The following is a 273,474-nucleotide window of genomic DNA, read 5'->3' as shown; positions in this document are numbered from 1 at the left end:
ATTCCAATTATTTATAATGTTTCATATTGTTATCTGAAAATGAAATGTGTATCTAGAATCCAGATCCAGCTACATAATTTTGGTGACCCACATTAGAAACACATTTTTAAATTGTTTTTCAATTCAATTAATTCTGTATTGATCGTTTATAAACCAAAGATATTTAAATATACGTTCGAGATACTCACGTACAGTACACTGTCATTATCAATATTACAAAATTATTAATCTGAGGAAATAAAACATAGTTTTTTGCTGTTGGAATGCAAATGTGCGAGTAATTTAATTGATTTTTAAATACAACATCTATTTGAACGAAATGTCCTTGGAGGGATATATTATATTATATTGAGAACATATTATTATGTATATCTTAATTAGAAAATTGCTAAAAATGCTGAATAATCAATATTGTATTGCACACTACAACTATATCTACTGTACTATAAAGCAAGTACGAAATTACTTTACTGTTTACACAAAGTATGATGTTCAATTCTCCAGTTGGCAGTTGGAAAGAAATGAGTATTATATAAGTTTACTATTTACTCATCGGTATAAAACAATTTGTTCAATAATATTAATCAGACAGTGTTAAATCTAAAATATATAATGGTTCAATTTCATCTTAAATTACTGAATAATTATGTATAATTTATTTTCTTAAAGGAAAATCTTATGTAATTTTGTATCAAAAATTATGACTTATTATCATTATCAATTTCACGCCAATCAGACAAAGTTCAAGCAACTCACCTTTAATACCTACGTCATTTTTGTTTGTTATTTTTTTTTTTTATAATTTAATTGACGCGCATTATGAAAGATCCTTATTACGGGAAATGAATTAGGTTAAAACATTATTGTGACGAACGTATACGGACGTTTACGAAAATATTGACGTACACCTACCAAGTATTTTTTTAGATAAAACAAACAGAAGGTACTGATAAAAAATATTTTGAGTGCGTTATTCATCAAACATATTTATCGTCTTCGTCCTATCCGAGTTGGAAACAAAATCGTATCAGTTAAAAGCCGAACGAATGATAACAGTCAACAAGCCATAAAAATGAAAACGAATCAATTCAGTATATTATGGTAGTTAATTATGTATTTATTACCAATATACGTTTATTTATTTTGAATAGGTACATTTGAGCTACTAATAATACAACTTAAAAGTTTTTACAATATTGTATACATCTAATAGTATGGCTATAACACTAAATAGAGTCATATGGGTGGGTTAACTTAAGTTTTCACTGACTGATACTTCATCATAATTTATAAGTTAATAACTATAAAAAATTTAAAAAATTAATAGTATTAAAATTAAATTTACTTTTAACTTTAAAAGCTTAACTTTTAATTTTAAATCAAATTTTAAATTATGACTTATAATTTCGAGGAAAAAACTAAAAACTTGGGTAGTCTACAAAGTAAAATTAGTATCATCATCTTACTAAGTGGCATTTACAAATGATGTTGAGAACTACACAGGCAACCCCTGACGAAAAAAAATTTAATCTTCTTAGTTGAGTCAATTTGAATTTGAACCTCGATTTTTAACTCCAAACTTTTCAAATGTCTTAATGTTCGAGAGCTTTGAGTGTTTACGAACCCAACCGTACTTAACACGCGTATAATAATAAATAATAAGACACGGGAAACGTTAAATCAGGATATTATATAATATATTATGTAGCTATATAATAGACTATAATACGTTTTGGTAATCATTGGTTTTTAACATTAAAATTGTTAGTACATTATTGTAAAAAATATGTCTATTATAATATTATAAAATATAATATTAAAAGAGAAACACGTGGGCTTCATAAACCAGGATAGTATGCGTGTATGTATGAAGTGTGGTATTGGTATAATATAATATATCGGTATAATGATATGATGATGATGTATCGAACAAATCATTCGATACCTACTTCAAGGTTCAACGACATTCATGTCGAAATGTCGTGCGAGGATACTGCGCCTACCATATTCTAGACAAACTGCTGTGGCCTGTGAACCTCGTTAAATATTTTCGCGTGAGGTCTATTTCGCAGGCACCCGGTGCCCACCGATAGCTGCTTTTATTGTTATATGGATGTGTCTATGGTTTATTGATGAGGCCGCGAACACAAGTTACAACAATACTAATTGATTATCTTCATACCGCTGTGCGGGTCAAATACCATCCGTGTCCTAATAATATTGGTGGCGCCTGATTTTAATTTTGAGGTACGTTACAGACACACGTGATTTTCCATGCTGCAGCAACGTTACACGATAATATCTATATTCTAGGGTTCTATTATACTTAATGGTTTATAATTACACACCACGTCGCAACTGTGCCACTGCCGTCAATCAATGTTCCGATCGCACATTATACGTTCTACGGTTCTATTATTATTATTATTATTAATATTATTATATGTATGCGGTATGCCTAGAGACTGTCGCTATACTGTTGTCATCCACTGTCAGTCGGCGTGCGCAGATCCAATAATTAAGTCACCGGACACCGACGGCGGCCATATGGTCATCGACGACGACGATCAAGGGGTGCGTCGATGGTAGCCACCGTTGTCGTTATGATTTTCACCTGCACTTCGCAACGAGAGGCGTGTCGTGTTGTCGTGTATGAACATCCACCGCGCCTACCTTCGCACTGCACCACAAACGGCTTATACCCCCTCTCGTTATATTGCGGGATGATGTCCGCACCGATTACTGCATAAATAATATTTTTTATCATTTATAATGTAATCACGATATTCTCAGATGTAATGATCTTATTGCTCACACCTCACACATTTCATGTATATAGTGGGTATATCGTATATAGTAATATGGTATATTACTATATTATTATTATTATACCTTTACTTTATTGGTAGGATATGGGTACGATAAATCGATAATATTACACTATTTAATAGCGTTGATGAAGTGCAGTGACACATAATCATAAATCATAATTTATTGAGGGCCGATTATATACTATTTACTCTTAACATGTTTTAAGAAGTGTGTGGCAGTGCGTGCAATGCTCACATAACAATATCGTAATGAATACGTAATAACGTAGATATTTTACACTGAGGGAGTTAAAACGGGTTTGAATATTTCAAATTTTGGTGTATGAGTCCGACAACAGTTATAATTTTTGCATGTTGCCAGTTTCTGGTAACCTGGTCCAAAAACTGTTTCAATAATTGTTTCCGGTTAAAAAGTGTATACATTTTTTTCCAAACTTAATAATAAAAAGTAATAAAGTAAAAATATTCCCTTTACGGTACGACTACGATACTAAACGATACTCTACCGGAAGCAAATAAATAGGTATCATATTATATAGCATATAGAAAATCATAAAGTAAGTTGATTAGCCAATTTTATAATTTATAAGCCACTAAAAGATCTTTTGTTATGATGTACCTACCCATAATATTATGTAGGTGCTCATTTAATATTAATTTAATTTATGGTTCAATAAAATATAACAAAGGTGGGCAGATAAGTAACTGCTTCGCTGTACAGTGGGTGTCGAATGTTCATAATATCATCATGAAGTAAGTAACTGTATTTAGGTATGTTTTCAATTTTATTTAATTTTAATTTAATGATAAATCATGCATACGAAAAACAAATTTGAGCTGAGACAGTCTGTCAGACTATAATATTTTATACCTGTATAATAATTGTTTTTTATGATATATTAAAAATGTATACATTAAATAGCTTTTATAGTAATTTATATTATTCTTAGTTATACTGTAAATTGAATTAATTTTAGTTCAAAATAAAGTATATAGATTGTATTTTTGAAAATAATATTGTGTATGGACCATTAGATCCATAGAAAAATAATGATACCTATGTATAAAAAATTCAAGCACTCACGAATAATATTTTTAATTACGATAAAGTAACGAATTGTTATTCTTCTTTTAAATATCTGATTTGGGCAAAAAGTGAACTTCAAACCCAAAAGTCTAAAAAATTGAGTATAATATGTATTTTTAAATATCTGAATTACTTCAAAAACAACTATCCTGTATTCAAATGTTCAAGTCTATTGACCAAGTCTAAACATTATTACTAATATCACTAAAAATAAAAGATTGCTTGTATAAAAAGGTTGCTTAAAATGTGTTAAAAGATTTTTTTAAATTGAGTATATGTATTACAACTTTACAAGTTTATTGGATCAAATTGTTATGGAACAATAATTAAATAACAAAAATCGGTCGACTTCAGTGCTATATTATGGATATTTTATTTATTTTTATTTTACTGACTATATTTTTGAAAGTATTGAAAATGTTGACTCTAACATAACGAAAGTAACAGCTAGATCCTAGATTTAGTAGATAAAAGCATTTTTTTCTTCTAAAAATCATGAACACATGAAAAAAACACACATCAATACATTCATCATCTGGGACGCTCTGAAACTAAATTGTCACGTCCAAAATAAACAAAAAAGTATATATAAGCAAGAATAAAATCTTTGCTATACAAACTGAATAATTGTCTGTGTTATAAATCAGTCAGAAGTTATTAGTCAATGACCCTGAGCAGAGTTGTCAGTAAACTATAAATTTGATTTTCTATCTGACCGTCATAATATGCAACAAATTAAATGTTCGTTCAGCAGAACAATTTTTGTTTTTAGCTTTAATATTGGATTGAATTAAACTTGACCTATTATCAAACTTGAGTTTAAAAACATTATCCATGTTTGTAAGTTTGTAGTTTTACAATATTTCAATTTTGCAACGAATATTATGAGCATTTTTAAATTATAATATTTTATATACATCCTACTGAATATTTAATCATAGTAATATACGAGTACTTGATACCCTAACTAAAACCTTGCTCTGTAAAAAAGATTGGCAGTAATGTAGTATGATTATGGTCAAATGGAACTTGTAATTTATAATATATAAGTAAAACTTTTTCCACGTCATCGTGAATTTTCTGTAAACTGTTACAGAAGAAATTATATTAAATTCAACTAAATGTAACATTTTATTGACTTCAACATACTTCTGCAGAGTTTTGTATTATATTTCCATATTTTAACTCAAAATAATCATTTTATAATATTATTTGTTTTTAACAATTCATACATAATAATATATAATCTAGAAAGGTATATTTTTGTAACTCGTAAGTAAACATAATACAAATGTTGAAATAGTGAAATGTAGATGGTAGTAGGTATTTCATTTGTTTAACAGAAACTTCCACTGTTTCTACAGATCATGTTTTAAAAACACTTAAGAGCATACCATATATACCTATATACAATCAATTTGCTAACTGTTTTAAAATGATCATAATTCACTTTAAGATTAAAATATAAAAAAACCTATGTCATTAATTAGATATTCTTCCTTATAAATTTAGTCAATTTACAATAAAATTTAACATAATTTAATTATTCAGAATGTACAATTTTCCTATATCATAATGCGTTTGTAAGACGTAAACCCTGTCGTCTTCTTAAACACGTTTTTAAAATTAAAAGTTTTATTATGTATAATCATATCTTCATTAAAGTATTAATAAATATAAATATTTCACAATTTATTTGAGATTCTTTGAGAATTATAAATAGTCATATTGAAATTATTAGTTTATATACATTTTATATTTATTTTATTTTTATTTTTCTAATTAAAAAATGAATATATTGATTTTACAGAGACTTGTTTTTTGTTTATTTTTTTGTGTATCTTTTGGAGCTTTTAAAATATTTTGTTTTTAAACTTTGAGAATAGTTGGGATAGAGAAAGTAGGATCGAGTTTGGTTATACTTAAACATATTTTCCTCGAAAATAAAAATTATCAGTACATACTCTTTGATAATAATATAATCGATAAAACAAAACAACATTTAATGTTCAAAACTATTTTCAGCAAAATTGATTTTGTTGTAATTCAAAAATGAATAATTAATAGACTTGACATTTTCACTAAGTATTCATATTTGCATTTACTTAAAATAAGTAATAAGGACATAACTACATTTTCAAAATAATTTGGAACTTTCTGTAATATTTATAGTTGTTAATGAATTTATATATCATACAATTTTTGTTTGTGAGGAAAATAGCTTTAAGTGAATACCCCTTGTAAGTTTTGAATTTATATAATTTTAATAGATAAGGCTTGAAAGTTTAAAATGTAATACAAGTTCCTTATAACTTATAAGTTATCCTTACAACTTAAAAATCTCAAAAATACATATGTATTTCATTACACCCGTCAAGTTTAATATTTAACGAAATAGGATGTTGAAATGAAAAATGAAAAATGAGTTATTTTTTGTGATTTAAAAAATATTATTACTAATAACAACAATCCTGCGTAACCTAATATTCCTAATATTCCGAATAAAATATACCTCCCTAGATAGTCTTCCTGTAACGGAAAAATATTTGATACAGAGCGATGGTGGGTATAACTGTATAAGAAGGTTTTACTGTGCGCAATGACATTTTATAATACCTAGATTAATGTTCACCATTATTTAATATTTATAGACTGAACCTATTCACATCATTCCGCACTATTAGTAGCTATATATTATAGCTGTACACTATATATATATATTTAGACATGTCTCATAAGAACTAGTTATAAATAATATTACAATAATTACCTATTATAATAATACTTGCGATTCGTTTTTGGCAAAATGTAGTTCGATCTACATTATTAGTTATTACTTATTACTAATAAAAAAATAAACTTCAAATGGAATACTTCATATTACTATATGCATATTAAACTGTGTTAAATATGCAGTAATAATGACATAATGTACGTGAGTACGGTTATTTATATTCTGATCTTTATATTTTTATAGGATTAAAAATGAGAAATTTCAATATGATAAAATAAAGGTTGATAGTTTTTTAGACAACTAACGATAAACACGAGCAAACCAGTGAGATAGAAAAAACGATTTACGAGTTATGTCAATTAAAAAGTTGTATTAACTTAATACATCTGATGATTTGAAAGTGTGGGTTTCTCGTGACCTAGTGAGACTATAATTTAATATTAGAATAAGTAATAATGATTACCTATATTCATTTTTTCTAAAATTTTATTACCTATATTAGATGCTATTAATATTTAATCTTAATTCGTAGGCCGTATTTATAAATTGTAATTAACAATCATATTATTTATTTTAACGAGCTTTAGCTTATAGGACAATATTAATGTAACGTAATATGAATAACTCAATAATTAGACGTCGATTGGACATTTCTATGCTTGATAAAATTAAAACTAAGTTAACTATTCTTCTTTCTTTTTCTTAAAACCAAAAAAATATGTGTGTTGATTGTATGTCATCGATTTTTTAGGTAATGAATAATGATTAAACACCAATGATTGAGAGTGTTAATTATTGATATTGTTAAAATCGCTCTATATTCGCTGAAAAAGTAGAAAAAAATATCACCATAAAATCATACTAACAACGAATAAATTTAAAATTAACAGACGAGAAAGTATTGAACATCGATACGATATTTTTCTTAAATTGATAATTGATTATAAATATACAAAAATACGTATTGTGCATAAATAATGGTTAATATGAATAATTAATTTATAATTTAAAGGAATAGTTATTGGAAATCAATTATTATGGTATAAATGGAAATATTTATGTATTAGAAAATTGTATTCATTGTTTAATGAATAATGAGATGCATTTAGCGTACCCGCTTTATATAGTAATAAATACAAATTGATTATGTAACCCTACCAATTATAATTTTAGATTTTAAAATATTTAAGAAATTATTATAATAATTAAGATGTAACATATAATTTACGTTTTAAAACAAATCATGAAAGTCTATAAATAAATTAAAATATCGACAGTTAAAATGATTATGCTATTATTATAATATTTTAATATATTAAACTCTATTTTAGTACCATCGAGTGTAATTTAAATACTATTGGTCGTAATCTTATATTATTATGTATAGCCTTAATTTAATATTTAAAATAATTTCTTAGAATTTTTTTTAAACTGTAAGAATTTGTTAGCTAACGTTGATTACCAAATAAATCACCCGGTTCTCTGACCAGTGGTTATGTTATGGAAATTGAATAACTTATGAATCAATGTTTAGTGTAGGTCAAAACAGATGATGAACACAAGCGTATGTTATCTAAAACGATTTGTAATATTTAAATTTCTGTACTGTACACCATCATCCTAGGACTTTGGACCGTGCTACGTACAAGTATTATTATAAGTTATAACTTATCTGTTAAAAATAAAATGTATTAATAGGTAATAACGAGTTCGAAATGGTATAATATATTACATTATTACTATGGGTATAGATAAAAAGTATAAAATTATTATGCCATGCTATGCATGATTAGAACAATAAATTATAATATATTGAAAGTACACCAAAATATTTTGATTTTGACATTTAAAATACGATGTCGATTGAGCTCAGTGTAGAATCCAGTCACCTTCTTTGTATTGGTCATATATTTTAGTATCAATAATAATATTATTATCATTGATTACAATTAATTCAATATAGTTAGTCTGATATTTGATACATAACTTAATAATATTAATATTAGGTATATTGAACATACAATTTTTTTTATCAATCTTATGTGAGACGAATTTTTTCCTTTACAAATCGTCAATCGATTGCCTTTTCAATGAACTCTTGAGGTGGGTCTTCTTTTTCTTTAATATTTTTTTAAGTTATATAATATCCCGTATTCCCGTCCCATCCAATTTAAAAGTTTAGATTTGTTCGATGCATTGCACTGAATGATTGTTCAGAATAACATTTAACATTTTGATTAACCGTAACAGTGCCAATCGCTGTGCACACAACTGATTGACAAGTATTATTGTATATTTATTAAATACATTTTGTTGACATTTGTATTTGTCTGGTGGTTGGGGATGAATAAAACTACTGAAATTCCAGTGGCTGCATACATGAGGGCCCCAGGACCACACTTCAATGCAACACCAATTGCGCTTATAGTTCTATAAAAAGTTAAAGTATTTAATAAAAATCGAGGGACGTTTGAATAATAGAAATTAAAAAATATGTTTAAGACTTCCGTGAGATTCTGAAACCAAATTCTTTGGATTATTATTTATTATTAATGTACAAATGTTTGATTATCTCGTGCTCACATGTCACAAAGAACATAAAGGCGGATACAAGATAGGGGGTAGCGATAATAGCAATTTTTCTTTTCACTGTTATCAATTTATCATAATCATAAAAAAATAATCTTTCTCATAAATTGCTATTTGATCTACGTTAAAATTTGGTCGATTTTATTGTAGATAAGTTTGTTGTGTTTTCATTAGATAACTATATTTTATGAGCTCACCGCTAACGTAAATTTCAAAGACATATTTCTCTTTGGTAAAGCAGGCGCGTAGTACATTGTTTCATTGTCGTTTGTTTAATTATTTACTTAATTTCTAACTTCACGAAACCTAATTCGCGGTAATGCCAACTTTGTTATTATCTCGTAAAATGTTTTATAATATGTTTAGTAATAATAATATGATAATAATATGTGAATATAGTCGATTGCTTATTAGTTATTATAAATTATAATTCTGTAAAAGCAGAGCTTGAGGGGGGTCGAGAAGGAAAACGCTCATTTTTAATCTGTATCCCTTCTAATTACATCCCAATCAAATATCAATAAAACATTTAAATAATTAAGTAGGTTTACTCATTTTTTAACACTTTTTCACATTTTTAATTTTTCCTAAAATCAAGCGCTCTATAATAATGTAAACATTGAGAATACAATAAAACACGATTAAATATGAACCCGATTTTAAATATTATAATATTAGATTATTCAATAAATGAATGCCTATAATATAAAATCTATGACATTAAATTATATCATATTAATATTACCAAGGGTGGAGGTGCATACATATTGTACTCTTATATTTTGCTATATTCCCACTTTATTAAACACTCAAATACTCGATTATAATAATATATTACATGCTACGAAACACGCACAATACGAATACGTGTTAGTATTTCCTAGGATGGCTAATTTTATTAAAAGTCTTAGACAGTATCGTCGAGCCGTGAGTTGGGCACTATATAAAACTAAAAACAGTAATGACTAATGAGTAATAAGTATATTATTATATTTATACTATTAATTATTATTATTAATCTACTTCTCGCATTTACTGATAGTATCAGATAATAATAATAATATTATGTAATATTTTATGTCGTCGAACTACCGACCGAATTATTTATAGCCTACAAAGTATATAATAATAATATTATGTGCTGTACGTGTTGGATATTTTTATCGGTCAAAAACGTACACACACGTTTAGAGGACAAAAATAGATTACAATTTAATACTATCGAAATCCTCGAATACTATTTTCATACGGGACATGCGTACGATATTATTATATACGCATTATGCATGTACCTCTGTACGTTTTTATTATTTTAACGCGCACTTCGGACTTGGAGAACGTTTATTTTTTTATCGCATTGCGTGCGATGTCCAGAAATTGAAGTGCATAGTGGTCGTATTGTGTTATCAGATTTTTGATTATCAAAACTACCTAAAGAAATCTTTCGTGGTTACGTCGATTAGATGACTAAATAAAACCTCATACAGATCGTAATTCCTTAATGTTTTTTTATTACGAAAAGATAAAACAGTTCTTGGAATTCTTATAAATAAAATATCTTTTGTTGGGTCTATAGTAGTCATATAAACTACAACGGTCAAATTATGTACACAACAGATTGTGCTCCAGTCTAAACTCTAAGCGGTCAAAGTTGGTCTAATCAGAATTTATTTATAATAGACAGTACTATAATCTTTCTAATAATAAAATTCGGACTGTAAATTATTATACATTTTATACACAAGCAACGGAATTTGGTACGTAGGTACTTAAAAAATAATTATAAATTGATAGTTTAAAATCTCTTCTAGGAAAATAAATTATTGTAAATCTATACGGGTTATAATGAAAAATATTTCAATAACATTCAAATTCAAGGTCGAATGTCTACGATTCCCTCGGAAATCTTAACGTAATTATGTCTACTTCAATTAAATCAAAAAAAAAAGCTGACTACGAATCACAATTTAAATCTTATATTTAAACGACCCTGTTCGTATAATTAATTTTATTTTAATATCCGGTTTCTTTTTATTGTTTTGTATTTCTCTTTAGGGATTCCAAATAAATATTTATCAATATTCCGCTCATTAAAATATGCATTCAATTTTAATAAAATTAGAATAATTATTGAAGTATAGCTTTCGATTATGCATTTATACCGATGATATAAAATATATTTTCTCAATATTATCACCATGTCTAAAGGCCTATGATATCTTATCAGGTGCATGTGGTTGTGTCCGTGACCCAATGAAAAGTCTGAACTTTTAATGAAAATAATGAGAAACAAATGATTGTTAGACCCCGATTAAAAAAAGTGCATCGTTGAATATTGACCACGTGGTCCATTGTTGTGAAATGACACCAGATTAATTAATAACAATATTACATTTTATTATGTCGTTAAAAATTAATAGACTTTCTGTCTATTCCATTCTCTCGCAATCTCACTCACTAATCTCTCATGCATTTCGAACGTTTGTAGTAAATTAAGCGAGAAGCCGCTGTTCGATGATCTTAACAGATTTTATTCTGTCTATTTTACTAACTTTTGGTCCCGGCTACAATTTATTGACACGTCGTGGTCCTCGGTTATAGTAATGACGACAATAATTAGCCAAGGGGTGATCATTTTTGCGGATTTGGTAGAGCCAAAAGAGTTATTTGTGTGTACACGGTCGGCGGACGGGTGTGAAAGACCTTGACGCGCGTATTAACGTTGCGCAAAAAAAAAATGTTAAATCTCGTTCAGCACGTTTTTAAACAACGAAATCCCGCCAAAAACCGTTTACACAAACGCTTATGGTGTGTAACCCATAGCATTGCATTTAGGTAGATAGCCCCGAACGGCCAAAATACGCACCGCTAAGACCTTGAATAAATTGTGAGCAGCTGTATTAATTGTTATTCGTTACAAAAATGTAGATTATTTAAAATGCTGTATACAAATAAAGGTGCAATACGAAACAATGAATAAACACGTGTAAACTGTACAGTGTATATGCAATTAATTTTCGTCGGTCGGGGTAATTGATGTATCGATTTATTGTTGAAAACTTGAAACGCCGTAGGTTACACAAGAAAAAAATGATTTTTCTTTTTGTATTCATTTCATAAGTATTTATGGTAAATAATAATTATTACACGATTTTTATTTTATGTTAAATTTGTATGCCTGAGATTTGAAGCAGTGCTAATTAAATTCGTTATATTCAATGTTTAACATTTAAATAGTACCTACAATTGAGTCAGAGATCAGAGGTCCTAAGATGTTTTTAGAATCTATATCTATTTAGTTGGAGGTACCTATTTAAGTATTTTGGTAAGACCGATAAAACTATAAATGTATATTATTATGATTGCGGATTGCTCTGTGTGTACTTAATTAGCTACGAGGTACCTATTAGTATAATATCTGTCTATTTTGACGAAATCATCAACCGTAATATCGTAGGTAATACAACGTAGGTAAATAGTAAGTATTAAATTATGTAAGTACTTTGAGTATACATTATTCAATAATTGTATGGCCAAATTGAAAAATAAACTAAATATATTTTTCAAAAATAGAAATGTCTGATAACTAGTGTAATATATTGATCATAATTTTCTTGTCCAAATGGGAACACATTCTTAAATTATTTTAAATTATCCTATATCTATTAAAATTATAGAATAATATTACTTACAATTTGATTACTAGGTATGCTAATTACTTTTATTCTTAAAAAATATTGAAATTTTATAGTAAAATAACAATTAAATATTAATTTTTATAAAACATAATTTACTATAAAAGTATAATTCTATATACCAAACTAGTATAGTACCATAACTATAGGAACTATTTCCATCTTGACTGATGATTAGTGGTCGATGCTTCAACGGTGCCTTGAAAATATTTTGAAACGAAAATCATGGAACATAAATATTTAAGCCAAAAAATTTAAAAAATGGGTTTCTAAATTATTGTTGTTAATACGGGATAAAAGCTGGACTAATTAAAAATGGGGTCGTAGATTTCAATTGTGGGATAATACCCAATTATGTGGGACGTCTGTTGAGACACTACTAATAACATTAATAACGTTAATTTAATAATATATTAATAAAATATACAAAATCAACGCTAAAATCAACATTTTGGTAATAGCTTATGAAATATTGATAAGTGATAATTAAATACAGAAGAGTCCATAATGTACCTAAACAACGATAAGAAACTCCATCGATTCAGAACTGTGTAAATTAATTATTAAATTTACAAATTGATAGATTCTTTAGTATTTTCTGACTGTTTTTAATTAGTAAATTATGTTTGTTACTATCATTAGTTCTTGCAGTTGCTGTGAAATATTTATACAATTAATGCATACTTACAAATGTTACGGAATAAATAATAATCATATAATGTTTGACTTAACCAAAGTGTAATATTATACATAGTATTATCATTTATAGTACATTTGAATGTACAACACTAGGTATGAAATTATATACTGTCAAATTTGAGATCCAAACATTGAATTTACATTAAGACATTGCAATAGGCTTAATTAAGATATAAATATTTTATAGTTTTTCAGTACCCACAAATAATTTTTTCTATACCCAAATGCAAATTTCAGTATTTTCAGTAGTAACTTATAACCAAATTGACGCTAATATTAGTAAAATACACAAAATATGTTATTGAACTTTGAATAGTTTATAATTTTCAAATAATGAGATTATAATATTATGACGGATGTCCTTGTAAAAAATATGTTAAACATGAAATTATGAGACATATTAATTCCGAAAAACGTGAAATTTAGTATTTACTTTTGTTATCCAATATATTGTTATTTTTGTTAGTTTTGATTTTAGTTTTTTGGGTTGACACGTTTTTGTTTAATCGAATCGTAATCGACTATCAGGCATCGACGGTTTCATGAATTTCCGTTGTACAATTTTCCTGATAAATAATATATTTTTCTACGTCGTAATATTATTGTCAAGTCAATTAAAATAGAAATAAAATATTGGAATTTCATAGCAAAAATGTACAACTATTGCGACGCTACGAATCTTATATTACACTCATATTACAATATTACGCAGGGTTCTATTTGGAGTTAGGACATACCACCTTAAGGCTGATAGTATACACAATAGGTACACACTACACATTTAACAACTACCTAATAATTGTATCACTTATTTTATAATTAAAAAATGTATTGTGATGTGTTGGTATTGGTGTATACTGTTTATAATATATAATGGAAATTAAGTTAAATATATGCCCATGCCCATTCAATTTACAAACTATGTATTACTAGTTTCTACAAATTGTAAGTGACTTTACTAAAGGAGTGGGCTTATAGAATTGTTTTGGACAAATTAAAAATGAGATGGTTAAATATTGACATATCACGAAATTCTGAGTTCAATAAGCAGCTAGATTGAAAATTTGATATGTTAAATTAAACATTTTTAGTGTCATAGGTTTCTAAATTGAGCTGTATAATTTTTTTGAATTATCATACTAACAAGATTTGTATTATTTCTTTATAGTTCATTTGAATTTTATTGAAAAAGTTGTTTATTAAAATTTGTATTTAGTATGCAATATATTTTAACATATGTGTGTTTATAAATATATATGTATATCTATGTAAATTTATAATTTAATTTGCATATGGTGTTGTATTTATACATATTATTAACTATGACGAGTGATGAGAGACGTCATTCAGCGATAGAACTGATGTAAGCATAGTACACTAGTTATAAATAAAATATATAAATATTATTAAAAAATATCAGTTATACGGCTGTTGAATATTGTTCTACATCACTAATAATTTACGTATACATTATGTCCTAAATAATATAAATAAATTCTTATATTAAATAATTTTTAAGAATGTTTGTCGAGTTTTCAACAACATGGTGACTGATATTTCTAGGTAACTTATACTTTTTAGAGTTTTGATTTAACAACAAAAGCGTGCACTGAAATTCCAATGGCACTACATGAGTTCACCAATAGAGCACTAAATGTTTTGGAAGCGAATAAGAAAATATTATGTTTTTTGGGTTATTTTGGTAAAATAAACTAACGTAATGTTATATTCCACGAACATTGATAGCACATAGTATTTTAATATGATTATTATTGCTCTGTGATTGAGAAAAGCAGTTCACAATAGTAATTATTTATATTGCTCCCATAAAATCTGCAGGACTGAGTGCATTTTACAATAAGTGCACGATATTTTATAGATTTGGTCCCATTTATTAACAGCCTTTTCATTATGTTATAGAAAGATTTTCAGGTGAGGTCACAGATTTAGAATTTTTGGACCATAAAAGCAGAATATTATTATGGCGTGTTGACTATGCCAGCATTATACATAATAATATAATGCAAGTTTTGCAATTTTGAAGTTATTTTTTTTCGTTGGATAACTTTTATCCAGAGATACGTTATATTAAGAATAAATAATTATTTATTTTCTTTATGACATATGGCTTAAGTTTGAGATTGTTTATTTTTATTGTTATAACAATAGTATCAGTAGGTATGAGATACAAAACGATCGTGTAGTGAACTATGCTATGAGCCCCTTGAACAATTTTCAGACAAGCAACTAAAACGACAGACGTTAACGAACTGTTGCGACTTGTAGTGGTTACGGGTCGGGTTGTACAGATACCGAGCCATCGAAGGATCGGATATTTTTAATGCTTCTTGCGGTGATGGTGGCGGTGAGGGTTTTTGGGAACACAAGAAATTCACGGGGACGAGCGGAACGTCAGAGAATTTTACTCCTTTAAAAGGGTAGTATAACTGTTTTTTTCTATTCCAAGATTCGTGTTTTTTTCATAATTGTATTCAACATTAATATATCCAAGCGTACGACACATCGTACATGGAAATGAAAACCGTATAGCCAAGAAGTACGTGAATGGTAACTTTTCCGCCGGTTCAACGAAAGCCGGCGCCAACATAAACAAAAATAAGAATAAATTGTGTTAAAAAAACTATGCACGGGAAAGGTTCATTTGTTTCTCATCTGCCGGGCGCCACAGCATTTAATTCCAAAAATCCGTTACGGATGTGTGCTGTATATGCCATATACATTTGAATGTATAGTTAAAGTCCGTGCCTAGACGACTGTAAAACAGACATTATTGAAACGATTATGTGTTTTTTTTTTTAGATAATAATTAGAAGAAATAAATCAGTCGTGGGTATTAAGTTTAAGTGTAGATGTTGTATGGGCGGATTACATTGTGACGTATGATGGATAATTTGAAATAATCTGAATTTTGGAAATTTTTTAGCAGTATAGTATTTATGAATTATAATGATGGATTTCAGTGGATTTGGAAGTCTTCGTGTCATTTTTGATTCTTATGAACTGGGTTCAATCACATTGAAATAACTGAAGCGCTCGCAGTGGAATAGCCGGGTAAATAAACTTTCTAAAATTGTAGAGGGTGACCATTTCAAAATTCGTTATCCCACTTATCACTATAGAATATTATTTACGGAATGTAAGATAATAATCGAATTTGTCTGGTTGGTATACCAATAGACAATTATTTCTTCCATGAACTCGGTTTCAAAGAAAAGTCAATTTACGAAATAAATGGACTTGCCCGGTTGTTGCACTTAGCGCTTCAATTATTCTGGGAATTAGAATATTTTTGATGCTTGGAGACTTGACACGCATTTTTAGATTTTTTATTTGTGCTTGAGAATAACGAAATGCTGATTTGTAATTCAATAAAAATATGTGGCCATCAAGTTTCATTTAAACAATGTGGCAATGTTACACTAAGGTATTTAATTGCAGGTGTCATCCATGACAGTAAGTACACATACTAAGTATAATAAATTAATGAACTGTAGATTAATATTTTTTATCTTAACGTTAACACGATTGCGTTTGAATCGAATATTGACCATAGACGTAATATAGGTATTCTTAGTAGGTATATATAGTAGATAGTTAATGGTCCGCTTATGGAGTTGATGACTATTAGAACTGACTATTTAAGTACGTAAATATGATAATAATAAATTTTAATTATTTTAATAGACATTTATTGCATACATTATGGTATTTAAAATTATATCAATATTCATATTACATAACAATTAACAGTTAAATACACATCCATGATCCATGCGTCGATATTTTATTATAATATCTTAAACAAAGAGTTATAGACTATAGAGTATACCACATTTCTAATTATGTGTCATTCAATCAATTACCATGGATATTTAATGAGATATACACTTAAAACTGTACCTACAATAAGCACCAAATATTTTTTTTACCCATTTTTGAATTCACTTGAATGTTGTATCATAAGCCCATATATAATCTATGATTAAAATATTAAAATATTGTGGACTTCTTTTTTTTTTGTAATTTTACTTGTGAAACAGTTACTAAAATTATAAAATTAATTAATATTAATTTATAGTTCATTTTATACATAGTTTGCATAAAGTCAAATATTGAAATATACTTACAAAAAAAAAAAATAAAAATTAAAGGCAATTGCAACGAAAATTCCGTGCTCCAGTTATTAGGTCAAGTGAAGGATAACACAGTTAGTGTGTACTGTGTAGTGTGTACGTCTTGTGGTTGTCAAAAGAGCATAAATAATTCATATTGTTTGTTTGACGTTAGTACTTAGTTCTACATAATAACATGCTATAATAATATTATATATAGATATCAATATACTTTGCAGTTTGCATACATATATGATATATGTAGATTGTATATACTTTATAGTTTATATCTTTATACATGACGTGTCTGTTTCAGTAAAATGAGATTGTAGGAAACTACGTTGTCGATTAATCCCCACATGTATATTGTATATAGATATATTTTGCATGCCAATTGACTGGACGAATCTTAAAATATTAATCGCATTATTATAAATTATAATAAATTATTCACCTACAGTTAAGACTTAAGACTATTGACGCATTATCTGGTGCATAATACTGTAGCAACAAGTGCGTAATAAAATCCCGGAAGAGGTCTATCGACTACCTATCGCATTATCTCTTGATAATTTAGTCTTAACATTCTTATCGTACAGAAATACATAATATCTTTTAGGTACATAATTTATTTGATGACCTCTTATGATGTAAGCATAAGAAACTACAATATTGAAGTTGGTTATTTGACCAATTGTAATTCGTAAATATATTTAAAATTGTATAAATTGTTTATTAATTCATATATGATTATTGAAATTGCTTATTAAACCTGTTTAAAAAGTGGGTTTGTGACGTATGTACTAATGTTTAAAAAATACTGTTACGCCGATAACGTCTAAAATTGTTTGTATTTTAATTTGTTAAATAAGATGAAACTTTATACGATATTTTTTTTTAGATGATGGCATTAAAAGAGTTTTAATAATCTCATGAAATTGCTCCGTAGATTTAAATATTTGAATCAGATTGAAATTAATTGAACAATACATAAACTTTGAAATTTGAAGAATCAAGAATGGAGTGCATCATAATCAAAAATGCATTAAACGTATGTAAAGACTAAAGATCATAAACATTTTTTTTAAAATACATTTCCAATTCTTTATTTTCCAGAAATAGTTGAAAGAGCTTTTTGATTTCTACTAATATTTTTTCTAATAACTGTCAAATATTATTTAGATTTTCTTTATATTCAAATTCAAATTAAAACATAATAACTTATGCCTAAAAATTTACAAACATACAGTATACTCAGATATTGGAAGTGTTTGATTTTTTTTGCTAAATAATTGTAGGTATAATATTTTCAACTGTTTGCACAAGAACATTTAATATGTGCATACAGTGAAACCTTTAAACAATACTCTTTGATCACTGAAATGTTGTCCGTCATTCAGAGGGTTCAGATTGTAGAAAGTTTGTAGTTGGTTCCCAAGAAAAACGTCCACTATTGGGAGATGTTTGTTAGGGGAGTTTTCACTGTATTATAATATATTATTGTAAATTAATTTACATAAAGTAAATTAAGTATACAATATAATAATTTGACATCAATAAATTATGTGTTGATCACTACACTAAACATTACATATTTTTAATATTCGATTGTATAGTTATTATAGAAGTTAGAACTGTGGGTATAATATATTTAATATATTAAAATTACATATTACATTACAAAAAGGTTATCGATGTATTGTTTATTTTCAGAAACGACAATTCGATTTACGAATTGTTATCTTTTGTTATATAATAGACTCATTATAGTTTACCTAGATTCATTTAATCAATGTTTTCTAAATATTGTTATCGTGTATCATAAATTATATTATGTTCACATACGAATTTTGTAAATGAAGTTTAGATAAAATGTAAATTTTAACAAACTCTAGATAAATATAAAATTTGTGAGGATCCAGTTGAAGTATGACCGCATTATATTGTGTGATGATTTATTATGTAGATTGTAAATGGAACTTTGATAAATGCTCATAGAAAATTAGTTCAAGAAAACGTTTCAAACTAAAATTACAGGAACTTGACAACATTAACAGTATTGATATATATTACGTATTTATATAGATGTATATATAAGAGCAAGAAACTAGTTGTATACAGGTTGCTTTTATTAGATGTAACACCAAAGTAAAAACTCTGTTTCTGTATCCCGTGTTTATCATTACACGCAGGTAAGTCGAATCCTAAATAAATCAAAATATAATTTAAATAAGGTCTAATTATATTATAATTTACTGTAAAATGTTGTCATGGATATTTTAAAATTATAGGACAACTAGATAGCTAACTACATGATACTATTGAAGTCGGCAGCTATATGCCAACAGGGCAAAATTGCAAGGTTGTTTACATACACATATTCGTAATATATATATATCAAATAAATATGTATAGGGATCTTATCTATTGAGTTATTTTGTAAACATTACCCTGTTGACATATGGCCGCACGACTGCGTTCAACGTTCCTGCAGTAGAAATGTAATATGCAGTCCACTATCTAGTTGTTCTACATATCTATGGTCGTTACATGTTTAACCAATACACATTTTTTATACTATATTCGTTTATATACATATATCGATTATGTATAATGTATCGACTTTCGACTATTAATATTTTGTAATAATTTTTAGGAAATTAATTCAAACATGAGACAAATAATTGAGCATTTATTTTATTTTGAATGACATGTGTTTTACCATACATATAGTAAACTATATGGTGTAATATTTTAAAATGGATAAATGCTAGTAAATGTTCACTTTTTAACAAAATTTTTCCTAATATTTATTGTCGCTAGGTAGTAAAAAATTACTTGCTCGGATAGCCCCAGCTCGAATTTTAATGATAACCTACTAGTCACGTGTCAACAATATCGATCAACCAACAACGTATACACCTATATTTGATTCCATAATCAAAGATTCCATGTAAGCTGAGTAGCTATTCCTGCACAATGTAGTATCTATAAGAGATTTTAAAACATTTTTGAAGAATTTCATCCTTTCAAAAAATTATTTATAAATTTATAAGTTTTATGAAATTCTTTTAGAAGGCACTTGTAGGTGACAAATTAATGACCTCTTACTGTAACAATAATATTAAAAAATTGAAAGTTTCACAAATGGTTGCCTCCTCTTTTTCCACTTTAAATATAATATGATAATATGCACTTCCAGTTTTAGTAATATTTGTGCCTAAGGGTCACTTACATATTTTTCCAATATAAATGAAAAAAAACAAATAAAACTTAATAAGAGAAAAATTAGACCACGGGTTATGTGTTGATATCAATTGCGAATAATACTATTAATATTTATTGTTATAATAATACTATTATATAAATCGAAGAATTAATATAGAGTAACAATGTATATTATTTCGTTTAGTAATTATCAGTGATACGATTAAACACGTGTAATTTAAAGTAATATTAATTTATAAATTATTTTTCTTATAATATAAAATATGTGTTTACCACTTTGTTGTTAATTATTATATTATACTTTTCGTATTAAAATTATTAAATTAATGTAAGTATTCTGCCATTATGGTATAATAGCTTCATGATTTAACTAACACATTATTCGATGGCTAAAAATATATTTTATACATAGTAGGTATATTCCAAATATTATAGAGACTTTCTTAGTTGTTTTTACACCATGAACATATTCAAAGAGCCCAATTCATCAAATTTTTAAACGAAAGAAATTTATAAAAACATTTGTGCACTTTTTATGTAGTCCTAAAAAGCAACAATTTATCGTTGTAAAACTTAAACTCTTCCTGTTTGATACAAAAATATGGCATTACTTCTTGCTATATAATTAGAAATTAGTGAGTGTAATTTATTATAACTTGATACAGACATTTTCATCCAAAGTACATCATTACACAACTTCAACGTCAGTTTTTATGATTCACTCATTGTATCTACAATTAATTTATTTGGTATAAGACAATATCTAGATATTATATACATTTCAACAATATGTTTTCTATTATGGATATTTAGTTGCTAGAAACAGCTTAATTATTTTTACGGTACAATTTTAATTTAATTACTGCACAGTGTCACAATACTGTGGTAATTAATTTGTTATCTAATTTATAACTTTTTATGTAAATAACTAAATAAAAAGATTTAGAAGCCTTATTTTTAAAAGTAAATATAATATAATAGTAGTAGTCGTTTCTTCAATTGTTTAATATTAGGTGCCACAAAAAGTACCTATTTAAATTTATTTAATATTATTAAATTAATTAACATGTTATAAGTACCACCAATGTTATTAAATATTTCTTAATTTTACTTACACTAACACAAGTTCAAATATTAATTGTTAGTTCAAAATTATGTATGTTTATTTTTAGAAATAGTAATAGCAACTTTTTAACAATCAATTTGATCTAAATTTATATAAATTAAATTTAGAAAACTTACATTAGATAATAGGCTTCATTTAATGTATATTAAGGCTCTAACCAGTACAAACAAAAATTCTAAGTACCCGGTTATCTGGTGTGATGTTCGCTTTTTGATAACAGTTAATTTTATACTGCTAAAGAGTAGTATGCTATTATTATTATTATTTTTTTGTTATTGATCTTGAGCATTGGCAACTATGACCATTAGCATTTTTGTAGGAGGGTTACGGTTGGTTAAGGAACACTTGTATGTGGGGCTAGGATTCATCACTGAAAACCTGGTTGGCCTCATCTGGAAACTAGCGACGTCAACCTATGCTTCATCTTAGAACACGGTAATGACTGAGGCCAATCATCGAACTACACCAGGTCCCATTATTATTATTATCATATATTTCATACATTAATAAAAATGTGATCACACGGCGTTTTGGATAGGCTATTTAGGCACAGCACTGTTGTGGGTTCATTTTTCCGGTGTCTCACAAAATCATAAGCTGTAATAAATGTTTAATATATATATTTAATACACTTATGAAGCGAATCTTGCTATTCAGGCGCAAGCGATAAATGTAAAAATACCGCGTTTTTTGTTATCTTAATACCTTTATAATCTATTTAAGACTCAGGGTTTGATTAAGTTAGATGTAATTAGTATATATCATAATGTTTATAACATCTGAATGCAATTTTTTAGCAACTGAGATTGAAATAATATTATAGTTATAGTTTATTTTTCTTATAATGTATAGCAACATTGTTATTAAAATAACAATAAATAATAAATAAATATTTTTTAAAACAGTTTAGTCTTTAGTGCATTTATGTGGTAGCTACTTATAACTACGTATTATTCATTGTACTGAATATTATTATTATAGGTAATTTGTAAGCTCATTAGTTATTCTCAAATCAAATTTGAACTTCAAATATCTATTAAAAACTGTCATTATACAATGTTTAGATTTTTTTGAATCATTCTTCATACATTTATTAAATGCTACAAGGAATTTGATCAGGTTTATCGGTATTTAATTTTACAACTTTTATTTTTATCAACTACAAAGTATTCACTAGTTTAAACTATTATTTGGTTTGATCGACAATACTACATTTAGATAACAACACTTTTTTTGTAATAGTAACATCGCAATTGATAGTCGTTACTAGATTTTGTGTAACAAATATCACTTTATTGACTTTATTGTTGCCACTTTATAGCCGCAAGTAACACAACAGTTTTGTTAAGACCAGTAACTTCCCAGTTAGTCCCACGTTACCATTGTTAATTATATCATACTCCCGTTTAGTACTATAACTTTGAAAAAAATCAAAATAGTAAAATATATGTACTTATTATCTAGAACACTCATTATAATTTGGCATAATCGTATTAATTAATTTAAAGGGAACGTCTATAAAATATATTACAATAATAAATTCACGAAAAATCCATCTACAATTCTTCCACAGTGCATTCAATACATTTTTTACGTGTTTTACAATATCAATAATAATTTTTAACAATATCAATATCTTAAGACTTAGACGGATATACTTTTGGTAGTAAACGGTTAAAATCTTGGCTTATACACGAACATGTCAGAGGCGAATTGTGATGTAAGTGCGGTTGCAAAATAAGACAGACTGGTATATAGAGTATTATAATATGGTACTTATATTATTAAACATCAGAAAAACGGATCGGGTATTCGATTGTGGTTACTGGAACTTTTTCAAAGCGTCAATGAAGGTCGCTATTATGCCAGCTAGGACGTGCGGTGATGGCGACGACGACGTGCTGGCGCTGGATGACTTAGGTGACAGAAGTAGTTGTTCGACGCCGGCTATCGTCCCATTCACGGGCCGCACGTATTTGGCCGCCTCATCTAGTGCCAACAGGTGACTAATCAGTGGGTACAGGTCCACGTTGTCAAATGGCTGTGCAGTGAAGTTTTTCTTGAACATCGGTCCCGAAACCATGAAAAGAGCGTGCATCAGAGGGTCGTTGTTGTCATATCCGTGGGTCCCTGCTCTAAACATTTCCTTGGCTGCAAAAAGATGACCAACATTTAAGAAAAAATGTTTGGTGTAAACTGATGTACTTATAGGTACTTCAAGTATATAATAATGATACTAGATACTAGATAACCAACTTAGTCGTGTTATCAAAGTGACTGTATCATATAATTCTCACATCTAAGATATGAATTTAATAATGTTGCAGATGATTTATATTTTATATATGTAGTAAAGTGAGTAACATATTAAATATACAATTTATATAATTACAATGAAAAGCTTATATAAGTATAGCATTGTAGATTTATGCTTCAATGTATCTATAATATAATATAATATAATAAATAGAAGTGAAAGTAGTTGACTTTTTAGTTTTCAGTCAGGACCTGATTTAGAATTTTTGAGGCCTAAAACAAAATAGAAAATGTGGCCTCTACTAGTTAAAGATAGCGTATTCATACACTCCGCCCCAACCAATGGTTTACGTCCAGCCGATAGTCACCAAACATTCTAAACTTTCGTCAAAATCTAATTTAGTTTTAAGAGACTGGTATAGCTGTCTTTCCTTTTTTAATATTTTGAAGAAGTTGTATTGATCGTTGGATCTCAAACAAAAGCATCTAATCGATTAATAGTGTAACTCCGATTGATTATCGTAAACTATAAAGCAAATAAATAATAATATAGCATAAGATAATAATCTTAAAATAAAGTAGTAAGTATACGTAATTACGTTTCTATAACTTTTGGTTTTTAAAATATACTTTTACTTTTGTATATTACCAAAAAAATGTCATTGGTAATTTTTATCAGGAATTTGGTTAACTTAAAAGAGTATACATTTTGCAGGTAACTATATGGCTATACAGCTATTTATTAGTATCTATATCTATTTTGGTATGTTTAAAATTTTTCATAATATGTAATTATTGAATAGGATTAGGTAAATATATGATGATCTTTTGATACTGCTGTGATTGTTTACTGAGACAGGCTGAAATGTAAATTGTGTGATGTAAACTAACTTGTCTTATCCAAAATCGTTTGATAAAAACTATACCAAAACGCGTAATTGGGTTTTGCCAACAAATAAATGATCCCGTTCAACCTAGGATTATTTTTCATATGCCAACGGTCAGGTAATTCATATTTTTTAAATACGTCAAATGTTTTTGATGTATTGGCTCCGATTGAAAGATTCGTATAAACTTCGTCAAATTTACCTGAAAATTATATAGTATTAGTGTGTAATAACGTAATAATTCGAAATTAGACGAGTAAAGGACCATAGTTTTAAATTATTTACCTATATTTGGAAGTATAAATGCATTTGGACCTGTAATAATAGATTTGTATGTCATATTGAATACATAATCATCTAAAAATATCATTCTATCATATGTTACTGTATTCATTCCGTGGTCGCTAAGAATTATGAGGTTTATTTTTTCTTCTAAATTCTTATATTTTAATTGATCAAGTATGTATCTATATTAAACAACCAAAATTATGATTTCAAAAGTATTTTCAGCATATTTTTATCAAGTTCAGACAAGGATGGGCAAGTTCATAAAAAAAAAATTAACTTTTTTACTGTCAAGCCAAAGTTAAGAACATTAATCTGTAGGTTTAATGTATAACAAAGACAAACAGAAGCGAGTGATGCTGGTATCCACAAATTTATTTTGGATTTTACAAGTGAGGAGGATATAAAATGTTGAAATTGTGGTTAAAAATGTATGCAAATTGTGTTACAATTACTGATGTGGTTTTTTAGCTGTATTTTAAACATGTGTTTGCCAGCGTCACGCGCATGGAAGCAGTGTATCTTGCTCTAATAGTATAAAAATAAATAATTTAATATTTTTTAAATTTATCTCTAGCTAGGTAGTTTTAACTAGTTAATGCCAATCTTTGGCTATACATAATCATTAAAGAAGTTGTATGTAGGTGTATATTAAATATTAATAGTTTTGTGATCAAAATAATGTATAGTGAAATCATAAACATACTTGACTGTGTCATCTACTCTAATGATTTGTTTGTTTATCTCTTGTGAGCCTACTCCTTTTTTATGACCAGTTCTATCAGGTTCTTCAAAATATGCAAGCACTAGATTAGCTGGTTGATTTTCATCTTCAATCCAAGACATGATAGTGTCTATTCGAGAATTCCAATGGATTGAACTAAACAGAATAAAAATTGTTATTTGTTCTATACTAATAATGTAGAATGGGCATCCTTTATGTCATTGAAAATAATTTATTGGCCAGGACTCAGAAGTGAGTCAAAATATGTAATAAGAAATTTGATACCCAAGTACTAATTTTTCATTTTCTAGCTCTATTTAATAAATTACAAATGTTCGCAGTTAAACATAATTTTTTTTATATATGTTGGAAAAATAGTGCGTTTGATGTGAATTTTCCTTATCTTAAATGCGCCAATATGTATAAGGAATACGTATATTAATATTAAATTCAAATATGGTTAGGGAAATTTTCTAAAAATAAATTGAAATGTTATTATTTTTGTCAATAAGTAAAAAAAAGCAATCAAGTTGATTGTATGCTGTACATTAGGTGTCTAGAAAGTGACTGTTATGGATGTGTTCAATTTGAATCCAATGATATAAAATGATTGTATACGAAAAACGATTATGAGAAAAGGCGATCTGTCAGCCTTTTTAGTAATATAGGAATATTACTAAGTAGCCATATTTTATGATTAAAGAAATTTATTTTACTAAAAAAAATCGTGGAAACGTATTTTTAATATTTTTCAACTATCGTAACATTATATTAGAAATATTTTATTAAATTTCAAGCTTTTTGACCAAACGAATACAATTTTATTGATATTTATGGAAAAAAACTAAAGAAATTGAATATTGAAAGTGTTGGCAAACTGCTCAAAGCAAATCAAAATATTTTGAAAATTGTATTAAGTAGCGAAAATGATAAAACAAACATTTTGATTAAATTTAAAGTATTCTCAGTTATGCGTTTTAAAATTACAACAAAATAAGAAAATCATTGCAAGAGAAATCAAGTGAATACCCAATTGTTAAAAATTTCAAACGCTCATACAAATTTAATTTGACTTTCCAGTAGACTTTTTTTGATAAAGGTAGAAAAATGAATGAGGAATCTTGTATTAAATTTTCAAATTTTAGATTTAAAAAGAACAACTTTATAAATTTCTAACTCAAAATAATTTGCAAATCGTCGTGATTTTTACGTATTTTGTCAAAATTCGAAATTCAGTCGCTCATAAAAGTTGATGGTGGATTTACCCTCAACTTTTTTTTTAAATTTACACTAACAACAACTTACAAAAAACCTTGTATTAAAATTTCGTTTTTTGACAGAGAGATATTTTTTTTATCGACATTAATCTTTAAAAAAATGTATAATTATCGAACATTGTATATGCCTATAAATAGCTCATCATGAGTCAAAATATTTAAAAAATACTATGTGATGTCGTATAGAAAACGCTAATATATACGTCCAGTAAAACAAATCAAGTAAAAATGTCATGTGTCTATTTGTTCATTTGGTTAATTGTTTTCGAGTTACGCCAAAAACCAAAATCGATTTTGTCAAAAACCGATTTTGCATAAAAATTTCTGTTTTTCTATTTTTTTTTTGTTTCTTCCAGCTCTTTTGAAAACTATAGGGAATTTTAAATGTTGACCTCCTGAATGCACTAACTAGATTTATTTTACCACCGAAAAAGATCCTGAAGTTGATAATGGAACCATTATTTCGACTAATTATCGTGTACAAAGAAACAAATAGGAAAAAACAAACATCATTGTAAGATCAATAAATTCATAGCTCCGTTTAGAATAGAATAATCTCGAATTTTCTCGTTAATTTGACTGATTACCTATTTATTTTATATCATGTATAGTTTTTTCAATTTATGAAATGTGAAATATCTATACACCTTCAAGTTTCAACATAACATTTCTAATGAAAAGTTACTGTAAAACTTCATTATTCCTGTGGCTTAACTTAATTGTGTTGTTACTTGTTGTATACTTCAGTGTAAGTTGGGGTTTTTCCTTGATATGGAAAATCGGATCCGGGCCACATCATTACACCACTATATCGTCCTTCTCCATTATTTTCATTTTGTATCTGTAATTAAGTTATAATTATATACTAGATAATTGATATTTGAATAATAATTAAATATTTATCTTGAAAAAAGAAACGAAATAAAATATTATTTTAATGAACTGTAATAGTCAAAAGATAGCAAATTAATTTAATTATAAATGTCCTACACAAGACATTGTTTAGTGGGGGCACCCATTCTCATTTTGAATAATGAGTAAATAATAATGTAAAAATTGTACCTTATTATTATTAGGAACGGCCTTGAGTTGTAAAATTGATTTATCTATACCAACAATAACGTACTTTCCAGCTTTAATATAGCACAGAACAATATAGAATATACACTCCATCAGCTGATCGGGTTACTGTATCCCTACGGTTGAAGTATTGGAAATTGTACCGTATCCGTAATCTGACAGAATGTTAGCAACGTGTATCCCTCTAAGTTACGGAATTATAAAAACGGAAACAACCAAACCACGCAATGACCAATGTTATTCTTATTATTTTTGTGTGATAATAATGATATGATTTATTTAAGTTAATTAATTAATTAATTAAATTATTTATTTAATTTATTTATTTAAGCCCTCCTAGAGACCGTGTTCAAGGCCACAGTTACCAGATTTTGCCATTACACACAGTGTCTATGCCCTGAATATAGTAATATGTCGATAGTCGTACATTAGGTAAGTACATAAGGTGCTTGTTGCTGTATTATAAGTAAAAGATAGCCGTCTATCAGATACACAATACATATGTCTACTGTATAGTATGTATACAATATAAATCACGATTATTTGTTATAATATTTGTACACACGTAAGCCCATGGACAGGTTAGGTTCAGGAGGCCAGGCTATTTTAGGAATTTGTAATTTTTAAATTTCAAAATGTTGTTAGGAACACTTTATTTTATATCAAATAATATTTTATGGGGCCCACTAAATCTTTTAATACAGGGGTCCATAATTTAATGTTTGGAGTCTGCGCACGCTTTTTAGCACATTGCGTAACATGTATGTATACAGTATACCCACCTATAGTAAATTTTTTATTTAATTTAAAAATGTCTATAGATAAAATAATCAACAATGTCTATCAGTGTAAGACATTAAGACAATTTTCTAGTCATAGTTGTAAATGTGTTAATAAAATATTTGATTTTTACAACATGTTAACTATGTTGTCAGTTAATGCCTAGAGCCAGACATTAACGATATCGTCTATTATGTTAGGAACTTATGATATTGACTAGGTATTTACGTCATGACCTAATTTACATTTCATTATATATACAATATAATAATAGCTGATGGTCAAGCACTTCTTGTACCGAATCCGCCGTATACCAAACACACATACATCTTTAAATGCGTTCCATCATGCAATGATTACCACTGCGGTATACCCAAACTTCTATAATAGGTATAAGTCTATTTTCAAACTCAATTGTATAATAAAATATAAATGTTTCAAGAACACTCAAATAGTATTTTTAAATTACAAAAAAAATAACTGTTGAACTCCGTTAGGTTTTTTTTTGGTTTATCCCGGGTCTTTTGAAAATGCTATTGGAAATTTTTCATTTTGACCTCCCGAACGCACCACCTAGATTCACTTTCTTACAAGAAAAATTACTCAAGTTGAAAATTGAAGGACTTTTTCGATTACTCATCGTAATTACATACTCAAAAATTAAAAAAAACACACATCATTGTAAAATTAATACATTCATGGCTTCGCTCAGAATCTAAAGTTAAATATGCACTCGAAAATAACAATTATATTAATATTACTTTAATTTTTCGAGGGAAATTTTCTTTGGGTACAACATAGTACAAATGTACAATGGATTTTAAGGTCTAAAATGTATTAGTAAAATACATACAATTACAATAGAACAATGTTTGTATTTTATATTCTGAGCGGAGTGATGAATGTATAATAAATCAATTTTAAAAAGGTGTGTGTGTGTTTTATTTTATTATAATTAAATTTTAATTGTTGTGTCTTTTAACTTTTGAAGCAGGAAAATTCTTAAATCTGTGACTATGTGGATGTCTGGTTGAAAATTGAATCTAATTGGTAATTTGGTCTGAAGTAAAAACTTTTTCCAGCACCTACTTTTCAAATTAATTGGGAAAAAATAAAAAAAAATATTAATTATAGAAAAACGGCAACATCTACGAAATGCCTACCAAGTTTGAATTATTATTGTTATTTTATTGTAATTTGGTAAATGGCTAACTGTAGGTATTTGAAATTTTCACAAAATATTTAAATTGTCATATCCTAAATATGATATCGTTTAAAAATATTTTAGCGGCTTTTGAGCTATTGATAGATGTGTATTTGAAATATTCTGTTTTTTTTTCAACTTAAGTGTTGATACAATTTTCGATTGCAAACAAAAATCTTGAAAATGTAATACAACGTCTTCATACATCTATTAAAATTAATGAAAATACATGGTCACCATTTTAGGTTTCCAAACATAAGATTACAAAATCTTATATTACCGTTATGTCTGTCGGTATTTAGTTTGAAGATTAATTTTGTTTTATTGTCATAATAATATAATGAAACTTTCCAAATGTTAAGCTATTTATAATTTGTACCATGAAACCTGTTCACACTGTACTACTGCAATGACTTAAAAGTTATAATATTATAAATTAATAAGTAATAACAAAAAAATTCTGTTTAATATTGGAATTATAAATTATTGTACAGTAATATTTAATGTGTGATGAGATTTTTGACAAAAATAAGTTTAACCTACTGTATTCCGAATAGTCGTATAAATTAATTATAAAATATCCTTAGAAATAGAGGCTGGCACATAGAGCTGACTGTTTCCAATTAGAATCGATTTTAATAAGTATGTAATGCATTTTCATTGAATTCAAATTGGCCACATCTTTTATAGTTACTTACTCAATGACAAGGTACACTAGAAAGTAGAAACCCATTATACAGCCGACTGACCCTCGCATGGTTTTGTTTTTGTTGTTGTGTTTTTTGTTCTGTCTTTAACATATTTATCTAAATATGATACTCTAATTACAACAATTATTCTAATTTGTATACAGTTAGAATCTTATCACTACGATGTTATGCATAACAATTCTAACGGGTACCTAGGTAATAAAAAGTATACAACATTAACTGTAAATTTCTAGATAATTTTTTTCAATTTTATAATTATTATTTAAGTAAAAGACAAAGCTAAATTAAACATTATATTGTTTGAATACAATTTTGGACACACACATTGTAGACACATTAATAGTAAGCTATCATATGCTATGAAAAGTGCTATTCGGATTCCACTGATAAGAATTCCTTTGTATAGGTCTTGGCAGATTATCTCTTGTTTTTGGTATACTTAAGAAGGAATATTAGTTATATAATACTCGTTATTCAGCTCAATTAATTAAGGCAAACATTTATTATATGTACTGATTTTCACAAATACTTGTGAAACTAATTGTACATGACTCCTTGTCACATCCTAGGAATCTCCGAGAAACGAATAATAATAGTATAGTTTCGTTTTAAAAATGTCTAGACGGCGATGGATTAGCCGTGTGTTGTGTGTACTATATTACCATATCAGAGATTCAGAGCTATTGCAATAATTATGTGTGCTAAGAAGGCTAAGTAATAATTATATGTATATGGTTATCTATATAGTATATACTATCATACTCATTATTGCCTAGGTCACAGTACTATCAAGGCATTTTAATGTAAATGTTTACAACAATAGCATAAGATAAGTCGTATTGATTAGTTTCGTATTTAATCAAAGAACAGTAAATTTAATAATATGACAAATGCCATTAAAGAATGTCTCAAGTATTTTGGCGAAAACAGATTTTGATGGAATATATAATAATATATACTTATACGAGTAGTTCACAATATATATATATTTTATATTATTATTTTATATTCACTCAATATCGCGTTGACAGATTTTTCTAGATTAGAGGTTAGGTACTACCTTTGCAATCCAATAACTAATCCCTCTATTATACGACAAAGTTTTATATTGATCATACATAACTACAACATTATGGGCAAAAAGAAAGGCTTTAAGTTATCTGAGGAAAAAAACCTACGACCAAAACTGAGTCAAAAGTACTACGAAAAATTCTAGGCAACAATATCGGAAGATAAAATAATTAAACACATTAGGGGCCGTTCTTACCATCTCCGGTTAAAGTTAACGGACACTTGACCGACGGAATTTTGTCTGTAATAAAATCTGTTATCAGCCGGTCAGCGTTAACTGACATTTAACCGGACATTGCAAGACTGGCTATAAATATCAAAATTCGTGACTCTTGGGTTACGTTGACAAGGCCCCCTACCTATAGTATTGATATCGTATGGTTGCACTATGCATCGTGAGTGATGGAACCTTACCCAGATAGGCACCACCGAATCGTCGTAGTGGAACTGCTCGTAGGTGTAATGCATCGTCTCGTTGTGCCTGTCGAACATGGAATTGTCGAACACTCCGTGCGTCTCGGGATTCAGTCCGGTTGCTATGGTGAAGTGGTTGACGAAAGTCTTCGTGGGAAACGCGCTGCGCATGTACGGCGGCGCGGCTGACGCGTCCCGGAATCGGGCCATGTGCGGCGTCACGTCGGGCCGGATATAATCGGGCCGGAAACCATCGAACGACATGACCACGGTTACCGGGTGTCGCGTGACGGCGGCCGTCGCCACCGCCGCGAACACCACGACTAAGTACTGCACGGCCACAGCACCAGTCGGCGAGCACATGGCCAACGGCCACCGGCAGCGATTGGAGGAAAAAATTGTCCACCGGCGAACGGTGATCTACGCGTTTGTATAGATCGACGCGTACCTCCGGTGTGAACGTGGCCGGACTCGATAACGATAAGGGCACGGGTCAACAGCGGTGTCCGGATCGAACGGCCGTTGTCGTGATGCCCTTAATATCTCGGAATCTATAATCGGATCGTGTTTCAAGCTGCAATGCAGATCGCTGGTATTTAGTTGCTATATTCATTGGTCACGGAACTTACCTCCATACGTACCTATTTCACTGACTTGCAACTGATATAGTATTATAGTTCGAGGTTCACGGTAAAAACCGCATTCGTATCGTCGTCGATGTACACTTACCAAACGGATATTTGTAATATTCGTCGAAACCGCAATAATTACCGCCGGTCTTTGTGCGTGGTTCCGGTGGACTGGAAAGGTCACGGCGAGTATAATACTTTATGAAATGCCGAAACGAAAGAGTTTCACCCTTGGCCGTCTCTCGTGTACATCTGCAAATGGACAGCAGTCGGTGGACAATAACAATATTGTGCGTGTTGGCGGCGTGCGCGTAACTGCAGCGCATAGAGTGATATTACTCTAAGCGTGGCATTTTTCAAACTCTTGTAGTGGTGTGGGAGAAGACGCGAGGGCCGAACAGGCGACGACACACTCGTTCGGTCGGAGTGGGAGCAGTGACGAACGCGCTCGGTCGACACGCTAGGCGAATAAATTGTTGTTCTGTCGTAACGTCGATTTTCCGCGCCGCCATCTCCGTCACCGCCGACTCTTGTACGAAAAGACATCATACTAATATTATATTATATCCGCAGATCAGGGCCTAAAGTTGTGTGGAGAAGCTGCAGCACACACGGGAGCACGCATAAAGTTGGAATATAATATATGCTAGGAATCGTATTTTTCGATATTTCGTAAGACAAGTATTATGTCGGAATGTACTTCATGGAAGCATATTTTATCAGAAATATTCTATGTCGGAAATGTATTTTCCATGAACTGTATTCCTTGGAACCAAATTGTATCAGAATAAACTATAAAGGTACTTGGTCGGAAAAATATTTCTCAACACTATGACGTGCAAAAGCAAAATATATAAAGTGCGCAATACCAAGTATGAAATGTGCAATAGCAAATATAAAATGTGCAATTCTAAAATGTTAATTATGAAATGTGTAGTAATTTTATTTTGTTTTGCACACTACTACGTAGGTATATAATTTAAAAATATTTTGGCGAGTGGAATTAGATATGCAGTAAAAATGTTAATGCAGTGAATTGTAGGCACTGCCGAGGATACTTTACATTATGTAAATATTGGGATTGGGAATATACTCAATAGCTATATTGTTAAAACATTAACCCCACTGAACATCGTTAAAGGGGCTCCTAATGAACGTCAAAGTTAAAAAGACGGAAATAGCAAAGTACCGTAGGTAGTATTTTTATTGAATCAATGTTAGACATATTATTATTATTGATTATTATGAAGGTGTGAATAGTGAATTATGTAAATGAAAACCTGGCTAAAATATTAGAGTAAATACCTTCTTTTTTTTCCAGTTTTGAACCGACGGCGCCGCGGGGACTGCTTTCGCATTGCTTCCGCGAAAAAGAGTAAATACCTATATTATAGAAATATAGAATGCTATTAATATTAATTTAATTAACAGGGTTGCTGTAAAAATTAAGTACACCGAAATCTAGCATTAGCTTGTGACTCGACTTTGTTTGTGTGATTAAAATTCTGTTTGAATAAAAGTCGTAAAAATGTTTTTGATTATTTCTTACTACAAAAAATGCTATACAGCTAAACAACAACTTTTGTAGTTTTAACAAAATATATAATAACTGACTATGATTGACAAACTAATCGCAATTCGAGTTATGCCTTAATATTAACTGGCTAAAGTTAAAAAGTTGAAATTGTACATTATTTTGTAAAATTGTCACGATTAATTTATTGACAAAATTATAACACATTAATAATTTATACATTGGCCAAAATGCTTTGACTTAAAGTTGAAATTATTATACTAATGTCGATAATCAACATCATCCAATTTCTAACGTCACACGTAAAGCCGTAACATGATTTAAACATACACGTCAAAATTCTGACTAAAAACGAATAGACGGCTGATTTTGCACGATGCGTAAGTTTCACACTTTTCGAGACGGTACAGATGTTCTTGAAAGAGCATAATAAATCAACCCCACGAAGGTGTCATGCAGACCAGCAAATTTAGTGTTTATTATGAAGAAGCACTGATTCAGTATTATGTCGAGATGATTGCAAGAGACAAAATGTGTTTTACTCAAAAACGACCTCGTTAGATTTGTTTTACTAATAATAATTATGTTAATCATAATGCGTGCTTAAAGTTTGAACAAATGACTATGCATATTTTATGACATTTACTACCTAAATTAAATAGGATTCATTATACAGTCTTACATTTCTATGGTTTTAATTTTGAATGCCTGATAATTGGGATGTTCATCATGGTGAATTTTTCGTAAATAAAGTGATTAACTAAATTTAAATACATGCAATTTAATTACTAAAATGATTAACGTTTGTAACCAATGCAATCGTTTACAATCCAAAGTACAACAATACAACCTAAAAATAAAATGCATTATGACAATAGATTATAATATTGTACACTGTGATACTGATACACAAACATTTATTTATTTATATTAATATATATTATAAATTATATAGAAGGTATAGGTACAATAAACCCCACTCTAATTTTTCGATTTTTTAATTTTATTATTTACATAATATGATACCGAGTTAAGAACGATGGTTCTAAACAATCCGTAGAAATATTTAGTTTTTAAGTAATATAGGTAGTTCCCTAGGTAGTTCACAATTTTCCGTTTTTACGCTTGCGCACAACAACGCTATAGAGCAGTGGTCTAAATACTTAAATCACCAACGGGCCATATATTTTTACGTCAAAGATTCACCGAAAAAACACCTTTAGTTTTACTGTTCATAATACTAAATCCAAAATAAACAAAACAAATAAATAAACACAACACTTATCCTCTATTGATTATAATAAATTATTATTATTACTGCATTTATAATACTAGATATTACAAAGACATCATATATTATTACTAAATGCTAACCACAAAAACCTAACCTAACATTTGGTGGTAATTAATGCCGCTAACTCAAAATGTCCGTTGGATTTATCTGGTCGTAACGTTTCACATCATTTCAGGCGTTCAGACGCAACCGATCGCTAAAAATGCTTACTTGTATTTTCTGATGTCGTGTAATGTCATACGCGCCGTGTCAATTCATCTCAAAAATGAGCAATTATTATAGTCATATATTAGTCTAACATTGGTGGTTTGAATTGCATTATTATTATCCAGCTCTGGAACATAATACTGCTTGTTTTTAAATGGAAATAATATGGTAGTTTTGCTTTTTACTTTGAACGCAAATCATCAATTACTATTTTTAAATGTATCGTATTATAATGTATACTATAATTGTGTAATTAATCAAATAAACATTTTTCAGTCAATATTATAAATTTATAATATAGTTACTATTTAGTCTATAGGGTGTAAATGTAAAATACCTGACAAATGAAATAGCTATTTTTCTAATCAATGTTATTTTTTTATATGTATAATTGATTGACTCGTGTGTTTCACGTATAATATAAAATTAATATCTGGTTTTCAGAAAACTTTTGATTCTAAAAACATTTATCTAAGCCAAACTTTCCTATTACACCTTGTATAAGATTCAGCTAAAGTATGTTTTTTTTTTTGTAACATACTAACACACTACACACATTTTATTTTTTGAAACACATTGAATATATTTTATAATAATAAAATAAAGTAAATTTATATTATAAAAATTGTAAATTGAACATAATTGTTACTCGTTACCTAATGGCTAATTTGTATCCTTAGTTGTTTTTATGAATTCAATAACGAGGTTGGTAAGTATTGTATTACACACAATTACACACAAATACGCAATCTTGACAAAAAATAAAATAGTCAACAAAGTTTAAAAAAAAGTTGTTTCTCCTCTTCTAGAGCAGTGTCTAACGTTGCTTATTATGTACATCCTTATAATAAGTTAGGTACACGTACGAGTAGTTTTCTCACGGTTTATGGTTCAAACTCAATACAAAAAATGTACATTGTAATTGACAAGGTGCCTAACCCCTTTGTCGTTTCTCCGAAATCTTCTGCTTACCTGTAACATCATAACATATTATATTTTGTAAGTTGATATAATTTTGACATTAAATTGGTTTGATAAAGAAAAAGCGGGTATATATAACCCTTTGGACTACTTTACACCAAATAAGACTCATATAGGTACTGTTGTCACATTTAATGTTACTTATTTTATATATACAGTACATAGTATGGAAAACTCTAATAAAAAGGTATTCTAATCAAGTGAATTTGATACAGTTCATGTATAGAGTCATATTTTAATGCAGTTCCTTGTCAATGAGTATCTACGATAATTGTTCTGGATACCACTCAATGTCTCAATTGAGTCAATTGTATAAATTGTTTACTTGTATAACAAGGTTATAATATGTTTGTCAAGTGTAATTTTAGTGATTAAGTTATTTTATAAAATATATATTATTATCTGTATGACTGCGTCTATCTATGTTCATATGTCTATATTATTTTTAGACTATAATTCTATGTTTTAACCTAATATATTGTGAAGAATAAAAAATTTGTTTCGTTTGTTATTGATAAAATCAAACACTTTTAAACCATTAAATTAGTGTAATACTGCAGAGAGACCATTATGGACATTGAATACTATTGTATTACACTATTTGAATTTATAAACACGATATAAAATTAAAAAATATCCAACAAATCTTAAAATATTGGCAAATTCAGAAAGCCAATTATGCCCAATATTCATACTGTTAAGGACAATATAGATGACAATAGCTGTCAACTGCTTCTACCCCAAATCTTATGTAGCAATATAAAAGTATTTTTTAAATAAAGAAATATTTTAAGTCAACGTATTTACCTATCACTTTATTTTTTGTTGAAATTATTCCCCCCCCCCAACCAATGTTCTTATATTATTTACTGAAATCAAAATTATTAAAAATCAAAAAAATTTAAATAATTTTAGTCGGCGATGATGACGATGAAAGGTTATAAAAAATGGGGTCTGAACATCTTTATCGCTAACCATCAGCACGTATAGCTATGTACAATATGGTCGATAACATAAAAAAACGTTTTCCATGTGCATTGGAGTGAAATGGCTAAAAACTAGCTAGCTAGAACCTATATTTCAGTGAACTTAGTACCCAGTAGTATTCTTATCATCAAGACTTAGTGATGCAATTACTGCCATTGCCTATGACGGGTACCTTGTAAATACCACGTAGTGGTTCTTTCGGTACATCAATTTGTTGGTGTTGGCTATAAACCTTTCGTAATGGCCGCAAATTGAGGTCTGCGGAAAAGCACATCGTGTGGGCCACCTGCGGGCCTTACCTAAATAGTTAATAACAGCTAGTAATATTATATGAAATACAATTATTGTAATTATTATTGTTATATTATAATATAGGTATGCAATTTGTTTTTGAAAAAAATTAATTCAACCTGCCGCATTACTAATAAAAAATGTCATTATAGATAACAATTAAAATAAATATATATGACCCCGCTGTGACCCGCTCACGATTGTTTTTCATTTACAACAATATTTATTTTTCATTGAATTCAAATTTAACATATCCTTAATACTTATAAGTTATAACTGTATATTGAGTATATTTAATGTTGAGTAACCCTCGATACCTAATAGTGACAACATTACAACACCTACTATACAGCTGAGCGAATTTCCCTATTTTTTTATTAGGTATGTCATACGATATATTGTGTTTTATCTTATTGTTATTCCCCTAACATCAATAACCGAACTAATGAAACAAGCTGCAAGAAATACTTGAGCTTATAAATTATAATGATAAGTATATTGTTTCTTGATAATTTATATACAATTCACGCACACATTCGTAATCAGACATTTATATTTAACTCATTTAACGCCGTTGACGAGAGTAAGTGTCATAACTATTCTTGTAACCTTGTCCAACGGTCTACAGATGCGTTTATTCGTTAATTTCGATCATAGTTGAATGTAGTTCTTTAAATTTAGTTTTTATTGTAGATTTATGAATTTTAGGGTGGAAATTGTGTATTAACATAAAATGAAAATTGCATGGTTGGTTTTAAAATTGGTTATTTTTTGGACTGCGTTTTTTTAATATTCGTTCTATCGTGTACAGTGTACAGTGTGAATGTATAAAAAAAATATATATATATATAGCTAGTGATAATTATGTACATAATATATTGTATAAGTTATTTTGTACTTTACATTATTAGTTATTTTGAATATTTTTCTACATTTTATGTATAAGACTCTTCTTGTGTACCAATGACTCGAAGGTAGGCGCGTCAATTGTATACAATCTAAGGCTCTACAGTAAAACTGGACATGACTCTTAAACTTGTCGTCGGAGTACCGTATATACAATGAACATTGAGGCATTTAGACGTAACTGGAGTTGAATGCTACTTTAAGTAGTATTTGAAAGAAATGATTTTTAAATTTCCACTATAGAGGAAACAACATATTTCACAAAGTCTTAGCAAGTTCTGTATTATAACAAAACTCCATGCAGAATTGATTTTTGAACTCAATAATTTATGGCAGCTTTCAAATGTATAATGATAAGTGATAACAAACCGCAGCATTCTATCTTGTGGTGAATGCGCTACAAGCTTTGTCTGATTTGTTTTTAATTGTTTCCTAAATCTTGTAAATCAAACTCATTTATATTCATATTTTATGGCCAACTTTGTGCGGATTTATTTAATATTGTATTAAAAAAAAAACTTGAACTTATAGAATAATCATGTATGTACAACCATCAAAATTCAAATGCCATTTTAAGTAGGTAGATAGAAGTTAAAATAAATTATATTTATTTATGTCGTATTTACAAATGTATTATTATATGTTATTAATGTTTTGCATAATAACTATACATCAAACGTATTCCATAAAAATAATATTATGGTTTTAATATGGAAAATATTAATTTTGATTTAGATACTTAACTCGTTTTGTTCCACCCTCCACGGGTGTCACTAGAAATAAGTTTCAATGAAATTTTTCAAGTTTTAAATCTCCTGGTGAATTTTTAAATGAAATTTTAATCTTTTAATTTGAAGACGGTTGAGTCTTTGCATTCCACGTAAAGATTTTGATTGAAATGTAGTACCTATGTCGAAGCTATGTTTGAAATCATTTTTTTCTCTAACAAAAAAATGTCGGTTTTTGATAACGATAAAATTTTAAAAAAATGTTCAAGTAATTTAATAAATATCATAGGTGCATTAAATAATTTATATATTTTAAAAGACATGAAGAAATACACTGTTTTAAATTGATTTAATAAAATAACGATTTTAAAGTAAAGTATTAAAAATATTTATCTGTTCTTTAAAATTAGAACAAATTGGGTAGGTATAAAATACATTAAATCACCCATGTCCTAACTCAAATATTAAACTAGTAGTTTATTGATATTTTCATGAAATATAATGATACTAAATTTGTACCTAGTTATGTATACAATAAAAATTACATTTACATAATACATTGTACGTAATTTTGGCGGAACATAGTTGCATAAATAAAAGTTTATATTATGAAAAATGACGAATATAATGCAGACAGGTTTATTATTTTATGTATTTTAATTGTATTAAAAATATATACACTGTTTTTGTTTTTACATTAAAAAACCTTGGAGTTGACTCACTAAAACACATTGTTTAATTAGGTACACAACTTTAGTAAATAAAAATACAAATATGATTGAGAGATTTCGTTTTGCAAATCTTAAATAATTATAACTAATATTTTATAATAATATAATGGACTAATAAATTTACTGATTGCAAAAAAAAAAAATGACATAACTAATAAACTTACATATTATTGCACCTACTTAATTATTATAATATAAGTACTTCGACTAAACGATATACTTACACGAATTTAAAATAAGGCAAATCGACACGTACGAGTAATACCTTTAAGGTATTGCGATATTGTTTGAATAATGAAAATCGTACACGAAACACGATAGCGATAAGACGAGTTTGTTGAATATTTTTGTAATACGTCATAATATGTAAATCGTATGCCATAATACAACGTGAGTACGTTTGGCCAATTAATCGAATCAAAATATAGTTATTTGATAATAAATTAATATAATATAGTTATTGAGAAGGAGAACGAATCCAACTGCAGATACCAAAATAGTCGTATACCTACGTATAATATAGTTTACGGGACCCGAAAAAGGGTCTCTGACGAGACGAGACAACCACCCTACAATCTCCACCCGAAAATCGGGGCACGTCCAAATGTAACATCGTTATCAAAGAATTTCGGGTCCGATCACAGATAAACGGGAAAGAGGTATTCGGGTGGTGGATTTAGGGTTCACAGACTCCGCGCGATCGCGTGAAGTAACAAAGCTGACAATATACCTAAAACGGGCGGCGTGGACGTGGGGGCGGCGCCGACGGGCTGGGGTGACAGCAACTGTTCGACGCCTTTCATTGTCCCGTCAATCCGTCGGCTCGGCTCGGTTAGGCCAGCGATCCGGCTGATCAGCGGGTAAAGGTCCACGTTGTCGAACTGCACTGCCGTGTAGTTCTTCTTGAACGCCGGTCCGGAAGCCATGAAAAGGGCTCGCATGTGCGGTTCTTCGTTGTCGTATCCGTGAGCCCCTACTTTGAACTTCTCCTTGGCTGAAACATGGACAACGATCAACGCTCATCGCATGTCTTGAGCTTAGTACAACCGTACATACTTAGTATATGATTGTTATAAACGAACAAGTAACGGTACGGGTATTGTTTTAGTACCGTGGGGCAGGGTTTATCGCAAAGATATTGGTTAGACAATTAATATGTATTGATAAATTCCACTCGAAAATCTCTGTTAAAATATTGGCGTACGTACCTATACAATATATTACTAATGCAATTTAATGTAGTGTATTAAAATATTTATAAGAAATCATCTCTCGAGCGAGAATTAGCCACTCCCACTCAATTCTGCACTCCTATCTCGTCAGCAAAAAATCAAAATTATGATACTTGCGATGAAATACTAACCAAATTATAGTGTTCGACTGCCCCAAATATGCTGAAACCTACAAAATCCCAAACAATCTTGGTTAATCACACCAAGCCGAAGAGAACATTGGCTCAAATTCGTGCAATATTATGTTAATTTTTCCATACCTACTCCAAACATTGAACATTTTTCCAAACATGTTACTATACATATAATATTGCATTATAGGACATAATTTATATTAATAATTATATATATATTTTTTTTAGCTATAAATTTATTTTTAGACTAATAAAAATTGTAGTTGAAATCTTGTAACAAAGATAAAAAATGATATGTGTATTGCATATGAATACAGTCAACAGATAATATTTAGAATTTATAAATACGCACTGTTCTTATGATGTTTCCTTTCAAATGTTAGTTAAGACCACAGTATATTATGTATTATTTGTAGCTAGGAAAAAAATTACAATAACAGTGACTTATTTATTGTCGCATGTGGTGGGTATAAAAGTGTTTTAGGTACTAAAATTGTCTCTAAAATGTTTGGACCATACTAATTCACTTTAAAAAACGTTCTTTGATAGTTTATCATTGCGTTTACTTAATTTTATTGATGTATAGGTTAGGTACTAACTTGTTCCGTTCAAAATATATTCATAATATATATCCCAAAATGCATATTCAGGTTTAGCCAACAAATATATAATATCTGTCAATCTTGAATTATTTTTCATATGCCAACGGTCAGGTAATTCATCTTTTTTATATACACCAAATATCTTAGAAGTATTGGCTACTATTGAAAGATTTTTATAAATTTCGTCGAATTTATCTGAAAATAATAGCAACAATATAAGTGTTCTAAGTGTACTAGTATCACTCAAGTAGCTCCTTATATGACGTGACGGTTGTATTAAATAACTCACTTGGATTTGGATGTATGAACGCATTAGGACCTGACTTAATGATTTTGTAAGTATCATTGGACACATAATTATCTAAATGTATCATTCGTTCATACGTGATAGTATCCATCCCGTGATCGCTGAGAATAATGAGATTTATTTTGTTTTCTAGTTTTTCCTGACTTATTTGGTCAAGTATATACCTAAAATTATGATTTTTTGAATGTTAACAGTGTTAGCAAATATGAAACAGATTATTATAAACTTAATGAAATATAACTTGATATTTAAAAAAAAAAAATGATTTGAAAAAATTAAAAATATTTTTTGTAATTACATTGTTCATAGTGACATGTATACATCTAAAAAAACAAACGTATAATTTATTTTCAATTTATTTATAAATCATAAATACTTTAGTGTGACATCTGCTCTCACTATTTGATTTGTTGTCTCTTGTGAGTAGATTCCTTTTAAATGAGCAATATGATCTGGTTCATCAAAATACGCATACACTAAATTGGCTGGTTTATTTTTGTCTTTAATCCATGACATGATGATGTCTATACGATCAGACCAAGGCAATGAACTGGATATATATAAATAAATAATTATTTTGGTCAAACAATTTTATACGATTTATAAGAAAATCTAAAGAAGATCAATATTATTGTTACAATAAATATTATTTTCAAATAATAATTGTAAAATACAATGTTGAACTTGCTCATTTATGTTTTTAAAAATATTTAGATAGTAAAAAGTAGAGTTGTGTTTCAAATTTGTTGGCTTTATATTTAGTTTAAAACGGTTTATAAAGTTAAAAAGTAAATAATAAAATGTAAAAAGATTAGACTCATTGCTTATCATTACAATTATAATGTATATTATTACCGGTTGTATTTTTGAATATAGGTAGGATATTTGTTTTGATACGCGAATTCGGATCCTGGCCACATCATCACACCGCTAAATCGTCCATCTCCATTGATTTCGTTTTGAATCTGAAATTATTTTATCTCATAAGACCATACTAACAACATCAGGATCAGTCGCAGAGCAAGGATTTACAAATGGGGGAGGGATCCGTCAAACTAGTCGAGATGCCTTGGTGGGCGGCTGCCGACAGCTTCATTATTAAATATTAAACCACAGAACCAAAAAATCAATAGGGTGGGATACAGCAGTTTTAGTTATAAAATCGACATCCTTCGGGTATTGACCACTATCATTATAATTACACCATAAAAGTTAAAAACAAAATATGTTTATACAAATAGTAGTATACAAATGTTATTTTTCTATTAATAATATTAATAATAAATAAAAGTGGAATAATTAAGTTATCATTAAGTTAATCGTTAATTCTTAAACATTTTTAGAAAATGTTCTCTTTTTCAACTGGAAATGTTTAGTCTCACTTTTCAATAGGTGATAAAAATTATGGACATGGGTATCGCTGTTTTTATAGTAATATTATAAAAGGTTTCAACTATATCATTGTATACATAACGTAAGATAATACTGTTGTACAAATATTCAGTCAACCTTGGAATTTTTGAATAAAAATTCATTGGAAAATATTATTAAGAGCGTGCAAGTCGGCAATAAATAAAGTAATGAAAGTTTGTTGATTAGTATAGGTGATGGGGATATTATAGTAATATCGATATTTAATGGTATAATGTTAATGTATGTAGTCCATACACTTAATTTAAATTTGAAATTAAATTAAAATGATATTATTTTATTATGTTATGTTTTACAATCATTATTTTTTTGTTTGGGTTTGTTTTGATTACTATTATTGTTCATCGGAAAAATGTTTCTGAAAGGAGTAAAATATACTCTATGATAGAAGGTAATATAAGTAGGTAAATAATTTTCAAAATGACTTAACCATTGTAAGCTAAGTATAATGTTTTAAAAACTTGATATTTCTTTTCAGTGCGATTGTTAAGCAATGTTAAATTTTTACTTGTATGACATAACGATTGACTGCAGGATTAATAATAAAGTGATGTAGGATAAAAAATATATACAAATCTATCATAAACAAACAGAAGATAACTAAATTTACAATTTTTTCAATCGTTTTAACATCGTGATGAAAATACGGGCATAGTACCTACGTTTATCCTAGTGTAGCATCCTCTATAGTCTTGTTAATGATAATATTAGTTTAAACTTAAAGTACTAGACTCATATTTTTTTAAATAAAGTTCGATTTAAAATAACAAACCTCGGTAAGCTACATTGGTTTGAAAAATGGCTTGTTAATTATTAAACAAAAATAATGCTGGTAGATACTGAACAAACTACAAAAACTGGTTGTTCTACACTTTTACACTTGTACACTTGTCCCGTATATCATGTCATGTTACCTTGATATAATCCAGTATTATATTTATTCTGAATTTTATAGAAATGATCAGTCATACACATTCTAAAAATGACAGTGTGGTGTATATGTTAGTATGGACTAGGTATATTGTATAATTATGTGTATACTGTCAGTTCATGTTTTTTGTGGTTTTTATCAGTACTTATTTAGTTATTTTACGTTCTCTGAAAAATTATAATATATAACCTCTACACAATTTACCTAGGATTGATTATTATACAATTATACATTTAAAGGTTTATTAACATCGGGATATTAAATAATGAATATTGTAATGCGTTGGGTTTCTTTTACAAATTACCCAACTAAACCTTATTTGACCTATTATTACTTTGGCCTATTATTTAAATGATTCTTATCGTCTATTAACATTATGAGTTCATGACGATGAGTTCGATTTACGAGCACCGAGTATGTATCAACAAATAAGAACGTGTAAGTTACTATAATATAGTTTATTTATTTATTTTAATTATATCAACTATTACAATAATATGATAATGTATACAAATTAAATTCTGAATATACTAATAACTAAAATAGAAAAAAAAATTGAATTACGATTTAAATACACTAAATTCAAAGACTGCTAATAATAGTTAGCAAATACACATTTATTACTTGCAGTCATTACAAGATTAGCAGGGCAGTTCATGATATTATAATTTTTATAATGGAACTTATTTGATAAAAAGGTTTAAGATCTCGTTCATTGAAAGAATTTACTTGAAATATTATTAGAGAAAAGGGTTCAGAGCAACCGATAAAAGCTAAAAAATATTAATGTATGTACAAATTTAGAGAGTAAAAGCGAACGCCTGTCGTTAGTGAAGATAGGTATTATACTATTTTCGTTTTAGATTTAAGTTAGTGGATGTTAAAATAGGTACTAATATGATTAAAATATTAAATTATAAACTATTTATCAGTAAATGTGTACAAAAACATGACTTACTTGTAGATTATTTCCTATTTTATATATGTATCATGTATATGTAACACCTATATTAATATTATTTTACATAATTGTAATTTATATTATATAATTGTGTCGTAATAAGTTTATCATCAATATGTTATACCTACTTGGGTACCACGTGAGAACATTATGATTCAACACTACACAAAACATAATTATTCATAAATATATTTATTACATTTTTACTTTTACATATTGCACTCGTTAACCGTTGCATTCCATGCTATGCGAATACAATTTAATTTATAATTATGTAATTGTCATTAATATATAAGATTATCAGTCATTCGTTTTCACAGGTGTAATTCAATTATTCGCGTTTACGACATTGATAACGCTCATTGTAATGTTCGTAATCCTACTTATAAGTGTGTAATATAATTTTAACAAACTCAATAATCAAATTTTCAATTTGTTCACGTACATAATGTTAACGTGACTTGGAAAAATGTACCTAAAATTATTATTATAATCATTAATTATATTGCACAGTATAACTTTTTGGCGAGTGTCCATCAAAATTACTACTTATTGAATTTTTTATAAATAAGAAATATAAATAATTTGTATGTTTTATGATATTTAAATGTATGCAATACATACCTAGACTTTTAATTTTATACGTATTATCAAAATTAAGAGGACGTTACCCATGTGTTTGTTGTCTCCGTCTTACAAACGTAACGTACGACGTACCAAACTGTCATTCACTAGTTTCAATAGTACGCTGTTAAGTCTTAATGTTAGACTGAATTTATATAGTATAAAACTTTTAAGTAGAAAATTTTCTGGGTGACTTTTTTCATATTTTAATTTTTGAAACAAGAAATTAGTATGCGAAATATTAAAAAATTAATATAATCATATTATCTCACTCGAAAATTCAAATACCAAACAAAAACTAACGCTTAAACACAGATAATGTTCTTACCTAAGAGTTTGATAATAGGTAAATTCATTCAAATATCAAAAATAACAGCATACTATTGAAACTAGTGAACAACAATTTGCTACGTTGTACGTGTTTAAGACTAATGCAACAAATGCAAAGTGTTCTATTAAAGATCTTATTACAATTTGTGTTAAGCATATACATCGAGACGACTATCTATAAGTATAAGATTAAAAAAAAATACATTTTAAAAGTTATGTGTATCCAACGTTTTGGTGTCCTACTACATGGCTTCGTGGATATTTTTAATTCAAATAAAATACATAGATTTTCACATTGATGGAGGTTAGTGAAAGCAAATTGGATCTAATCGCAAACAGCGTACATTTTTCACTTTTATCATTTGATATTAACAAATGCTAAATATGGTATAACCCATCTCATTGAAAATTAAGAAATACATTCATATATATGAAAAAATCGTTTTAAAAAAACTCATATAGTACAACTCAACTAATCTATATTTAAATAGGAATATATAATTTAAATCTAATGTAACGCGAATTCAGGCTATTGTGGCAAATGTACAAAATATTTATTTTGGATATGTACTAAATTTTCAACTATGGCATAGTGAATGGTACTAAATTAATTTCTTAAATTCATGATGTATTAAGCGACAAGCAATTATTATGGTCATTGATCATATTAAAGATGAAAAAACAATGAAAACACAGAAAGGGTTTTTCGTAAAATTTATCACTGACCACTATATTGAGTTTAATTGTTACAAAAAAAACCACAAGACAACGATTTTAGTACATTTTGATTTTGATATACTTTTACACATTTATTTTAACTCCTGAGTCGCAGAGCCACAGTGGGATGAATTAAAAAGTATCCCCAGTAATATCGAAAGGTAAAAGTGGAAAAGTCACGTAGTGGGATGTATCGATTTTAAGTGATCTATACCGTCGGCGGTGGTGAGGTAATAATGTTTCGTTCATGAAGTTGGCTCCGCGGCTATGCCCAATCAACTTTAGACCTATTTTAAAATTTAGTAACTCTTAGTAGCTAATTGTAACCGACAACAAACAATTTATAATGTATTCGTATGGAATAATTTAAACTGTTCACATAAGATGATTGGCCGTCACAAATAACCGTTACATATATCGTTAAGAATATCGATTACTGAAAACCAGTTGGACGCGAATACTAGATGAAACTACAATTGTTCCGAAAACCGACAACTATTCGTTATAGTACGCGTCAGACGTCATCAAAATTCAAAGCCGTTGTATGTGCATGATCGTGGATGATGGTCCGAAGTCATTGACCTGATTTATAAGATGGATATTTCACTTAATCAGTTAGGGGCTCGTGTAATAACAGTATATTTCAGTCGTTCAGCATTCACTGAAATGTCACTATATGAGGTGTGAAAATATAATGTGCCCTCGGGTTAGGTGTCATTCAATAGTATAATACAAACCGGGCAGTAGCGGCAGTAGCGAAATATTTCAACTATTAACAAGTAGGTATAGTATATTATGGACAATCATAATAAAGTGTAGTTGTTTTGTACGTAAGAAAGAAACAATGATATTATATTCTTCCGTTACCCCCCTTAATTTTCATTACATTTCATAATAACTAAAAATGGTTATCTATGTATAATATGACTATGGCGTGCTATAAGGAGTACTGTAGTAGAGGCCAGAAGTTATCGAGGCTTTTCAATTCCAACATTAATACATATTATCTTAATCCCGTCACAGACCGATACTTCTACTGTACCTACTGCCGCATAAAATATCAAAACAAAACACAATATTATTGTTAATCCAATAAACATAAGCCAGTACGATCGTTCTCTTTGCCAAATCTTAGTAAATCAACACGTCTTATTAGTTCAAGCAGTATATGATTTTCGTACGGACAAACACTTAGAACACGGTTCGACTGGAGTTATATTTATTACCTACTGATCTTGTAGTACATAATACATGGTACCGCGGAAGTGTCGGATCCAACCTGCATCGTCGAAAAGCAATGGCGAATCGTTCGAGAAATCTGCTCTAGCTCAGGCGTGGATCCAGGGGGCTAAAGGGCTTTAGCCCCCCTTCAAACATGTATATTTTCTGTATTTATTTATATAATATATATATGCGTAGTGCCAAACATTTTGAACGCCATAAAAAAAAATTATTGGTCAGTGCTATCAAAATATAAGGATGCTAAGACACAGATAAAGTTTTTCCCTATAAAAGGATACAAATCTTGCTAATTCTGATGTAAATATTGAGGCTGTAAAGTTGTCAGCTAATTTTTAACACGTAAAAATATTGAAAAACAATGTTTTTAAATTATTATTGAATTATACCCTGGTAACGCGTACAACGTTGTTTCCTCACTCCGTTTAGTTTTTAGTCAGTAATTTAGGAGTCAATGCGTGTTATTAGTAATATTATGATTAGGAGGAGGGAGCGAGGGGGTAAAGCACCAACGGCTTTATTTTATAAAGAACCCTCTACAATTCGATCAAATCTCCGCCTATATTTCTTCCGCGTACCACAGATTGAAAAACGCTGGTCTTGGCCTATTTTTCGAGATACTGTCGAACTTGGTTAACTCTACATTTTTTAACTCAAAATCTTCTATACTTCAAACTTTTACCGGTCCCTAGTATTTCCTATTATTTTGATATCTTTGAATAACTCAAACATTTTAGTCGGTCACTTCAACTTCGAGTTAACCAAGTCCGGCTGCAGTATATTGCTCAACTACAAGGGACTGATGGCGGGGACTGATTTTGTCGAGATTGATTTTGCTAGAACCAAGGTTGCTACATACACAGTCCAAACAATTAATATTATAATTATTATACACAGCGTGGACAGATGGACCTTACCCAGATGGGCACCACCGAATCGTCGTAGTGGAACTGCTCGTACGTGTAGTGCATCATCTCGTAGTTCTTGTCGAACATGTAATTGTCGAACACGCCGTGTTTCTCGGAGTACATTCCGGTGGCCATGGTGAAGTGGTTGACGAACGTCTTCGTGGGGAACGCGCTGCGCATGTACGGCGGCGCGGCTGACGCGTCCCGGAATCGGGCCATGTGCGGCGTCACATTGGCCCGGATGTAATCGGGCCGGAAACCATCGAAAGACACGACCACCGTCACCGGGTGTCGTGTGACGGCCGCAACCCCCGCCACTGACGCAGCCGCGAAGACTGCGACTAGGCACTTCACAGCCTCAGCACTGGCCGGCATGCACATGGCCAACGGCCACGGAAGTGATGTGCCAAGCGGAGAAAACAATCTCTGATCAATGGTGTGATCCGCGATTTACGCGTCTATCGTATAATATAGATCAATGCGTGCTTCCGGTGTGGATGTGGCCGGACGTGCGATAACGGCCGCTGTCGAAATTATCGGATGTCTGCGCCGTCGGTATCTGGCCGTTATTCGTCGGCCACACGGTTTACAGTGTTTATACTACTAGCAGTTTCGGCTGCCGATGACGTGCGTAGAGGTCGGTGCACGGTAAAATACTGCACACACGCCGTCGACGATACACTTCACTAACCTAAAGAATATTGCACGCGCGCATCGAAAGAACAGGTGTTGTGTCGGAGTGGGGATGACGTGTCAAGAGCGAGCTTCAATTCGGGCACGGTGATCGTGATGTGTTGTTTATTTTCATGTTTTTGTTGTTATTATTATTATTATTATTATTATTATATCATTTACTCGTTTTAATATAAAATATTAGTATTGCAATAATATAATAATAATGATGATCTGAAAGTATATTTTTTCGAGACCACAAGTTTGTAAAAAAAATGTTATAAAAAACTTATACTATAATATTTCAGATCTATGAATATATATTACGTATACATTACCTACTTTGTATTATTACATTTTTGAAATGTTTGCAGCACATTTTGTGGTAAAAAATTGCTTTGGTTTATTTAACGTTTTTATTTGCTTATTGTAAATACGCCACCCCAACGGGAATACGTCATTTACATTATTAATACTGCAGTACCTTTTGAATATGGGCTATAGGTTATATTAAAGTGTTATTCAAATTTTTATTGGTAGCTTATATCAGGTGTACATGTACATGTTACTTAAGAGCTTATGTAGGATTTTCTCCTTAGAGGAGGATGTGGAAAATTAAAATTTTGGTGACCCACTTTACTTATTCAATAATAACAATAACAGATACGTTGTACCTATAGGTTAATATAATGTATTAAATGTATACGAACCTATAATATTTTTAAATGTAGGTATACATGTATAATCTAGTGTAATTTACTTTGTAAAGTCAAAGTTTCTAATAGATTCATCTGTACATTATTTATTTTTATTAGTGGTATGATAACAAAGCTAATCTTTGCACACTATCTAAGATATACTTATTCCGTACCCTTGCATGAGTTTTTATCATTTTTAAATGATTAGCGTTTGCAATATTCACGTCATCAGTATAGTTGATAACTTTATAATTAATTGCAAATCGTAATCACAAAGTGTACTATATGAACATATGAGCAATAGCAACAATTTCATCATTTATCATATTATTTTCAAACGTTCAACCGTACCTACTACCACAATTCACAATCGCTTATCATAAATCGAATAAATTTGTTTAAAATTTAATACAATTATGCATTTTACTATTGTGTGTGTACATACATATGTAATTATACATTATCTGTTTAACTTATAGGAATGATGGATTACAAGACGCCTATTTCGACCCAAAAGGAAAACAAATCATTATCATAATAATATTTTATATTATACACTATTATTACTAAAATATAATAAGCTATTTATACTATTAAAAAAAATTCCTTGCCTGTTGGTTATATTTTTACTGTAAATTATACTTTGCATTCAAAATTCACAGCCCTCCTTTTTTATAAGAATCGTACCACACATTTATTTTTGTACAGATATTATGATACAGATCTGTCACCGTACCACTTCTATATATATACCATAATAATTGTAAAATTGAAAACAATAAATTAATTTCAGATGGCCGCCCATCGATAACAATTATATATTATATACAGTTATTTTTTATCACTCAAATAAAAAAAAAGATAGTCTAAATTTTAATTTAAAGAGGATGGAAAGTGTAAGAATTTTAAAAATGTACAAGGGATGTAGAATAAAAAAGGTTGAAAACCACTGTCTTAGACCATTTTATGTTCGTATATAATACATGCACTTGGAGGTGGTGCCAGAAATCTCAAAACTTTCTGCATAAGGTAGACTATACTTAATAATTCATTATTATTAATTATAACAATGGTACAATTTTATCGAGCGAAATGTGTACGATCACATTGCAGGTATAATCCTACAAATTAAAAATTAACACAATGACAGATCAATTTCAAAATTCGAGTCACCAGCAACCAGTTACTAGTATGATTAAAATAGTTTTTTATACGTATGTAGCGTATAGGCATACTATAGGTAGGAATGTATTTTTAATTAATAATTATAAAATTACCTTTTTTGAAGGAAAATAATTGTATGGTTTGAAATAATTAAAACCAATAAATATACTGATGCTGTATAATTATATTTCTATTTTCTAAAGTGCAATTGTTTGAAAAATTAAATCTATGATAATAATAACACATTAATTTTAAGTCTATCACACTACGTAATTATTACTATTCTTTTTCTTCAAACTATTGACTGGTTATTGCCAATTGAATTTGAACCAAAACTACAAGATAAGTGACAATGGATGCAATTATCTGAAAAAAAGGAATTATTATTACTAAAAAAAATGTAATAGGTATTTAAACTTAAGTCGCAAAGTAATAAGTTCAATACAAAACACCATGCTACACTATGCCAAACCTTCAAAAGCAAGGTTTCGGGTTTTTGTTGTTGAATATATTCGGGTGTTCCAAGGTTATACAATTTATATTCTAAGATATAAATATACTCTCAGTGATGCAACCAGAAGAGATTTTCGGGGGGGGGGGGGGATAAGTCTAACTGGTATAAAATTTAAAAACAATTCCCAAAATCTGAAATTCCGATATATATTTTACAAACTTATTATGCAACTACACATTAAGTAGGATTCATAAAAAAATCATAAGTTTCACATGGCACAACACCACTCTCTATGCTGGTCGGCAGCGGCTAGAGGCTCTAGTATTATAGATATTATTATTATTATTATATTTATTATTATATTATTATTATTTTTTTTAGTATTATTATTTTCTAGTATTAGGCTCTTTATTATTTTTAATTTTAAGGCTGATCTAGTCCTGGGGTATTTTTTTGAGTTGAGACCTTTGGAATATAATTTTTTACAGCGTAAGGTATAAAATGTCATACAAATACACGAGGACTGGGGTTAAAAGCCGGTTTTTCCACTGAATGCAGAGTGCGTAAATACATTTTGTATGTACTTAACTACAATCGGAAGACCAGTTTATAAATATGATTAGGTACATTATAAGTTGATCATAAATCAATAAAAAAATATCAAAAATACATGGTCACAATATTTTTTTGGGGCTTTGAAACTGTTTAATCGTAGAATTTAGAAAAATTTCCGAAATTGTTGCAAATTATTTTATAGCTATAAATTTGTTAAATTAAATACAAAGTTCCCCATCAGCTATTATAACTGAAATAATAAAAAAAAAGTAGAGCTGAATTGTTACCAATATACTTCCCCCTTTCTTTTGTAGTTAGTTTCATATGTTTAATAGTGTTATGTTATTTTAAAATAAATTTAGAGAGGACACTTACTGATTGAAGTAGTTTGTAGTCCAAATCAAAAAAATCATACACATCAAATATAATCGGATTGTTCCAACAATTCAATATGAACACCTCAAACTGTGCACAATGAATAATATTTCATAGAAATTAGAATATTTTAATTGCTATTAGACTAGACTATTTAGACCACTAAGTTAAATATCAATATTTTACTTCTTTGATAATCCAAGAGTTTGTTGTGGTACGAAGTACATCATGGGCAATCAAAACAGTTTTTTTTGACTATAACAATAAACATATTATAACATTTAATTATTAATTATTGACATCCAATAGTTTATTATAAGATTCATAAATTATTTCCCATAATACATTTTAAAATGTAGTAACAATACCGGGATATACATTTTACATATACAATTTAAAAAAAGTTTGATATGAATGCCATGGAAGTAATAGGAATTTAATAAACTTTCACTATGTTTAATACATTTTATATTCTTTATAAAAATGGATATCCAGATGGACATAGAAAATAAAAATCTTAAAAAAATATATAAGGATAATAAACCTAGGGCAGACTTTACATAGATATAATTTGTAATTCAATTTGTAAAATTTAAAAACAAATTGTGTTATTATATCTTAGGATACCTATTAATAATTGTAATGATTTGCTTGGGATAAACTTTAAAGTTGAATTATTGAAACAAAAACACGAATTATAGTTCATTGTCAATTTTATGATTTAATAATTAATGTGTTTAAATAAGCATGCATCTTACACAATAATACATAACTTTTGAAGTTTAAATTTTAAATTTTTAAAAATAAACTAATTTATGTAAAATAACTTTTTTTTGTGATTTAGAAATTATAAGTGGTACAGGTTTACTAAAAATTAATTCTTTCAAATTTTGAATGGATTTTAATAATACCAAAATTTAAGAAAATCTTGTATTGATTGGAATTTTCCAGTAGTTTTTCTAAAAAACTTACAACTTATAACTTCAGTAAAACATTTTAAAATACAATTTTAAAACAGGATTTTAGTGTTAAAAGTTATTAAGGCCCACAATTCTCTAAAAAAATTTAAAATGACCTTAAATTTGATAGTTGACAAAAAAATAATAAACCTCTAATTTTGGTTCAAAAATACATGAAACGTATTTATGTTATAAAACTAGTGCATTGTATAGTTAACTTTGTAAAATAATGCAGAATGCATCAAAGTACCAGCCTTAGTAATTTTATTTATAAACATAACTTTGATTATTTATATAATCATTCAAATTTATTCAAATTACAATTAGACTTTTATATTACTTAATTTATTTGATAACAAATTATATAATATATATGACTTTTTATTTTAAAAATTTCAATTTATTAAAGGTAATTTAAAATATTTTAACTTAATAACTATATACATTTTAGTCCATATCTAAAATATTTGACCCCAGAAGGCCACTAAAACGAACGTGGTGTCGTGATCTACTAATTGACTAACTCCCACCATTTCATATTAAGAATTTCCATCGATGAATAGCCACTTTCCACAAGCCTCCTGTCCAGAATTTTATTTTATTTACCTAATTAATTAAATTAATTAAATATATTTTTTTTCTAGTATTTCTATAAATCCAAACATCACTTTTGCTTACTGTGAAAAATAACTTTAATGATTGTACAATTAGGTACTACATTAAAAAAAAATATATATCTTAAATATTTCAATTATCTGGACTAATGGTGATTTTTTTATAACTAGTATAAAATGGGATTGCATTTTTCAAATTGTATGACAATTTAAATTTAAGTTTTTTATATTTTATTTAAAATAATTTAATAATTGTGTAATATGAATAACTAAATAATAAATACATTTTAAAACTTACTTCTTTTATTGTATTATGCGCTTCTCGAACTATGAAAAATATAAATATCATCTTCAAAATACAAAAAATTAAAAGCAATTTGTTATACGCGAATAATGTGTCAATATTGTTCGTGTAGTTAAATGCTAATTTTGTTACGTTTGAAGCAATGAGTAAAACTGATTCGATAATAATAAATAATGCGTGAAAACCGTAGTATGTTTTTACTTCCTCTGTCAAATTCCGTAGTTTGATAAATAAATTGTGTATTTCGGTTGGATACAAACATTTTTCAGTTTTAGTTTGATGGCTAATACCTAAAAATAACCCAAAATTAAGCGTTTTTTCTCAATTATTATTGTTGTAAACCAAATTTAAAGAGACTGTTGAACTTACATAATTAAGAAAGGATATTCATTTTTATTCAGTGTACATTTAAAATACTGTTAAAATGTATCGTTGTTAGTCTGAAGTGCAAGCTAACATATTGTGTGCAATTATTAAATTAGTTTATTTTAGTTACTTACATATAATAAACATATCTATCTAAATTTTATATTGATTCAATGTTTTGCATTTTATAGTGCAGACAATTTATGTATCGTTTGATTAATTTAAGGTACTTATATAGTAAACTCTCGATTATCTTCGGAACAGGGTGAGACGGACGCTGACCATGGATAAGCCAGGGTTAATCCAAAACTTAAATCGAAAATTCTATTTTTATATCATTAAAAATTATATTAGGTAATATTAAATAATAGTATTTAAATACAAATTTGATAAGTAAGTACACATTGTATTTTTATTTAAACATTAAATTAATTGGTATGTCAAGAAAGTAAGTGTACTCAATTTTCTTAGGCTTCAAAAAAATAACATTTACATTTATTTGTTCACAAATATATATTATATTGTACATATGAACACTTTGTACTATATATAGTTCCAAGGAAGACCACGGATAATGCAGAGTTTACAGTGCTTATAAAGTGATAACTGGTATTTATATTTATTTCAACTATAATCAAAATTTTATTTTATTTGAATGCAGCTTATAATAGCGTTGTGAGTAGTGTGTTTATGACTATATATTACTGTATCCATCATAGATGATGATTATGGTCATTATCGTTGGTCAGGTCAGACTTAATAAAATTATAAGTGTAACGCTCTCCTGATAAAATGTCAGTGGATATTTTAGATGGTCTCCGTGTTCGGTAAACCGTTAAATAATATTACATTTGAATAGGTACTTACTGTTTTCAAATACAATGTTGGCCAGTTTGTATCTGTCACTTAACATTCTAATACATATAATATATTGTGATACTGCTATCATTGTCAACAAACAGACCAAACTCCACATAAATATTACGAAAAAACTATTGTGTAAAAAAAACGTCATGACAGATACATGGTAAGTCCCAACGAGTAAGACGAATACTAAGTAAAATTGTTGTGCCTTATGGTTCGACGGGCATTGCATTTGTAGTGTAAATTTGTCAAATTGATAAAATGAATCAAGTATTTTAAAAAATTGTTTACTCCTACACGCCGAAAGTGCTACGTTAATAGCCGACACGATTGAGTTAACGTATGTCTCGAATAAAATAACCTGAAATTAGATATTCTATGGTAGTTAATCATCAATTTTAATTTAATATTTAACATATTATTATATACGTGATGAAATTAATAAAATAATTTACACATTTTAATAATCTCTGTGCTTGTGGTATTTTACTAGAATTGTTGGATATTTCAGTATTCATTAAAAAACTAGTGAAACCTAATGATATCCATACAACTAATGAATACAAAAAAGATAAGTTCTTGTGGTTTCCAGCAAACGGAAAGAAACCGATTAATTTTCCAACATAGTATGTTAGGTTCAGATTATTCCACGCCGAATAAGTCATAATACTTTTGTAACAACTCACTGTAACAGACCAAGTTCGTAGGAACCTAAAGTACGTATGGAATCTATTGTTTATAAAGTTAACATTAAAATATTTTGACAGCAGATACTCGGCAAGCACTCGAGTTGTGTCATCAGTTTTAGATATCAAGTATTTTGAGTAGGCACTCTGAAATCAATTTGTTTCGTAGTGATTGGTTTAAATAATTAATTTACCTCTATATCCTCTAATAATATAAAGTATTTCTGAATAAATAGTATTATATTTTAGAAGCAACGTTTTTGACAGCCCCTCAGACCGTATTGATACCGTGACCAACATTAATATTTAAGTATAATATTATATAGGTAAATAGACACGTAACCAATTATATGTTGAAATGTACAAGTTAACATACAAAAATATAGAGATTCTCATATCAGAATTTATTTGAAATAAAAATAATTTGCTGATTTTGGAGTTTGGGTACTATTGTAGGTACTACTAATGGTGTGTTCCATATGTGTTGTGATCTTAAATTGAATAACTGTAAATGTAACAATATATTATGGTTTTAGATACATACATGCAAGTTGCATACAATTATACGTACACACATACATAAACATTCGATAAAAACGGAAATATGGCCTACTAAATGCTATGGATATTTAAAAGATGTATTCTATTATGATTAGTTTTTATAATACTCTATGAAGAATAAGAGATGAATTATTAAAAATATAAGAAGAAAACTAGGTTTACATTTAATTCAAATCATACTAAATCCTGATAAATGGTAACGATATAATATAATAATATATTGCTACATTATTATAATATGACGTATTTGTGTCTACGTATTCGTGATCAAACACGGCAAATACGTATATTTTACTGGATAATATTTTACCGGACATCTAACTATTTCAGACAATTTCTGTCCACTCTCATATAGGTACAACTCGTTGACTGTTCTTTTTATACAATTATAACACGCGGCCCAGTGGACATGACAGGTAACGGACTAGAGGTCACTGCGGTTACACTAACTGTTGCCAATAGATGGCGATCTTCATTAAGTGATCGCCGAGGCTGGTCTGTCGACTTTATAACTATTGCCACCAACTATTGAGTATAATATACAATACAATTTATTTATACTCAATGTTATTGTCTACCAATAAAACGGTTTTTCACCAGCTACTTATACTTCTGTCAATTCGTGTTACTGTATTGGACATAATTTTTTTTGTGATACGCTTAATATGAAGTCCGAATTCTGAAATGTTAAAGCTATACTGAATCATATACAAAATTCAACCAACGATAAAAACTACCACGGACATTGGCATATTTTTAAGGCCACTCTACTCATTATAGAATCCTTTAAATTTGTATTTATCTAAGATGCTTTCTATTTGTTTTCTATACCACTGACCCACGTCCATGTGGAACATGAAAAAATATGTGAGTTTAGCAGAATCAATTTGGTGAGATGATAGATTTAATATAAGAGTTTATTTTGTTGATTTATCATCAAATTTAAAGTTAAGAACAATATCTCGGTAGTTGTATTTGAGCTTACGATATTTCAATTTATATGCAAGTTGTGACTATGTAAAATATTATAACAGTTTAAAAATGCTCATGTATAGTGGAAAATGGAAAATCGTTCAAAATCCAAGGCTCAAATATGTATAATGGACTTAACATTTAATTTGGATAATAACTCTTATAACTTTAATATTACATACTCAAGCTAACAACACGAAGTTGGGTTCTGCTCAACACAAATTTATTATGTCGCGTTATGACATAATTAGTTAAGTATAGTTAAGTAGTTTTTTGAGTAAAAAATATTGGCTCTTACTAGTGGTTCATATTATAATCGTTAGATAAGTGTTGAATAAAAAAATATTTTTGAAATTTTTTCGTATTATATATTCGTGGGTATAGGAAGACAGTTTGGAGACGTTACCTATATAATCTTGCTTCAATACGTCGTACACCCGTGCGGTATAGATCCGGTTTTTTTTTAATAGTAAACTGTGTTTACTAAAATTGTGTAACATCTTCACACAGAGTAATTTGTATTTATTACTTCCTGCATTTCTCATATACGCGTAGTATATTTTATTCATAATATTACGCAGGCGTTCTCTAGAGCTCAATAGGTACAAATTGATTTTATTGTTCGGCAATCATACGCATATTGTTCGTCTTAATTGATGAACATTAATCTTACACCCATAGATAAAATGTTTTAATCGATTGTTCAAGTTCGGTGGATGAGCTTATAATGTCCCACGTGACGCAATTACACTGTACCTACACACACACACACACACACACACCGGTGAAAACACGATGAGTGTCTTAAGCGCACATAATGGAAAATCGTAATTATTAATGTCCTAGAACTTAGATGATATTTTTATGAATCTATTGAATAATTATTTCTATTACTGATTATTAATTATTCTCTGTCATTATTCCTCGAAGCCAGTGAAAGTGTTTTCAATATACTGTTCGTGTTAAGTTTGTTAAGTTATCTTGAGTGTAAAAAAATATACATATTATAGTATATGTATGTGCTACTACATTTGATAGCGCATAACATTATAATATGATAATGATCGAACGAATTTATTTCAATTTTATAGGTAAGTATAACATTGCACGCAAACACGATCGCATACGATGTCGATGTGTATGCCATTTGCCAGTGTTATATTATTTTGTTTTCTAAGTACTTTATTGTGTGTTCACTCCATATTATTGAATTTACACACGAAAAGTAAAATCTACAATCATCATTTATAGGATTGCAATCTCAAGAAATTAGATACTTCGATTTTTTCCAAACTATTGAGTATTTACAAAATCTTTACTCGCAATATAGTAGATATAATATTTCACTAAAAAAATTATCGGATTAATAGAACTAACAATTTTCCCTAATCAAGATACCTAGAACTAGCAGAAGATTTAATATTATCACTAAGAAATGTCCAACACTATATGTAAGTTTGTGTTCCCTAAATCATCAAAAACGGAATACCTATATCAGTTTAAAAAATATATTTTTGGAGTACTAAAACCGCTTTCGCTATTTTCTTTTACGACGCTTACTGTGTATACACTCACATGCCGGAATCAAACTGGAGAACTTTCTGACTAATGAAATAGGCATGGTTATCATTCAAAGAAATCTCGTTTAGGAAACACATTTTATAGATTTTTAAACAAGTTTCACCACTAAAACACAATATTTATTATTCTTAACCACATTATCTAGGTATACACTTCTTTCAAGAATTAACTATAAAGAAGAGTCTTTAAGTAGACATAATATCAATCATTTAAATATTAACATGTTTATCATTTGTCATTTATTACAATCATTAATAGGTACAATTAATAACATAGGTGCTTTCGTAATTATGTCTTTTTATAAAATAAATAATTTATTGACTTACTAAAAAAAATTAATCCACATTTCTATATGACTTATAACATTTAATGACGACTTATGAGGGTCATTTGTACATACTAATATCGTGGATACTGTTAAAAAATTTATTTAAACTAAAGTTAATTATAAATACACAATGACATTTTCAAAACATTTCACCGTTCTACGGCAAGTCATAATAACAAGAATGTATGATATAAATATAAAATACTATTTTAATTATGAATTGTTCATAAATCATAATATAAAAAATGCAGTGTTTTTGACAAAAATTGTTTTAACTTACTAACTGTAAAATAAATTACTATAATAGCAATACAAGTTTATTATAAAATAAACATAGAATAATGAATAATAGGCGGACAGACTTTCCTCGAAATCGCTTTTCGAATGCAATGATAAAAGCTCAATTCAGTTTGAATAAAATTTAAAAAAATGTAAAACAAAAATAATATAGTGGAACTCAGTGGTTTGAAACTTAATATTATAATATGTTGTCATACAATTTGTTATCGCGTGTTCCTATATGCGTTGCACTGGTCGTATATTTATTATTTTATGCTCTGATGACTTAAAATTTTATTGCATCGTCATTTTTTAATTACTATGATTCTTCTATCATACTTCTATAATCCTACTTTCGTTTTGTTGAATAATAGTTGCGCTGATCAAACTTTCGGTGATTGCAATTTTTGATTTAAATATATATAATTAAATGTCGATGTTTTATACTAAAAAGTGCGTACATCATTGTTTCTTGATGAACCAATAATTAATATAATATTGCGTTATAAATCGTTGTACAGAAGAAATAATTATTAATTCACAATTCACTAGTTTCGCCTAGAGAATCTGGATGAGGATAAAAGTATACTTTTAATAATTATGAACCTATGTAGATTACGAGCATCGATAGTTCAGTTCAGGATTACGACAAGATTGTTATTTTAGGAAGTTGTAGGTTAGGTACATTCGTATTTAATAGTGTTCATTGCCTTTCTAAATTATTATACTTTCTGAACTAAAGTATTTGTTTTTTTACTGTAACACTGCTGATGGCAGGAGGAACAGCTTGTGCATTACTTGCCCTGAACTAGAGTATTATTGGCTGTGGGTAGTGAGTGGGCACTCACCGAGAATTTCCTAATGACAGGTCAACTGTTAATCTAATTGGTCATATTCATTACTCGTAAAATTCAATGAAAAACCATTTAATTACTTCGTTCAAAAATAATAGATGTTTAATGACAAACTAGAAAAAAATATAAACGGCAAACTAAATACTGCAATTTACATATTATATTCTAATTATGATCGTACTTGTTTAATTTCAAGTAAAATTATAATTTATAAGCAGGTATTTATCTACATTTTAATGCATACATTAATTGTTTGATAAAAAAAATATGATATGTTTTCAGATTTAATTGTTATAACAGTGAAACTCATGTTTGTACTTTCAATTACAATATTATTACATGCACAGTTATACGGTTACAAATTATTATATTATTATGTTTCAAATAAGGCAAATTGTTATTACTTTTTTTTATTGAACTAAAACCCGGAAACTATAACTATTAGCTGTTAGTGGTTGGCAAGGATTTTGGCGTTAAAAATCCCGGGTGGTCACCCATCTGGGAGCTATCAACACCGACATGTACGTATACTTAGATTGTTTCCGCAGATTGAGTATACTATCGCGCCTCAACAAACCACGGTAAATTATTATCGCATATAATAAAAAACAGAGTTAAATAATTTTTTTGTTAATCGTATGCATAATAAATTTATAGTTTATATAGATATATTAAAATTGTAGCTCTTACGGTTTAGTCAAAATTGATAATGTACTTAACAAATTATATCATTAGTACAAAAGCAAACACTTTTTGAATGACAATATTACTATTATAACAGGGGTGGCTAATCAATCGATCGTGAAAAACTAAAAATTTAATAGTTAATATTGATGAATTAGTAGTACCTATGTATAGTTTATTAGAATTTGTATTTTAATAGGTAAAGCGGTCAGCTACCATCTTGGTACCTTCAACGAGTTTTATTTTACTGTCAATGTATTATGTATCTACTTTCAGTACCTATTTCTTATAATTTGTTTGTTTTTTATGTCCTTTAAAAAATATGATTGAATGCATTTTAAACTATAATTTATAATATCATCTTTATCCTCATCCTTTCCTTATATATTAATATATTATAATATTATATAAGTTAAAAGTTATAAGTTATAACTGCCCATTTTTATGTCCTACGTTTCTGACGTGTTGTTGTGAATGAAGTTATTCCAAATAGTTTTTGCCCTCTGTCATATCATCACCAAATATTCGAGTTATGATTATTTGAGGAGAGGGTACACATGTATTTCAATTTATCAGTTTTCCGGGAAATTATTTTAATAAATTTCATTTTTCAATAATTTTATACTTTTACTTTTAAACTAATCACCTAATTATATGTTACGAGTTAAAAATAAAATGTATGTACTTACTTATTTATAGTTTTGAATAATATAATAACATATAATATGTATTTTCAGTTCGGTTTGGCTAATTCGCAGATTACGGAAAAACCGATGTTGGTTTAGTATTTCTTCATCTTCATTTTTTCATCATAATACATTCGTATAGTACATTTTTATTACCCAACCCGTAACCTAATCTTTTGTTACAAAATATTTCATTATGATAAATTGAATATACAATCATTTTAATGGCTTCGGATGTATTTATAAACACCTTATACAAATACAAATTGTACTTATAAAATCTAAAATCTGAAATTTGTATTTGTTGATATATGGTAAATGTATTCATTTGAATACGTGTTATTCAATACACTTTAGGTATTTAGTATATATTATGTTGATTATTATAAGTTCTATACTTCAAACCTCTTAGTGTTTTTTTGGAATTTCAAACTGAATTTGAACAACAATGAACAATATAATATGTAATGTCTATAAATATGGAGATACATACTTGAAGGAGTATCGATGCAGGTAGTAACCCTTCTATCACTCCATTACATCTTGCTATATTTTTTTTCCTTGAAACATATTTGTTGTCCATAAATTATAAAATACAGATTGTAAATTTTTCAAAAAAAATAAAATATGTACAGAGTAACTGCTTTAAAATTGCTTAAAACCAATTAGGTATATCTACTACGAAACATCATCATAATTCACATTTAAAATTGTATGCATTTTTTGCATTGATGTTTCATTTGATGCCACTACAATGATCTCCGAAGTTACCAGGTGTATCTAATTATTTACATTTCAATACAACCGTCTTATGAAACAAAAAAAAATGTAACTATTTATAAAAACAGAAGTCTGAACCATAATATCATAGTAAAAACATTAAAAGTAAAATATGGAAAAAAACCGTGTAATGGTTTTTTTATGAGAAATTTTCCTATGCAACCTACTTGAGATTTAATTTTAATTTTATGAATCATGACCACATTTTAAGTTAATTTTATCGCAATCATATTCAACTAAACGTAGCAATAACTGCTTTGGAAATTTCAATATTAATTTCGTAATACATTCTCTGGGGTGTAAAATGTTTAATTTTTAAATAGCTAACGACAACCAATAACTTTAATACCGTACAGTCCATTCATATAATTTTATATTCTTGCGTGATTACTTGCTTAATAGGCTTATTATGTTGCATAATAATATAAATTACATACTTTTTAATTAAATTATTTAAAGATAATAAATTGCAATGTACCTATTATTTATTTGTTTCTATCATAGTAAATCTGTCACGGGTATTTTGAATATCACACTTGATTGTGTAACTCAAAGTAACTATATATATAGTATACTCGAAGTTTTACCAAATGTTTACCTGTGTTACCATTTTTTGTACACAATAAAATATTTATAATGTTCTAAAACTTTTTGAGTTCTTTATAGATATTTTACTTTTTTTATTTTTTTTTTAGTTCCAGATTCTGAGCAGAGGGATGAATGTATTGATTTTACAATAGCATGTATTATTTATTTAATTTTTTTTTGTGTCTGTCATCACGTTTTGACACAGCAAAAGTGCTTAGATTTTGTTCAGCATCAAATCGTCTGGTAGGAGAGTGAATTTAGTTGGTACTTTAGGGGTTCAAACTAAAAAAAACCCAATAGTTTTCAAAAGCGGCAGAAAAAGCAAACAGAAAATTAAAGAAAACGGGAATTTTTACGGAAATCTGGTTTTCGATAAAATCGATTTTAGTTTTTGATTTAACTCTAAAAAAAGTATGGTAGATATTAGATACATGCGATTTTCATTTAATGTTTATATCCGCGTTTTTTATACATCATACAATTTTCAAAATATTTTAACTTGTGTTAAACTTATATAGGCATTCGAATTTTTTGATTATTATTTGTTTTTTTAAAACTAATGTCGATAAAACATTTTTTGATTGTTCAAAAAACTTGAATAAGTAATAACAATGTTTCTCGTAAGTTGTTGTTAGCGGAAATTAAAAAAAAGTTGAGTGAAAATACACAATAATTTTTTATGAGAGTTAGAAGTTGAAATTTCTACAATATTAGATATTCACTCCATTTCTCATGCAAAGATTATCTTAGTTTGTTGTTATTCAAAAACGAATAACTAAAGATACTTGAAATTTATACCTTATGCTTATATTATCAGTTCATATAATAGATAAATGTGTTCAATGTGTAGATAGATATGTTGACTCGTTTTGAGATGTTTACGGACATTTAAAATTTAAAACTTTAAAAATTTTTTTCTTCTATAATTGCCAATAAAATTGTATTTGTTGGGACAAAAAGCTTGGAAATGTAATATAAGGCTCCTGATATATATTTACAAAATCAGTTGAACAATTTTAAAAATACACTGGCACGATTTTTTTTTATAAGTATTTAAAGTTCAAATTCTGACGAAATTCATATCATTCAAAATGTGAAAATAATTGTATAGTTTAAAATTTTGAACTACTATAGATAAAGGTTGAAAATTTAAAACGAAATTCCAAGCAAGTAGGTGATTCTGTAACTAAAAAATCTAAAAAAATAAATTATGAAAGTTTTTTTTTTTAGTTTTTTTTTTCAAATTTGGACGAAATTACTTATTAAATAACCAAGAACCATGATTTATGTTATTTTGTTGACACACAATGACTTTTCCAATAAGATTTTTTTTGTCAAAAATGAATTTAATCTACTGCCTACTGCAGTACTGCGTAGTACTAATGCTTACTAGTAGAAACAAATTACTTAAGTAACAATAATATCATCAAATATACTAAATTACTAAGTAATATTATAAACTGACAGGCCTTCTCTCAGAATCGTTTTTCGTATACAATGACTTTATATTATTTAATTCAAATTTTACATCATCCATTGCAGTTACCCACTTGTAACCTACTGTACAGGCGTACAGCAGAGCGACATAAACTTAAACTCTTTTTTTCTTTAAATGTCGATAAAGAGATCTTTACACAACGGTTGCAAAATCAAAAAAGACCGAAAGTATACCTGTACTTTTCGATTTTCACAAGCTACATAAATTGATTTTCCACTAGCATGTTGATGCGTTTATTAATAATAATCAATAATATAATAATATCAAATGAAAACCAGTTAAATGTGTATAACATACCAAAACGTTTATATTTGTGTACATCATAATAGGATTTGCAGTCTTACATTCTTATAATCTATATTATAGTATAGGTATAACTTTTTTTTTCAACTAGCGTTCGAACGGTTGCAACCGAATTCGGTGGTAACTGATTGAATAGAGTCCAGTTTTTTTATTGATACCCATATCAAGCGCAAAAAAATATGCGTAGAACGAATCGCTTTGTCTTTTTCCACATTAAGCGGGGCTCGTTTATAACCGGGCCGGTTACCGAGTCTGTTCCATCACACATTCACACCGGCTGATTAAAAGCTGTAGTAGCAGAAAACTCGAATGCATCTTAGCAATCTGCACGTGAGGTTTTGGTTTGACTGTTTTCAAAGTCGGACGACTCGATGGAGAGTCTCTACGGATCGGGCTCGATGTCCGCCGAAGTAAGCCGCCACTCGCACGCCATCTTCAACATCGAACTAGAACGGCGTCTCGGCTTGGATCGAGGAGATCGTGACTTGACTGCTGCACGTCCACTTCGGCCGACCAAACCTGCAGCGGCGGCGAGACGTGCGGCGTCTTGATCTCGACTTCGGTGACAACGGGCGTCGCATTGTTGCCGTGTTCACCAAAGAACTTAAGTTCACCTAACGTCTCGACCGAAACCGTTTCGATCCGGCTCTTGCATCGAGGCGACAGACGACAACCCGATATCTGGTGCATCACCCCCAGAAGCCGTGCGCACCGCGATGTTTGGCATTGAACTTTACGTTTCGACGAAATCACCGCGACCTGCCGACAAGATTTGGCAGGTTGGGCTGATTGTCAGATAAGTGAAAACTCGGTGCATCGCTAGCGTATCCCGCGACTTCGGACGGTATGTATTCTATATAGAGGGAGCAGGGATGTTTTATGATAATTTATGTACAAGGAATGTGCGTTATAATTCGTTTAATATTATACATCATTCTTACAGTGTTCTTTGTAGCAATAATACAGACATTAAACTAAACTGTGACATAGCACTGAATAATATGTAATATTTCAAACACTATATAACTTCCCATAGGCCTTAGTATCAAGATTTTAGAAACTTTTAACTTGGGAGCAACTATATACTTGTAACTTATATATGCTTTTGAAATTCAAAAAGAGTTACGTGGTACCTACAGTAACTGTAATTGTGTGTGCATTGTATTTGATTCTGACGGTTAAATTATATTTTTATTTACCAATTCTTTTTTAGTTTAATAATTTTGAATAATTTTAATTTTAATTTTTAAATAATTTTAATCTTAGAAAGGTGGATAATTTAATTTTTACTTTACTGATTGTACAATAATTTAATGATTGTTTAAGGATTAAGTATGCCGAATAGGTATAAAATATTATAGCGTAGTATAGGACATGAGTATTGAGTATAACTCATTTTGTGCTTGGTGTGTTTATCCATATTGTATATTTTATTTTTTCATCATACATTGCCGTATAATATCATATTGCGATATTACACAACGGTTAAATTGGTGTGCAACAAAATAATAATATATAATCTTTTCGGTTGTATAAAACTATAAACTATAAATCGTGTAAATGCTTAATCCATTATCCATCAATCCGTCAATAATATTACAAATTGATGATTTTCACACAAATCTAATGAAAACTACAATTATTATTTTATTGTAAAGCATTTGATAACTGTACCTCATAATTATTTGAATTCTTTCAATATTATTTCTATTTTAGTTAATTTGAATTTAATAACATAATATTTCATATACTTTAAGGCTAAATATTAATAAAAAAGAATGTACATATATGTAATAAAAGGTAAATGATCGATGTACATTATACAACTTATAACAACCTATATTTAATAGTGATATCGAAGTACATCCCCATATATTTTTGCTCCGGCACCTACAAGATATGATTTTTTTATTTAAGATACTAACTAAAATAATAAAGTTAACATTACTTTAACAGTTATCATACGTTGGGTTCATAAAATTAGTTAAAATATATTTTTTATAATACTATTTCGGCTAAATTATTAATTACGTATTTCAGTGATATGAATTTAAAATTAATTAATAATTATTTTTCATGTATAGTAAAGTATTAACATTTTTATTTCAGAACCATAAATACATTTTTAATTATATTATTATGTTACTTATGCATTCACTTTCATTATTATATTTAATGTCCATTGTCTGTAAGGTACAATTATTAATTTTTACTTGGATAGTATTATTAACTTTCTTCAATGCAAACGTATCACTCTATAGCCATTTTATTGTCTACGTAAATAAGTATATAGTTTGGTGCAAGGATGGACGTAACATATAGTCTTAGTAAAATGCATTATTGTTAATATATAATTTGACTATGTACCTATTACCAATATGATTTTATTATTCATTAAAATTAATATTTCTCATAAGAAGTACTATTATTTAAAATTGTTTAAAATGTATAAACATATTAGTTTAGCGTTACTAAGAACGTGTCATGTACTCAGTATCCAAGTTGGATAATATAGCTAAGCCTAGGATTTAAAATCAGTTAGGAAATTGAATGTACCTCTTCGCCACAAGTTACCACTGATTCGAAATAATAATAACACCTAAATATGATAACTACGTGTGCGAGATTTCAAATCTAGTGGAAAAAATCATTGAATGCCACTGACGCATTTATACTGTCAAGATTTCATATGGTTTACGTGTTTTTCTTTTGCTATAATTTTCGACGGTACCTCGCGGAATAATGGCAACAACAACAACATCATAACCGTATCCGTGATTGACATGTCATAACATCGAAACACGTTATAGGAAATCATCAACGATTCGATACAATATTATAATAATATTATTAGGCCATTATAACCGTCCGTGGTCATTTATGTGGTACACATGGTAAGTGGTGATCGTTTGAGCGGATGTGATATATTTTAGATAAGTACCTACCTGAAAATATATATGGACCATTTTGGGCGAGTTCCTTGGATATTGGTTGAATAATTGAATAAAATAAATATTATATAATTTATTGGTTAGCCGAGTATGCTTTCCTGCAGTGATATACGTACTCCGGTACTCGGATTCTTTTCGTCTTTCCCGCCCTGTAACGATTTTTATCTACCGTGTGCCTCATTCATAGTGGGTTTCACAACAAGTTTTCTAGTTCAATCAACACCGATGAGTGACCCATTAAACAAAATAATTCTTACTACCTAATTATTTTTAACTTTTTTCTGGAGTGGTCTATTTCATACTATTAAATGTTTTTAAGATTTCACTACATAATTTTAGTGACGGAAGGTTGGAGATACGACATACGAAGGTGGTATATCATGATATGATGCATGAAGCTCATTGGGAATTCCAACCAAAGGGGTAAGGAAAAAAAATGTTGGATAAAACGTCTTAAATTCTTAGCTCACTTGCCAAAAATAAATAGAAAACACTTAAAAAAATTAAATGAGTAACTTCCGCAAGGACTCTAAAATGTGATGATTTTAATATTTGTAAAAAATATATTATTAATGTTAAGCTTTCAAAAAACGATTGAAATGGATGACGAGAATAATAACGACAAGAAATATTTGTCAAAATTTGTTTTTTACGGACAAATTGTTATCATATAAATTAATTTAAATTTAAAACTACCTATATTTAGATAACATTTAAGCAGAACTAATATTACTTAATATTGCTATGTTATAAGTTATAGGTAACATAATGCAAATTAATAGTTATACAATCTCATCATATAACGACATAAGGGTTAATATATGGATTGTGGATACCGTTTTTATAAGGTTAGGTATTGAAATGGAGAATCACCTATATATACCTATGTTTAATATTCAAATTAATTTTACGTAGTATGTCTTATATTTGGCTACAGGTTTTTGTATACATTTTAAACGGAAATAATGTAACTGGTTTAAACATAACATTTTTTTTTCAGTGGTCTACCTATTCGCTAAAAATATGGCTTACGTCAGGCGCATGAACAAAACGTATTTTTTTTTTTGGAAAAAAGCCAAAGCGCCGGATTCAAGGTTGGCTGATAAGGAAGGTGTTGACCCCCTTTGGCAAAATGTCATTTTAGTATACATATTTGTCTTTCAGTTATGTGTAGGTAAGTGCATTATGTTTTATTTCATTTTTAAAACGGGTCTAGTAAACATGTAATAGTCCCCTCCTACAAAGTTCCTGGATCCGCTAGTATCGTGTTTCCTACACCGTGCACGTTTGGCTTTGGGTGCCCACTGTCCGATATAATGATAATAATAATAATAACATTAATGTGTGGAGAAAGGACCTCGTGGTCGTTGTGTAAGACAATATTATTACCGTGTTCCGTGGTGGGGTCACTGCGCGGTAACCGTCCGAGTAAAAGCCTCATGTGATGATACCAAGCGCTGTATGACGTACGGAGCTCGTGAGAGTGCAAGTGCTTCCCGCGCGAGTGATATAGTGAGAGTGCTTATTAATTTATATTATAAAATATTATTTTCTACCGGTGGAAATATTTAATTTTTTAATACGGGGCCGCCGATTTGGTAGTTATTGTTGTTGTTGTGGTTATTGTTGTTGTTATAACTTATAAATATAAGTACTGTGCTATTGATGTTCAATTGTTAAAATGAAGGTATGTTTATACGATTTTTTTTCTCACTCAATATTTTTATTTTCCATTAATATATATAATGGTGGTTGTTCGGAATTGATTTAATTCAATTTTAAGCCGTTACCATACACTCATAATATTTATCGTTTGAAATGTTATTATTTTTAATTGTATTGATACAAATTAACAATCTTCATTTAGACTAAAAACAAATACCTATATTAAACTTTTAAACTTATTGTTAGTATTAGTAATTTTAATCCCTAGAATATTGTCTATTATGGTTCCTGTTATATTTTTCACAAATATAATATATTCTCACCAATATTGATTAGTCATTAACTTGTACTTGAAATTTCAATAATTTATGGTTAGTACTTTAATTGACTATGCCCATGAAAATGTCATTATTGTTTTATAGCCGTATACAGTGATACTGTGGTAGGGTAGTACACCATCAGAATTATTGTCTATAGTTCAACTAAATTAAGGTAATTTTACATTCTAAGAATATCAGCTGTTTAAATTTAAATTGTCTATAAATCTAATAAATAAGCCTATAACCTAGCATATAATGTTACCTTTGACGATTTATTTTCAATCAACATTATAGACAATTTATATTAATTGCATTTTAATTTAGGAAAATATGGTTCAGTTAAGTATCGATAAATTAAATTAAATTATTATATTGGAATTAGTAGTATCACCCTATATTTATGCAATATTATATTAAGTATCAAGACGGTGTTCAATTTATTCATATAGAAATCGTATTAACATTTTTGATATTTTCATAAAAAAATGTTTCATTAAAATTAGTTTTTTTAATTTATATGTTCTATCTACAAACGGTAAAAAAATTCATTAAAACATGTTTGAACGTGTATACTGAATACATACATTCTAAAGCTTCTGATATGAAATATTGATAAAAAAAATCCATTAGGTAATTACTATTTTCATTTTTTTGTCATTCAAGTGTTGTACTTGTATTCTAAATTATTCAGTTTTCTCAATGGATACGCGTAGTTGAGGGTCTTATAATTAATAACAACAAAAAAATATTCAGATTTGTTTCCTTCCTACAGTAAAAGTTTTCACAAATAATATAATAGCTAATATTTATTTAAAATTGAAAATATTTAATTAAGAAAAATGATATTTACCTACTAATTAGTGTCACATTAGTCTTGCATAATGCTTTCACCATTACAGCTGTATTACTGAATAATTGATGCGGCATCATCTTCATGAAATCATGAACCATTGTATATTTACTTTCGCGAATCGCGGCTATTATTAATTACACGATTTCGTTAAGAAACTTATTGTCATTTTTATTCTCGACACAAGTGCTAAACATTTGACTGTAGGATGTGTACCTACATATTATTATACCTAATATTATGATAAATTGTATTCCACGGAATTATTTTTTTCAATTATTGATTTGACTTATGGTCCGAATACGATACGAGTGTTAACATTGGTACTATTATTATTGATGTTGCTATTGCGTTGTGTTTATAATTAGTTTTTTATAACGGTCTAGTCTTAAAATCGAATCAATTAATGTTGGTATGACTGTGAATCGTAATAGGTAACTACTTAAAAAAAATAACCTTATTGATCTTCAAAAATATGGAAAATATAAATTATCCAACGAAATAGGTAAAGGTACGTATGTGAAATGTCTATATTTTATGCATTCATACATAGTCATATTTTTGCCGCCAAAACATCAACCTGCGGCAGTGTAGACGTCCGAAGGTGAAAGTCAGTTGTAACGGCAATAAACATCGCATGCGCTATATAAAAAAAATAACATTAAAAAACTGAATACAATAGTAATAATAACGATAGCAGTGATAAAAATAATAGATATAACTGTTGAATGAGCGATTGTCTTTTCTGCATCGGCAACAGCACAAACGACGTGGATAAAGATACCAGGTATATGAGGTACCTATTTAGAGTCGTTTGACGCATGAAACATTGCGAAAAATGTCCTAATTATTACAAATGTGACCACTTACACATTTTACATGTATATTGTATGTTAAAACTTACGGTTCGATATAATATTTGCTCAAGTGCAAACGAAATATTCTCAACGCAAAAATATAAATCGTAATTTAAAACAAAAACGTGTGTACTGCGTTTCTCTGAAATGAATTAGAAATAATATAATTATCACTGTTTCGGTCATCATTTATCAGGTTTATTTTTTATTTCAATTCACTATAGTAGGTATACTGACTTTAAACCGGTGTATTTCATTTAACTAAGGCGCTGTGTTATTAATAATTACCTAGTCTGTGTGAATTTGAAAGTACGATTTCTATGACAAAATTATATAGTTCAATATCGTATTGAATATTTTATAATTAAGAAAAAAATTGTATTTTTTTTATAATGTAACAGTTTACATAAAATAAGCGGTTTATAGGTATGCAAAATCTAGTAAATTAAAAATAAATACTAATTACCTATTACGATGCTCCACAATAAATGTCTAGATATGATGTTAATATAACGAGAGTTATAACTGGAAACAATAATTTAATTGTCAATTAGCTTATATAGTATAGATATACCTACTCTAATTTATAATTCCACACTAGAACCACCAGAATCTACGTGCATATTTAATAACTAATTAAAACACCTATGTGATTATAAAATTATGACCTCATAGACGTATAATGTGCTATCTTAATGATATCATGATATTTTAAGTACTTACCTGGCTAAATAGTATTCACCAAAGGATACGATGCCAGAGGCTAATAGCAATTTGTCATAACTACTCCAGCTTATGAGGGTCATAAGTCATAACTATATTGTGGTCCAACTGTTCATGCTATGGACATAAAAACATAGCTTTTAAAACAAAATTTGGAAAAAAAATTAAACGTTGAGCTTTGAAAGTTTCCGACCGATGTCTGGATCTGTGTTTGGGTCAGCGAAGAATGTCCTGCAGTAGCTGTCGAGATGGTACCTTTCCTTTAATATATAGGTACTTATCCGACGGTAGCAGAATTCGCCGGGCGCGAGCCGTCGTTGAAGCTCGACCAGTAAGCGATTGTTGGGTAGCATAATTGGTTAATATAATAATATTATACTTATTATATCGACGATAGTGCCTTACACTCAGCTTGTGCGTTTAGAAAGCATGAACGGCTCACCCGCGATATTGGCTCTACACACCGAGTGATTTTAATACGCACCTATCGATTTTTTCGTCAAACCCGCGGTCGTCAACAGTCATCAACATTGATCTATTTTATGCGTCAAAGACAGTGATCGTCATTCGTGTCTTTTTTTACAAGTGCATCGTCGGTTAGTGATTTTCCGGCGGAATACCATAGAATATCAAATATACCGTTGTACTCGACAGTATCATAGAACGAGTCCTAATATGCATAGACCTATTAAGAAAAAGACTGATAATAGAGAGAGAGAGAGAGAGAGAGAGAGAGATCAGCTATCGTTAGGACAAGATAGCCTAAAACGTTGGTACCATATATAACCATTAATAACAAGAAATAGAGAATAGTTCAACAACAAGGATAAAGACATTTTTAGAAAAAGAAGCATACACCTGAAGTACATAGGTCTCATTGTATTACACAAACCATCTCTTTCTAAAAATGTTGGCACTTGGCGACCTATAATAGGGTATAATGGTAGCCACGGCTGAAATTCGATAGACTGCGATGTAGAGATCATCGAACGTAGGTTCGACCTACGAAGGTCGTTGTCTAATGATTTCACGCGACTGCGGACAGACGTATTTTTTATGTCTCGCATTGGGCACGATAAAATGTATTGTGATGATATAAATAATTAATTGTGATTGTCAATCCGGCCGTGCAATTACCTATTATCACATCGACAGAGTATTCATATCTACAGACTTGTAACTTCTATTTAACTCCCTTAACATGATCAAAGCGGTTTTTTTTTTTTTTTAAAAAAAGGAAAACTGTTGGAAAAAAGAATATTTATAAATGAATATTTTAGTTCATATTAAATTAATTAATTTTTTTGCTGAATGGAACATAATAAATACGTATGTGATAAATTTGGTTGTTTCAATTTACTTGCGTCTTAATATCTTATAATGCTTTTATAAATATCATTGTAAATTAGTATTCGAGTATATATTTTTTTAAATATTACTATCTATATTATAATATATATTAATAATACATTATTATGTTTAATGTTTTATTAAATGTGTTGAGAAAGTGACACATTTATTTCGTTTGCGTTTGTTGAATAATATAAAATAAACCTATTAAACCATGCGATTACGATGTTAATTCAATTTAATCTACGGAAGAGTAGTAAACCAGTAAACCATTTAGAAGATTTTATGTACAACTCTGTTAATATTTTTTATTTCCTCTTGGTGGGAAGAGAGAACTTAGTGTAAAAAAAAAAATATATATTGTATATGTATTGTACCTAACTACTTCAAGTTAATAGCAACGCAATATTATAAGCATTGTTTTACAATTGATTCTTACAATAATAATAATATATTTTACATAATAATGTAACTATTATTTTTACATTAGATTACGAATATATATAATATGTCTATACCTACAGTTCACCCATGCGATATCACCCGTCGTAAATACACAATTGCTCACTTGCTTGCTCACAACTATCGCACAAGGTTTTTTTTCACTAATTAGTTATCACTACTAAACTAATTTAAAATTTGGTAATGTAACTATCTACAGCAAAATTATTTGAGTGATTGGCTAAAACAAGTAAAATTGCCTGGGGTAATACTGAAAAATGGACTTTCTTCGAACTCTAGAGTTTACTTCAAGGACACATCTAATTATTTAAATATCTGATCCCGCGGCTCTAATTTATAGTTACCCGACGAGACCACGAGTGTGTATTATTTCCAAATCACATTTTTACCGTTAGTGTTTGATTTTTTACCAAATATACAAAATTGGTCCTGTTGAAGGCGCAGCAAAGGTAAACTGGTTTAAACTGCCTGTACGATTGTATTCAACATTTCACAATACTTAGAACCAAATAAATATTTTACCTACTTTTGTTGCGCAAGGAAATAGTAAAGACTATGTATAACAATACGTTTTTAATGTTTTAAAAAATATGTTACAATAAAGTAATTGTCGATGTCCCAACATACACATCAGCATATAATTTAAGGAGCTTTACGGTCGAGTAAATAAAAAATGACGCAGCACAAGATTTGCATGGGTTTTTTTTAAATACGTAATTTGTTCTGTGAATTAATTAGATTATTCACTCATATCGTATACGGATTTAACATTTAACTCGAACATTATAATCATTGAACATCTGAACGTAACGAATAAATAAATTAAGTGTAGAGAAAAATAGGAAGAATTACGTAAAACCAGGATATTTGACTAATAAAACTTAATCCCCTATGTAGATTTAACTGGATAAAATATTCAATTAAAAATTAAATATTTTTAAATCTAGATGACATAATATTCTTGAAATAAAAATATATAAATATATTAGATAGTACTGTTCGTCTTATTCGGAATGACTTTGATTTATTTAAAAATATTCACACTCGAATATTATATAATAGGGTCTATATGATAACATAATTTATCATGGTTTTCATTTGTACTATTTGAAATGATACATTTAACCCAAGACATTAAAATAATATTAAATGCATTATGTATTAAAACAAAATATACTAATTAAAACAGAAAACCTTGAAACCCAAAAAACAATATTAATTTCTATTTATCTTTAGAAAATAATACAGGTACTATTATTGAACCAATAAAACTATACTGTGTTTGACCAGCAAAGTGCAAATAATCATTTGAAAAATAAAATTTGTTCATATCACTGTTATTATTTTTTTAATAGCAATTAGTTCCAGTAGGGCACACGCCCGTGTACTTATATATATATATATTATATATGTATATATAAATAAATAAACAGAAACAAACAAGTGTATTACTTTAATTTATTATAAGAAATATTCACTTTTAGGTAGTTATGAATATTTTATAATATTAGTTTCATGGTATCAGAAATTCCCCTTACTCAACAAAATCAGTAGTCGACTTCATCATCTCGTAAAAATTAATAAACACATTTTAAAACTAATTATTGTATATATTTTGTTATATTTTTTGGAAATTCAAATAACCGTTGTTGCTGAGTGTTAAATGAAATAAAAATAAAAAGTATTATGTTATTAATATAATATTAAGTATGAACAATATAAGTGAAAGATCTTATTTTATAAATAAATATAATCGACTGCATTAACAACAATAATACCTATAAATACCAATTAAGAGAAATAAAACACTTCGGTAAGCTCTGGTCAAACCAAATTCGTTTAAATTGTAAAGAAAAAGTGACAAATAGGCTCAGAAATGTTCACACGAGGACCTCACACGAATATCAAAAACATTCACTCCATTATGCCTAACATACAATGTACAAATTACAGTTAAACACTTTGTCATCATCTGTCCGAGTTTCACAGAGGTTAGAACGGATTCCACATTCCAGAAAATCTGTAAAAAACAAGTAGATAATTTCTGATATAAGCAAATAAATTACTTATTTAAAAATAGTTTAAATGTATAAATTAATCTAATATAAACACAATGTTACAAAAACAAATGAAAATATGAATATTATAATTTATTATAAATTATACATTTATCAGCAATTTAAACACCTGTATTGTGAAAAAAATCATCAAAATCAAGATATTCCATAACATGTACATTATTTTATTACTACAAAGATAGTGATAAGTACAACAAAATTAATGACTGTAAAATACAACTATTCAAATATAGCTTTTCAACCATGAATTTCATAATGTATTACATAGTTCTATTAATTCATTAAATTCGGTCCATAGCGCCTATCGTTATATTATTATGATTAGGATGAAAGTAGTTGATTTTTTCATAACATGACGTAAAATTACATAGGCAACGGTGTATGGAATTTTTAACATACTATAATTAATTAATATTTTGTTGTACTTCCCTGTTAGCCAGATACGTATTTAACTAAATAGCGTGTTAAAAAAGAATATATATTATAACATATTGAATAAGTTATAAAACACAAGTAAACATTTTGAATAATTCAACGATCGAGTTCAGTACAAAACCAACAAAAAATATAGGATGATTGGTGGCCGTATTTTGCATATTCTTTTAGTGTATTATACATTGGGTGGATGTTGAGTAATATATATTACCTAATAAGTATTGAAAAATGTGTTTGGAAAATGTAGACTGTGGCAAAAGTTGTATAGGCCTCGTAACACGTTTTATGTTTATACCACACGAAAATATTGGTTTAAATAACGTAATTTGAAACTAATAAATTATTTATACTTAGAAAATAATATGTTTTATCATACTCTCCGCTTCATAATAATATACAGGTCCCTACTTGTGTAGTTGTGTGCAATTCTAGTACCACCCATTCCGGAATCCGAAATGAAAGCGTTTCCCACTTCGATTCGTGACGTCAATAGGAAGGAAGTATTGAATATTGTGTTATTATTACTTTTTTACAGACGTTTCTCGATTACTCGAAACTCCTTATTATTTTTGGTAATATTCGTGAACATCTTTCTCCGTAAATAAACACATAACATAATCGCTCATTATATAACTGTACATGTAGGTTTACAGCTTTTTTACACCCATGCTATCAATTACACGGATAATATTTGATTCACAGCAAACGCACAAACTGAAAACTGAAAATTTGGGGGGAATAAATTCGTCAAATACATTCTAAATTATAATAGAGTAATTAATTGTATTAAAAGTTAATTAGTTATTATTTTAATTATCATCTATCGGCTTACACCTCTAAAATATATCTCGGAAACATTGACTAGGTAACTGTTTATGGCTTTTTATGAATGACTGATTTAGACTTACTAAAAAGCTTTACATTATAATTACTATTAATTAATTAAAAACAAAACAATTTTTGTCATATTAACTTTCGTTAAATGCCAAGACAATTTCACTACAGATGACAAAATAATAAATATTTACTGTGAAACGAAGAAAGCAAGGTCTGGGTCGGTAAGGGTCAACTATAATAGTGTCTGCGTTACGCAACTAAAATATCAAATAAGCAACTATACTTGAAACCGGTTCCGATCACGGAATAAAAATAAATACAAACTTTTATATTACAATTTACAACTAGGAATCTTACTTCTGGGGAAATCTAAAAAAACTACGTGTACGACAATAATTAAATATTAATATACAACTGTATCTAAATATACTTATATTAGGCTCGTATATTTTTACTTCAAGGCTACAAGGAATAGTAAACTTTATGATAAGAACTATTTGAATTATTTAAAGGTAAAATTGAATTTATACCTTTCACTTCCACATGTCCAAACTCTCTTCAAAAAATAATCTCATCTATCATTTATTAATATTACTATAAATATTATATATTTTTTTAGAAATAATAAAGAATAGTGTTGTATAGCATGTGGTTAAAACATATTTTATTTGTATTTCCTTTCAAAAAATGATAGTTTTCCTTAGAAAAACTTTTTTATCCAAAAAAATGTTATACTATTATAATTTTGATAGAACTTAAAGCCCAAAGTAAATTTTCATTTTAAGTTGTATACTTGACCTGTAACCTTTAAGTACTTACTAATAAATAATTACTTTTTAATTATTTGCAATAATATTATTTTTACATACTTATAATAAATATGTTATTATGTTAAAACATTAAAACAATAAATAAATAATTTTAATAAAATACAAATTAATTATTTATATTTTACTATAACAATACCTATACTATTTTAAGTATTAATTAACTGTCTTAAGACAATAGCTAAGTGAGGCTCGTTTTAATCTATTACTGGCTTACTGGTGTTACTTATTTCAGTTTTGTGGAGTATTTTATGAATGAATTTTCGTATGAGATCGTTAATATGACACATATCTTCACATACCCATTTGTTGAATCAAAGCGTGTTATACATGTTCAAGCAAAAGTATTCGTTTTGATGGAAATACCAATTTTTGGTACCGTATTTTGTTGTGATATGTTAGTTGCAACATAAACATTATTTTAGTAATTCTTTAATCGATTGCTCACAAAATACATATTTTGTATTATTCAAAACATATAATATAATCAATGATCTTGGGGGTAGCTGATCGAAACAAAAAACTTTTTGATTAATGATCCGGCGAGTAAGCAAAACGAAATCGAAATAGGTTTTAATAATAATATTACGATGTTGCAAAAACAATAACCGTATAAATGTAATCGATTTGAATTGTATCTTTGAATACGTACAATAATTAGTCGCAGTATAATCATTCACCGCCACGTAATACCATGGTATAGTAGAGTGCTGTCTAATGACAATTTACAATGTATATAATGTAACTATTTACTATTTTATATGTAGCTAACAGTCATAATTCATAAAGATAACAACAAATGTACAACTAGGTACTTTTAAAAATTATTAAGCTGAATTACATTCAATATGTTAATTTAGTACGCGTGCGATGAATGTTATAATAAATATCCCATAATATCATATATATATACCTATGTAAGCAGTGTCTAAATGAGGTAACATATTACTTTCATTTCAAGATGACCGGAACTAGCAATATCAGGATAAACGGGTTCTGTAATAACAATATTAACCGAATCCAAACTTTCTCCTACCATACAGAATAATAATAGATATAATAATAACAGTTAAACTTATCATCACATAACTTACTAATCACGCTTTAAGACATTAAAAATGTTTCGTAACTCTAAGTATGAGTCGTTCGTTGTTCTTAAAATTTTATGAAATTAGTTCTGCGATTTGTTACACACACTTCGTCATTGCAAAAAATCAACTGCGTTGTTATTATGACGTTATTTTTTTTTACAGGTCTTCGCGTTGACAATTGTCATTTTAGCCCTTAACGGTTATGTAACGAGAGCCACGTCACTGGACCCTCTCGAAAACGTAGAAATTGACGAGTCGAAAACCGATAGAGACGACTCGAGAACCAAGAGGTCCGGGAACATATTTTCATCACTATTGAAGAAAAAATTTGGATTACTTAGCTCAATAACCGGCACGTCGTCGGGTAAATCTATTGGTCATTTTGACAATTATCCAGAACATTTCGAAGAACCACTGGTATGACATATTTGTAAACTTTATAAATATCAAATCAGTTGTACGTGCCTTACGTCAACTGATAAGATTTATTAACGATAGTCGTTTATGTATTAATATTTATTTACGAAAGAACACGAATGTATATTGCATTTTAGTCTTATCACACAAAATCGTTCAACTTATGGGGCGTTAAAAAAGCGATCATGTCGTCGGTGTTTCAAGCGGCTAAAGCGATAACGGGTGGAGTGATTGCTCTCAAGGGACAACTGATCAAGGCTAAAGGGCACGCGGTCGTAGCCAAAGGTAAGCTGATGCAGACCAAAGGTGAAGCGATTTCGAACTTTGGCAAAACCATTGCGACTCACGCGTTTGACGTCCACCATGAACCACAACTAGACGTACATTCCTCCGTGGGCCTATTCAACCACCTGCCTGTCACGCCAATCCACCATCCAACCAGTAAATATACTTCGCTGATAGTTGTACTTCTTCTATACAGTATTTCAGAGTATACACTTCCGATTTACAGGCTACGGAGCTGCTACTGCGTTTGGATACCAAGGACAAGGGTATCCGAGCAACGTGTACCAGGGCAATGCATACCAGAGCAACGCGTACCCCAGCAACTCGTACCAAGTCGCGCCTCCTAGTTACCAGACAGGATTCGGGGTGCCACAAACCGGATATGACAGTGGTGCGGGTTACGGTGGATACGGAGGTAACGGCTTCACAGCAAAAAGAGCAGTAGTGCAGAATGCACAGGAATCAACTGTCAAACAAGTGCAAAGTGCATGTAAGTACAAAATAATTCTTTGGTGAATATTATATATCATACTTAAATGGTTAAGAATCTTTTTTCAATAATTCTCAGAATAGTTTATAGCAGGGCTTCACACCAGAATCGGCAGAATTGACAAGTAATAAACCAAGATCCTTAATCCGTTTTAACTACCTAGTTATCAGTATTGATAGAACAGGAACACTAATATTAATATTAACGACTTAAAACCTGAAAATATTATTCGGCTTAACCGTTATAACAACTACTGCAAACTGTTTAATCAAGTAACACATTTATGTATAAGTACTTCTATAACTGAATTAGAAATGATAGAAAAAAATAGAACAGGGAGACGGTTTTTAATTTACCAGTTGATGGATTTTTTCAGTTGGCAATTTGGTAGTGATAAATGGATTTTTTTTTGGAATGCGAAAATATGTATTAAGATATTGATACCTATAACTTATGTATTAACTGTTAAGTAAGCATACTTTATAAAACCCACCAGGGAGAGGTTTATGATAATTTAATTTAATTGACTTTAAAATTCCAACATGAATATTGTGCCTACATGACATTTATTTTTAAAAATCCGAATTGACCAGTATGAAAATATAAGTTCAACTATAAACAGAAATATTAAATAACCCATGCAAATGGGTTATATAATTCGTATTCTCATCGCACAACCGAAATCAGAAACTCGAAAGTCTTGATACATAATAGGCTCGTGATGATAAATTTAAATATTGCCCACTCGTCGACCAGTTATCAAATTATGATGATATTAATTAAAACATATATAAATGAAAAGTGAATATAGGCTACAGTAGTTAAACAGGATTATTTGAATATGTGCTATAAACATACAAATTGAATACATTATTATTTGTTATTAATAACAAAATATTCTCTAAAATATACATTTATCATTTAGTAAAATAAATAGGAATGCATAAGAAATTTAAGTAGATACTAGAATCTTCTTTAACTTTACACTTTTAAATTAAAATGTATCCATTTATCTTTGTAACGAAATCCATTTTCAATATTCACGCACTATACCTACCTAACGTAATGATTCCGATATAAAGTATTATAGTACCTATTAGCCATACATTTTGTTTTATTATTTAAACTACAAAAACTTTAAATTATAATATTTCGTACTTAGAATTCACCATTAAGAACATTTTTTGTACACCCATATGTTGAGTCGGTTGACAAAAAAGTGAAATATTGCATTATTGTGTTGTTAAATACAAGCGGAGGGCCCCGTAGGCACACTTCCTCGTGTAGCAAGTAGTCAGTAATACTTTCTACAATTTGGCTGTTTTGTACGTGATGAGTGAGTATACGGCGGAGTCACGTACACGGAAAGTAAACATGCTTAAACGTACGACACCGATTCGGGTTTCGTAGACATATATATTATAGTTACATTATAAGACGTGGATCGTCAAAAACCTGGCATGGCCGAGTCGGACGTATAAACGATAGTTGAAATTTGTATTATTTTCAACTCGTTATATATGTATTATACTGGTTTGTACTTAACTTGTGTTTTTGTGCAGTCGACAAGGATTCGGTTCACGCTGGATTGTTGATCTTCAAACCGATCAAAATGCCTGTGCAGAACGTACCGGCAGCCGGTAATCTGGTGACGTCTCAAAGCACGGCCAGCTCACAGCAGGCGATCGGCCAACGGCCGTCACAGCAACTGGGTGCAGGTGCATTCAATCCTTCAAGTTTTAAGACTCCACAGCAAGGTTTTGGATTTCAAAAACCGTTTCCAAACAGATTTCAATCGGACGTTCTATCTGAAGAATACTCGCCGGACTTGAGCCCCGGTTACCAGGCACCGGACATTGGTTACCAGGCGCCGAACCTAGGTTACCAGGCACAAAACCCCGGTTTTCAGGCACAGAACCTCGGTTTCCAGGCACAGAATCCCGGTTTTCAGGCACAAAATCCAGGTTTCCAGGCACAGAATCCCGGTTTCCAGGCGTCGAACCTCGGATATCAGGCACCGAACCTCGGTCAACAGGCGCCGAACCTCGGTTACCCGTCGAACGGAGGCAGCGCCGAACAGACCGCGGGTCACGGTTTCGGCGGAGGGCTGCAGAACTTCGACTTCCAGCAGCCGGCCAACAGCCAAGAGTTGGGCCAACAGCTGGCCGCGATCTCTGGCCAACAGCTGCAGCAGACGTCCTTTTCACAGGAGAGTCTCAACGATGACCAACGTGACTTGGGTTCGGGCGTGGACGAGCGGATGGCTCAGCCATCGTACAAACGCGTTAGTCAAGCGGTCAATACCAAGCGAGGTGGATCGGGATCGATAGGTCAGTCAACGCCATCGGTCACTGCGGACTTCAGCAATGGCGACGAGGCGAAAACGAAAAAACGAAGCGCTCCACTGCCGCCGTCACATGTTGACGAAATCGTTCCGTTGAAGTACCACGACGACTCGACGGCGGAAGACCAAGCCAGATTGAAGCAAACCGTCCAACGGTTTTTCAGCATGCTACAGAAACAACGATGTAAGTATAACCATCTCTGTTATTAATTCCCACGAAATAAAAAGAATAATGTCGAAAAAAATTCAACTGGACTTTAAACTTTAGGTCAATTTATAACGGCAGTATAGGTGAATAATACATGTAACATATATAACAATAATAAATTAACAAATGAAAAATTATCTTTAAAATGTAATAGATAGATGTAGGTAGTTACAGACTACAATGACACTAAAAAATAATATTTAAAGGTTTTTTTAAATGTTTAAATATTGTCTGGAGGCTTCCCTCATCGTGAGCTTCTTGAGCCTACCTTTATGATATGTATATGTTTATGTACAGTCATCTCTTTTACTTCTTGGATATACTGAATAACAGATTGTAGATTTTCTTAAAAAAAAATTCCAGAAACTAGGTATATGATACTGATTGTGATTCATGCAGTTGTGTATAAAATTTAAACCCCAATTTCAAATAAGGTCATTATTTTCTTTGGATTATATTTTTAAGTCGTTTATTAGGGTCCATGTTATTTAAAGACTCAAAGTTGTATCTATATATCTACTTCAGTTAAATGTGTCTGTGCGCAGTGATAGGAAATGCTTTTAAATCAAAATGCATAGTTTACATCCGATTGCTAACCAATTTGTTAGTATCATTCTATTTCGTTTTTTTATATTTCAACCCACATATTATTAGCTTATGGTTCAGGTCATTATTACTATTATTTTTAACCAAATTTCGTAATCGTTTCTTTTATAAGGTTGTCAAAATGCCGAAACCGCATAAACCTACATATAATCGATACTATTATTATACTGTAATAGTTGTACATAATAATTATGTACTGTTAGTTATTTCTGACTAATAATTTATAAAATTTTACTCGATGTTCTTTGTTTTTAGTAATTATTATCATAGGTATCGAATATTTGAATGCATTTAATTAAAGTTTATTTACTGTTCTGCCATTAAATTAGGTACATATATTATGATGTGTATTTTATGTATCGACAATAAATATTTAGTTTTATTAAAATGAGTTATGAATTATAATTAAGCACCTAAAACTGTAGTGTTAAAAAATATATATTAACAGAGAAAGTTATTTAAACCTTTAGAATTTTCTATGCATAAATAAAATAAACTTATACTCACTCGTATTACAAAAAAATTATTAATTCTATAAAACTATTAAACATTAAAGCCTAATAATAATTAAGTAAAATTGTCATTTACATAAATTAGAGAAATTTTAATTATAAATTGTAATTTTATTCTAGGAGAGTATCTATTTATGGACTTACAAGTAATCTATGGAATCAGAATAATTGTGAAAAAAACCATTCACACAAATCAAACATAGTCGGGAATCATCTACAAACGACTATGTTTACATAGCTAGTCACATTTATGATGTATTATTTTGTATGCATGTGCAACCCATTGTTTTTATATATTTTTTTGTATTACTTCATATTCTTACGTTTATATTAAAACATAAAACATATAAGTTGCTCAAATTCAAATAAGAAAGAACATATTTTATTAAAAAAGGTTTGTTAAGAAGTATTTAAAATTATCATAGCCGTTATTTATTAATCACTAATTTGTGTTTCGTTTTTCACTTTTTGAAGTCAACGAAAGCAAAAATGATTTATAAACATAAAATATATTATATTGTAGTAGGTACCTATTGTAAATTATTGATTGTGTATTAGTATATTACGTTATAGTTTAGTAATCATTTAATACGTTAGAAATAGTTAATAACAAATTATGGGTTTAGTAATTATACACAACACGTATAGTTTAGAAGATATAGTGTATATATGAATTGTGTCACAAATTAATAAAAATGTATAACTATTAATTGTAAACTGATTAAAATTATTGTATAAAATAACATATAATATATGCCCATAATTTTAAATTATCAAAATGTTTGTCTTCTGTTATTTTTTGCCGTGGTCGTCGGGTGTAGTCACTAGTAAGTCATAAACCATAGCATGACCAGCTGTGATTCTTATAATAATAATAATAATTATTATCATACAAATGATAACAATACAAATGGTAATAATAATAATAATAATAATAAGTCTAATGCAACATTAACAATTTTTAAACATTGCAAATTACAATGTCATTTATGTGTAGAATAAAGCAGCAGCCTCGGTAAGCAAAGCTTGTGCTGTGAGAGTAGTTTTTAAAATATAAATAAGAGAACAATATGGCCTAAAGCCGCGGTCACCCGATGATAGAAAAACGCGATAGATGCTGTCGTGAAAGAACTGTCATGCATGCATTATAGTGTGAGAGTGAACAAGTTGATAGTGTGATTGTAATTATCATAATAATACAGAGTTCGTACTGTGACAGTTGTACGCATGACGGTTCTTTCGCGACACTATACTTGTAACTATCACGTTATTCTACCATTATATGACCGCGGCTTAATTGAATAAAATATGGAATTGAATAAATATGAAGAGTAATTAGAGACAATTATGGGGGATATGCGATGTGCGTATCTGCCGAGACGCGTAAAGAAATCAAAACTGTTTTATCGCTATTTACACACTCAACAAAATGCACTCACTAGCATTTATACACGCTATTTACATATCATTATACACTGATACGCACGTCATGTCATGACGCGGGTACACATAAAATACATAATAATATTTGTTGTCATGCGGGTAACAACCATAGGCGTGCCCAGACCTTCGACGCAAAGGGCGCAACCAAGGTTGACTAAGGGGCTTTAGTCCCTCTTTTTGAGCAATTTTTGTTATTCTCAGATTCACCTTGGTTTTAATCTCATATTCAATATGGACTAAAAAATATTTTTTCCCCCCATTTCAGATTTCATACAACGGATGTCAGTAATCAATTAAAATAAAATTGATGTAAGAAAATCAAATCATGTTTAACTAGGTAGTGGTGAGTACTACGCGTCTACGCTATATTAACATTTCCCTTGCCATTTTAACGGACCTTGGACTAGGTATCTATAATCTATTTAAACCTTTTGTTGTTCGGTTAAAAATGTTTTTTCATCCTTTTGCCATTAAAAATATAGGTATCTACCAAAATTATTATTAGTTTTACAAATCATGTTATAATACAAATAAACAGTAACAAAAATTAATGCCGTATACATTATACCAACACAAATATGATTTTTTTTATTTTTTAACATTTTAAATATTTTTTTTTTTGATATTGTATCTATATTTGTGCTATATTATCATAATTTGTAAGATTCTAATATTTAAAAATGCTTACTAATAAAGTAATAACACATAATAACATTATGTAATATCGGACAACGATTCTCAAGCTGTGGTAAGCAGAGAGCTCGTGGGCAATGCACTAAAAAAATCTCCATTCATAAAAAAAATGATATTATGGAATATTATTCACATTAAATATTATTTGGCTTATCTGATATAATAATAATGTAAACAATAATTGTAGATGCCTCTTTTTGTATGCATTAAATACTAATATAATCATCATTTTGTAGTTTCTAATAAAATAAAATTCCATACAAAGCAAAATAAACGTTATTTGTTCAAGTGGTACATGACAATTTTCAAATTCTGTAGGTGGTACGCGGATATAGAAAGGTTGAGAACCGCTGTAATATAGGACATATTATATTACCTCATGTAAATTATTATACGCCTATTATACCGCCTTCGAAAACGACTATATGTCGTTATTATGCCATTATGGTAATCCATAATGAACTGTATTTGCTGTCTTCGGTATCTTGAATGACAAAACTGTATCGCATGGAACAGCTTGGAATTAATCCACTTACCAGCTAGTGTTTGATATAATATAGTTGCAAGTTTACGGCGTATATATAATATATTCTAACGTCAGAGACATCACGGACTAAGATTAATTATTTTTAGTTTCCAGGAAATTTAACTGTAAACGGGGTCAGTTTGACTTAAATGTATTCGTTGTAAATACTAGTGTAGGCTAGATTTACACAAAAAGTAAAAAATAAATTAGTGTAAATTGAAACTATAGTATTAAAGAGGTTATAAATTATAACATTTGAAAAATTATCCAAATGAAGGCCAAATCAATACAAACATTGCCAATTTAATAAAAAAATATATATATTATTTTTAATTCAATGGTATTTCTCTTTTATATTAGATAAACACTATAATATACGTATTCAAATAATTCAATAAATCATATTTGGGGTTCAAATTTTGAAATGTACTTTTCAAACGTAAAATATAAATTTCCATTCAAACGGTTTTAGGTATTTTATTGTTATTCAACAAGTATTAATTGTAGACACTTTAAACGTTACATAGTTAAGTCTTAAGTTATCATTTTCGTACGTGAAACAGAACATTGATTGACAAGTGACGGGAGGGGGAGGGATGCGTACAGATTTTAATATAATTGTTACATATTTGTACTGGTGTAGTTTTTGAGCTAATTTTCCAAAACGCGGGTGCCAGCGCACACAGCTCTTTAATAGCAATATCAACACTTAGCATAAAGGAAATATACTTAGTAGTAGGTATACCCAACAGACAATTTTCTTTACGAATCGTTCTTTGTATGCAATGATTTATCACATACGTTTCGCAGTGACTTACTCAATAACCCCGAGGTACACTCGATACCAGACGCCAGGCTAGCAGGCTATAGGTAGCACAGCGTTTACCAACTTTCCCCGTTTTTTTTTATGGAATACCTACGTTACTTATTACAATCTGTAGGTATTAAACACTGTACATTTTAACACCCAGTTTTATATATCAAATTAATATTAATAAAACTTTGAAACACGGGAGTAGAAAATGTCACAGTTTAGACCACTTAACTTATGGCGTTTTGTCAAAGAAGATCTGTTTGATATATCTGCATTTCCAGACCTGTTCTCGCATTTAATCGACTAGTTTTATTTCGCGGAGGAGTTTTTGATGTTTTCATTGTTTTGTTGAGTGGAATCTGTTGAATAACAAAATTGCAGAATACAGTTTCGTAAATCGTACTTGGTTTGAAATCAGAATGAAGTGATACATTCCTTACATAATATTTGGTTTTGAATTGTACTTTATAAGTTAGAAAATTTTAGTCTTTAATTTTAATATTTGTGTTGTCAATAGCTACATACATAAATAAGATCTACAAACATTTTTATTTCTACTAAAAAACTTCAACCAAAATTAAGGAAACTCAAAGCTTACGAATGTCAAATGGGAAAAAAAAGTCCAATTATAAATTTACCACATATCCCATACGATCAAAAACAAGTCAACGAAAAATTGACAATAACATCCAGGAAAAGCTATTTCAAGCCAAAATTCACACTTATAAAGCTAAACAAAAAGTATTACTAGACAATATCAAAGAAGTGATCAAAGTGCACAAAAAATGTATAAAAATGTCTAAACAAAGTACTCAGCCAAAAAATAGATACTTTGAAGATATTGAGCTAGTGGTAGGTAAGTTATTTCGTAATAAATTACCTACGCTTGGTAAACTATACTATATATTATAGTCGCGAACACGAAAAATGTTCTTTAAATTCTTTAAGGTAAGGACCTAAGAATGAGGCAAAATGCCTTTGTTGTAGGATTTCATAACCACTACCAAAAATCTACTGCTCGGCGCATGACGGGCAGTTCTCATTTTTCGTATCCACGACTATAATCAGCTATATATTAGTGAAACCAATTGGTTTCATGTTATGGCAAAGCCAAATTTGTAGTTTTATTTTGCATATTTTTGCATACTCAGCCATTCAGGTAATTTTTGCTTCTTGAGTCATATTTCTTTTTTTTTGGCTATTATTGCACATTTCTTTTTAAATATAACTTTTATAAAAGAAGATAATAAATTGTATTTTAGGTACCATTTAGGTGGAGGCTTTTGAGTAACAGCCTCCACGCACAACCGTAGTGGTCTTTGAGTATATACATGTAACGACTTAGGTTAGTGACTTAGAGTGGAATATCGATTATCCGAATAAATATCAAATGCAATTCACGTATCTGAACATCATTAATCATTGTGGCGCTTGTACACGTAATCATGTAGACATGTGATTATGTATAATAAATTAATGTATACAATAATTCAATGTTAATAATAATAAATTATGAATGACAATATATCATATAATATTATATGTACCTATGTATTTTCGTTATATGCATGTACATTTATTAAATATATTTATATATATATGTCATATACGTATAATTTTCTGCAGAGTCCGAACTTTCACGTTTTCGAATTACCTAGGTGCGGTCCCAATTAGTTTGGATAATATAGAGATTCTACTGTACTTAAAATCATTCTTATTTTATATTTTACTATAATATTAAACCTATTTAATTTTAATATTTATTAATTAGCCACTAAAATCAACATTTTTAGTACATATTTTTCAGATTCTGAGCAAAGCAATGAATATACCTGCAGTTGATAATACAAATATTTTTAATTTAAGTGTTTTTCTTTTTTATGTATATAATACATGTATTATATATATATAATATATATATATAATATATACGATAAGTAGTTGATAGAAGTAGCTGCTTTGATTTTCTACTTCAGTAAATATTTTTTGATGAGAAAGTGAATCTAGTTGGTACTTTTTAAAGTTCAAAATGTAAAATTCTATAAGTAAATGTCAAAAGTGTCGGGACAATCCCCAAAATATTTAAGGGAAAACGGAGATTTTTATGCAGAGCCGGTTTTTGATAAAATTGATTTTGGTTTTTGGTACCTATAGCTCTAAAAAAATGATCGTTTAAACATGATATTTTCTCTTAATGTGATAGTCTAAATATTTTGACTGTTTTTGAGCTACTTTTAGGCATAATATATTTTATATTTTTATTAGTTTTTTATAAACTTTTGTAGATTAAAAATTTGTTACTAGGTCAAAAACTTGAACATGTTAATACAAGGTTCCTTGTGAGTTGTTATAAGTGAAGTTTATAAAAAAAGTTGAGAGTAAGTAGACAGTGATTTTTTTATGAAAGCTTGAGTTTCACTTTTTTAAGTTTTTTTAGATACCTAAATATTGATCAAAAATTTTCAGTTAAAAAGCTTTAAAAAGTAATACTAAGAGGTTCCTCGTAAATTTTATAATAGTATTTAAAAAATATTAAGGATAAATAGGTACTTACGATTTTTTTATAATCATTTAAAATTAACATTTTGATTTTTGACAGAATTCATTAAAACCACAAACATTTGAATGCAATTAGTTGTTTAAATGATTTTAGGTACTTTATTGCATTTTAAAATATTATTCGTGGTACTTGCAACTTTTAAAGTAGGTACTTATACAGTTATATTATCATATTTTATAAGCACACAATAATATTTTAAAATTCAATGTTTTCGCAAAAATTAATTCAGCCGACCGTATTACTAATAGTAAAATAAATTATTTTAAAAGCAATAATGTCATACAAATTTAAAACATACATTGTAATAGAGGTTTCGCTCAGAATCATTGTTTGTACCTACAATGGTTTTATATCATTTAATTCAAATTTAACACATCTATTACAGCGTCACAGTGATACCCACATAACACCTAAAATACGGCAGAGCGGTACCCACCTGACCACCTTTTTGGAGGTTAATAAAAGCACTAGTGCTTGCATATTATGTGCTTTTTTAGAACTATCCACCATTCCATCCTATATATAACATAATATCCACTTCCACTATAGTCTATAGTCAGTGGAGTAGCCAGGAAATGTCTATATTAATAATTATTTTCTGTTTCCTAAATCCAACTAAAAAAATTCACCATCAAACATTCTTTTCACTTACACTTTTTGTAAAATCATGTTTTTAATAGAATATTACATACAAATTATCTATAAAAAAAATTCTTCCTGTGCATCATACCGTATTACATCGGAATGTGATATTCAGGTGGCTCGGATCGTGGATGAGGCGTTCGGGGTGCGAGTGCAGACACACGACAAAAACGATGAGGAAACGATCGTAGGGCGGGGGGCGAAAGAGTCGGAAGTTCCGATGCTCGGAGTGAATGACATCCGGGTGTGGGACAGGCGGTCGCCAGACGACGAGGTACTGAATTCAATTGCCGGGAAGTTGTTGATCATGTACGGGCGGCTTCGGGCGGAGACGCATCGACTGAAAGCGGACAAGGAACGGCTGCGCTGGTTGATCGCACAGTCGGTGTCCAGCGCGGACAGTCCGGTTGACGAACTGTCCCGGATGTTGGACGGTGACCTGCAGGCCACGGGTGTACCTACTGTCTTGCAGAAACGCGACTTGGTCGAGATCATTACTCGTGTCCGGGACGCTTTGTCGGCGAACCGTGAGCACAGGACGTCTGTGACCGGAAACTCGTGTTGCGGTCGGCGTCTGCACAGCGTGATGGCGACGCATGAGTTGCGCGAACTCCGGGCACGGTTGACGGCGGTCAAGGACAGGTTGAGGGCGGCTGAAAAGGACAAACGTGATCTGTTAGATATCGTGGAGAGGAGCCGATCCGATCCGACCACGGTTGAATCACTCCAGGCCGTACTCAGCAAAGAGAGAGAGAAGAATGTTCACTTGCAATCGGTCGTCGATGACATGTTTATCGCCGCCAACAGAGGTGCTTGAAACAGCATCAACCGTAGTCCTCTGCTTATTCATAAAATCATATTCTGAACATCGTAGAACCTCGTGTCTTGCAGCCTGGATGTAGTAAAAGTTAAACCTAGACAGTGAATACTCATGTTTTCGTTTCACGGATATCTGTTGGTATGATCACCTACCTTCTAAAACATCCAAACTCCTACCTCTAGCAACTTCGGGCCTAGCAATAATAGCCTTAATAATAGGCCAACATAAAATAGTAATACATTATTTTGCCATTTTTACATTATTTTTCTTCAAGACAAAATCACTGACCTTATGACATTGAAATTTGAAACTATTATGACGATGTGACATCCAACCATTTACAGTTTCTCACAACCTAGTACCTACCTACCTTCTTTTGTTTAAATAGTACAGGTACGATATAACATGCATTTTTCGTGTTTACAGTTTAGATGTGCAATAAATATATGCATAAGTAATACCTAAAATATAACTATTAATAACCAACCTTTAATTCATATTTCATATTACAATATATGATAATACCATATTATGGCTCAAGAAGTGCGTCATAACACGAACACTCCCTATGCATGCCAATTCCTGTTAATCCTAACCCTAGTGAGGCAGAGAAGTTATACCTATATATAGGAATAACGCGTTATTTTCTATGACTCATTTAAAACTACAACAACTAGGAGTTAGGACACTGTTCTTTTTTACTCTACATCAATCCCCCTCTTAAATAGGTATCAGGTAGTAGATTAGTGGAATAGTATAATAATTAAGGCTACAATTAAAATATAAAATATAATATTCAAATTTTATAGAATTGCGAAAAATTTGAAAAACCTGTTACTGGGCGTCTGGGCCTTTATACAGTATACAGTGCCGTATTTCCTAGTAAACACTATAAGCTAGTGCTTAGGAGTTTGGGCGGCAATTTCTCAAGGGCGGCAAATAATTTTTAATATTACATTTTTACTATTGTATGTAACTAAAACTAAAATAAAATGAAACTAATTATAAAATGTTTTTAGACCAATGGGATTGTGGTAATATTTATATTTTATGTTTTCCAATTTCATAATCGTAGAGTTATATGTTTTTATTTTTCATCATTAAAATTTTATGCAAAAAATAAAAAACTATAATTGTATGCTCTAATAACATTTTTTAGACTAGATTAACTATAATTATTTAGTGCTTAAAGCGGCACAATGGTTAAATCCGGCACTGACAATATACAAATATTGGTTGAAACCTATAATCTATATTCTATACAATGGAGTTTAAACTTTAATACACTATACTCAATATGTAAAGTTTCAGTCTTCCTCTTTGAAGCTTGCATACAGATTAATGACATTAATAACTCTGGCTTATTCTGGAATACATAATATATAACAAGTATTTTTTTAAATATAATAATTAAATAGATAAAATTATTTATACCTGCAGGCTGCAGTAATACAAAATAATAAGTAATTTACGATAGTACACAATACTTCAATATTTAATTTGGACCAATTGAGTATAATAGATTCAGATTTAAATAATTGTAGTATTTTTTTTATATATACACACTATACATATTTATTAATAAAAACAATTTTATAAGTACAAAAGCTTAAAATAAATACAAATTAAAACATTTTTGATTACTAAGAAACAAAATGTAATATGATCTTAGTATCTTATCCCCAAGCTTGGGTTTTACAATAATGTAATATAAGCCGACCATCTGTGTTGTAACAGTCATATAAATTTTTCATTGTCTGATCAGGTGGTGGCGCAAATGCTTGATTCACATATATGAACTATAAATAAATAAATGCATATGTAATAAATTAAGATATTTCAGAAAAATAACTCATCAAATATCAAACTTTAAAATGTATTGTCATTATCTTTTCTCCTGTTATGTTTTATTATTTATTAATAATAATAAATAATTTTTTATTTGAAATCATAACTAAATGTTGATTATATTTGTATAACCCTTTATCTTCAACCCAAAAAATGTTTAAGGTCTGGTGCACATGTCAGTTTTTGCTGCTGCGTCACCTTAAGTCAGTGGTTCTTAACCTTTTTAGAATGACGGAACACTTCACATTTTATAAAGTTTTTGCGGAACACAACCGTAAAATAAAATAGTAGTATATTACATTTTTTAATTTTTTAATATATTAACCTAAAATGATTCTATACACTATAGTACTATACAGTATATTGTTATACACGTCTTATACTTTTGTGTATTGAAAGTCCATAAAAGTCAAAATGTTAAGACAATGAAACCAAACATTTTTTTGGCGGAACACTTATACCAAGTCAGAAACACCGCAGAACACCGGTTAAAAACCACTGCCTTAAGTGATTGAATGGATATAATGCATGCAGTGAAGCAGCGGCAAAAACTGCATTTACATTCAAATAAAAAAGTCATAGTATTGATTTAAAGTACAACAATGTAAATACATAATAGGTTTAGAAATTAGGTATTTCAAATAACTGTGTGGTACTATGGCAAAAGTTGAAATTTTGATACTAAAGTTACAAAAATAATACATTTTTTCACGAATAAAAGACAATTATGAAGTAAAACATACTACAGTATATTGCCACTTCATTAAATATTCTAGTATATTAATATTCAGTATAAAAAGTGAAATAAATATTATTTATCACACATTTTATTCTATCACAGAACTATACTGTCAATTTATGTAAATCTTATGTTTTTTTGTTAAAAAAGAGAAATCTAATGATAATACATTTTTATGTGACATACTTTTAAACAAACATAGTTTTACTAATGTAACTAATATATTTAATATATTTACCAAACTATCAGATGGTTCTAGTTTTAATAGTTTCCGTAAGAAATCATTAATAGATGCTACTGTCTTTTCTTTTTCAACCATCCATTTTTTTGTTTTGAGAATTGGTGCATTACCAGTTGCTTTCAATAGTATCTCAACTATGAAAAAACATGAAATAGATATGTTTTAGATAATAAATAATAAATAAAAATCAGTTATGACTTGAACATATACTTTTTTCTTTATTTTCAGCGGGAGCTCTGGAGCTCTTCTCAGATTCACTGTTAAGTTCTTCGTCCATGGCAGATGTATAAAACAGATAGTTTCTATACTTTGAAAATTGAATATATTTCTATCATATCTCACAGTACTAATATCTTTATGTTTTGCACATGATGCGAAATTAATCCACAAAATAGTATGGGAAAAGTTGATAAGGTAAATTAAAATTTATGGTTTAGTTTAGAGGATAACAGTAAGTAACCAAGAAGTTAAATAAGTTAGGTACAAACTACTAGACACAAATGAAATTACTTGACAGTAGTTATTGGTTAACGAGGTACCTACAACTTACCCAGTTACTCAATAGTTATTTTTGCTAAAAAAAATGAAAAAAAATGATAAGAATTATCACCGTTAAATGTTACAATATATTGATAAGAATTATCACATAATAATTTCTTAAATTGTGATCACGGATTAATATACGATATTAATCCCGTAAATTAATCCGTGATCGTGATTCAGTCTCATTTATTATATAATTAATAAATCCTGAAAACAAAAAAAAACAATATTTGACTAAATTATAATAATAATAACGACGTTTATCAGAATACGAACTATATCAGAGGCTAGACAATTTATACACAATCGCACAACTGTTGTACCTATGTAGATCAAAGGATGGTGAATGGTGATAATAAAATAAAATAATATAAAATCTAATTCCGTTTTAAACATTGAGATAGATAAGAATATAATTATATATGTGTGCATTCTAGTCCATCTCAGTGGTTTTAACAAAACCATCACTTAAGTGGTCAGCTGGTACAGCCATCGTCCTTTTTTTATTTTTAGAAGAAAAAAATATAATCTATATTCTATATTACACACATAATGAGTACGTGCGTTAAGAATAAAAAAAAATAGAACACGAGTTACATAATTCAGGGAAAGAAGCCACGCACTGGTGACATTTTCAATATGAAAATTTTGGCTCTAAGATGGTAAATAACGATTTCCAGTGATAGCGATTCATCTATGTTGCGCGTGAGTCTGAGACACAACAAATATTGAACTGACATCCTCCATAATAACACAACATTCTGACATTCATCTCACCTAATTATATTATTTTAAAACTGAAAATTAAACTCATTCTTTACATAACAAAAATGAGTGATATTATTGTACAATAAAATGAATAAAATATAAACATAAATGAATAATAAATATTATTTTATTGTTCGATCAACTTTGTAAATTTAGCTTGTGCAATCCTCCTAATCCTAGTATAAGCTTTAATTGTACAATGTAAATGATAATTATAGAAATGGTAATTTAATAATATCATGTCACTTATTTGTCTTTACCGAATTACTAACAGTCTTCAAGTTTAGTCTATTCAATTAGGAATAACAATAAACCAAACTTTCTGTATGTGATGTTGTGATCATAGAAAAATGGAAATTTATATAAGTACTTCATTATTAAGTAGCATAAACAAAAAACACATCACATTACCTTTGCCATTTAATTAGGTATTTTAGCATAACCTACTAGTTTATTAAAAATACAAAATTATACTTATAGATTAATACTGCCAATGTGTCAAATATATCTTAACTTAAAAATAAAAATCTGATGTGTTTAAAAAAAATAAATTAATCAAATTATAGGGCACATTAAAATATTGATAAAAAAAAATATTTTTACATCTTAATTGGCTACAAACTAAACTCGGGTGCATTAATTTAAAATGTGATGAACTAAAATATTAAGTGTCGTTGTTGAATACATCTATAAGGCAAAGTAGTCATGTCACATTCTAATATTTGTTTCTGAATACAGGTAAAAATGTTTTACATAGAATTGTATTAATATATATTATGAACTTAACTAAGATCTATTTATATGGAATGCATGCGTTACATAAATATGAAAAAAAAATGGTTATACAAATATAATAACAAGGATTATTCTATAAAGGGCAGTGAAAGGTGGTGGTGAAAATTTGATCAAAAATATAATATATTGTTCATATTAAAAATTGGATTGAGGTTTACAAAAATAAAATAAATGTATCTTTTTATATAAATATTGTCATGAAACTTAGGTCACTTTTATGTGATGTGAAATTATAGTATGGCTTCAATTTAAATTTGATATTGAGATCAAAAAAGAAAAAAGAAAGTTGCCATTGTTCATGAGTAATACTGATTACAAAATTATAATACATACTAAACAGTAAACATAAAATTATTAGAGGTCTATATATAACATAACAAATATTTAAAAAGGTGTTAAATAAAGCGCAGGCGTAGCGTGCATTTTAAAATTAATATTAAATTAACAGAATTAACCACAACAACAACCAAACCATCCTAAGAATGACTGTGGCACAAAATAAAAAGTTGTAATGCCTAAAATAATTGGTATGGTATGAATACAAAATTCCGATATTAATTTAAATATATTTATATATGTATGAATTTATTGTTTTAATATATTAAAAATAATACTACTTATTCTTTCCAATTGAAATTATATGGTTAAGTTAATTAGTTTTTCTAACGTTCCTATTTTTTTTTTTTATCATGAACTGAAAAACGTTTTTATCACAGACGAGGAATTCTAGTAATATGAAATTAATAGACACGTTACAAAAATACAACCATTAGTTACAACAAAAGACAACAATATAGCCTGTATCTTTACAATTAAATAATTTTAAAGCGTTATTGGTCAAATAATAAATAGTAATACTGACAAGAAAAGCTTTGGTTTTAGGGCAGGGAAGATTCGTTAAAAATGCATAAAAATATTTTATGTATTATCTAGGCAAACGAGTAAATGCCAAAAATATTTGTCAAAGATTATACATAAGTGGCAGCAGAGGACGAACCAGTGACAGCTTGAAGTGGAGATTGCGGTTGTGGTTGAGGTTGAGATTGCTGTTGCCGATTTTTTCTAGCTGTGCCATATTGACCAATAAAAGATCCATCTTCAGTAAACTGAGCTGTTTAATTGAAATATAAATATAAATATAAAAAATAAACTTTTTACAAATAATAAATTTACATTTGAGGTTAAGTACTCACACATTTAGACAAGTGTGGCGAAACCGGCCGAAGTGGTTTCGCCCTGTCTTTTTTTACCATACAAGCCAATGAAAGAGCCATCTTCATTCATTCCTTCTACAAGTGAAATGGAAGAGAAAACAAAACAATAACTAACATGCAAGAACTTGAAATATATACTAAATATAAAAATGTGTGCAATGGGATAATATAAAATAATTTAATTTAATATAAATTTATCGGAATATTTGTACGTTCAAATGTTGATCACATTAGACAATGTACATCAGAAATGCACAATATTATTTGTAATGAAAAATTATTTACTTTCTAACGAGCTACAATAATTTTTATAATATAAAGTTTTTTTTTTTGATGATACTAACATGCATATGGAACAACATATATTACACTAAATTTTAATTGTAAACTACAATGAGCGATAAGAAAATTTGTATTTGAAAGTGCTATTATCAAACTTTTAATAACAGGGAAATTAATGGTGTAGAAAAGAGCATTTTGTATACAAAACATAAAAATAATAAAATTGATGCAAAATATTTTAGAAATATATATATATATATATACCTGTGTCTCCTTCTCCATACTCTGCCATTGAGTCTGTATCACTTTCTGGAGACTGTTTTTCACTTCCTAATCTTTTTGCACCACCAAGTCTAATAAAAAAAAATGGGAAATATAATTGTCTGACAAAAATATTTTAAACTTATAACTTATATACATACGGTTGAGAATATTCATGAAAATGAGGTTCATCAGGATAATCATGTCGACCACGTGCCGCTTCTGATTCATGTACCACATATTTTCCACCTCTATTACGTTTCAATATGCATACAATAATTAACACGATAATAAGGAATAACAAAGCTAACAGCATTGCAATAAACCATCCTGATGTTGCCATATTTTCGCTTCTTCTAATTATTGGATCTAAATAATAGAAGTAAATTAATATTTTAGATATATATTTTTATTAAATGTGACTAAATTCATAATATTAGTGAGTGAGCAATTCATTCATGTATACCCTTATAACAATTTTATACATAAATAAAAATCTTCCTTCATCAGTTAGCAACCTACATAAAATTAAAAAATGTTAAAACAAGAAATAAGTATTAAAAATGTACCAGTGCTTGATGCTTCAATTTCAGCAGTATCTGATTCTTTCATGGTATTACCATCTACAGCAACCACAACAAATTCATACAATTCCCCAGGTTTCAACCCTTTTACATCAATAAAGTTTGTGTCAAGTTCAGGTTTGGTTTCCTCGTACAAGTTGGCACCTTTAAGCCTATAAAAATTAATTTAAATTAAATAAAAATACACAAGCAATAATGAATAGCATTTATACTTGTATTTAACAAAGAAGTGAGATCCTGGGTTTCCATCAAGTTTAGGTGTCCATAAAATGCGAACTGTATCAAAAACATTATTATAAGCTTTATGGACATAACTGAACTCTGGCTTATCCAATTCAGTTCCTTCAGGTAAAGGAGATTTGGTTTGTTGTTCAATGAAAAATCTATTATGGAATAATATTTTATAGCTATCTCAAATATAAAATCTTAAATCACACTAAGTCTTTACGTACGGTTCACCAACGCCAGCCTTAGTAGTTGCATGAATGTAGATTCGATAATTAGTTGATGGTTTGAGTGAAGCCAATTTAGCAGTAGTCTGTTTAGGATCAGTAATAGAAGGACGTTGTGACTTTTCTCCGACACCTTCTTGAGTCATAGCTTCATAAGAAATCTCATAGCCAGTTAATACCCCATTTGCTTCTTCTGGTGGTTGCCAACTCAACAAAATAGCAGAAGAGCCCCATTGTTCAGCTTCAACTCCATGAACAGGCCCAGGAACTAAACACAACATTTTTAAATTATTTTAATCCTAAAAATTAATTTATAATCAGATATATTTATTAATAAATAATTTTATACACAAAAAACATTAGATATGCCTTGAGTAGCTCAAATATTGAATTCAATCTTAATATAAAAGAAATCATAAGATCCTAAGGATTTATTTACCTCCTTCAGGAGTATTAAAAGTTATTGGTTGACTAGGCGCTCCATTAAAACGACTGTTGTGTGCAAGTATACGCACAAAATGTTTAGCATTAGGTAAAAATTTCTTGATTTCTGCTGTTGTTGTATCTGAACTAACTTGTTCTTCAATCATATTGTTTTCTCCATCCCTCTCAGTCCAAAATTGAATCTATATCAAGAAATTAATAAATATTATCTACTTACATAATGAAGGTAAATAAAAAAATAAATAATTCAAATATTTATTATCAATTCACCTTGTAGCCTTTAAAATTTCCCTTGATAGATTCTGGTGAAACAGGATCCCAGCTTAATATTGCACTTCTACTTCCAGTAACATTCAAAACAGTTAGATTTTGAGGAGTCTCAACAGGAACTACAAAAATCAATTATTATAACTAAAATAGTAAAAGTTAACAATGATTTTTAATTTACCATCTTCGCCTGAATATCCAATGACCTCTTTTTGTTGAACATTAGATTCACCCTTTTCATTTGATGCAACTACTTTTACTTTATAACGTTGGTAAGTCGGTTGATTCTCTATCACTAATTCCTTTATAGTATAATCTGTTATCTCTTCTGAATTCCACACTTGACCAGGTATATCCTGTTTCCAATAAACTCTGTACCTCAATCCTGGAGCATTATGTTCAATTTTTGGCATTGGCTAAACATTCGAATAAAATTTGATTTTTAAATTTGTTTAAAGATTTCTTTAAATCATAATATAACTTACTGTCCAGCTGATTACAAGGTTAGACGGTGTAGTCCCCGCAGCTTCAACATTTTCTGGATTTTTATAAGGTACATCTGGTTGTGTAGTACAGACACTTGAATGTAGAGATGGATTTGATCTACCAATTTTGTTCATAGCAATAACTCGAAATGTAAAATTTGCCCAGGGTGTCATTGGTACTATATATGTTTGACCAGAAGCAGGTACATCATCTGATGCAACTGACCAAGTATCGGGAGCAAAACTAGTATTGTACTCAATAGTGTAACGCAGGATAGGTGCCCGATTGTCTCCTTTTGGTTGCCATTTTACTGCAGCATCTCTTTTATTACAAGTTATTCCCAATAATTGTGGTGGATTGGGTTTATCCTAAAATAATGTAAAAAATATAGACAAACTTTGTGATAAAAAGTCAACAAATAAAAAGTGTTTACTTGAACAATAAGCATGGCACTAGCTGTTGCTTGATCTAATTCAGTTCTAGCTAAGCATGTATACATTCCAGAATCCAATTCAATAGTCTTAGTAATGGTCATAGAATAATCATTAGTTTTGACAAAACGAGGTTCAGAGTCAAAATTTATAGGTTCGTCTCTAGCCAACCAGTCCATGTTAAGATGCAAAGATTGATCAGCAGTTGCTGTACAATGAAATGTGGCCACCGACCCAGCAACTACCTCATAGTCTTCTGGTACAGCAGTGATTCGAGTATGTTCTATAGATAAAATTAATTATTTAAAATATAATTTGTTTTGCATACAAACTATAAATGGTTGAATAAATAAACTTTAAATTGCATACCTTTAACAGCAAGTGTTCCAGATGCATTTGCCGATCCATAGTTATTAGTAGCAATACAAGTATAGTTTCCAGCATCAGTAAAACTAACTTCACTAAAAAAATTAATATTATTTGTTACGTTTTTACATTTTTTAATTTATATATATTAATCAGAGAACTTTACTATTAAGAGATCTCTTGACATTTAAAAAATATTTTTTGTCATAAAATTAGAGTCAATTTTTTAAGTAAAATACCAAACACAAATGAAAAAAAAATGTTTGACTATTTTCTGAGTTCAGTAGAGGTTAAACTTATTTTACCAAAACATTCTAACAATTTTTAATAGCACGAAAAAAAAATTGTCAACTCATTTAGTTTGATACTAATTAAAATAAATAAAAATAATAATAATATTAAATTTAATTTATTGAAATAATAAATTCTTAACCTTAAATTTGATAAAACAAACCTTATTTGTAAATCACCAGTATCCAGTATTGAATAACGTCCACCTGTTAATTCTATATTATTTCTCGTCCACTTAACATGTGGTTTTGGTACTCCAAAATTTTTACATCCAATAGTAATAGCACGGCCATCAACAGTTTCTACTTTATTTGGTGGTTCAGTGATTTCAGGAGCCAAAGCTATTATTACAATAATACAACTAGTTGTTAATAAACTAGGAAGTTATTGTAGCTGTGATATATTTAAATAATTATAATAATTAATAACATACCCAATACATTAATATAAACATCCTTATAAACATATCCAATACTGTTGGTAGCATTACAACCATAATTTCCAGTATCATTTTTAATCAAAGATGTAATTGTTATAGTATTAGAAGTAACCGAACGTCTAGGATTTGGTGATGCTTCACTTAATGGTCGACCATTATGAATCCATTTAATTGTAGGTTCTGGATTACCACTTGCTTCACATTTAATGACTGCAGTTTCTCCTTCAGCTCCTTCCACAATTTGCGGAACCACAGTGAAAAACGGCACAGCTATTAAATATATTGTAATTAAATAAATTTGTTTCAAAATCAAATATATGTTAATTATGATTATTCACTAATGTAAATATAACGTTACTGTACCCATAACATCCAGCTCAATGTTATATGATTGAGGGGATCCTACACCATTGCTAACTTCACAAGTGTATTTTCCTTTATCTTCAAATTTAACTTTCTTAATTACCAAACTTTTTCCATAATTTCCTTGGCTTACCCTTTCATTGGATTGTATAGGCCTTCCATCTTTGAGCCAAACGGTTTCTGGTAAAGGTCTACAAGTATCAAGTAAAAAGTAAATTTTTACATTTAAACATAATAAATATAAATTAAATTCAAGTAAAATATCACTTACGTTCCACCATAAATACAAAACAATTCAACTTTTTTATCCAATAATGCTACTTCATTTCTTCTAGTTACATATTGTTGGGTAGGTGGGTATTTATTTTGTAAAGCTGTTTCTGCAGTTTGAATAACATTCAAATTTACAGGGTTACCTAATTTATACTCGCTCCTAATAATTATAATTAAATAAGGTTATTCAGATGCCTGTGTGATAGTTTAATAACATAAAGATACATACATTGTCAATGATTCAGCATAACAAAAATATGTAGATCCATCACTAGTATCATGTCTGGTTACATTTGAAAACCAGAGATTACCTTCCGGATCTAATGTCATTCTAGTGTTGTTAACTGTTGTTAAGCCACCATCTTTGTTCTACAAGTACATTAATATTATTATTGTTATTAAAGGTGCTTAGTAAATAAAAAATTTTTAAAAGTATTTACCCTTATAAGCCAATATACATTTGGCTTAGGCCATCCAGTAGGAGGATGACAAACAAGTTTAAATGGATCACCTTCTTGAGCTTCAACATAGATTTTTGGTTCATCTTTAAATGAATTTAATTCAGCCTTCACGACCATCACTGATTTAGAAGTAGCTGTACCCCAAGCGTTTTCTGCGAAACATTGATATTGTCCTGTAAAAAAAAAGTAGTTTGATTAAATAAAATTGTAAACAAATAACAATCATAAAAAAACAAACATACCAAGATCTTCATCTCTGGGTTCAGTAATAGTTAATGAACCACGGCCAGGTTGTTGAGCTATCCTGTCATCATAAGCCTGCCAGTCAAAATTCTTACCATTTTTCATCCATCGATACCTATTATAAAAATGTTTTATAAAAATGTTAAGTGTTTGATTGTATAAAATGAAATTGTACATAATTTAAATATGTAATTTCAATTACTTTGGAGCAGGTTCTCCTTCTGCTTCACAATCAATTACAAAAGGTCTAACATTTTGATTTTGGACAGTAGCTACTTGAAAAAGAACTTCATCCGTAATAGATTCTTTTACAATTCTTGGTGGAGATTGAACTAGAATCATTTAATTATAACAAAAATTGAAATAAACAACATATAATTAACATGTATTAATGACCTCCAAAACTATACACACATTTTTCAAAAAATATTATGTAGAAATTTCACCAGTTTATATAGAAACATAAGGGAAAAAATAGTTGATGCTAAAATTTAACATGTTTATTATACTTCAAAAGTTAAGAATTGTCTAATTAAAAATACATCAACATTAAATGAGTAGGTATCTTCAAACATTTTAAATGTATTACTTTAATAAAATGTATTCTTCTTTTTTAGTTTTAAGATAAAATAAAATGGAAAGAAAAGGGAAATAAATTAATTGCATTGTCATTATTTTAAATCTATATCAAATATACTCATGTCTTAAAACTACAAATAAAGTTGCATTGATACTTTAATATTACTAACATAAATTTAGATACTTACTTATAGATGAAGTTGTTACAAGGAATAAAAATAACAATTTTACTGAGTACAGCAAATGTTGGGAAATTCTACCCATTTTGATGTTCTTATGTTCCAAATATATTGATTAAAAGCTAAAAACAGAATATAGTGTTATTAATATGATTATGATTATTTAATTGTTTAATACAAAGAATGCAAGATAAAAGTACAATTATGAAAATAACTATAGTTAATTATAGTTTAATAATTATTAATTTATATATAATTTTATAATTATGACTAATGTCAGTTTAATTTTTTCAAACTTATTGATATAGATACTAATTATAAACGGTTATTTAATTTGATAATAGTTTAAATTATTTTAAAAGTCATTCATTATAATAATTGTTATTTTTTTTTATTTTTTTGTAATATTCCAAAATTTATAAATAGAAATGGATGATCTACTATGTACTTATCTCAAATTGTATGAACTATGAATACTATTTATAGAGATAAAAAGAAAGCATGACTCATTATGACTCATGAGTGTCACAAATTTGCTTCATTCTGAAACTGGTGCAAGGTGTATACCTAGTAAAAACTCTTTTTTTAATTGTTTTATAAATTTATTCTTAAAAAAAAACAATATAGATTTTTAGTTAGTCACACTAGAAACACTTAAACAAATACTAATATATAATAATAGTATTATAGATAGCAATGATATATATTCAATGGTAAATTTAATTTTAGTAATGTTAGCAAAAGATAAAAGACGAATGGTTAAGAATATTTTGTATCTACTATAGGCGACCAGTATAACAAAGGTTTTGATAATATTGAATATGTGCCAACAAGGAATTTTATTTAAAACTGTAATGATTATGTGTAGACAAATATAAACATTAATAGAACAATAATGAGTTAATTTTTAAACAAAGAGGTGCACCTATGTTGATCATATTTCAATTGCACTCATAAAAGTCTAAGAACTAGATACAATCAAAATTTAAAATTGAGTCTTAATTTAATTTTAAGTTTAAGTAACTTCAATCATATAATTAGCTAGCTACAGATGAATATTTTTAAAATTCTTTATTCTAATATAACAAAAAAGTTTGCAAATAAATAAGAATAAACTAAAAATATCACACTATTTATATTATGCAGTTTTTTTCAAGTTGTATGTCTATGCATTATAATATAGTAGAATGTAGTTCAAACATTACCTTGTAAAATATAAACAGCGATATGTAAAAAAAGTAAAAAACAAAATAAATAACATTGTTATTAGCAGCAAAGTAAATCGGATGGAATGAACGGACACAGACTACAGTAATAACAGAACAACCAACATCATTATCCTAATAGGTCAATAGGACCTCAGCTATACGTTGGCATTTATCTTTTGTAACTTATGAGCGCAATTTAACAGTCAATTACAGTTGAAGGATACATACTTTACAGTTTATAATATCCAGTATCTCATAAATATTATGAATCAGTGACCCCTACCCCCATGACATTTTAAATCAATGTAACAATAGGTACATGTAGATATAAAACGATTGGCTGTGGAAAAAATTAATGTTAAGCTCGAATAGAAGTGCTCTGGTCACGTACTATATGGGATATAATAACTACGTTGTATTAAAGGTTGCGTGTGAACTAAAATGGATAGCGTGTATAAAAAAAAATCAATTTTATGGTCAACTTTGTTAACGCCTAGGTAAACCCGAAAAATGTTTAATACATAAAAATGTCCACCGAACACACTTACCTATTTTAATGTTACTGAACTGAACACAAACACCGAGTTAAACATAATTAGGTTTTGACGGCATTTAAATTTAGTACAACGTAAATTTAAATTACATATCATTAGAATATAAGAACCGACAATAAATGCGAATAATACAAACTACACCTCTCGGCTGACGGCTGCTGCTGTCACTGCTGCAGTTGCAGTTACACCCACAAATAAACAAAACACAAACAATTCCATGGAAAACATGAACATTCCATGGAAGATTTGATTTGAGGTTAAGTTATCAAACGTATAAAATTTTAAAATTATCTTACCACGACCACGATGAATGATAATAGACTGCGGCTGCTGTTATTATTTATGTAATGATAATTATTATACTACCTATTTTTTTTTTTTTTTTCTTTATTACTTTATTAGTAATACACAATCTGTACACAATCGGCACAATAAGAGTATGAGCTGAGACACAATAAAAAAACATGAAATTATGAGCTAAGAAGCCACCCACCGATGACACTTATGTAATACTACCTATTTAAATTATTATTTTTATGTTTTTGAATAATCTTTCGACAGTTTTGAGTTAAATCACCTAAAGAGAATAATTTTGAGAGTAAACATATCGATTTGTATAAATCAGTTTTTCTCGACCTTTTTTTACGACGACTTCCTAATTTAGATCCATAAAAATAGCGACACACTTAAATCCACGAACTAAGATATACTCTTAGTTCATGCTTAAAACAATGAATGGATTTTTGACAAAGTTACAATCATAAACCAATAAGTTGGAATTCACAACTGTTTTTCTTATCTGTGGTTTTTACCATCACGCATAGACATTAGACATATAAAACTACTAGATAACCGACTACAGGATAATATTGAGGTCGGCAGCCATATGCCAACAGGGCAAAATTACATGGTTGATAATGTACATGCATTCGTAATATTATATGTCATATCAATATGTATAGGTAAGATCTATTGAGTTATTTTGTAAACATCGCCCTGTTGATATATTATGACCGCACGACTTCAACGTTGCTGTGGGAATGTAATATGCAGTCCGCTATATAGTTGTTCTATACGTCTATAGGTCTATGCTATCACGTCATAAAAACGCTTGGAATGTTCATTTAAAAAAAGAATTAGTTCACGTTCACGTCCATCTTGTTAAAAAAGGACTAATTCGTTTCTCGTTCCACTATAACTTTGAAATTGTATTAATAATGTAATTTGTAGAAATAAATTGTTTAACTATGAAGGTACTTGGTTATTTTGTTTTTAAAAACGTTTAATTTATTTATTTCATACAAGCTAGGTAAGACCGATATGACCACCGTGGCACCGCGGCTGACTTGACATTATGTAAATATTGTCAATATTATTGTTTATCTATTGTTGTATACAAGTTTAATTATTGAACTCATTATATTCACTAAATTTCTAAAAAAAATTGTAAAACCTTTGCTCTAAAAAAATTTAAATTTCAACCTATTTAAGAATAAGTTACGAAAAAAATGAAGAACAGATAAAATCATTCATGTTCTTATAAAAAATGAATGAATTCTTTGGAACGAAAGACTTCCTTTCCAAGCACTACGCCATAACACCATGATAATGTCATATATTATGTATTTATAAATTGAACACGCACAATATAAATAAACAATCTTTTGCCTAAACTTCACGGTTATACGTGATACACTGGTTGAGAGCCACTAGTCCAAATAGTGTCTCAAGACAATCAATTTAAATTTATAAACATTTACCTACTTTTTATTTTTAAGTCAAATAATAATAAAATATAAAACAATATTATTATCCTCTATAAATTATTATAAAAGTAATTTCACTCTAGGATAACTTAAAAATCATAAAAACAAGTATTACTTAATGTAAATGCGTTTTTTTTTTTGTTGATCTGAGAGAGAATTTATGATTTTTGAGTAATCATTAGGGCTCGGATTTCTTTGTATTTATATAACCAAAGTATTTTTTTATGCAACAAAACTATGTATCTAAATATGTGCTAAAAAGGTCGAAATATGTATTATCAAAAAAATAAAATAATAATAATTTATAACAAATAATATAAATATAATTAAAATTTGATTACCTATTCATCGAATTATCTTGAATGCATTTTATAACATTATTCATTTTTAAATTTTCAAAAGGATCGCCGATAATTTCATAAAATTGTTTTATAGCCACGTCAAAAATACGTCTGGTCGACACTGACTAACCGACAATATTATACTACAAAAGTCTTAAACTTTTAAGTATTGGCTTACTTATAATTAGCTTTTAATCACTCTGAACTCTAAAAAACCAAGTAAAACAGTAAAATTGTCAAAAGATTTGAGAAAAAAATGAATAATTGTGTATTAGGTATGTAAAAACATGTATTTATGACAAAATATGTAAGAATATGTAAAATCAAATATATCAAATTTTATCAAAAATCTTGTGAAACTAATTTATCACTTGCCGAAATTAGTTTATCATGTCATAGTGATAATAATTTGTAGTTACATATAAATCTGAGCCCCAGTAATCATTAATAATTATACAGCAAAATACTTACTAAAATCTCCTATCACAAAAATTTGAAATTATAGAGGTTAATATTTTTGAGGGTTAGACATTATTTTAAACAATATTTAGACAAATCGATATGTCCTGCTCCTAACTATTACATAATCAACGCACAACCTAACTATGATAGGTGGTAACTATGGTGACTTTAAATTTGGAAAAGTGGTCCCTTAATGCTCTAGATGACCAATAAAACAGGATTTTCCAAAATTCTCATTTTAAAAAGGTGGTCAAATAGAGATCTTAAGATTCACAGTGGAAATTAAAACTTTTTTTGTACAAATAGAGTAGGCCAATTTAAAGCTAATTTATTTACATTGCGTAATTAGATTTAGTGTAGCGTTATAAATATTTAAAATTTCGATTGAAGAGATTGTTGTAAACAGTCTGTTGACACCACAAATAGTTGTCAACAACTTGTTTCTATCATCGTAAGTTGGTCCAAGTAAAAACGATACAAACTTGGTATAACTTTGAAACTTTGGAGTTAGATCATCGTTACATTTATAGCAAGTCAATTGCCTATGTTGTGTATCATTAATGTGAATAATAACGCAAACGTAAATTATAGTCTTTTATTGTCAAACATATAAATCGTAATGTTGTATAATGAAATTATGTGCTGGCTACTGATCGATGGACAATCCCCTCCGATCGTAATATGATACTTATTATTATTAATTGTTAAACACTACGTTTCTTATATTATATAAATGCTGAATATGCAACAGCCTACTTGATAATATATCCAGTGGCCTGCAGACTGTAGCGTGTCCAGGAATTTTCAATGGAGGGGGGATAAACGTTCCAAGTAATAATCAGGGTTGGAATTTTAAAGCATGACAAAGGTACGACAAAGAATAACCAAAATACGTTCAACCGAAAACATAAAAGTGTACTAGGTATAAGAGTATTCTAACCGAGTAGTTGAGCGTATTAATATAGTAAATACCTAACGCTTTCAAAGCTCGTTTGATGATAAACAGCCGTAAATGACAAAAAAGGAGCTCATCAAAATTAAGAAATAACATAAGTTTAAAATCAAAACCAAATAGGTACGAGGTACCTTATACGAAATGATGTGTCAGTGCATCCATATCTATTGTACTTAATCTATATTTACTTTTAAAATTAGACAATAATCAAAAACATGTTAGTGAAAATGTTATTTCATAAAATAGGAACAATTTTGATAAAAAAAAATCTCAAAAAGTCCAGAAATAGCATTAAACTGCAAAAAATCTCAAAAAATTCTAAATTAAATGTTTAAGAATTGTATAATAAATATTTAAATGCTATAAAATCCTAACCCAGAACCCTGGTAATACATTTAAATTAATTTTGGTGCTAGTGCAAAAGACACAAATAAGGGTATTTGTGGGACAATAGGGCCGTAGGGGGCATAATCCCTCAGTGGTGTACTTAGACCTGANTGCTGTTGCATCTTCTGCCTCTTTCTATTTAATTTTCGTTTTGCATAACCACTGAGATAAATCATATTTTTCTTAGACATTTTCAAATTTCAATAGTTGTTGGCACACACTAGTGACGAACAAAACTTAAGAATTCGACAAAAAACTCATTTATCATCACAGCAGTCGACAGAATACTAACAACTACATAACGTACCGATTACTGAATACTGATTATACTAATGATGCAAAACTGACCAACAAAATGTATGTAGAGATAAACTTACTGTAGACTGAAAGGTATTTACTATTTTTACCAATACATTTTTACTCGCATTTAGACGTTCGCAAAAACCAGTGATATTTTTAGATATTACAGCTGTTGCTAAAAGGTTGATAATTAGATGACAGAATGGGTTGAGCAAATGATATGTGCTTTTGGCCAACTTTACTTTAAAACTTAATAGCTTATTTTATCGATTATAATTTTAAATTCCATTACGATATGTGACTAATTTGTTTTGTAAATATAATAAATGTCTAACGAAAGCAATCAGTGGCGTACTTAGACCTGAACTTTGGGGAGTGTTTTAATTTTTTTAATTAACATATTAGATGACGTGACATCTGAACATAACAAAACATATTGTATATTTAATAGATTACTAATTTTTACTCGTGATATTATTTTTCATTGACATGTGATAATTAATAAATATGTAATTACTACTTAAACATATGTATAAAAAAAAAATTTTAATTATATAATAATAATAATAATAAAACAAAATAATTTAGATACTTATATTTTTTAGAACATTAATTTTCTATTTTTTTCTAAAAAAATATCGACCACTTCACTACTTTTTATTTGTATTTCTCTGTGAATACTTAGATGAGCCAATCCATTTAGACGATTTTCCCCAGTGAAATTCCTCAAGTATGGTTTTAAACGTTTTAACGTTGAAATGCTCCGTTCTACGCTGGCAACTGTGACGGGCAACGTAGCGCTAAGTTTTAAATATTGGTATACTTTAGGAAACAGTAACTCATCACAACAATTTATGGCATCTATAAAAGTTTATCTTCTGCAGCGGCTATCCATGTTTGTTTCCTCAATCGAACTTCTTTGTTCACAATATTGTCACATGAGCTTATTACGACTGGCCACTGCCATCGATACTGACTTTAGACTTCCTTACTTGTCTCAATTTCACTTTCGGAAAATTGTATTAATTTGTTTGGTATAAAGTTCTGAATAATTGAGAGTGTATTTTTGTGTTTGGTAAATCTAATTTCTAACTGCGAAATGAAATGGTCAATAAACGGGATGAATACAGATACCCGATAATAATTTTCTGCTGAAGTTAACTCATAATTTGCTCTATGTTGTTGAAAATGTGTAACCCTTTTTAATGTAGTTCAATGGTTGATAAAATAACATATAGGCACTGCTAGACACGACCGCGACGTTAACGATTGTCGATTATAGATTAAAGTGGCTAACACACTAGGTGATTAATCGCACAAAATAAAATACGTTTTACGACGACGATAAAAGATTGTCATAATAATTACACCGATCGTCCACGTCCATATCTACAATATCTTCGTGGAAATACTCATATATTCCCATAGGTACCCACATTAGATAATGTAAGCTGACAAGCTGTACTATTAATAATATTTATAATATTTATAATTCAGAATTCAGAATTTGAGAAAATTCAAATAATTTGTTATACCTAAGTACAGTACAATTAAAATACAGGTACTAGAAATTTTAGTTTTCTCATAATAAATTAAATCATCCATTAATTTCGGGGGGGGGGTATCCCCCCTCCCCCCGTTAGTACTCCACTGTAATCCCTAACTTCCCCCGGGACATATATACTTACATATCTACAGTATATACTAATCACATAATCACAAGCTAGTCTTACGGATAACGCCGAGCTGGATGGCTATACATTTATTAGAATCTAATATGGTTTATATTTAAAAAGACATAGTTTCCATAGCAAGTTACATCCAAAAGGAGTTGAACAATCATAATATTTTTTCAATTATGCTGAAAAAAACCTCCAACGCCGGGTAATTCAGCTAGTCATTAATAATTCTCTATATTTATTTTAATGATATATTTTAGGTGGGTACCTACTCTAAGATTATTCAAAAACATGTACCTAGTAAGTAAAACGTAAATATAAAATAAGATAAGACTTATAAGTTGATCGTATTAAGTTTAAGTTGAGTACCTGCCAATAAAATGATTCTCTACACTTATAAGTGATTATTATATGAGATGCAAATATTAAAATTACGCTATAATATACCTACAGCTTCTTCCTCTAGATGTTCGGAGCGCTCTTGAGGTTACGTATTGCACTATTCGAGAATTTGATCAAATAGAAAGTACAATACAATTTTATGTAAAATAAAAATATATTTAATTACTAACCTGTATCGCAGCTGCCTATGGACTACGTTATAACTGGATTAGGTGACTCGAAGTAATTAGGCACCTACTCAAAATACACATGATTCGAAATAATTAAATAAACTGATTATAACTGCTAGTTAAAATAAATTCTGAAGTGGTCGCTCGCAGGATTCAGTACCTATAAGGAGGTTGTTGAGATGACTGGTGACTCGTGCCTATATAATAGGACGATTCGGTTATGCTGACCAGTGACCAGGAAGTGGCAGGCGGCTTTATCAAAGGGTTTTGTGCTTCTAATCACTAGCTTTGTGTTCGGCGGCTAAGACCTTTTACGACCATCCCTTTTCTCTGTCGGCCTAAATATGTCCTAAGCTTTATTTTATACCGTTACAAACTTACAAATACGTGTTGATTTCTTAATCTCTGTGATTGTTACGAATAAGATTATACGAACCTCTCTTTTTGTCGGTAATAGGGTCTTATTGGGGATGTTGGATTTCTAAGTGCGCGACAAACTGACCGGTGTCTCTTAATACGTTTTATTTTAATTTACTTGTTATAATGATGTGTGAACTGTAAGCATATTATTATTTATTACAAACATAAAAAAATATTTGAATGCGTTTTTTCTGTGTTGTGCTTGGGCTAGAGAGAGAAAACAAATAGTGAGTAGACATTCTCTAAATAAAATAAATACAAAAATGTTGCTAGAACAGTAACTGTGACAGCTGAGGTCGTAGGTGTCAGTTTTTTTGTTTTGGTTCCAAGTCCGTATCACCAGGCTAACTTTTTAGTATTACATGGAATTTTTAAATTTGATTTTATACCTGTTACAGGATAAATTAATCCAGCCTTGGAGAAGGGGTATTCCCACATTGTTACATAATTGCATATTCCTCTAATAAGTACGTTATTGAATTCCAACAAAAAACAAAATCGATTTTGTGAAGAATCGGTTTACGTAAAAATCATATATTGAACACTGACTAGTGACTACTTTACATTACATTCAAGGTTCATACATTACATACACATGAAAAGTAGTAGAACAAATACTTGGATTTTCAACTTTGTGAGGGGTTCCTGGTAGTGAATTAGATCCAGTTGTAACTCTAAAGAGGTAAAAATTAAAACTTCCCAGTAGTCTTCAAAATAATCGGAAAAAAGAAAATATTAAAGTAAACCGGGAATTTTTTCGCATCGTTAATTTTTTTGACGAAATCGACTTTATTGTTTGGTGTAACTCGAAAACAAATAACCGTAGATACTTGACATTTTCACATTTTAATTTTATTATTTTTTATACATTTTCAAATTTTCAAAATATTTCGACGTTATAGCTATTATGTACTTATTATATTTTTAATTTTACCTCGTTTTTTAATGTCGATAAAATATTTTTTTGTCAAGTTAAAAATATTGAAAATTTAAAACAAGGTTTCTCATAAGTAGTTCATATTGCCATCAACAATTTTTTTAAATTATTGAAATAATTTTTTCTTTAGACATTTGAAGTTAAAATTAGGACGAAATTCGATGTTTACACAACCATTAACAATTTGTTATTTTATCACAATTTATTTGAAAATACTATTCATAGATAGCGGGTACTTGAAACTTTTAAAGTATATAACTTTGTTTTATACACACAATGACATTTTCAAATACAATGTGTTTGGCAAAAATTAATTCAAACCTACGGTATTATTAATAGTAATTCATACTACTATAATAGAATTATAAATTTAAGATAAAATATACTTGATAAATAATAAAGGCTGACAGACATTATTCACTCAGTACTGTTTTTTGTTTGCAATGATTTATTATTAAATTACAATCTAATACATACATTACAACGACTTACTCTTTAATTACAATGTACACTTGATACCTACTTTCTGCATTTTTTAGTCTGAGGATATGAGATAAAACAATCACTGAGCAGACACCCTCTCAAAAATATTACACAAAACAAAAAAATTAATTGGAAATTTGTACCTTATTTATTTATTATCTTAATCACTTAAATCCAGACAAAACAAGATTATGTTAAATGTATATGAATCAATAAACTACAAAAATATGCTACAAAAACATCAGCTTATATCCAAATTCAATAATATTACCATTTTTTTTTTTTTTTTAACAACAATGAATATGGTTTAAAGTAAAAAACATGTAATAAATCAAACATAACTAGAGTACAAAAATATTTAAACTAATAATTAAAATGGAAGAATAGAATAGTTTGTCAAAAACAAAAGTAATAATTAATATAATTATTGGATTTCATGTATTTTTATCGACATAAATATTTATTCTGTCGCTGCTACTTAGGAACATGTTCGTATTTTAGCAGAACTATAATGTTGTGTTTGTGCGATCGTAAAATGTTATAAACAGTATAAGAGATCAAACACATGCGCTCATTCAATGTTTTTTTTTTTAATAACATCAAATATTTTCAATACTATGAAACTAGCATGGGAACTAGAGACAATAGAATTTATTTTGTTTAAGTTAAGTTTTAACAGTATATTAAATTAATGTAATAAACAAACTATAGAAATCCATAACTTTTCATGTATTTATAATTTATAACACTTAATCCCTAATAAATAATATCTAATTTGTATTATTCCAAATCTATATTTAAAATTATTAAAATATCTCTAATATTTATCATCTCCTAACATGGTCCGTAAATGTCAAAAATAATCAAATTATCAATATTCACTTAGAATATTCTTATCGTAGTATAAAGTTAATTTGAAAACTCTATACCTGAAATTAAACATTACGTTTTCTATAATATCAAACCATTTTAAATGCCATGACGTTATAAAATTAAAGATCTAAGATTATTGGGATATTGTAAATGAATTATTAAAGTCTATGCAAACATACATAATATATCTAATTATATATTATTATGTTTGGATTGTGTTCAAAGCTGAACGATTGGCGCATGATTCCACAAAGATAAATTCTCAAAATGAGCTGGCACCGTCAGTAAAGCATCATCAGTTGAACGATTGACAGAGCAGTTCTGTAATACATTTTAATTATTAAAATAATATTTCAGTGATCAGATTTCTTCATTAGGTATTAAAAAGAGGAGTAAATATAAATATTTTTTTTTTAAATTTTATTATGTATACCTTTGGTTGCATGCGGTATGTGTCCACACATTCAATGTTTAACTTAATCACTTCCATTTTACATTTGTATCCGTTTAAAGTCAGTTTGATGATGGTATGCAAAGGGACATTAATGTATGGTAATTCTTCTGCAAGACAAGTAAAATAAAAATAAGATAAATAAAGTAGTACAATACCAAATGTTGCAAACATTGGATTTAAGCTTTGATAAATAAATTAAATTACCGTGTTTCTTATTCAAGAAATATCCAAGTAAGCATCTTAAAACAGCTTGGTGACTGATTATCAATAAATTATCCATATCTCCTTCGAGTTCCAACAATACTGGTTTCAATCGTGTCATAATATCTATGTAAGATTCTCCCCATGGATAGCGATACTGTAACTTATCTTGATCGCGCCAAGCAAACTCTTGTGGAAATTTGCATTGCATCTCTTCATAACTCAATCCTTCGCATACACCCTAATAAAAGATTTAGCATTACAGTTACTATAAAAAAACAAATGAAAAGTGTACTTACAGCATATAACTCATTCAAAAAGGGCACTGGTTCAATTGGTGCTTTAATACCTTGAGCTGTCTGGTGGGTGCGTTTCAATTCGCTTGTCCACACGCGAAGTCCATCTAAACGATTCTCATTATTAAAATAGCGTGCCAATGCTGCGGCATACGTGCGACCACGGACCGATAATTCTGCATCTCCTCCAATACGACCCAAAACATTGTTTTCACTTTCTCCATGCTATAAATAAGTTTTAAGTTGTTTTATTAGTAAAAATAAAGAAACATTATAATTTAATAATAGACCTACTCTTGAAAAATAAAATGTTTTTGCTAATGGTTTGAAATTTGAAACAAAGGCTAGCACCTCACTTTGCATAGGAGAATTCAAACGACAAACAGTTAGTGATTCTCCTAAATACAATTTTGAAAATTAATAAAAAGAACATGTATTTTTTTTAAACTGATTGTTTTATATATTACCTGCATTTAAATATTTTATGTAGCTATAGCCATCTGATTTTGGTTTCATTGGTTCATGTTGTTCCATGTAATGTTCAATCTTGTGATGAAAATCGTCAAGTGCTTTCTCACTAGACATATTTCTATAGTCCTTACTGAATTGCATTACTTCTTTGACATTATGCTCAATAAGCATCTCATCATCACAAACACACTCAATAAATAGTACCTTATACCCCATGACTTTAGCAAAATGATCATATACTGTTTGACGGCGAGCTTGTGTTATATGTGTGCCGTCCAATATCTAAAATATTTAACAAACATGTAGTTTATAATTCTATACAATAATCATCACTTAATACTTACAGCTACATCTCCTCCATCTTGTAACCATTTGGTGGCATCATCTTGTGCTTCTTGAGCACTTAATTGACGAATCTCAGCTGCTTCACTGTTTTCCTTACGAAAGAGGTCATGGCTACTATACAACTCGATGTGTTTACGTCTGTATGAGCTCACAGAAAACACTAGAAATAATACATAAAAATAATTATTTATTTATTTGACACAAATTTACATAACAAACACATTAACATCATAAAGATAATAAATGTCTAATATAAATTAGTGTTGATAAATAAAAACCGATATTAAGTATATAATTAACTCTTTTAATTGTCAAGAATTAAGATTACAAAGTCCAATAAGAAAACAAATGTACACATTTAAATTACCTATTATAATTGTATGAACATAACTTATTTACACTCTTATATGATTAAATTGTTAATAGAATATTATTTTGTGGCCCTTGTAAGCTATAAAATTAAAGAAAAACATTACTCAATGAAAATTGTCTTGTTAAACAACGGAAAAGAAAAATATGGTAAAAAAAAGATACACGTACATGAGATTTTAAAGAATATTAAGATTATTAAACTACAATAATTTTAAATTTAATATTGAAGACTAACCGTAAGAATCAAGGGTATTGATTACAATATTTTTAACTTGGGAAATTATGATTAGGTACATTTACAGTTTACACTTAGGTATAACTTTATAAGGTTTCTAAATAAACCAGAACATTAGCAAATTAATTGATTTTGCCATTGTGTCCTTCAATTATTTAGATTTATTCCGATCACCAATGTATTATTAAACAATAAATATTTTATTTTTGTCAACAGAAAAATAATATTTTCATTAGTTTGTAACAGGGAATGCGGGATACCAGGATATCCCCAGTGACATGGCCTATTAACATAACAGATTACTCAGACTATTGTCAGTAGTAATTACTTTTTTTTTATTGCTAGGTATACCTAATTAAATTTCAAATTTTTTTCTTTATTTTAGACCCAAATGCTTGTGAATTTATTATAATTACATACCTTTAGCCTTATGATTTGTCCAGTTGAGATATTGTTGAATCTTATAAGCAAGAATGGTTTTGCCGCGGGCTGGCAAACCTACCATTGTTATAACCAAGGGCACAAAATGTTGGCCGACTGAAAAATTATACATACAAATATTAAAACCGGCAATATATACAAAAACTATAACTATATGTAATAGAAAAAACATGAAAGGTACCATTTGGCCAGGTATTCTCAATAATTTATTGGCCAATGTTCAGCAAATCACTTGAAAATAGATTTTTGGCTAGTCAACACATCATTAAATACTTAATAAATAAGTCTTACTTAAAAGTAGTAAACATATAGGCTTTTATATTATTCGGTGAAAAAAATTGACAGTCCCTTATTTTATTTTAAAATATGAAAGTTAATGTTTTAATTATCTTAAACAGTTATCTCAAACATAAGTGGGATAAATGAAAATGGAAACACTATTATAAGCCTAATCCTCGACCTTATCCAACAAATATAATTAATTGTGAACTTTCAATACAGGCTACCCAGAGAAGAAATTATTTAGGTACATAAATTATAATATAATTTTTATATTTCCAACCATTTTATTAAATAGGAGAGAAGATAAACTCAACACCAAAAATAACTATTGTTAATGTAATATAAAGATTTACCACACAATAATAAATATTGTAATTATTGGAGTCTGGCCAAATTTAAAAGCATTTTACTTTATCAACAAAATACTTTTTTAGCCACCCACACGGCCTCATTTAAAAAAAATATATAGCATACCTACATGAAATAGTTTTAAAATTAACAGAACTCATTGTTTTAATACCTAATACCTAGGCAGACTGTATTAATTTAAATCACCTACATCAATGAAGTGAATCTTAAGAATTAAATATGATTTCATCTATCTATTTTAATATTAAGTACTTTTAGAAGAATATGTAAAAATTTGTTTTCACCTTGGGACATTACTAGCGGCAACAAATCTTTCTTTCCAACCATGTCATCATCCTCAGATTCGGACTGTGACTGACGTTGCCAGTCCTTTTTAGTGGGTCGCATCATGATAGTTGGCGCCATGATGTTGGAGTTGTCACGGACACACCAAAAACAGGACTCGCACGCTCACACCAATTATAACTATTCTATACTGCTAGCGGTGTGTGAGACTAGAGCACGGCGATGGCGTCTAGCTCTGAAAAGTGGTCTGAAGACGTGTGATAGATGAGCTTCTGCAGGTCTGGCCTCATGCCACCAATGGATCTTCTACGGACGACGTAGTCCACTTTGCTGGCCAGTGTGATGGTGCAGAGAAAATTTGTCGCGTCCACTTTGACCACCGGTGTATTGAAACGTGGACGAATGCTATAGGCTACCGGATATCTGCGGATTCGTCCGTGAACCCTTACGCAACGTGTGCAATCTGTGTAGCGAGCGGCGCTACGTGTGCAAAGGTAGAATGCCAAACGGGAAACAGAACACGCTGGTCGGTGAAAGAGTAGGAGTAAAGCAGGGGTAATCGGAGCGAAATCGGAACCGGAATATACCAAAGTGCACCGTTAAGGCAAGTGTGTTACTAAAACAGTAACAATATTCAGCCCTTGAGCTGTAGCACACGCGAAATGAGATTGACGTCGGCGGATTTCAGACGGCAGCAGAAATACAAATGCATTGTCAACAAGTGCGCACGGTAGGATGAAAAATAAGTACTATGCGTGCGTAAAACAAAATAGTATGTTCTTTTATAATCACCGAAACTATAGCGAAACAATAAGAACAATAAATGATTAAAAAAAAAAAAACCACTATCTATCCTACGACTGCACAACACACTCGGAAGACGGACGACTGAACACTGTCCGGCGACAGTGATGAGGATTGAGATTTGAGGGGGGCACTACTAAAAAGTGGCGTGACCGTGCGCCTGTGCGGACTATAGTGTAGTCTGTAATACGACGGTGCGCGCAGTTAGACACACTCTCACGAGACGGATCGGCGCGTGGCGAACGGTGCAGATGCGACGACGGCGACGTACTGCGGCGGACGGTGATACTAAGTTGCGGCGAGGTCTGTGAGAGAGAACGTAGAGTGAGTGTGTGAGAGAGAAACAGAAAGTCGGAAAACGAGACGACGTGCCTATTGCCTAGCGCGCTATTGCTATAGTGCGTTCCTAGCAAGTAGCAACTGTCCGCAAAATCGCTGTAATCAATAACAATCCGTCCGGGTCTCGACCGAGCCGGCGCGTAACGTAATATGATGTGAAAAAAAAGGTCGTCCGGGCCGAGTGCAGTGGGGATGGGCAGCGTTCACGCGCGCGCACTACCGCATGTCCGCATACCCTTAACCCGTCCCCGAGCGTGCAGTGGACGGTGGTGACGGAAGAGGTGAAAAGAGTCCGGCAGTGGCGGGCTGCCGCAGTGCCGCCGTCGCGCCGTGTACCGCAAATTTCTTGCGGTGTTGTTGTTGTTGTTGTTGTTGTTGTTGACCTGTTAGCGCGTACTACTCCAATACTACCACTACAACCGCTACACTACGCAGAGTCTCGTATTTTATTTCTAACGCTTCACGGTATGCAGCCCTTCATCGAGGGCTTGGACGTTTTTACGTCGTAGTTTTACACCGTCGGTCAAGGTCGTGTCCCATTCATCCCCTCACGCTACCGCGGACATTTTAAAATTTGTTATTCTACTATTAATATGTTTCTTTTAGATTTTGTTTGGTGGGGGTGGGGTGGAGGGCTAATTAATGCAAGTCAAGCACACAAATTTGAAACTACAACAATTATTGTATTATGATAAACTATATTATTTTACAAAAATAAAGTATTTAGCTGCCAGCCGATTTCATATAATTATAGATATTTCATATAATAATATGTACGGTACATAGTGTGCCCACATGAATATCGTATATGCATACGATAATATGTCTTTATAAACTATAATATTATATTCATAATAATATATTTGTGAAATCTATGTAACTACCTACTCACTAGTCACTCCCTCACTCCCATTCCCATACCAAGGATAATATCTTATATAAGATATATTACACTTATTAGTTATTATACATAATTAGTGTGGGTTTATTTTTTAAAATCAAATGTTAACTACTCACATTGAATTTAGTAGACACTAGATATACTTATTATAAGTCAAAAGTCATAAGTGCTTAATACATTACACAAGACTAATAGTATTTAACGTATGATATCTAAATCTATTATGTATGTATAATATTATCATTTCATGTGTCGTGTCACCTAAATATTCAAGATTTTCAAGAAGAAAAATTCGATAAGTATCGATACGAAATAGTTACGTACCATCTCGTATCGGAGCTCGAGTCCGATACGGGTCGGTTGTCGGTACGTATCGCTTGTATATTGCACGTGTAACATCTTGAACGCTCAAAATTGACCCGATACGTACCGATACACTCCAAATTCTTTCTTGAAAATCTTGAGTTCACTGAGTAGTTATCGTTCATTTAACAGCCTACCCCGAGTATCTCAATACTCCATGAAACCATGCACTCCCTTATGCATAGATACAATAAACATGCAGATAACTGCTACATTAGCCCATTTCTCAGAGTAGGATATATATTGTATGCAATATTATATACGATGTTCGAAATACTTATGCTGCAGTATCTGTCAGGATTATCGTTGCCCGTAGCCACCAATATACAAATACAAAATTGGTCGAAATATTTTATAAAGATTAGTGATTAGTGACCTCTATTTTAACAGCGCATAATATTTAATCAACACATCGATATGTTATACGAAATTTAGAACTGATTTTTATACCTACTTTATTTAATACATCGGCTAGAATTTTAGAATTTACCTATCATCACGTCTTATTCTGTCGTGTTTACCGCTTCAGTAATCTGAAATAGGTACTAAAATATCACTTTGAACATAATACAGACATTTATTACAAACTATGAATTAGGTATAACGCACTAAATTGATTGTGTTTTACTTATAAATTACACGTATAAATCAGAAATAGCTGTCATGCTCGTCGAAGAGTGTGCTTTATTTTAGGTACTTGTTGACTAATAGAATAAATACTTAGTATCGGCACCTATAAACTGAATACTGACAGGATACAAACTTCTTTTTTCCATCAGCACCAAATCATTAATCAATATGAAACTGACAAACAGATCTCTTTGAATTATATACTATTCAACTATTGTACAGATTTAGGATATGCATTTAACTTCCTGTTTACGGAAACTAGCTTTATAGGAAGAACAAAATATAGTATAGTATTACCAGTGACGTAACCAGGGTGTGTTTTCAGAGTTGAAACACCCCCCCCCCCCCTCCCCTCCTCCATCATTGTCGACCGCATATATTATGTACCATATGATTAAGATTTCTACAAAATATGTTGTCATATATGGTTTTACACTTCTATTTAATATTAGACATTATTAATATGAAGATTTATGACTAAAATTGTGAGTTTGTAAATTCAATTTAAAAATTAAATTGAAAAAACCCTTCCCTAAAAAAATCATGGATAAGTGCCTAAGTATCAAAGGTAAAATCGAGTTTTATTAGTCACCATTGCCCATAAACGTGTTTATCATATATTTTATAGTCTGGGCCCCGACTATATATTAGTCGATGAGAGCATGAAGCCTTTTTTGAACAAAGGCATATCGGCATATCGCATATGGATATGGAAAGTGTATATTGATGACTAAAAGAATATATTATAAAGTCAATAAAAAGGAATTAGGTGTTTAGGTCTACAGTTTACTATAAAACCGTATTTGTTCGCTTCTGATACACTACTAAACTACTAAACTAATGTGTACGAGTCATAGATTGCCTAACCGAACTCACAAACCACAATAAATACGCAAGTCACAAGCTACATATTTATTTATAAAGCCCAATATAAGATAAATATTAAGTATGTTTAGCTATGTAATATATGTCTTTTATAAATTATAAACCATCGACACCTACTAACATTGTTATTTGTCAGTACAAACTCCTTTATTAGTTGATTTTATTCTCGGTTAAATAAGCACCATCAATAACCTCCAAATCAACTTTACAGGCTTACATATAATCATCTTATCGCTTACGAGAATATAGTACAAGATATTAGACTAAATGAAGAAATATTTTTATAGAATTATATTCGCACTATATTCTACTACTCCAAAATACTTTGGAGTTCGAACTATATATCTCATAGGTAGACGAGTTATGAAAATACAGTAAATAAACAATAAACATATTATATTCTTTGATTTACTATTTAAAAATTATCATAATGGCACCAATTGAATGTCATGACTCATGGCGTAAACTATGGTTAGTAAATGTTTTTTTTAAGTTTACAGAGTTTAATTTATATATTTTATTTCATAATATTTTATACTTGAATTATATCAGTTGTTGTGTTCTTATATAAATATTGATGGATTACTATTTACTAAATACTAGCTATTTCTCAAGTTCTCTACTATAGTGGTCACGAATTACGGCTTGATAATGTTATATACAGAATATAAATGTTACAAGTTATAACTCTGATATAAATAGTAACGTAATACATATTATATTATAATATAAGTAATAATAGTATTTTGTTGCTAGGTACCTACTTACATAATACTATAAACAACAATATCATGAACATAATTGTGTGCTATATTTGTATTGTATGTTTCTAATTTCTATAGTGTAAAAGTTTACATTTTAAAAACAATAATAAAAAAATAGGCATGAGATATAAATTAAAAGATAGATAAAGAAATTTCGTAATAAAAACTTTAACTGAATGCAAAAACATAATAAATTGTACCTACCTAAATTAATTTAACTGCAGCAACATTTGTTTTCATTAGCTAGATAAACCATGAAATAAATATGAATACAGTGTCGATAATAATGAACAGTTGTAGCTATATGTACCAATTACAAAAACAATTAAAAAGTGAAAAACCATATACTATAATTGATATCGTTATAGTTTTATTAAACTAGATAATTATAGGTAGGTAGTAATTTTTTTTTTTATTTAAAAACTATAAATCAATACATTTAATAATTTTAAGTTTAAAAATTACTTTGGTATAATATTGTTGTTGAGTCATATAGTTGAAAATCGAATTAATAAATACTAATATAACTTGATTATTACCATATTTTTATTTCAAATATTAAAATATTATTAAGTATTGATATTATTAGGCATTTAATTTAATATCAATGCTGAACCAAATAGGTTATTTAATGATTTCAGATTTATATTAAAGTGCATGGCGTGGCAGAAAAATGACGGAGATAAAATATTTCTCCTTTGGCGTTTGCACTATTTTGCTTTCCTAACTTTTAACTATTTTAATTTTTATCCCATATCTAATAAGCTGTATTTGATACAATCGAACAAATGGTATGTTTTGGTATGTATGTAATTTAATATTTGGAAAATGTATGATTATTTTTCAAGAAATTAAAAAGGTTTTTATTTATGTATAAAAAATATGTTTATTCTTAAATATAGTAAAATTGAAAAACGATGTACCTACCTAATTTAATTAGTGAAAGCATTTTAACTAGGTATAAAAAATATTTTTTTTAAAATAATTATGTGTGACTTCATTTAAACGAATCACCTTCTAAATAATATATTATATATTTATATAGTAGATATACATTTTAAGCCTAGGCGTAGCTTTACTATATATTTATAAATTTAAATTAATTATTGTAAAAAATAATTGCATAGGTACTCATTCATATTACATCCACTGCAATTTGTCATGGCATTATCATTTTCTTGAGAATAATACCTACTAATTTGTATACAGAGTGATTCACCAAGTATTCTCGTACCCATTTGTTCCACATACTTATGAATTTATTCAAATTCTGATTTTTGAAATATTTAAGTAACTACTAACTTGATAATTAAGGACCATATTTTCAAATAAGAACTTACACTTACTTTTTAAGCTACCTAATAAGTTACATACTTCTAGTTTTCAAATGAGAACCAACATTTATAACTGTAAGTTGTTAATAAATTTAGTTATAGAACACTTAATCAAAATCAAAATTAGAATTAATTTTTCAGTTGAATTTAAATAACATGTATAAACTAAGGGTAAAGATATTAGTCCAATATTTTTAAATTTGTATTTGTTATATCATTATTACATTTTCATATAATAACTAGGTTCATCAAAATTCAAAACTAGGAGTACTAGTGTACAAAGATCTTATTGCTTTTATTTGTTAGAAGTTCTTTATCTTTATACTTTATACCTATACTGCGGGCTACACTACAGTTTTTAGGTAGAAAGTTGAATATAACCGGCTTTCTGTTCGTTCTTCATATTTCATTAAAACTATTACCAATTATGTTACGATGAATATTAGTTGTGTTTTTAAAATATAATATTAAATTATAGACTATTCGTAGTATGTTTTATGCGGGTATATACTATATAGTATATACTATATAGTATATACTGTATAGCTTAAAGTTAATATTCCAATGCTTTATAGTTTGTATACTTATATTCAATTCTTCAATCCTTGAAAGTTGCTTACTTTTGTGGTATAGTTTATTGATATCATTGTATCAATGATATATATATATTCATATGTAAGACTACAACTAAATGATCAGTAAATAATATATTGTCTAACATAACATTTTTTTATCCCAGATAATTTTTTTACTTATAGATTAATTATATTTTAATCCTACATTCTTAAGTTTCATATTTTTTCTAAAAGAGCAACGTGTAGAAATAAATTATTAATATAATATAATAATCACCTATGCGTTATTTCCTATTTAATTAAATTATGTACATTATTGTACATTTTCACTTGAGAATTGCTTGGTGCTCCTATAGTAATATTTAGTTATTAATTCTCTAATATTACTAAATTAGTAATTACTTATACATATTACATATTACTATTAATTATTATAATAAATATTAAAATGGCCGATTCTGGAATGAAAAAAAAGGAATTTACATATTATATATCGTACCCTAAAATCGACTACTTACTTACTTAAAAATCGGTGGAATTTACATACGTCCAATAAAATGTTAGTAAGCTTTAATAAGTGTACTTATAAAATGTAAAAGATTGTTATAATGTATTATATATTTGACTCGATAATTGATTTGAATATCCTCATGTGTAAATTACTACCTTATTACTTACCACCTTTAGCGTATAAAATTATATAAATATATATTTACAAATATTTTAAATGTGTTAAATTATTAAAAGTAAATGGCTAACATGCAAACGTGGGTGACGCATATTAAAATAGTTACAAGCTTCAAGACAGTGAAAAAATATTTACGTAACTAGGTAATTTTATTTATATATTACAGTGAAAATACAAATTCTACAAAGAATTTCTACTTAACATTACTAATATTATAAGGACAAAGTGACAACTATTGAAAACAGAAATGACATCAGAAGCTTGATCTTAAAATATAACTGATTAATAATATTTTGTGACTATATTTGTCAAAAGGAAACGGATATTTAAGAATTACTTTGAGATTAACTTCCGAAAAGAAGGGAAATAAGTTAAGCAACTTCCTATTTTTTTTATATTATTTAAAAAATGAATAATTTATTTTACAGTCTGTAATTTTATTTATGCAATAAGTAAATAAAATATTTTTTTAATAACACCTATTATTATACAGTAGATACGTTACAGTAGGTATTATTAGCAATAAAAAACACGTATACACATGGAAAGAGGACTATCAGAGTGGGAACACCCTCTGACTTTGAAGAGGGACAGTCCGACAGTGAGGCCTATTTATTTATAAAAAATATTCAACAAAATTGGTATAGTAAATAGTAAATGTTATTTTAAAACAAAGAAATATACAAGTAATATTCAAATAAAATAAAAAAATTATTATAATATAGGTTATTAAACAGTGTTTTAATTATGTTGTTGTCATTTTTTACCAACTTCGAGAATATTAGGTCACTTATTATATTGACTATTTGGTTTAACGTTTTAAGATTTTCAAACATTGCTCATTGTTAATAAATTAAATATATGTGCATCAATCACAATAATTATATAGGTATTAGAATTTTAAATAATTATTTGCATTAATTATACGAGTAGTTATATAGATACTATATATAAACAAATTATATAGGCAGGTAACCTATTATTTATTAAATTGTTCAAAGAATTAACTATGTAACAAATATTACAATCGACGATAAAAATTGTAAAATAATAAAGGTATTTTTATTTTCTACTTAAAGTTATTAATTTTAACAGGTACATAATATTACATTATTCTTAGTTAACATTTTAAAAATCGGAATTCAAAAAGAAATTGTTTGGAAAATTCAATAAAAAAAAATAATAAAATAAAAGGTTTTATATGGAGGTAGGTAGTTTATTTTGAAATAAATAACTATAAGAGGATACTAATATGATATGTTTTAATTGTTATTTGATTGATATTGACACATTGTACAAGATAATTAATAAATAATATTATCATAATAATACCTAAATAAAATAAATTATCAAATAGATGAACTGTTTAACGAGCAAAAAATGAAAATTCTAAAAGATAAACCTCTATAAAAATATTTACAATATCTCGAAGTGCATAACGCTTAAAAACATGGAGTATTTTTATTATTGTGCTATTTGCTATAATACGGCATACATCGTTTATGTAAGCAATAATCATATAACTACTATACTTTAATAGATATAATAAAGGCATGTACCATACAGATTAGGTACACAACATATTATTATCCCCATTCCCCGGTCTACTTAATTATTTTATAGGTACTGCGGAAACGGGGAAATGATATATACCTACGTCAAATAGCATAATGCCTTAAACTGAAAACATTAATTTATCAATATCTACTTTATACTTATTGTATTGTGTTAAAAGGAAATCATCTACTTCACTAGATTATTTATGCAAGATATTACTTATATGTAGATTAATTTTGTGATGGTTCTTCATAATTACTTATTATATAATACATAATATGAACAATTTTCACTAATTGCGGGAGTGTTTAGTTGGTGCTACAATTTTATATCAGAAATTAGTCAAGTAGGTATTTTATATTTTATTTTAACCATAGAATAGATATTAAATTATTCGATCAATATTTGTTATACATTTAATTATTATTTCCACTCTAATCTTAAGTAGAAAAATCTACGACTTACCTATATTGAAGAGCAACAATTATTAAGATGTATGTTTTTTCTTATTTAAATGTTTTAAAATATGCCTACCGATAATTTATAACTCATACAACTTATATAAGTTATAATTGTGTATGGCTGCAGTTTATAGATTATTGTTTTAAGTTTTTTAAATATAATTGCGAGTTTTGATTGATTCTTAAAACCTAGATTGTGAAATTGTTCAATGTAATAGAAAGTAATTATGAAGGTATCACGTTATGTTTTTTATGTGTTCTAAAAAATATACGCAATTAGATATAAATTATGATTGTTTATATTATGATTAGTTATTATTACATTTACATTGTATAGGTATAAAAAAATGTATTAAATGTTATCATTATTATCATTATCACTATTATTTCATGTTTTTGGATAGATAAATTATAATTAAGATAACTTATAGTAATACCTAAAATATTAATGTTTTTACGATCGTCTAGACTTAATTTGTCAGATCTTTTTGACGATCCTTGTGTCTATCTTAAATCGATAGTATAACCAATTAAAAAAAGGTTACCAAATTTCGTAATTATTTAGCAACAAAATGAAATCATGTTTTGTTAGATATCTCTGGCATAAACATTATTTTATTTATTCGAATGTCATAAAAAAGCAGACACGCCACGACCGTATTTGTGTTTTCGACTGGTTTGTTGTTGGTGCAACCGGTTATGATGATTCTACTGTAGATGGTCGATAAACAGATGAAAATAATCTCCATTGAAAATCAAAACTCTGACCTCTACTCAAAGAGAAAATATAGAGAGATATTTATTTATTTTATAAACTTTAGGTCCACGGTATTCCGTTTATTCAAGTTGAATCTCCCACACAGTTATGATATGAAGTTTAAGTGAACTTACACATTTCATAACATTCAATATTATTTAAATACATGTATTATTGCAACCGAAATAATTGATGCAGTACATTGTACATGATTCAGTGACTAGTTGGGAGTTAAAATGTATAACAAAATTAATCATTATAGGTACCTACATATTATTATATAAGGTTTCATATACTCTGGTATTACGCATAGATAATTTATGCATATCCTAGCATACTTGTTTGAATTTTGTAGCGAGTTATAACTCATAGTTTGTTTTTACCATATTGTTAGTTTTCAAGCAATATTAAATAGACTTCTTAGAAAAATGATTTAATTTATTAAGCAGAAATTAATAGTAGGTACTGCCAGAGAAGATGATCTAATAATTTGACGTGGTATTCAACACCGACAACGTTCATGTTAATTGTACATAATTTTAAAAATAATTAATGTGGCGATTGCAGGTAGTACTTGTAAAGGCGATATGGTCGGTTTGCTTGATGAGTTAATGGGTGCCATCCAAAAAGTAACCGACATTTAATATATTATCAACTATACTCTCTCCCCACAAAACAAAAAATGAATTATTTTCATTCATAACTGAAACAATTAAAAATATAACACAAATACTTACAGCATATGTATACTTAATCTATAATCATTATAAATACTGAAGTACGTATATCGGTATACCTATGCGGCTATACCTACTCTCAGTTTGAGTGTAATATTTAATTTTGAGTGCTTCAACTCTTCGAGTTGATAGTTCCAAACAACATATGAATACCTTAATGTCAAAAATCACAATACATCAGTAAATCATAATCATATACCTATGCTAATATTATTGTGTATTTATTACGTAAAGATTTAAAAAATTGTCGCTTTTTTGTCTCCAGTCTTATTCCAGGTAGGTACTTAATTGATAATTAACACATAGTAATTAATTATAAATACGTAATATGGTAACGTGATATTATATTGTACTTTTATTATTATCGTTCTTCTTTCGTTGCCATACTTACCGCACGTGTCATACTGCTGTGAAATCAAATACCTTTGCCATCGTCGCGTATTTTGGCGAGTGTAATTTAAAAAAACATTTTATTGAGACGCAATTTATTCGGTGGCAACGGGTGAGTGGGAGAGGGATCAGGGATGCACAACAGCAATATTACAGTGGATTTTTTATGACATAATATGTGTCTACTACACATTTTACTGTCATGTACAGGCGTGGCAGCTATTATTTTTTTGTTTTTAAAAATGTTATCTGACTTCATTTTGGTCGCTTCTTGCTAAAGTAATTAATCGCGTGTCGATTATTTTGTTTTCGAAATGAATGCTGCACTCGACCGAAACTTTCGTGGTGTTTATATTATTATTAATATTACACTATTTCCGCCGCGCTGCCGACTATAGACGTTACACAATATGCGCCTCGTCTGTAGGGCGCATGCGTTTGACGTCATTTGTTTTTGCGTTTCGTGACCCGCTTTAGGGGACTATACTGGGTACTATAATTTATAACATTTTTTTTTATACACAACACACATGTTGTGTTCTCTACTGCTTCGCTCGCTGTTTCTCAACACGCGGTCGTGGTGACGGTGTATACACCCTTCGGGGTGGTTACCGGGATTTGCGTCTTGAGAAATGAATATTTAAACGCGTTCCCTGCAGCGCTATTTTCCATCAGATGTCACACGACCTCTGCAAAGCCAACTCTGTCTCTCGCGGCGCTGACAATATACGGTCGTGTTTACTACGTCGTAAAATAATATTATTATTATTATTTGTTGTTGTTGTTGTGAGAACCATATGTCTCGTCTGTGGTGGTGAATTTTGCACATGACGTGCATTACAACCGGGCGGTTTATTGTCACCACAGCACAAAAGCTAAAAACTACATAAACGAGCACATTCTCGTTCGATACATAGTGATAAATAATAATGCGCATTTAGAATACCAAACACGTTTTTATCGAAGCCTATAATTTATTGCTCCACGAGCAATGTGGTACATTTTAAGGAACCGCAATCCATTGTTTCATTACAAACGTACATAGCTAAGTATAAAAAAATACTGTAGGTACACTGAACACATTAATACGGTACCTGTAGTAAAAATCAACTTCCGAGCTCTAATTCTAATATTTGTAATGGCGATGAGTTTTAAGTATTAAGTCCCAAAGATTAATTATTATTTATTATTATAGAGGATGATTACAACAAAATAACTAAAATGATAATTTTTGTATAGTAAAAGCATTGCGTATAATGTGTATGTCATATAAGCTTTTTGGGAAAATACTAAATAGAACAATTAAACAATTAAAAAAAATCACTTAACTTGGGAATAGTTGGGACTAAGTACTGGAGTCCGGAAGAATATTTGACAATTTTTGTCAGAATTCAAACATTAAACACTTATAAAAAAAGATTGTGCCTATGTGTTATCGATATTTTTTACATAAGTAGAACAACACTATTGAGGAACCTTTTATTACATTTTCAAACATTTTGTATTTTTGAGGTGAGTGTAAAGTCGTTTATCGATAGTCAAGGTAAAAAAAACTTCTAACAGGTGGTTAAGTGAGTACCGTTTTACTGTACATTATGTGTCGTGTCCGTCAATGTAATGGATATGTTACGTTTGAAATTTTGAGTTCAATGAAATTATCTTATACGGAAAACGATTCAGAGCGAAGACGGTCTATCAGTCTATATTACTAGGCAGGTTTATGATATTATCGCTATTAAAGTAATTAATTTTACTATTAATAATACTGTAGGTTGAATTAATTTTTACCAAAAACATTGTATTTGAAAATTTCATTGTGTGTATAAAATAAAATAATATATGTAACCATGATTAAGATTTTTAAATTACAACAAAAGAACTAAAATTGTTATTCTTGTTTGAAAGTTTAATTTCATCTAAATTTGTACTTAAAATATGGATAGCAAAATCTGTGTTTATATATTTTTGGATAGAGTTAAGTAAATTTTACCGTTTTCCATAATTATTTTTAGTTTTTATCCTATTATATTTTAAAAGTTCTATGAATATTTTATATTTGACCACCCTTCCCCACATGTAGCACCTATATCTAATTTTATCTTAAAAACCCCACTCTAAGAAAACCCAACTAGAAAATTGAATATTATTATTGCTAGTAACAAAAAATAATTAATATAAACTGTGAATAGTGTTATCATTTTAATAACTAAACGATGGTATACGTTCAAAACATTTGACTATAAAATAATTGTTGTGATCTAAACACTATTTAATATATTCTTTTATACATTTTAAATATAGTAAATGAATGACTCAGCCTGTATTTAACAGAATGAAATTATTCTGATGATATAAGATGATTCAAATAATAATGTATATTTTGTATTGCTTATGTCAGTATATTATTAAGAAATAATAACGTAAACACAATTTAAAACGATGGAAATATAATTACAGACAAATTTATGGCTGTTGATCAATAAATTTAAATTGACAATAGTTAATTGTTGCTTTGCTATGTATGTTTTACCAAACAATTTATAACATTAATGTGAGTCTTAAAATATTTGTTAAAATTACTTAGTACGATTTCAAAATGAAGTGAATAGAAATTAAAAATGATATTACTTTATGTTTGTCAGGACTTTGTTTTTGAATTAATAAATTACTATGTTGTTTTGAAAATTAAAAGTATTCAAATTTGTATTTAATTTAAGAAAACCATTATAAAGAATGATTATTTCAGTTTTCAGATTTAAATTTTTAAAAATATACAATAGGTATATACGGGCCTACCATATATTATATTAAATTTAAGGTATACATTTACACAATAATAATGATTATGTCACTTTGTTAATATACATACCCAATTATATTATACCCAGAGCCATCCTTTAAACGTTCGATCTCTAAGTCAAACAAATAATGTTGATTAGCTCGTAGGAAAAATTTAAATATTTATCTTGATTTTATAGCTGTTACTTGATACTTCATACTTATAACAATAGAAAATTATGGAATTCTCAAAATTCAATTATAAACGTTGGACCACTAAACAGGAAATAAAACATTATTAGAAGAATCAGTTTATTTTAAAAAAAGTGCATAATAGTCATAATACTATTAAATGATATACATCCATTAGGTAATTTAATATACAGGTATTTTCAAATACTTAAAAGACACAGATTTGAACAAACCCTTGTGTAATTTTTGTGTATCTAATTCACAATAACACAAGTACCGGACTGCGAAATTTATCGTTTGACTTGCCCTATGGGTATTTTATATATTTTTTACATTTTACAATATTATATTATGGATATTATTAATGGCATGAACATAAGATAAGAAATAAATATCATACTGTTATAATCATGATTAATTAGAAACATTTATTACGTACTATCTAAATCGAATTCAATAATAGTCATGTATTAAATAAAAATGAACATTTATCATAACATATATTTTATTAACATAATATTCTCAGTGTTTCTTAATTATATCATAATCTCGTGCTGATTTAATGCTTTGAAGAAATTGACAATACTGCAATAGTTCATGCAATAATGTTGTAATCGTTCTAAAAGTTTTGATTAAAGTAGTTGAATATATGGTATGAGATTCAACATAAAGAAATAAGTTCAATTCTGGTCAAAGCTAAGAAGTTATTCTGATATAAATATCAATTGACACGAAAATCAACGCACTACCTACTAACTAAATTAGGTACTAATAAATGAAACAATATTGAAATGTGTTACCCTGGCATCCCAAGGTCATTATTTTTACTTAAAAATTGTTTAATATTACGAGTATGTTATTAATTATATAACAATTTCTAACGACAAAAAAGCATGTTGTAACACTTTTTTCCTCACTGGTGCCCAGGAAACTGAGATTTAAGTTCCAGGTGCTTCAGTAAAGTTACCACAGCACCCAAATTATGATATAATTAAAATTTTGACTTGAAAATTGTTGGTATCTTGTTAATTTGTTTCGCTACATGAGCAGCACGTACACAATCTGTTGCTGGTATGTTAATGCACTATAAAAGTACTCAGCACATACATGTTTTTCTACATTTTTCGGTTCGGCACCTTTGAGATGAGTTATCAGCTATTAAAAGTCATCCGGGTGACTGGGTTACGTTTTAGTCATATTCTTAGAGAAAAATCTAGTCAAATGTTTTGGAGGGACTAATTAGTATTATAAATGTGGCCTTAACTCTTTGTGATTTTGTGATTTTGATATTGCTTATATTTTAAACTATAGCATGAAAATATGATTTAAAATATAAGATAATTGATTTTTTGTATTAATTTAGAGTATATAAAGAACCGTTAGAAAGTATGAAAGTAAAGTTCTATACTACTATTGAAAAATGGTTTTTCGCGTGGTCAGTTATAACTTATAACCTTTCTATAATTTCGCATCCATGATACTCAAGTCTTTTAAGCAAATATTCACCGGACACTTATTCCAAAATAAATTGTCAGTACTCCTCGTAAATTCACCAATTAGTCGTCATATGCGTAACAAATTTTTACATAATAATAAACATAATACCAAACAACTTTTAAGTCAACGTTTTAGTTATTTGATAGATAAGGAGCTGGGGTAACATTACCCTGGTACTCGGGAACTTATACCGTGTTTTTCCGGGACACCGGTGTGATTACAAATTGTTTATTGTTAGTAAATAGTAATTACATAATAAATAATATTATATCAAACAATTTTCAAGTCAACATTTTGTCCTTGAAGTGTCAGAATAACGAACCAACAGGCAACAATATTGTACTTATTAAACATACCATCACGTCTCATCGGGTTTTCTTTTTCATCAATGCAAATGTATGGATAAAATAGTGAGATTCACAAAAGCCATGGTAAATCAAATTCATAGACATTACCAAGAAGAAAAACCATAAAAATACAATCATTAAATTTGTCAAATTATAAAAAAAATGTTCTAGATTTTTTCCGTTATTTTTTTTCCTAACTATTTAAAGAACTTACTTAATGAGTAAAATGTACAATGTCCGAAATCCAGATTTTTTATTTTGCTTGAAATATATTTTCATAACCAAATATTTTTTATTGTGCGTACTTAATACTTAAACATAATTCTAAACAAACATATTCAACCATGTCACTTAATAATACTTCAGTTTTGACAAAATAAGGTTTGAATTTTAGTTAGACTTTAACTACTGTGCACAGTTATTATACATTTAAACCTTAAGCTATTTAAATTACAAGACTTCGCTTAATCCTATAAGGTCAGCCGTGGCGTGTTTGAAGTAATTCAAAATAATTTATTATTATATTTACTTGCTCAAGACCTTTTGCATTATCCAATATGTAGTTGAACTTGTAGTTGTATTATAACTAATATACTCTTTATCTATCAACCTGTACATTTTAATAAAACAAAACACAAGTTAAGAATTTAGATTGAAGTTTGAGCAATAATTTCTTTTATTCGTAGCATTAAAATATTTTAGAAAGAGTAAACTGTTATTACTTCTTAAAATTAAATCGGACATATTTACTTAACTGTTTCTACAAATCAATCAACAACAAAATAGTAAGCATTGTAAAGCTTACCGCTTTACTAGTTACTACGAATAAAATATAAACATATATAATATTTAACTTTCCATTTAAGGAAGCGTCTGCTGCATAATTTAATCATTGAGAATTGTGAACCTACATGTTTTGAATGATAGTTTCGCTTTTCTCATTTGAGAATGTAAATTCCTACTGAGGTACTACACTTAAGACAAATTAAAATTATTTTAAGTACTCCTAGGATTAAAGCCCTTAACTATTTCAAACAACGCGTTTAAAACTTAATAATATTTGTGTTTAAAAAATAAGAGATAGATAACATTATATGAGTCTATAATCATAAACTCTGAACTCAATAATATATATTTGTTAAAAATAGGGTAGGTATCTACTTGTACGATTCATTCAATTTTGAATACATTTATTTTAGTAATTAAACACTTATGAAAGTACTATAAACTATAATTAGTAAACTTTATGGTAGTAAATAATAATGTATAAGATATGCATTAGAAATATTTCAAATACATTAATTTAATATGAAAATAAAAAGTTGAAGCAGCCGAGCAGGCGTTCGTCTTGTTTCGTTCACCTCAGAGCACTATAATAGTGATATACTGATATGCCTAGATTTGTGAAATTAAATTTGAAAGTAATAAATTACATTAACCATCGTTTTCAATCCACAATTCTATAATTGGAATTTAATTAAAATCGTGTTAGCAGTTAGTTATAAGATTTCTTCAAAAGTACGCTTACCAACATTTTTTCAAACATATTTTAATATGACAATCGGCTATAACTTTCAACAACTTTTAAAATCTTATAATTTCATAAATAATGTTTTAAGGTTCGAATGCGAATATATCAACTTGCGAATTTATTTCTACAGATGTTAAACAGTATCGAACTCCACAAAATCCTTCAGCATCATTGTTTGGTTTCTTTGTTCAGTTCATAAATTTACTATGGCAAGACATCCTATTAGTAAACCATTTTATATAGTTATTCTCATTGTGTAATAGGTTCGTGTCTTTTTAAAACATTAGTGATTTTTAATGATGTGTGTCATGTCTTGAAATATATAGTTATAATAGTTTCTTATTATTACCTACTGTACTCATAGGCGTGCACACGGGGACAGCTGCAGAGGCAGCATATGCTGCCCCAGGACTTTCTTTGAGGCTACCGCGGCCGGCAAATATTGAATAATTATGGGTCTCCGTAAAATTATATTTCCACAAATAATGACCATTGTAGATAAAAAAACTATAAAATTTAATTTTTTTTTGCTTAAGTTAAGTATAGATGAATACTTTATGATTATAGAATTTACCAATATAAAACTAATAGACCTGTAGGGCTGTAGCCTACTATAAAAAAAATAGCCATGATTTCAAATCAAAAAAGTTTATGAACATTAATAAAAGCCATAACTGTTTTATTTACAACTTTAATTATGTACCGTATTCTTACCAATTATATTATGACTTAAATTATTATTATTAAAAAAAAATTAATAAACACCTTTAGTTTTGTACCTACAGATTCAGTGTAATTATTTTTTAAATTTATATTTCATATTGTTATTAGTGTTTGTTTATTTTATTATATTATAAATAATAAATATTAACAATTAAGTATAGGCTTGTGGAAAAGAACACCTATAGCTGACTTAGTGTCTTACTGTACAACTTTTTATACAAAAAACAAATAACCAATACAAGTTGAATATTGAAACCCGATATTAAAAAAAATAAAACTATAGGCCAGTTTTAATGGTGAATTTGAAGAATGGGCCTAATCAATCTCTTGCAGCCCCTGAAACCGGAGGCTGCGCACGCCTATGACTGTACTTAATGTTCCATAAATGTAAATAAAAAATAAATGTTTCGTAATAATTTATAAATCGCATCATAACTCTAGTAATTAAACTACATTTTACTTATTTTTAATTAAAAGTATTGCATTAAATAATAATAATTATTATTATTATTATCTTATTTTATCATATTTTGTGTATACGATATTTGTGTAGTACATATCTGGTAGAACGTACCTCCCTAGATACTTAATTTTTTTATTTCTATGTACCTATATTATAGTTTATTATCTACGTGTAGTAATAACATGTTGGCAATTTGATATCAAAATAAATTTAATAATATCACCAAACATTATTTAATAGTTGAAACTAATAAGTATAAATAACTTACAAGTATTATTTATTAGAACACTGTAATTATTGTGTTTGTATGATCAATTCTCATTAGTGTGTAAACGGTGTACGGTATACCTGTACAAATAATACTAGACTCTAATTTTATACTTAGGTAGAATTATGCAGTTATTTTATTATTTATTAATGTGATTTAGTATAAAAAAAAAACATTACATTTTTACATTTGTTATATAATAAAAGTTTGAATAGGTTTTTAAGAATTAGTAATTTTGTTGAAATAAATTAGAAGTACCTATAATGAGTATTTTAGGTACCTATTTAGATTTTAGACAATAAACAAAACAATATTCTTCAATAATATTATTCTTAAAAGATTCGTGCAGATAGTTAGGGAACACCAAACCGAATAGCCAATAGGTGATTTAAGTTTCTATATTGCCATTGAGTATATACTATATACTAAATATACGTACCACTGAGTACAATATAATAAACCTACTCAATGATATATTCGCACACACCTGTCACGACTTCCTTTATCAATTTATAATAGTATGTTGTGGTGTTATACCAATAACGTTTCTATAAAAAATAATATTTAACGATAACTTTTAGCTTACAAATTAGTGCACACTTCTAGTGGCTTATCTTTGTCATTGTATTGTTATATTTATATTAAACTAATGAAATCTTCTACAATGATTTTGTACATCAACTTTTATTTACTTTTCATATATGCTAGACAATCACGTGTTTTTTAATTGTGTTGACTGTTGTAGTAGTGTTCTTTTCAATATTCTTAATTTGATTGTGTAATATATAATATTAATTACTGTTTATAATTGTATATGATATTTAACTTAATCTTTACATTTTAGAATTTTAGAGTTTGGATGTATAGACTTATTATTTCTATAAAATTAAGTGTAATTTTTCTTAATAAATAAGTAATGGTATTAATAAAAAGCCTAGGAAGGGTAGTTGAAGTAAGATGTCTCACATTTTTAGAATTAGTACTTTTCAGTTTTCTATGTTACGAAACGAACAGTTACCTAATTCTTTCTATCGGTCTAAACTCCTATGCCTATCATTATTATAATTTCTGTAATATATATTCATATATGAAATATTGCATATTCAACTGCACTGCACCTATAATTCATAACATTTAACACAAACCTAATATTTAATAATATAACTTATGTGTACAATGCATTAAGCATTTAGTACCTACTTACAGATATGGGTGAAATTATTTTGGAAAATAGCATGTGCAATTAAAAATACATTATTTAAAAATTGATTTCAATTGATTTCAAATAATTATTTTGAATGGTAATCTATAATAATTTTAATCAGTGCATTATACATATTATTAACTAAGGTGATGACCGGTATGTATTATACTATGATGTCATACACTCATATACCACGTTTCTATACATAAACATACATGTATAATTTCCGATTGTAATATAATTACAAAACTACAATTTATCATAGAATTATTTTAAACTTTAAGCATAACCATCCTGCTATTTTTCAGGTGTATTATACTCATTTTGACTTACCTATATAAATTATATTTACATGTAAGTATTCGAAAAGATATAGGTAAATAGGTACCATAATATGTATCTATACATATTATTTTAAAAGTGTGTCGTTGCAACAACATTAACTGTTAAAATTGAAAGAGGATTATATTTTACTGTATTCATACATATGATTATAATTATATACAGGTACCACACATATTTAATTAATTCATAGGATTTTATACTTTTCATGTCACGTCAGGTACCTAACTACTTAACTTAGGATATTCAGATGATGCATTGATAGAATTGTCTTCACATATTTTAAGCTAAAAACTGAATTTACATCAACATTTTTCATTTACTCTCAATTTTTTGAACACTATGATAGTTCCATTTAGAATGAAATATTTTATTCATTTTTGAAGTTTTCGATATTTGTACTAAAATATTAAATGAAGTAAAATTATAAATAAGAAAATATAATATGTAATATTTACTGTACGTATTGTTTAGTTGTCAAGAACAATTTAATTTATTTTTATAACTCCTTATCAGTCTTCAGGTTAATCTTTATTTATGTTATACCTGTCTATCAATTAGCAATTCATATACATGCGAATTTCATTTAAAAAACACGTGAACATAGGCGATCTCCGATCATGGCACCAACTCATATAGATCTAACTTGTCAATAAGTGTAATGTGATTTTTATTTTTAGGCTGATCCTTTGGCTAAAGTAATTACGAATAATACTATTATTAAATTTACTATGAAGTAGGTAGTCAAAAAAAGTACTGCAGACATTTTGTCATTAAGTTGACCCTCGTAATTACAAGCACAATATAGTGTCTAAATTTAAAATTTTAATCTGCAGACAGTTTTTTTAAAGTAGATACCTACACAATTTAATTGAAAAGTCAGATTGCCCTTTAAGAAGGTCCTTCTTAATTACACGTTTGTTATTATAGTCTTAGTGAGCAACCTATTTTTATGTATGTTCATGAAGTATTTTTGGATTGGCAGACGAAGTGTTTTGAAATGCATATATTGTCATTGGTAGGTATACCTATACGTGGCCACGCATAGAAGTATAGTATATCATCAACACTAAATATTGGATAGGTATAACTTACGTTAATAATTTATTGTGTAAAAGATACTTCCCTACTAATATCTCAATAATGGGGTACATTAATAATAACGATGTTGTATTTTTCTTTGAATATAGATTAATGGCAAGGACAAATTTCAGAACTATGTCTGTTTATATTAGTACCTACACGATAATATGTATATGGTATATTTTTATTGTGTGTTTGAGTGTTTATGTAAATGAATTATGTGTATTATTATTTATTTTATTGTTTATTTATTGTTTATGTAATACTTATAATAAAAATATAAAATATATATAATGCATTTATTAATATAATGAAATAAACAGTTTACTTAAGCCACATGTTGAGTACCTAATAGTTTATTCAAAAGCACTGACATATTGTCAAATTTGATAAATGTCAAATGTTACAAAATGTATTGAATTTTTTTGTGTGTAAATATTCAAACATTAATGATATTATGATATTATATTGGGTGTCTATCAAATATATGAAAATATTTAATTATCTGTATTTAGACAAATAAATTATTATAACTTAGATTACATACAATTTATTGTTCATGAAGTTTTGAAAATGTGAGTACATTATACTTGCACAGTTAGATGCTTCTGTAACTGACTACCTACACACATTTATGAACATTAATATTTATTAATAGACAGAGCCTTTTAAAACAATTTAATATTTAAATTACAATAATTAATATATAATACATCAAATAAATCTATATAACAGTTATAAAATAAAAAATGAATAAATCACACTAGATAGATTAGCAAAATATAATAATTAGCAGCCTAGTAATACCTAATAACATCAGTATTGATAAGTAGTGCTCTCGCTAAATACCTAGTTATAAGTTACTTATAACTTATAAGTATTTAAAGTTTAAGTTAGATCTGTGAAGTAGATCAGCATTTTGCGATTTAGCCCTCTTCCACTTCATAACTAACTTAAACTTTAAAGTTTAAAGTGATGCTTGAAATTAATTAAATACTCAATCGAAATTCAATTTTTATGTAACATCAAAATTCTCAAAAAAATATTCTTCTTTGGAATACAAAATTGAAAATATATGACATCTTTATTAAGTAAGTAAAAAAATATTTTGAAAAACGTCAATTGTACTTATAAGCATTTATATATTATGGAATGTATTTTATGTGTATTATACGACTAAATTGTTTAGAATCATATACAAACCTTATGAAAAATACATTATATCAGCGTTTCTCAAAGTATGGGTCGTCAGTCAATTTTTGGTGGGTCGGGAAAATTTTTTTGAATTATATAGATTCCAAGAAATGTATGTTAGGTACCTCATTATAAAAAGTACATTTTAATTATATTAATTATATTTTTATTCATATTAATTATAAACCTATAAAAAAAACAAAATACCTAATAAAAATGTATATGTACATATTTATATAATACAAATTTTGTTTTTCACAAATTGTTGAAAAGTGAAAGAATATGGGTCCCGAAAGATTTTTCGCGGGAAATTTTGGTCACGGTATTAAAAAAATTGAGAACTACTGCATTGTCTGTATTATATTCTTTAGGTAAGTATAAATTGCTATTTTATGTAATGTTTATAAATGCACCCTGCCCCAATTATGACTATATCCTTCCACTATCTCCAGTATTGTTAATCATTGAAATACTTAATATTGCTTTAATGTCATATTATCAGGCACATACACAAAAAAAAAATTTGGGGGGGGGGGTAACCTCCCCCCTGTATACGTGCCTGCATATTTTATTATATCGATTAATGTTTAGATCATTAAATACTAATCTAACATTGAATTTTTTTTATCATAAAAAATATAATTTAAAGCTGAAATAAAAGTAATTGGATTGACGTCATTATGAGATCAAAGTCCACAATAATAATTTAATAATGTACATTAATATACATAAGTCTTAAATATCAAAATATTATTTTTCATATTTAATCAGCTTAATATACTATAGTAATAACTTCTACATGTGACGTATGTTTAACCTACAAGTGCAATATTTATATTATATTAGTAATAAAAATGTATGTATAATACACTTAATGCACTTATAATTTGTAAAATATAATCTTATTCATTATTAGTGTAAGTGAAGATATTATATTTTTAATTGTGTTTTTTTTTAAAAGCTTAATATAGGTATATATGTTATTAATTAGCTCAACAATCGGTATTAAAATATTACCATAAGTTTAGTACTATAAAAATATCAAAAATAAAAATAGTAAAAATATTTATATTTATATTTGTTTTACCTTATACCTAACACAGTATTACTTATTAATTACCCAAAGCCATAGTATACAATAGTTAACAGATGAATACTATAATATTATCTACTTATGAAAGAAAAATAGTGAATTATAAAGATTATGATTATTTAGTTAGGTACTATACAGAACTAGGTAGGTACATCATATGACATATTATATACTTATTTTAAAATATTTTGTATTCTTTTAACACATAACCAGCTGTTAATTGAAATATTTCACTGTATCGTGTTTATTTTTATCTAATAATGTTTTTACTCTATATATGTATAATAAAAGTAAGTATCTATGTACATTTTTCAACAAAATATTTAATTACTTCTCATACAATCATTAAATATATATTTAATGATTAAGTTTAAAAAATAATAACTTGGGTTAATAATTTCTATTTCTATACCTACATTATAATGTACCTTTAATGATAAATTCATATTGTACTTGAAAATCAATTTCTGAAGATTGTCTGATAAAATTAACAAAATTAATTAGTATGATAAGTCTATTATAGTTTCATGCATGTTTATTCTTTTCTGAATTCTCCTAAAATAAGTAAAATCTATTAATTGTTTTTAATTTGTTGATAATTTTTCTTTATGCTTATTATAAATTACAGATATTGTTTATGATGGTGGATAATTGATGAGTTATGACTGTTATTATTTGGCTGACTTTGATATATATCTTAGTCTGTGGTGATGACATTAGGTAGGTACATAAATAACTTAGATACGCTTTAAAGATCAGAAATTAAATACACTAGGTATATAACAACGTGGGTATAATTGAATATTGTGTATATGATATATCTGTTGATAGTTAATTTCACATAAGGATAAAAAGTTTTTTAAGTATAGAGTCATGATATTATAGGGAATATAATAAAAAAAAACAAGTTTAACTGCCCATATTTTATTAGTTAATTTCAGTTTAAAAATCGTTTATTTTATTTCATCACTTTTTTTTAGCAACCTATAATTTGAACAATGCGTAGTGTAGTGTTATTTCTTAATACATATAAGAAATAATGTTTAAATATTTAGTATAAAAGAAACGGAGAAAAGTTATTTTTTGGTTATCAGGCACTTGTATAATATATTTTGTCTAATATTTACTAAAAATGATTATTAATAGATTTTTATAATATTGTATGAGTGTGAGTGTATAAAAAATATAAAATTAATTATCAAAATATGTAGTTAGATTCTTTATTTATATTGGAACGGGAAGTATATATTCTATATAGTTAAAGACGATACAAAACTCAACACTGCAATGAAATTTGCAATAGTAAATACTAAATACTAAATACTAAATATATAAATATCATATTATCAATTATCATCATTGTAATTTATAACACATTAACACAGATTGAAAACATATATTTTAGTTTCCAAAATATTATTAATCCCTACCGTTTAAAACTTTATTTTATATTATATGTTCATTAATTACATATTCTTATGAGTGTTATAACTTATAAGTTAGTCAATGTCAAATATTATTGATACTTGTTTGTATTAGGCTTCAACTATAATCATATAACTATATCAACAGGTAGTAAAAAAGGTTAAATGCTATCTAACATGTCGGGTCAAACGAATCTGTAAACTAAAAAAGGGGGAAAGTAGGTAACGGCTCTACAGCATGTACAGCATGTGTCAAGACAGTGTACCTCATTATTGAGTATCTAAGTCGCTATCATGTTTATGTCAAATTTGAATTCAATGATAAATCATACGATTCTGAGAGAAGAGTCAGTCAGCCTATATTATTAGGTATATTTTATAATATAAATATACTACGGTTATTGTAATTAAAATTAATTTTTCCGGAAACATTGCATTCCTTTTTATTATTAATAATAATTAATTACTATAAAAATGTAAATTTTCATCTTATATCATTATTATTAACTTATGAGCCAATACCGACTTATTGTAGAACGGTGTTAAATGTGAATAGGTTTTTGTAGTATGAATAAGTAATAGTATATTTTTTAAATATTAAAATAGCTATAACAAAAATTTGTATTACATTTTCAAGTTTTTTAATTGGGTGAACATTTTTTATTGATATTTCTAAAAATAAAACTAAAAAAAAATGTTGTAAAATGTCTATAAATCGCTCAAAAAGAATCAAAATACACTGAATATTGTACCACGTGAAAATAAAATAAAAATGTATACATTTTATGAAAATTTCAAGTATTCAAGGTTATTCGTTTTTGAATTACAACAAAATAGAAAATCAATTTTGTCGAAAACCAGGGTTTTTCTCATAATTTTTTCAACACTATTTTTTATATACCCACCATGTACGCCACCATCAATGTTGAATCTTGAAGCATTTTTTCTGGGCATTGCTATAATGAGTCTTTAGAAACATACACAATAACACCTATCATTGTAAAAAATATATTCATCTCTCGCTTAGAATCTAAAGTATAATGTTAAGAAAAGTTTTATCAAATGATGTAAGTTTGAAACATAATTTAAAAAATGAATTATTCATTTAGTATTTTTAAATTAAAATATTCATAGGCTCATAGGCACTTAAAAAGTTTAGAATAATTTTTAATCACATTTTAATCAGTAAAAATATTAATCGACTTTACCACTCCTTTGTTACTTTATAAGTAACAACCATACAAGTCTATCTTTAAATTAGAATTATAGCAATAGCGATAAATTAAAATCCACGGGATTATTACCCATTAGGTATATTATATTATATAATTAATAAAAAAAAATTATTATTATATAGATAAACTAGTTGGAAAATATTAAATACGATTACCTACGCACATTTAAGTACCTATAGGTATATCGTATATCTGATAATATATAGTTAATCAGTTGTTGAAATCACCAATATATAAATAAAAAACACGGATGTATAGCGTCCTATTAACTAGTTAATTTTCTTATTTTCCTTTATTGTTTTTAATTATTATAATTGCTTACGTTCAATTTTTAAACCATTATATTAAAAGAAAACCATTTTTCTGCTCCTTGGATTACTTTATCATTTTATACATATATATTTTTTCAAATTTTGAATCAGAATGTAGGTAGGTATATCAATATGTTAACTATTATTATTAAAATTACCTCATTTTATCAAACCCATAAAATAAACTCTTGTTCTGTGTTTAATATTATATAATATTTAATGAAAATAATAATTATTATTTGTAATTAAATTCATTATATATTCTGTATTACTTTATCTATTAATCATCATCAACATGACGTACCTAAACTTATTTTATGAAACGAATAAGCGTATAATTATTCATATTATATAGCTATAGCAATTTGCAAAACTATTCTAAAACTTAAACCTATATACAATTAATATGATGAGTAAAAATGTAAAATTGCATAGGTATTGTATATTGTATTACTGTAAAATAATATAATAAATAATATATTGATATTATCCTGTTAACTGTTATTGTCATAATCATAATTATTTGTGACAGATGAACATTGTTGTTATTATTACAATAAAATACATTTTTTAATTTAATATAGTATTATATTATGTGCTATGATGAGGCGCAGTGACTGACAGTAATCAGGTAACTACGTAAGATTGCTAAAACTACGCTGCGCTCGGCGTCGCTATCCCTCGGATGGGTGACCACCCATTTTTTAGTGACGAAACATGGCACACATACACAAACCACGTGTTACAACCCTTTACTCTACCAACTCGAAAAACCTACTCAAAAATATACAAAAATAAACCCATACCGTACCACCCCACACCCAATGGTCTACGTTGCCACAGGTTCCTACTTTAATAAAAAAAATAATGTTATATACCATGGTAATAATAATAATAATTACCTAGTGGAAATTCAACCAGGAATACTGTTTTAATTGTAAAATCCTTAAAATCTGAAAAAATCTTCACATATTCAGCCCTCGTAAAAGTGTTTCATTGTATTGTTGAATAATTTTTTCCTTTTTTTTTCAATTTGAAATTTATGAGATTCATTATATTATTCATTTTATGTAAATTAGAGGTTCGAACTCTAATATTTTATCCATAAAATTAAGTGATTCAGCGATAAACGTTTGGCTAATCCACCAATAAATGAACAACAGTATTTAAAATATATATAATAGATATCCATGAACTCAAGGTCACTTAGATACTATGTGTACAATTTCATACCCATTTTAAAAACCAAAAAATCCCGGGCGCAATTCACAAGCGCCCAGCAACATATTATGTATTCAATTTTTTTTTTATTCAACTCTATTCGACAATACCTTTCCATAACATATCTATTTTGAATCTACCAAGTACCTATTACAGCAAGTGGGGTTAATATGACAAAAAAAGTGCTAACGTATTAATACATTATAGATAATATTAGATAATTGTATGCAGTCTTCAGGAGTATAATGTTTAGGTATATTACAAGTTGTTTGTGTTGAATCAATTAGTTCCAATCACCTTATTAGTCACTTCTGTAATAGAAAGATAGTTCTTAAAAGTATAGCCATTAGGGAAATATTATGTTATTGATGAAAAATAATTATTGTAATTACATTCAATTATAATTTATAATTATTTACAACCGCAGTACAGTTAATTGAAAATCAGACTGTGTTTTTTTTTAAATATACAATAATGTAAGGCTCGAAATAAGTAGGTACCCACCTGCCTACCTAGATATTATATACTTAGTTTGGAAATGTTCTGCATTGATTCTTTTTTTTTGTCTAGGTATATATAATTAGAGTATCATTGAAATATAATTTCGGTACTTTATTTTAAACATATAAAAAACCTATATCATATGGTTTAGTATGTATTTTAAGGCTTTAAGCATTGTTAAAATAATAATATTGTATGCAAATTTAACAATATTGGATCCACATTAATGGAGTTACTACATAAACAAGAGCATCGGACTCGTACAAAAACACAATAATACGACCATTGTAATTATTTTAATTGGTGGTTAGACTATTAATTAATTAACTCACATTATTGCTTCCCAAGGCCTAAGGCTGTGTTTTTCAACCTTCAAACTTCGTCTGTAATATTTATCAGTACAATATTGATATTGTAATTCGACCAATTCGTAATCGATTCAGAAGAAAAAACTAGGGAAATAAATTTGGAATTTTAATGTTTTAATGTTTCCGTTGCTTATCATTCAGATAATAAAATGTAAATACAATACACAATACTTATTTGGGTAACTTTCTATATAAATAACAAATATCTTCACTCGCAGTTATTGGAATTTTATAAAAACTGTACCATAACATGTTTTTACCAAGATGCTTCATATTTTTTTAATAACAATGGTAATTTATTGCCGCATTTGGAAATATTATATGTAAACAAGTTTTTATAAATATGACAAAAAAATAATGATTTCCTAATTTTTAATTCCTTAGTAGCTGAGTTCTTAATTGATACATTATAATTATTATTTTCAAATTATAAATTGTACAGTTTTGTTGTTTCGTATATTAAATTATTATATTAAAATTAAATATTAAACATACAATACTAACCTATTAATTAGGTTGTGTAAAATATGTGGGTTGAAACCAGTGGGTTGATGAACATTAATGATTGTAAATTCTTAGCAAATAGAAAAATTATAGAGATGATACAAAACATTTATAGCGCATTTATTGGAATATGTTTTAGCTAAATGATAAAATAATTAACAATAGTACCTAACCTAACCTATTCATACCTTTCAACCAAGTATAGGTATATATCGTTTGTTCATGAAAGCAAGATACGCAGTAAAAAATAAGCTGTTGCATATGTGCAAAATACAAGAGTTAAGAAATTGTAAGTTATAGAAATATATTGTCCAACAATTTAGTACTATATTGAGGGTACTGAGTGATTAATTTAAGTTGTATTTTTTAAATAATGTTATGGATAAAGACTTGAAGTAATTAATATATTATAACTATGAATTATGATAAACTTAATATTATTAATTTGATTATTTTAAAGCGAAAACAGTAAATGTAATGTACTGTATGATAGTGTGTGTACATTTCTTATTTGTTGAAACTTTGATAAATAATTAATTGCTATAATATTTCTTAAAAAGAATTGGATATGTTTCAAAATGTCATATTTGATTGCTCTGCACGAAGAAGAAAAACCAGATTTGAAGGTAACATCGGTAAATATTTTGCATATCGTTTTACGATAGGTAATACTGCTTAAACATATACAGGTAATTATATTTTTTATTCTAGACCTAGCAATCAATCATTGAGTATTTAAACGTTTTAATTATTTTTTAAGCATCTTGAAGAAAATAATATATGTTACTGAATTATTCTACAATATTTTCATAATTCGAATATTATTATTTATTACTCTTAGATGTAAAAAAAACATGGGTATCATATATTTATATAGATTGGTTTACAATAAAAAAATAACTCTTTAAATACAAATACAAGTTTATAATATATATGATGTATTTTTAGAAAAATTAATTTTACTTACTAAGAAAATCAAATTATTAAATATAATATTACAGATTAAAAATATTATTTTATTTATTACTATGAAATACTATAGAATATCTTTTATTTAGTAAGTAATAAAAAAATTTTAAATTGTATACCTTTTTATTTTAAATTATAACATATTATTGTTTTTTAATGAGAAATGTATTCTACCATCTGTATTTGCTTGTGGTACCTATACCTATATACTAATATACTCTGGATAGACACTTCATAAAAATCGATTTATCACGAATAATTATTAAATTATACAATACACATGTATTATGTATAATTTAAAATGTGTTTGAAATAAAAAAAAAATAATTTATAAAAAATTAGATGATTAAAATGAATGATAAACAGATTATTTGCATGTACGATGTACCTGATAGTCATTAGGTAAAGAGTGACGACTAACGTAACGAATGTGTGTCAGGTGCTACGCTCATACGCTTTATTAAATATTTTGTCTGTTTAATTCTATTAAATATTTTATCGACTAAATCCTATATATCAATATATCTATATATATAGCCATTAATTTGTTATGCTAATATGTCATATAATGTCTATAATGCCACGTGTGCTATAGCAATGCTCGTTAGTTGCTTTAGTCTCCAAAAATAATAAATATACTTTTATATAATAACTGCATAGGTTTTGCTATATATGTATTCTAATGAATTTAAATAGTGGAAGAATACAGTATTTACAAATTACAACCAACAATTTTTAATTGTATAGATGAATACAAAAATACTGTAACACTTAACTTGGTACCTAATAATTTTTTTTTATTGATTATTAACTATATTTATTACAACCTTATGAATTGTGATACAAGTATGCAAAATTTAACAGCAAAAACATGATTCTAAATTTCAGAAATTACCAATATCGGAGAAGTTTCTCAGACATTGTAGGTTACGACTTACGAGTACCTATGCCTCATCATTGAGTAGGCCACTGTAATGGATGTGCTGAATATGGATTCAATTATAAATCATTAGGTACTGTACCTATGTAAATTCAAGAGACCATTCTGATCAGATATGGTGTCAACCTCAAATATTTTATAATTTATTTATATTTCATATTGCTACTAGGTATTAATAATTTATTTTTCTACAGGTATTTTGAAATAATTTTTGTCAAAAATAACACTGATATTATTATATATTTATATCTACAACAATAATAATATTTTATTTTTTATCATACATACAATATCTATATTACAATTTTTGTTAACTTATAAGATTATACCACGTGGGTAGGTGCTATAAAACGATATGAATTGGCTCGTGGTATAAATAGCTTTAAATTAGTCTACACATGTTTTGAAAATTTAATTGTGTATAGTTAACTATAATAGAAGCAATGGCTGAAAGTTTCTATCCTCTACGATTAAATTTGTTTTTATTACAACATAGATAATGACTAAAATTGGTAGAGGAAACATTGCTGTTTTTCATCCAAATTTGTTAAAATTATAACTTCAAATATCTATACAAATTAAAAAATAATGTTGCATAAATCATATTTTTAATTTTTCGTGAGAATATTGTATTTAAAAAAACCTTGTATACAGTCATTAAACTTAAACATTAAAATACAAAATATATTTAACCTAATTAGAAGCACATATTGAAACACTACACATCTTGCACGGCATAATGTTAATTTGCCTATGCTGTGTCTTGGTTGGTTCCTCCAACGCTATGTGACGTCGTGATTGTTGTGAAATACACTCACAGATTTATGTCTTATAGTGTGACCTTTAATGCTATATAGATATCTATTATATTTGATATAGACACATACAAATAAAACATTTTATCTAAAAACATACAAAACTATCGAATTTATCTTTTAGTTTGTAAACGAATTTATATCGATACATGAAACTTAAAAGTCCAAATAAATCAAGTATTTTAAAAAAAATTAATTTTTAATTTAAACGATTCAGTATACCTTATATAACTATAGGACGTGTACTATACACAAGCCATAATCCAGAATAACGATATCCATGTGACCTTCAATATTTACTGATTAATTGTCCCTCTTTCTTATGTGTGATTTTACTTAAATTACCTTTTTTCTCTCAATGTTTCAACTTTTCATACATTGATGCTCTTTTCTCCAAAAATGTCTCCCTGATAAAAGCCATCCTTAATTTTATTTTCATGATAAGTTTAAAAATTGAACTGTACTTACTACTTATGAGCTTTACACGTGCTTTTGTATATGTCATTATTATAGTGGTTGTAGTTTTATATTGTTGGAGTAGTCAACACTCGACAATGACAATCAATAATAGAATACACATATTATGTTATAAAATCGCATTACCTAAAAAAAATGTCTCTAATCATTATCTAGTCATATAAATGTTGTCAATATTTATTATGTTTAAAAAAATGAGCTGGTTAATAATAAATAATTTATTAAATGAATCCAATTATAAAATAAATAGGTAAAATACATTTTCTACTAATGATGCAAAATCTGTGGATTTTTTTCTTACTTTTTAGTTTATAGTTTACAATATTTCAATTTATAAGACGTTTAGTTATTCCAGAAAAAAATAATTGGTTTAATAAACTAATATGTCAGTATTCACATTTAAATATAAAAGTATAAAACACGTTTATAATATTTAATAGATGTAGTAGTATTAGGTATTCAGGTAGGTACAACAATAATATGAGCAAAATATCAGATTTTATTATATTGTATGGTCATACCCATGTGTAAATGTGTAGTACACTATACATACATAAACTTGATTTAATGCAGCGAAGTTAGTTATTAGTTTTCCTCTCGAAGAGCTCCTTCTCTCTTGTCTGTTTTCTTTACGTTATCCCTCTCCTAATATTCAACTTCTCTTTAATAAATTGGCGATGACGAGAAGAGCTCTTTTTGTTCTCACGGCCATCGTCAATTAATTTTTTTCAATACATCATCAAGTTAAATATTTAACCGTTTTAGATTCTGAGCGGAGCAATGAATAATGAATATGTATTGATTTTACAATAATAGTTATACTCTTATACTAGTTCAACTTAAATATGATATCTGAGTATTGGTAGGTAAATAATACATTTTTTTGCATCATACATGTTATACGTTATGTATCCATATTAAAGGCAAAATCCTATAACATTTTAATAGTTAATAATTAACATATAATGCCACTCATAGGTTTGCTTATGTTTATTACAATTTCTTATCCATATAAATTTAATCAACTTTGTAGATAAGTTTATAGTGTAGGTTCCTATTGTGGCTATTATGTATAGCAATAACTAATTAGTAAACATATTTACATATCTCGTAACAAGCTGTTAAACCTATATTCGTAAAGTAAGTACTAAGTATACAAGTTTAATATAAACTATGAAGACTTGAGTAAGTAGTGGATTTTCCATGTAATGCAAAATCAATATAGGGGCTCTAATAGTATTCTTTAAAATTATTATTATCATACATAGTATATACAGTTCCCCACCAAGTGCACAGTTTTTTAAGTAAATCATTGTACAAATTACAAACTAATCAACTTAGCAGTCCTCTTCAAATACTTATTTCATTAATATTGTAGAATAAAATGGGTGCTAGCATACCCAAATTGTTAATAGCATTATCAAATTTGTATTGGTTATAATATTATATCATATGCATATGATAAATTTATTACTAAGACGTCGCATTTTCATAACAACAGCAATAATACATATATTATGTTATAGGTAATTGTGGCCCCCTCAAACATTTTATTTTTAAGGAATTGTGTTTACTGTTTAGGCAATTATTTTGTTCCTTAACTTCAAATCAAAAATGTTTACATTTTTTAAATTGAGCCATTAGCAGTAGGTGCCTTCATTTTTGTTAGTCGATAAGGTCGTTTTAATAAAAAATGTATATAGTTTGCGGGGACTTTAAAAAGTTAGTCTAATTATGGCGTATGAATTTGTCTTTAGTCGTAGTCACAAAAATAATACTTAATATACTATAAATAATATTATTTTATTTGTCTGAACAATATTTTACAAATAAATAATATTCACAATTATAGTTTTAAACGAGGCTTTTCACCAGGTAGGTATTAAATATTTAAATTCGCAAATCACTCACGCACAATCATCATCAGTGCTTATATTAAACAAATATTAATAAAAGTAAATCGAACCGACACAAGATCTTATGCCATCACTCATCACTCACTCATCATACGTCTTAGTTTTATTTTTAGTAAAATCAGTTTTAAAAAACAACGTTCACATAAATATTATATCATAATAAATAACGACTATACCTTTTAAACATAACAATACTTTTTTCTTGTTTGCATAGATGAAAACCAGTATAACCAATGCCTTATAGATTTATTACAACTTCCTGTTTGGAGTTATTCTTTTGGCAAATGCTTAAGTAGTCTTATTTTAGAATCAAGTTCACCTTTATTCAACATTTATTTTGCAGAGAGGTTAACTAAGTCAGAAATATTTATTCCTTGCGCTTTAAAAGTCTTGCTTCAGCATTAATTACTTTTAAAATTATCAAGTAATGGAATGTCTCTTCTTTAGTTCTTCTAAATAAAAGTATTTCATCAAATAGAAACATTCAGTAATTTGACATCGCGTTAAATACGTATACATAGAATAACACTAATTTTTGAACCAATGGAAACTGATTATCAGTTTATGTAGTGCTGCAGAGATCGATTTTTTTATAATTTGTTGTTTTGACACTGAACTTTATAGCCTTTAGCCTTGTCGATAATTAATACTATATAAAAAATATATTATCAAATTAGGTAACTTATTATATATTCAAGTACACGCTTTCTAATAAATACACGATGGAAACTTTATCGAATGTTTACTCTATATAATAAAGTCATAAACCCAAAAGATTGCTTTACCTACTCAAGAAGTATATAGGTAAACAGTTAATACTAAATACAACAAATAAATAAGCATGAAATGGTTCACTGAACGTCATATGTACGTTTTATAATTAGGATTCAAGGCTGCTACTCGCAGTAAGCTATTATGAAAATAAACTAAGTACCTACGTGAACTAAAGAAAAAGCCAATTCTAAATATTCATATAAATTATTATAAAAAGTTCATTCTCCCATAGGTAATTTAATATAAAAACTAACTCGTATAGGTATATTATGTTGTTTTTTTTTTAAATCAGTTTACCTAAGTTAATTTTATCATGTACAGACAGAGGTATAGTCGTATACCTAGTGTCTAACTACGTATTTTATCAATTAAAGAAGAAATTAGAGAATGTATTACAGTAAATAAGCAAAATAATAATATATTACGTTATATTATCGGGAGACGAGACAGGCGAATCAAAGGAAATATAAATACTAAACATGATATTAAAGAATGTATGGCATCATTTGAATGCCTAATTATTATTATTTTTTTGTATGTGATTTATTCTATAAATGAATGTATCACTAGAAAATCATTTATGATCCAAGGATTGACCGTCTCATCTGAAATAAAATAGGTACCTTTTCTTACAAAATTAGGAAGATTAAGTTAACATTAGACTGTTCTAGAATGAAGGTATAAAGCTATTATTATTTTTAATTTCTATATTTGATACGACTTGTCTATCATAAGCCCTCAAAATTAAGAGAACTCTTCTATTTTTATTATTACTGTATTTACATAGTTTGTTATTATTTTATAAACTGTTTTTTTTTCAATTATTAATTTAATCATAATAAAATTAAATACAATAATATTGTGCATACGCACAGTTTTAAATTAGACACAGCTAATATCTAATATCTAAACTCCGTAAAAGAATACCCGAGTATGGATAGATCAATATGATAATATGAAAATATTTTTGAAGGTGTACCTATAACAATTATAATTGCAAAACCTGTAATGAATTTACAATAAATTCGTCTTTGAAACAAAACTATTTACACTGGTATGACTATTTATTTTTTAAAAAAACGTTTAACAATTCCAACCTTCATACTCAAAAAAAAAAATCATTGTTTTCCGCAAACGATTAACATCTACGAGTATATACATCTTAATAATTATTAATGGCATGCTGGAATATTACTCGTTCCCATTATAGATCGGCAATACGCCCCCATGTAAAGGTTTTTAATAGGGAAATAAAAACAAAAACGAAAACGACGATGACGACGGCAAGTATGCAATAACCAGTTACCTATATTATTATAGTTAATAGTTATAATATCTTCATTTTTCGTTACAAATATATTATACTGATTCGTATCTATTTATTTTTCATTTGCATCACACGATAGTATGACTGCAAATCGAAAACCATTTTACAGTGCATTGTAATCGTGCAGTTGACGTCAACACGGTGTTTGTTTTCATATCGCATATTATTTGCATATTACACACGCTTACAGTGTGACTATAATAGTAGGTACTTAAAGTTAAAGTCGTCCTTATATTATCATGTGGCATATATATAGTGCTATTGCTAGACCATCCGTCACTCCACCTATACGGCACACGAAACAACAACATTGACTAAAAAGTAATAACTGCAATATCATATTGTCAGCAGCGTGCTATGGCCAACAAGCTATAAGAACAACAATCGCAATAATATTTGACATGTACAGTCATAAAAGATATCTCACGATCACTCGTGGCGGCGACGGTGACGTTAGTGAACTGTGCTTACTGCTTGAACAAAATGTCGTCCTTACATCGTCACCTTTCCGAAAACCTATACCATGCGAAATGGTTCGTCCATACAATAACAACAAAAATAACGACAACAGTGACAAATAACAACGACTCATAACTATAAATCTTAGATTGGATATAGCACTTAGTATAAATCAAACTATTCCATAAACTGCATGTCTTGATATCTCTAAGAACAAATTGAAATTTTCACAAAATCGTCAAATGTTCACAATTTTTTATTATTTCTACATCATTGCTATAAAGAACACTATACGAATAACTTATCATATCATACAAGTTATAACGCACACTCCTTTTACCTATTTAATATAAATAAAGTGTATATTATCTATTACCATATCGAAAATCGCTGCACTTGCAGTACAAAATATACCGTCTGAAGTCGAGATTCGGTCACTGTTCACCGAATCGATTAGGAATGCACCGAGATTTTGCCGAGCTAAGAAATGGCCCGAAATATACAGTCGTGTTGGCTAATTGAGGTGATTTTGGCGGTCCGACGACCAGACGATACAGTTCAATCCAAGAACATTGTGCAGACGGTTTCTGCGGGTGATGCACCCGATACCGGCCATCTGCCGCCTCGATTTAGAATCCGGTATTGATCGATTCACTGTCGGCCGTCGACTCGATGCGAACGATTAGCGATAGTCGTGGCAAACTATGCTAATCCAAAGTTTCGTTGGTTAACACGAATATAATGCCGAAGTCAAGATCGAGACGGTCGCGGTGACCCGTCTCGTCGGCGCTGCAGGTTGAGCCAGATGAAACGGACGTGCAGCGATCAAGACAAAGTTCTAGTTCGACGCCGAACATAGCAGTGCCGTCTACTTCAGCCCACATCGAACCCATCCCCGGCGAGAGTTTCGATCGAGACGTCCGAGCTTGCAAACAGCCCAATTAAACCTCACGTGCAGACACCAGTGTCAATTTGGAAACGGACGAAGCGATTCAAAAAAACCTGCACACGGGCTAAGCCGGAATATTCAGCTAGTACAGTAAATTATAATAATCGTTCAATTATAATAATTATTATTGAACACCGGTTACACATATTTAATCAATTTGTCTTATAAATGTCCTATACTAATATATTGTGATGGCATAGGTATTTTAAACACAAAAAAGTATAATAATTCCAATCTTGATACAGAAATCTACTAAAATTAATGATATTTATTGTTTTCCATTAACTATTATTATCTATATTTTATACCAAATATACTAATTCCATGCTTTGCAATATTACTCTTGTATATCTTATTATATTTATACCGTATGTATATGCGAAAACTGCTGGACAACTCAATTGCCTAAATTACCCAGTACCCTACACATATTTTGGAACTCTGTCTGCGGGAGATTAATGGTCCAATAGCCTAGTTGTATGTACCGCAAACTGAATTCAAAAATATGTATAGGGTACTGGGTAATATGAGAGGTAATTTAATTAAAATACAGTGTAAGCTGTTTTTGCGGACACACGGTATAATGTGTTTAACAGGAAAATAAAAATAACGACAAGAACGAACACGACAATTACTTAATCAATTATAACACAATAACCAGTTAAACATCTTCGTCATAAAATATATTCTGCAGATTTGTGTTTATTTGTTTTTTATTTGCATCGTATAAATACAACTGCTAATCAAAAACGATTTTATTGTGCGATTGTGTTGACTTGCAAAAGGTATTCGCTTGCAATTACACATACAGTGTTAGTACAGCTCGGAGTCGTCCTTATATAATTATCTAAAATCGTCACTCCGCAGGAAACCTACTATGTAAAACTGTTCGTCCATAGAACAAAAACAACAGAAGTGACAAATAACAATAACTGTAGTACAAATATTGTAACCTGCAGCAGTGTGTTGCTGCCCTACAAATAACAGCATATTAACAGTAGCAGTAGTCATGTCATGCTGTTACTTACGTTTGTCACGCTGCTAGGTACGGCAGCAGTGACGTTGGTGAGCTGTGAGAGATATCAGCTATTGGAAAATGGTTACGTGGACGTGACCATGGAAAAACGGACGTGTTTGAATAAACAGTCGTTATCAGTGCCCGTCAAGTTGGTGGGCGTGGCGTCCGAGTCAAAAGCGCCGCGGAAGAGTTTCACGAGCAACACGCAATTCTTCGCAATGGACGGAGTAAAGGACAAGTTAAAGGGTGACGAGAGGGGCCACCTGGTGGCGTCCACGATCGGCGGCCCGTCCGATGACAGCTGGAACATGGTGCCTCAGCAAGCGAGTGTGAACCGGAAGCTCTCAAAGGAGAGCAACATAATGGCCCGGTGGGATGAATTCGAAAAGTGGATGCTGCTGGAGATCGGACGAAAAAATACGGTTCAATTCACTATCAAGGTGAATTACGATAATGCCAGAGGCTGCCGGCCGGTCAGTTTCGAGGTGGACGCCACTTCCAGCGCTAAACCCTCCACAGGCTTCAGGGGCACATTCGACAACAGGCCGGACGATCCTTTCAGTACTGTCGCGGAAACGCAAGCGGCAATGAAAGGCAAGAAGCCGTGACTTCTCGGTCATAGCGAGTGGAGACTATAGTGATACTCATAATTTTGTTTTATATTATTACTGTTTTATTTCGCGGATTACTTAACATATGGGGAGTACATCTGGTACTATACATTAGTTTCTATCATAGAAATCAATATTTTTTTTAGTCTTATCATTCAGTTTGATTTCTTAGATTTATTATAGGTACACAGTATTATTTTATATAATTGGGCTTTATTCTCAGAAATAAAAAAAACTAATGCAATTATTTTTTATTGTATTCTCTATTACTTTTTGAATTGGAGGTAATTTTAAGGTTATTAGTAAATTCGTAGAATATGACTGTTTTTGAAAAATAATATTTAAGAAATTAGTAATAATAATATTATGTAAATATCCAATCATATATTTTTAATATACAATAAGCTTTTCACATAAGGTAACCATTAAAAATGTATGTCTTAAAATAACCGGTATAGCTGTATGTAAACTGTAGTGTCCTGTATGAAATTTTTTTTATGTTACTTTGTATGAATATAATAATAATTAATAAATAATTACAAATTTTTAGATGACTATATTATCGTAATATACTAATATGTACTTATATATTTTACAACAATAACTCTGTATGGGGATCACAAAAATTTTATTTGAACATTCTGTTTATCTATATAATTATAGTTTACCTGACACTATTTTTTTAATTTGGGTATTTTAGTATGCTAAATAACGACGGAGTAATCTTGCAGTTGGGCATAATTTAAAGTTATGGTAATTTAACATGTTAGTGGGTTTTTGTGATAAGTTTGGTGTAATACACTAATACCATAATTAGTGGGTCCAAAGGGTTCGTCTTCCAATATTTCAGTACTGTGGTCAGCACTACGTATGGTGTTTCAAAACAAATCCGAAGAAATATTCGAATTGCGAAGTTAAGTAGTATCGACCTACCGAGTATATAAGTATATAAGTGCCAACCACAGTGAACCACTCAAATACCTGGGCCATAATTGAACATTTTGTGCCCTGGGGCAACCTATCCTTTTTCCCATAAAAAGTTATTTCTTAAAATGTAAAGTATTACTACTATTTTGTATCATAAATTTAGTTTAGCTCCCAAACGATTTTTGAAATTTTTTTTGGAAAATCTTTATTATATTACGTACGGTGTAATCAGAATTTGTCGATCGAACTTAGTTTCAAAGTAATAAACTTTTAATAACCTCGATGAGTACTTACAGTATCCAATACAATTATATAGGTAGTTACTATAGGTGATGTTATGTAATATTATTATGATGAGTAAGGATTACTTTAAAAATATTTAAGTTTTATTTTTAAGAATGGATTTCAATTTACTGTAGTAGGTGTTTGCACTGTTTACGGGGGGTTTTCCACACTTAAGGTTGATTAAAAACGTTTTCGAGAAACCTACAAGAAAATATTATAGTATTATACTGTCAAGACATGCTTCGATTTATCATAATATAACATTAAATAGGTATAGATGAAATGTCAATATTTTTCAAATGTATACAAATTAGTTTTACCTACGTAATATTTCATATTTGTAGTATAGTAATAAGTATTTATAAAATAAAATCTCTATTTGTATTGTTTATGCCTTAACTAATAATTATAACCATCCAACTGGCCACCTTCATACAAATTTCTAGTTATAGCTATATTAGTACGATGCTTGAATTAAGCTTGACTACTTAGTGGTAAATTGTTCCATACTGAAAATAATTCCTATCTACGCTAAGTACTGCGTTACCATATGATACTATCAGTGTGGTTAGATGGTTATTAATGACTAGTAATATCGTTTACCTAATCAATATTATCAAATAATGTCAATATTTTTTAATTTCAAATTTGTCAAATATTATGCAAATTCTGCACATAGTTTCTACATTGTGATAGTTTAAAAATAGGAACTATTATGGATGCCTACCCCGAGTGTTGATAATGATCGTTCGACATATTACTGATAAAATTATAAATATTTTTAAGGACCTAATTATGATATTACAGAATATAATTCTGAATTAAAATTAATGAATGGACTATGAGACCAGTTGTAATTTCTCTCGATTCCCCGATTTATGGGGATAATAATTATGATACTGTAATTCATTATAATTATTATTGATTGTTCATTTACAAAATTAATGCCATTCATTATTATAATTCAAAGTATTGCTGTACAATATACATTTCTAAAGTAGTAAATAATTTTATAGTACTTCATAATTTATTTTTGAAATGGACTTGATTACTAAATTATTAAACCACTTAATTTAGACTTATTTTTCATAAGACGATCATGTACATAGCTGTTCTAAAAATAAATCTAGGAATTAGGAAAGTAATGAATAAAAATATGCGATAAACATATTTTTGGGGAAAGTTTTAACCACGTATAATCTCCCTCCATTTTGAGTGCACAATAATTATATATAGCGGACCTATCGCTTATATACGCTTTATTTGCTTATTTTGTATTATTAGTACTTACTTATTTAATTTCGTAGTTCCTATTTGTCAGTATTTTGTAGTGTTCTATAAGCTTTATAAAAACTGGGAGGTAAAGCAAAATACGAATATGAGTATGAATTTTGTTTTACATCTCATAATATTATAAATTTATAAAACTTTTAATGGAATAGTATTAGTAATATTGTAAATATATACACATTAAATAAATATAAAAATTTTTATATTATAAAATTATCAATAGGCTGAGAAATCAAACTAATTTTTTAACATGTTAAGTTTACTAATGAAAATTAATTTTCCCTTTTTTAGAAAGAATCAGTAACTTGGCTCAGTAAACGATTATTAGTTTTTTTTTAACTGAATATTTACAATCAACCTGTGCTAAAGCATAATAACTTAATCAATTAAAAGTGTACACACAAAAACAAAAATGTATATGTGCAGAGTAAAAAAATATATATAGGTAAAAGTAATATTAAACCATTAGCCGTATCTCTTTCCTGTTCAATACACATAGTAATTACTAATTAGTACTGCATACATATTATTCTGTTATTATAGTATTATACTTGAGTTATTGTAATACATTATATAGGTAATATATTATGTACTTATTCGTTGTTTATAGGTACTTGTTATTTGTTAGTCGATTCAGTAATCACTAATATAAAGTTGTATTTATATTTTATATATGTACCTTCGTTCTACGTAATTTTGATCTTCATTAAAATCTGGACATTTTTTTTTTTACAATAATTTGTACAAACAATTTATATTTTAAAACCATGGGGGACTTGTATATTATGTTTGGAAAAATTAATTTAATGTGACTATTCAACTAACAATTAATTTACTGAATACTGATTAGTAACTTCTAAAATAGTAATTGTATATTATCATGGAAAAAGTTAACTCGGCAAGTTAGAAGTTGCATTTAAAAAAAGAAACTTATTAAGTAACAACTTTCATTATTTAGTTATTAAATTATTTTAAAAGTAATTTAACTTTAAATTTAACTCGTTTATTCCCAGCCTTGAAAATCATATTTACATATAATGCATGCGCTTGTGCACGATGTTAACTATTATATAGCAGCTGAATTTCAATTTCGATTAGGTCTTACTACTTAGTGTCTAGTGACTTAGATATCAGATAATAAAACAAATGTATAATTTAAAAAAAAAACTATGCGTATAGTAACATACTTATTTAGTTATATAGTATTATATATTATCAGTTATCACTGTCCAGTGTCCACTGATACAATGGTATGCGAGCTTACCGTATATTATAATTATAATATTACTCGTTGTACCTACAAATTGCATTATTATTTATTCACAGTGGGATTCCCTATCGTTAAAATATTGCGTTTTATCCGAATTCACTGGGAAAAAACCCACAACGGCAATAATAAATAATAATTGGGTACCTGCTGGTATTTTACAGCGTGATTTGCGTACCAAGTTACCTACCAATCCACTGCACGTGAACTAGTGATGCCGCGATGGGCACTATCGAATATGGTATTCGATTCTTAGCAGTTAGCAATCTATCAAATTATGATTCAAATATTTTAAATACTTATTCGATTAGAATAGTTCGATTGCGGCAGACAATCGAATAATTCGATAATACTTTTTCAATAGTGTACTGTCCGTCACTAACACGATATAAATACGGTCGTGGGGTGAGAACAGCAGGTAGTGTCACTTTGCAAGTCAATAACTATATACGAAATCAAATTTTATGATTAGGTACTCATATTTTTAAGTTATTTTATAGTCATTATTCATTAAACGTGTCGCCATAATATACCGTAACTAATAATACTTTCCGAGCAGGTAACATAGTTTTCGATCAGTCCGGTTCGATATTAATTTACGCTATCATATTGATATTATTTTATCCAAAGTCGACCACCGATATTTCAAGATGACGTGGAGAGACAACGTGAATACTCAGGTGACGTGCACCGTACTGCTGTTGATCGGGGCGGTGTTCGTTGTCAACGTCGGAGCGTCCACCAAGTACACGCTGCTCGGCAAGAACCAAATCGAAGTGACTACGTCGACGGTGACGTGCAAGAACGGCAATCCCGTGTCGGTGACCTCCGGCGTGAAGGGTGAGCTGTACGTGCTGTCGACGACCAGGACGAATTTCTCGGGCGACAAGTGGAAGAGGCGGATGGCCGAGTTGGACAGGGAGTCGGACGACGAACAGGGGCACGTGGTGGCGTCCGTTTTCGGCGGGCCCGTCGAGACATGGAACCTGGTGCCGCAGCACCGGAGCGTCAACAGGAAGATCAACGCGCAGAGCAGCCTGCTCAACCGCTGGGACGAGTTCGAGAAGTGGACGCGTGAACAGCTGGGCAAAAAGAACGGCGCCCCGGTCAAGTTTTCCATCAAGATAAAGTACGCGGCCAACAACGGATGCAGGCCAATCGGTTTCGAAATCGACGCCACCAGCAAAGCGGGACCTGGGTTCCAGGGGAAATTCGACAACGGCCCTTACGGGGCTTTCGCCACCGCCAGCAAAAAAACGACGAAGAAAAAGCCGTGATGCAGACCGGCAACCCATGTAATGGTCCGCCAACGATACGGTTTCTGTGATGGTTACTGATTCGCCATTTTTATTCCATAATATTATACTAACATTTATAAATCTTTTTTTTACATTTATAAGTTTTAATTACCGTAACACGGAGTTGTTCACTTTATACACATTTTGAATATTATTTGTTTATTTGTGTATATAAAAAAAGTATTTGAGTTAAAATTTTGAATTTTCTATTGGTTACTCTGGAGTCTGAGGTACTTGAGAGACATTTCTCTGTATTTATACGTAGGTCAACAAATATTTGTTTTTACAGTGGTTTTGACAAATAAAAATTACAAGTGTAGTTTTCAATGGAAATGCATAATAGAATCGATCCAAAGATTCGACGATAAATTTTTCAATATAGACAATAATAAATCAATCGTATTGGCAGAAAGTTAAAAACATTAATAGTTAATACTTGTGATAGGTACCTATTCTAGGCACATCGCATATAATATTTCTATAGGCGCAGACGTCAACAATAATATATTCAATTTTTATTGCATAACTAAGAATAAACAACAGTGTGAAAATATTATTATGATGTAAATATATGAGTGTTTGATTATAAAACAAAAATACTTAGGCCATATTTACTTCTCGTACAAAGTCGTACCTAACATGTTGCATGGGTACAATGAAGCACATATTATACCATAATATGTCCATATATGTGTAAACCGGCTGCAAAATCAGTTAAAGTATGGACTGATTTCGTAAGTATAATTATTAGGTGTTAAACAGTAGACACCTTGTATAATTACTATATACATTTAATATAATTAAGTCCATATGTAATAACTAATAAGTATATTTTACATTACACAAATATTGAAAATATTCAATTTTAAAATAATACAAAACAAGAATAATAAAAATGTTAAAAACTATTTACGATCTTGTCAAAGAATAAAACAGTATAATATGCATTATGCACTTATATAATATAGTCATGCAGTAGATAGGCCTACTTGCACAAGTGTACAACCATACTAACTACCTACACAAGTTACACTTGTACAATACTAATGCGTTAACTATCTAACATAACAATGTATAGTATAATATTGTATCTTATTGTCCAGGTTTATACGTCGCCAATACTATGGCCTATTACATCAAACTTCAATAAAGCTAAACTCTGTTCTTACACGTTTGTGGTATTAATGTGAATTTTGTAATTACCCACGTGATAATTACATAATATTATTAATTATTATTTATGACCTCACACCGATTCCCGTTTTAATGAGTTTTTTTTTCATTACTTTGATATATTATAATATGGTATCATATGCGTTGCAAACAATGAGTTATAATTTAATTCATCCTTAGTTAAGATGATATATTTTCAGGCCGATATGCTAGATGTTGTTTGTGGGTATTTGAAATATATTGTGAAATTAATGTCGTACGACGTTTATGAAGTGAGACCTCATAATAACACAGTTGACTCTCGGACTTCGGTACATAATTCAAACCTCGATAACTTGAAATTATCGATATCTCAAATACATACATAAAATTCTAATAAGACTCCGGGTGTATACCATAATTTTATGTGATTGTATTTATATATAATTCAAGTGGCAGTAATGCAGTATCATTTCATGTCCAAAAGGACTCACCCGAGAATATAAAAATAAACAAATAGGTAAATAATGATATTTAAATGTTTTTTTTTGACAAATTTGATTTTTTTCAATTTTTGTTGATTAGTCAGTGAAAAAATATGCACTGCCGTCTAGCTGACAATTTTGCTTAGGTTTAGCTTTGAAATACAAATAATTTAATACTAGTGAATTACTAAATTATTTTTAAATGCTATTGCCACATAAATATTAAAAGCTATTGACAAGGTATATATGTCAAATAAAGTAAAAGAAGTAAAAATACACTATGACACACGCGTGATTCAAGTCAAGTGTACAAGTTAATTATATTTTTATGATTAAAGTGTATATTTATGACTTATGCGAGCATAGAACTGTGAAGTTCTTTTTATTAATAACTGATTTTGAAAATAATATAACAGCATCTGGTAACTAATTAAAAGTTCATCTGTTGTCAAGAAAATATATTAATAGATTGCACATTTTCTTACTGTCCGAGGTTTTTATCAATTATTTACAATTCACGCAGTAAATAGTGGACATTATATTCCATAAGTTTGCCAAGAAACTATTGTAGGTATATGAAAAATCTTTAAAAGGTTTTATTGATGTTTGTAAACCAATTATTAATTAAATTCAATCCAAAACTACGAATTGTAGATTTTGAGAAAAGTTTACATGATGCTATAATATTACTGTTTGGCTTACTCTTATTTTACATAGTTGTCGTTTTTATACATCTCGTACGTGGTGGAGTAAAATTCAAAATGCAGGCTTATCTAACGAGTATAGACGTATAGTATAAGAATAATTCAACTGAAATTGGACAATAGTTAAGGTGGATATTTAATCTATTACTACTTGAGTCAGAGCAATTACTTTGCAAATGATTTTATAGGTATAAAATATACGGATGAATGTGTCAGTCGATTTAATGATTATCTTATTGACTAATTGATAAATATTATATTGACAAAGACGCAATTTTTCCACAATTTATTTGGGCGTCGTGCAATTTACCATGTGAAAGGCTACAAATTCCTGTGAGTCATTTCACTGAGTGAAATTAGGAAAATACTTTTTAAACAGCTCACTTAAATATTTTTGTATTTTTGAAAGTTTTGAAACTTTAACATGTACAAACATACATCAAATAGAACCTATTGAAAAAGAAAATAAGATACAAAATTGCAAATTGCATACATAAAAACAAAACTATCGAAGTTCGTATCTAAAGATATAAACACGGCAGTAATGCAGGTATAAATATATTTCAATTTATGCAGATAGTAAATCATCATAGCAAAAAATAATAGTTACAGTTACATTTTCACGATTTATTCTAATATGTTGATCGTAATATTTTATTTAAGTCTTAAGAAGAATTATAAGATGCAATTCTTAACAAGTTATTTTACGTTAACGCTTATAACTGATTACGATTTATTTATTTTTTGGATTTTTAATTTTTTTTGTACATTCAATTAAAGTAAAATATCTAAAAATATTAAAGTGAATATTGTTTGTATGATATTTTCCAAAATAAAACCGATGTATACCTATATTTAGTTTGTGATAAATCGACCAACGAGAAAAAAATGGTGCAATTTACGAGCACGTAGATTTTGTAAGTATAGTAAAAAGATAAATTAATTTACCAAATAGATTTACTTTCCCATCAGAAAATATGGTGGAGTAGAAAATCAAAAAATGTATACAGCTTCAATAGGTGATTACAGACACAAAATAAAATAAAAACATAGGTACATCATTGTAAAATTAATACACTCATCTCTCCGCTGACCGCTCGGAATCTAATATAGCTCTAAACCAATGTCCAAATTAATTTTATTCTTCGATAATGATCCGACACTGGAATTTTTCTAATATTTCAAATGAACTATTGTTAAAGCATAATAATATCATTAAACCTAATATAGGGACCTATTATGTAGACATTGTTTTTACAGTTGAGCCACTGGTATATGGGAGCAAAATGAGCTATACTCCTCGCTACAATTATATATTTAGCCTGGAGCATATTTTTTCACAGCAATCAGCATAATGTAATGTTATAAAGGCACAGACACATTTTGAAAGTTGAATAATATACGCCATGGGGCCATCGCCATATTCCCGGTGAATACTTTTAAGATTTACTTTTATACCAAGTGATACCATATACCGTATTTGCCAGTAACCGTTTAATTGTGGCTACTATCGGCATATCTCTAATGTAAACAAACTATTGATAAGGCATAATAATTATTAATTGTATAAAAAAATATATTTTTTTTGCTTTTAGTATTTTAACACTTATTGATTTATTTTTGAAATAATAATGCTAGTACCTACTTTGTTTGTTATTTCTAAAAAAAACTAATTATTAAATGTTTAGTATTACTTATTTTTGGCCACCAATATTGTCCTCCAAAGTGTTAGAATGGTTTCCCGGTAAAATCTATCAGCTATCAGATTCAAGTAAATATTTTTAATAATTTCTTATTCTAATTAAGACACATACTTTAAAATATAATAAATCATAGCCTAATATAGTAAACTCTCAACTATCTGCAGAATAGCAGCTGCAGCAGCTGCTGATCCCTTAGCAATTTCCTTGTTTATTTTAAAAATACAAAACGAAACAAAAATGGTTTTACTTTATTATTAAAAAAAAAGTTATATTATGTAATATTAAATAGTATTTAAAGAAAATTAGAAAAGTACAATCACTTTTACTTAAACATTCATGTACTTAATATAATATATTTATATTTATTTTTTTACAAAAACATATAATATCATTGTATATAAAAACTGTTTTTAGTACTGTACTATGTACCTCTGAAGTCTGAAGACCAGTGACCACAGATAATCCACCAGTTGATAATCGAGAGTTAACTGTATTATAGTCTACATAAGGGGTCATCAAATGGTAGCCTAATGAAAACTTTATCTAGCTCAGGTAAGAAATTTATTACATTTGGTTGTGATTTTATAGTTCTCAATTTTTGATTTTGCCTTCACTTACTTATCTTAAGAAAAATATGTAGAATTAATGATATAAGGTAATCTCATCATAATTTAAACACGTACATTACATTTTGATGGCCTCCTACTTCTTGAATTTAAATGTGGTTTTAACTGGAAATATATTTAATTATTCTGTATCCATACAACTAGAAATACAATGTAAATACTTCATTGTGTATTACGATCAGTGATTGAAACGTTCACTAAAAACATGAATTTGTCTACGTTTATGTTCAGTACTTAAAAAAGGAAATCTTTCACAATTGTGTTTTTTTTCAAATGAAAGCGTTCGCTAGTTCGTTCATTTAATTTTTTTTAATTTTTCAATAGGAATTATAATAAGAAAATATAATTATATAATAAAATTAATCAATATATTTTAAACTTATATTTATTAAATGGAAAATAAATTGAGCGTCTTAAACATTGTTCAAATTCATTAAAATATAAACATCGTTCACATTCAATTTAATAAAAACGAATGAAGTTAGTATATCGTTGACTAAATATGAACTTGAACGTGCATTCATGAACGGCGTTCTTTCCAAACACTGATTATGATAAACAAAACCAAACATAATATTTTTACAACAATTAGCTTATTTTTATAAATTAATTTTCTATAGACCTATAAACACTATTATATTATGTTAGGAATTTTGAATGTCAGTTATTGAATAGAATAAACTATTATTATTCATTGTAATATTATAATAGTTTAATTTATTCGGAAGTACAATTGTTTTTAAATTAAATTATTTTCTCCATCACTACTGTGTCATCAGACATTAAACAGTAACCCCAGATTAAGGTTTACCAGTCTACAATCTAGACATGTAACTGGATAGGCCAAGAGCACACACTGATATCCACGTGCACATGCCTATGTTGAAGTTCTATTTATTTAGCTACCGAATGTGGTGTTTTATTATCATACATTTTAAAGCCTAATGGTAATATAATTTTAACACACTACATACTATACAAATTAAATATAAATATTTTATAATTTGTTTTTATTTCAGTGGAATGAAGAGGATTAAATTGGTGATCAAAATAAGTAATACTTACAAACAAAATGACAGAACACATTGCAAAATCATCAGTGATTCAAAACGAATCTTTTCAAAATCCAATTGAGTCCAGACATATTGAAATGGATAAAGTTGAAGTAGAAACCATCTTCCCAGTAGAATATATATGTTATAAATGTAAGACTGTATACTACAAACGAACACAAATAGAAAGACATCTAAAATTATCTTGTTGTGAGGAGAAATGTATAGTTACTGATAAAGTAGTTCCTACTATCAAAAAATTGCCAGGTTTGTCAAAAAATGAATCTTATTTTAAATATAAACATCACCAGTGTGAATTGTGTTCAAAATCTTTTACAAACAAGACTAAATTGATTCAACATATTCAGACACATAGTGGGGTAAAACCATTTCGTTGTGAAACTTGCTTTAGAGGTTTTTCTAATTCTTACAGTTTGAAGAGTCATGTAAAAACTCATACTGGCATAAAACCTTATAGATGTGACATTTGTCAAAAGGCTTTTTCTCATTCGCATATTTTAATAAATCATAAAAGAACTCATTCCGGAGAGAAACCATTTAAATGTGAATTTTGTCAAAAATGTTTTGCTACATCTGGAACATTAGTGGCACACATACGTACACATACAGGTGAACAGCCATATAAATGTGAGGTATGTCAAAAAACCTTTTCCCTGTCAAGCAGTTTAAATTCACATAAAAGAACACATACAGGAGACAAACCTCACAAATGTATTTTTTGTTCAAAAGCATTTGTAAAAAGTGGTGACTTGGAGCGGCATTTGCGAACTCATACAGGTGTAAAACCGTTTCATTGTGATATGTGTGATAAATCTTTTACACAGTCATCTGGCTTGATCATACACAAAAGAAACCACACAGGCGAAAGACCATTTGCGTGTGATACATGTGAACGATCATTTACTAATTCGGCTAGTTTAATAGCACACAAGCGGACTCATACAGGAGAAATACCTCATATGCCTCTACATGTCCTAAATGTACAACAGATTTCAAATACTCAAAACACTATGCAGAAAAATATTTTTTCAGAAATACCTACAACTTCTACAACAGGTTTATGGGACACTGGTGTTCCAACACCATCAGTTGGAGACTTTAGTTACAGTTGGTCAAATTGGTTTCAAAGTGAAACGGATCCTAATAACACTAAAGATCCAATTCAAATTACTAATGAACTTTCAGTTCCATTTATTCAGCCTGTGTATAGTGGGAGAGAAAACATTGGCGGTATGAATACAATAAACAGTGTAAGTATTTCATCAGACAATAATGTTGTACATATCAAAAGACCCGAAGGTCGGTGGTTAGATTGTGATGTATGCCATAAGACCTTTCCTTATTCATCCAGGCATAAACTGATTGAACACCAGCGAACACATACCCGTGAAAAACCATTTAAATGCTATATATGTCAAAAATCATTTTCTTTGTCTAGTACCTTGATTGTGCATAAAAGAATGCATACTGGAGAAAGGCCATTCAAATGTGATTTATGCCCAAAAGCATTTGCTCAAAAGTCAAAGCTTAATATACATAAAAGAATTCATACCGGTGTGAAACCATTTCATTGTGATTTATGTCAAAAAACGTTTGCTCATTCTTCAAATCTGGCAGACCATAAGAAAACTCACACTCAAGAAAGACCTTATAAATGTGACATTTGCCACAAGTTGTTCACACTGGCAAATAGTTTACGGAAACATAAAGTATTACATTCTGGTTACAAACCATACGTATGTGAAATATGCCAAAAAGCATTTGCCAAAAAAGCTAGTTTAGAACGTCACAAGGGTACACATGATGGTGTACCTCAATGGACCAAACCATTTACGAACGGTGCAAAAGAAAAGCAAATGAATAACTCTGATAAGCCTTTTAAATGCCATATTTGTTTCAAATCATTTGCTAGTGTAAATGGAATGACTAGACACACAGCTAAACATAATGGACAAGATCAATTTCAGTGTGAAATTTGTAACAAGACTTTCACGGGTATGTCAGTACTAGCTAGACACAAACGAATACACTCTGGAGAAAAACCATTTCAGTGCGAATATTGTCACAAGGCTTTTGCTTATTCATCAATACTAGTATCTCACCGACGTACTCACACTGGGGAGAAACCTTACCAGTGTGATCTTTGTCCCAAAGCATACACTCAATCCTCCAGTTTAATAGTTCATAAGCGAACCCATTGGAACAATCACCAACCAATTAACTCAATCGAACATCCAACGACTGTACCACTAGCTCAGCCTAGGACAACAAATCAATACGAATTGCCAAATACATCGGAGGCAGACGACTACACTGATAATTGGTCGGGCTGGTATCCTAGCGAGCCTGATATATCTCTTGTCACAAATGAACTGCCCACCGAAGAGCCACCCATACAAAACGCAGTGGTCCACTTACCCATACAAACCGTGCCCAACAGCCATAATGAGAAAATAGACGTAATCGTGTTACCGCAGAAGTTCAAATGCGCCAAGTGTAAAGAATCTTATGACGAGAGTTTTATGTTATTGAAACACATCAGGGAAGTGCACAGATTTAGCGCTGTCAAAGTGAAAAAGAAGTCATCTTTAAAAGGTGACGAAGTGGTCAAGCCGAAAAAGAAACGCGGCGAACGTCAACGATTGGAATGCGACATTTGCCAAAGGCCGTTCAACGACTCGTACAAATTGAAAGTGCACCGGCGAACACACACCAGGGAAAAGCCGTTCAAATGCGACACGTGTGACAAGTCGTTCATCGACTCTTGCAACCTGAAGGAGCATCAAAAGGTGCACACCGGCGAGAAGCTGTTCGAGTGCGACATATGCCAGAAGACGTTTTTGCAGCTGGGTACGTTGACCACACACCGGCGCACGCACACCGGTGAAAAGCCGTACACCTGTGACGTGTGCCTCATGACATTCGCGTTGCTGAGCAGCATGAAGACGCACAAGCGTCGAGCGCACACCGGCGAAAAGCCGCACAAGTGCGATTTCTGCCAGAAGGCGTTCGTCAAGCGCAACGACATGGTCCGTCACCGGAGGACGCACACTGGCGAACGGCCGTTCGTGTGCGACATTTGCCAACAGTCGTTCACCCAGTCGTACGTGCTGGTGCTGCACAAGAGAAACCACCATTCGGGCGATGGAACCGGCCGGACGCCGACGACAACGAACAAGCGCCGGGCCGCGCCGCCCCGAGAAAAACCGTTCAAGTGCGGCGCGTGCCACAAGTCCTTCGCCAGCCAGTCGACGCTGAACACGCACAACCGGACGCACACGGGCGAAAAACCGTTCCACTGCGACGAGTGCGGCAAGTCGTTCACTCAATCGTCGGGTCTAGTGGCCCATCGGGCCGCCCACCACTCAGCGAACAAGCTACCGTTCGGAGATGCGAACATTGCGAACGAGCTCGACGCTAGCCGTAGCAGACCTCAGTACGCCGCGGCCCCGGATATTCACAGGATACCTCAGTACGCCGGCGACAGGCCGTGCGAGTGCGCCGTGTGCCAGTCGTCGTTTGGCCAGCCTTTTCCCGCCCTAAACGAGCAGTTCGACCATCCCGTCGCAGTCGCTGCCGCTATGTCCAATAGCAACATGATGTATTATAGTTAAGCCTAAGACCAGTATAAGACCTATTTCACACACGCTTGCCCCGTCCAGTGGATGTACCAGACGACATGTCGGCTATGTACCAGCTGACCGGCCCGTCGCCGGTTTGAAGTTAATCCGGTCGCCGGATACGTGTGAAATTTAGGTCGAGGCCGACTAAACAACAAAAACAAAATTATAATGGTTTAAATAATTATTTGGGTCGAAAATGTAGGTAATACAATTTTTATTGTTAAACGTGTGTATGTGGCGTCCTTGGAAAATAGATATAGATTTTTCAATGCCCACTTCATAATTTATTAAAAAAATATTAGATTACAAAAATAGTTACTTTGACTGCTGCACCAAGTACTTAAGTAGTAGGTTTGAAAAATCAATATGACAATATCTGTTATGACCGTTTTTAAAACTATTATAGAATCTCCGTAAACTTTAGAATTAGTTATTTTCGACTAATAACTATTTATACTCACGCTGATGGATAATGAGTTTTAGGAACGAAGATTTCATATTTTCAAGAATTAATGTCATCTTCCTTCATGTAGGTACATTGTTCACCAATTCTTATTTATCTATTTATTTTGTACATACTTTTTTATATGTTGTTATATTATCTTGTACTGATTTATCTAGGTATGACATAATATTTTATGTACTTATATATACATTGATGCATTGTTCACTATACAAATTATGTATTTAAAATATTTTATACAAATATAAAATATATTTATATACTTTAATATTTTAATGATATTTTCAATTTACTCTACATGGTTTCTGATTTTTGGATTATTGTTTTGATAATCATGCCAGTATGTGTTTTCTACATCTTAAAAACGTACAAACATAGTAAATTTGCATTCAAGAGAACCAAATTTGTATTTCATCAATTGGAGCAAATTTATGTTATCAAACTTGTGGTCAAAAAATTATCTGTATTTGTTTGTTAGTTTATACGATATATAATTTGTACGATTATTATGAGTTTGTAAAAAAATATTACAATTTAAAAATTCTCATAACTCCCTTATAAATTAAAATATTGTGAATAACCAACATATTAACATACTATACATAATCACTATACATAATATGTTCTGATTAGGCATCTTTAATCTGGATTTTAAATCAATTATATTATATTATATCAATTAAATTATATTATAAAGAATCGACTAAAGTAATACTGCCAAGCACAAATTTGTTCTCTATTGCTTTGTGAAATGATAAAAAATGTAATTTTTGAAATGTACTTAAGCTTCATCTGATTGTTTCTTAAAATCATCTTGACCATCATTGGCATACTTTTACTCTAGTTAAATCTCAACTTCAATTATCCAGAAACCAGCCCCTATTTTCCTTAAAAATGTGTACTATCATATATAATATTATTGATTGATAACTGCCAAAATATTTTAATTTTATTAACTAAATAGATATACTTATGAGTTATGAAGTACAAATCTATAAACAAATAACACCATTAAAATTGAATAAATACATTATTTTATGTATGGTATTTCATTTCAAATTTAATACAATATAATATTGTTGTTCATTATTAATTTTTGGTATTTTTTGTTTCTTATTAATTATCATATTTTATTGAATGCTAATATTACAACTATGCCCTTAAATGTTTCTTGTCATATAACCATTGGGCTACCAGCCCATACTTTCAATAAATAATTTATAATTTTTTACCTTGGTAATGTACCTACATTATATATGAATAACATAAAAAGAAAATGTGACAAAGAATCTTCTTCGTGATACTGGTAATAATACTAAATATATTTGTATATATATATATCCGACGTATTCACTATTCACAATTAAAAGCAGAGAATTAAAGATCTATTTGGTAAAATTTAACTGAAAACAATTTATTTTTGGTAACAGAAAATTGTCTTTCTTAAAAATAAAAAAAATGTTCAATATGGTTATGAATAGTGTAGCCGTGTAGGTATACTACTATAGTAGGTAAGTACAGTATTATATATTAGACACAACTCAAATCTGTAGTGCACATTTCCAATTTTGGACTACTCACATTGTATCGAGGTTCACTAAAAAATAGGGGCTGCCAGAAACTATACAAAACATGTCATTAATTTTAAAAAACATGAAGATTTATAATTATGCTTTTGGAGATATGGTCTGAATATTCAATGGCAAAAGCATCGATAATTTGTTTAAAAATTCTTCATCAGAAATTTAAAAAATTGATGCATTTTAAATTGGTAAGCATTATTATTAAATGTAATATCTTATTCATCTATGATTATAAAATATAATATGTAGTACTAGGGCTTATCAATATTTTAGGTAAACGATAATATACAATACATATTATATTACATTAATATTTCTAAACATTTGGTAACCCAATTTTTGTTGATGTGTGACAATCATAACATTTTAACTTTTAAGTTATAAGATTATAACTATAGGAAATAATGCTAATATTATGCAATAGTCTGAATCAACATTGGTACAAAATGAACATATTAGGGCCAAACTGCTAACCAAAGAAATCATTTTTAACTTGTCCAAATATGTATTATAATTTTCCAAGTTAGTAGTTGTTAACTATTTAATAGATTAATGCTTTTTTGTAAACATAATAATTAATTTAGTTTAATTTATATAAATACTTAACTAAAAAAATATCTAATTTAATTACAATAATTGGAATATTTTTAAAATAAGTGTATGGTGTACAGTAATCGTTGTATAGGCACAAATATAATTATTATTTCAGAATTAAAGCGCTCATAAGTTTATTTTTACAAAAAAAAAAAATATATATATTATATTTATATAAATAAGATTAATAACTATTAAAAATCACAAATCAAAGATTAACATTATGGAAAAAAATGTTTTATATAGTAATAAAATACATTTCATTCAACACTAAATTCAGGAGAAAAATATTTGTGAGAAATTGAATTTTTAGTGCCTAGTTTAAGGTAAATTCTGTACTTAAGTGACCAAGATTGCACGATTATGATAAATGTCGAAGTACAAGAGAGATGATTTATAATAGCAAAAATTTATTTTGTTGCTGCCTCACGCTCCTCTCGTGAACGTTTTTCTTCATTTGCCAAACGAGTTTCTTCCTCCAATATCTCATCAAAGTTCTGCATAGAATTGGATCGAGATGCGACTTTAGTCTAAAAATGTTTATTAATTACAATTTAATACATTTCAGTTTATATTACTTTATATTATTTATAATTATACCTTCACATTTTCCAAAGCTGAACCCACTTTTTCTTCAAAAGAACGGAATGATTCAGAGTTCTTAATTTGACCAAGCTTGGTCGTAAGACCACTACCAAATCCTCCAAATATTGTAGTAGCTTTCTCTGCAGTTGTTTTTACTACAGATTCAGTTTTTTGATAGCTGTTAACAACATAGTAATTGTTAAATATTTAAATATTTCTAGGGACTGCAGACAAACATTCTTAAAACAAAATACCACTTTATTAGTAATTAAAAATCACTGAAAATAGCTTGTAATAAGACATATAAGTTGGCAAATTAAAGAAAGTCTTAGTTGTTAAAAGAACAGTCATAGCATTAGATAAGACGTCTGACACACACAACCATGTTTGGGAATTTGGAATTAATTATATAAAATGAATAATCTTTAAAAAAAAACTAGACATTTTAATAGGGGGAATTGTTATGTTTCGGGGATATACACTGGGGCTAAAAGTTTAGATATTTTATCAGTGTAACTAGTTTATTATTATAATAATAGTAATAAATTATTAGAATAATATAAAATAACCTGATTTAGTTTTATGACTTTTAAATTTTAGACTTGGTTATTGAAAAATAACTAATTTTTAAAAATTTCATAAGCACAACCCAATGAAAAAACAAAAATCCAATGATTTAACTTAATACAAAATACAAAACTCAAACAAATAATATTCTAAGTCATATTGTGTGTTCATGCGTTACAAATACAAGGCAAAGACTTACATAGGCGTTTCGGTGACCGCTGATCCAAACTGCTTAACCTTGCCTTCTACATTTTGGTAACTAAGTGTTTTTACAAAAATAGAAATAACTAATTAGAAGATAAAGCAAAAGTGCAAATAAGAACATTTACAAGCAACTCAATAATGAACTGAAACAAAGCATATATTTTCTTCCATAGAACTCAAGAGTACATGCATGAATGTACACGTAGATTTTATATACCAGTGTTTTAGAACCATGTTCCTGGTTGGGGTGCGCATGTCGCCCGATTCTGGTAAAGAAAAGTTGAATCTAGTAAAGAAAATACAATAATATTGTCATTGCCAAATCATGTATTATTACAATATACAATTTTAGTTAATGTTGGTGATTAAAATTAATTAGTGCGATTCAAAAGTTTAGTTTAGTACAATATTTTTTAAATTTCAATGTATTATGACAACAAACTAATGAAATATTATTCCAGTTGTTACAAAATATTTATTAAATTTAAGATAATTCAAAACAATATAAAATTAAAAAAATATATGGCTATCACCTAGTATTTTATTAAAAAGTAAATATAAAGATTAAGATTATGTACCTAATTTGTATTGTGATTTTAATAAATTTTATTGACATAATATAGTACAAGCTCAGATTTTTGAGGCAGCAAGAGATTAATCCGGCCCATTTTCTATTAGTATATTTTAGAAATAGGGCTTTTGGTATATGAATATAAAATAGATCACTCAAATTATTGGGGTGGAAAAGAATGTGAGATTAATTTTGGAAAAGTGCTAATAATTGAGAGGAACCTTCATAAAATTTAACATATCCATGAGAAGAAGAGGAGCATGTAAAAATGTATCTACACATTTTTTAAAAAAATGTATAAAAATTATTTTTAAAAAAATGTATAAAAATTATTTTTAATTATTATGTACCTACATTGTATAAATATAAATATATAAATATATAATATTTAATGAATAATTATATAAATATAATTTTACGGAGGTATAAAATTTACTGCAGCCTACAATTTACTATTTAATGTGAATGGCTGCCCAATAAAATTCAGAAGCCGCAAATATGCTTTATTCATTATTGCCATATTCTTATGGTATAAACTAGAAATTAATAAAATGTAACCATAGCGTAAATTTAATAGGAAGGGTATGTTTCTGTAGTTTCTAGAATAACACAAAATACTTATTTATAATATTTGGGAAATTAATACGGAGAAAATTAAATTGTAAAAAAATGTAAATGGAGTAATAATTTATTAGATGTTTTATCTTAACTGTTATTTTTTATTGATAGTAAAATTTAAATCGCACTAATATTTAGAAGCTGTGTTGAAGATGACTTTCATTTTGGCAGTTAATTAAACACTGATACATAAAATAAACGTTAGGAAATTGAAATGCTTGTCTTTGTATAGAAGACTTACATTGGTGCGTCAACAACAGCTTTTCCAAATTGGGTAAATTTGTCCTCTACATTTTGATAACTATATAAAAATATAAAAATAATAATAATAATAATAAAAAAAAAATAGTATTTATAATAATAGGAAGATGGATAAAATCATAATAATAATAAACCAAAAGCTAGCAAAAGAAAAAAAAACTTCAGCACACATGGAGGAAAATATTACTGAACTTACACATTTGACTCTTTAACATTTCGTAAGCTCTGTGACACATCTTCACTAATCTCTTGCCAAACAGTATAACCAAGCTTACGTCTAAGCTCTTGAGATGCTTTCACCTTGGAACCAAGCACTTCACGTAATGTCTTGATTTCTTCTTCCACCTTATTCAGTTCTTGTTGCCATTCTTCTTTCTGCTTTTCCTGTTCTTCGAGGCTAAGACCTTGCAGTTCATTAATTCCTGAATCTGGTGACATGATTACTGGGGGTTCTTCACCTAAAAACATGATAACAATTATTAAGTTGTTTAATTTTAAACAATGTTATCATAACAACATTGTCTGACAAACAGTAGGTGGAAGAGTTACAAAGTATGACAAATATGTGTTACCTAGCAATATTAAGTATGCTTTGGTGAATGATATATTATGCAATATTTCCCAAAATCTAGGTAAAATTTAATTGTATACTTTGTATAAACATTAAACAGGCAACTTTAATTTTTAAATTATCCTAAGTTAATCATATTTACATGTTTTGCCATCTAGAGATTAGGTATTAATATGATATACTTTGGAAACATTGACTTCTTAGTTTATACCTACACTCAAATTGAATAGATGTGTACCACTTAGGCTAAAATGTTGTATTATTTAATATGTTTATTTGGAGTGCGCTGGTCCGATACCAATTTAGTCATCTGTTTCATTATTATGTATAGGTTATGTATAAGTAAATACTAAGAAGGTATAAAAAATTATGATAACGAATCATAAATGAGTGTTGGACGTGAATTTTCTATTTTTAATAAGAAAACAGTTCAAATAGTACCTAGTTTTTTTGGATAAGTAGTAGATATACCTAAAATCTAAATGTTAAATACCGATGTGTCATCTAATATTTTGTTCTTAATTTTAACCATACGCCATACAGATTACACAACATATTTCAATTAATAATTTTTAAGATATTACGAAGTACAAGTCTACGATTTATGAATCACATTAATATGAGGAAGAACCTCTGTGGTACACAAGTACATGCAGATAAATTATCGATGTATCGAAATATCCGAGAATTAGGAACAAATAATTAGTCCACAATAGCTGTAACTAATTTATGCATTATTAATATTGTTATTGCTTATTGGTTAGGTCAACGGGCACGCGAATGTTTACAATTGTTTAAATTATTTCCAAACACGATATTGCACAAAGATGTGTACAAATCGACAAAAAAATAGTAAATATAAATTAAAACAATAATGGTCTGTAGACATATCTGCAAATAAGTAACTACTACCTCCTGTGTATGTCATTAATTTTTGTACGAGTGTAAAATACAAATGTAAAATCATTGATTTTGCTCGAATTATTGAACAATGAATACGTGATACATAATAATAACCATAGGTAATAGATACAAACGATATTATTTGGTAAAAAAAGTTAAATTGTATTTACCACATATCATAATGGTTAACTTCGACAATAAAAAAAACTATATAGCTTTAACCACCAACTATGGTTGCAGCTAGGAGCAAAAATGTATCGATAAAATAGAAAGTTAGAGATTAAAAAAAAAAATATACTACGAATGATAAATATGATGAATATCAGAATAAATGAATATTATGATGTATTGACATCTCTTGGAAATTATCGATATTGTCATGGGTATTAGGAAGTAGGAATCACGTAAATTATGTACCTAATATCTACATTCTACTATTTCTACGGGCTTTTCAATAGTTTGAATTCGTTTGAAAAATATATACGTATGAAAGTTATAAGCAGATGCTACTTTCAAAGACTGTATGGGAGGAGTGAAACCTTTGAGGACTTATGAAAAACATGAAATTGAATAAAAATTATTAAAAAAAAAAATAATAATATTCTATTAAACCTGGAGTTAATTATCGACTTTTGCCAAAATAACACGGCAATAATCGTTATAATTTATTTTATCATATTGTATGTAACTAAATATAGAAGTATGTAACTGAACAAGCAAATCGTGTATATAATTGTCATAATTAGATTTAAAAACCGAGGTAGGTATGTAAGAACAATCAAAAAGTAAGATAAGAGTCGCCAACAATTGTTTTTGAAACGCTTAAATTCGTATAATTTGTATAGACTATAGGTACAAGCAAACACTGTGACTAATACAATAGATTAAATATAAATTGTTATTATTGTTGTAACATAACATGGAAATATTATTTTAATTTTGTAATACGTCGACGGTGAGTTTATGCATTTATAAAACATATCATAACAAGTAGCTAGTAAGTCATAACTCATAACGCCAATTTGCTAAGTAAAAATCATCTAAGATTTAACTATCTAAGCATAAAACAACAATAGGTATTACATTTTGAGGCAGCAAGTTTATCTACTTCCATGATTTAAATCAAGAAATAATTTACATACAATTATTCGTAGAAAAATACGACTGCGTTGGAACAATAATGAATAAAAATACTTTTTAAGATCACGAGATTTAACTATATAAATATATGATCTATTAAATTCTTATGCAATTATTTATCCAATCAATAACCATTAACCATTGTAAATTAAAGTAGTTTTAGACTTTCGGTACATAAACGGACAATTATATCAGTACGTCAATTTTGACATTAACAAAGAAATATGAATAAAATACTGTCCAATGTCCATAAAGAAATAAAAATCTATAAGCATAATTCATTATTTCCAATTATGATTATTATTTATTACAATAATCAATATTACTGAGCAGTAATTAATTTAAGAACGAATGTCTTCGTTATAATATATTTAGTAAGTATAATTGATAAAATATAAAAGATGATTCGTCATCTCGATGATACTCTTTCTAATCGTAAAAAATTGTTGATGACGAAATCGGAACTACGGATATAATGTTAAAATAATATATCACCTACCACTTAAACCCACATTTTAGTATCAACAATCACAATATACCATTCCATTAGCATGATTAGAAGTCAGCACTATTTCACAGACGTGATCAAGTGTAATTTTTTGGGACGTTCGGTAAACACCTATATGATTATACCTAGGATTATATTATGGTTTCGCAGGTTTGGCCATTGCCAGAGTGGCCCAAACACGTAAACTGTGAACACCCTTTAATCTCAATTATATTACAAATCATCAATAATATTCTACGATTCACGCATAATATTAGTACGATTCTTATTAGCTATTATCATAGAAATCCGGAGTAGGTATGTGCTCGAGTAGTGTCACGTGTAACCAGTCACTCATCGACACAGTCGTTGGAACTATCGATAGCTACATTTTTTAGTAGACGCGGTTAAGTTGATACGAACGTAATATTTAATAAAATCGACTATAAAAAAAAAATTAGATTAATTTAATGATAAACAGCAAAAACCTTTAATATACCGACACCCGCGAACCACAGTACGACAGAACTATTAGGTAATATCATACACAGTTACGTCCGTTGGTACGGTACCTACACCATAAAATTGATACTATAAATGTATAATAAGATATTAAGATATCATAATATTTTACAGTGATAAAAACAGCGAGGAATACATTCATATATTAGACTGCGTAGGTAGGTGGCAATAATAATTAACGACTATTTGTTCGCACGCGCGGAAAATGGAACGCGAATACGTGACGGGCTGGTAGAACAGAGAAACGACGTGGACGTTTATAATATTATGTGTAACACCGGTCGCAGACCTTTTTTTTTTACGATCCTCGCCAGCTTCTGGTAGCTCTTGTGTTCTCTGATCTTGTCCAAGAACTTGACCTTGCCACTGGCCGAGGACGACGACCGCGAATCGGTGGCCGAGGTCAATGCCGTCCGGGCCACCAGCGGAGAGACGTCGTCTTCTTCGCCGACTCCGTCGTCGTCGTCGTCCGGATCGGAGACGTCCTCGTCAACGATGACGAACGTGCTGCCCAGCGTCGCGTCGTCCGCGTCGAAACTAGGAGTCTCTGTGGACATGTAAGCGGTCTCCTCGTCGTCGTACTCCAGCGACGGCAGGTCCACATCGTGTACGATAGCGTCGCGGGCCATCCCGTCGACGGCCAACTATGTCCCGTGGTATGGAGGGTGGTCGTGTCGTTACGTCCAACAGTGGTGGAGACGATGGTCGGCGTGGTACATTTTCAGAATGCGAAACGGAACAGCGAGCACCTTCGCGCGCTCAAGAATAAGTAGTCCGGTCGGGCAAAAGAGAGACGGCGAAAGGGAGCCACACGGAAAACGCCAAGATACGAAACATTCGGCGTACGTCACCGGCTGCGAACTGTAGGCCGTCACGGAGGAGACCGGTTCGGTCGTCTCCGCGCAGGCCAGAGTGTTATTCACATTTTTGTTATTTGTTTTCTCTCTTTCTCACTCCGTATCACTCACGCTCCCATTCTCTCACGCAGCAGGCTCTCTAGCTCACTATCATCCCCTCTCAATCAAACGCTGAAACGCGTTATTTTTTACAGCACGAGGAAAAAATAATAACGACATTATTGCCAACCAAAATGTATAAAATACCGTACGTCTGCTGCGTATGTTGCGCGGATACGTCAACAAATTTGACGTTAGAAATTAGGAATTAGGATTTGTGTGGGTTCAACATTTTTGTTATGCGCACATGCTTTTCGTCGGTCTCTCGTAAATGCGTATTATGGGTAGATTCCGCGAAACCTATGAACCTATATCGATATTTGACGACAACAACAATTTAAACTACAAAATATTTCCATATCGTATAAATAGTGATTATTATACAATGTACAGTATTTAGTCGAAAGTCTATACGGTGGAACCCAATAAGGCAATAATATAATAAACTGTTGTGCTGCCTGGACTAAAACGCGCGTAATAGCTATTTCTCAATAATTATGTTTACCTGTACGGCTGTACAAAAAACCAAAACAAAATGTATGGTTGATGAAATCATTTAGATTAACATTTTGACATTTTGTTAGCAATTTTATACAAAATAAGCAATTAAAATAATCTTTTGTAAGATACTTTACTACAGGCACCAACTACAAAATATGTACAATACCATTAGCCTGTAATGATAGATGGTAAAAAAATTGTAAGTACAGGGTTCCTACAAAAGAAATGGAACTTATGATTTAATTAAAATTTTAAAATACAAATATCCTAGTGAAATAATAATTGAATGATATAGTCAAAATACTGAATAACTGATTACTGAAGCAATTTTTATTTTATATCCATAAAATCGAAATTATGGATAATAATTATAGATTATACCTCAGCTATCGTAATTAGTCATGTTTTCTAAAAATAATTTAATAGTTTTAAAAAAATAAAAATAAAATTAATGGATTCATTCAATCCCTGCCACGATATAAGATAAGAAAATCTATTACCTTATCTATAATCGTGATCCCTATACAGAGTTATGTCTAAAAAACATATGGTTCACGTGGTTGATAGTTTATCACTGCCCACATCAACATCACACCATTCACACCATATAAAATTGTAAGGTGAATAATAAAAATATATTTAATATACAGAGTGTCCCATGAGGATATACTAATTAACTGTAGCGGTGGACTCGCCGCTCGGACAAAAACCGGTTTTTCGCCGTTTTACCTATAAACTAAAAAAATATCAAAAATCATGAAATTAAAATAAAATGTTGGAAGGTCAAAATTTTCAGAAAAATTAACTCTACGTAATGGATATCGTCAAATGTTTCAAAAATAAAAAAATAAAAAAATGTATTTAACTTTTTTACTAGACAATTTAATTCAATTTAAAAAATAAATATATTTAGTCCTAATCTCTGTGAGTCTAATAAAAAACAGATTTATGATACATTTATTATTTCAAGGGATATCGTAATGAGTAAAGTTTCACGGGATACCCTGTATATTACCTACTAATTTTTTTTTATTATAACTAATATTGAATTGACCGTAGTTAAAGTAAAACATTTTCAATTAATTATTTTCTTAAGATTGCTAAATCTAAATCAGCATCAATTTTAATTAATATATTGAAATCAATATATTCTACTCAAATAAATTTAATGAATACCTACAAATAATACAAACAATAAAATATATGTTGTATAAGTATGTCATAGTTAGTTTAGCTGTCATAGTTTATACTAATAGCTAATATATAAAAAAAAAAAAGGTATTACAATAATAATTTAAGGACATTAATGGTTATACATATCGGCTATCGTAATATTACTATAGTAAGTAGTAATATGTTACAATCAGTCCAGGGCCTTATTAACCAATAGGCTGAGTAGGCTACAGCCAGGGCGCCAATCAGACAATGTTAAAAAATTGGAGGCGCCACGAAATAATTTTTTTTTAACTGTCCCAATGTATCAGCATTTAGCACATACTATTACTATAATTTAATTATTAATCTTATATGGAATATGAGGAAAAAAATAAATATAAATGAAAATGAAATATTGTCAATCACTAGTTATAGTGTACTGTACTATGTTCATATTCAAAATGATCTGATCTGGACAATGAACATAACCAACTTCCGCAAGCATTTATGATGCAAAGTGATTTCCAAAATATAAAAATATGTGATCATATTATACAAAAATACATTATGCATTTACGTAGTTTAGGTAGGTCATCTACCATAAGGTGCCGGAAGTCTAAGAACCCCAGAGGCTAGATATATCAAAATTTAAATAATAAAAAAGAAATTCAAGTGCTGAAATAGTTCATGTCAATCAGGGGAAACCACGGAGTTTGTTGGCATTATAATTTATTTATAGAAGTTAATATTTTATACTGTGTTATCATTATTTTTGAATGAACTTACTAAAAATAGAGAGCGTGATGAATACAATTAAATTAAACTTATTTTAAATCTAAAATCATTGAAAAATATGTTAATATATATAGGTCATACGATCTTAATTTGGTTACAATTTTTTTTCTGCTATAAATCTAGTAAAAAGCATTAAGTAAACGCGTTCCACTTTTTAATGAAAATATAATCAATAACATTATAATATGTATATGCGGATTGAGTGACGGTTAAACAGTTGAAACTGTACTTAAAATATACTCAATCAAGGAAGGCTGCACCTTTTTTCAGTAAATGTGTGACTCATTGAGGGCTTATTATTCAAATGAGTGGTAACTAAGTATAAACTTTTTTCTTTCCATTTGTATTACTAATAATAGCATTAAATGCTAGTAATTAATAAAAATTAATTGAGGCACTTAACTAAACATCCTACTGTACTTATACGTCTTTACTTAAAACATTAACCTGTTATAATTGTTGGTATGTTTAATCATAGTAAACATTGTTAATTTACAAAATTAGCATGTATTAGTAATAAATCATGAATTACTCATATATTTTTTCTAAGTTTTGTTTTATTTTGACATAATAATTTATATTTTATAAAATACTGAGTTAGTAGCTACCAGAGTGACTTATGTCTTAAACTATGTGAAGAAAATATATTTAAATTCATTACATAGTATTAAAAGTTAGTAGTGTTACTTGTACCTACAAGACATTTTCAAAAAATTGTGATTAAGTTTTTTATTACTCCATTATTACTTATAATAATTAGTACCTAGTAAAATTTAATACAAGTATTTTATTACCTTTTGTTCATACTTCAAACAATTCAAACGTGTAAATCGTAGGGACTATCATAATTTTGGCTACATAATAGATAACATGGGTAATTTTATAAATATTTTAATAAGTACATAATTTTATAATGAAAATAATATCATTAAAATTATATATTACTTCCTAATGAAATTATTTTGGATTTTCTGATTGATTAAAAATTTTTTTATTATTATTTAAGTTTTGCCGACTTCTTGTCGCCTGAACTTAATGATAAGGAGTAAGGATAGTACTTTGACTAATAATACAAAAAGTATTTTTAATATTTTAAAATTAATTAATTAAAAATATTCTATTAATTAAGTAGGTAGGTGCTATTATTATTTGTTAATCAATATATATTTCAATAAATAAATAGGTAGGTAACTGAAATTTAAAAGAAGTCATTATGTTTTTATTCAAATAGTTGAGTTTTAATACAATTAAAGTTTAAGACAGCACTCGTAAGGTTTTAATAAAATACCTACAACAGTAGCTGTATTAATAACTATTATTTTAAATCTATGACCACAAATTGGTTTTAACTTTAATTTCTGTACCTAATGTCTAAATAGATAATTTACAATTCATATTTGTTTATATTCAACATAATAATATAAAATATATTGAAGCAAGAGTCTAGCGCAAACCACTTAATTTATTTTTTCATCACAAAATAAACTACAAAAGTAAATACATATTGTTTTAAAGCTGAACTAGGTACCAGTGACATTATTATACTTTTGATCTTAAATAAATGAACAACTAATTAATAAATAAAGTAAATTGTAGTACAAGTTCACATTTTTTGAAGCAATTCAAACATATGTCTAGTGCAATAGTTATAAAATCATAGGTACATTCATTAAAGAGAAACACAATATGAAATTGTAGTTATTCGATACGAACAGCATACATTATAATTTAACTATCTATTACATACCTATAATATATATGGATATTAAATATTAATGTTTGTTAATAAACCATTAGTGCTTGCGTTTTGACCCGAATAAACATTCTACAAAGTTTATAAAATAGTTAGTGCACTTACCCACTGTGAGAGTACTCATTCTTGGATAATTGAATGCAACAGACTAAAGTAGATTATATTATATTTACACAGTTTTATAATATACGTTTGCACAAATATTATACTGTAACGATTGAAAGTGCGAAGTCCAACTTCAAGTTCTGTATAGCGATTTTTCTGGTCGGCTTATCATTTATCAATGACGTCGGTGTTTTCTTCTGGGGCAACAATAGATAAAATAATAAATATATGTGTATACATTATTCTATACGTATATAAATATAAAAAATATCAGTGTGACCAACCAGAACGAGTTTTAGTTCGTAAATAATTGATTAATTTTGTTCATAACTCATAAGTCATAAGCACCAACTACATTATAAGTCAAAACAATAAAAAGACATTAACTCAAACACAGACTTCTATAGTTTTTTTTAATCTACCAATACTCAATAGTTACTATAAATTATTGATAGATACTAAGTATTGTTTTGCATAGTTTAATAAATTATAAATTAAAATGTAATATATTATATAAATTTTGACCTAATTCTAATGGACTGTAAATTATTGTAAGAACTGTAGAAGTCCATGTACATGTTCATTATATATTATAGTGTGATTACGTGTGATTCAGATTGTGTGGTACATCTGGCATTTAGGATCATTATTCAGCATTGAGCATAATCAATAATCGTTCTTCAGATCATATTTTATTTTCTTCTTGTCACTAATCAGATTAACCCTTGTGTGTACTTACATATTCATTAAACTTATTAGAATTTGTCTTTAAATATTGAATTATTAATACTTATGGACGAATCGACTGATGTCTGCTAGCTATTTACCATTGCCTAATTATTATAAAAGTTATAATAATCAACCGGCCGCCATTTTTGTAATTTTTAAAAATGTAAATATTGAAATATGGAATTGCTAACAACATCATAGATCGACTGATTATTATGGTATAAGGTATAAAATAAAAACTTTTTGAGAAATTTGAATGCGAATATAATGCGACTACTGCAACTACACATAATGTGTATACGCTATTTGAATTAATTCTTATAATAGAATCAAAATAATCAAATACCTACCAACAATTTCGTAAAAATTACTTAGTCATTATGTCGTACTGCACACAAAAACAAGATTAACAATTAGTTGTTCTTCAAGTAATATTAAAATATCAATATTTATACTGGCACAACTTTTTTTTATGATCGTTGAAATTCAAATTTTGAAAACATCACACAAATTCACAAGTTATTTTGTACTTCAAATATATAACATTTTCAATACTATAATAGTTAAAGCTCAAAAATGTTATATGATTTTCCTCATAAATTGTTCTTATAGAAACCTAAAAGTACTTTTTATGGAGATTTCAAGTTTTAACAAAAAATAACCATTTTAATATTATTTTTTTATAATTTTGTTTTTTTTTTAAAAATATATTTGACTTTATTTGAAAAATTACGATCTATACATAGTAAAACAAGAAATAATAATAAATATTAATTGTTTATAATTTAGAAAATATTATTTGTAGGGTACCTATTGGAACTTTTGGGCGTCACCTTTTTCGACCAGTAGATTTTTTTATTAACACTTTTATCTACAACTAAATATTAATACTACTTGTTATTAAAGCAGGTGCCTACAATATTAGTAGACTTGCCTGTTTCCTAACTGTGTGTAAGTAATTAATAAGTGGACTGTAATTTTTTGTTGATTCAAAATAAATAAAAAGAGAATAATAATATGTTGCTGACTAGTATAATATAATGACAATAACAATAAATATGTTCACAATTAGAATAATAATAATATAGGGTAACGATAATTTTTTGTCAATAGTAGTAGGCACTAATTACAAAATTTTACAAGACAAGTGCTCTTTGCTACAATAATACAAAATCTAATAGATGCAACTGTTATATAATACAAATGATACATGAATATAGTATATATGATAAATAATAATAATAATAGTGGTGCACCACTTACCCAGGTATGATTATGGGTTGAGCAATGCCGGGATCTGTAGTTAAACGATTATACAAATAAGAAAAATTAACAGGTGTGATCCCGCACATGTGCTTCAACACCGCTAGCCACACAATGACAAGAGCAAACCCAATAAATGACTCAAATTCCGACTGATGCACTCTTTGCAGTAAGGCACCGCCAATACAAGAAAAACAATGTCCTACCTAATTAGAAGGAAAATGATATAATACGAATATAGTGAAGAATAATGTGGAACAATATTACCAGAATCTTCAGTGACTGCGACCAAAAAATGAAATATAATAATAATAAAATGCAACGTGCTTCACATTGGTCTTCGATTTGACCACTTAACGCTTTAATAATGAATACAAATTTGATTAATTGACCAGACTCGGCTGCGACAAGAACGAGAAAAACATGCGCTTTGACCAGACTCGGCTGCGACAAAGGTAAAAGAAAAAAGATTTTAGAGCTGATGACTGCTCGGCAGTTGCCATAAAAACAAAAAAAACATTTATATAAAGTTAACCGACGACTTGGACGTAAGCCGTATTCTGGACAGTGGTGCCCGACCAGACGTTGCTGACACGTACACTGCCGCCAACATAATAATAAAAAAAACCATAAGCACAGTAAATAATAATAATAATATTGTTCGAGCGCGAACACTACTACTATTAATAATAATTATCATAAAAAATTATACATCCATGAATGTGTCAAAAATAATATTTATGATATAAAAATATACATTCATGAGTGTTCATGAGTAGGTATGACAATCTAATGGTCAACATATTGGTATTACTACATAGTCTATTCTATAATGCTACTATACTATACTCTATTGTCTATACAGGCTATACAGTATATATGACACATCACTATAACGTTTATAACTGATTGAGCCGTGTTTTACAAAATATTATATGAAACAACGAACAAGGAATAATACTGGTTTATCTGTATTTCCAAAAAACCAACTATGAACGAAATTAAACTTACATTGAAGAGTGAAGGCTTTAAAAATAGTAAAATCGCCAATTGTTTTATTTTATTATTTTTTCACACAGTTATAAGTAATAATAAAAAAACTACTAGCCGAAAAAGGAACGGGAAGTTTTGACCGAAAAGAGGGCAACCCAAACTTTTCACCACTAAAGTACGTATATTATTGTTTAGTGTTTACCGAATGCGGAATTGCAGCTGTAGTTCATTATTTTCGTCATTTTGACACTCAATGATTTTTTCTCGTGCTCACGATTAATGATATTATTTTTAATCGTGCTTTTACGTAAAATATTATATTTTGTCAGAAAAATATTTATTTATTTTACAACTAGGTGGCGCTGTTGTGTACGATATTAACATAATATTTTATCATTAGATTTCCGACTTCCCGTCCAACATCCTAACCTAATTACCAAACCCAGCCGATTGACCGTGTTATTAATATATTATTTATATTTTTCCTAGAGGTAGGTACACTTAAACCTAGACCGAATTTTCTTAAATTATTATACTTAGAACATAAAATATTGCCAATTTTAATCTGATTTGTTAGCATTAGCAAAGCGAGGTACACTGACTAAAACTAAAATTTGTTATTTTTTCCTGGTTAAAATTAATATAAATGTCTTTAGTCATATAGTTTTATTTTCCGTTGATATCCTTATCTGTTTCTATTTTATAGATTAATATTATTTACAAATTTGCTATGCACATTGCACCCCTAAATATCCTTCAGTGTATGAGCCCATTATTCAGACCGCATTATATTATCTGTATAAGTATAAGAAGCTTAATCAGCTGCATTACTACTGTCGACAGTAGTCAGTACTTAGTGGTCGTAAAGACAAGCGCGGATACAAGGGGGGCTATGGGAGCAATGCCCCCCCCCAAAAAAAATTTTAAAAAAAAGAGGCTTGCAAAAAAAATTATATGATTTATTATAGAATAAATCCATTCTATAATCAATGAAAATACTACAATGCCCCCCCCCCCCGTTAATCTGTTCTGGATCCGCGCCCGCGTGGAGAATGGCGAGAAAATTGAAGGAAGTTTACACTGATGAGTTACTTGAATTGTATAAATATTAATAAAACTTAAGCTAATAACCATGTAATTGATGCTGTAACAATAAAAAAAATGTATACATATACATAAACTATACGCATATGTTCTATGTACATATAAGTACATTGTATATATGTAGTGTATACCCAAATGTATGAAGGGGTTTTTATACTATTATGCACACCTAGCTAATGGTCTGTGGTCCGTCACCGGTATTTAACTGAATCTAGACCGTATTATGTACCAGTATCCAAGTTTAGAGAAAAAATTTAAATTCTTTCGTTAATATTACACTTATCAATAAATGTTGACGATTTTATTAATTACCTACTGCAGAGGTATTCAAACTTTTTCATCTCACAGCTCCTACAAAATGTTGACGGCTCCCAAATTATAAATGACAAAAAAATAAATGTTTATATGAATGTAATTTATATTTTATAATTTTTTTTTATTATTTATTTGCCATATTACATATTATATAAAAAAATTAAAGCTATATTTAGCAAATGATTATTGTAGACAATTCAACGTTTCCCAACCGGTGTGCCTCAATGATAATAGTAAACATTTTTCGTAAAAATATTTATTGGTTTTCAATTATACTACTCGGCTCCCTTCGACAACTCCGCGACGCCCCTGGGAGCCGCGACGCACAGTTTGAATACCTCTGACCTACTGTAATTAAAAATAAATCAACGATTGCTTTATATTGATAACAAATACTGGATAAAGCACGGGGGGAAAGGTGCCAAACAATTTTATATCTTTAACGATAAGAGTTATATTAAAACAAGTTAAGAAAGCTTTCTGCGAGAGTGCTAAATTCCGGGTTTCTAAACTTATTTTAGTACAGATCATTGACATGTCAATGGTACAGATACGCAATAAACTTTAATTTCATATTAAACAATTTTAAAAATACATATATTTATTAATCTTATCATTCATTCATTCTTATCTATCGATTATCAACAATCGTAATTATGTACCTATTGGTGAGTAACGGACAAACGGACGAACACAAAAGGAATATAACTATGTTAGGTATTCTAAACTTGTGTTTAAAAACCTAAAATGTGGGCAAGTAGTTACTTCTCTGATGTACAGTCGTACAGAAGATGTCGGTACTGTCAAGTGGGTCCTGCTATATTGTTACAATATCAGTTCACAAATATTAAAAATACATAGGCACGATTTTGTTCTATAGGTACCATTTAAAGTTAAAATGTTGACAAAATTAATCTAATTGAAAATGTACAAATAATTTTGTAGTTAAATATTTATACAATGTTCAACTTTTATAGCTAAGGATCAAAATGGAAAACAGGAAAACATAGTTGAGCACAAGTAGTTTATTCTGTAACCAAAAAAACTAAAAAATAGTTATTTTATGTTCAAATCTGGGCGAAATAACACATTAAATAACCAAGAATAATGATTTAAGTTGTTTTGTTGCAATTTTTAAAATGTTATTCGTGGGTACTTGAAACTTTTAAAGTATATTATTATATTTTATACACCCAATGACTTTTCTAATGTCATTTCTTTGCAAAATGAATTTAAGCAAATGTAGTACTAATGCTTAATAGTAAAATAAATTACTTTAATCACAATAATATCATCAAATATACTAAATTACTAAGTAATATCATTGATTATAAATACTAGTATTTATAATCAATGGTAATATTATAGGTCGATAGGCCGTCTTTGCTCAAAATCGTTTTTTGTATTTAATGATTTTATATCATTGAACTTAAATTTAACACCATCCATTACAGTCATTACAGTGACACTTGTAATTTACTGTACAGCAGAGTGACATCCACTTACCCGATTTTTGTTAATAATTATATAAATATATTAAATGTCAGGAAAACTTTAAATAAAAAAAAACTTATCCGTATTAAGTATTACTTCTTTACTTCTAAACAATATATTATGTTAATTATTTATTTATTGTATGGTAATCTATTTATATATGTTTACAAAATTTACAATACTGAAACAAAACTAAAAATGACGATGTTTATATTATCTTCGCGTATGAAACGCCTGTAGTACTACTTATTACGAGTGTTAAACAGAAAATAGAAACGCGTTTTTCTCGGTGCTCGTATAATTATTTATATACAGTGTAATCGCAATTCACCATTCGTAGAATTTATTTATTTTTCCAAATAATGACTTAAATATTAATATTTTTGTTGTTATCGGTTGATAAGAACCCAACGGGCAACGGCCAACGGATATTAAACGGATATTATTCAATACTATTCAAACATAAAATACGATAGGATTTAAATATATAGCTATTTACAATTATGCAGTTATTATTTAATATTTATCTAATCTATAAACACTACAGAGCATTAAAAAAAATATTGGTAGCCAGGTCTTAAAAACAGTTTAACAGTATATTATAAAATAAATGGTAGTTGCAGATATTTTGGTGCGTCATATTATATAGCCATATATAGAACAATATAGAATTAATAACAGGTATAAATTCATTATTTTAAATTTTTAGTAAGAAAGTAAGACAAATATTTAAATATTATAGCACAACTTGGTTGGGGGAACCTTGTTATGATATTAGTTATCCAGGGAAAGTTTTCTTTTCTTTATGGATATACGTTTTCCGTAGCTGGGGATTACAACACTGTGCTACTGTGTATTCAGTTTTTATCAATAATAAGACACGTTTGGTTTAAAAATCTATAATAATTATTAATTTAAATTAGTATTTAGTCTTGGAGGATGTATATTAATAGAGTATACAGATGAGTTCCTTCGAGTTGATGATTAAACTGTCGAACTGATTTGTCTTAAATTGCCTTGTGTTATTTTATTAATAAGTAATAATTCGGACAGGTCTAAAAGTGTTGAGTGTGTTAGTGTACATTTTGTATTGGTCAATTCTATAGTGTGTGTTTTGTGTTCAGTGTTTAATATCCATATAGGGTGTAACAAATGTTACAATAGTTATACATTATAAATATTATTATAATTTATAGATGACAGTTGGAACTTGGAGACATGGAGACATAAAAAATGTACAGCCATCCTGCTTGCAAGAGAGAATACGTGAGTGTGCTATTTGCTCTCCAGTCTCTACTGAGATTAAAGGGGTAGGTAAAGATAAATATAATGTTCAACATTTGATTTTTAAAAAGTAAAAACACCACCAAAAACATTTCTGTGTACGTCATTGGTCCTTGCGACCTTGCGTATAGCGGTGGCTGTAAAATTCTATGTTATTATTGTCAACTGAGTAACCGACTTATTCTATTATTATTACCACCTACCCAATTTTCAAGGCAGTTTTATTGAACTACTAGTGCTCTGTAGTCTGTACGACTTGTACGCCTAGACTTCGAGGTGAAAAAGATAAAATATTTGAAGTAGTTCCATTTGTAAAATTTATTTGATTATAAATTTATAATCTTTTACTATACATGTTTTTTCCCCTCTATTACCTATCATATGGCTGTATTAAATCAGCTTTCAACAATTAATTATTGACTATTAAAATATTGACTCAACTACACGAGTTAATTATTATTAGCAACATGGTATACCTACTATAAAAACTATATTCACTGAACTATTTCATTACATTTCACACTATACTCTATTTTAAAACTTACCTGTCAAAATTACAAAGATAAACAGAAATAATCTTTTCAGAACTAATTAAGTATCAGCTGGTCCCAGGTTATAATGTTATAAGTATTATCAAGTATATTATATTATAATATGCTGTTTATATAATTTATGCTATTAGTAAATAATTTATTAGGTACTTAAATTTGTTGGATTTTCAATTAAACGATCAAACGATCAATAATAAAAACTTAACTAAAGTAAATAATTAGGTGATTATATTATGTACCTATTACAAATTTATACAAATTACAGTTAAATTAATTTTTAAATTATTGACAAATATGTCTGTTAGAGTGGTGATCAAATAATTATTATTTAAATATGTATAATGAAAATGTATAAAACATTTATCTTGAATTCAAAAACATCATTATATTAAAAATTACTAAATTACAGCTTAATAACATGGTAAATATGGGTAATCTCGCTGCATGATGTAACTTAAAATATTTAGCTATTAAATTAATTGGGTTAAGTAAGTTTTTGAATTTAATTCAATTTATGGTTATTGGTTATACATTTATAATGCTATATAGTAGCGGTTCCAGCGTACACGCAGGGTAGACCGCAGCTGCCAGTACCAAATTGTTTGATGTTATGACGGTATAACTGTTAAAAAGTTCAATATCTTGTCGTTTTGATAAGTAAAGCATTATTAATTTAATTAACCTAATTCTTATTTTCTTGGTTTTTAATCAAGTAAGTATAGTAATTGAAATGAAAAAATTCAGTATTTAAAAGACTCCAAGAATTTGTATTGAATAGGGAAATAATAAAAATGTAACTCAGTAATAATAAATAGGTGAGTAATTAAGGTAGCTTTAATATGAAATATTAATGAGAGAGATCCGATATTACACCCAAGCGGTATAACGATTTGAATTCACAAAGACGTCGGCGTGAAGAGTCTCAAAATTTCTATTTTTTAACTTTTCTTCTAAGCTATGACTCCTAGAAAGTTGGTTGATAGCTCATTAATAATATATTATCAAGTAGATATAAAATGTGAAATTAAAAATTAAAAAATTTTTTTTAATTTTTCACAGTTAGATTTTCGAAACTGGAAAACGGATTTTGTTGTTTGGTGTCTTATTTGATTCAAATTTTCTAGGAGAAATGCAGTGTGGATTTTCAAAAATTTATTTTCAATCGTTAATTTACTTCAAAGTTTTAAGGCTGAAAAACATAAAAAACGACCAATAAAAAGTGTTTTAATTTTTTTTCAAGCTCTGTAGTGAATTAATAATTAAAGATAAAGTTCTGACATTTCACTGCACTTCTCATAGCCCCAGTTTCGGAGATCTATCTCACTGGACTATCTATACCGGCGTTTTTCTTGATTCAAATTGTTATACCGCTTGGGTGTGTTATCGGATCTCTCTCATATACTATAAAGCTAGTTTAATGGGTTACTTACCCATTATTACTGAGTTACATTTTATAATTTTTCTATTTAACACAAACTCACGAACTATATTCTACTATATTCTAATATAGTAATATCTTCTCAATAAATTTATTTGCTATCAATAATTTCCTTAAAGTAAAATTTTGCTTTAATCATATTTTAATAAAATACATACAGTTAATCAATTTAAAAAAATTAAAAATCAAGAAAGCTTGCATGCCAATCTCTGACTTGTTAAGAGTTTTTTTTATAATACTTAAATTATAGTAGAATAGTTAAATCATATATTATAGGGTATTGTTAAATTATATAATGTATTCAACATAAAGCATAATATTATTATATTTTGTTTAAAAGAATTAAAAATCTATATTTTTTTGGTATTCATATTTGATCTGTAAAGCAAAACAAAATCGAGATTATGGAGTTTAGGTTGGCCTATTGGTTGTAGACAGGGTTGGGCACTTTTCAATTACAGTAATTCAATTACTTCAGTAATTTGTAATTGGTAATTGATTATAAAATGTTGATGTAATTTGTAATTGATAATTAACTACATAATATTTGTGTAATTATAGTAATTTATAATTACCAACAATTACTTTCTAGTATAAATTTAAAATTGAACTGCACAATTCAAAGTTTATGTTTCTATCAATTCTATCTACTGATAAATATAATGGTTAGTAATTTGTAGCGATACTGAAAGATTATTTTATTACAGATATTGCAATTTTTTAACGACAAAAATAAAAGTTTTACATGTTTAAACAATTATCTTGTTGTGAAACAATTATTTATTAATTATAATACTAATATTTGTTCGTCAGCACCGGTAGAGAGATTGTTTTCATTTGCTGGCTTCATAATGGCACCTACTTGTTCCCGGTTGTCTGACGAACAATTCGAAAAACTAGTATTTTTATAAGGCAATCAAAATTACGGGATTATCTAATTTTTCTATGTACCTATATTTTTCTAATGTTTTTTTGATTTAATTTATACACTTTTTTATATAAAGAATTTTTAAATGTAATTGGTAATTTTAAGTAATTCAATTATGTAATTTGTAATTTGTAATTAAATATTCTAAAATCAAGTAATTAGTAATTTGTAATTAAATACTGGTATTTTGAGTAATTTGTAATTTGTAATTAATTACTTTTTTTTTGATAATTTGCCCAACCCTCGTTGTAGGCCTATAGCTTACTTATACACTTGATATTTATATTATATATATAATATATATATATATATATATTTATATTCGCACGAAATTTGAGTTCTAGAAACACTCCTACCTTCTGTAATACGCTAAATAAATAAATAATAATATAATATTTATATTATTTTGTTAAATAAACTATCGATATTACATTTTAAAAAAATTGGACATCTTTCTACTTGCAGGAGATGGAAAAATTAAGTACCTACGTTTTAATGTATTGAACTATTTAGTTACCTATTATTATAACTTATTATTCCTCCTAATCATAATTATATATTTATAATAATTCATGTATAATATTATAACATTACAATTCTGAAGGATTAGAAATGGCAGCTTAGACATGTTCTACTGCATAAAACAAGTTAACTGTTAACGTATGGTCGCCATATGTAGGTATTATAATGGGTATAGACCTAGCTACAGTATACTCAATATACTCGAATAATAAATTAATGCACAGCGCTTTGTCATAAAATTAAAACACAACGCTATTTTATTCGCTGTCATGATTTATGAGAACATACATATTGCATTTCATTATATGCAGGTTCATAAGATTTTAAATGATTTTCGGAGAAGACTTAAACTTAGCTCTAGCATTTTAATTTATTTTTTTAAATGTTGTACATATATTTGTATATGAATATGAATACATTATATGATACAGTTATTAATGGTAATTGTATAATAATTATGAATTGGTGGGTATTAGGTACTATAATTTATAAACAATTGTTTATTATTAATTATTTATCCTTATTAATAACAATAAAATATAAGATAGGACATGTTGCCATGTTGCGGTTTAGAAACCCATTCCATAGAATTGTGTTACCATCTATAACTTACAAACATTTGATTAAAATGTACTACCTAGTCATAAAAATATTGTAAGATCGATGAAATTATGTAATATAATACAATTTATATTAATGAATTTGTGAATTTGTGTAGGTATAATATAACATTAAAAACTCTAAAATATTAGTTTATTCCATGTTATAAATTAAAATGGACGTAGGACGTTTGCGCATCGCTCTGTTAACCATTTGATCAGAATTATTGTTCTGATTAAAATAAGTATAATTCTTTAGTGGTTCATCATTTTATAAATTCACAAAAAAATTACAAAATTATAAATTGTTTTATGAAAAAATATCTAACTATCTTAGTTTGACTAGATTTGTTAAATGGTCTATGAGATCACATTTATCTTGTAGAACCACTGTCATTCTTGAAGATATCTATCTCTTGATATGCTATTCAACTGTATTGTTGAATATTATGAAAATAAGTATTTTTTTAAAGAAAATAATTTCTTAATGCCAGTTATATCCCAATATTTAAATTTGAACAAAAACGTAATGATAATAGCTGTATGTACAGCCAGTATGGGTTGTAAAATCATGTTAATGTAGTAGAACTGTAGAACTGGCCCGAGGGCACTGCGAAAGGGCGGGAGCTCAAGCAGGGGCGCTGGTCGACATGGCCTACACTCTAGAGACAGCCCTACCGTATATTTAATATAGGTACATACAAATATACAATATATAGGTACAATATAGTATTAGTATACATTATACATTAACCTTATATATATATATGTGTGTGTAAGTATGTATGTACAGTGTACACAATAAGTAATAACTGATAGTTACGAATGAAAAATGTATGATGTACATAAATCTGTGTAACTATATAAACACTAAAATGATTTCATAACAAGGTATGGGATGCATAGTAAATAGTAATAGACTGCTAAAATTGTAGGTTGTACTTATGTATTATCATTTATCATGATTGATGAATCATAATTATAAATTAATAACTGAAACATAATTTGATATGTATATATTATAATATGTTAATATTATAGACTATATTCAGTATTGATTATGTGATTGTGTATATAATATACATAAAAAATTATTTCTATTTTAGATTTTACTATATAGTTTATACAATCTTTTTTATAGTACAATTACGACAAAGGTTATAGCTATTTTACTTATTATAGGCGGTATGTCGGTACCTATATAGTTATATTCATTTTCACTAGATACTGTAGAAAATAAAGTAATGCCTAATATACCAAGCACAAATTATAGAACATAATATTTTAACACGGGTATAATATTTAAAATGTATATACTACGGATGTCGTATATTATATATTATTATTATATAGTACGGTGTGTTAATTGTAAATATTAGAACACTACACGACGCAATATTTTGAAACTATTTTTAATTTTAACTAGGTACACATTGTAAACACGTATAAATAATATATGCTATATAGTATACATCATGCATATTACACTATTTATATAACATAATCAATTATTAATCATATTTTTATATTTATATTTTATGTACACATTTGGACAGTAATTTTGTTTATATTTGTCAGTCAATGATAATATTAATATTATATTGTGTAGTTACTCGTATTATAAGTCATAACTTACTATTATCACCATAGAACAGGTAGGTATATGATAATGTTATTTTTTTTTACTGTCTAATTTGCATACCTAATGAATAATATACTACTCAACATAATTTGGTTTAATTTTATAAAATTAGCTTAACATATACAGATATACGATATACCACAACATGGTCCTATATATGTCTTATTCATTAAACTTAAACTATAGCATAGGAATTAGGAATTAATTATTATAGTATGTATTTAAGCTTGTACGTCACAATACTCATAACATGCGAAGTTTCCGAGATGCAATCTGTTGTGATGAGGTGACATAAAATTTTGTTTTTTAACGCCTCCACTGCTGTGTATGCGGCGAGAAAAAGTTCCGGAGTCCTGCTGCTAATATTTTGGCAGGTGTGTGACGTGTGTCGTATACTTGTGTGGTGCGGTTATGTGCGTCACGGTCATAGCGGAGGCGAATGACTGTTATGCGGACTTATAAATGAGATATTTTGTTTGTTTTTAATGCAATAAAAGTTTTTCCGACCGTAAATTGTGTTAAGGTTTTCTTCCAATCGTTTGTCGTTCGATCTTTGAAAATTGAACTATGATTGGGTACAAGCATCATAGAGTCGAGGTCTTAAAATGAACGAGGTCCTAAAACAATAAACATATGCCATTATCCTCACCTTTAGTTTACAGTGCTGGCCAAATTTAATTTTGGATAGGCGATTGCATAGACCTATTAACATAGGTCTATGACGGATAGTCATTAACTTGTGGTTAACGAAGGTAAGACGTTGGTTGTAGAGCGTGCCGTCGTCGTTATCTATATTAATAATGTAATTTAATTGAATTTGAAAAATTGCAGGTGATATATGTGTGGGGCAGTACAAAATATAGCCAGGGTATTTGCTGGTTGCCATTTTATTGTGTACATTCCAAAAGTAGGGCAGAAAAAATCGATGTAATTTACATATTAAAAAAAATCTTATGATTTGATCCGAATGGCACTATTGCACTAATCAATTTAAATGTCTTAATATTTTCTCGTGAGGTGGAAGTCCACCTGTGAATCTTAATGATGACACTCAAAGAAGTAACACTAATGCGTAATAATATTATCCATTACACCCATTGTAAATATAATGTACTTTGTTTGTACTAGCATTGATTTTAGAATATACTAAAATCAATGGTACTAGTCATGCTCAAGCAGTCAAGCGTTTCTCTTAGCGGCCACTGGTAAGGCGCCTTCTGTTAAACCACGAAAAAAAGGAACACCGGTACCTAACATATAATATTTTAACATATTTATAATATTATACTATATAGTCTCAAAAAATATATCTAGTCGATTTGTAACCGTTTTTAGTTGTTTTCTATTATTGTCTATAGAACACTATGCCTATAGGGCGTATGGCCGTATAGGTACTATATTTTATACTTTGTCTTGTATCAATAATTGTTTGTCAATGTATTATGTACTTGTGTAGTTGTTTTCCTTGTTGATGAGGAATGAAAATAAATAACAATATCTAATTTATATTACTAGTACGTATTGCTGTTAACACTTATAGTTTGCTAATAGTTTGAATTTAGAAATGAAAATGTATTATCGATTATAAAGATTATCTACATAATATATATTATGTTTTAGTGATAAATATGATAACCGAGAAACTTAGTTACAAAAATTCTCGGTAACCATCGATAGCTCACCTGACGGCTGACATTATTTATCTGTTCTTCAATTGTTAAACTTCGCGGAAAAAGGTATAGAAATATAAATTAGAAAAATGAAATAAAATGTCCTGAAGATTGGAAGGCGGGTCGCCAGTGAATATAGGCACGCTGTGTGTGTATAGAATCTCTAAAATAAAGTACCCATTTCGGTTATTACCATCATATGTTTTCCCAATAATTGATACGTACTACTTTCTAGTTACTAAGGTCGTCTTATTATTCCGGTGTTCAGAATTATAACATAGGTAGGTTAGGTATTTTTCATAGGAAACACACTTGCATACAATATTATAGTTTGTACTTAATAAGTTAAAATATGAGATGAAGTTATCGAATATAACCGATAATCTTTGGCTTAAAAGTTCATTCGGAACGAATGCAGTTAAGCTCCTAAGCAATTTTTAAAAAAAAATTTTTCCAAAATGTGTTTTTGCATGCTCAATTTAATGGTACTTTCAAAAGTCACTTGAGCTTCATTTGGAAGTTAAAGTCAAAAAATTTCAAAATGCTCGATTTTTCTAAAAAATGCATTTATGCCATACATTTTAATTATGAATATAATTCAATCAAATATTTATGTTACAATTGGACCGTCTTCTATAGGTGCAGTGTATAATATAATACAATATAACTTAATTAAAAATCATCATGTAGTTAAATGAGTAAATCACCTATTAGTTTAATAAATCCATTAACTACATAAGCATACACCATAAATTAATCAATGTATGATAAAGATTAGTGAAATAATTAATTCGAGAAAAATGATCGTCCTCAGCATGGCTCGTAGTGCGCCTATAGTACCAGTGTACCACAATGGGAAACGTTGAATACTTAACTACTGAACAATGTTCTTTTATTTAAAATATAAAAATTAAATTCATTTTGTATTTTTACTTTTTAGGGTACTTAACTATCACAAATATTGTATATATGTAAATAATAATATACGATAATCATTATTTTTTACTATGGAAATAAGTAAAAACAAATGTTTTCCATTATAGAGTGTATGTCGGCATTTAATGAAGTATAATCAAATTTTTACGACTGTAGCATTCAGGATTTTTATCGCTATCTGCATGGTGAATACATACTGGCACAGCCACACAGAAACATACATAATATGACACTGAACAAGTGAATAAGTTCGTAGAAATGAAGAATTAAAAAAAATGTTCGTTTTGAAAAATGCTACTTCAGTAACAATACAAAATATATAATATTACATACACTTAGCTATATTTTTATAATATTTTAATATTAACAATGGTGGTTTTCCTAATCGAGTGCCGAGTACCTGCTAAAATTAGTCTTATTTGAAAATATATCTATTGGTACCGATTCGTGCAATTTCATACTTTTATTTGAATATATTTAAATATTTATAGTCCACAGTTTTTATATTGGTAACTTAATTAATCGTATACCTACTTATTACCTACCCATAGTAGACATAACACGTTTGTTATTGCGTGTCGATACCTATACATCTTATATAAATGACTAAATATATTATATAATATTATATAATAATTAATATTATTACGATCGTTTTTCTTAACCACTGTAATCTGGTTGGATTGTTTTCGTGGTCTACATTCTACAAGAGACAACAGCCAATTGTCAACGTTAAAAGTGGCGTAATAATAAACAATAATATTGACTTATTGTTGTCGTTTTTAACTGTCTATTTGAAAAGGGTCGTGAGGGCAAAATATCGTTGGGCCGTGAACGATTGAGGATATACCTTCTGCACAGACGCACAGTAATCGAATGGTGGTGGCGGGGGAGTGGGGACCGCGTTTAATTTATGCCGGACACTCGTCTGGTCTAGCCAGCCGAGCCGGAATTTCGATGTCTATACGTTATTTTGAATTTAATTCACATTTGTCTCGTACGCACTACAACACGAGTCCTGCAAAACGTAAATGCTGTGGTATGCGTTATTTTATTTACGGTCTCAAAACGATAAACCCGTCTCGTGCGCTTCGCATTATAATAATTATTTATATAATAGCATAATACACATTATAATATTATTATACGGGTCTCTGCGATCTTGCTACTTTGCGAACCAATACGGCAAAGATTCTCTTAGTAATATTTTTTTATTATTGTGCTCGAACAATCGCATTTGATTTTACTGCGCTCAGGATGCTGATGAACGCCCTGATATTTTTATGGCTTTTATACAGCGGTTATGAATATTTATGTACCTACCTACACTATAGACAGTAGGCACTGACACGCGATCCGAATATTGTGGAATGTGGAAAACAGACGGGGATAGCAAATTATTGTAAAAACGTTGATATTTCTCAATAATAATAATATTATTATTATCAGCACACATCACATTAGGCGTCTATATATAATTTATACGACGAAGTGTGTGCGGGAATTACCCAGCGTAAAATTACACTTAGAAAATTGTCGGAAATTTATTATTTAAACAAATCGAACTGCGTAGTGCGTACGTTAGTTAGTGCTATTGTAGTAATGCTAGTTACTGTTGAGAAATGTACAACAAGTGTTGAAGTTTAAGTACCTACATAATAAATAAATAAAATAAGAAATAACGATACATTTGCTTTTTAGTTTTTAATATTATTTTCAAATTCAAATACTACTTTTACATTATACATTTATACATTATACCACAAACGCGGTGAATACCTTAGTAGCTTTCTACTACTAAAAATACGGTGGTTACTAGTCACGAGGTTGGAAGTAGTATCAGTATTCAAATGGTGAAAAGGTTAGGTTAGGTTAGGTTAACGAGACAACCATTTTCAAATCACCAGGGTAGGATCTACTTGATATCTATAGGTTCATGTCGAGTTGTGCGTGACTGAGCCACAGGCCACCCTCCGGGGGCAGGGGACGCCAGTCAATAAACAAAGCGACGGATACATTGTACCGCAAATAAATTTTGCAAAAATTCAAAATAATATTTTTATGTGATGCTCTCATCGAACTAGGTACAACTCTGACCCGATCCCCGATTATTATTATTCGATCTTTTTTCTACCTATTTTGAAATCGTACGAATTCTCAGACGACCGGCCAATTTCCATTCAGTATTTTATACAATAGTCAACAACTAAGCCAAGATACCCAGTACGCCTACTAAGCCTAACGAGTAACGATTCACAACCGGTCGTCAGAAACAGAACTCAGAACGATCCAAACAGAAAACGCGTTTGAATTTGGAATTTTTTTTTTCCTTTCTTTTCGAGTTTCGACCGTTGTGTACAGTTTTGCTCGTTCGGCTCTGTTCGTGTCCGGTTGCCGCCGCCGTCACCGCCGCATCCGCAGCCTCCTATTGGCCGACCGGCCGGCTGTTACCTTGTCCCCGCCCGTCCGCCCGTCCACCCCACCACTCTCGCCGACGGCACGGTACACATGTTCTCCGGTTCCCGTCAGCCGAGACCGAGTTTCGAATCCTAACCGACAATCCGATATTCCGATCCGGCATTCCAATTTCCAAGTGTGTAGTGATAGAGTAGGTTTTGTTGCCGCGGAAGAATCGTTGTCGTTTGTAGTGTGCAGTGCACGAATTCAGCATTATCGACTTATCGTTATCATGTGCCGCCGCCGTTGCGATCCCACGCCAGAAGGACGTAAATCGTCGGCGTGACCTACCAAAATCTCTCGTGTTTACTATCAAAACTTCGTCGGCGGCACGTTTTGCGCGCGCGTCTCATCGACCACCTAACAACTCGCCTGACGACCGAAACAGGTAAAGTAATGATCACTAATATACATATACAGCGACGACTAATTATCGTTTAATCGGTGCTCATCCCGTAGTTAGTTAATGGGCAATTACGACGTACTGGGCTCAAAACGTACCGCCGCCAATTAGCGTAATTGCGCGTCGTTAAGGGTGCTCGATCGTCGTGCGTTTGACTTTCGTCGCGAAATCAATAAAAAATAATAATTACACTAGCCGGGGGCGCATGTTGTCTCGTTTAAATGTGTACGTTAAGTCTGCGCTCAGGTTTGGGGTTGGTTGTCGTTCGTCGAGCTATGCAAAACCATTTATGTCGAAACGGCCGAACGCGCCAAATTTGACGACCCTGTCTCGCCAATAAGTGGGTCGCGATCGAGAATTCTGTCGAGCTAGGGATTTTGCGGACTTTTCCGTATACCGTTTGTTTTTTCACCCGTTACGGCTTGACGAGTATTTCGTAGTACCTACTTGCTTCGGTTTAGTGGATTACCACTATTAACCGAGATTTGATGGTGCTCGATATGATACCTATTACTAGAACCATCCTACACGGTTACACCTCGTCATGCACCGAACGATTTCTGCTGGACGCGTCTGTTACAATGATTTTATCATTTTATCACCGTATAAGAGAGAACTTACCTTTGTCCGTGTACTTGCCGCCAAATTTTTTCCATCGAATTTTTTGCGGTGACATTTTTCACGCCTTTCGTTCATGGCTCGTTTACGAGCTGCAGTAGCAATTGGAACAGCACGAAATATATATTTTTCGTGTTTTAATAATAAATAATCACGTTTCCTGGCATTCTACATTAGGTCATAACGTACCTAGATATGGGTTTCTAGACTAAATGTACCTAATTATAATTAATGGTATCAAAATTATTCATAACAACAAACCAATTATTATTTTTTAAACCTACCTAACGTTTATAAGAATACATTTTTTTAATCTGGTAATTATTTGCTACTTATATAATGTAATTTAATGGTAGGTAAATATTTTTATTAAGTTTATAGTTTGATATTATATGTTTCTTTATATCTCACTACTTATTGTTATTTTGTTAATCATGACATAATTTACTTTTTAATAAATACATAATCTTGTAATACAATTTTTAATTTATTTAGTTTTTAAATTCAAAGTTAATTTAATAATTACCATTTTTATTTGAGTTAAAATAATATAGGTGCCAATAATATAAATACATTTGTATCAAATTTTTTTTTCCTTCTCTAGCCATTAGAAACAATGTAAACTAACGTATTTTCGGTAACAGCTAACAACCATTGATGTTCCTAATAGCTCAGGTGATAATAGTTTGACCCTGATGTTAGGGTTATATAGTTGTAAACCAAGATTTGAATGAATAGCGCTTAATTATTTCTAACTGATTGAATGAGTTGAGTTTAATAGGTATGTATTTTGAATTTTATTTCAAAGAATAAGATAAAATGTTAATAACAATGTTTTAGCTGCACACATCGGTATGATTGTAATGAATTAATGATAACATGTTCAGAATAATATTTCATACTATTATCTCTTTTAAGTTACCTTTTATTTTATTATATAACTACCTTTTTAAATACATAATATAAATTTCACCAATATTTTTAATTTTTAATTTTTGTATATTGACTTAGATTTGTTCTTTTTTTTTAATAGATAGATAAGTGGGTAGGTAAGATACCTTAAAGTAAACCTAAGTGAAAACAGATTAAGGCCAAATTATAATTGGTTAGTTCATACATTTTATTGACATTTATTTTAATTGATTTTGAGGTACGTGTTGATTCTAGACAGTACAAATTATTCATTAATTCAACAATTTATTCATTAGCGGGAAATTGTTTAATACCTACAGAAATACCTAGTTTAACATGAAAAATACGAAACAAAATGTAATACATTTATGGTTGTTAAAATGTATCAATTAACTATCTGAGCCCTAAATAATTTATCTTGCATTTCGATTTCACATTTAATGATTTTGTATAAGCATATACCTATATTTATTTTTATTTTTAATTTTTTTTTTTAGATAATCAAAAAGAAAATGATGGCAGACATATCTACAAAAGAATCTCCATGTTATAACAATTCATTAACTACGTCAACACCTTACAAGAGTATAGATGACAGTGGTTACAATACACCAAGTTATAATGTTTCCTCTAATCTCAGTCAGATATCTGAAGTATCTATTTCATTTGATCATACACCATCAGATATTGATTCACTTCAATTATCTTCACCAACTCATGATTTTACCTTAGACAAAAACCATAGGAAATTAGAAGATATTACCAATACAGTCGAGTCTCCAACAAAAAAATTTAAATTGTGCTCTGACTTACAATTTAGTTTTCGTTTAAATGAAAGTTCAAACAATGATGACAGTCAGTTCTTAAAAAGAAAAAACTACACTCTACCAAAAAATTTGAACCGTGAACGTACTTCTATAGAAGGTAGAGAAAAGGTTGATTTTATGTATTTTTTATCAGAGCGTTATCATTTCCAACCAGTCATTGAAAAAATATTATCTTTTTTATCTGGAAGTGATATTTTGTCAATGTCTATGGTATCTAAAATTTGGTCTACTGCTATTGAAAATTCCCCAATTGCTCAAAAAAAAAAACAAAAGTATTTTAAACTATCAAAAGAAAATCGCTATGTATATGCTGGCCGAGACCGTTCAGCTTTTAATAACAAAGGATGTCTAGCAAATATTAGCAACGTTATGCGTTCTCCATCAAAAAGAGAATTACCTCAAAGAAGTCCACCTGTTAGTCCGAGTAAATATAGATTCCACGTATTTCAAAAAGTAAGTTAAATTATTAAAATTTATTTAAGCATTTGTCTAATTTATACTTGTGGTAGATGTGAAGATAATTTTTTAATCTGTAAAATTAGTAAATAGGTCTGTTCTATATAAAACATTTATATTTATTGTATTAATGTTTTCACGTAAATGATAAATTGTATATAGATAATGTAATATTGACTTATATTTCTGTTTTAGGAAGCCAAAAAATTAAGTTCAGATCAGCAATTGGTCCCGTGCCCACGGTGTTCAAGACCAGCATCATGGTCACCTTCCCAATCAACACGAGCTGAATGTAAAGGGTTTCATTGTAAATTCATCTTTTGCACTGAGTGTAAGTGTGAATATTCTAACACATTTGAACACAAATGTCTATGTACACCAATTATATCAATGTCATATAACTGTCGGCCAATGATGTACAACTTGAGCAGAAGGAAACATAACTTGAGAAGATTGTAAGTAAATGTAAATTTTATTAAAACATTTTACTTCTTGACTTAGTGTCTTAAAATGTTTCCTAAACATAAGGAGTTTTTATGCTTTTATTTAAATATGTATTTGTAATAGTATGAGATCATAATTTTTTTTTATGTTGTTGTTATTAATATAATTAATTTTTTTTTTTAATGTTTTGACCAATTTGGTTTTTATGTAGTTACTTGTTTATAATAATAATTATTTTTTTTTTTTTTTGAATTTTAATTATGTAACTTTAATTTATTTCACATAATTATTATTTTTCAAGTCGATAATTGAAATTATTTGCTCAAAATATTAATATATAAAGGAAAAAAGGAAATGATTACATATAAGATTTTGAATTAAATTTTTAATCGACTGAACTTTAAAAAGTAATGTTACCAATGGCTTATTGTCATAATATGTATCTGTATACTATTATAAGAAAATAGTTTTAGTTGAAAACTCATGTACAAATTTATGAAGCTTAGCTCTCTAATGTATTTTTAAGTACTTTGTTTTTATATTTTTAAATATACAATTAACAGTTCTACTTAATTTTTATATCTTTTTTATTTTAATTAGGTTTTTATATTTACGTAAAGTGATTTTTTAATAATAATTTAATGTGTTTAATATATTTTAATTTGTGTTCCCATTTTTTACAACTTTACGGGTACAATTTTTTGATTTTCATGACTTAATTTTACACTTGAATCTCATTTAATTTAATTTGTATTAATCACTTTGTTTATTTGCCATATGGTTTTTGCTAACCAGAATTATTTTAATAAGAATACCTTTTATATTTTATAAATATGTACTTGATCAAACATTCCTCTGCTCAATTTTTTTTTATACTGTGTATCTTTTGTATAGTTTTTAAAAGTTAAGTAATACAAAAAGTTGAACATACTTTATAGTTGATTAAGATTTACTTAAATTTATTTTTATAAAATACAAAAGTTGAATGTACATAAAAAAAATATTAAATTGATTTGAAATAAAAATTAATTTATTTGATACCTATTGTTTTCTACTTTTATTTTTATTCTAAATGCTATTGCCTATTACTTATAAAATAATGTACTTAGTTAGTACAATTATTTTTGGAAATATGTTATGCCTTTGTTTGTAAATATTATTTATCATAATTTACTAGTATTATTTGGATTTTAGTGTAGTTAGTTATAGAAAGTAACATTAAGTAAAGTAAGAATTTGAAATCTAATGGTCTGAACATTTAAGTTATAATCAAAATAATTTATGTTTGTCTTTGGTTGACTTAATAATCTATAGGACAATATTTAAAGGAGAAAAAATCCCCCAATAACCATAAATGTAAAATAATAATATTTATATACTTTTCTATTTATTTACAATTAAATTATTTTATTTTTCTATTCTAAAATGCTATGTATAATAAATAGTATCCATCAACAGACTTTTTAGCGCATAATAAATAAATATGTTTACATTAATAGTTGCATATAACATGTTAATGCTGGTAAAAAAAAGTATGTCATTAATATACACACAAACATAATCTCACATACATATTAGTGCGTGTTGTGTGTATGTATATTTAAATCCATAGTGTGGCCCATGGCCGCTTGTTGTTTGATTATTCTCTAAGTGTAAAAGCAACCTACTTTTAATCACATCACTTGTTTGATCGCTGTAATGAGCAAATGTTTCAGAATAAATGTTTTGTCATCCAACCTTTCTGATCTGACCGTGGCTGTAATTTGTACTCCATTTAATTGTTTCACATTGCTTCACAATTGTGTTCACCTTGTATATCCTAGTAGGTATTTAGGTATTTGGTATGTGTAGCGAGGTATGGACATGATAACAGACATCCTAATAATAATACCGTATGCATATTAATATAACAGTTTAAATCAGATAGTAAATTAATGGCTGTTGCTTATAATAGTATTGAATTATTGTATTGTACATGCCACCTACTGTGCTATTCATTTTGTCTAATCAATTGTTTTTCAATTGAACACTTGGCATGTTCAAATAAAATTACACAGTATTCAATAATCAATATAACTATTAAGTAACAGTCAGATACAGTTAGTTCCAGAACCATAGCAAATTGTTTGGTAATTGGTCATAATTTATGAAGGTAAATTTTTTTCTTATTATTATTGTATGCTATTTATTTATCTCTTAGATTGAACATTAAATTATATTTTTAAATAATAATAATTTAATTGTGTCTGGAACTGAAATAGGCTGTATGGGAATGATATTGTAATAATATAATTTTTAAGACAAAATTGAATTTGTTTGTAATTTTTAAACAATAATATTGACAAATACAGTTTTGAGTAAAATATTTGTTTCTTAATTAAAATAATCATTATTTTTTTGATGAAATGTATAATATATATCATAATATATTGTCAAAATATAGTATTTTATTCAGTTATTTAAATTTTATATTTTATTTTGTATTTTATTACTTATAAAAAAAGTTAGTAATCAATAAATTGATCAAATATCTAAGCTATTTATTTAATTTTACCTAAATCCTAAAAGATAAATAGTAAATAAAATAAAATTGAAGTGTCCACTTCTTTTTAAATTAAATCTTATTTAAAGGTATACAATTAATTTATTAGGTTGGTACCTACTTTGATTTAAAAAGATTATGAGAGCTTGTAGAATACTAAAATTTTAACTGACAATATTGTAAATATAATTTGTTCTCTTCTATTTTGTCTTAATAATAATATTATTTTCTATTATAGTATTTCTATAAGGTACTTAAAATAACCCACTCACCAATAAATAGAAGGTTGCTGTAGGTGAATATATAGTGATAGTTACAGATGACCGTCACCTTAGAATTTAGATCATAGTCACTCTTAGAAATAGTAAAAATTAAAATATTATTTTTTCTTCTGTGTTTAGTTATTAAAAAAGCAGGTATAGCGGTTAGTATAGCATTAGTTTTAAGGTCAAGCCTTGTGTTTTGTTGACTGGCAAGTATGGAATTATAGCAGGCACCCAATAATATTTTATTGATATTATAGAAACATACGAGGCAGTGAACCCATTGTATAGCCACGCACTCCAACTAATCCGTGAACCAGCATCAATACGTGACTCAATTTCTTGACATAAGATCTTTCGGTCATGCGAACGGCCTGATCTGAGATCACATATCATACGTTTTTTACACTCTGCATCACATGCAGGTCTCGTTGGAGAGTTTTTCCAGTAATGCCTATAAAAGTCATTAATTTATTTTATAATACTTTTTTATTATTATTTATCACAGTGGAATATTACTTGTAATATAGATCAAATAAAGTTTGATCTTCAGCTAAATTATTAACAAACACATCCCAGTCCTCGGGCCTCAACGAAGGTAGACTATATGCCGCTTGTGTAGAATATAATTTTTGCCAGATAGGATAGTCATATAAATTAGCTTCTTTCAAATTCATCACCCATGTTTCGTGGTCTAGCACTGCCTGTAGATAGATTAGAAAATATGTTCAATTGTCACTTGTAAGTTGGATAATTTAAATTTCATTACTCTTGTTGAATGCTCTCTATCACCATCTACATAATATATTCTGTAACCGGGATTGAGATCGTAGTATGGAGTGACAGAAGGACCAACATATGCTATGCTTACTGGTCTACCAAGATCTTGTGTATCGTAGAACAGTTCAAATTCATCAAAATGGGTATGGCCAAAAAATTGAGCAGTAATTGTGCTTTCATACCTATTGAAAAATAATTTTTATTCTGTAATTTAGTTTAATTTTTAATTTAATGTAATAACTAATAATTATATTTGTACATTTATATACAAATCTTTTTAAAATGTATATATGTAATATTATTTTGGTTTTGGTAGGTAGGTAAGTATAATGTACATGTTAAACTAAATTTCAATTTAAAATGGTTCACAATTCTATTTTAATCATAAAAATTTCTGAAGGACATTGATCAAATTGTAGTCATAATAATTTAATGTACCTACAGACATTAGGTATTCATTACTCATTAGACACCTAGATATACTTCAACACTTGTAAATCGTGCTTAATAAATAAAGTATTATTAATATTTACTAATAAATAGGTAGACAGGTGGTAGGTACATTGTAAAAAAAATAATATCTAATAGTGAACGATTAACAGTAATTATAATAGTTATAATAGTTCATTCTAGGCAGGTGCCATTGTTGTTGTGCCAGCCAATATAATTACATTAAACCCACCTGGAGATTATGGCGTAATAGTTTCGACTCCAGACTTTCAAACAATCCGGATGCCCAGGTGGTATGTGCCCTAACACGTGAACCTTTTCGCCGTTAAATTCAGCATTCTGCAACTCGTATATGAACCATTGAAGTTCTTTGACTGGATCAGTACTATTCATTAATAGCCACCAATTTTTATTGTTGCAATAGTTCATGTTCAACGATATTATGCGGAACCCAGGCCGGACCAATACACTGTAGAACGCCCCACGTTTGATGGTTCTGCTGACGGAACCTGGTAGCCAACGTCGCCATTGTGTGTCCAATTCGCTGTACAGCCAGTCGATGGCATACTCTGGTTTGTTTACCAACGAAGACGGTGGGAAACTGAATATTAGATTAATTTTAATACACATGTCTTATGAGCGTACAAGTCATTTTAATATTACACTTGTGCACAATATTAAACTTTTGGCACTATGGAAATGTAGAAGTGTATAATATAAATACCTATTCACTGGAACTGCTTCGTGATTCCCAAGTGCTGGAAATATGGGAATTCCAGGAAACATTTTGAGTAACTGCGCTACAGTTTCCTTCAATATGCTCAAGTTTTCTTCTTTTGTCTGGTTCCAAATATCGTGTGCCGGTAGATCACCAGTCCATATAATGTAGTCGATGTCCTTGAATAAAATGTCAATTTTCAGTTCCTAATTTTACAATTAATTTATTCTGAAATCGTTTACAGTGTGTGTAGAAACAATATGTTGAAGCATATTGTCTATGGTTCGTTTAGGAGTATCACATTTCCTGTAGTCTCCCCATCTCCCCGCTCGGTTTTGAGGACTGACTGCTGGGCCATTGGTCAAACGGCAACATAAAGGTTCGTTGCAATCGGCATTTGTTCCTTCTTCATAATATGGATCAAAATGGGTGTCAGACAAATGGAGAACTTTGAACTGAGGAACTGGTTCCTACAATTTTTCAAAATGTAAATGTAATGAATTACAATGATCTCTATGCTCTAATAGCACTATGGACTATATGGATAGGTATTAACTTAAAATTCTACTTTTATGACTAAAAATTCTTAATGGAGACACTTTGATTTATTTAATTATTTATAATATTTTATATATGTTTGATTATAATATTAACTAGGTACATAAAACGTCAAAAGTGTTAAATGATTTACCTAAGTAGTAGGTATATCTACCTATAAGTTTATAAACTTGTGAGTCGTTTACCGAGTATATCGACGTAATATATTTTAAAGTTTTAAATCAATAACTTACATTTTTATCGGTGGTTAGGTAGGTAGGTACTTATATTATTTCGTATTTTTATTCAGTTTTGACTAATTCTACTGAAACTGATAACAATCGTCACATTTCAATTATTTTTAATTCGACAAAGTTATATTAATGACCTTGGTATTTACGTGTTTTAACTATGTTTAGAAAAATATGTTATAGTAGTATAGGCACCTAATACTGCATAAATATTTATTATTTACTACCTATATATTACTTTTAATATTTTAATTTCGTTCGGAGTGGGTTTGGGAACAGGAGGAAAAACTACATCCCATTCGTGTGTTGGGTTGTACACATCTCCACAGGCGTCGCCAATGACAAAGCTGCAGATTTCTTCAGGCCCGATATTTATTCTTTGTAGAACGTAAACCACTTCACCCTAAAGTGAGTAAATTAATTAATCATTGTGGTTATAATTTAAATGCATATTAAGGTATCTTATACCCATATATTATGTTATTCAACAATTATTGTCAAAGTGACTTACACTAAATAGTTCAGTAATGCCCTCACAGACACGAGGCGTCTGTAATTTAAAGCTTGTGCAGAACTGGTAGGTAATTTTTACAATGTCATCACGTGTTTTACCATGTTTTATGTAGTGTTGTAGTAGACCAGCACCAGCTTTACAAGCGGTACATGACATTTTAGACATGACGCTAGTTTCCACCTCGCCCACAACCTGGTTTAAATTGAGTAATTGTAACGCTTTGTCCACGAACCCAGGCAGAGCAGCCCGCGAAGATCGGCTATCTTCTTTATTTTTTCCGCCATCAGTGTCATAGAAATACTTTGTGTAATTTGCCTGAATAGAGAAAATACATACATTTAATACATATAACATTTAATTTTGATATATTCTTTATGTAAATATAAATATCGACTGTTTATTTGTTAAACTTGCACAATTCATTCGATTTAATATGATTATACACGAAAATTAGTGTTTTCTAAACCAGCTTATAATAAAACGTTTTAATTAAGAACCGCTCCACCGAGCAAAAAGTGAAGAAGATTGAAGGCCATGTGTTTATTTGGAAACTAATTTTCAACACAAATGATATTAACCCTTAATATATAGATATAAGGTATATATCATATGTATAACATGTTATATTGAAAATTAACGATGCTCTTCACTTAAAATTGAAATGTATTCTTGTAAAGTGTTATATTAAAGTTATTTAAAACAATTTCTTTTTATAAATTACTTTTAATATGTGAAATTTTCTTAATGTCTCGTTTTCCATTTTTTCGATGTCTGGGGCAGTGTAAACACCAGTTTGGTTGATCATTAGCAACGGCTGATGATCGGAATCTGAGCTCAATAATACTACGTCTTCCCATAGTGACATGTTGTGAGTGGTCCATTGTGGTGCTGTCGGTCGTGGTTTTTCTATTGGTACACCTACAATTAAATTCGCCAATATTAAAATAACATTATGATTAATATCATAATATACGATGTTATATGTAAGTCCGTCGTAAGTATTAAGTATAGTTTTAAAGTGCAAAAAAAAATCTTTTTTTTAAAAATATTTTAGTTTTGTGTTATTTAATGATTGAATGGAAATGTACATTATAGGCTATTGATTTATCATTCCATACTAATTAGTCATTACTACTATCTATTTTTTTTTCAGAAGATCAATTTTTTTTTTGTATATTTACATAGTTACCTATATACAGTTTGTAAATTACATAACAATACGGCATGATATAAATAATATTTAAAACATTTTTAAACTTAAATTAAGCAGGTTTAGGTTTAAAATATTGTGATACATTTTTCATTCTACTCATTCACCGTATCTACAAACATATAACTAAAATACTATTAACAGTTTGAGTTATTATGGAGTTTAAGTTTAAAATAAAAACGTTTCTAAAAATATAAATATTTTTCTTAAATTGAGTACAAATACCACCACTTTGAATAAACCAAGCTACCAAGGGATGTAGTTAATATTATATTAATAATATATATACCTAACTACATCCTGATATCCATCACTTATTTTATTACTTTCTTCAAATTGGTGGCCTTTTACTTGATATATGAAGAATGTGTGGGTTTTAAATACTTAAGTAGGTATTTCAAATGTCACCCGTACTTGTGTTTACATTATGATTTGTCATCGTCATTATTGTAGTTATTACCTGCTGTGAAGACTGCACACACAGTAATGAACGTTACTATCTGACGTGACCATGTTGTTAACAGACTGAACTGCATAATATGTTGAGAATCTAAAGATGAAAACAGAACAATAATAATAATTAAAAATAAGTTTATGTTGTAGTTAGTAAGAAAATTAATAATGATGTATAATAGTATAATATTATCTTAATATTTAATTTGTTTTTGGTAGAATGAATTTCAATACTACAGGAAGTGTTATAGTTAAAAAAAATTATTCATTAAGTATGCAATATTATAATTACATATAATATAATAGGTGGAGACGTGGAGTACGGCTCGTCTACTTAAGTACTAAAATGTTGGCTTTTTGGAAAATATCGTCTCACCTAACATGTTTAACTCATTTTTTAGTTAGTAGCTACTTGCTAGGTTCATATAAAACGTATGTATAAATGTTATTTATAACAACATATATTATTTAAGATACGCAAATAGTCTCAATTACTTCCGGTACGTGAATGTATAAAATACATGTACACATTATACTGGTTTTTTTTTATTAGAGGGTTATTGTTGCCCCCGTGGTAACATAGACCATTGGCTGTGGGATGGTATGGTAGGGGTTTTTCATATATTTTTAGTAGGTTTTCGTGTTGGTATGGTTGTAACAAGTGATTGTGTATGTTTGGCAAGTATATGTTGCTAAAAATCTCAGGTGGTCACCCATCTGGGAGCTAACAACACCGGCCGGTGCGTAGGTACACTCAGAGCGCGTGCGCAACTGAGTGTGGGCCACGCGCCACACCGCGCCACATTCTGATAATTTATTAGGTGCACACTGCACAGGAATATTAGGAAGTTGATTTATGCTGACGCCTGACATACTGTATACAAACGAATCACCTAAATATTATATTATATTATTACATTTGGTATTCCGGTATTCATATTCATAACTCACGTAATCGACATGTGATGTGTGCTAGGCAGGAAAATGTACAGCCACATTACACTATTTTTTTATCATTGTTCTGATTATATAATATGGTGATTTGCGACGGATTTATAACAAAGATTACGTGATAACATATTTCACCATACCATTATTACCTTCAGATTCAAATTTTGAAATATTGTCTATATAATATGTCTAAGGAGTATTGGATAGGCAATTTTTGTATAATATTCCGATGCGTCTTTTCGTTTTGTCTTTACTGATTAGTAGGTAATAGATTTTAATTTATATTAATATATGGGCTTGTATTCTTCAATGTTATTTCCTTTACTACACTTTCTCCCATGCATGTACTGTGTAAATATGTTAGTATCAGCTCACCGTGGTGAAAAATACATATGCCTTAACTATAGGTTACTAAGTTAGACCTCTGCAGGGACCGTGCAAAAATAGGGTGAGGGGAGCGATCCTTCCAGTCACCAGATATTATAATGGTATTTACTTTTTACGTCTCAATTTTAATTGTGTTTAAAGTAAAACCATTGATTTGAAAGTAATTTTATCATTTGTATAGGGCATATTTATAATATTATATTATCTGCAAGTAGAAAGTTAGTAAAGGATACAGGTTATACAAATTCGGCAATAAAAAGTTAATTTGATTTGCATTCCTAAAAAATATACTTGCCAAGGAAAACTAACCCTTACGGGAAAAATCTGGAACCGTGTGCAGATCCGGATAGGCCCAACGAATTACTGAGTTGAACTCGGTGGGTTGCCTTAGATATATGTGGCTGAAAATATTTGAATACCCTTAACTCTAAATAATGAAATATGAATAGTAGTAAGTAATAAATATGATGTCTTATTGAAAAATGGGCCGTTAACTTTTTAGGGCCGGTTAAAATTCTATAAGACTCGGTGGGCCGATTCTTGCCTACTCAGCGCTGACCGCTCCTGGACTTCAAGCATGACAATGAAAACTAAAAAGTATTACAAGTGGAACAAAAATGCATCAACTGTTGGTTTCTTTTGCTGTAATTAATCTACAATTCTACAAGACTACAAAAAAGACTTTCATGATTTATATTCCTTTAGTTTGTTAAAAAAGCAAAAAAAAATATTAGTTATAACTTTTTTACTAATTAATCAACATTTTTGTTGTATCTAAATGGTTCATTTTAAATACCAAGTTAGAAACTATAATAAAGTTACATTAATATTAATTATATTGTGTAGAATAGGGGTACTTAAATATATATAACAAGGTATTACAGAAAAATAAATCATTATGTATACAATTAATACATTCCTTGCTTCGTTTAGTTAGAATCTAAAACATAATAAGGCGACTAAAGTTTATCCAAACGTGTAAAGATAAACTATGTAAAATTATTCACTGATAAAATTTCTTTGATAAAATGACCTAATTCTGCAATTTATAATTGTGCAGTAGAGAAGTAAAAGTAATATTTTAATAAATAAATTCATTATTTTCGAACAATTATTTAGTTATGATTTAAACACGATATTACTAAACTAATATTTTTTTAAATAACGGTGTTAAGACTAAGAACGAAATATTAAATTGTTTTTTTTTTATAAATTGTATTTTTTAATATAATAGGTATAAACTATAAAGTTATAATCGTATAAAATCATTTTTTCTAATAGAAATGTATACTGACAAAATCCATATGAGTATTGTCTCGATTAGCAACTTATTTTATACATACAATTAGTATTAATAAGTTACGAGAATTGGTAGTGATCAATTATTTTATCCAAAACATACCAATCTTTTGTCCATCATACTGATAGTCGACAGACCTAGTAATGTGATAATACTTTTGAAAACTGATTTCAATTTGTTATTAAATCTAATTGAGATCGATTAGTCCTTTTCCCAATTTCACCTTCCAACTCCTATAAATTCAGTTTCGAATATTTTAAAATTTAGGAATTTTGAAACGTTGATTATTCGGAGTAAAAATCAGACATCTTAAAATGGGGACTGCTAGAACTCAAGTAGACATCATAAGAAATGATAAGTGTTCTGAAATATTATCGTATTATTGGGCCCATTGGTAGGATGGACAAAAAGAACATAAGAATGAGCATAAATTGTTTACCATTCACGATCCACTTTAAGTCGGTGATTTGTGAATTCGCGTATGGGAGCGCTAGGCTATATTTTTTACATTACAATCATATATATTTACAAGAACCGCATGCATGCAATTTGAAAATTGTCTATTTTGAACTCCTTCAGAATTGTTCGCCAACAATTCCCCACCCTCCCTTCTTCAGTTATTATTTCATAAGAAATGTTTCAAAATAATATAATAATAATCTATTAAAGTTTGGCCATTAAGCATAAGAAATGAAATTTGACTACCTAATTTTTAATTTTTTAAAATTTTTACTCTCCATATATATTTATTTTATTGTTTTGTTAATTTATATCTCATAATTCTGAATCAGATATCTAATTTCCACTTTCCAAGATATGTTTATGTTGCAATTTTTATATTTTTAATTTGTATACGTGCGTTTAATGATGACCTGATTATAATTTCATAACTTTGTCTAGGTATATGAGTATGGATAACGGATAATATTTATATAATATGAATTTCGTACAGATGTACAGTTCAACTTTCAACCCAATTTTTTATTCTTGAAAACTTTTAGTGGCATTTAGATGAAGAGATATCCAAATATAATTGGATTATATTTTTTCATTGAGGATTTTGAAAGACTAATGACAACATTAATGGACACGGTTAGTATTTTGGACAACATTTGGTGTCTTTAAACTAGCCGACTAACGTGGATAATATACGAATTAGTATAATCCGATACTCAGAATTACTTGAAAATCTGTTTCCCAATCATTTAAAAGAAATTTATTTTAGCTGTCGATACTAGTTTCTTGACATTTTGACGTAACTTTAATAGGGTTTTTTGAATTTATACTTTGTGAATCAAGTACTTATACAATTAGTTTATAAAAATTAAAAGGTAATAGATTAGTTAAATAATATAGGACTTAAGGCTGTAAATAAATTGATTTCTGTAGGTTAATAATTAATAATACCAACATTATATTCTATGTTCAATCATATATACCTAGTTTATATTATATATTTGAAAATATATTCTTTAGAAAAAAATTGTCAGCAAATAAAAATATTTTTTTCTTTGTTTTTAAAAATGTTCGTTGAATACTATATAGGCTCATAGCTACAAATAAATTGGCAACAATATAATAATAAAATAACATAACCGATTTAAATTATGCTTTATAGCACATCCTCTGAACCAAAGAAAAAAATATTGAATTATAAAACGCCAATGCAATTTAAATTTAATAATATAATGTAGTCAACAATAAAACAGGAAATTATATTTGCATAAATGCATAATATAAGTTGACTATTCTCCATTATTCGTATGCTGTATTATAATAAGTTTGTAAGTACGTAACTGGTAACTACACATATTAACGTGATGTACTGAAGTATGCAATACTCGAACAAAAAGTTAAAAGATAAAGGTATTAGCCACTAGGAATGGTACCTAAAACCTGCGTATTAAGTACAGTAAGTTGTAAGTTTGTAACCACCAACGACGTAAAATCAATATTGTTATTTATTTAAACTGTTTAATAATACATAGGATATTATTAAAAGTCAAGGTGAAATCAATTATATAGGTAGGTACATCATATAAAGATATTGTATTTTTATTTATTTTTTGAACAGGTTTAATAATAAATTGATCTATATCTTTTAATGTTTTAATTATTAACACATTAAAAAAATATAAATCAATTTATTCACGTGTATTAACAGTTAATACATATGATCATTTAAATATTTAGGTGAATATATATATTTTACTATGTTGTCAGGTGTTTGTAGTATTCTTTACCTATATTTAAAATATTTAAGAATGTTGTTAGAATTAGAATGATTTATTGACTATCTTTTTGTGTTCATTTACAGGTACTTAGGATTTTTGAAATAATACTTTTGGTGTTTAAGTTTATCTACATAAATGAGACTAGACCAGACAGACCTCTTATGTGTAAGACAGCTTACCTATATGTACAAGATTTATTTTTTGTTCATGAGAAGATTTGATACAAATTGCAACCATATTTCTATTAAATACATTTTATTATAAGGTTGCAATAAACAATTTTTAATATGATTTATATGTGTGACCGAACCATATACAGAAAACCTAAATGAGTATGGTCTGGTATACATATTTATCTTATATGTGACTTAAATTTTCTCCTGTTATCATTATGAAACGTGTACAAACACGTATATGAGTATGTTTCTCTTTTCTATATGCCACTAATCATTTAAAATCGAAAACAAACAACAATCCGTAATGATCTCGTTAAGTATTTTATACATGTAGGTAATATAGATAGAACTAACATTTTTCACATCTTTCGAGTTTCACTCTTTTTTATAATAATTGTTTGTGTATGTGAGCAACTAGTGAAGAGTAATGGTTACTATGATTACTCTTTACTAGTGTGTATTTTATTTTCTCATTTAATAATATTTTGTTAGTTAATGTCTCTACAAACGTAAAAGTTTGATATTTTATTCAAAATTAAAATTATTAATAACCAGAAATTATTAAATTGTAATTTTTAAGACAACAGTTATTATTTAGTTGTATTAAAGAATACAATTTACCTCTTCTAGTATAAGTTCATTAACTGTTGTTATTATTTTACCCAAACTAATTAAGTTAAGTCCATTTTGCAATCTTGGAAATAATTGTATTTACAGAGAAAAATATTAATAAGAAAAATAAAATATTATTTTTAAGAAAAAGTTAATTGATTGTTATTCAAGTACACATTAGAATGAAATAATATAAATACATATGCGCGTACAAATATAGGTTGTTGTTCGCAGTACGCCAATGTCCTTTTCGGTCGAATACAAAAAAAAATCTACTTGCTTTAAATATTATACTTGTGTTTTATTGGTATTTATCTATGATTTAGATGCTTGTATCCAATATAATTGATTATAATATAGATGGCACCTTTAAGAGTGGAACTACAGGCTACAGTGCATTGTGGTTCACTCAGCACTAAGTATTTTTAAAAACAATAATTTGATTTTTTTTATGTATAATTTTTTTATTTGGTTTTGCGTACCTTTGTATTTATTTGTTTAGGTATTACAAAATAAACTATAAGTCTGTAAAATTATATTACGTATATATCTAATATAAAACATTTTATGTGTGCATTGTCGTATTGAGAGTAAAATTATAATATACTACCAGCCAATGGCTCAGCTGCCTTGACTAAATATGAAAAAAAAATGCATATACCTTGTGTAAAATCAATATTTCATAATTATTGCCTTTTTTTAGTGAGTTTTTTAGTTTTCATATAGATTTCTTTAAATATTCAATTGCCTGAAATCGGCTGAAAACAACAACATAGGAATTTTGTTCAGATTTTTAACAGATAGGTAATAATCGAATAATTATTAACAAAAGTCTAAATTATTCTTGAGTTAAAAGATGATTAAAATTGTCCGAAGTATAGAATTCGTCCTTGACCATTCGTAATACTTGTAGTAGGGTATAGGTATTTAGTTTTATATTATTGGCGCCGTGCTACTATCGTCTGAATCCGATCAATTGCACGCCGTTCTCCTTTATATATCGATAATATTTATAACGGTATTAATGGGTATGTAATAATACGCGTTTTATTTGACCAAATAACCTTTTAAAAATATAATCAGGGTCACATCACATACGAAAATATAAATATAGCTTCGTGTTTGATATATGTGATATTCGTAGCCTAGGTATTATTGATGAAAAATAAGATATTAATGACATGTTCAGATTCAATCTCAAGAGTATAAATTTTAAGTATTTTATTGTTTACAAATTATTAATTTTTTTATTAATCTTTTTTATAAAAACAAAATATTAGGAAACTGCATACAACCAACAAATATTAGTTTGAATATTATATAGGTAAACTTAAGGTGATAAGTCAGATAGGTACCTATATCTAACCTATACTTTTTAACTGGCAAAAAAATAGAAATAGATCTAGCTCTAAATCTCTAATTAATAATTACACAACAGCACCTGTTTTTCTATGATAAGTAATTATATAAGATACTAATCAAATAACAACAATTTTAATTGGGTAGATGTATTTTTACTATAACTAGGTACTTTCATTATAAAGATAAAGATAAAAATCAAAATGTTATAACATTTTGAAAGACTTAAGATTTTGGAGATTTTGAAATAACTTGTGACATGTTTGAACATTAAGAGCATTATGTAGTTTAATAATTTGAGATTTAAGTGTAAATTTACATCTATTTAATAAGTAAGTATGTAAGATATATTTAGTGCCTATGTGTTAGTACTTGAGCAAATAATTTATTAAATATAAATACGATAAACTGTAAAGTATTAACTATTATGTAATTACTAATTATGTAAGTATATAATATATACAAATATTCCACAAAAGTAAATATGTAATATACTTAATTTTTTAAATCAGGCTGTCAAATTCTTAATAACAAAAAGAAATACAAACTTAGCTATAATAACATTAATGATTAGTAACAGTCTGCACAATTTTAATTACAAAAATAAATAAAAAAATGTATTAAAAATATTTTACCTAACTTATGATATTTTTAATTTTAAATGTTTTAGTGTAGATTGTAATTATTTATGCTATAATTACCTACTATGGGTGAATAATTATTCAATAATAAAACGTTTTCCAAATATATATATAATTATTTATTTTTTACAAATAATGTAACCAAACCACATATTTTATAAAGTAGTAGTAATGCTGTATAAATTTCTGTGTTTTTTTATTTTTTAAATTTTTTAAATTTTTTTTGTTTTTTCTGTATTTAAGTATTTTTTTTTAGCAATACTATATAAATTTTATATATTCTATATTTTTTTTTACCATAAGCATAATTAGAATAGTTAATATTTAGTTGATGTACATACCTGGTTAATAAAATTAATCCATTCTGCAAATAATTTGAAATAGAAATACTCAAACTACGTAAGAACCTTCATACCTTACTACTAGTAACCGATCACTAAATGGTCAATGAGCTCTCGCGTAGGTTCTACTGCATTGCTATTACTCACCCCCTCCTAATAACAATGAACGTTCAACCACTGTTCTTAGTGTTATAGATTATCAGTGGTCTTATTCATCATTTTATAATCCAATAATACGTGTCTTTACACAGTAAATAGTTTAATCTAAACACTAGGTGTAACTAACATTTTCTTATCTATTTTAATGAGTAACAAATTACTATATTTAATGAGAAAATTAAAGATTCCACCCTGAAAAAGTTGTGTTAATGATTTCAATATATTTAATTAATTATAATAGCAAAACAATTTAGTGGTAACTTATAAATAACGAACAGAAGGTAAGTACATGTTTATAGTTTTATGATATACCTATGTTTTTTTTATTGATAATATTGAAAATTATCATTTTATTTGTGGGAGTGTTATACAGATACAGTTTTAATCGACATGCTTTATTTTATATAATAGACGATAAATAATAGGTAATATTTTTACGCATCAAAAATATTAAAATAAATTAAGCTTTTCTTAATTGTATTTTAGGTAGATTTGTATATGAGCTAAACGCTAATTAAAAATTAAATAGCAAGGACTGCATAACGAAGGAAAAATTTAATTTTTTTTTCAGTTTCGCAGTACAACAATTTTTTAGAATTTTATAATTAACTAAGAAATATTCTTTCAGAGTATAAATGTGCCCATTCAGTAATCAGCTACCCTTTATAGTTATTAAATCATACAATTTGAAACATTTAATTGTTTTTATTATAAAGTTGATAAGTAAGTCATGAATTATGATTATTAGATACATGGCAGGTATTATTTAAGTAAGTACTAAATGTGTACAGCATTCCAATGGTGACATATTAACATCCAAGGAAACACAACAAGATTAACCCTATATAGAATAATTAAAAAGAAACATGAACTAACAAATTATTATTTAATTGCATGCGCATTATAATTTATTTTATCTTATTATAAATGAATAGAATTTATTTGTTTATTGAACTTATTAAAAATCCAAATTTTTACTAGTTATTAAATAATTTATTAAACAAGTCTGAGATCTAGGAATATTTTATCAAATTAAACCAAATACGTTTTGGTTTTGTGATTCAAAATAGTATCGACAATTATTGGAAAGTAATCAGCTTGTGGGAGTTTTTTGTTTTAACGTATTGTAGGTATTTGTTAGAGAAATATTATGCTGTTATTTATGAATTTTTACTGTAGTAATTTCATGTGCATCTTAAAGATACTATAGGTAGAGCATATTACAGATCGAGTAGATTATTTTTTGTCAAGGTCATTTTTTAAAGTAGGAAATAATGTCGAATGTATAGATTATGTTATAACCTATTTTAGAAGCTAAAGTACTCTTTTATATTTTATTGTAATTTGTAGGTACTTATTTTCATTTTGTACTATATACATTTTACAGTTAAGCTTATGTAAAATAGTTATTGCATTTTAAAAATCAATTACAGCGTGTACAAGAAATTATTTCATTCACCGAGGAGTATTTTTCCGGTTGGAACAATATAATATATTTTATTCACGTACTTATTCATATTTCATAAATCCTTGACTTAGTAGAAATTAATGCTTATAACGCCGATAACGGAACTAAAAACTAAACATAATATTACAGGTTTAAAATATAACTACTTGAAGGTAATTCCGCAATAAAAATTCAATGAGGACTTCGTTTTGATCCTTAAATACGTATTAAATATTAATGAATATTTGATGAAATCAGTATGTTAGTAACTGAGAGACACCTAGATTATATTATATTACAAAGAATGTTTACAATATATTCTCCGTTAGTTGACATCCATTCATTTTTGCAAATATTATGTAAATTAGGCAATGCAGATAGGTAATATATACATTTTTGAAGGAGTGAAAGTAAGTTAAAATTAAAATAGAATCCTAATTAAAATTTAGGATTTTACAACATAAGATGAGTATTTTCCAAATAAAGTATCTAAGTTTTATTAAAAATTAATGATTATAAATTATTTATAGTCTTATATTATTTGTATCGTTTTAATCTAAGGGACATCCATATGGCCTTAGAATACAATCCAAAATTGTAGGCAGGATTGAAATAAACTTTAATCAATAAGATAATTTTCATTTTTATTAGAAATCTTTTTCTTGTTTATTTCAAATAACATGATGATTGGAGAAAAATACCAAGATAGCCGATTAGTATAAAAACAAAATAATAACTCAAACGATAAAATCTTTGGGATACTCGTTTAGAACAGAAGGGAGAGAAATTCTTGTCGTTTCATGTCATTGTAAAAGGGTTGTTTGGTTAAAAATTAAAACTCCACGGGGTGTCTTAAAACTACCAGTAAATAAAAATTGGGTAATTTTCGATTTTAAATTACGTATAATTTCATAAATATTTGGTGTTTAACTATTTGACGTGTATAAATAATACGTTATAGTAAAATACAATTTTTAATATTTGTTTAACTGATTTGTATCTATAGTATAATATTTTTTATAATTACATAGCTTCTAGGTTTGGTTGATGTTTGAAAGACATACAAGTCATATACTATTATATATTATAAGTTCGTATTTATCGATTTAAATAACTTAAAAGTATTTTTGTCTCGTATAATTGACATACTTCAACTTCTGTACCTGAGGATTTAATTTGAATCTTACGCAATTTCAAATTATACCTTCAGTTTTATTGATGTTGTTAATTTCACTGTTAATGCATTTTCTTAGTTACCTACCTGTCTACTCAAATTCCATGATACAATTTGAACGTACGTATAATCAATATTAAAATGGTATCATCTATTAAGTTTATTTCTCATCAAATTTTGTATAAATTGGAAGAAGTTAAAAATAGTTTATAATTTTTTATCATCAAGAATGTAGTTTTGTGTGATGAAATAGATTTTCAATTAGTTTATTGCAATATATTGTACAGATATTCAGTTTATTTAGAATATTACAAAACTCAAAATATTTTATTTGACTTATGAAGTTCAATACAATTAATAATTTTACTACTCATATCAACAACTCAAAATTAATACATATTTTATAAATATACTATGGCAAGAAGAATAATATTGTATTATGGATAGTAAATGAAAAATTGAAAAATACCAACGTGTGAATATAGCATACACTATGCACATATCTACCTAGGACCTAGGTATATTTAATATTAATATAATACTAATGTAATAAATTGTTCATAGGTTGGTACCTAAATATTATTTTGTATTGGTTTTAATAGAACCTTAATTTATGAATATTTTATATTCCTGTCGAATTCTTTTATATTCTTTTTTATTTCATTATTTGTAATCTGTCTGTATTTAAACTTCACGATATAAACGCTATGAGGTTTTTGAATAATTATCTAAATTTAAGTAGACACATGTGTAAGCGATAACGATTTCCTACAGTAACCTTTAATCTAAGATCGTGGTAAGACACATTTCAATCTTGTTTGCGGTGTTAATCAAATCACTATAATGTGGCATATAGAAGCTATAAAAGTATACAACCCTCATAACATTGTAGGTACCTCATTAATATTTCGAGATAAAACTTTATCGTTATTATACAGTTGCACTTCTTTCATTATACTTCTTAAACGAAATTAATTTATTTTTTATCGTATGTAATTGAATGATGATAGTTACCTAGTACTTATACTAATAAGGTATTTCGTGTATCTACATAATATATTTTTATTATGTCTTGATTATAGAAATAACGATCGTGAGTGGCGTGAGTTGTTACCTAACAGCTGACAATACGATAGTTGTTATTAAGCGTTTTTAAGTGGTAAGCAATTGTTATAATTTTTCAACGTAAGCCGTAAGTATTTCTGAAAACAATTTAAAATGTAAGCTATACATTTGACAGGGTTGAATTATCGGTATTTTATTTAAAAAAAAAAAAGATAAATTATTCAACCATAAAAAACAACAGTGCCGCTCAACACAAATATTGTGCTATTTAATTTCAAAACTATTATCAGTAGCAATAAATATGTAATATACGATTTATGTATAATTTTTCAAATTGTATTTATGAAAAATTATTTGTTCACGAATTTATGAAAATTTAAGATAAAGTAGTGGCATTATGTCTTTGTACTGTTAATGATATAAATTAGTTGTTTTTGACACGTAAATAACTACACTTTATTAGATCTTTGTCAAGCGTGGAATTACGAAATAGGACAGGTATAGTTTTCAAAGTAAGTGGTCAATTATATGTTTTGAGAACATATTGAAAATAAATGGGAAATAGAAATTATTGTGAAAATAAAATAAAAAACGTGTTATATCTGCCAGAGGTGCATGGCAATTTAAACAATTATTTTGAATTGGAAATATTTTCAGTAGTTTTGAATATTTTTGTCTACAGCATAAATGTATTTAAAATATAAGTATTATATATAGAACAACGTTTGATAAAGAAATTAAAAACAGTTAAGTACCCACCAAAATTTTTTCTATAATCATTATCCAGTTCTAAACATTTAGGTTTGTATCAATATTTAACGATTATTATAAAGTTTGTTGCTATTGTAACCTTGACCTAGTCTCGGTGGTCCGCTACATGACCGAATCAACCGGTTGATATAGTATTTTTTTTCTTTTGGAATAGTTGTATTAAATTGTCACGGTTGTTACACGCGGGGAGTCTTGTTGAATCATACTATAAGTACATCCACGTTTCCTACATTATTATTTACACCATTAAATATAATAACAAAATGATAACGGAAAAAATAGCATACTCTAAATTTGAGTAGTCTTACAACATTTATGGTATCATAATGCGAGCATTTGAAGAATTGAAGGTATAGGCAGAAATTATAATGCTGACAGTAGTCTAACCAAACTAAATAAATATATATTTGGATGATATGTTATATTTTGTAACATTGTAACGTTGTATATTATATTATGTTCCTACTGCGAGTTTTAACAATAGGACGAAGGAGCAGCAAATAGTAGGTAGATATAAAACCCAGTCTTATTATGCACATGCATTGTATTTTCGTTTGTGAAGAATGTAAATAAGTAAATAGACAGCACGAGTACTTATATACAATTATTATATAAACTATGTAACTACGAGTATATAAATACATATAGTACATGAATCATAATAGTATTAGGCAATTAAAAACGTGTTGAAAATTGAAAAATAGAAAGAAAAATTGTACCTATTTGTTAACGGATAACGCACCTAACAGTTTTCATTTAAATGATTTATATTTGTGATGTTTATTACTGATGATTGATAAATGTTATAACTTATAAAGTTAATATTAACGTTATAAGCGTTAATCTCAGTGTTTCGTTATGGGGACGCGAGTGTGAAAAAATATAATATTATAATGTGGTATCCCTACGTGTTTATTAGTCGCTGAGTATACGAAATGGTTCAAAACCGTTGTCGTCACTTGTTTGAAGTTTATGAAAATATATTTATAATTTATATGTATAGTACCAAATATGTACCTCTGAATGAATTAAACGATAAACACATTATTGTCGTCTATGTTCATTATTTGTCCCGACTTATAGATTATATTAAACCTATAAACACTATAGGTACACATTTCATTTCCCGGTGCCCTGCAGCCGATGTCGTCGACCATACTATAGCGATAATATAATAATATTGGTACGTGACCAGTGTGTTGAGATTAACCTACTTGGAAATGACACTCACCACCGATCGACAGTCATACAACCGTTTTGACGTGCCACTCTCACTATATAATGTTATACATTACATACACATGCCAGGTATAGCAGCATAAGACACGCGTACCGCAACAGACCATCATCAATCTATACACCCAGACGAAAATCATAACTAACCGCATCGTCTGATTTGCGATCGAGGATTAGAGAAAAAACTACTTTCGCTCATGTTTGATCACTAATAGTTGTGGTGCGAGCACACATATTATGGCTGGTGTGTGGTCAGAAGTGATAAAAGAACTTCTGAATGTGAAAAATGATCACATCGAAAGTTTGTCTTATAAAAATACAAATTTTTAGTGCTTGAATTAATCCATAATATTATAAATTATTAATTAATTAATACTTACTACACTTCTCGGAAATCTATGAATCACGTTTAGTATTGTATTTAACTAATATAATTTAATGACAATAATCAATGATTATCGAGGTTTATACTTACTTATATGATCATATGTATATTATTATTGTAAAATCACGACGATGTATTCAAAAAAATTAAATTTGATTAATTTTGATTGATTGTTTTAAATCAGAGCATAGCATACTACGTCGTATAAACAAATAAAATGAATAATAGATAGGAATAAGAAAAGCTTGAACTTTTTCAAGGTTAATTTACCATGCAGATACATTGGTTATTTATCATTATCGATTTACGAGAACTTTATTTTTCTATTCTATATAGGTGAATTTTAAAATATCTATACAAACTAACAAAATTAAACGATTATGTTTAAACTGTGATTTTATTTTTTGGGACTAGAATTTTTTAAAACACCTAACCTATTATGTTGGGATCATCCATGTAAAATTAATTTAGTATTTTTAATTTATTGTGAACCATACAACCATAATATAGCCATATAGGTAATATGGACGAACAATGAGTTTGTTTATGTGGTACATTTTTTAATTTTAATTTATAATATAATAATATAATTGGTGTAGCATTATAATAATGTTCTCACTAGAATAGTTATTATTTGTAATTCATACTTCCGAGAAATGGGTTTATTTTAAAATACTATATTACTATTCATAAAAATAAAATAATCAAAATTTGATATAATTTTTTTTTTCATATCTATTACGACTTATATAAGTGACTTACACGGCTACACCTAATGAGTCTACATTCTACAACTAAAGTAGTAATTTATACAACCGTTAATAATTCGCGTATTTATTTACGTAGGTACTAATATTTTGATTGAAACATCACAATAAGCAACAACAAAACACAAATTGTCAATTCTGGGAACAATAGTTAGACTAATGATATTGATATTTACTATTATGTTTTACATGGTAAGAGATGACTCCCTATTGAGAGGTACCTATCTACTGTTATTATTGTTAATGTATAAAAAGAAAATACGATGAACCCGTTTGGTGTGTGCGCTGGATGAATAATTATTTTATATCGGTAAATATTTTTTCAGTGTTTCAAATAAAAGTTGGCAAAAACTTGTTTAACTCGATTGTGGTTACCAACAGAATAGCGGATTAGAATTTATGTAGGTGCATAGGTAGGTACCTACGAAAATTAAAATTTTAGTCATGGTGAGTTTCTTTTACAACTAGAGTAGATATATTATGTTTATTAGGAGATATCTATATAATATGTAAGCCGTTACACATCTCAAACGATCGCACTCGCCACTAGGAAATATGGGACACCTGTTTATACAGCAATTGGGTTATAATTTGCATATTTCTTATAAAATCAATCTTATATATAGGTTTTGATATAGATGTATTTTGTATGGTAAAGGCCGTGGTTCTTGCAAGAATATTGTTTGTCTATTAAATATGTACTTATAATATTTTACCCACTGGTCGTGAAGATAAAAATATTCCAGCGAACCAACCGTTTCCGGATCCAAAAGATTTCACCTCCGTTCCCGGAACTTTAAAAAATGTGTTTACAATGGTCGCGTGCGCGTACTTACGACTTGGATAGGTTTGAGTGAAAGCGATATTCACATGTGTGAGTGTGTCAATAAAACGTATGATTTATTAATTTCTTTTTTTTATACTCACGTGCGAGCCACTTATTTCGTGTTCAAAATAACCACCATGAATCGGCGATCAACACGCTTTTTCCTCTTTTTCTTTTTTTCTTTTTGTCGTAATTTTTTACTTCCCGACGTGGAAAAAAATTGCGTTTTACAGAGTCGACATACCTACAAAGATCACGCTTGTTGTAACGCAATGTATTGGGTAAAACCAAAAAATTGAATGTCCAAGAACAAAACGCGGTTTCGAACAAATGCACTATAATTAAACTCGTATTTATTTTATTACACACGCGTCTGATGAATACTATTATAACTTATGATATTGAATTAACTATTATAGAAGAACATCGAATCGAGAATAATATTATATTGTTTTAAGTAAACCGTTTATATTTCGCTGTTTTATTTTTCGAATACGGGACGGCGCGCGGCGTGGCGACGACTGCGGTGTAGGTACAATATACACGAGAAAGTATCACAGTGGACACGATATTACCGACTGCACCAGTGGATTTTCGTATACCGTTGGCCGCGAGAGCACACACACACACACACTGACGCTCACGCACGCACACCGACACGTTTAATATATAGATATAGTAATAATTAGCACAGTGTTGCCACGTACCGGACGCTCACTTAAGTCTCCGAAGTACTATTTATATTATTTTTACATATTATTATATTATTATAATACTGTCTAAACATATACATAATAATATGCTTGCGGCGAGCTGTTAATTATTATTATTGGCGGTCGTCTTCGTATATAGGTTTTTGTTTTTCTTTCACGCTGTCAGCACCAAAAATCGTGTACAACAACAAAATTACATTACTATATTGTTCATTTGTTCGTTATTAACAATAATATAATAATTCATACTACGAGACGCTTGTTAGTTGATCGTTGTTATGGTACGACGACTGAGCTCACCATAAAACTCTCGGACTTATGAGGATTTCTGCATAATAACCACCATCGATGAAGACGATTCTCGAAAATTATTATTGAGTAGGTTTAAATTAAAAATATTTGGGGACACATCTCTAGGAGACAATTTTTTTAAATAATGCTATTATTTTTTACCAGAGCTTGAAACTAGTTTTGAAATAGAACTTGTAAGCCCTAAACCGGTTAAAACTTCAATTAAATTGAAACTGAAATCAAGAAAATAACTGAAAAATGTGGATAGATAGCAGAATTTTAAATTTAACAACATTTTAAAGGAAAGCTCGTACTTAAAGTTTACATTTTGTTTTTAAGTGTAGTTATCATAGTTTACATTATTAATCTAAAATTAGTTATTTATAGCCAATAGCTATAGGTATACCTATGTAGATGAATAAAATTGGTTTGTCATTTGAACAGTTACTTTATAATATAGTATCGGTATCTACTACTGCATAGAAATTATGCAATCGATTGAATTATATGCTTATTTATTTAACGTTACAACGTTACAACCCACTGGTCTCACTTTGTTCATTAAATTACTTTAGTTTGTTTTTTTTTTATTGAAAATAAAGGAGCGTTATAATTGTAAATTGTTTTATTTAATTGTCACTTAAACTTGATTTGAAAATATATAAAAAAATGGTATTCACAATTAAAATTCGGATATAGATGTTGACAATCTACTAATATAAAGGTACACGAATGAACCATGTACAATAAACATAATATACTTTATTATTATCACTTATCGCACTACTGCTATAGTAGGTACCTAATATCCATTAAATAATAATTTAATATTTTAATGTTAAACTAAAACCGATGTTATTTATATGCGTAGAGTTCATACTTCATAGTAGTAGGTAATTATTTTGATCGTAATTCAAACCTGATGAAACTAACTAATTACGATAGATGTAATTTATGTCTTGTAAAATACTATAACAATTATTTAGTTTTGATATGATATTAATTGTTGAACTTTAAACCATTTATTGTTCTATGCAGGTAAGAAGTTTTTTTAATTAAAATACGAATTGGTATATAATATTATAATATTTACATTTATTCTTATCGAATAAATGATACAAATTAAGTCAATAGGTGGTGTTTAAAATGCTTTACAACGTAGTTTATGAGGACATAAAACTAAATTCTAATGGTCTTTTTATCTTTTATTCTAATTCAGATTATAAGAAGGTACCTTAAATACTAATATTTATTTCTATTCACAATTCAATGGACAATAAGCAATGTGATGTTGTTAAATTTATAAAATAAGTCCATTTTAAAGCACCTATTTACATTTTCTATGATAATGTATTGACCTTTATATTGTTTAATCAAGTAATGCATGTAAAATTAATAAACACGGATTACAAAGTAGAAACTGTTGGACAAATACTGCTGTGACTATAGGTGTTGGTTACGGGATGAGTTTACTCGAGTTCTCGAGAGTTGAGAGTTGATTGACGACTGTATCTAGTAGGTATAGAACTAGTGCAAGAGTTTGTTATAAATATTTGAATTCGAAAAACGATTTTCAGCGGAGTTCAGTTTATTTTAATGATTTTGTGTAAGATAACTTTTTAAATTTTAAGTTGAATATTAAAATAGTTAAACTAGTAAATATATAAGAACATTGGTTAAATTGTCAACATATTTTAAATAGGTAGGTAGTACAGCTAGTGTAACTGTGATTATATAATATGAAGACCAATTTCGGAATGTTGTACATGATTAGAATAAATAAATTATATTATTTGCTGAGTAGGTAATTATTGAGATACTTTATTCAAAATGTAACAATTTATTTAGGAAATTGTCGGTTAAAATAGATTTTGATAATGTTGTTAATCTTTTTTTGTATTTTCTATCAGGTATAATGTGTTAATGTTATCATTATATAAAAATCTCTATTGTTGAATAATATGTAGAAAAAAGGAGAAAGGCTAGATAGGGTGAGGATAAGCGACTGCTGTTGAGTGATTAAGTGACAAGAATTATACCACTTTTATTTTGTAATAATGGGCTACCAAGTTGATGACCATCGAAGGAATGTGAATAGACCGTGGAATAACTTTACACGAAGTTAGTATACCTACATTAAATCTTTTCCCTGAAACTTTTGGCTACGGATAGCAATAAATAATAAGGCCGTCAGCGTGTATTTCATATTTAATTTAAAGTTTTTATGTTTGGCCTTAAGGTTCACACGAACATGTGGGCAATTCAGGCTGGCACCTCTCATAAAACACACAAATGCAAGAACTTATCACTACAATTATAATCCTAACGTCGTTTAATATTTATAATAGTTTGTGAAAATAAAATTAAAATTTGATTTTTGCCTATCGCTTTATATTATAATTATTTGACAGCGAGTATAGTAGCATAGTAGTAAGTCTGTCTTATATAAGTAGTTACGATTTTACAAAGTTTATCTCATTTTAAAATTTGTGTTACAGTATCATATTTTGTATGCTTGGTCCTGCAGCTAATCGAACTATAGTATTTATCGGTTCGAAAAAAATATACCACATTCAATGGACATGTTTAATTAAAAATAATATCCATAAATATTATATGAACTTATAGTTAATATAAATACACTAAAATTCACATATGACTATTAGTATTCATATTAAATAATAGTTATAGGTTTAGGTACTTATTTTACCTACTTACTTAAATATTCTAATTGAAAAAAGTATAATATAATATTACATAATATTTTTATTGTAAACATTGAACTTACATATTATTATATTAATTACATATTGAATTGCAGTGTATAATCCCAGATTAATTTAATATAATATAAGTATTATGTCAATTTATGTGTATAGCGTACAGGCACTAAACACAAATCCGTTACATATAACTAGATAAGGTTATAAGTTATAATAAATAATAATTTAAATACTGCAATAGCCATACTCAGATATTTTAAAATATTATGTGGAATTAGAAATTAAATGAAAATCATTAAGTAGAAAGCGAGAGACTTGAAAATATGTACCAATTATTATTCAGGATTTTGTTTGTCGAATTCGGAACAAAAAAATTAAAAACTAAAAAGCTAAATATAATTAGCACACAAAGAAAACTTCATATGTAGGTATATACTCGGGCAAACAAGGTCACTGGGTAACCCATAATTTTACCATTTTACTGTAGAACCGGTGTGTGTGTGCGCGTGTGTGTCTGTAATGCCTGTGTAGGTATATTTTTATTTGAAATATTTGAAAACGATATTACTATACTATTTTATACACTACCTTTGCATCACAATATAGTTTGGCATCTGAAACAACGTTTCTATAAGATTTAATGACTATGTATGATTAAAGTACCTAAAAAGTACTTAAGATTATAAGATTTGGCAATTTTACAATAAATTACAGAATTGATTGTATTACGTTTAATACGTCTTACCTACCTATTTATAAGCTATGAGCCTATATAATAATTAATCAAATTTGTTTTACTATACAGTGTAATGCGTATTGATACTATTATTTGTTTTTTTAATGGAATTTGTTATGATGGATAAATAATAGTGTACCCATGGCGTACACATAATTTTTATTTGTGAGCCCGGGATCAGTGGAAAAAAATCCATCCCCAAGTACAAAAATAGAGGTTTTAAAGTATTATTATTAATGCACTGAAAAAAAAATAAGTGTACCAAAAAATAATTTTAGGTGAGGTTCAAGTCCCACAATTTCAAAGTCTAGTTATGGCCTATGTTTATGCAGTTATTTACAGTTATCAGTGTTACATTGTCACGATTGTAACTATTGCGTTTTACTATCATCGCGTGGACCCGAATTATTATCTATAATACTCAGCTCTATCTAATATCGCAAAACAAATAATAAGTAATAACTTAAAATATATATCTCAAGTCTAATGAGCTTTTAAATTATAACAACCAGTTTTCTAAATAGAAAAATAAATAAATTGTGAATTGTAAGTTTCCTATATTATTTATTATTTTATGTTCTGAGTAGAGCGATATTGATTTTATAATGATGTGTTTTTTAAATTTTTTTTTTCTGTTATCACGTTTTGGGACAGTAAAAGTGCTTCGATTTTCTTCAACAGCAACTTTTCTGGTTGGTACTTTTAAGAGGTAAAAATTCCCAATAGTTTTCAAAAGCGGCAGGAAAAACAAACAAAAAATTAAGGAAAAACGGGAATTTTTACGAAAACCCTGCAGTTTTCAATAAAAACGATTTTGGTTTTTGATGTAACTCTAAAAAATATCCTAGAAACATAAAATTTTCACTGAATGTTTATATCCTTGTATCTAATACACCATGTAATTTTCAAAATATTTTGATTCGTGTTACACCTTTTATAGGCATATGAAATTTTCTATTTTTGTTTGTTGTTTTTAAACTAATGTCTACAAAAAATTTTTTTGCTCAGTCAAAAAACTTGAAAATGTGATACAAAGTTCCTCAAAAGTTGTTGTTAGTGGAAATTAAAAAAAAGTTGAGCTTAAATCTTCAATACTTTTTTATGACCGTTTACATTTAGAATCTTGATAAAATTCATAAAAATCATGAACATTTGCAAATTATTTTGAGTTAAAATTCATAAAAATTTTTCTTTTTAAATCTAAGATTTGAAATTTTAAAAAAGATTTCTTATAAGTTTGTCTACTTTCATAAAAAAAAACAATTCTACCTAAAAGTCAAATTAAATTTTTATGAGCGTTTGAAGTTGAAATTTTTACAACAAATACATATAAGCGGAGTCGAGATTATTTCAACAAGGTTTAACTTGCAACTTTTTAAATTTTAGTACCTATAGATTATTGTACATCTATATATCCAGTGATAAGAAAAACACATTACTTAATGTATTTCAAATACAAAATACACAACATGAATTTGGAAAATTAAAATCACATTATAGGTAATATTATGAATTTAAGTATAATATGTAAATTGTAAATAGTATAAAAAAATACAAACAATAACAGTCGTATGACTGTCTAAGTTGAATTTGAATTTGACAGTCTGTTCCCTCTAAGAAATATTTAAATAATAGGTGACTTGATATATTGATGAACTTTTTATACCTTGATCTAGAGTCGAAGATAATGACTGATTCGGGAAAAAAATGTCGACGACCTTGTTTTTCTCAAACTGACAGGCCGATGGGTGATAACAGTAATAACAATCATCGTGGGCAATGGGCATGTACTCGCAAGTCTATCATTTACCTATATACTATGGAGTGTAGTTAGACCACGGTTGAGGTGGTTATGGTTCACATATTTTATACTGAAGTTAACAGCTTACGAGTAAAATTACGTTCACAACTCATCGTGTCTTGTTGAGCTGAGTTTATTCATATTTTAAGAGGTAACGCGTTAGTATGTTATCATTTTATCAATAGTATATTACCTGAGTTCTGTGTCGTATTAAATAATTAATACGAAACACTACATACGTGACTCGGAGAGAAGTTGAGAATGCACTTTCATACATTAATCGCAAGCAGCTTCGTTGGTCAGTGTCGAGGAAAACTCCGTACGATTCTCTTTCCCTTAAAGACGGTATTATTCCCGCTATCATAACATGTTCGACGTAATCGCGTGATTAACATGTTTCCTCAATCATCATTTACTACGAACAGTTAAAAATATTAGGCGGTTGTAGGTCAAATAGTAAATATGGTTATTAGTGACTATCATCGTTGTGCATAAACACTTTGATTTCGTTTGGTGAATTAAAGAAAATGCTGAACACGGTCTATACCAGTGTTTCCTAACCTTTTTAAAACCACGGACCACTTCGATAATATTTTATAGGTCGAGGTCCACTTCAATTTTACATGTACTAGGACGACCCTTTTTTTGCTCATTTACAAAAATACACAAAATTAATCAAAAAATGTTAACTTTTATTATTTTACTTCACGTTACATTTTACTACTTACTAAACTTCACTAATATGTAATTATACTTTACTATAATAAATAATTTACTTAATGTGATTTTTGTGATTGCATTTCTTTGACCAGCAGATATCGAAGAAAAAAATCTATGAGACCGCAGACCACATAAGACTGGCCTGCGGACCACCGGTCGTGAAACACTGCAGGTCTACACAGAATTACAAGGTGGTCTCTATTATAGTGGAAAACCACCTCAACACACTAAAATGCAACGGAAAATATTTTGCGCGTGTATAGTATAATATGGTTGCTAGCTGGTAACTGCGATATTTCCGTGGTAGGTCAGCTAGAAGAAAATTCGGTCGTCGCGCTGTCCCGTTTGATTTTGACTAAAAACGTTTTCGCGAATGTGCGTGAAGTGTTATGCAGTGCTGTGACATCTCGGCGAAACTAGTCTAGTATAATATTTATAAGTCTTGACACTTCCGGTCTGACGAAAACCCGTTTTGTTCAGATAATTTGCAGTGTGGCATTGGTTAAATATTTAATAAATAAGATCGGCTCGTCGTCGGTCGACGGTCACCAGTGCAGTGTTATTATTCATAACCGTTACTAGTATCCACAAATCAGCACGGAGGAGCACTCCTATGGTTTTTTGCTAGTCGTTTCGTATGATGTCACCTTTTCTGAATTCATAAGCCGACGGGTAACTGCAAACTGGTATATTATTTAAAAATAAATCATTCTCATACGTCTTAAGTTACCATAGAGATACCTTCCAGGAACTCCCTTTACCTCTTTTACACGATTATGATTATGGTAACGCTTATTTTTATTATTTACTGATAGTAGGGTGCCATAACGTAATAAGTAGGTAACTTTTTTTTCTGTTTAACAAAAAAAGTAGCAGAAAATAAGTAGTTACATAGTGGTGTATTATTTACTTTTGCATATATCTTAAGTTATTATTTTATAAGAACATAAATATTTAAAAATGGGTAATTGGGTAACGCTTTGCTGTACATTAGGTATCTAAATAGGCGCAATTTCAATATTTTACTCGGGAGGGGGGGGGGCTGGACAAATATATATCAAATACACTCGTGTGGGGCTTCGTGCCTCCACACCCCCCTTCAGCATACCTTTTCAAATCTTACTGGATTTTTATATTTTGTTTCGTTACTTACTCCCTTTAAAATAAGATATATAGGAGTTTTCTCAATACATACAACCTCCCCAGTAACACAATAAAATACACTATCAAATATTTTAAGCAATTAGAATAAAAAAATTAATTAAATAAATAAATAAATAATAACAAAATAAGAAAATCGTTCCATGCGAAATTGAGTGAATATCTAATGTAAAAATTTAAACTTCAAACGTTTATAAGAGGAACCTTGTATTTCATTTTCCAGTTTTTCCACCGAGCAAAAATTTTTTTATCGACATTACCTATTAAAAAAAAAATCGAAAATTTCATACATGCTTATAATAGCGCAACATGAGTCAAAATACTTTGTCGGACCACTAATCACTGTATTTGTATAGGCTATAGGTACCTCCTAGTCTTGAATCATGATATTTAATATTAATGATGTTGAAGAGTTGTTTTTATGGATGAAATAAAACTTACTCATTGTTACATATATTATATAGCATAAACGATTGTTGTCTGAAATTTGTTCCGTTCGGTATCGTCGGAACGAAACTTGATTACGACAATCGTCATTGTAATAAACGGTATCAACGCTAAAGAAACTGTGCAATACAGTACTGTCTGGAAAGAACTAAAGAAGAGTATTTTTTATTAGTTCGGCGTAGACGTCATGTTATGTATAGGTACGATAGCCTACGATCGTATACGACGGTGATAATCATAATACATATTATATTATATTATTATGCAATATTAATTATCATTGATCGAACTTGGCGCCTGGCGGGTTGTCGTTTGTCTCTGCAGTACGCTATATGTCCGTCATTTATACCTAGGTGCATTAAACCGAGTACTGTGAAATTGTACAAATCGAAAATTCTAGGAGGAACACAACATTCGTGATGTTGGTGCCTCGCCCACCGTCGTCGGAGTCGTAAGTCCGCAGTGGATATAGCGAGCTTATAATATCATGTGAAGTGTCGGTGCCCGCGTTCTGCATTGCTAATAATTTATTATTGTAATTTTGGTGGCAAACGATGTGTAACACCTTCAGTTCTTACTGCGACTTTTGTCAGTTTACGAGTAATAAATTGCGATACATTTTCCGTTCACGATCACCGTCGCAATATTATGTCGAATGACATTATGAGGAAATTAAGCGTAGCATTTAACTATTAATAATATTACCTATATTATATGATATGTTTAGTGAGAACAGCAAATTATTGTAGAGACAACGTCGATGTGGCATTTAATTTATAACTTATGTGGTGTTATAATAATAAATTACCCAATATCTAACGTTAATTAATTTTTAATCCTATTTAAACTCAAATGTGGAAAATTCCGGTGATTTAACTTTCACAACAAGCTGTTACTTGGAAAATAGACGAGACACGATAACGAATAGATTGTTACAACAATCTTTGAGATTTACAAAGATTATTGGTATTGGTTATTTCAAACTTCGCGAAGGAGCTGCTATAATATCGATTCCGTTCGCTGCTGACAGTTGTATTTTTTGTGCTCAATCACGAATTCCTTGTGGTGGCTTTGACATTTTGGTCATTATTGTGTAATCTGGTGGTGACAGGATGAGTATTGTGGCTCATCAAGCGGTGGTATTACAAAATAACGATTCAGGTAAGAAAAATCAAGTTGACCGTTTGCGCAATTGTGTATAGGTACCTATATCAGGTATATAAATAAAGTGTCTGAATTTTGAACACCCTGAATAATAATAATATAATTATAAGCAGGTAACATGTTATTTTATCTTGGCTTGTCAAATCATACCTTGCCATACTTATTACATTATATAACATGTTATATTTTGTTGTACTTGGGGTTAAAAATGGTCGTTTTCACACTACCAGTCGGATAAAATATATTAAACATAGTCGAAATATTAAGTTTAAACTTTAAATTTCATATTTCATCGACAGAAATAATGGCAATTTTACTAAATTATTATTCTCATGCCTAAAAATTGTTTTAAATACCTATTTGTGTATGTATTACAATAATGTCATAGGTATCTAAAATAACAGATGTAGGTATAGTACCCGTGACATTATTTTTTTCATGAAAACATAAATAATGTTGTAAACCAACTAAATTGAGTGCAATATTCATCTACTTACCAAGATAATGTCTGCTAACTAGGTAATAGATATGGCTATAATACTTACAGGTGAAGTTCGCCATAGTGGTTGTAGCCTTTGTTCGATCGTGGTCTGTCGACTACTGAATGGCTACTGTCTTCTATCACCGACCGTATATAACTTTAATATACCTATATACTATGATTATTGATTACCTTCAATATTGCTAATAGTTTTTAGCAATTCAAATGCGTCATAATAATTTATTATTTTAATTTTTTGAAAGTTCTTGATTAAATTACTTATTTAAAAAAGTATTGCTTATAATTTCATATAATTATTTTCGTTTTTATTTTAACAAATTGCTTATTTAATTAGTTTCTGCACCAACGTCACTGTCTTAACAGTCATTATATTTTATAAGCTACAATTGTCTTGGTCTCCTAAAAAACGATTTTCAATTAATTATTAATTATTATTTAATTATTTAAAATGGTTCATTTAATTTATTTTAAAAAGTACCATCCTACTTACAGTTATTGATTATTAGAGTAATTTATTATTAAGGGATCTTTAGACGTTTAACGATTATATGTAATTAAATAATTGAGGTAAATGCTCACTGAAATAACAATAACTATTATTTTGTAAAGAATTAATGCCGATTGTTTATATGTAGTTACTAGTTTGTTTACCAACAATGTGTATAATGTACATTTGTCACATTTATATTATATTGTAATTTTTATATTGGTTATATCATTGTGAATTATGATACATTGTGTAATAACCAATATTTGCATTTAATTACCTAGGTAAACTTAATGGTAAAATTGGCTTAAAACTGTCCATTACTGTCTATATGTATAAAACATTTAACAATTAAATTTTAAGTACTAATCTAATTCTACAGTTACACTAATCAGTAAACAATAAACGTCCAACAGTTTAGTTGGTGCAGGTATAGCTGTATATTATATAATATTGACGAAGTAGACAATAAAATATAATCTGGACGTTTGTTAAATACTACTTACAAATTAAAATTTGTAAATGTCTTCTACTCTTTTAATGTAACATTACATTTTTTATTATTTAAAAGTATCCGCGTGTGTATATTGACAATTTACTATCAAGTTTTTAGTATATAATTAACATTACAATATGTCTTACATATTTTTATTATATTTATGAATTATAATTGCATATTAAACATACCTATAACGCACCGAATTGTACTTAATATTTAAAATAATAATAAAGTTCACTGGGCAACATAATTAAATTGCGTTGTAATAATTTTCTTGTCATAACTGTTTTTTTTCTCAAAATATTTTCAACGTCTTACATATTTAAATTTTTTGTTGTATGAAAAATACAAGGTAATCTGCTTTGGTCGTATTCTATTTATGATGAAATTCATTTTTTTTATTATATATATTTTTTAGATTTTGATCGAATCTAGAAAAATATTTACAATATGATGTTTTTGAATTTGTTATTTGAATTATTTTTTATTGTAGGCACTGGATCGGAGTGTGCTAGAAAAGTTGTTTGTAAATATTTTAAATATAAGAATTCCAGTCTGGTCTGTCTGGATAGTGGACTTAACTTTATCAATTTTTTCATTGTTTCTCAAAGCATAATCAAAAAATGGTAAATTAATGTCTTAATTTTGTCTATTAATGTGTAAAAACTACAAACTGCAAAGTAATAAGTTCTAGATTGATCTTTCTATAAGAAAATATTATGTGTAAGTTGAAATATCTGATTCAAATATAGGTAATATTGTCTTTCAAATCCTATAGTTCTTTACTTTCAAATTCATTTTAATACCGAACCACTGACTCATCCATTCCTTAAGCTGACCCACTTGCAATATGTCTTGCTGGTATTTCAAACGATATGAATTAAAAGCAGTAGGTATATAAATGCATTTTAGAAATTCAAAATCGAAAATGTTAATGGGGTCTTAATGTAAACATTTAAGGTATGTGAAACCGATTTAAAGATGATAATTATTTCATTTTCTGGACTCTATGATATCGTCGAGGTAATAAACTATAGTACCTACCATAATATGATACTATATTATGAACATGTGCTTAGAATTTACAATAGCTACGTTTATTTATATTGACGTAATTATATAATTAACATGATTATTGTTTATTAATAGTATTAATGTATTATGTATTAATATATTATGTGTAGGTATAACTGATCAATAATAATATTTTAACCAATCAATAAAATGAGTGCAAAATTACTTGAAATCGTTGTGTAATATCATGAATAAGGTGTACAAGTACAGTATTTGCGTACATGACTTGATTTCGTTTATATATTATTGAAATTTATCATAAACGGTTGTCGTAGCTTTTTTATACAGCCGAATGGATTCATTTATAAATTAATGTTTGTTAAAACTTGTATAGGTAACGGATACAATAGGCTTTTCACATTAAAAACACGTTCGGTGTTTCAACAAATCACCTATCTCGTTAATAACTAAATAGTTAGATGGTAATTACAGACTACAGAAATACTTTTGGTTTGATAACGACTACTATAATATTATACGAGATTTCATCATTTGAAATAGTCTTACACTCTTAAACCGTCTTAACCGTCTGACATCATAATATCATAGTTTAATTAAAACAGTTTTACAGTATAATAATTAGTATTAACGTTTTTTCTATTTTTTTCTGAATAGTTTTGAATTTATAAAATTAAAATTACGCCGCCTCTCACATACAATCTTTTGGTTGCATCTAAAATTATAATATTGTATTAATCTCATTGACATTGAGACTGTAAGAATAATACAAACATTTATTTAAAAGCATATTTACTATCAACTCTATTATTTGTGCACAATCTATTTCGACCTCAGAATAATACGCATTAAGCATCCACACGTTTGTGGAGAACTGTGGATAGATGGTATTATTATATTAATATTACATAAATATTGTATATTCAATATAGTAAGAAACTAGGCATTGACCTCGAAGAAAAAAGTTCCCATCTCTCACAGTACATAAGTTTTACAGAGTATAGGTTAGGATAATTGTACGTATTTTGTTTTTGTATTTTATCTTGTAAGATTATCATACAAAATTAGTTATAAAATAGATTGTCTATAATCCGTGATCAATGATGAAGTTATTCAAAAAGATGTAATAAATAATAAGGGATATTATTATGTTAATAAAAAACGGTTATTTTATTTTTATTATGTATATATTCCATCATATTTTTATGAAAAAAATATTGTGTTTAGTGGAGATAACATTTTACCAATCTCCTTTATTTAGAAAACACGGTTATTAAAGTGTTTATGTTGGCGGAGTCGGGTCGAATACTATCAATGTTTTCACTGTAGGATATACAGAAATATTATTATAATATTATTAAAAGAAAAATGTTTAACCATTTTGAAAATTTCAGTTTTGATTGAGGTTATAAGTTTATTTTATTCGGTTATTTTAATGTTGGTAATTTAGTATTATTTTTCAGGTTTCAATCATCAAATACGAAGTTTCACATTATTTTCTTGACAAATTACACGGTATTAAAATACTTTATGTCTTTGTTTATAAATTATTTTATAATTTTGTTAGGTTATCTAACAGTATTTACGTACCTATAGTTAGTTCGATAGGCCGAAAAGATAAAGTATAATTTTTGTACGCATGTAGACATGATAAAAGGGACCATCCAGTAACGGTACTTCAGCAGTGAGAATGTGGGATTATTGTTTTAATAATTGTTAACATTAAAAAGAAATAAGATATTTTAAATTTTTATGTAACATGTTGTCTAATACGCCAAAACGCTCTTGATCCTTCACGCATAGACTTAAGTTTAAGATATGAACTTAGAGCATCATTAGATATTAGGGAAGTATTAGAAATCCTGTGTATGGAAAAATGTTTTGTAAAGTTTGAATTTTATTTAGATTTAATTTTTTGGCATTAACCCAATGTTTGAAACTGTGTGTTTAAAATGTTTCAATAGACTTGATTAGTATTTAATTTATATAGGAGCACACAAGCAAGATGAAAATATATTATACCTGTTCAATGGCACAGCTATTTTTTAAGTTCTAATTTTTTTTTCAATGTAATTTATGTTAATTTGTTTGAACTTGAAAGTTAATAAAGTTGTATTGAAATTAAATAATGTTATAAATTATAAAATTGAGCTATTAAAAAAATAAATGACTTGTTACATATATACAGTTTTTTATGTATTGTGTTTTTCTTGCTCTAACTATAATTTTTTTGTCATCACGTCATAACTACTAATAATTGTACTGACTACTAATATAGAATAATTTTAAAATAACTTTTATGGTCAATTTTATAAATTATAATGGATAATCTTTAGATTTCGATTTTTATTAACCATTTGTTAAACCACTTAAAAATTGAAAATATATACGACCCATTAGAAAAGCGAATGTATAGCCATTTAACAGGTATGTTACAAGATCGAATATTATAAAGAGTGATATGCATATACTTTTATACAAAAGATATTAAAAAAATAAATAAATAAAATGATTTATTTTATAGAAGTTTCAAACAACGTATTTCGATTGTTATTCGGTTATGTACTCAATTGAAACACATTAATAACAATTTAAAATTCAATAACATAAACTATATAATTTTTAAATCTATTAATCGCAGCTATATCTGTCGTTTACTACTGTAGTAATCTATTAATCATTTCAAAGATATGTGTAGTAATTCGTTAGTGTTAAAATCCCTAGAAGTCAGAAATTCATAAAATTGTTTTGTTCATTGCTTTTCAGTTTGTCCAATAATTAGCATAATATAACAATTGTTAACTAACAAAGATTGAATTCTAATTATGAGTCTATGACTGCCCTAAAAGTATATGCAGTGTAGTTAATACTTGATGTAATGCTATACTGTTATCATTTGTTTATTTACTGTTTAAATTTTTAGCTGAGATACGAAAATAATAGTAAATTATTAGGTACCTACCTAATTAATTTAGAACATCGTCTGTCGTGATTTTGTTATTGTTTTGTAAAATACTGATATTCCAAATAATAAATTAGTTTAAAAATGGTAAAACTTTATATATTTTGCAATAAATATTGATAGCTTGATTATAAATATAAAACTTTAAATTGATTCTCTTATTTGTATGATACTTTAATAAATATTAAATTGTATTAAATTTAAATTTAATAAATACAAAATATAACGGCCTATATCAAAGTTGCTAATACTAGTTTGTAACTGGTAACTTGTAAGGAACAAACATTTATTCGGTCCTTGACATATCTTCTATGATTTTCACTGTACAATATTGTGTGGAGGTATACATATACTAAACTTTATAGTTATAAAAATACTATTGCGTTTCCACGTTGGTTATGCCTCTCTCATTAACGAATACGTATATTTAATACGATGGATTATTTATTTCAAATTTAATATTACAACACATAACTTCCTGCATTGAGTTGAGCGATAGGATACGAGTATGTTCAATGCACAGTGTGTCGTTTTTAAAAAATTGCTTATTTTGTTTATTAAAACTTAATGTTATTACTTATATAAAAATAACTCTTGACCTTTGTAGACCTTTGCTAAACGTGCCGACGCAAATTCAGTTGGTTGATAATATTATTAATCTTAACGTTGATGGATATGTTTTGTTAGCTTTTTTGTTTTAATTTTTCGCTGATAAAGTTTAGATCTATTAACGTCATTATTCATTTGGTTTGTTATTTAAATATGTTAGTATGATAAGTTATTGTGACGTCCATGAAAATATTTTTGTAATAATTGCTCAACACTGTTGTTATTCAATAAAACTTTAAAATATAATTTTGAATAAGTATTGGTAGTATTTCACAATTATTACTGATTGTTTTTTTACGAAAAAGATGTGAAAAGTTGATAAAAAATGAAATGAATTGAACTAATTAACAATACATAATTACCATATTATTATTTTATCTATGAGAATTTTTTGTGGATGATGTTAAACAAAACAATTAAGTTTCTATTGATAATGTTTTATTATGTATACTCAACTTATACAGGGATTGTTTTTTTTATTAATTGTATAACAACTTATATACAGACAAATTGGATCTGGTGTTAGCTATTGCCCATTGGGCCACTTGTGTTACTTTGATCACCTTGGCCCAGAATAGCGTTGCATTAGTATATACTCTGAAAAGTAATGGTAAATCAACGATTCTTTATATTATGTCTTCAATATTTTTACAGTTGTAGTTTTAACTTTTAAATAAATGAACAATAATACATATTATAAATACATGTTTGAATGTTTGATTGTTAAAACTTGAATATTTTAAATTTAATTATTAATGTAACACCCACAATTTAATATTATATACACAAGGCTAACCTTAGATGTTGAAGCCACTTTGCTCTTTTCAATAATAATAAAAAAAAAAAAAATAATATCTAAACTTTAAAGTAGCTACTATTTATATGTGAAATTAACTCGCAAAACTTAAGACTTATCCACAGTTTCATTGATTCTACAATAAAAGAAACCATTGATGATATAATAATAAATTATCAACAATTATTATAATTTATAATATGTAACTGAGACTTGAAGATCATTCCTTAAGTAAATTAATAACGACAAATATGAAAATATTATGTACACAAAACTGAAATATCCAAGGAGGTGTTTAGTTCTTAGAGAAATAAATCATTTGGTGGGTTCATTGTGATGGATGTGTTTAATTTAAACTCAACGATATAAAATAATAGTATACATAAAACGATTACGAAGGAAGACAGTCTGTAAGTCTATATTAAAAAGTACAAAGTATATTTTATGATGTTATTGATATTAATGTGATTTACTTTACTAATAGTATTACTGTATGATAATTATAGTTTGAATTATTTTTTTCCAAAGAAGTGTATTTGAAAATGTTATTTGGCTCATAAATTCTAAAAATATACTTTTAAAATTGCATGTATCCACAAATTATGTTTTTAAATTACAACGAAATAACTAAAATTGTTATTTTAACAATTAAATTTCTAATTTTATCCAATTTTGAACTTAAAATATTTATTAAAAAAAAAGTGTTCGTATAATTTTTAGATTTGTTTGGTTACTGTATGAAATACTTATAAGTAACCTTGTCTTAAATTCTTAGCTAAAAAAATATATACATTTATATTAATTACAACATTTTATTTATATTCGACAAACCTTGTTTAAAAGTTTATCACATACCTATGGGAAATGGTTAAATAAACATTTGGTGAAAATTTAAAGTATCTTAGGTTATTAGATTTTTAGTTGCACCAGACTATTTTTCGTAAGAATCCCCAATGTCCTTTAAATTTTTATTTGGTTTTTCTTGACGTTTTGAAATCAACTAGCGATTGTTTATTTTTTATACCCCAAAGGCCAAAGTACTAACTAGATTCACTTTCCTACCAGAAAAGATGCTCATGTAAAAAAAATGAAGCATTTTTATTGTATCAAAAGGTGTAGTTAGGCGTAAAGAATAAAACACACATTATTGTAAAATAAATATATTCATCCATCGCTACTTTCTGAATTTAAAATATGAATAATAATGTTGTTGATATAGCAATTGATTATAGAATAATAGAATTATTCTATAATAAATGATATAACTAATTTGTGTAACGGCGATTTAGATATGCAATTCCAATACACGTGAAAGCAAAATTATGTCATCTTAATAATATGTAGGAATATTACATCGTGTTATACAACCGTCTTTTTGGGAATGAATACCTATGATTAATATTGTGTAAATAAGTACCGTTTATTTAGGTTGTGCAGTTAATTGCGTTATTTTTCAATCACCAATTTACATGTTGAGTGTGCACAGTGTATAGTCTTGTTTATAAGTATTAAGAAATGACGGTTTTCAAATAGCCCCAATTATCTCTGAGCAGCATAATTAAAATATATTTAGAACAACTTGCCAATATACTTACTAGTTAGAACGGTACATAATCATAGAATCAAATTTACTCTGATATTCTATATTATAGGCTCGATGTATCACAGGCTTACTACATTTAACCAAAATATAGTACTGTTAAACATTAAATTAACGAATAAATCACTTGCGGATACTTAAATTTTTATGTAAAATATCATAAAATATAATTAGTTAAGTTTGCACAATAGTTCAAGGTCTAGGGAATGAAATTGTCATATTCGACAAGTAACAATACCCATTATAAAACTCAATACAATTATATGCACCAGCAATATGTTAAATTTATGTTTACATTTATTAAACTTTCTAAAAATTAGATCATTCCAAGTCAAAAAATCAAATCAACTTTTCGACAACTTCACACAAAAAAATGGAGTATCAAAGGATCTGCACTATTTCTAGTGGCAATTAACAAAATTGACAAACACTGTAAGTTCCCAATAAAAGCCAACATATTTGTTGATGATGCCAACTTTTAATATAGAAGCAAAAACATAAATACAGTGCAAAATAACTTACAAAAGTCAATAAATTATTTAGAAAAATGGTCAGCAAAAACCGGTTGAAACCCTAACATAAGTATCACAAATGAAAAAAAACTAAATCGAGCCAGAATTGGTCACACAAAAATGACGCACAGATACTTGATGGCAAAAGACGACACACCAATATGCCAAGTATGTGGCACCTCACTATCTATCAAACACATATTCGAAGAATGTAGAAAATACCAAAAAAAAAAGAGAAGAATTAAACATAATCCACGACATTGGAGAAAGTCTAGAACCAAATCCAGAAAACGAAACGAAAACAATAAATTTCTTAAAAAAATCCCAAATATTAAAATTATTATAAGTTAACAACATCAGTATTGCCACGTACCTATTTATAAGACACTAATTGTTTATAAAACTATATATTTATTTAATATAATTAATTAATTTGTTTTTTTTTCATTGTATATAAATTAATTTAACGCTAATGGCCTTAGTAGTCGAATGGGAAATTTTTAATTTTATGACCAATAAAAAAAAAAAATATCCATTAGTGGTGCCGATGTTGGACTGTATAGATATTTTTTAATCGATTCACTAATTGTCAAACAAAAATAATAAACTATTTTTTTAAGTGTTTATAAACAATTAAGTAACACTTTTGGCCAACGAGCCGTGTTAGATCTAGCATAGGCTACACTATACGCTTACATAATTTATGCACAATATTTTGAATATTATCTTAGTTTTATTTTGATTAGACTATAATCGAAAGGCTTCAACAATTAACTAATCGTCCTCGGTTAAGTAAAAGAGTGACTAGCAAACGTGTAATGAAAAACTAATTATTAGCAAGTATATACACTATATTTAGTGACGTGTCCAATATAACATAGGTACAGTATTGACTTTTAGCAACATGTAGCCAACAAACATATTACTATAATACGCTGTATCTATAATATTTTTCTGTTATTTAATAAAATATTAAATAAGCATGCGGATGTAGGTATAGTGTTTTCGGTCAATTATCGGTTACAATTTTCACAGCGATAATTAGACTAAAATATAGTTATAGTTAAAGTAGTCAAAAAAGGTTAGTTGAAAGCACCAACCTATATAAAAAGATATGAACGCGATACATAATAATTATTATAATTATACGAGGGATATGAATATATCTACATTTTCATTACAGTATACAGTATCAACTATCAAAATATTTCTATTAGTCATTTATGGCTCATGCAATGTTGGAATATAATAGTAATGCATTGTATAAACATATTTTTTTGTTCAAATGAAGACAATATTTGCTAAAATTGAATGTAATTATGTTGAACCGTTCATAGGTATTTAATTTTAAATATGAATAGAGAATTTCAAACATTTGTAGGAATAATTTATTCACAAACACTATAATTCTATATAGACATATAGGTAATGGGATTTAATAGTAGATATATATTTTTGTGAAACTACTGACGTTAGTCAACTTATTCTTTAATTCTTTTATTTAGGTTTGTTGAAATTATTTACAAAATGTTTACGATATACTTTTGCTTAGTTAGTGTTATTTTAGCCCCATTGGTGTCCTCGAAGTAAGTAATAATATTATTATTTTCGTAATATATAAGAGATTAAGTTATTTTAATTTTTAGAATTTCTCTAATATCTCTTGGAGGAAAAACATATTTGAATGGTCAATTTGAAGTCAAAGCACCTGATAATGGCAGTATAAAAGATGGTATTTATATGTTATAATTTGAATTACTTAAATTATACTTGAATAACTGAGGATAGCCTTATAGGATTGACTCAATTAAAATAAAATACGTGAATGTATTATATATTATATATATGAAGTAGACATATATATCAAGCACGTATAACAGTATACTCTATACATGTTAAATATATACCTATATTAAAATTACTGTTTTAAATACTATTAATTATATATTTCAATATTTGCATACATTTAATTATTTTATGGATACAATTTTTAAATACTTATGATGGTTGTATACAATCATTACAAAAAAATGAAAAAAATAACAATTTTAAGATTATAGTTGGAAATGTTTTTTTATTTGATACAATATTGTATGGTAAGCAATAAGCATATACAGATGGATTACAAATATTGCACTTTGCTCACTTCTGCACTGGATGTCTATGTTGTATTATATTAAAAATTAATAGATTTTCAATGAAGAATAAATAATCGTATTTGAAGACTATATTTAAAATAAGTATAATATCCAAACAACCACAATACTAAAATGCCTATCTACTAATAATGCGTATTATAATAATTATTATTATGTAGCTGTAGTAGTAATAACTAATAATAGCGTGTTTTAACTAGGTAAGTATATTTACTAAAAACATAATTTCAAATTCTTTATGTTTTTATAATAGTGACCATTTATAATTTCTATGTAATGAAATACATAATATTTGTTTGATAATTTGTGTTTATTATTTGAATTTTTATAATGATAATTATATTAGGCGCTTTAACCATGATGATTTAATAAATTCAATGATTTATATATTAGTTTTGGTGAGTAGCCATAATACAATAATCCATAACTCGTATAATAGTACAGTATATATAAACATATATACCTATTACCTATATATGTATCATCAATATGATCATGATCTGTAAAATAATTTATGCTCAAGTTTTTAGTATTTTTAAATATTAGATTGACACTAGTCAATGGTAAATTAAAATATTATTATTTTTTTTTTAAATAATGTATTAAGGCTTCTATGATAAAGAATTTTAGTCTGTAATAACTATACTCTGTCCAGCGAGAGAACGCGCCGGTTTTGCTCATTTCTCCGCGTCATCACGCCAATAAAACCGGTTCACCTATGGTAGGGTGACACGTAGGGGGACCAGATTTGGTCGGTGCGCGGCGCATTCTCTCGCTGGACAGAGTATAGGTATTAAAGAAGGTTATTAATTAAATATAAACTAATAGAGTATAATGAGTAGGTATATACGAATATTGACATATTTAGGGAATTATAGTTTTTACTTTTTGGCTTAAGTTGTTAGTTCGGAAAAAAGTGATGATTGCGGTTCTAGTTCTCTTCATGCTTGGTGAAAGAAAGTTGTTGAAAATCTTACAGGCTTCAGTGTATCTATTGTTAGTGTCTCATTTCATGTATTACATATTGGTGCTAGTTCTTATGTGATGAGAAGAGGGTGGGTTAGATGCGAATGGCCTATTTTGGCTCGGGTAATGATTACTTCCTCTCATCTCTTGATGCTAGGAGGATACTTAAGTTTCTTAACATACAGTTTTACATTTCTAAGTTTGTTAGGGAGGGTTAGGTTTGACTAGAATTTCTGCCATTCATCCATTATTTTGTGATGTATGATGTTGAAGGTTTTGGATGAGGTTCGAAGATTAATTTTTGTTAAGAGAGAAGACGTGGTGGCTGCGTAAGCCAACTTGTTTGCTTTCTTATTTCCGGCTATTTCAGCATGAAGGGTAACCCACATAAGTCATGTAGTGCTTAACATAATATTGTTATTTAATTAAATATTTAAATTTAATTTTTATATTTATAGGAATTGTGAATGGTCATACCAAAGGTTTGAAATTAATCATTGAAAAAATATTGACGCTTCAAGAAAGATTAGCTCTTTTAGAGCGATTAAAAAAATCAAATGACAAATCGACCCAAATGGAGAAGGAAAGAATGAAAATATTAGAGGATCGTGAAGATGAATTGGAGAGATTGGTAAAAGGTGAAGAAGAACAACGACTGAACAATTTAATAAATGAAAATAAAGTCCCACAAGAAGCTATAAGTCGTAAGAAGTTTATTGTTAAAGAAATTCCAGAACAGAAAAAAAAATAACAGAGGTTGGTGGTGTGGAAGGTGACTCACAAATGATGCAGTACAATTATGTAACAGAATGATGAAAATATCCAACATGACAGTTATTAATAAATTAAATAATAATTATCAATAAATTTAGGCCCGTAACTAATGACTCATAATTTAAAAATGTCGATATGCCATAATACATAAACTTTATCAGATAGTAGAATACCAATTATTATTATAATTTGTATTATTAAACTATTATTAATGAAATTCGTAACAGCTAAGCTTTACTCTTCAGTATTTTTAAATTACAATTTCAAAATAATAAACTATTTTGTATACACATAGACATTTGGGTCGGTATGTTTTATGTGTGTAAAAATATAAAATAATTTCTTATTACAAATAATTGCAATAGTTGTAGTGTATTCTAATTAGGGCCGTTCCAAGGGGGTGGTATGGATGACCAGGCACTAGGCCCAGCGCATTACCTTACCAAAATTACCCAAAACAAAACGAAAAATAATTTCATTCTTCAGCAACAATATTCAAAAAATTGTGACCGTTCTATAATTTGCTCTAAGCTCAATTTAAGTCTCGAACGTCATGTGATCGGTCGTTGTGTCTGACTAGGTCGTCAACTAAGAACCGAGACCCAAAAGGCTGGAGTTTGTTCTCGTTTCAAAACACGTAATATGGGAATGAAATCATACATGTAATAATAATAGTAAATAAAACTCATGACACCATGTATTATGAGAAAAGGATAATTATTATATTTTAAAATTGATTTCCCGCTGAGAAAGCTGAACGGAATTAAACTCGACCTAAATAATAATAGGTAAAATCAGTGTATCCCATCGACAATAGTCAATGAGAGTAAATAATGGTAATAATAATAATTATACAACAAAACCTCTCGAGGGGGCCCGGGCTCTCGTAGACATAGAGGTATATATTACATAATAAATAATGAAAATAAGGATTTACTTGCCAGCCTGATTTACATATTCCACAAATGAAAAAAAAACACACCCATCATCTGATGTTTTTCTGTCTACCGATGGTAAACCGCCGTGGCAGCTACTCAGTGGATCTCACTCCATGTTAGTAGGCTTACAAAATATAAAATAAAGTGAGTGAGACAATTTGTAATAGGTCGCTACAGACGTCCGTCCAGTCGGAGAAAAGGGAAAATAAGAACGAAGTATGCCCTGTGTAGAATATAGTAATTAGTAGGTATTGGCGATAGAAACAGCTGTAACGAGGACTCTGTGTATAATGTATATGCTATTTTTCTACTACCCCCATTACACACCACTCCCCACTGCCTAAAAATTGATAATATTTCTACCGCCAATTCAGACAGCGGTTATCATCACGGCCAATTACTTCCTCACGGATTACGGCCAGCGGTGGAGGAGCCAGTGATATACGCGAGTGACAAACGTATTGTGTGTGTATACAATGTTATATAATATATGCAGTGGTCGGTCTGGTGTCTGATACGAATAATTGGAGGAAAAACAGAATTTGCATTATGCGTCACAAAATGTATTAATATATTAACTGTGTGGCAGTTACAACTGATGTCATTTTTTCAGTTCACCATCCTAATGGTATTGATATTTGATACCTTTATACATCCACATTGACTACAACTTTAATTTAACTTTAAATTATAACATGGGATTAATTTGAGGGGACAGACAGGGACTTTTTCCCTAACCTACTCGTAGATTTTCACGAGGTGGTTAAATTTTTGGATCAATTTTAGAAAGGCTAGGATGATGGCCCAGTGTTTATAATCGTAAATCGTTGTCATTTTTAATATATTGAAGGAATATAACACATAGCAAGAGTAACAAAAAGTAAGTAATTGTAAAGTAAAATTAAAAACCATGTAGTTATCCTTTCTTTATTTTGATGAGTATGTAAAATATCAGAATACAAATATGTTCCCAAATATTGCAGACAAATTGGAACATCTTAAAAAAAGCCAACGTGCAAACTCAGTAATGCTAATAAGTATTTGATTGAGTTTGATAATAGATAATTTCACTCAAATAATATTAATGCTCACAAGATAACACGGAAACGTTTCTGGGGGAAAAAAAACGCATCGTGTTTAGGTTGGAGGGGATTGTTTTCAAAATTGTATTTAACTTGTTCAAAATTGTACAAAAAAGTACATAATACTGTCAAGGTTTGGTATTAAAATTCAAAAGTGGCAGGGCAGTTTTGTTTGAGTCACAAGCGAATTTCCACTTCATAACCAATACTATTTAGTCACTTTTTTCTACTCTGTCCGGGACTGAGTGGTCTATTTCGTATATTATTAGGTGTAGGTACGTCGTTTCCTTTTTTTCGTCTTACGTTAAGCAATTTCGATACGTTGTTTATGTCGTCGTTTCTTGATATTCACCCCGTTTAATTGTCGGTCAGTATTGAGTTTTACTTCTTCTATTTTGAGTTGTTCTTGTTCTTTTTCTATGTGTTAAATATCATGATTTTGCTGTTTCTATCCATTTAAATATTTCATGCTGTACCGTTCCTTCTCCATTTCAGCCTCACATGGTATTCGTTCTTTTTCTCCTTCTTCATCTTGCTCTTTCAATTCCTTCTCCCTCTATATATCTTATATTTTAGTTTTATTCTATACTATAAACTTTTCTTTAAAAGTTAATAGTCTATAGCTTTGCAATCATACAATTTTATTTCTATCTATGTAAAATAAATAAAATAACATTATAAAAACATACTAAAAAATAGGATGTAACATTCATAATTCGTAAATAAACCTGCATTTATAATTATGTATCAAAAGTTATACGTTTATCGTACACAGTTAGAGTAGTTAGGGGTGTTTTGGTTGTTTGCTCCCTTTGGCTTAAATTCAGATCATAATTTTGGAGGGAATTTTGCTTCAGGAAGAACATAATTTTTTAATAAAAATGCAGTAAATTTGAGTAATAGTTCATCATCTGGCTGAATACTTATCAAATAATCTGTAAAACAGTTTTAAACTTCGTTAAGTGGTATGAATGGAAGTCCAAAAAATTTTTTAGGGAATTACCTATTTCTTCTTTTTTTTTTATAATCATCACTTAAACTTAATAACAGATTCTGAATCATTCAACTAATCAACTTTGGCTTGGATGAAATCTATAACTTTAATATTTATTTGTGGCCGAACTGTTAGTAGAGCTGCGTGAATTGCTAGGTACTTAAAAATCAACATAAGCGATTTCAGGTATAAAATTTAAATTTCGTTTATTGAATTCATTGAGAATATGCGTAAAAGTTTATGAATAACACTCAATATTCTTAGAAGGTAGCAGAAAAAATACAATAGGAATATAGTGGTGGTTGTGAGTAATATAAACAGTGAACATTTGTGTAAACATTTTACAACAACTTTTAAATGTACCATCAACATAAATTATATTAGATTTACATAGAAATTTTAAAATTTCAGTTGTTGAAAATAAAATTATGTTATTTACACTGTCATTAATTAATAAAAAGTCTTTACAATTTGTTTTTATTTTTAAAAAATTAATGTTTTATGAAAATGGCTTAAGAATTTAGGAATATTCGGTTGAATACTTTTTTAGCTTGGTGCATATTTTTTAAATTAAAGTACAATCGTTATGTGTTTCTATATGAACTTCTATATTATTTTTAAATTCATTATGCGACAACTTAGATGATCTTTTACAACGGTTTTCTTGTGATTTTATTTTTAAAGAGTTACTCACAGTCTGCCTGGTTAAAACGTTTACTTCGTTAGATTCATGTTCGTGCGCCATGTCTTTTTCAATAATTATTTCATTTTCACTTTTATAAAATGATTCACATGTTCCATGCTACTATTTCATACTTGAAATAATTCATCTAAACTTTTAAAACTGCAATAAATACTGTGTAAAGCCTCCCGCATGATGTAATTTTGAAAATTAAAATTTCGCCAAGAAAAAGTTTATAAGTATAATGGAACGCGAACCTATTGGGTTTGAAAACACGTCCCACCTTAGAAGGCTACCATTTTGAGTATTGTTGTGAAATAAACAATACAATTAATCTTCGATAGTGCTTGTTATCTTAAAAAGTGAAGATACCTCGATCGGTTAAAAGATTAACTGAGGATATCACTGACATATCATCATAGGCTGTACTCTAATGAGAAGGGGGTCATGGCATTTTGTTCTACATATATATGTTACGTATTATTCTATACAGTTTATTCTATCATCTTGTGCTCATGTGAGGTGTACGATGTACTTGCTTTGGTCAGCTGCCTCACACGTGGATGCTGGAACTACTACCACGTTCCGTCTATCAGTATAGCTATGCATATCACTGATTTTTAATGTGCCCATAAATGAATCAAGCCGCAATCAAATATACTTAACGTAACAATTGCAACGTCATTCCTTATGACTCCTTATAACATACACCTATATAACTATAAGTGATACCAGCAAATAAATCACGTAGGTTGTTTTGTATTTTGATGCTATGAGACTGTTGTTGTTTGTTATTTATTCGTAACGAAATTTAGGTAATATAAAAATTAAACATAAGATATGAAGTAAAACAAATAATTTTGAATATTGTAATGTGTAGATAATTTACAGTTTTATACCAAATATATAAGCGTAATAACATCGTATAATGTAAAATAATAATTATAGTGTACATGTGTAATACTAAATGCTAATTATTTTAAATGGTTATTCATTATGAAGATTATGTTATGATTGATTATAGATTACAGTATTTTATTAATAACTTATGAAATGGCCGACATACCGCAGTTATAACAATTTAACTGAACTACATCATGATCATTGATCAAACTAAAATAGAAATAAATGATCTTAAAAGCCCATACCTATAGTTGTTGTATTTTTTTTTGGGGGTAACTTTTTTGTACTCGCTACCCGACTGGGTTTTTTATTTTGTATATTTTTAGACGTACGCTGTTTCTGACTTATTCTTCCTTCCGTTTCACGCGGTACTCTTTTCGCTTCACGTTGAGCTGCATTTGCTTCACGTTCTGCTCTTTCGGCATTAAGTCTTTTCTGATTATTTTTTTTTGTCTCTTCCTCAAGCTGTCTTCGCTTGTTCTCCTTTTCTTTTTCCTGCTCTTCCCGCTCCTTTTTTCTCCGTTCAGCAATATTTTTCTTTCTCTCCTGTATTTTTAGTATTTCATCAACTGTCAATCTCCTATAGCTTTTCAATCCTGGGAAATTAGCTCCATCTATCTCTGAAATAATTAACCATTCAATAAACATGCTTGAAATATAAAATATAGCACACAAAATTCTTGTTTGAGTGTTAAAATACTACACATATTTAATTCGTTTATATATATGATTTCGCATATACTAATACGGAATGTGAGAATTATTAATAGGTACCAATATTGCAATCCATTAATCGTTAAGCATCTTAAATAGTTTGATGAATTCAATTTAATAAATGTATGCAATTGTAAAAAAAAATTGTTGAGTATAGTTACATGACTATGATTATAGTTTTAAACAAACTCTACACATATACTGCATGAGTCTAGATTTAAAGTTTTGGAGAGACCCTCTCTTGGAAAAATGAACGTTATTAAAATACATTATATTCTATAAAGCATATAGATTATAATATTTATTATGATAAAAAAAGGTGAATAAAAATTAAAAAAATTATTATAATTTTGTTGTCTTTGTTCTTTCTGTAGGTACTTATATGTATACTATGATGAAGAGGGACAAATGGACTTAGCCATTTGGACGTGAGGACAATTGGGCGTAAAAAAAATATATACAAATTAAAAAATAATATTATCATTATAAAAGATCATCATCAAAATATATTAAATACACGGTTATTTACTTATTTGTATCATCTAACAAAAAGCTTTCATAAAAAAATGAACGAAATGGGTATATAATTGTTCTTCAAGGTATACAAATGATGTTGATTTTTCATTATTTATAAGAATTCTAGCCCTTTCATTTGTTCCAATCGAAGACCTAGATACAACAATTAAGAGATGATTTACCAGAATGTTTACAACCTTTACTAGACTGGTTTGAGGACAATTATGTTAGGAGGGTTTATAGAAACAGAAGAGATCGTCGGACATCATTCCCACTACATATTTGAAATTTACACCTACGAGTTTTGAATGGTCACGATAGGACTAACAACTACGCTGAAGCAGCTAATAGACGACTAAATGTTAAAATGGGAGTTCATGTTGCAACATACTAGTTTGTGGTCCTTCATCGACTGTTTACGAAAAGTACAAGCTGGGTGAGATATATCTTACTGCCAACTTGAAGCAGGTAAGCGGATAAACGTATTTTAAGAATTGTTCAAAGTTATGAAACTAAAACTAAAATATCATTTTTACGCTGAATCGCTCAAAATATTTCTCTAGGTATACCTATAATTGTCATAAAAAATTGTTTAGATACATTTTTAATTTTAATATTTTATATAATAAATAATTTGTATATTTAAATATTTTGTATTCGTTTTCGTTTGACAAATAAATATGATAATAAATATAAATAATTTATTAATTTTATTTACTGATTTATAATTTTGATTGTATTTTTTTGACGTCTAATTGTCCCCAAGTCCAAGCGGCCACGTTCATTTGTTCTAGATCAATACTATAATGGTTCATTTTCTGGTAACATCATCCATTAGCTAATATCCATCAAGTAATATTAATAATTTAATAAGTGATGGTAGAAAGTACATTCTACTTTATAAGAGGTAAACCAGTGGCTTCAGGGGGGGGGGGGGAGAAAGCCCTTTTCCAAGTCAGCATTTCTAAAATATTGAATATCGTTAAAAACAAAATAACAAAAAAAACATATAATAAATTATAATATCGAAAGTTTTTTGAATATAATATTTCTATATACCTAGTAATTATTACTAATTCCACCCCAACCATATCTCTGGAGCCGTTCCTGAGGTAAACTATTCATCTATAAACACGATTTGAGTTGTGTTCCATATGCTTTCTTCTAAGGAACTACAATTGCATTTTACGACTATTATATTGTACCAATGTAAGTTATAACTTCTGTTGTAGATAATAATACATTGTACTATGCACAAAATATATTAGAAAATGAGGATAAATGTATACATACCTTGTGTAATGAAACAATTTACTTTTTTAAATTGTAAATTTTATATTTTTATAATTTGTAGTTTTTAAATTTTTAAATTTAATAGAATAAAAAAACCTGCCATGGACATTCAACTTTGAACAATTTTATTTAATTAGGAAAAAATTATAATGTGTGTGGAATGGTTGAAAATGGAAAGCACCTGGAGTGGTCGGCAATTCGAGCAAAACTGAATTGCCATATGACTTTTTGGTCACACTTCTGCCACCACAGAAATTAGCTCCATCAATATTATAATAATCCAAAATGAGCTGCTCTTTCTGCTGTCGGTATCTATATTTACTTAACTATTTCACAGAACAATATTTGAATAACTCATCTTCCATCTAAAACTTGAAATATCAGACGAAACATGTGGATAAGCCAATGTACCTTAATATAATATAGACTGTTAGGTGATTTTCTGGCTGTTGTGTGAAAAAAAAAAACAATTTATTTTATTTTATTATTTTAAACGCTTCAACTGACATCGAAATTTAAACTTTCAGTAAATGCGTGACAATAATATTATATATTTTATTAAGTCACAGAATAATAACTGAGTTTATTCACTTCAATAATATATTATTTTAGGATTTGTTTAATATACAATGTTTTATTGAAATTTATATTTACTTAAAGTTTTGTTTCCTCCATAAACTATTTCATATTTTGAATTTATGAATGTTCGTCCATTGTCATATGACATTGAGAATGAACTGAAATTAAATTGTATCAAATAACATGCAATTTAACGACGATTTATAACTTACGAGGTTAATGCCGCAAAAATAAGCACCGAAAACAGAGACGTGTAAAGTGGATTTATAGTATAAAGCTTCATGTTCACCGGTTTAAAAATTCTCTGCAGTTTTACCGTTTAATGTTCGGCAACACAATTTGTTTCACTATGCAATGATTGTTGACAACTGCTTTTATATAATGATATGTATGACATGTGTGATAAAATTCTAAATATAGTGTAGATAACCTAGTATTGTTCATATCCAATTTGAATATGTATATATAGTTTGAATATTTAAAAATACCAAAAGCTTGAACCTACGTTAGTCATTAAGTGTTTGGTAAATTCTATGAAATTCTAAAATCGAACATAATACACTAACTATTTATAACTAGTCATTATGATAATAAAGTAATTATATTGCGCATCTTGTGATACAATATGTTAATGAATATTTCTCATCTAGTATTATATTAAAATTGTAAAGCATTTTTGTTCTATTTGCTTTTCTATAGATTTTAAACTGACGTACACCTAATTTATAGGTGCAAATTTGAGTTATAGTTATTTGTTTAACAATATTTTACAGGTTATTGATCACATGCAACATATTATGATCATTTTTTTTGCATGAAATATTCTATATAATGTGGTAAATATTATTTACATAGGTAATTTATATGGCTATATAATTTACTTATTGTAAATTTTATATTTTTATTGTTTTTTCTATATATTATACAAAGTCAACATAATAAATAAACTATCTAATTTACAATTTGGTAGTAAAGGATATTATACTTAACGAGTTTGTGCGTCTTGAGTGTTAATTTAAACTAGGTTAATACATAAACAATAAACATAGTAAAGTTTTTCTTTGGAAAATAGTGTGAAATTTAATTTTTATATATTTTGTTCTATGGCTAATTTGTTGGCGAGATTAGTAATCAAGTAATAAATAGTAGCCACTAGTTGTTATTAATGATAATAAGTGATATTAGTAGACTTTTTGGCAATACCGACGATTGCCCCGTTATAATTCTCCCCCTTTTTAAACATTACTTCGAATCGTTTTTCTTCTGTTATTTTTGACTCTGCCACTATTTCTTGGACGGGGTTCATAATTAATAATTACTAATTATATTACGGTGTTGGGCAGAATCTCTAATTTCCTTGTTTTTCATCGTCAAATTTGTAGAACAACCCGGTAGCCGGTAAATTGCCCAGTGAGTTGGTTTACCCGATAGTTGCTTCCGGTGTGTGGGTGTGTGTTGTGTTGCGGTACCTATAGTGCTAACTGTAATGGTGGTTATTTGTATATGCTTGCTGTGTTCTGATAAAAGTTGTTTTAATATGTGCTAGTATATGCTGTACATCAATAAAAGGCTACTTAAGGCCTTAGATAATAATCTAACCTTTACATTTTATAATAGGTCAATACACTCTAATATCAAAACTAACATCAGTAACATCACACTATGGAATTTGTCGAAAATGTGCTACCTATGTCGTTCGTGTGTAGGGCGGAGACAAGTAGACAAGAGATGCAGGTACGACCTCAACGTCGTCTCAAGAGCCTTTTTGGTAATACTAAGGATGGCCCCGTTACAAGCTGTGTAATTATAAATTATTAAATTTTAGTAGGTGTGTCATTGTATCATATACTTGATTCAAAATTGTTCATTGTATGTAGTTCCAATAATATATTTACTAACACATAGAATATATTGGAATGCAATATAAACACGGAGCAAAATGACATCAATAATGATATGAGTTACTTCATTACTTTTTAATTACAATGGTGGAATTATAATTTTAAACATTGTCATAGGACCTAGATGATATTAAATATTTTATATTTATTTTGCCATGGTTCCTATTATTGAAAAAATAATACTCGAACTGTTGACACAAATGAGGGGTTTAATTGTCAATGCAGAGTGTATATCAGACAAATGCAAATTAAAACAATAATAAGTGGATATGTGATTCTCGTTAGAAAAACTAAATAATAAAATCAGTGATGTACCACCCTTATTATTCCTCTATATTATGTTAATTATTGTCATAAGCTAAGATATTATTGTATACATATTTTCCTACTTGCACGCTTTATTGTATTGTTATAGTTATGTAGATCGTGCCCCGATTTTATGCTCTTGTTGATGTTCATAAAATGTATACCTAATGACTAATGTTGTAAATTTCGGAAGTTTTTGTGTCATTGATGAAAATGTGAACCTGGGACCATTTGATTTATCAATACGCGATTGATGTGAATGTTATACTAATATATTATTATGGTAGTTGAAAATGAAAGAAAACGTTAAAAATACCAATAGGTAGGTATATATAATATACCTTTGTATACCTTGATGTCATTCGGTAAACTCAAAGTAAAAATTAACTAAAATTGTAGACATTTTATATATAGGATATCGCCGTGGTGATGATATTTGTCTAGACTTTAGTTCCTATATATTTATGATTCTATTTATGTAACAATGTATGGAAATCATACAAAGTAGACTTGACCGATAAATGTGTGTACATGTATATTTATATTTTAAGTCATAGACTATTATTTGTCGTATTATTAAAATAGGTATTAATGTGATAGCGTTATTTTCTTATACTACGAGTACAATATCACACGCTGACGTTTTGGTACATGCGATATTGTTCAACTGTGGGAACAATGATAAATAATTAAGACTAATTATCTTACTCTCGAACCTTTGAATCTTTTGTATTGACATAACTGAAAGCCTTATTAGCTTAAAGTTATCTTTATTGAATAATTATTATATGAATTAAAAATTTAAAAAATGAATTCAAACAAAATTGTTGAGTGTTTTTTTTTTATCACAATGACAGAAATCGATTTTATTATAATATTTATGTGTGTACATAATATTAATTTAGTTGTGACTCAGATTATGGAACACCTGCAGATGGCTGCAATACTTGATCTTTAAACTGCGATCTAATGTTTCCGTGAGGGTCATAATTACATACAACGTATAATTTACCGGATTTAGAACTTTTCGATGCACCAACGCCAAGCTCACTACTGTCCTTCCAAATAACTTGAGTAAAATGAACTGAAAAAAAAAATGATTAAATAAATTACATTCCATCAAATGTTAGCTAAAAGTAAGTAACAAAATAATAATTTATTTTTTATACGTGTATATTATACTTTTGAATTTCAGTTGTAAATTATAGGTATTAATAATATAAAATATTTAAATTTACTAATCAATTTGTTGCTAACATTGTTTTTTTTTTTAGTCTGTACTTATTTAAATCTATTAACAATTAATCTATGTACAAAATATATTAATGAAAAAAAAACCTAATAATGTCGGTGATATAATGATCGCAATAATAGTCAAACTAAATGAATGCATATATTTTAAGCCAATTAAGTGCACCATTAAAATTAAAATAATTCAAATGTATTCAAAAACACTACAAATTCACTGATATAAACGTTTAAAAAGAAAATTTCTAAGTATCTCAAAAGAAAAGGTATTTAAAAAAGGCAATTGTTAAAAATTATTTGAAAATTACAAGCTTTTGTAGAAGCAGCCATGTCATCGTTTGATCCTTGAAAATCAAAATATTTGATTTCATTATACCAGCTGTTTACTGCTTTAATGCCCAATTCGGTCACTTGTTCTGTTGATTTTATGGTGTAAATATTCTCACCATATGCATTATTCGGGCGATGTGATGCTACGTCTCTTTTAGCCAGTTCATTAGCCCAATTTTGACTTAGGTCGTTCAACTGAAAAACAAATTAAGAAATTAAATATTTATATAAAAAAGGGAAAATTGAATATTAAATGAACATTTAAAGTGAAATTATTCATTATTAGATAGTTTAAGAAGTTACTAATTAATATAATAATTAATATTTTATTATAGAATATTAATACCTGTGTAACTTAAATAACTGTAACGATGAAGTTCCAAAAATGTTTTTGCACACATGTATTAGATACAATTTTATAAAATTATGTTATGTCAAAACCTTAAATAAAATATAAAGCTGTTTTTCATTTATGATGAAATTTGTTCATGGTGTTATAAATATTTACCAAGTTATGTTAGGTTAGGTATTAACTACTCTACAAATCTAAAATGATACTGATTATACTTGAAAATATATGTAAATGTTAAATTTGCTGTCACAAATTCTTTAATATTTCCTTTAAAGCAATTTAAAAATGAGTTGTATACCACGTAATCTTAACGATGACATGCAAAAAAAAAAAAATAAATACAAAATTCACATTTATAGAACCAAACATTGTAATTCCATATATATGACACATTTTTATTGTTTAAGATAGTCAAAAAAATATTTCAAGTATTGTACATGTTACTATGTAAGTAAGCGACCCACTTACTAAAATTTAATAATTTATCGTTACAAACCTTTGAATTGATTTTTAAAGGAGGCACGTTATGTTTTTTTCTGTAGAAGTTATGCCTTTCTAAGGCATCTGCTATAACATTTTTGGTCTCACCTTCGTCTTTCTGTATGTATGATTTTAAAAAATATGTAAATTTAATTAAATATTTAAAGTCTTAGGTATTTACACTTACCGCCATATTAAATATATCGTGAATGTTAATGAGCTTATTTTATAACCACTGACTACATAATATTAGTTACTAACTAGTAAATAGTAAATACAATTACCAAATAAGTTTTCAAGCCAAGTAAAAAAAATGTTTGATAGTTACAAACACTTAGGAGGAACTTTTAAAAATGATTTGACTTTTATAGGTAATATCAAATGAACTAAACAACATTAACCCGTGTGCTTTTATTTTATTTTATTCAGCCTTGTATTATCTAACTATTTTATAATAGGTTTACTCATATTCACGTACCTTATATTATTTATCATACTTTAAGTGATTTGCACTATAAACTTTTATTGTAGTCAATAATAATATTTGTTAACTGCCACAAATTAAATTTATGGAGTGTTTATAATTTTAAAGAAAGGAAATAGTATATTAAGTCATTAAGATATATAAAACTAGATAACCTCTCAATATCTGAACCATAATATGACTCATATTTTTCAACTTATATATGAATATTTGTCATTGTTTAAGTGCAAATAAATTATATTATTGTTGAAATAAATAGTTGCACCGGATAAGGTCAATAAAATGAGAAGTTTCGGTTAACAAATCATTAAATAGTAGAGCTATACAAAATTTTAATTTGCTATATATATGTACCAATCTCTATTTAGAACTGTATTTTAATTTTCGAATCTATGACTAGTTTTATGAGCAAACAATAATAATTATACAATATCCTAATTAAGTTATACGTCATATTGTTGTAACTAGAGTTGTTTATTCTGCTCAGTGGTCGAGGGGGGGGGGGGGGTATACGGTTTGATGGCATCCCTCCACTTATTTTGAGCCACTTCAACCACTAGTTATGCTGAGTAACAAGAAAAAAATCATCGATTTAAAAACTATTTTTATTCAAATATTCAATAACGATCAATAACTTTATGACACCTTTATGTATTTAAATATCTAAAAATATTTGTTTAGTATTATTAAGTATTAATTATAATATATTGAGCTTTATTTTTTTGATCAGTTGTTCTGATTGTTAAATCAAGTTATCGAATTATTTTAATAAGCAATGTTAAATATTATTAGCTATTAAGTAAGTTTTCATCGAATTATAACACTTAATTTCTTTTTTATATACATTGCAACTCAATAAATCAAAAATATCTTACCTTGGCCAGCGTTACTTCATTATAATCGGTTGATCAAAGTTCACTAAACGAACGTGCCTGAGGTTGGCTGTTAGATAATAATGACATCAATTAAAATAATTTATTGCATGAACTTAAATAATTTTTATTTTATTTTAATATTATTATGGTTATGGTTATTGATATTTGTTATTATTATTATATTTAACTCTATTTTTCATAAGTGTAATATAATAATTATTAAAATAATTACATGTAGTAAAATAGTTTATACTTATTTAAAAAAATTCAAAATTTGATTTTAATTTGAGTTTAACACATCTACGACGATTAACTTTACTCTACATTTGACCATGGAGAAACCCTTGAATATTATAATGATTAAAATTGATAGTTTCCAGATATTTCGTTATTGTGTTCCAACGATTTCAGAAGTCGTGAACTGTAACAAATGTACGGAGTATACTGAATAAATTATTGATTAAAAAACAATGTTTTTTTATGTACACAAACTATATTCAGCTAGACAATTATATAACCAACAAAACTTAACACTATTTTATCATGATAGATGGACAAAAAAGGGAGAGGACTTATGTCATTAGTGAAATAGACTGGACGATATTGGCCACAGGCCAGCTGTTGATGACGTTTGACAACAACGGACGGCGAGCGGCCTGTGCGATATCATGTACTGAATGAGCAGCGGCGGCGATGGAGACTACACAAGTCACACAGACTGTAAGTGCAACGGCTGGAATAGTAGAGGCCTTCAGGATTTCGAAAACCACCTCACTGGATCATCCAATACGTACATTTTCACCCCGGTAGCTCTCTCTCCGGTAGAGTAAGAGTGGCTAGCCTCCGAAACCACATACCACTGCTTCTGGAAACAGAGTGATTGCTTAGAAAACGCTCTTGAAACCGACTACACCTTCTCTGTTTCTATGGTGCTGGTATTCGTTCAGACAACACTTACCCAAATTTCTGCCGCTCTAGCTACCACCGCTTGACTTACATCGACTACAATCCCCACAAATCCCTGCATGGTGACGAGTAACTCGAACATAAGGACCTGAAGACCATCCTCATAGCTCTTAGGATGATTGACAAAAACTGCAAGTGGCGCTACGTTTGCGTCTCGAATTCCGAAGACACAGTCACGCCGTTGCTCATGGATTATACAGGAAGTTATACCGAAATCACTTTACACTGCAGCCAAGCCGGGCCGAACATTCGCCGAGACTTAAACTGTTGTAATTTCCTCCATGCCTCCTCTTCGCCATGATCTTCTGCCGGAGGCACTTCCATGTAGGCCAACGGAGGTGTACAACAGTGACCAGCCCCATATGGTTTTGAGCGAAAGCCGAAGAAAATGAAAAAAAAAAATGTATGAGATAACAGTAGTTTTTGAATTAAAAATTATTCTCGATTTATTTCTGTATTACTAAACTAAATGGTTATATTAACCGTTTATCAAAAATATATATCACTATGTCTAAACTTAAGAGTCAAGTGAGTGGTATAGTATGAATAAGTACAGAGAGAAACAAAATTTATATTAAAATATAACTTAGTTGAAAATAAGAAACTATAGGTACAAAAAAAATACACAATTTGAATATTGGACAAAAATATGTTAGTTCTACTGTTATTTGACAGGTACAGATGGAGATGATTGCTTGTGGCAGGTTAGGTTAGGCTACGAGGACTGTTTAGCTAGGGAAAAAAGCTTGGAAAGTGTGCTATATTTAATGTATTTTGTAAAAAAATGATATGGCCCTCTCACACGAGTCATAGGTACATAATAATTTTTGTCACGACTCTGCCAGATTTAATAAAGCCTCAGCCGAAATCATGGGGATATACATATGAAGAACTATTCTTGCCGTTCTCGATATATTGTTTCATTGAACAGTATGGTAGTAACCACCTACCATGTAATATTTGGCAGATTAGACAATATGTTTCGATACGTACACAATACACATATTTCAATAATCTGCATTACAATAACCATTCCAACCACTGGTCCGATATCCCCGACCGATAATTTTAGCTTTTTCAGCAGCCATATAGCGGGATTTCCACTTAAACAACAGCTGAAAGCTGAATCTTAAAATAAATAATTTTTTATTAATTTATAATTATAATGGTATTAAATA

General features: G+C 28.7%; 17 protein-coding genes and 1 long non-coding RNA gene across 33 annotated transcripts; 8 read left to right on the top strand and 10 right to left on the bottom strand.

Annotated features, from left to right (window-relative positions):
• Positions 1-23,575: 23,575 nt before the first annotated feature.
• Positions 23,576-33,915, bottom strand: LOC111040413 (ectonucleotide pyrophosphatase/phosphodiesterase family member 5-like). Of its 2 annotated transcripts, XM_022324337.1 has the most exons (7): positions 33,452-33,915; positions 32,811-33,384; positions 28,283-28,392; positions 26,257-26,430; positions 25,551-25,732; positions 25,270-25,467; positions 23,945-24,273 (listed from the first exon to the last, which is right to left on the bottom strand). In XM_022324337.1, the coding sequence occupies exons 2-7, from the start codon at positions 33,171-33,173 to the stop codon at positions 23,945-23,947; spliced, it is 1,356 nt and encodes a 451-aa protein (XP_022180029.1). In that variant the 5' UTR covers positions 33,174-33,384; positions 33,452-33,915. The 2 variants fall into 2 exon arrangements, with proteins under 2 accessions (XP_022180030.1, XP_022180029.1); XM_022324338.1 differs by lacking the exon at positions 33,452-33,915 and having other exon boundaries at positions 23,576-24,273; positions 32,811-33,173.
• A 3,200-nt stretch (positions 33,916-37,115) lies between these two features.
• Positions 37,116-51,208, bottom strand: LOC111040406 (ectonucleotide pyrophosphatase/phosphodiesterase family member 5-like). Of its 2 annotated transcripts, XM_022324329.1 has the most exons (7): positions 50,524-51,208; positions 44,229-44,338; positions 43,750-43,923; positions 43,356-43,537; positions 43,064-43,261; positions 41,829-42,092; positions 37,116-37,446 (listed from the first exon to the last, which is right to left on the bottom strand). In XM_022324329.1, exons 1-7 carry the CDS (start codon positions 50,893-50,895, stop codon positions 37,409-37,411), a joined length of 1,338 nt encoding a protein of 445 aa, XP_022180021.1. In that variant the 5' UTR covers positions 50,896-51,208; the 3' UTR covers positions 37,116-37,408. The 2 variants fall into 2 exon arrangements, with proteins under 2 accessions (XP_022180021.1, XP_022180020.1); XM_022324328.1 differs by lacking the exon at positions 37,116-37,446 and having other exon boundaries at positions 40,818-42,092.
• LOC111040408 lies at positions 44,345-50,632 on the top strand. Its single transcript, XR_002605196.1, has 2 exons — positions 44,345-49,744; positions 50,504-50,632. It is a non-coding gene; the product is annotated as an uncharacterized LOC111040408 (long non-coding RNA).
• Positions 51,209-53,230: 2,022 nt separating the features above from the next.
• LOC111040424 lies at positions 53,231-57,877 on the bottom strand. Its single transcript, XM_022324348.1, has 5 exons — positions 57,543-57,877; positions 56,304-56,599; positions 54,619-54,687; positions 54,433-54,522; positions 53,231-53,414 (listed from the first exon to the last, which is right to left on the bottom strand). Exons 1-5 carry the CDS (start codon positions 57,769-57,771, stop codon positions 53,346-53,348), a joined length of 753 nt encoding a protein of 250 aa, XP_022180040.1. The 5' UTR covers positions 57,772-57,877; the 3' UTR covers positions 53,231-53,345.
• A 13,846-nt stretch (positions 57,878-71,723) lies between these two features.
• LOC111040416 (glutenin, high molecular weight subunit PW212) lies at positions 71,724-86,819 on the top strand. The gene is made up of 6 exons (XM_022324341.1): positions 71,724-71,977; positions 81,948-82,202; positions 82,340-82,643; positions 82,714-82,977; positions 84,540-85,505; positions 86,768-86,819. Coding segments are annotated over exons 1-6 (1,797 nt in total). The 5' UTR covers positions 71,724-71,971; the 3' UTR covers positions 86,770-86,819.
• A 2,408-nt stretch (positions 86,820-89,227) lies between these two features.
• Positions 89,228-94,322, top strand: LOC111040420. Its single transcript, XM_022324345.1, has 3 exons — positions 89,228-89,263; positions 90,706-90,975; positions 93,441-94,322. Exons 1-3 carry the CDS (start codon positions 89,228-89,230, stop codon positions 94,140-94,142), a joined length of 1,008 nt encoding a protein of 335 aa, XP_022180037.1. The 3' UTR covers positions 94,143-94,322.
• Positions 94,323-95,271: 949 nt separating this feature from the next.
• Positions 95,272-97,563, bottom strand: LOC111040394 (ubiquitin-like protein ATG12). The gene is made up of 3 exons (XM_022324302.1): positions 97,184-97,563; positions 96,971-97,107; positions 95,272-95,944 (listed from the first exon to the last, which is right to left on the bottom strand). The coding sequence occupies exons 1-3, from the start codon at positions 97,248-97,250 to the stop codon at positions 95,822-95,824; spliced, it is 327 nt and encodes a 108-aa protein (XP_022179994.1). The 5' UTR covers positions 97,251-97,563; the 3' UTR covers positions 95,272-95,821.
• A 1,128-nt stretch (positions 97,564-98,691) lies between these two features.
• Positions 98,692-108,638, bottom strand: LOC111040393 (neuroglian). Of its 2 annotated transcripts, XM_022324301.1 has the most exons (23): positions 108,451-108,638; positions 106,704-106,816; positions 106,139-106,268; positions 105,936-106,051; positions 105,673-105,866; positions 105,462-105,601; positions 105,231-105,392; positions 104,960-105,150; positions 104,591-104,866; positions 104,321-104,498; positions 103,870-103,961; positions 103,503-103,783; positions 103,069-103,437; positions 102,765-102,999; positions 102,587-102,705; positions 102,312-102,498; positions 101,873-102,140; positions 101,633-101,803; positions 101,406-101,572; positions 100,998-101,205; positions 100,840-100,928; positions 100,273-100,368; positions 100,120-100,190 (listed from the first exon to the last, which is right to left on the bottom strand). In XM_022324301.1, exons 2-22 carry the CDS (start codon positions 106,777-106,779, stop codon positions 100,277-100,279), a joined length of 3,741 nt encoding a protein of 1,246 aa, XP_022179993.1. In that variant the 5' UTR covers positions 106,780-106,816; positions 108,451-108,638; the 3' UTR covers positions 100,120-100,190; positions 100,273-100,276. The 2 variants fall into 2 exon arrangements, with proteins under 2 accessions (XP_022179992.1, XP_022179993.1); XM_022324300.1 differs by lacking the exon at positions 100,273-100,368 and having other exon boundaries at positions 98,692-100,190.
• An 8,067-nt stretch (positions 108,639-116,705) lies between these two features.
• LOC111040402 (6-phosphofructo-2-kinase/fructose-2,6-bisphosphatase-like) lies at positions 116,706-122,529 on the bottom strand. Its single transcript, XM_022324319.1, has 9 exons — positions 121,382-122,529; positions 120,426-120,542; positions 119,398-119,558; positions 119,050-119,335; positions 118,877-118,980; positions 118,586-118,807; positions 118,290-118,527; positions 118,065-118,192; positions 116,706-117,952 (listed from the first exon to the last, which is right to left on the bottom strand). Exons 1-9 carry the CDS (start codon positions 121,500-121,502, stop codon positions 117,851-117,853), a joined length of 1,479 nt encoding a protein of 492 aa, XP_022180011.1. The 5' UTR covers positions 121,503-122,529; the 3' UTR covers positions 116,706-117,850.
• Positions 122,530-160,486: 37,957 nt separating this feature from the next.
• On the top strand, positions 160,487-161,098 carry LOC111040419. The gene has a single exon (XM_022324344.1). The coding sequence runs from the start codon at positions 160,487-160,489 to the stop codon at positions 161,096-161,098; it is 612 nt and encodes a 203-aa protein (XP_022180036.1).
• A 4,168-nt stretch (positions 161,099-165,266) lies between these two features.
• On the top strand, positions 165,267-166,363 carry LOC111040427. The gene is made up of 2 exons (XM_022324349.1): positions 165,267-165,429; positions 165,501-166,363. The coding sequence occupies exon 2, from the start codon at positions 165,521-165,523 to the stop codon at positions 166,145-166,147; it is 627 nt and encodes a 208-aa protein (XP_022180041.1). The 5' UTR covers positions 165,267-165,429; positions 165,501-165,520; the 3' UTR covers positions 166,148-166,363.
• A 3,745-nt stretch (positions 166,364-170,108) lies between these two features.
• LOC111040414 (zinc finger protein Xfin-like) lies at positions 170,109-176,183 on the top strand. 2 transcript variants are annotated; one of them, XM_022324339.1, is made up of 3 exons: positions 170,109-170,280; positions 170,627-170,764; positions 171,858-176,183. In XM_022324339.1, exon 3 carries the CDS (start codon positions 171,911-171,913, stop codon positions 175,523-175,525), a length of 3,615 nt encoding a protein of 1,204 aa, XP_022180031.1. In that variant the 5' UTR covers positions 170,109-170,280; positions 170,627-170,764; positions 171,858-171,910; the 3' UTR covers positions 175,526-176,183. The 2 variants fall into 2 exon arrangements, with proteins under 2 accessions (XP_022180031.1, XP_022180032.1); XM_022324340.1 differs by lacking the exon at positions 170,627-170,764.
• Positions 176,184-177,863: 1,680 nt separating this feature from the next.
• LOC111040400 (tumor protein D52) lies at positions 177,864-190,052 on the bottom strand. Of its 8 annotated transcripts, XM_022324311.1 has the most exons (7): positions 184,893-185,232; positions 181,177-181,438; positions 180,961-181,020; positions 179,748-179,816; positions 179,526-179,585; positions 178,775-178,937; positions 177,864-178,704 (listed from the first exon to the last, which is right to left on the bottom strand). In XM_022324311.1, exons 1-7 carry the CDS (start codon positions 185,230-185,232, stop codon positions 178,585-178,587), a joined length of 1,074 nt encoding a protein of 357 aa, XP_022180003.1. In that variant the 3' UTR covers positions 177,864-178,584. The 8 variants fall into 8 exon arrangements, with proteins under 8 accessions (XP_022180003.1, XP_022180010.1, XP_022180005.1 ...); XM_022324318.1 differs by lacking the exons at positions 179,748-179,816; positions 184,893-185,232 and adding an exon at positions 189,869-190,052; XM_022324313.1 differs by lacking the exon at positions 180,961-181,020 and having other exon boundaries at positions 184,893-185,524.
• Positions 190,053-207,860: 17,808 nt separating this feature from the next.
• LOC111040423 (F-box only protein 5-like) lies at positions 207,861-211,623 on the top strand. Its single transcript, XM_022324347.1, has 3 exons — positions 207,861-208,181; positions 210,224-211,006; positions 211,205-211,623. The coding sequence occupies exons 2-3, from the start codon at positions 210,239-210,241 to the stop codon at positions 211,466-211,468; spliced, it is 1,032 nt and encodes a 343-aa protein (XP_022180039.1). The 5' UTR covers positions 207,861-208,181; positions 210,224-210,238; the 3' UTR covers positions 211,469-211,623.
• Positions 211,624-212,886: 1,263 nt separating this feature from the next.
• Positions 212,887-245,348, bottom strand: LOC111040405 (sphingomyelin phosphodiesterase). 4 transcript variants are annotated; one of them, XR_002605195.1, is made up of 13 exons: positions 245,304-245,348; positions 219,179-219,268; positions 218,230-218,426; positions 217,506-217,823; positions 217,233-217,397; positions 216,449-216,676; positions 216,213-216,385; positions 215,721-216,089; positions 215,028-215,220; positions 214,778-214,962; positions 214,527-214,712; positions 214,268-214,349; positions 212,887-213,331 (listed from the first exon to the last, which is right to left on the bottom strand). XR_002605195.1 is itself a non-coding variant. In XM_022324325.1 (12 exons), the coding sequence occupies exons 1-12, from the start codon at positions 245,317-245,319 to the stop codon at positions 213,259-213,261; spliced, it is 2,193 nt and encodes a 730-aa protein (XP_022180017.1). In that variant the 5' UTR covers positions 245,320-245,348; the 3' UTR covers positions 212,978-213,258. The 4 variants fall into 4 exon arrangements, 3 of the variants coding, with proteins under 3 accessions (XP_022180017.1, XP_022180019.1, XP_022180018.1); XM_022324325.1 differs by lacking the exon at positions 214,268-214,349 and having other exon boundaries at positions 212,978-213,331; XM_022324327.1 differs by lacking the exons at positions 214,268-214,349; positions 245,304-245,348 and adding an exon at positions 235,104-235,589 and having other exon boundaries at positions 212,978-213,331.
• Positions 245,349-255,197: 9,849 nt separating this feature from the next.
• On the top strand, positions 255,198-257,949 carry LOC111040429. The gene is made up of 3 exons (XM_022324352.1): positions 255,198-255,343; positions 255,404-255,489; positions 257,338-257,949. The coding sequence occupies exons 1-3, from the start codon at positions 255,285-255,287 to the stop codon at positions 257,628-257,630; spliced, it is 438 nt and encodes a 145-aa protein (XP_022180044.1). The 5' UTR covers positions 255,198-255,284; the 3' UTR covers positions 257,631-257,949.
• Positions 257,950-262,207: 4,258 nt separating this feature from the next.
• Positions 262,208-265,790, bottom strand: LOC111040411 (histone-lysine N-methyltransferase, H3 lysine-79 specific-like). The gene is made up of 3 exons (XM_022324334.1): positions 265,567-265,790; positions 265,430-265,512; positions 262,208-262,872 (listed from the first exon to the last, which is right to left on the bottom strand). The coding sequence occupies exons 1-3, from the start codon at positions 265,635-265,637 to the stop codon at positions 262,484-262,486; spliced, it is 543 nt and encodes a 180-aa protein (XP_022180026.1). The 5' UTR covers positions 265,638-265,790; the 3' UTR covers positions 262,208-262,483.
• A 2,594-nt stretch (positions 265,791-268,384) lies between these two features.
• Positions 268,385-270,409, bottom strand: LOC111040412 (Golgi-associated plant pathogenesis-related protein 1-like). Of its 2 annotated transcripts, XM_022324335.1 has the most exons (4): positions 270,159-270,408; positions 269,988-270,089; positions 269,118-269,334; positions 268,385-268,645 (listed from the first exon to the last, which is right to left on the bottom strand). In XM_022324335.1, exons 1-4 carry the CDS (start codon positions 270,162-270,164, stop codon positions 268,479-268,481), a joined length of 492 nt encoding a protein of 163 aa, XP_022180027.1. In that variant the 5' UTR covers positions 270,165-270,408; the 3' UTR covers positions 268,385-268,478. The 2 variants fall into 2 exon arrangements, with proteins under 2 accessions (XP_022180027.1, XP_022180028.1); XM_022324336.1 differs by lacking the exon at positions 269,988-270,089 and having other exon boundaries at positions 270,159-270,409.
• Between the last annotated feature and the right edge of the window lie 3,065 nt (positions 270,410-273,474).

Source organism: Myzus persicae, unplaced genomic scaffold (genome assembly GCF_001856785.1).
Source record: "Myzus persicae strain clone G006 unplaced genomic scaffold, MPER_G0061.0, whole genome shotgun sequence".
Lineage (NCBI taxonomy): Eukaryota > Metazoa > Arthropoda > Insecta > Hemiptera > Aphididae > Myzus > Myzus persicae.
The sequence above is the reverse complement of the archived record's forward strand: the minus strand, read 5'-3'. Positions and strand labels throughout refer to the sequence as shown.

Coding starts and splice junctions, on each gene's coding strand:
- LOC111040420 (XM_022324345.1), top strand. CDS start 89,228: ATGGTAATCCATAATGAACTGTATTTGCTGTCTTCG. Junction 89,264..90,705: donor AACTGTATTTGCTGTCTTCG/GTATCTTGAATG, acceptor ACCAAAATTAAG/GAAACTCAAAGCTTACGAAT. Junction 90,976..93,440: donor TTGAAGATATTGAGCTAGTG/GTAGGTAAGTTA, acceptor TGTGATATTCAG/GTGGCTCGGATCGTGGATGA.
- LOC111040416 (XM_022324341.1), top strand. Junction 82,203..82,339: donor AACATTTCGAAGAACCACTG/GTATGACATATT, acceptor ATTGCATTTTAG/TCTTATCACACAAAATCGTT. Junction 82,644..82,713: donor GCCAATCCACCATCCAACCA/GTAAATATACTT, acceptor TCCGATTTACAG/GCTACGGAGCTGCTACTGCG.
- LOC111040429 (XM_022324352.1), top strand. CDS start 255,285: ATGTTTACGATATACTTTTGCTTAGTTAGTGTTATTTTAGCCCCATTG. Junction 255,344..255,403: donor GCCCCATTGGTGTCCTCGAA/GTAAGTAATAAT, acceptor TTTAATTTTTAG/AATTTCTCTAATATCTCTTG. Junction 255,490..257,337: donor TAATGGCAGTATAAAAGATG/GTATTTATATGT, acceptor TTATATTTATAG/GAATTGTGAATGGTCATACC.
- LOC111040427 (XM_022324349.1), top strand. CDS start 165,521: ATGACGTGGAGAGACAACGTGAATACTCAGGTGACGTGCACCGTACTG.
- LOC111040423 (XM_022324347.1), top strand. CDS start 210,239: ATGATGGCAGACATATCTACAAAAGAATCTCCATGTTATAACAATTCA. Junction 211,007..211,204: donor GATTCCACGTATTTCAAAAA/GTAAGTTAAATT, acceptor TTTCTGTTTTAG/GAAGCCAAAAAATTAAGTTC.
- LOC111040413 (XM_022324337.1), bottom strand. CDS start 33,173: ATGTGCTCGCCGACTGGTGCTGTGGCCGTGCAGTACTTAGTCGTGGTG. Junction 26,431..28,282: donor TACACTGAAGTATACAACAA/GTAACAACACAA, acceptor TATTCTGTTTAG/TTCAATCCATTGGAATTCTC. Junction 25,468..25,550: donor ATTTATACTTCCAAATATAG/GTAAATAATTTA, acceptor TATAATTTTCAG/GTAAATTTGACGAAGTTTAT.
- LOC111040411 (XM_022324334.1), bottom strand. CDS start 265,637: ATGAAGCTTTATACTATAAATCCACTTTACACGTCTCTGTTTTCGGTG. Junction 265,513..265,566: donor ATTTTTGCGGCATTAACCTC/GTAAGTTATAAA, acceptor ATTTAATTTCAG/TTCATTCTCAATGTCATATG. Junction 262,873..265,429: donor TGGAGGAAACAAAACTTTAA/GTAAATATAAAT, acceptor TAATTATTTCAG/AGATAGATGGAGCTAATTTC.
- LOC111040402 (XM_022324319.1), bottom strand. CDS start 121,502: ATGGCGCCAACTATCATGATGCGACCCACTAAAAAGGACTGGCAACGT. Junction 120,543..121,381: donor GCCGCTAGTAATGTCCCAAG/GTGAAAACAAAT, acceptor ATAATTTTTCAG/TCGGCCAACATTTTGTGCCC. Junction 119,336..119,397: donor AAGATGGAGGAGATGTAGCT/GTAAGTATTAAG, acceptor TAAATATTTTAG/ATATTGGACGGCACACATAT.
- LOC111040394 (XM_022324302.1), bottom strand. CDS start 97,250: ATGGACGAAGAACTTAACAGTGAATCTGAGAAGAGCTCCAGAGCTCCC. Junction 97,108..97,183: donor CGCTGAAAATAAAGAAAAAA/GTATATGTTCAA, acceptor GTTTTTTCATAG/TTGAGATACTATTGAAAGCA. Junction 95,945..96,970: donor TAGAACCATCTGATAGTTTG/GTAAATATATTA, acceptor ATTTATTTATAG/TTCATATATGTGAATCAAGC.
- LOC111040400 (XM_022324311.1), bottom strand. CDS start 185,232: ATGGCCCGCGACGCTATCGTACACGATGTGGACCTGCCGTCGCTGGAG. Junction 181,021..181,176: donor AATGTTAAAGAGTCAAATGT/GTAAGTTCAGTA, acceptor ATTTTTATATAG/TTATCAAAATGTAGAGGACA. Junction 178,938..179,525: donor GCGGTCACCGAAACGCCTAT/GTAAGTCTTTGC, acceptor TGTTGTTAACAG/CTATCAAAAAACTGAATCTG.
- LOC111040414 (XM_022324340.1), top strand. CDS start 171,911: ATGACAGAACACATTGCAAAATCATCAGTGATTCAAAACGAATCTTTT.
- LOC111040405 (XM_022324325.1), bottom strand. Junction 217,398..217,505: donor GCATTACTGAACTATTTAGT/GTAAGTCACTTT, acceptor TACTCACTTTAG/GGTGAAGTGGTTTACGTTCT. Junction 214,713..214,777: donor TTATTTGATCTATATTACAA/GTAATATTCCAC, acceptor TGACTTTTATAG/GCATTACTGGAAAAACTCTC.
- LOC111040424 (XM_022324348.1), bottom strand. CDS start 57,771: ATGCAATGCCCGTCGAACCATAAGGCACAACAATTTTACTTAGTATTC. Junction 54,688..56,303: donor CGCATAATACAATAAAAGAA/GTAAGTTTTAAA, acceptor TTATTGTTATAG/TCAAAAAAAACTGTTTTGAT. Junction 53,415..54,432: donor ACTACAAACTACTTCAATCA/GTAAGTGTCCTC, acceptor CCTTTTTTTCAG/ATAATTGCATCCATTGTCAC.
- LOC111040393 (XM_022324300.1), bottom strand. CDS start 106,779: ATGGGTAGAATTTCCCAACATTTGCTGTACTCAGTAAAATTGTTATTT. Junction 102,141..102,311: donor TTTTAATACTCCTGAAGGAG/GTAAATAAATCC, acceptor TGTTGTGTTTAG/TTCCTGGGCCTGTTCATGGA. Junction 100,191..100,839: donor GTATGGAGAAGGAGACACAG/GTATATATATAT, acceptor TCAATTAAACAG/CTCAGTTTACTGAAGATGGA.
- LOC111040406 (XM_022324328.1), bottom strand. CDS start 50,895: ATGTGCATGCCGGCCAGTGCTGAGGCTGTGAAGTGCCTAGTCGCAGTC. Junction 43,538..43,749: donor AGAGCAGATGTCACACTAAA/GTATTTATGATT, acceptor TCATAATTTTAG/GTATATACTTGACCAAATAA. Junction 43,262..43,355: donor GTTCATACATCCAAATCCAA/GTGAGTTATTTA, acceptor TATTATTTTCAG/ATAAATTCGACGAAATTTAT.
- LOC111040412 (XM_022324335.1), bottom strand. Junction 269,335..269,987: donor CTTTAAAAATCAATTCAAAG/GTTTGTAACGAT, acceptor TTTGTTTTTCAG/TTGAACGACCTAAGTCAAAA. Junction 268,646..269,117: donor GGCTGCTTCTACAAAAGCTT/GTAATTTTCAAA, acceptor TTTTTTTTTCAG/TTCATTTTACTCAAGTTATT.
- LOC111040419 (XM_022324344.1), top strand. CDS start 160,487: ATGCTGTTACTTACGTTTGTCACGCTGCTAGGTACGGCAGCAGTGACG.